Source organism: Rhineura floridana, chromosome 4 (assembly GCF_030035675.1).
Source record: "Rhineura floridana isolate rRhiFlo1 chromosome 4, rRhiFlo1.hap2, whole genome shotgun sequence".
NCBI classification, from domain to species: Eukaryota; Metazoa; Chordata; class Lepidosauria; order Squamata; family Rhineuridae; genus Rhineura; species Rhineura floridana.
In genome coordinates, this window is record NC_084483.1 from 172,271,472 (window position 1) to 172,533,895 (window position 262,424).

General features: G+C 41.5%; 1 protein-coding gene across 7 annotated transcripts; it reads right to left on the reverse strand.

Moving 5' to 3' along the window:
- Nucleotides 1-11,920: 11,920 nt before the first annotated feature.
- Nucleotides 11,921-170,154, reverse strand: KCNK2 (potassium two pore domain channel subfamily K member 2). 7 transcript variants are annotated; one of them, XM_061625206.1, is made up of 8 exons: nucleotides 170,098-170,154; nucleotides 163,414-163,543; nucleotides 153,190-153,500; nucleotides 138,083-138,194; nucleotides 55,410-55,591; nucleotides 52,708-52,894; nucleotides 43,431-43,570; nucleotides 11,921-14,271 (listed from the first exon to the last, which is right to left on the reverse strand). In XM_061625206.1, the coding sequence occupies exons 3-8, from the start codon at nucleotides 153,376-153,378 to the stop codon at nucleotides 13,954-13,956; spliced, it is 1,128 nt and encodes a 375-aa protein (XP_061481190.1). In that variant the 5' UTR covers nucleotides 153,379-153,500; nucleotides 163,414-163,543; nucleotides 170,098-170,154; the 3' UTR covers nucleotides 11,921-13,953. The 7 variants fall into 7 exon arrangements, with proteins under 7 accessions (XP_061481190.1, XP_061481191.1, XP_061481187.1 ...); XM_061625207.1 differs by lacking the exon at nucleotides 170,098-170,154 and adding an exon at nucleotides 168,515-168,537; XM_061625203.1 differs by lacking the exons at nucleotides 163,414-163,543; nucleotides 170,098-170,154 and adding exons at nucleotides 154,603-154,677; nucleotides 156,088-156,124 and having other exon boundaries at nucleotides 55,410-55,570.
- Between the last annotated feature and the right edge of the window lie 92,270 nt (nucleotides 170,155-262,424).

A 262,424-nucleotide genomic window follows, 5' to 3' on the forward strand; every position in this document is an offset into this window, starting at 1 on the left:
CCCTCCCCTGTTCAAAAAAGTATCTTTTAAAATTGTTCTTTTCAATTCACTAATGAATGCACAGCATACCGAGGGCAGATTCACACCATTCATTTAAAGCACATTCAACACCCATTTGAAGCACATGAATCCCACCACTGAATCATGGGGACTGCAGTTTGTTAAGAGTGGTGAGAACTATAACTGTGAGGGGAAAGTACACTTCCCAGGATTCTTTCGGGGAAGTCATGAGCTTTAAATGCAAGTTGGGTGTGCTTTGAATGTATTGTGTGGATATACTTAATAATTTTTGCCTACATGTAAATTGTTTTAATTCATTTTTCAAAATGGAAATGAGCTATAAAGTGTAGTGGGTGACCATGGGCAATTCACCATCTCTTAGCCTATCTGCCCCTCAGGATGAAAACAATGGAGAACCATGACCACCCCAAGGAAGAAGGGCACACTTAAAATATAGAGGAAGTATTGTACAACCATAGTGTGAAATCGGATACTTATTGGGACACAGTATGAAGAACTTTTTATATAAGCATGACTATCAAATATGTTTATTATTTACACAACCTGTAAAGATATTTATAGTGCAATCCTATGATCGTTTACTCAGAAGCAAATCTCAATGTATTCAATGGGGCTTACTCAACCAGGGAAAATGGCAGCCTCAAGTGATAAGGAACTTGTTCTTTTAACAAGCCTTTTAAGTTGAGACCTTATCCCAGTCTGTGTCTGTGTTGGAATTGCTTTTTAATATGTTTTTAAACCTTTTTAAAAAAAATGTTTTCAAAGCTTTTAAAAATGTTTTTAAAGATGTTTTGTTTCAATATATTTTAAAATCTGTTTTATGATTTTTAATGTAAACCCTGCCTAACTGCTTTAAAAATAGGATTGGAGAGGGAGAGAAAGATTTACAACACCAACACAATTCTTTGCTATGTTTACTTAAAAGTCCCATTAATTTACAGCACAATCCTAGCCATGTCTACTGAAAAGTAAGTCCTAATAAATTCAATGGGGTTTACTCCAGGTACATGGGATTAGCATTGCTTTACTCCCAGAAAAGAAAGTATTGGATTAAATACTTTCATATTGCGAAGGTTTTCAAAGCACTCCCTGCTTCAACAGCCCAGGGTCTGACTCTTGCTCACAAGCCATATTCTTACTTACTCAAACTGAAAATCTCAAAACCACCATTTTCTGACTTTGCAATGAAGTCTAGGCACTGCCTGGGTCAACAAATCACAACCCTGGATTCACTTATTGGCTACAATCCTGAAAGGGCAGGGTTAGAGCTAGGAGCTGCTATAACAGATCTGTAAAACAGATTTAACAGTCGCGGGGAGTGATGTTTTGCTGTATATCTCGGGAGCCAGACCACCTAGAAACTTAATTTTTTTTTAATTGAAGAGTCTGGAGATTAAGGTGAGTCACTCGGAGACCCGGAGGGGACCCCCAAAAGCTGGAGAATCCAGCCAAAAACTAGACACCTGGTAACCCTATACAAAGGCCTTATCACAAGTCTGTTTTTGTCTACATGGTTAGAGAATGGCTCTGTGTAGTAGGAGGCTTAGATTCTAGTCCTGTTAATGCCTCCTTTTTTTTTACCCATCTAATATTCTTTTTGCCAGGATCAAGGTTTGCCTTGAGAGATCATTTAAACATCTCCCCAGGGCATGGCTCAAACCCACATGATTTGCTTTCCATTATACAGCTCTTTCCCACTCAAACATACTGCTCCTTTTGCTCTCTTTTGTGAGTTCACTGATGTCTATCCCTTCCTTTTGTTTGTGCCCCCTTTATATATAAATATGATGTGCGAAGTCTCATGTAGGAATAAGGGATAAATTTGGTTCTGGTTCCCATTTTAATGTGAGCTTACCTCATTTGGACTTCTTGAAACAATGTGCAAACTGAAATATAGCTATCTTTTGAAATGCTCACTTTTCTGAATTTTGCAATGCAGTTGTCCAATTTAAAGATGTGTACAAAAATGCATTTATCAGGGAGCAGTTTGCATAAAAATGTACAGATTAGCAAAAATAGCATATCAAAATGATTATATTACAGGAAATTGCTTGCAAAATAACAATTAGGCAAAATTGCATACAAAAATGTGTGCATTAGGAGCAATGTACACTAAGATGCTGAAGAAGTTTCATGATGACTTTTTTAAAAAAATTGTAAACTGGTGCAGAAATGTGATGAACAGAACATGGGGCAGTATTCAATTAAATCCTTGTTCTAGTGAAACAACTCCAACTAGTGCAAGGCTGTGTATAGGGACCAAGAGAGATTTTTTTGAAACTCTTGCTAACTTATGGATGTAGGAATTGCCTTGCAGAAATGGTTCATTTTCTTTTGAGTGACACCAATGGCTATGTGATACATAAAGTGGCTCTCTTTGCCTTGACAGCAAAAAAGATTAGGAAGAGAAAATTAGACAAAATTGCCATAAACTGTCTTGGAAATTCAGAGTTTTAAGTTGAAGCAGTTTGGCTATGGTAATTTACCAGTATTACTCTATAATGTTTGAAATATTACTTTCTGTACACTTGTATATTTTAATGTATTTGCCATGGCCTTTGGTTAGTACAATAAACTTTTATTATTATTATTATTATTATTATTATTATTATTATTATTATTATTATTACAACTAGTGCAAAGGGATTTTCTCCCTCCTCCCTCTGCATACACCCCATGCCATCTCTAAATCTGGTCCAGAAGATTGGAGGAACCCCAGAACAGATCTAGGGGGCAACGTGGGGAGAGGAAAGAGGGAGAACATTCCATCATGCAAGGAAAAGTCCATGAGCTGATGGAATCCTTGACTTCACTACATTGAATATAACCCTTAAGGTGTGAAAAAATGAGAAACTTAGAGAAACCAAAACTGGCAGATAAGTCCATCCTTAATATGATATGCAATGTCTAGGTGGACCGTGGACCTTGACCACTTCTTCTGGAAGGTCTGTCACCTATAACACCTCCATGCAGACCTTCACCTTAACATTGGACTGTGGCACTGGCAAGGAGTTGTAAATGGAACAGCACTCCTTTTCAGCCTCAATAGTCCTGGCTTCCCCCTTGCTCTTTGTATCCAGGACATTCAAACCTTGCTCTGTAGTTTGTAACTACAGATATCCATTACTGTTTTCCTAACCTCTGTATCATGGAGGTCTTTACTAAGAAACCTGGTTCTGTGTGTGAAGCAGCACAGACAAGGGTGGGTGACAATGTAATGGTGTTGTTCAGCTAGCACCATGCACTAATTGGTGACTTCATACAGGCCTAATAAGAGATGTTAGACGTGTCAGGTGTGTGCTGGCCGTGTAGCTGGGGTTGGTGTAGTTGTGGCATAGCAGCTGCTGGTGTCACAGGATCAAAGAAATGGCCTGCAAAAGAATTAACCAATCATTCATTATATTGCAGCATTTTTTCACTCCAAGAATTTATTACTTTTTATTTTTAATATATGTAATCTGACTTTCAAATAAATTGATTCTCAAGGCTGTTTTCAAAATATAAACCATTTGGCTTGGCAATTTGGTTCAGTTTTGTCCATGACATGTTATATTACATCCCAATGCACACCAGGCAGCTGTAAGAACCACTGATTTAAATGTAAATGTATTCTAGATAAGGTTGCATAAGGTAAAGGCCTTAGTTTGTAAGGATAACAAAATAAGTGTCATTTGTTAATTGAAATATATGATAATAGCATCTAATATTAACTTCTCCTTTATTAATAAACTAGAAAATGTATCTCTTTGAAATAAATAGGAAGACTACATTTTGTTCTAATTAAATATTCTGTATATTTGGAAACCGTTTTCAGACACGCTATTTAGAAATGTCTAATTATCAGTAATTAAAATGCAGCCATGAATACCATTCTAATTTATAATTAGAAAAGTAATTTGAGTCTGATATTCACTCCCTGGAAAATATTATTTATCACTGATGAAAGAACTATTACCCATTCAACAAAAGGAAGATCTGATAGGAGGATGAGGTGAATGTTAAATGTTTATACTCTAGGGTTAGTTCAAATTAACAATTGACCTAGCAAAATTAATCACTTTAAGGAATATCTCACTTTACCAGCCACAGTCACTGAAAACCTATGCCCACAGAGAGACGTTCCTTCAACTTTCATGAACTACTCCTGCTGAGCTTGGGTGAGTGCACCGAATGCTATAAGGTACAAGAAAGGAAGATAATTATTGAAAATGTACATAATGTGTAGTTCTGCTTTATTTATAGTTTCAAAGCAAACAAAGATGCTTTCCCCTACTCACATAATCAGCTAGACTGAAGTTCATCTTTCATATTTACAGAATCCTTAAAATACACTAAAAAAATCTTTGGAGCTTGGAGATAAAGAGTGGACACATCAGTACAGTGCAATGAAACAGTCTTATTCATTATACTTTAACTAACCTGCTTTGTTCCATTGATAAGAATATAAACACGTGATGGCATAACAGGTAGAGCTGGAAATCTGTTTGTCAGGTTTTCTTGTAGCTTATATTGATCATTGCAATCATGCTGAAAAGTATTATTCCCCCCCCATCATTTATTATTAGCGAAAGTGGCCCAATAATCTTTGAAGGCCTCATGGAATTTGCTAGGGGGGGGAAGTATTGTGTCATAAGACCCGTGGAATGGGTGTGGAGTGATAAGAATGCCGTGGAGGAGTCCGACGTGGACTTGCCTCCAGACATGGTTGGGATTCAGGGCTCCCACACCGCTGAGAGTGACAACTCTGTCTCTGTAGATCCAGTTACCACTGAAGAGGCACTGCCCGGTCAGGAAATTGTCTCTCCACCTTCCCTCCACCCCCCTACCTTGTTCAACCTACCTTCTCCACTGCCCAGCCCTCCCTCCTGAGGAGGAGGACCTTGCTGAGGTAGTCCAGCTACCCTCGCCTTAGACACATAGGCTGTGGCACCAGCAGGCCCAAAGAGTTCCCACTGTCCCTCTGAGGAGGACTGCTTGCATGTGCACACTCTCCCAACAGTAACACGTTCTGTGTGCAAGTAGGAAGCCTGTCCTCCCTTATTTAAGGCTGGTAAGGAGCCATGTGTAATTGCTGCAACAATGTCTTAGTGCAGTGTACTCTTGCCTAACTATTTTTAGTAATGATGCTGAATCCTGTGTAATCTGTAAGCTGATTCATGAAGCTCTCTGAACTGAAAATTTCTATTAAATCTATTAAAGAAAAGCACACCCACGTGTCTGCATCTGTCTTCAACAGGTTCAACCAGTTCAGGCGGACATATTGTTGGAAATATAAAAGCAAGATGCAAAAGATTCCAGCAGTTTAGTTCATAGCTGGCAGAACAGAAGTGGAGAAGGTTCGGATTCCTGGAGCCATAAATAAAATGGGAGTCATTTGGCAGGTGTTATATTAAAGTAACAGTTACAACAAAAGCTTTACGACTCATCCACCTAGCTATGTTTTCTAAGAACTTTGCCCTGACTAACTCTGTCTAAGCATGACTCCACAGCAATTAGAAGTTGATGCAGCAAAGAATCCCCCTCCCGTGCCTTGTTAAGAAGCCTGGGTTTTTGCGCAAAGACATTGGCTGCTCCTTAACTACACTTGAAATTCCCTCTTCTGCCACTGGCGTGAACGGTGGTAAGGGGGCTGGCTCTTGGCTTCTCCCTCTGAGAGTTGCAAGTGGCCGGCCTGCTCGACCATGAGAACCTGCGGGGCACCCGGCTGGGAAGCATCAGGTGTAGCAAGCAGCGCCTCAACTGTGGGTGGTGGAACAGGTGTGATAACAGTTCAGTCTCCACAGGGGTGGACTCCTCCAGCCCTTGTTGCACTTCAGTGGGGGAGCAGAAGCAGGGGAAGGCAAAGTCAGGGCCAGTTCTAAAGGGCGGCCAGTTTGGGCATGCGTGCCATCAACAAAGATGGCGGCGGAGGCTTCATCCCCTTAGGGAAACCGCGGCCGCCATCTTAGTTAAGGGCAACGGTAAAAGTCAGCAGTCAGGGAGGGGGGGCTGTGCGCAAACGCAAATGCACGCACACGCCGGGGCCCAGGGCAAGCTGATGCCCAAGGGCCCCGGCATTCCTGGAGCCGGCCCTGGGCAAAGTGTCAGTGTCTGAGATGTGCATGCTCTGAGATTTCTCCCTGCTGCTTGTCCCCTCCCTCTGCTCATCCAGTCCTCAATGTCAGAGTCTGGTGCCTTGAAGCCTCCCCTACCCATCTGGGTCACTACAATCACTGAGACTTGCGTCTTTCTTGCAGAAACTACAGAAGTCTGATCTTACTGCTTTCTGGAGACAGACTTTGAAAATGTAATACCAGCTTTGCTGTAGCTGCACATACACAATTAAAGTTCTGTTCAACTACTTCACTAACCAATTTTTGATTAAGTTGAGAAAAATGCTTTCTGTGATGTGACAAATGCCTTGAGTCATATTATTTGGTGGCATTTGTGCTCTTAGAGCCTTAATCTGCCAGCAGTAGAATGTCATTACAGAGCTTTTCATTCGCTCTTCATACTTTATGAACAAAGCAAAAAGAATAATCTATCTACAAGCTATCTACGAGAAACAAAATCTATTTTCTAAGGTTAGTGAGGTCATTGCTAACATTACTATTGCTTTAAAACTGGTCAGAAAATAGACATGGGCAGATTTCCCACAGTTTGATTCACATTTGGATTATTTATGGGCATTCAGAAAAAGTTGGTTTATTCTGAAAGTATTCTTCAGATCAGTGTCCACTGACAGTGCCCTGCACATACAGTATATATTATTTCATTGCACCATTAGACTTGTAATTTGGCTTCATCATTCCTGCAACTACCCCATAGCATCCCACACTACCCCAAACCAAGTAATTATAAATTTCAGTGACATGAAATGGCTCTCCACCTACAAAGAATTATTTCTCAGACAGGTGTAAGCAATTGCTAGGAAAGCACAAGAGTCTCTGGCCAGTCTCTGACTTTGTTTGGGCCAGAGGTAAAGTGCCAGCCCATTCCAACCTATTCTAACCAGCAGTAGCAGAAAGCCTTATATTCAAAGCACCAGTTTTGATTTCCAAGTAAAAAGAAGTGGCAGGTAGACAAACCATCTATTTTTCATAGACTTCTTGATTTTCTAGGGCTCCACCCAAAGCAGTCTTGCAAAAATTACTAGTCTACAAGAAATGCTTATTAACCTGCTTGCATAAGCATATGTGTGCACATTATATGTTTTTGGGGTTTTTTTAAATTATGATCTGTTTCCGAGTCTCTGTGCACTCTCTGGTTTAATCTGTGTTTTGGGTTTGAGCTGCTGTGTATAAAACAAAGGTCTGAGTTCCCCATTTATTATAATGGGGAATCTAAAAACAGCTATAATTTTTCCTTTTTTGGCCAAAGTAAATGAGCTCCTCCAGAGTGGCTTAAGCCTGCCAAACTGAAGACAAATAAGTCCAGGGGCTTTTTGTAAGGAATTCACTTCCCTCCACAATCCACATTAGTTTCATATGTTTGAGGTGGGAAGCAGGAGTTTATCTCTTGCTCTTTTTTAATACTTGAGGTGGCAAAGTGGTGTGCATTCTTACTTGCTTGTACAGTGAAAAAATGTTCTGGCTTCACACCAGCCTTCTTGCTACTATTCCCTACCTGCCTTTGATTGCCTTATAATGCGAGGCTAGATAGAACGCTGCTGGGGGAGGGGGAAGCTGTGTTAAAGCAGAGCTGTTAGCATGTATTTATGAGGTCTATAGCCAAGTACCAGTAATGTAGAGTAAATGCCAGTCACACACAGAAGCACTTCAAGTAAGAAGGACTTTTATTGGCAAGTAGCACCAACAGGTCCTATTAGTAGAGTTCAAACACTCACTAGCACAAGTCACCAACAAAGTTGCCAGCATACCGCTCTGCCTCAACACCTTTGTCTCCTTTTACACCCCCACACAGGCTGCTCTCGGCTTTATGGGCTAAAGTGTGAAGAGCTAATCTCCCGCAGCTGTGTCTGTAACGTTTGCCAAGGTTAATCACTCAGCCTTCCCGTTAACTCATTCCTCTCCTGTTTTCCTGGAGGATCTAAAACATTTACTCACTGGTAACAAGAGCAATGCGGGATACATTTTATTTATTTATTTTTAAACTTAAAGGAAGCTTTCACATTTTTTTTAAAAAAATTCTCCATTGCTGTGCTTAGAAACAAAACAAAACATGAATCCAGAGCTCTGTTGTCAACATTCGGACAACCTCATTTCTTGCAAATTCAATGGAGCTACAGAACTGTGGGGAGATATATAGGAAAGCATAAAGCTACACAGATAGTGCGACAGAAGGCTTTGTGAAGGCCCTAATCTGACTTGAGGGAGGAAAACACTGGCATTGCACAAACTCAGGAGGGTGGAAAAGACCACCCCAGTGTGCCTAGTTATCCAGCTTCCTCCCCGAGCTAATAAACTCCCTTAATATGCATTATTTTTTTATTTTTTTATTGTATTTATATACCACCCCATAGCCGAAGCTCTCTGGGTGGTTTACAGTACAGTCATTTATGGCTTAAACACACACACACACACACACACACGCACACACACACACACACACACTAGCAACAAGGACCTTTTGTAAAGATTTCCTACCTGGTCACCTGGAGGCAATTCTGGCATAGCAGAAAGGCAACTAGCTAAATGATTTTACACAAGTCCATCTGAAAAGGATACTTCTCCTATAGTCCACTTGCTTTGGGGCTGAAGAGGAGTATGTGCATCAGCAAACCATCTGACTTATGCTTGATCAACACTGGATTTGTAGATGCAATGGGTTGTTCTTGTTGCTACTGCTTTGTCTTGATATGGTTCACCATTTCACATTCCAAGAGCCACTTTTTCTAGTACATGTATTTACCATTTACCTTTTTGGATGAGGTGGCAACACACTGCAATAAACAAACTGGAACCACCAAATATGGCAGTGATATAATGGCTTAACATAAGCACTATATAAATTCCTAAAATTACCTTTCTAGGAAAAAAAAACCCTTTATAATCTGATTCTTGGGTACTTTACTTCTGGCTATCTGAAAGGGAGGATATGCTCAATCGTCAAAATCCTGTGCCAGCATAGGCTTCCACTAAATATAGATTTTGCACTGGTTTACAATAACCCTCCTACTGGGTATCTCTGCAGTTGCTACCACATACAACTGCTTTCTTTGCAGGCTGTTCTGCCAAGGTGAGAGGAAAGACGAACAGCACAGTCATCTTTCCAGAGAAACATTTGTGTGCCTGACAATTCCCAACAATCTCTGTAGCTGAAAGTGGAAACTCTTGTGAAGGAAAAGGTGGGACCCACGTGCACAGAGGCCAAAACAAGGGAAAAGGAGGGAGAGATGTGTAAAACCAGTAGCAGAGGAATGGGGTCAGATAGCATTTTATCCTGTCTTCTTGTATTCTCCAGCCGTTAGAGGGCTACGTACAGTTATATTCAGAGTTCTAATTATTTGCATGTTTTGGATGAGTCCAAGGCTATTTGGCTAAAGGCATTGGAACTAAGGGTGACCTGTGACTAAGGGTGTCCCAAGTTTCTGAACCGGTGAAGAGTGGGAGCTGCTGATGGAAAATCAAGAGGAAGCCAGCTTGAATTGTTTTTCATAGTGGGAGAAGCTATTCTGTGACTGTAGGCTTTGATCTTCCTTTCAATGACACCTGGGAAATTTATCCCTGATTATTTGTCATGGAAGAGCAAAGATTCCTGCCCAAGAAATAGCTGTCCTCGCCATTCCAGTCCAACCAGAAGCAACACAGGACACATCTGGTTTGTATATTGCTCTGGATACTTTGAAAGTAGAGAATGTAATTTGTAGATTTTATTAGCAGATACAATCTGAAAGCCAACTAACATTGTAAGAGTACACAGCTCAAAGTCACAGCAATGCCCCCTTTAATACTCTTTTAAATACAAAGCTGGTAAATTAAGCTGGTAGAATACTTAATGCAAGCCTTAAGTGTGACCCACAAGTTGCGTGCAGTACATTGGTGGACCATTGGCCCCTGCTTTGAGAACTCCCTGTTTTTGCAGTTCTCAGCAGGCAGCAACAGCAGGATTTTCAAGTCTCTGGTGCATCTGACTTGGTGAATCACAACTTGTATAGGCTTGACAATGGCACAAAAGAACTCCAGATAATGATGCACGCCATTTATATAGTGATTTAGAATATAGTGCATTTCATATCCTTGTAACAACCTTGTAATGTAGGCTAGAATTGTTATACCAATGTTGAAGATGAGGGTTAAGCTCCTCCCCACGTAATTATCTGCTCTGTCTAAATGCTGTCCCAGGTCCTGAAAATCCTGTTGTTTGCTACATATTGGTGGTCCTGTCATGTTCAAACCCAACTGCAAATATACCAGGAGCCTGTGGCCTCATTCTAACTGGAAACCTGTCTTTGGACCGTATCATATCAGGCTGCAGGAAGAGGCTGCTACTCCATACAAATAAACAAATCCATGTACCTAGAAAGGGTTCCTTGACATGGTATTGTTCCATGTCCATTGAAGTTGTTGTATGGAGGATTATTCAAACGTGAAAGTCCCCATTTGGAAGTGGTACAATCCAGGCAAGGTTTTACCAGCTCAGTGAGAACCATCTCAGTGGCCAGTTTTGAGTATGAAGCTCAAAAGTGAGCATAGAGCCCCCTTGCATAGAACAGGAACATCAGAAGCTGCCTTATACTGAGTCAGACAGTATGGTCTATAGAACCTGGCAGCATCAATCCAGGGTTTTAGACAAGGGTCTCTCCCCATCCTACTTGGAAAAGCTGGGGATAAAATCTGGAGCTTTCTTGATGCAAAGCACATGCTCTAACATAGAACTACAGCCCTATCCTTCCCCATTAATTTCAGAAGGGGGGACTAATCTGGTGTGCAAGTTCCATTGTGTACACAGATTTGTTCCTTCCACTGAACATTTGTACACACACAAAAGATGCACATGCAAATTTGAGTACCCATGGACTTCTAGACTGGACTTAATCCATAACAATCTGACGCTAAATCTTAAAGAAGTTAGTTGGAAGTAATTTCCATTGATTTCTATTTCCAGGGCCGGCACCAGAGGGGGGCCAAGTTGGGCCCTGGCTGAGGATCCTGGGGCCCAGAGGTGCCCCTGAAGGGCCCTTCCTTAGGGTGAGGGTGGCACTCCTGTTCCATGATCTGAGACAGTGTTGGATCCTGCAATCCAAGCCTGCTGTAGATTGCTGAGAGGCAGCTCCCAGGCACCCCCCCTAAACAGACAGAGCAGGCTTCAATAAGCCCAGATGCACGCCCACCTACCTTTTCCATCAGTGTGAATGCTGTGTGCACTGTGAGCGCATGCCTGCTATCACCCAAGGTGGCAGCTGTGGCTTCCCTCAGGGGCTGATGCCCCCCCCATTTTAGTTGATGGTAGGCATGCCTGCTATGCACACATTTCATTCACACGAGAGGTAGGTGGGGTGTGCGGGTTTATTAGCCCCACCTCACTTATATGGGGGATGTTGGGCTACGGCATTGTGGACCCAGGGCAGGCTAGTGCCTGACGCTGGTCCTGCCTATATCCACATTATAACCCCAGTTCAAAGATGTGTGAACAGATTGTTTGTAAAGGAAACTGGCTTGCAAAAACATTGAATTGCAAGATACTATTTAAACTCTGTCCAAGTTTGAAAAATAGTTTGCAAAGTGACTTCACACTTGGGCCTCATGCCTACTAACAAGAAAATACAGGCCAGTTGTGTACACCCAGCCTTGCCATATAATGTGTTTAAGACAAAGTGGAAGCATAAAGCAATAGCAGCAAGAGAATGTTCACTTTTCTTATTGGAGAAGAAACAAGTTGATGCTAAGAGGACAAATTATTTTGTATCTCCCAAAATAATTTTATTTGCTAAAATTAAGAAGGTTCAATTTGGTACAAAGTTATCCTAATTCCAGAGCTCTACCATGCTAGTTTTACAAAAGATTTCTCAATGTCATAATGGCAACAAGCAGGAAACTCAGTAAGACATGTTTTAATTAAAAACTTTATTATTTTTATTTTCATTACAATTCACAGTTTATGCATGGCAAGAGAACCTTCCTTACCATGTCAACATTCAGAACACTGTGCTGGGAGAAATGGTTGGGAGGGGACCTTTTTTCTTTGATAAGCTTGGCCTGGTAAGAGTTAACGGAACTTTGCTGATTTGAGATGAACACTCTCAGTAACTCTTCATTGATTGCTATTTACAATGTTAACTTAAGATTTGTTAGAAAAGAAGATGAAGCATCCATAAATTTAACATTCATAGTTCATAATGCTACTTTATAATCAGACGATATGGATTTGTTATTTGAATTGTGTCCAATCTAAGTCCTATTATGCTTTAAATGCTCAGAGCCAAGGGTGTGGCCCTGAAATAGCTCTGCAGATGCAATTCTCTGATTTCAATGGAGTCTGCACCATAGTTATGCTTTGAGGATCAGGCTGCCTATTAATCTCTTAAGGGGTGTTATATTTATTTTATATACAGCCAGGTTACAATAGAATAAAATGATAAAAAATCCATTATTTTTTAATTCTGCATTCCTTCTGAAACTTGTACACACTTAGAAACAAAAGACACAGGAAGCTATAAAATTAATGTTTTTTTCTCTTTAAAACAATTAAAGAAATCCCAAGGATTGGTTTCAGATCTGCATATCAGCCTGTTCTACCCAAATATGCAGTTATATTCAGATTGTGCTATTGGTCAACTGTTGTTCATATCTGCATTTGTGTTCAGATACCGTCTATATTCTCGATGTAGAAAGTCACAGTGATGCCAGTTTCAACTGCATTCCCACTTTTAATCCCAGCTCCAGAATGGGCAAAAAACACTGTAGGATGTAACATTCAGGAAAGCAATCAGCAGGCAGGATCCCTGTGCTAAAATAGCATATGGTATGACGTAGCTTAAACAATGATAATTTTGAAATCTTTTTTTGCCAGCAGCATTGGGTTTAATAGAAATGCTGATGATTCAGGATTGTTTTTGTTTGTGTGTAAATGAGTCTTTTGAATGCACCAAGTTAATCTCGCTTTATCAGATTGTTTCATAACACAAAACTGAAGGTTTTTGGTATGTGATGCATGGAACTGCTAGCTACAGCTTAAGTAATGAGACCTAACATGAATCCATAAATTTTACAGGTCTATAGAGTGTACATATATCATCTTCACCTGAGTTAAAAAAAAATATTTGCAGGGGGACACCTTTTTGCAATCCGTGTAATTGCAGTGCCTTTAAAGCTAGACTTAGGAGCGGTGCTTTGATGTCCTTGGATTTGGCATCAGTTTTTTAATGCTGGTATCCTCAGCTTTAGACACCCTGAAAACATGATTGTTTTGGGCTAGATGAAATACCAAAATGAGTTATGTTAGTCATGCAAGAACCAACCAACCAACCAACCAACAAAAAACCTTACGAGAGTTATAGAGGTTCTGTTTCTTTAAAAGATAAGGCACTGACAAAAATTTCTTAGGTAAAAGGCTGCATAAGATTTTCTTGCCATTTACATATAGATTGTAGTCCATACATGGTCCGTTCCTAGGCTTGGTAAGGTAGACCCTGAAAAGTTTAAGGACTGATCCCTCAAAGCTACATTGTTAACCTAAACCAGCAGTATTCATTCTTAACGCCTTATGGCACATTAGGAGAGATGAAAAAACAGTCTGGGCACAAAAAAGGCATCAAACATTGCTTGTTCCAGCATTTGTCAATGACAGAAGTGCCATTCATTTTGTGTCTTTCAAGAGATATGATGGTGACTCTGAATCCTTATTGTGGGTGGATTTCTGTTGGAATTCATGCACGTGATTAAAAAAATGCTATTAGCATCAGTTATGGACAGGGAAAAAATTTCAGGAACTACAAGGTAAGTCTAAACCATAGGCGGCTTCTTATTAAAATATCAGGATTCAAAGCCAGTGCTACTTAATGTTTTCAATAACAGCAATTTCTTCTGCTGCACAGTGAGGAGTCAAGCCATTCATATAAATGCTGTCTGTCTTTGTGATGGCAGGCAAGATGTCTTTCTCGCTGGTGAGGTGGTTGACAGACAAGGTTCTCTTGCAAGGAGTCAGGTCTTGGCTGTGGTTCACTGCCATTTCTGCAGAGAGCTTCCTTTTGATGGAGGTAGCCCGCTGGAACTTGTCATAAATCTCCACACTCAGGCGCCTGCGTGTTTCTTTGAACTCTGCCGTAACATTGGCTGTCCATTCAGCTGCATGAGCTCTGAACTCTCCCACCTAAGGAACATAAGAACAGAGGGAAGAAGGGAGAGAGAAAAGAGAGGGAAGGAGGGAGAAAGAGAATGGAGAGAGAGAGAATGTTGCTATGCACTATAAAAACCAATATGTATGTTAAGGTTCCATAGGAACAAAAAGATCCAGTGTTATCAAAAGCTGACAAAGAGCAGCTGCCCATTGGCACAACTCCTTTGTGCTCCCAAATACTCCCTGTGATTGATGCTCAATCTCTTAATTATTTTATTTCAGTGGAAGAATTTAGCTGCCATCATACTAATGTAATAAAAAGGACATGCAGCAACAGCTAGAAATCTCTACAGCTAAAACATTTCACAGCTCTTTTTATAATTTTATCTAGGCCAGTAAGGTGAAATTGCCTTTTAAAAATTAAGCCTTGACAGCTGAGAGGACCCCAGCTGGACAGGGAGCACTGAATTCCCAGAAATCCAGGCTGTGTGTTATGTGTTGTTACCAGGGGAGCTGTCGTGGTTATTTATGGACACCCTGGCTGTATGTGTAATGATCCCTGTGAGACTCGACACAGGCGTTTCTAAATTTAGATGGAAAGGGCTTTTCAAAGAAAAATTTCAGCTGTCGCTGTTCTGGTTTTAGTGCACGTTCAAACTGAGGATTAATTCAAGTGACAGTTTTAGTCAAGTCAGCAGAATGATTGCCAATTTCTTCTTCCACTGTAGTAATAAAATTACCACATGAAACTTGCAAGGGTGATAGAAAGGTGATCACTAATATTTTCAAATCTGATATATATAGTCCCAGGATACAGGTATAATGATAAGCATGGAAGCCCATTTCTAAAAATAATATAAGCTAACTAATATTTCTCTTTTGCACAATTTGAGATGATCTCAAATATGATCTCTGTGTATGTGGCTAGCCACTTGGGCTAATATTTTTTTTCTATTTATTACTTGAAATATTTTTAATATCCTGCTTTTTCATTTGTAATTGAAAGGAGTGTGCAATATATATAGAAAAAGTAAATATAAATACAGTAAGTCAATACCAACAAATCAAAGTCATCAGTAGACTGAAACTGACTGAAACAGCAGAAAGACTAACAATCTTTATGTTGTAAGGTTGACTGCTTTCCCCATTGCTATTTTGATTTGAAAGTCTTGCTGCTGTACTTGTATTCATTCATTCATCATATTACATTCATATCCTGCCTTTCCTGCAAGGAGCTCAAGGCGGTGCACATGATTGTTTTCCACCCCCATTTATCCTTTCAACAACCTTTTAAGGGAGGCCAGGCTGAGTAGTGACTGGTCCCAGGTCACCCAGCGCACTTCATGACCAAGCAGGGATTTGAACTTGGGCCTCTACAGTCCTACTCTGGCACCCTACTTACTTACCTGACTCTTTGACCAAACAGTTTAATTAATTAAACCTAATTAAAGGCCTAAAAGTGGGCAGGTGGGGATAAAGAAAATATGTTATCATTATATGCCAATTATATAGTTCTTACCAGGACTTTTTTGTGACAGTACTCACTGGTACCGAGTACCGACACCTCTTTTTTTGCTCTCCATAGCAACCATTTTGTGTGCTGGCACTCACAGCACTTTTATCAAGGTATGAGTACTGGTACCTCATTTTTTTTAACCAAAAAAAGCACTGGCCTTATGCACTAACAGATCCAATCAGTGATCAGCTTGCCATGGCGAACTGTTGGCTGTCATTCAAAGTTCTAGATATGGATCCAACTATAGCCCTCCAAGTGTTACTAAAAGGGCAAGGAAGACATGTGAAGGGAGCCCTGGGGATGAGTGCACTAGCTCTTCCCCCTCTCTGTCACCCTTTCAGTGATTTCCAACTAATGGAAGGCAACGTACTGTAGTGGAGAGCCTTCTGTATCTGTGGAGGCTCCCCACACATTTTAGAAAATGAATCTGAAAGAATTATCTCCCCTCAGATCTCAGTGTCCAGCCTTTGTGAGTCCCAACGCTGGTCAGCTTTCCTTCTCTCCTTCCCAGTATCCCCTTCCTTTTCTCTTTTTTGTTGCTTTGCATTCAGTTCAGTTCAGTCCCCCCAAGAATGCACACTCTTACTGTGCCCAAGTTCCCCAAACTCCCACCAAACTTTACACAGAATAAAACTTCTGAAGGGGCTACACTTGCTCCACCTTCCCACTACTGAAATAACCCCTCGAACCCTGGAACAGCCCCATGGGTAATTTTCTTCTCTCACATTACTTGCACCGTGATTTTCTTTTCCTACCTGTTTCCATGTTTGCCCTGCCCTTTCATTTCCCAAACAAAGCTAGCCACAGGCAGTGCTGTTTGATTCTAACCTGTTACTCCAATTTGACTAGCTCAATGGATGTCCACCTGGCATCTATTATCCTCCCCTTACCATATTTGGTATTTGAGCCCTTCTCTCTTAACCTCCAATATTTAATCTATCTATCTATCTATCTATCTATCTATCTATCTATCTATCTATCTATCTATCTATCTATCTATCTATCTATCTATCTATCTATCTATCTATCTATCTATCTATCTATCTATCTATCTATCTATCTATCTATCTATCTGTCTATCTGTCTGTCTGTCTGTCTGTCTGTCTGTCTGTCTGTCTGTCTGTCTGTCTGTCTGTCTGTCTGTCTGTCTGTCTGTCTGTCTGTCTCTGTCTATGCCAATAATTATAAATCCAAGCAGTTTACATAAAATATCAATAAAAATCAAGTTAAAATGAGTTGATCTAAAAATGCCAAAATATAAATAAAAATCCTCAGTTAAGCATATACATTATATATTCAAAATACATATTAGAATGCATGTGAGTTTTACATATCTGGGTAGGGTTGCCTAAACAAAAAGGTTTTTTGGCAGCCTAACATAAGTGGGCAGGGAGTTCCAGAGTACAGGTGCTGCCATGCTGAAGTATTGATTACTTACAAGTGTGGAATGGACATTGTGTGGCCCCTGTAAAAGTGCTAGTTCAGCAGATCAAAGTGGTTGAGTGGGCATATATGGAGTAAGGCAATCCCCAAGTAACCTGGTCCCAAGCTGTTAAGGGCTTGATATACTCATAGTAACACCTTGAATTTGGCCCAGTATCAAATCAGCAGCCAGTGCAGATCTCTGAGCAAGGATGTAATATGCTGAGAGACTCTCACTGCTGGCAGCAGCCATGCTGCAACATTCTGCACTAACTGCTGTTTCCAGATCAAGTTCAAAGGAAGCCCTGCATAGAGTGCATTGCAGTAATCTAATCCACATAGAGCACACTGCAGTAAAAGTTGCCAGTACAATTTGAATGCAGCCTACATACAATTCATTTCTTAAGAACTTGCATACCAATCAATCTCTCTCTGTTTTTGCAATAAATCTGTAAATTATTTTATGCTAAAACGTTGGTGTCTTATCTGGCTGTTATTCCCCTGATACTAGCTGTATTATAAATTTAGTTTACTCTGTGGCACACTGTGACTCTGAGCTCAAGACTGGGAAATAAATGTAATGGTTAGGTATACAAGTACTTGTGCATGCATGTACATGTGTAGATAATGACATAGGGTATCACTCTTGATGAAGTCACCCATGTACCCAGTGTGCAGAGGTATCTAATATGACACAGATTTTTATGGTCACTCCATTCAAGTTGGGAGCAGATAATGCATGAGCACTTTTAAAACCCATGGATTTATTTTCATGATTCATTAAGTTCAGAGAGGTGATAGACTGATTAAAAAATTCCACAGTGAATCTCTTTATAAGAATTACTGCACTTAAATAATTTAGCCTAATAGCAGAATTTTCAGTCATTGGCAAGCAAAGTGAGATTAGCAGGTGCATTTAAAAATTTTTAAAAAACACAACCAACATGAATTATGAAGCATCTGCTTATCAAAGATTGCATTGTTTGGCCTGAAACAGAAAGAAACAGGATTATAGATCAATGTATTGTGAAGACATCTTGCAAAGGCTGTTTTGTACTGTGGTTTCTCATAAGCACCTATTTTTTTCAGAAATGGGGAAAATTTTAAAAAAATCATTTCCTGTGCTATGAAGTTCTTCATTCAGAGAATGCGATGAGACAGCCTCTCCCACACCCAACCCCTGTTTTCTGTATGCTAATAAGTTACTGGATATGGGAATTGTTCAGGGATTGATCTTATTTGGGACTACAGCCATACTAGGACAGAAGCCTTGTAGTGCTCAGACCTCAGGGACAAAGGGACAGAAGGGAAGAGAGGAAAAAAATATATTTTCTTTTCTTCCCAAGGCCTTACCCTGGTATGCTATGTAGTGCTAGAGGGCTCAGGTTTGGGGCTGGCTGCTAAGCCAGCTATATTTGGAGAGGAATCTGGAAAGTGGGGAAGGAAAAAGCATGCCTTTCCACTGTTTCCTTCTCCATGGAACATCCCTGCATAGTACTAAAAACAGTTCAAAATATTCTCTTAGGGTGCAATTCAACTCGTATTTACCCCGGGCTGAGAGGAGTTGGATGTGGCAGGGTTCCAGCTCCACTGGGCTCAGCCATGGCAGAAGGGATGCGGACAGAAAGCAGCAGAAGGCCTGAAAAAGCGGTGTTCTGTGGGTGTGTCAGAAGGGGGGACTTACTCAACATCCAATTTCCATTTGAAGCATTCTTATGGGTCCCAATCTGGGCCAAGGTTATGCTGAGAAAAAGGTCTGTCTAAGAAAATATTATAATGGAAGTCAATGGGGAATGCTTACTCGCCAGCAGGGGCATATGTGAGAGCTGCCTTTTTCTTTTCCATTCATGTATGCAGCTCCCAGCTGAGCCGACATTCTGCCAGCCCAAATGGCAAATGGATGCCATGGAGCTTCCCACCGGCTCTTCCTCCACCGGCTTCCCTTGAATTGGATTGCTTTGTTAGCCAGAGACTTCATGGTTGACAGGAACAGTATCTTTCAGCCATCAAATGCCTGAGTAAACAGGAATGTTTTTAAATTCTTCCTGAAAGTCAGTAATGAGGGAGATAGACACACCTCATCTGGAAGAAGCAGCCAATGTGATTTCAGAGAAAGCTTGGGACACATACAGGAAGCTGAAAGAAGGCCAGGCAAAGGAAGAGTACAGACAGGTGGCACGGAATTGCAGGGAGAGTGTCAGGAAGGTTAAAGCTGAGAATGAGCTGAGGTTAGTGAGAGGTACCAAAAGCAAAAAAAAAAAAAAGCTTTCTCCAGGTACATCCATAGTAAAAGACAGAGAAAAGAAATGGTGGAACAGCTACTCAAAGAGGATGGCAAAAGATGACAAAGAAAAGGCAGCAGTGTTCAATTCCTACTTTGGCTCAGTTTTATCCCAAAAAGAGGGTCTATGACCCTCCTGGGAAACAGTTGAAGGGGCAGGATTACAGCTTGAGATTGATAGACAAATGGTCAAGGAATATCTAATCACTTTGAATAAGTTCAAATCTCCAGGGCCTGATCAACTGCATTCTAGAGTACTGAAGGAACTGGCTGAAGAACTCCTAGAACTGCTGTCTATTATATTTGTGAAATTGTGGAGGATGAACAAAGTGCTGGATGACTGCAAGAGGGCTAATGTCCCTATCTTCAAAAAGAGCAGAAAGGAAGAACCTGGGAACTACAGACCAATCAGCCTGACATTGATCCCTGGGAAATTTTTTTGGAGCAGATTATAAAGCAATCAATCTGTAATAACCTTGAAAACAATGCAGTGATTATTAGAAGCCAACATGGATTTATCAAGAACAAATCGTGCCAGAATAATCTTATCTCATTTTTTGATTGGGTATCCTCCCTGGTAGACTGTGGGAATGCTGTGGACATAATATATCTCAACTTCAGCAAAGCTTTTGACAATGGGCCCCATTCATATTCTGATTAGCAAGCTAGCTGAATGTGGGCTGAAACAACTATCAGGTGGATCCACAGTTGGCTACAGAATTGTATTCAAAAAGTGCTTATCAATGGTTTCGTCTCAAACTGGGGGGAGGTAACCATTGGGGTACCGCAGGGCTCAGCCCTGGTTCCAGTGCTCTTCAACTTTTTAATTAATTACTTGGATGAGGAGGTGCAGGGAATGCTTATCAAATTTGCAGAAGATACAAAATTGGGAGGGATAGCTAATACCTTGGAAAACAGAAACAAAATTCAAAGGAATCTTGACAGGCTGGGGCATTAGGCTGAAGACAACAGAATGAAATTTAACAAGGATAAGTGTAAACTTCTACAACTAGGAAAAAGAAAGCAAATGCAGAGTTATAAGATGGGGGATAATTGGCTCAGCAATACTACATGCAAGAAGGATCTTGGGATTGTTGTTGATCACAAGCTGAATATGAGCCAACAGTGTGATGTGGCTGAAAAAAAGGCAAATGCTATATTAGGCTGCATTAACAGTATAGTTTCCAAATTGCGTGAAGTATTGGTTCCCCTCTATTTGGCACTAGTTAGGCCTCATCCTGAGTACTGCATCCAGTTCTGGACACCACATTTTATGAAGGATTCAGAGAAGCTGGATTGGGTTCAGAGGTGGGCAACGAAGATGAACTGGAAACAAAGCCCTATGTGGACAGACTGAAAGAACTGGGCCTTGAGAAGACTGAGGGGAGATATGATAGCAGTCTTCAAGTACTTGAAAGGTCACACAGAGGAGGACCAGAATCTCTTCTCGATTGTCCCAGAGTGCAGGACACGGAATAATGGGCTCAAGTTGCAGGAAGCCAGATTTTGGCTGAACATTAGGAAAAACGTCCTGACTATTAGAGCGGCATGGCAATGGAACTGATTACTTAGGGAGGTGGTGGGGTCTCCAACACTGGAGGCATTCAAGAGGCATGTCAGGTATGCTTTAACTTGGATTCCTGCATTGAGCAGGGGGTTGGACTCAATGACCTTACAGGCTCCTTCCAACTCTATGATTTTATGATTCTATACCTCTCCATCCCTAGTTTGCAATAAGCTGTTAGTGGCATGGCCAGGCTAATTCCCTCTCCTTCTCCTCTCCTCACACATTTATGTTTTCTTTTTCTGCACTCATCTTACATCTCAGCATTGTATGCATCTCAGAAACTCACAGAAGCTTGTCAAGCTAGACTTCGTGTTTGTTTGTTTAAATCTTTCCCCTTCGGTTCATAAACTTGGATACCCAGGTTGGCTTTACCATTAGGAAAAATGACGTGGCAGCTGATTTGGGGTGTATTGGAAAGGCAGCACATTGTTAGACATTTAATTTATCACAGTTGCATTTTAGCTAAAGGAATGGGAAGAGGTTCTTCTGGGATTCTCTGCCTCAGGGGCCAAAATAACTAGCACCTGAGTTTTAAATACTATGCGCCTTGACTTGCAGGGGATGGGGGGAGGCAGGCAGGTGTGCCACTTGGTGTTCTACCTCTGGCACCACAATGTCTTGGGCTGCCCCTGAATATAATACTGCATATCTAGGGAGAGACCTGGGTATGTAGAAGCCACTACCTTATTTTTGAGTGGACTTGATTTGCTTCCCGATTATTAATTAAATGTATATCCCACCCTTCCTCCCAGAAGGAGCCCAGAGCAGCAAACAAAAACACTAAAACCACTTTAAAACATCTTAAAAACAAAATAGTTTAAAACATATTACAACATCTTTAAAAACATATTAAAACAAAATACAGACTGGGATAAGGTCTCTACTTAAAACACTTCTTGAAAGAGGAAGGTCTTCAGTAGGCGCCAAAAACATAACAGAGATACTGCCTGTCTAATATTTAAGCGGAGGGAATTCTAAAAGGTAGGCGCCACAACACTAAAGGTCCACTTCCTGTGTAGTGTGGAACGGACCTCCTGATAACATGGTATCTGCAGGAGGTCCTCCCCTGCAAAGCACAGTGATTGAGAGGGGTAAAGACATCTTTCAGGTATTTCACATCTCTCATAGTCATTCAACCACTTCAGTTTGTTATTAGCTTACTGTGGTAGCAGAATATTACCCATTAAGGTGATCCTAGGCACACAGATAATGGATCAGGCCTCTTTGCAACAGCATTAGTTAAAACAGAAATGCCTACAGTAGGTTGGATCCAGAGACATATGAGCAAAAGTCTGCTTGCACAACAGGGATTTTCTGGTTCTTCTCCCCAACCTCCCAACCCCATGTCCCTTGCAAAGCCACTCCTGAGGTCAGGGGCCTTCTGGAATTGTGTGTGATGGGATATGGGGGCTATAGTAGGATGGGAGAATTCAGAAGAATTCAGCAGGGCACCCTTGTACAAGTGGAAGAGCCTTTCCACTCATGTAAGACATCTCATGTATACCATCCGGGATCAAATAAAAAAATAGTCATACTGTTTTACAATTCTCCCCTCAATGGCAAATTGAGAACATATTCCTTCCATTTACAAAATTCCTTCTGTGTTCCTTCATAACTTAAGTGGGGCCAAGCACTTTCACAACAAATGTTGCTAAGTAAAAACACAAACAAGCCAAAAGGCACAATCTAGAGAAAATTTAAAGAACGCTTATGTCCTTTTTAAAATCAATGGGAATAGCCTAATTCTGGATTGCTCCTTCAGCATTCTCTCCCTCCCCGCCACCCTCAATACAGAATATTTGCCCACTTTCACTAGTCTAAAGTACTATTTCTTTTCTCCTGTGCCACATACGCTGTTATAATAAAATCTGAAAATGTCACTGACAATCTGGACTGTTGTATTTCAAGGCAACGTGTAAAGCCTCCTGGATTTAAAATGAGATGTTATTAGACTTGCTTTGTTTTGGATACCACCTTTCTTCTCTGCCACCATCTCATGCTTGAGTTCAGGCCAGTTCTTCAAAATACAAACCTCCTGAACTGACCTCTTATTTTGCTTTTTCTAAAGAACCAGCTGGCTATGCAGTAGGAACTATTCATGTTTATGAAAATTATTTGGTCTTCACTCTTGATACACATATTGTATATCCAGAAGATGACAAGGTACGTCTCCACAAATCACTATAAAATGGGGGCGGGAGGAGGTCCATCAAACTATATTCATACCATTTTTATATGAGTATGGCTTTGGATTCAATGATTCTATGAAAACTCCCAAATGTGCAGTCAGTCATCATCAGATCCAAAGAAGAACATGCAAAGCAAGATTGCATAGGCTATAGCCTTGCACAGTCTCTTCATCTCACCTTTCAACATAGTAATAGCGAACTGCCAAGTAATATTTTACTGTTATATTTCAGAGATGTTTTAAACAGACCAATCCAAACTCCTAGTTAGGTGCAATGGGGTGGAACAGGGTGATGAAGCAACCAACACATCTGAAGGCCCGCTGTTTCTGCCAGGCAGAGTGGAAAGGGGGGAGCAATTATTTATGACATTTGCTACATCACCTGCAGCCTGGCACAGCAGAGGGGCCCAAACTGGACCTCTCACCTAGCAATGGGCCAGCTTTGAATCCAGCACTGTCTTTGCCTTGCAGAACCACCATTGTAATGCACCATTTGAGGGGCGGGATTATACTGGCTATCCTGGACAGCATTCTGGACACATCCAAAGATTGAACTGTCTCAGTTGTAGCATCCAAGTAACAATAAATTTATTTGTTCGTTTGTTTAAAAGCATTTATAAACTGCTTTATGTTTTTAAAAATCCATAATTGATGTTCAACATAAAAACAATATAATTAAAACAAAAATATAACATATCCAGTAAAACAGTGGTATATAAAACACATAAAAACAAGCAAAAATAAGAATTCAGACAAATTAAAAAACAGGATCCAATCTTAGGGCCAGAGAAAGTCCGGATGAAAAGATATGCCTTTACAAGACAGTTGAAGCAACTGTTGGTTGCCTCTTCATGTATGGCAGAGGGAAGGGCATTCCATAGTACAGGGGCAATAGTGGAAAATGCCCATATTTGGGTCATCATCCTATGATATTTGGTAGGGTATGATACAAGCAGAATTTACCCAGATGATCTAGGTAATCTTAGAAGTCTATTAAGGAACAGGTGGTCTTTCAGGTAACCTGGCCCTGATATTGAGCAATTTTATTCTTCTCAATGTTCTTGGTCACAATGTGCCTCTAGGGCACGTTTCCTGATTAATTTTGTACGTGTTAAGATAAATAGGTGATAAGGATTTCTTATAGCACACAATTCCTTTTGATGCTTGGGTTAGTGGCATATATGGTGGTGTCAACCTTCTCTGTTGCATCTGGTTGCAGAAAGATGGCATAACAGTTGCTTGAAATAACAATGAGCAAGATTATTGCTCTGGACTTCCAATTCTTCTGTGCCCTCAAATGCACTCAGAGAAAATGTTACCTTTTCATAGTACAACCCACATAGTACAACCAAGCTCCAAAGGTTACTGAAGGAGGCTGTGTAATTTTTAGACTGCCAGAGTACATAAGCAACAAGCTCTTATAATTAAATTCTTCTTCCTCTTTATAACAATGTTTTGGTGAGAGTTCAGCTTCCTTTCCCCCCCTGAGGTATGACATTTTCTCATGGTACACTCAATTTTAGCTTAATTTGTAGCTTGGAAGTCACTCAGCAACTGATACTAAGTGATTGAAATGCCAGTTGTTTTGTATTTTGTACTGAAACCCCAAATGTTTGTACATGTGTATCGTAGAATAGCGAGGATGATTTAACTTTTTTCGTTGAACCTCTTTTTGTTTATTAGAGCAGGACTGATATAGAATTCCTAAATGACAGAACAAGCAACATTTTCTTGTACTACTTGTAATTCAATGAAAAATGTTATTCCTTATGTTTAGCCATCCTATAAATAGAATTAATCAAAATCTCATGACCATCTGATGTGAATGAGAACATATCACAGAGAGTTTAGGGGTTATTGAACTGATATAACAGGCATTATTTAACTGATACAGTAACAATAAACCGGCCCAATGTATGTACTGACAGTTGGGGAAAGAGTTACACCGTAGAAAGATCTACCATACAAAATGTTTTTTGGGGTGAGTGGGTAGGTTGCAAACTTATTTAAATCTATATTTTTAACCAACTTTCTTCACCATACAGAAGTGTGCACATTTCTATCACTACCATAAAACTGTCCTAAATGAACAACTGAATGAAATAACAGATAGGCTGAAAACACCCTTGGAATAAAATGTATTAGGTGAGAAGCTTTTGTGTACTGTGCTCCCTCTTTTATAATTTCTAACAATTATGACTAATGCATTGTCTGAAGCTCTGAAATCATTTTCCCTGATGGAGTTGCCAGTTATTTAAAAATAAAACTCCCCATTAACCTCCTGACAATATAGCAGTCTAACTAGAAAGAATAAGTGTCACATTTTCCATGCAGAAGACTAGAGTACAGAATGTTTTGTCTTCCCTTTCAAAAATCTCCCCCCCCCAGTTTTTCAGAAGTTGCTAAGTTTGCCTCAGTTTCTGAAAACAGATGGGCTCAGATGGAATCACTAGAAAGCAGGGTGATTGCTGGGGTACTTGTGCCAATTTATTGTTTGGCTAGGAAGGCTGATCCACTTTTAGTTCAGTCTTGTCTTTGAAGACAGCCAGCAAGATGAATTTCTTAAAATCGAAAATAACAGGACACTCCAAGGTCTTTTAAAAAGTTTCCAACTCTTTTAGTTGCAGCCAAAAGCATAAAACTATTACTTCAACGAAGTCTAATGGTTCAAAAATAAAATAAAATAAAGGAACCTGTAGTACTTTTAAAATCCATCTGGGTGACTGTGAGGGATAGCAATAAGTTTCCAATACACAAGGTAGCCATCTATTGCTTCAGTGCTGGCCAAGTAGGTCCCTGCACAGTAATATTCCATATCTACACTCAAGAACACCCCTGTTCTCTGATGTTGTTAGCATGAACAAAGGTTGAGGGTTTTGTTCAATACACTAATAAGCCATCCTGTTTCCTAGATGATTTACATAGACCCCATTATTCTAAAGCTTCCTCACATTTCCACTTTTTTTCAGTTGCTATTTGAGCAATCCTTGAGTAATCCTTCAACTTCAAACAGCTTGGTCTTATTTGAAAGGAAAAAAGGAAGAAGCAAGCCAATAATCTAACTCTGCTGTTTATACCCTGCTCTCACAGCCAGAATGTGGGAGAAAAATGGCCCACTTGTTTACTTCAACATCCCTCCCCCAAAATTACTATGATTGCACTGGGAAAATAACTCACTGTGATTAAAAGCTGCACCTATCTGTCAAAATGAAAACTTTGCCAGCCTCTCCATCCCCTTTCCTCTCAAGCTCTGGGTGTTTTCCAGTCAGCTTACTTTTGATTCTTAGAAAATAAAAGGGAGGGGAAATGGGTGTGTGTTTTAAGTTTATGAAAAAAAAAACTGAGGCAACTGAGAAGGTTGGGCAATCTCTAATCAAGATGCCTTGTCAATGGCACAATCTGACCTGGTAACCTGAAAGACTACTCCAAATCAACTCCATTCACCTTGTTATTTAGAGTACATAAAGAGTTATTTCACACCCCTACTAAACAGAGCCTTCGGGGACTGTTTAGTGATATACATAGGCAAACTGGAAGCAACAGTCAGTAGTTACTTGAAAGCAGATGTCTGGACTAGAGATGGAGGTCCTTCGACAGGGAAATGAAGTGGTAAGGCAGGAAGTCAGCCAGATACATCAACTATGGATAGCCCCTGGTGTTTTCTTTTTAAATTTGTTATGACTAGAGCTTGGAAAAGTTACTTTTTTGAACTACAGCTCCCATCAGCCCCAGCCAGCATGACCACTGGATTGGACTGATGGGAGTTGTAGTTCAAAAAAGTAACTTTTCCAAGCTCTGTTATGACATCCGCTAGAGTGGAACTGAGGCCTATGCACTGGTATATCAAAACATCATTCCCTTAGTGACTTTTCATCTGGCACACCTTGGTGTTCTGTCTTCTCTTGGAAAACCTATTGTTGCTCAGTCAAGAGAGAATAAATGAATATGGAGTTTGGGTGATTGATGAGGTGGCTCTTCAGATAACTCAGATGATCTGGTCTGCTAGTACCAGGCTCATTGTTTGACAAGGGGAGGTCCCTAGAAGAGGCCACTTCATATCTCCTGGGACCATGTTGTCAGGAGCTCCAGGGGCTTGAACTGGCAGCCTTTGAATATGTGTGTCTGGCTACGTAATCTGACAGTGGAACATACAGTTCAGTTGCGTTGCATGGTGAACCATTAAAGTGCATGTTGCAGTCTCTGCATAGACACCTTAGTATTTTCAGGTCCTGGACTGACACACACACACACACACACACACACACACACACACACACACACACACACACACACACACACACACACACACACACACACACACACACACACACACACACACACACACACACACACACACACACACACACACACACACACACACACACACACACACACACACACACACACACACACACACACACACACACACACACACACACACACACACACACACACACACACACACACACTCTCTCTCTCTCTCTCTCTCTCTCTCTCTCTCTCTCTCTCTCTCTCTCTAGCTCTCTAGCTCTCTCTCTCTCTCTCTCTAGCTCTCTCTCTCTCTAGCTCTCTCTCTCTCTCTCTCTAGCTCTCTCTCTCTCTAGCTCTCTCTCTCTCTCTCTCTAGCTCTCTAGCTCTCTCTAGCTCTCTCTAGCTCTCTCTAGCTCTTTGATCACCCTGGAGGAGAAGATGTATAAGAAAACTGCTTGTTCTAACAAGGTCTTTTGTGTTCCTGTATCCTTTGGTTATCCTTCAGTCCTAACTTCTGTGTTGCTCATTGCTCTTGCCATCTGGTTTGATCATTGGTTCTGTATGCTCATTGGTCCTGATTATTGGCCAGGACCACGGCTCCAGATTCTCAGATCTTGTCTCACCTGCTGCCCAGCTCTAACACATGTGAACTCTTGAAATCACATCTTCCAGGTTATAACCCAAGATCACCTTCCAGGAGAAGACGTGTGACAACAGCCTCCTTCGAGTCAGTATCTGGATCATTAGTTGTAGCCTTGACACAGAGAATTAGAATGTGTGGATTGTCACTTTTCTACATCATACTTATCCAAGTCTTTTGTTAGCCATTTGTATAAATTATTATTTATGGGAAGAACTAGATTAGACTACTATAATGTGTTGTGCATGGGGATGCCTTTGAAAACCATGCAGAAAGCTAAACTAGCACAAAATGAAGAAGAATATTGACTAGAACTATACCTCTTACCACTATTAAAACATTTCCATTGGTTCCTGTGCATTTCTGTGGCTTAAAGAGCTGATGTTGATCTTAAAGTGACACGAGACCTAGGTACCTAAACGATTGTCTACTCCCATATGTACATGTTCAATAACCAGACTTTTCTTCTAGAGTCCAACGTTCAGAAGCTAGATATGTGGCAACTGGAGAGAGGACATCTTCTGTGTCCCAGTAGTGGAATATTCTTCCATGAGACATTTGTCTGGCACCTATTCTGAATAGTTTTAGGTGACAGGTTAACATTATTTGACTGAATGAATGAAGTTGATTTCAGTGCTACATTTGAGGTTTTATTGTTAAGCTCTTTCATTGTTCTGTGCTGTGTTCTGTTGTTTTAGTGATTTTATTCAGATTGTAAATGGTAATTGTATTGTATCTTAATGATGCTGGGCGTGGACAGTACCCAAATAAATAGGAATAACATTGGCTTATCACCTGGCTTTTTAAAAAAATAAGCCCCTTTATTTACTTAAAAGGCTGTGTATAAATTTATTAAATAAACAAATGAGCATTAGCCCATATATCACAAAAGAATTACTGAAAATTCATCCGTTCTACCCCTTCTTATCACCAAACATTCTTTTGGCATTTCAGATGCATTAGAATAAGTAGTTTTAAGAGCATCTCATGTGCAGTTTAACCTTCCACTGAAGCCAATGGCAAAACGCTCACTTATTACAATGGATCAGGATCAGATTACTAATGATATCACAATGGATAAACTGAAGGTAAAATTCCCAATTCAGAGATATTCAAAAAGGCAAAGAAGAATGGTGGAACCAAGTGTGGGAGTAGTGTTAAAAGATCCCTAAAGCACATAACATTGCATTTTTCTAATCTTAAAATGTATGAAAAAATTATTCTCAACCAGAAAAGCTATTATTTTTAAAAAACAATTATGAGTGTACAAGGTTGCCAAAGACATTTGGATTATTTTCCACCAGACTTGTTTATGTTTAACATAGTACTGTGGGCTGATCTCACATCTGATACAGCCATAAAGGTGTAAAAGTTGATGTCTGTCTGTCTCTTCATCAAAGAACATATGGTTGAGCTGAAAAAGTTCCCTCCTCACCTCTGACTTAGGACAATATTATCCTGGTTCATGCAATATATAGATATTACTAGCATTAATTGAAGCTAGTTTAGTGGTAGATGTTTTAGTGGAGCCCAAAGGTCCAATCTACTTACTTCACAGTAATACAAAATGGAGTACTTGAGGCAACTGTGGAGTACATGATTTGAAAACTGCCTATTAAGGAAATGAGGCACTTGGCCGCCTCTGAAATTAAGCTTAATCAGAAATCTCATTCTAACTAATTAAGCTTCTTGACTTTAATATAATTTTGATAGACAACTGTGCAATGTATGTGGTATAACACTTGACTGTCCAGAAAAAATGTACTCCAAGGGATAACTCCTACTGAAACAAACCAAAGGGTTACAATATGAAAATAGCAAATCAGTGCTTGATTAATCAAAGAGTAGAATAATGATTGTGAAACTCCCTGAGAGGTAGTACTGCTGAAAATAAATGCCAGAGACACAGGGTTGCCATAACATATGTACTATATCTATCTTGTTTCATAACAGCCTTACAAACAGGAAATGCTTTCTTTTATATCCATTTGCCATTCTCTTCTGCATTCGTGCATTTATAAAAGATTAAATCATTATTTCTTAAATTTCTGGTGCGCAAGGCACACTTTTTCTGTTTTAAAATGGAAGACACAATTTGGTCTTAGACATACAACAGTTTACTTTTATAATGTGTAAGAATTACTTATCCACAGAGGAGCCCACACCCTGACAGGAAGGAGGCAAGCTGAAACCAGAGATGTGCCAGGCAGCCTACTCTGAGGATAGGATAATTGTGATGCATCTCTCTTCGGATGTGACTGAACAGTCCAGTCACAATGGATAAAGATACTTAACATAATTATGTGCCCCTAGCTGAAGTTGACTGAAAGCAGACCATGCTAGCACAATGAATCATGCAGATGAACAACAGACATCCTCTTCAAGATTCAGGCAAACCTTAGCTTTTTTATGTCCCACTGATTTCCATAGAGGAGAGTTAAGCATGTAGTTAATTTTTTCATTGAAATTAATGGTGATTAATTGAAATTAATCCAACTTTTGCTGGATCCTACAAAATGTTTGCTTTTATCTTCAAAAAGAAAGGAAGTAAACTGCATATTGGCCCCAGCTAGTCCAAGAATGCTATTTTTCTCTTTACATGAAAACTCTTGCTTTTCTTCAAAGGCATGGATAAAAGTGACAAGAAATTTGCTTTTCAGAAGGAAACAGACCTAACAAAACTGTTAAAAGACCCTCTCCACACATGCTGTGGCCACTACCAGTTTCTCAACTAGCAAAGCTGGGTCCAGGAAAGGGATGGGATCCACTTGTTGGTGCATGCTTGATTGCATTCTGTTGATCTGACAGGCAGTTCTGTTTCAAGTTAGTTATTTTTTTGCTATTTTTTGCTTTTACCGTTCCAATTTTTCCCCCTCCCCAAAAATAATGACATTATTATCAATCGCTTCCTTTCAGAAAGGAAAGCAGCTTTCTTTCTGCCCAGTGCCTGCATGCCTACCCAATCCCCCTCCTTCCCTGCCTCCCAACTTCTATTGGATTCCCCCCCCGAGAGATTTGTTTAATGCAAAGCAAAGACACAGATGGTCAGTTTAACCATAGTAAAGCAAAGGCACAGGCTGGTCAGTTTCACATTAGCAAAGCAAAGACATGGGGTGCAAAACAAAGAGCAGGCTGGTTACTTTAACAATAGCAAAACAAACTTACATCCTGGACAGTTTCACATTAGCAAAGCAGAGGCAGGCTGGTCAGTTTCATATTAGCAAAGCAAATTTTGATGCATATTTTAAATTTTAAAAAAAATACAGTGTCAGAAAAGCCAGGGAAACTCACAGCATTCAGGATCAATCCACAAAGATAGTAAAACTGCAGACTTTTAGGAAGACTGGTGCCAAATTTGATTTTAGCGAAATTCATGCCCATCCCTAGTCCAGGACTACTCCGGGGTGTGCTCCTGTTCTGGCAGTGCAACATTTACCCTGTCAGTCACAGATACCCCTACCTCTTTCAGAGTGCTCCAATACCTTTAGAGCAGTGTCACAGTGTTAAAGTCACGGAATGGTCAAAAAAGAATCAACAGGTGAATTACTTCTGTCAGCCTCTAGGTGATGGTTATTCACCAGTGACATCTGTTCTATATATTCAGTCTGAAATGGGTTGAGGAAGGATTTCTGATTCAAGAAAGCCAAGAGTTGCTATGCCTCCATGCACCTAACAACCACTCCTAAAATGTGAAGTTGGAAGCATCCATGTAATGGGAGTCATCACAATGGTTTCTTAAGTAGGGGACAAATTACCAAACCTTTAACAAGGGCACAATACCCAGTGATTATCCCTAATAACTTCATTGCTACACACTGTTGTCAAACTCCCTGCCTTGTTTTCTTCTGTCTCCACATTCAGCCATATCACTTTTTGCTTCTACTTATGAAAACTAAAAGCTATAGGGCAAAAATCACATATTGATGTCATGAAGACTACAACAATGTTGCAAACTATTTAGGTCCAGGCCTGTGCCACTGAAACCAGCCATGTTGATGGCATTACAGGATAAAAAATTGACTTCCACAAACTCCCTCTTCACCACAAGGAAAGTAAATTCTATTGTGACTGCGAAACATAATTGCAAGGAACAATCCTGCATTGCCATGCTATACCGAAAAAGGTTTGTCATATGTTCGTCTGTGAGCAGAAAACCTTCCACCAAGAAAAGAAGCCAACATGCCCCAACATAATTCAAAATATCTTTATGTAAGTTCCTTGTAAAAAACAAACACCCCCCTCCCTTGAAGGTAGCATGTTAATGCAATAGAGTAGTTTCCTGACAACACAAAAACTAATAAAATTCACTCTACACTTCCTGCCAACAATAGCTCTAAAACCGTTTGTGATTAATAAGTTCTTTTATTGTGAGTTCTTATATTCTGGATTAAAGGGATGTCATATGGGTCTAGGCATTTCAAAAGAAAATAGATATGATTAAGAGCAGAAAGTTTGCAGTGGTACCTTGACTACATATAGTCAGAATAAAAATGGGGGGAAGTCCAAGTGAAAGCCATTAGGTAACAGGATCCTGCTTTAGGCAAGAAAACATGAACAAAAGCACAATGTGCTTTTCATTTCTGTAGAAATAGTGAATACACTTGTTTAGATTACAGAAGTGAGAAAGATAATGATATAAAAACAGAATATTCATTTCAGTTGCTTGAGCAACTGTAGGTTTGGCACAGTTTTGTGCTATAGTGCCTGTCAAGTAACAGCGCACTAAGTATACAGTAGGAAAGTAATTGAAGCACTTAGTGTGTGTAAACTTTCTTTTTCTTTTTGCAAGGGCCAAAGCACACATTAAACTAAGGAAACTACTTGTCACAGTGGATAGGTTACAGTTATCTCCATCCTGGCCAGAACAGCTAGAACTACTTATCACATGGATCACTACCATCATGTTGTGAGTCTCTATGCCAAGTTTGAAGAATATGTGGCTCTACAGATGTTGTTGGACTACAACTCCGATTATCCTTGATCATTGGCCATGCTGGTTGGAGCTGATGGGAGCTGCAGTCCAGCAACAGGAGCTTCCAGATATACCTTTTGTAGTGCTACAGCTCATGTCCCCCCCCATTTTTATACATGTTTCCACATGATGTCATTATTATTTGGTTGTTATTGTGCATTGTTTCAGTCATCAAACTGCTTTTTTTCTATCATAAAAATTCCAACATTTATTAATTAATTAAATGTATATCCTGCCCTTCCTCCCAAAAGGAGCCCAGGGTAGCAAACAGCAAGTGATCAAACAATAAAAACATCTTAAAAACAAAACATCTTAAAAACAATTCCAATATAGATGCAGACTGGGATAAAGATATCTACTTACAAGGCTTGTTGAAAGAGGAAGTTCTTCAGTAAGTGCCAAAAAGACAACAGGAATGGTGCCTAACATTTAAGGGGAGTGAATTCCCAAAGATAGTTGCCACAACAGTAATGATCTGATTTGGGAAAGAGCCAGAATGGTTCTGCAGTATTTTCATTGTGTGGAAGGTGTTTCCTGCTTTTACGTGTACTGGTGGGTGGTGGTGGTTTGAGTGACTTCTGTTTTGTGCCTGTCCATCTTTTTTGACAGGAGGCCTGCCACCACAGTGTCTAAAATAGCTCAGTTCAACACAGTGAACTCTAGCATTTCCTGCTGTCTATTCTCCTAATCTTCTAATCTCCCACAGGATCAGAATTATGGAATACCAGGTGACACACACACACACACCAGCTCGCTGCTCGCTTTGCTCACCAACCCTGCGTACCATCATCAAAGGTCCACCATGCCGCATGGGTCACCAGAGTGCTCCCCCACCCCTTGCAGATCACCAGAGCTTTCCCTGCCCCCCCTCCATAGGTTGCTAGACCTTCTCCGGCCCCTTTGGTTGCCAAAGCTCCCCCTTTTGTAAGTGTGGCACTTTCAAATATATATATAGATTTATAGGGGAAAGTGCAATCACCTTTTCCCTCAAAAAAATACCAGTGATAGGTGACTGATGGTGTAGATCGTCTGCTACAATTTTCCTTCCCCAAAAATGGGAATAAACAGCACTATAAACACCACTATAACAGTACATCTGGAAGGGCCCAGCATCTGGAAGGCACCATGTTGGCTAACCCTGTTCTGTGCCCTTGACAGAAACGACAGGAACAGAAAGCTAGAGTCTGGTTCCTCATAGCTTGGTACACCCCACGCTATACATTATGGTGAGGAGAGGAAGCACTCAACTCAGAACCCCATTCAAAGCAGCCTCTCTATGGTAAGTTTAAGTTTTGGTCCAGCAATAGTTAATGCCATGCTAACTCTTCTTCAACAATGACTGTACAAGAAAAATAGCTACACTATAACATAACACCCTTGAAGGAAAGGGGCAGTAAGAGTCCTACTGGATCAGACCAGAGAAAGAGAGAGCCTTCAGAAAAAAAGACAACTAATGGGGAAATGGTAGAGGTTTATAAAATTATGTATAATATTAGAACTCATGCATCACCCAAGGAAATGGATTGGTAGCATATTCAAGACAGGCAAAGAGAGATACAGTACATAATTCACGGAACTTGCTTTCACAAGATGTGGTGTCAGCTATGAGACTGAAATAGAATTAAACACATTTATGGAGGACAGGTCTATTGACAGGCTAATGGAATAAATGGCAACGTGCCTCCGAATACCAGTTGCTGGGAGGTAAACAATGAAAGAGGACTTCCCAGAAGCATCTGTCTCCTCACTGTTGAAACACAATGCTAGAGCAGAGCAGAAATACAACACGGCTTTGCTTATGTTCTTTCTTATATCCATCTACTTCAGCATCCTGTTTTAAGCACTGGTCAAGCAAATGCTTCTAGGAAGCCCAAATGCAGTTCATGAAGCAACAGCCTTTCTTATTGTTTATTCCCAGCACGTCTCATTCAGTAGAATACTAAATAACATTTAAAAGGCTAATATTAAACTTAAAGCAACCACATGCACACAAGGCAGGTTATGGGATGCTCTTGCCTATCTTTTCTTTCTTCCTCATTATAGCTTGCTCCTGATGAGGCAGGGCACATGGACACAATAGTACCAAATGAAATCTTCAGCCATTTCCATTCCAGGATGCAAGAGCTAAGATACTGTCAAAACATAACACAGAATTTAAGTCTAACAACTTGGCAAGGGACATTGTCAGATAACGGAGGCCAGGGCTAAAGAATTAGACAGAAAGAGCAATCTGGAACTGGAACCAGATAATGATCCAACAAGAGCAGAACTAAAAAGTGTTTCTTCTTAGACTGCATTCAGACATGAAGTTTATTGCATTAGTTTTACTGATATAATGGTAGTACTGATTTCTAACATTCTTTCCACACTGCAGTACTTTATGGAATTGTGGCTTTTTGACCAATATACTATGATGTTACACTCAATTTCATTCACACCAGTAGGCGTGGTATGACACCACAATGAATGTTATTGGACATCTCACTACTCCCCCATCCTTTCCACACATGCACGCTTCCCCCATGAAAACAGTGGGAAAGAACTGTATACCAGTACAGTGTACCCCAAATTTCATCACTTTACTCCTGTGATTTTCTGGGTTAATGGGGTTACAATTGGATTTTTTTTGGGAAGCAATTAATACAGAAATGAGCACTCAGCTTCCACTATATTCCACTAGATTTCCAGAAGTGGCTTTTACGTGAAAGATCAAATAAAATGCAGAAATTATCAGATAAAGAAATGTCGGGAAAACAAAATAAACTGCTGGCTGAATGCAGCCTTAGTAACTAGAATGCAATATACTCCAAGAATGTCTCAGAAGAAAATAGAGCTCTGCTGGACCAGTCCAAAGGCCTGTTTGGTACAGCTTCCTACAGTTCCCAATAAGATGCCTCCAGGAAACCTAAAACCAAGATATGAGGGCAATAGGCCTCTCCTGTTCTTGTTCCCCAGCCACAGGCATGTTGCCTCCGATAGAGGAGGTAGTATACAGCCGTCATGGCTACTAGCTATTGATAGCCTTCTCCTCCATCAATTTGTCTAATCCACTTTTAAATCCATCTAAGTTGGTGACCATCAACACATCTTGTGGAAGTTAATTCCATAATTTAACTATGTGCTGTGTGAAGAAGTACTTCCTTTGGTATGTTGTGAATCTCCCACCATTCAGCGTCACCAGGTGGCCCCAGGTTCTGGTGTTATGAGAGGGAGGAAAAAAGTACATCCACTTTCTACACATCACACATAATTGTATACACTTCTTTCATGTTCCTCCCACCCTTACTTGCCCTTTAAAATAAAAAGAACCAAACATTGTAACCATATAATGCCTTACAACACATATCCACTTAAGCAACTCCAATTCATTGCAGTGCAGCGTGGTATAACACATACAGGAAGATTTGTCTCAGCATCATGAGACAAACTGACAAGAACACAACAGTTTAACACCCCTGAGCCATATGTCAGATCAGGGCCCAGAGTCACAGGCTTTCCCCCTGAGAGATACACTATGCTTTTGCTATAAGAAATATATCTTCAGATTAATGTGCCATTATGAGCTGGATGCCAGGCTTTCCTGGAAATAAATGAATGTGAAATACTGAAGTGCACTCATACCAAACTTCCTGACCAGATAACACTACTAGACATAGAAGAAACTTACAGGATTGCTGAGGGAGGGCTACCTGGTGACCTGTGGGGGGGAGGGCTGGCTTGTGACCCGTGAGGGGGAGGGTAGGCTGGTGACCAGGAGAGGGAGGGGGAGGGTGGGCTGGTGATATGGGAGGGCGAGGGAGAGTGCTGGTGACTTGTGGGGGGAGGAACCCTGGCAACCCATGGGTTGGAAGGGGGAGCATTGGTGACCCATGGGGTGCACTGGCAACAGTAGGCAGGGTTGGTGAGCAAAGCAAGCAGGGATGGAGCCCCTAGTATTTAGAAATAAAATGATCTGAGCACAAAACATACTATCTTCTAATGTTTTTAAAGCAAAATTTATTCACATAATCTGTAAACTAAGAAAATGTTTCCTTATCCCACTCCCGAGAAAACAAGCTGTTTATTAAAATCCAGTGACATTTTAATTAAAATAGTTTATAGCCGCTGTCACCAATAGATGCACATTATCATGTAAAAAGGTGCATCTGAAGTGAAACTAATACATCTGTCTATAAATGAACATGCATGCCTCAGAATGAGAATAGCTGAAGACACTTCTCGAGATGGATTAATGGTCCATAAATGTGGGCCAAAGCATATATTATGAAATACATGCTTTCAAACATCAGTAATCTTAATATTTAGTATAACCTTTCAGGAATTTACATGCTGACTTTTTTCTTTTTCTTTTAGTCTTCACAGCTGTATTTCATATTGCAATTAAACTGCTGATTTCTTTATTTACAGCTTTTCGCAAACACAAATCAAACTACTTCAATCCAAAGCATTGAGACGTTTGCATGACTTTTAGAAATTGTTTCTTTAAAATGACTACTTTCTATAAGTCACACTGAATTTTAAATCAAATTAAATTAAGGCTGTAAATCCTTGTGTCTTAAACAATTGACATTACTGGAAATATATGTACATACAATAAAACTGGACTCATCCCTAATATTAGCACTGGTAGAAGGATACGTTTATTCCAATAAATGGCAGTAAACATACATACTACATTAGAAGTAGGGTTGCCAGGTGTCCAGTTTTCATGGAGACTCCAGATTGTGGGGTGCTCTCCAGATCTCTGGGTGAGTCACCTTAATCTCCAGACTCTCAGCTTTCATTTTTTTAAAAAACATTAAGTTTCTAGGTGGTCTGGTTCCTCGGATATACACCAAAACGTCACCCCCCCCCTGCAACTTCAGTTAAATGAGCTCAAAGTTGGCTGCTCTAATCCCGCTCTTTCAGGTTTGTAACCAATAAGCAAAGTCAGGGTTGTGATAGACAAGGCAGTAACTAGTGCCCTTTGCAAGTCAGAAAACTTGTTTTTTCCTGCTTTTCTGAAAATCTCATCAATTGAGTAAGTATATAGCTTTCACTCTTTTTCTCTCTTGTGTGTAGGAGTCAAGTAAGTTTAAATTTTCCTGGACTGTTGAAGAGGGAAGGGTTTTGAAAACCTTCCCAATATGAAGCTTTAATCCAGTACTTGCTTTTCTGGGAGTAAAGCTGCAATGCTAATCCCACATACACATTGAATTCAATAGGACTCAGGGCCGGCGCAAGGCATGCCAGGGCCCTTGGGCACCAGCCTGTCCCAGGCTCTGGGCATGAGTGTACGCACACATGCCCCACCTACCTGTCTGTCCTGTCTTTTGCAGCTGCGTGAGCTGCGTGCAGAGGGCTGCCATCAACCAAGATGGGGGCCGAGGTTTCCCTAAGGGGCTATACTACTTTATTGTAAAAAAGCAGTTTACAGAAAGAATCAAAACAAAAAAATTATTGGCAAAAACAGTTAAAGACAGATATTTAAAAATATTCAAAATAATAAAACCAACAATGAGTTAAAAATATATTTAAAATAATAGCTTCTACATGCCTGGGTAGGCTTGCCTAAACAAAAATGTTTTTAGCAGGTGCCAAAAAGAGTACACTGACAGCACCTGCTAATGTCAATAGGCAGGGAATTCCAAGGCGTAGGTGCTGCCATATTAAAGGATTGATATCTTACAAGAGCAGAACAAGTACTATGTGGCACTCGTAACATGGAAAGCACACCTTGAACTTGGCCTGGTAGCAAATCAACAAACAGTGCAGATTTCAGAGCAGAGGTATGTGCTGATATGGTCTCACTCATGTCAGCAATCGTGCCACAGCATTCTGCACTAACTGCAGCCCCCGTGTCAGTTTGTGCTGCCTGAGGAGTTCTGCGACCTTGGCTGACAGGCTGACAGGAATTTTAGTTTTTGGTTATGAATCCTGACTGGTTATGGGATGCTGAGTTTTTTCCCTTACTCATACGAATCTTGTTGTGGTTGGTATGGTATTGCATTTAGGAAATCATATCTGTCTCTTCTTTTTCTATATGGTTCCATGCTCTCCACGCAACCCTCTTAAACCCACTGATGATGCTCCTTGTTGTTTGTTTCTTGCCCAATAGTGGTGAAAGAGAATTCACATGCTGGGCAGTGTGGCCGCAATTGTTGTTGTTCCCAAGCTGCTGCCTATGAAGGTAGAACAAACCTTGTGTTTTCTCTCTGCCAATTATTACTCACTGGGATTGGATTGGCTGACAAAGTGAGTTTATAGCAGCCCACAGGGGAGACAGAAAAGAGTAGATAATCTTCTTACTTTTACTCATTTCTCAGATCTCCTTCTGAAGTGAAGGGTCAAATCTGTAAAGATATTTGGATATTAAAAGGTAGGAGAAGGACATTCCAGGCAGGGAGTTGCCAATCCTACTTGGATATGGATATCTTTGCAGAGGATCCCTGGTCAAGCTTTACCAACAACAGAAATCCAAACCATATCTACAGAGAAGTAAGTCCTATTGAGTTCTCTGGGACGTAGTCCTTTAGTAAGTGTGTTTAGAATTGCAGCCCTTCGGAGGCATCCATCTTCACTCCTGAGTGCTTCCATCTAACATCTCCACAACACTAGGCTCCTTTCTTCCTATAATGGCCTTCTGGTGATTAGACTGGCCTGAGAGCATTTAAACCCTTTTTGCCAGAAGCAAGTTGGCTAGATGTTCCCTACCCAGGCTCCATCTTTTAGCTAAGGTTTCTATCTATATAAGATTTCCAATCTGAGAGAAAGTTTTTGTTTGAATTTTATGCTTCTAGCAACTGAGGTTGATGCTTAATGTATCATGCTTAATGACATCACTCAGGCCCGCTGTGTGACATCACTCAGACCCACCCCCATGACATCACTAGGTCTTGCCCCCAAAATCTCAGGGTTTGGGATTTTCTGACCTGGTAACCCTAATTAGAAGCCAGGAAGATGTTTCAGCAACATTGTCTGAGCAGTAGTGGCAGTTGAGATGGGGCAGAGCTGCAAAGCTACCTTCCCATCCCAAGCAGTTCTTTAGCTTACCTCAACAGAGCTAGGGCAGAACAAGGTGGCAGCAAGGCTGTAACAGTACAGATGCACCAGCTGAGCTAATCCAGTGCTGGTGTGTCTGTACCGCCTTGACCTTGCTGCTGCCCTGTCCCTCCCCTGCTCTGTTCATGTTAGCTGCAGCAATGCCAGTGATAGGATGGTGATAGGACAGAAATGGGGGTGCCACAGCATTTGATTGTTCTGATGCACAACCTATACTCTAGACAAGAGGCTACTGTAAGGACAGAATATGGAGAAACTGACTGGTTCCCCATTGGAAAGGGTGTGAGACAGGGGTGTATTTTATCACCCTATTTGTTTAATCTATATGCAGAACATATCATACGGAAAGCAGGATTGGACCAAGATGAAGGAGGTGTGAAAATTGGAGGGAGAAATATCAATAATTTAAGACAGTGGTTCCCAACCTGGGGGCCGGGACCCACAGGGGGGCCACGAAGTAATCCAGAGGGGGCCGTGAACGGTAAAGAAATGAATTATTATTATTATTATTATTATTTTTAAAGTCTTCATTCCCTGGACACTGTCTGTTTTCCACTGCTGCTGCAGATGACACCTCCCCCTTGCTCCAAACGAGAGGGGAGACCTTTTGCTGAAGCGCCAGAGCATCTTTCAGATGCACCAAGAGCAGGCATCTGCCTATAAAATACATGGCAGATGCCAAAGGAGGCTGAGAGTGGAGCTACCAGTAAGAAGAGGGGATTACTATCACTAATTCCCGTTTCCTCACACAGCTGCTGCTGACAATGCCCTTACCTAGAATGAGAGGCTTTTTTTGAAGCAAAAAAGAAGCAAGGCTGCAAGGAAAGGCTGCTTTCCCCCTTCCTTCCTGGCAGCAAGCCTGCCTCCCTGGGGGGAGGGGGTCACAAAATATTTTAAGCTTATAAAGGGGGTCCCATGCTCATAAAGGTTGGGAACCACTGATTTAAGATATGCAGACGATACCATACTACTAGCAGAAACCAGTAATGATATAAAACGAAGGCTGATGAAAGTTAAAGAGGAAAGCACAAAAGCAGGACTACAACTGAACGTCAAAAAGACTAAAGTAATGACAACACAAGATTTATGAAACTTTAAAGTTGACAATGAGGACATTAAACTTGTCAAGGATTATCAATACCTTGGCACAGTCATTACCAAAATGGAGACAATAGTCAAGAAATCAGAAGGCTAGGACTGGGGAGGGCAGCTATGACAGAACTAGAAAAGGACCCCCAGTGCAAAGATGTATTACTGAACACTAAAGTCAGGATCATTCACACCATAGTATTCCCGAACTCTATGTATGGATGTGAAAGTTGGACAGTGAAAAAAGCGGATAAGAGAAAAATCAACTCATTTGAAATGTGGTGTTGGAGGAGAGCTTTGCAGATACCATGGACCGCGAAAAAGGCAAATACTTGGGTGTTAGAACAAACTAAACCAGAACTATCACTAGAAGGAAACTGAGGAAACTGAGATTATCATACTTTGGACACATAATGAGAAGATATGATTCGCTAGAAAAGACAATAATGCTTGGAAAAACAGAAGGGAGTAGAAAAAGAGGAAGACCAAACAAAAGTGGATAGATTCCATAAAGGAAGCCACAGACCTGAACTTACAAGATCTGAACAGGGAGGTTTATAACAAATTCTATTGGAGATGGCTGATTAATAGCGTCTCCATAAGTCGTAATCAGCTTGAAGGCACATAACACACACACAACATAAGTATAATTTCCAAATTGCTTGATATTAATTCCTCTCTATTCTGCACAGGTTAGGCCTCATCTTGAGCACTGCATCCAGTTCTGGACACTGCACTTTAAGAAGGATGCAGACAAACTGGAACTGGTTCAGAGGAGGGCAACAAGGATGATCAGGGGACTGGAAACAAAGCTCAATGAAGAGAGACTGAAAGAACTGGGCATGTTTAGCCTTGAGAAGATTGAGGGGTGAAATGATAGCACTCTTCAAGTACTTGAAAGGTTGCCACACAGTGGAGGGCCAGGATCTCTTCTCAATATACCCAAGTGCAGGACACGGAATAATGGGCTCAAGTTATAGGAAGCCAGATTTCGGCTGAAAATTAAGAAAAACATCCTGACTGTTAAAGCAGTGCAACAATGGAACCGATTACCTAGGGAGGTGGTGGGCTCTCCAACACTCGAGGCATTCAAGAGGCAGCTGGACAGCTGCCTGTCAGGTATGCTTGATTGAGCAGGGGGTTGGACTTGATGGCCTTCTAGGCTCCTTCCAGCTCTACTATTCTATGATTCCATAACTCTGTGACTCCGCGGCTCTGTCCTACAACACTGGCTGCTACTGCCTGTGAAGTGAGGGCCACTGGGATAAATATCTTAAAACTATATTTACTCTCGGTTTTGTGAATCGTGGGTAACAAATCCGAATTATGTTTAGTGAGAACCTCAAGGAGCAATAATTCTGGGGATATGCCATGATGCAATCACTATACATGGAACACATAATACATAATTGAATCTTTGGCTCTTCTCACATGCCCTTTGTCTTTTCATCTAGTTGTTCTACCAAAGCATTATCACCTATACCAAATCACTTTGTCAGAAGTAGAGAGAATTAAAAAGGAATACAGTGCACTGAGCAGTTGTGCCTTTAGCTCTGCCTCCTGTTTTTAGTGCTTCTGTTTGCCGCCCTGGGCTCCTGCTGGGAGGAAGGGCGGGATATAAATCAAATCATAAATAAATAAATAAAATAAATAAATAAATAAATGTATACTTTTGAAATATTAATTTGGGTAAAACTAAGAAAAGGTCTCAAAATACCAAATTATACTGTTTAAGGGACAGGATAACAAAAGTGGATTACATTAAAAAATGGAAAGGAATGATATAAGAAAATATTTTGGAAGATATAAGGAAATACATTGAAAAATATGAACAAATATGAACAAATGTAAAATAATGTACACCAACAGTGATGAAGAAAAAAAGAAAAATACATTCCAGCAATATTTATTTATAAATATATTAAAACAGCTCTAGAACTGTTAGGTTCCAGTGTGAATGCATCTGTAATGTTAACACAATGAAATATTGTGCAGCTAGAACAACTTGCTACTGTATTATATTACATTTAATATAAATTTAATATATGCAATTATATTAAGCAAGTACTAGAGCAGCATTTGCAGTCTTGCAGGCAGCATTGTTTTGAGGTTAGTAAAATTAAAATTCTTAAACTAGGCTATTTGTGAAAATAAAAGGTAAAGTAATTTTTAGCAAAGTTTTGAGTCATAATTAAACTACCTCAAGTTCCTTAGAACTTCCTTACCTCTTCCTTGGTCTTTTTAGATATTACTCTTAGCCAATCACCAATCATGCTCAGGACAGCAGCAAAATATGCAAGGCCTACAAGGATCCAGAACCACACCATTGGTTTGTAGAAATCAAAATATTCAATATCTGATCCCCCTGAAAAGATAAAGTTTATTTTTTAATTCACATAAATATATGATAAATATATTTTCTCTTTATACCTATCATCCTTTATTTATATTTCTTTACTATTTATGAAAAAAGACTATCCCTTTTCTCTGAAACTTTCACGAACTTTTCAGAACTTTGGTATATGAAAGAAATTAAACAGTGAAATATACATACAAACAAAAACAGATATGGCCCAAATTTAGCCAAAGTTAAGAAGTGGGTCATTCACATAATGCTAAACTATGGTTCAGCAACAACTCCAAAGACACTTTACTGTGTCCCCTAACACTTAATAGTACTAAACTAAGATTTAGCAAAAAGTCCAACAACACTTAAAAATGCTTAGTCATAGCCAGATTGTGTCCAGTTTTCCCCCCTCTTTGTTTTAAGCAGACCACAGATGTCACAGAATCTGAGGCATATTATGCCACTGGGGCTGCAATCCTATGCTCAATGGAACTTAAAACTGAGGAGACGTGATAGAATTGTACTGTAAAATAGTCAATCCTGTATTCTGCTGTATTCTATTAAGCATGCGAAGAATCATTTTAGTATTCAAACTATTCAGTATGAATACTCATGTATCTTAAAAATTGACTTTCTTATCACTGAAACTGATGGATTTTATCAGTTATCAATTAACAGCTTGAATCATGATGGTTGCTATACTAAATTCACATTCCACTTGCTCCAAAAATTTTTTTGCTATAATCCTAATACCTGATACAACTACTTAGTGCCGTTCCATTCCATAGAAATCACAGCAGTCTTTAGCAGTCTATAGAAAGCAGTTTTACTGAAAATAATTAAACAGCTCCAGTTCTACATTGCAGACACTGATTGTAAAGTACCACCATTTGGCTTACAAGAACTGAAAACCACTAGCAAATATGAAAAGGCAAATTCTATGTAACAATGTATCTATCCACTACACAGCATGGTTCAAAAGTACAGTATGCTAGTATAACAGCAATTTCTGTTTTAAATCTTAGTTTATTATAAGCAGTAGCCTAATTTTATTTGAAAGTGAAATCACTGTCACTTTGGAATACAGAACCCATTTTAGTAATTTTAATATAAAATTACAACATTCAGGGCCACCATTTGTCGTCTTTATCCAAGGAGAGTTATATATTGACTGGAGCATTTATGGCCAGGGATAAGAAAAATGTTGTCGTAGTCTAGCATCTAGTGTATTTTTATCCCTACCAAACCCTAAGAGGCAGCATTATGCTTGGACTGCCTTCAAGTTGATCCCGACTTATGGCTACCCTATGAATAGGGTTTTCATGGTAAGTGGTATTCAGAAGGGGTTTACCATTGCCTCCCTCTGAGGCTAGTCCTCCAAAGCTGGATAGGGCCTGCTCAGCCTGCCACAGCTGCACAAACCAGCCTCTTCCTTGTCCACAACTGCCAGCTGGGGGGGCAACTGGCCTCCCTAGGACTATGCAGCTTGTCCCCGGCTGCACAGGTGGCAGGGCACATAAGCCCTGAGCCAATCACTGTGGGGGTGATCTTTAGCTGGCCCTTTACACTCAGGAGACACAAGCAGGGATTTGAACTCACAGACTCTGGACTCCCAGCAAGGCTCTCCTCCCCACTGTGCTATACCAGCTGTTGCATTATGCTTACAAGGGGGAAATTCTACAGAAGCAGCAAGAAGTTGGCTAAAGATACAGGGCCTAATTCAAAAACAGCAGAAAAGGAAGGCCAGGCATCAGGATTCAAGCAATAAAAGGGGGCAATGAGTCGTGAGTTCAGAAAGCTCAGGATGAAGTACACATGAATACCAGCAATCTATCAGCAACTGGGTTCTGAGCGCAAGGGCTCTCAGAAGGGTTAGAGAAGACAAATCAAGGCCTTCAGCAAGGGCTTTCATGGTTTCATGAACTGAACAGGGGTGGGGAGAAGAAGAAGGCCTTATCTGGGCTTTGTAAAGATCCAATACAAAGAAAAGGTTGGTCCCATTTTAATACTTTGGATGTAGGAAATTTCCAAGATCAGCCTTGATATCCAGACTGGCAAAGCCCTGGATATATATGCTAAAAAGGCTCATCTCCTGTTTTGTACTTTTGATTGATGACAATTTTTGCAAACCTCCATATTTTCTAAGTTAAGCAATGTCACCTAGTGGTAGACTAAGCTGATTGCAATGACTGAGGCACTTAACGTTTCAGGCATTTTGAGGTTATGTGAGGCTAAATCTGTTGTGAGTATTTTACGCTGCCTTACAGGGTAAGCAATTTAATTGACTCCAGTATATTAGAGAAATTGTTTAAGTTTTTCTCTTAACATTCTTAGGCCACTGCTGTGGTCTGCAGCCAGCTGGCAGTGTATCATCAACACCAGTTGAATATAAGTATTGCAGAAGAACATTGAAGCAGAGGCATATAAAGAAAGTGATGTGCCACAAGTTTTCATTGGCCAACAAATCTTATTCTTGTACAAAATTTTGCACTTTTTTTTAAAAAAAATGAGTTGCTATTTATTATTTTTATACCCCACCTGGCCTCTTAGAAGGAGCCTAAGGAAACAATGCTGGCAAAAACCTGACAAGCTCAAAGTGATGCAGCACCCCCCTGAATTCAGAAACATCCAAATATCATTACTACTTTCTACTAAGCAAAGCACAGCTCTTGATGGCAACATCCTCAAAGATTAAATTAGCATCTGCATCACATGCTGTTCTTCTAGAGAACATCCACATGGCTACCTGTAAAATACCTCAGGAATGTTGGGTCTCTAAGTTCTGGAATTTCAATTAACAAATTCTGAAATCTGAGGGAATGGCATTCTGTGGATCTAAGCCAGAAGCAAACTGGTGACCTCTGACAACATTCAAAGTAAAGTGCATTTCTAGAACAAGGAGTCAATTTAAAAGAACATAAAAATCTTTGCCTCTGGTGCCAGAAGTGTTTAAGAAAAGGAAGGGAACAGCTTCCCAATGATGGGGAAGAGAGCAGATGCTGGTATGCTATTTCGGGGGGGGGGGGCTGATAAACTGCTATGGCTCAGCTGTCAGAGGTGAGCCAGGAGATGGGAAACTAGTTGAATCTGGGAGTCAGAGATGAGGAATAAAATCAAGAGTCAGAGTTGATGGACAAAGTCAAGTACCACAGAGAAACGTATCAAAAAGACCTTCTTGCTTAGGTAAAGTTGTTCAGTACAAGGTATATTTTATAAAGTGTGTCTGTCTAGGAAAGCCCATTTGTCTATTGATGAGGCCAGTCTAGAGTCTGAGAATACTCCAGTGTTAAGATACTCCAAGCTGCAGTTCTGAACCAAATGAGTAAGCTGCACACAGACCTGAAGGTTCCTGGCGCTAGCAACTCCTGACATGAGCTGTGGCTTCACTTTGGGGCTGAGCCAGGATTCATCAGCCACCAATAATTTGAAATGAATTCTAGCTGAAAAGCAATACTGTCTTTATTTTACCTTATCCATTACTTTCTTTATTTGTGATTTCTGCCACCCCACACCATTTCTTTAAGTCTTTTTTATTCTAATTCCTTTCCATTTCCTATGAGCACCGTTGCAACCTATCAAATCAAATGAACTGCTCATCATTTGAGTTCTACAACACCTTGATCTATGACACCTGTTATTAATAATCGTTACGTCACTTTTCACTGGATAAAGTTCTTTATAGTTCTTTCCTTACAATCATCTTGCAAAGCAGATCAGGCTGAGATAATAACTTGTCAAAAGTTACCAAGAGGGTTTCATGGCTGAACAGGAATGTGAACCTTGGCCTTCCGCATCTAAACACAAAATTGTGCCATGCTTTGCCTGCTTGCCATATCGAGATGATATGCTTCAGAGTTAAAATGTTTCTAAAATGTTTTAATCTGCTCATAACTTACTATCATGTAGCAAATATTTAAGCTATACTATTCTATATTAGCATGACCTTTGCCATCTTGTTGAAGATGACAGAATTTAAATTAAAAAGCTCTCTAATTTTTCACCTTCACAGAGCAATGTATTTATTTTGGAATTGTTCAAAGCAATGGCTTCATTTCAAACCAGCTGAAGAGAATTTACACTTATTGTATCCTAATTCGTCAAGAGAAACTATGAACTGTTTCTGAAGGTGCTTTTCTCAATTCATTTATTAGGTGATAATTGCAACAGTAAAGATTTTAAAGTATCAAAAATGACCTCTTTTTCACTAATGTTAACTATTAATTTGGATGTCTGCTACGTTACAGGCATTTTAAGTCAGCAGCAAGTTACTTGTTCAGTGACAAATGTCACAGATGAAACATAAGGAATAACTGATCATTAAGTTGGATCAATAATTTTCAAAACAGATATAAAAGAAAACGCTATTGATCATAAGCATTTTGATTTAATGGGAATTTTTGTTCTGTAAATTATTGTACAGGTGTATAAAGTATACCAAATACAGTTGACCAAATATATGAATAGGCCTCTTGCTAATTTCTTGGATTGTTGCATTACACTTTCTCCCAGATTTTTGGCAAAGCATGAACGATATGCAAAGGAACCCAATGATTGCAAAAAGATCTCATAACTTGAACAGGTTATTCTAGTCATTTTAATAGGGAGAACCAATTCACACACACAATCCTTTGTATGTATGAAGAGATCCCTCTACTGAGATGAATGGAGCATCCCACATGCACAACAGAGCCATGTATACATGGGAAAATGCATGGATCTCTGGATTGGTGCATTAGTGTATAGACATTCACACACATTTGGTACAGATACATGTGGTACAAATTTGATCTAAGATGTTTATATAAATAGATGTGTTATCCATATCCATGCATGTACTGGGAACTGTCTAAATTCTTTCTTTCAGCACATCTCCTTGCTGACCACCCCCATCCAACTACTTTCACACTCTCCAAGATTAGAGAGTAGCTTGCCATTTGGCATCAGAACATGCTGAAAGCAAAAGAGTGTTAATATCACCTGCAAACATCTACAGCATCTTGCTGTATCAAAGATGTAGAGATACCTCAAACAAGTGGAAGCATTTTCATTATTGTATATAATATGATAGAGAAGTAAAAGCATTCCTTTAAAAATAGGAACAAATATATTCATGCAGCTGAAGAATCTACTATCAATATCATCCATCTTCTACTAGCATTTCTAATAAAGGTGCAAGCCCTCCATGTCATTTCATTCATCTTTCTATGTGTAAATTCTTCTGATACTTTTATCTCTTTAAGTATTCTCCAAGCCTCCTACTCAGTTCTTTCAGATGCTTAATTTTTCAAAGCACATTTTTAAACAGACAATTAAATGTTTAAATGTTGGAAAATACTTGACAGATGACTAGCAGGACAATCCAAACTCTAGCTGAGAGGTAATGAAGCAGTGGAGCCACCGCTGCCCCATCATATGCCAGCTGGGCACAAGGCAGGGGCAGATAAATTGCTGCACCAGGCTAGAGCCGGTGCACTGACTGGGCAGGCAGAAGTATATGTGGTGGGTGGAATGGGGAGCTCCATGCTGGCAGAGTAATGCTGTATCACTCTGTGGGCAGAGACTGACAGGACTGAGCAGACAGAAACTTCCAACCAATCCAACTGCAAAGCAGCTTGGATTACAGCCTATTTTATATATATATATATATAATTAAAGGCAACCTGGAGAGTGTAAGTAGAAATAGCATTAACATCTATCAGAGGAAAGGGGATGATGTATATACTAACTACAGTTCTTAAACTTTGGCCAGGCTTTTTTTGGCCAGATTAAGTAAAAGTCAGACATCTTTCTTCAGATGTCAATACTTGAATTAGATGTTATCTAATACATGACTCATCACCAGCAGAAATTATTACAGTAGCCCTAACCTATGCTATTACTTTGGTTTATTCAGCCAAGTCATTTGTCCAGGATACATATTCTTTTTTTTTTTTAAGAATAATTTAAAGATTAAAAAACATGCAACTGGACAAGGGGAGTGTATCCTTGCTCATTCTTTTAAATGCCTCAGTGGCTATTGCTATCAGTGACCATGGTATGCTTCTGCCTGAGATGGGGATTGGGGGCAGGGTCGTTGATGACCCCAATTCATCAAAGGGGCAATTTCAGAAGGTGGTATTATGGGACTCAATCTTATGTTTGACTCAACGGCTTCTGGCCTATGGGTTCTCTCAGGGTTCAAATCTGTCCCCCATGCTATTTAATATCTACATGAAACTGCTGGGAGAGTTTGTCAGGGGATTTGAAGTATGATGTCACCAATATGTAAATGATGTCCAACTCTTTATCTTTCCTTTCTATCACATGCCAGGAAGACTGTTGAAGTTCTGCACTGGAGCCAGTAATGATAGAAACTAAAAAATAAGGCTTGATAAGACAGAGGAGATTCGGATCAGTAGACTGTGTATTATTGTGGGCATATTCTGCAACATGTTCCTGACACAATAATAGTGCATTAGTGGTGGACTGATTTATTCTGTTTTAGTTTAGTGGATGGATTTTTTTCTCTTTGAGATTGTTCTGCGATGCTGCCCCAGTGATACCACATTATTGCTGTCTGGAAGGACTACAACACCATAAAAGCAGGACAAAAATAAACCAGTATATTTGTAGTATAAAAAGTATGGGATTTCATCAGGAGGTCACACAATATGCACTCAATGGAAATGAAGCAGTGTGATTACACCAAACCTTTTGCAGGTGCAAACTGTATTGAAAGCGGGATCACATGTGACTGCTCCAATAGCTTCATGAGCACAAATCTTCATGAATGCACAATTAAAAGGATATCTGGAGGGTCCCTTTTATAGTCATTACTTTAAGTACTCTGCTCCAGTTAGGTTGTTATTTTTTGGTAAACAGCCAAAGAAACAGTGCAGACAATGGTACAATTAGAAGCAGCAAAATCCATAGGAGATGTACATCAGGATATTCTTTGAAATGATTGTGCGTTTCTTGACAATAATGTTTTTTAATGCCACTAGGAACTGAAGGAGAAAATATTACATCAAATGGTCCATGAAGAGGAAAATGTGCAAAAATTTATACTGACAGAAATTAATAATGTACTCAATGTTCTAGTCAGTGTTCTACAGTTAAATGAACCTTTGCACATAATGTTCCTACTGTAAACATAACTAGGGTAAGCATTTCAGTACATGAAAACAAGATAAAAATACCAGTTATCTGGCTTTGAAGAATGTACTAGCTTTAATAGTACACCACCTAGGAGACTAATTGCCTTTTGAGAATCATTTATGTGTCTTTCTATGTTGATTTTATCAACATAACAATATCATGGTCTATCCTTGCCTATGAGGATTACTGTTTCTGGAGCATGGGAATGGAATCCCAATATACATTTTGTGCAATATATGCATATTATTTATTTATTTATTAGATTTTTATACCGCCCGACTAGCATAGCTCTCTGGCCGGTGTACAACAGAAAATACAAATACATCTCATAAAATCCCATATTAAATACAACAAAAACATGTAAACATTAAAGCAGATAAAGGAACCATCTTCCACCCATATGTTCAGAAAAAATGACATCAATGGGACATTTTTACATTACAAAACACACATTTTTATAGTCAAGTATGGGCCTGTATATATGAAAGCATAGCAACATCTTCTCAAATGTATATAAGATTACATGTCCTAATATTGGCTTGCATGATTATCCCCACGTATGTAAACTGTAATACAAGAAACAAACTCAAGTCAGGACCCATATTCCTGAAGCCTAATCCAAACTGCACTGCAACTAGCCCATGTTGCACCATCTTTCTAAATATGATATCTTGCCCTTAAAACTATTGTCTCTATCAAGGTGTAACACAGAATAAGAACTACAGAAGGAAGATGATTTGCTTGAAGGAAGAGAGAAATCATGAGCATGCACTACCAGGACAAATGAGTAAGTAAGAAAGATGGGCCTACAGTGCCCATATACATATTCATGTTTGAAGCAACTATGTCTCTTTAGTGTGTGTGCCTAAAGGGAGCAGTTTCAGACATAGTGGTGTACACTTGTGGTGTACACTCTTAATGCATAACAAATGTTGCAATCCACTTCGAATGCTCAGCAGATGAAACTATTTCACTTAATTTCAAAATTAGTTTATTGTCTTAAAGCAAAATGATTGCGTTTTTTTAAAAAAAAATAGACATTTTTGGAACAATATGCCAGGTTCTGCCTTCCCAACAGAAATTTCTGAGCCCTGTACATTCTATGTAAATTGGGCCCTCCTCCCCCTCACAAATATCCATAAGCTTTGTGTCATATGCAATTTGTTGTTCTCTGTTGTTTGTGACGTGGAGGGCTAAATTATAAAGCAGGGGCGCAGGGCCGACTCCTGGTTTCTCAGAGCCTTTGGGTACAGGGTACCAGTGGGCCCCTTGTCTCCTCCCTTTCCTCCTCAAATCACAGTCCTCCTCACTCTTGGCTGCACCACTTATCTTTTCCTCTCTGCTCATGCCTTCCTCCATGTTCTCAAATATTTGTATCTTTTCTTTTTTCTCACCTTCTTCTACTTTCTTTCACCTGCTGGTATTGCCTTTTTACTCCTGCTTCCTTTCTTTTAATTTTGCTCACTTTCTTCCACCTCATGTTACCTTCTCTGTCATTTAATTCATCTATCTGTGACTCTTGCCCCCTCCTAATATCAACTTGCCTGGAATAAAAATGAACAAGCAATCTGGGGAAGGTTCATCACCCTCCGAACAGTTGCTGTTTACTGAATGAAGTTTTAAGAAACTCTCCAGATTTTCCCACACTGAAGCAACTTATAGCTGTAGTTCCAAAACAAGCAATTTTTTTCTTTCAGTTTGCAAAATCTTGCCATTTTACAATTCTTTTAAAAGCCACTAAGCCATTTTCACTCCAGCCATTTTTAATAATGTTTTTAACCCTTTTTAAAAAGATGTTTTTAAAGCTTTTTTTTTTTTTAGTTTTTAACGTTGTTTTGTTTTAATGTATTTTAAGGTCTGTTTTTATGATGTTTTAAAGTGTTTTTAACACTTCTGTTTGATGCCCTGGGCTCCTGCTGGGAGGATGGGCGGGATATAAATCAAATAGTAAATAAATAAATAAATAAATAAATAAAATGCAACAGAGCTGAGACAGCAAAATTTAGTAAAAATCTTACCCGCAACGTAGTCACCAAATCCAATCGTTGATAGGGTGATAACTACAAAATAAATTGCATCTAGTGTATCCCAGTCTTCTATGTGCTTGAATATGACCGCGGGGAGAGCAACAAACAGCACACAACCGAACAGTATGAATATTATTGTTGATATGATGCGTATCTTTGTCTGACTAACATTCCATTTCTAGGACAAAAAAAGAACAAAGAGAAGAAAAGAAGTATCTACTATTAGTAAAATAGTGACTTTTTAAAATAAAATGTGTTAATCTTTCTACTAAAAACTCAATGAACAGCACAATGTTCAAAAGTTTAAAAAACAAATCACATACCAGAAGAGGACTAAGAGCAAACAGCAAAGGTGACAAAATGGAATAAAACCATTTCAAGGGCATAGCATATAAAATTTTCAGCAATGAGTCTCCCCATAGCACAAGTATACAGTTCTCATAAGAAGATAATGCAACTCACACCATAATGAAGGGGGGGAAAGCAAAATAAAATTGTCACGCTTTATTTTCTTGTGCCTAAGGTTGGCTTGGTTATATAAATTAGTCTCATTTGTTTTCTATACCTGTTGCCTTCAAGGAATTTATTTCGTAGGATAATGACAAACAGTGTGATGCTAGTAAAAAAACTGCCACCAAAGTCACTGCAAGCATATAGTTTTAAAGAGTCATCTACACTTTTTTAGGAAGTCATCAATTTGAAATGAAATATAAGGTAATAATGCCAGACATATGATGGTTATGTGTATGGGGGGAGCTGCAGATTTCCTTTTGATTTAGAGCCAATCCACACATTAGGGCTATGACCCAAACTAGGGGCAGTGTCCAACAAGTCATTCCGTTAATGCAAGGGCTTTCATTTTAACAATAAAATTTCCTCTCCCTTTCTTCTCTCCATGCACACCCTGTGCCTTTCCCAAATCCAGTCTGGAAGGTTGGGGGAAAACCCAGAACAGATTTAGGGGTGCAGGGACAGAGGAGAGGGAAATGAAGTTCCATTGCGCAGCTGGAGGTCCTTGCACTGATGTTACTAACAAAACTACTAGCTTCCATAGGCAGCAGCATTCTCTGAACAGAAGTCTGCTCATGTGATGTTCCCACCAGCAGAAGAGAGGAGGCAGCTATCACCAGTTTCCTCTTCCTCCTCCTGTCTCTGCCCCCCAAGGCTCTGGAGGGTTGGGGGGAACCTCCAAGCAGCATGAGAGGTGGTGCAGGGAGTGTGTACAGGAGGAATCAACAAAATTACCTTCCCCCTTTCTGTAGGATCCTCCGCTGGATCTCGGTCTTATCTATGAACGTAAGGAGCCTTAGTTAGGATCCAAGCCTATGATTGTATAGGACACTGTGTATGACTTGTATGCTTTATGTTTTAGCTTCAGGAAATACCAGTGATTTCCCACAGCAGTTACAGATTTGTCCGTCTTTGGTTTTCCAATTGCATTATTCAGAGTTTTTAGATTTGATCCTTCTTGTCCTTTTATGTCTGTAGTTATGATACACAAACTCCACAATTGAAACTGAAGTGAACTTTTATATGTGCTCTGGGCTTGATCTTATTATTAAAGCAAGTGTAATGATATTTGTGCATTGTATCCAGTTCTCATTCAGCGTCCTTTTCCTTCTTGCTTTCTTGTGCGATGTATTGCTATAACTTTCAAAACAAACAGAAGAATCAAGGTTTTAACATTGTGTTAGGCCAAACTAGATATTAAAGGCAAATGAGTATAACACACCTTATGGCCTATTGAAAAAGCTTTGAGAGGTGGCAACATGATGCAGAGAAGTGCCAGGGATACTGAACTCTTTGTCTGTCTTTGCTTCTCTGCATCAAATAACCCTAACCCCAGTCAGTTCTCTCCTCCAAAAAAAAAAAAGTGCTTGATGCAAACATGAGTATGGAATTGCTGTAAAGGGGAATGGCTTGGGAGCCATTTGAAGCTGAGAAGCAGGAGGCAAAAAAGTGTTAAACATCCCTTCCCCCATTCACCTTTCCCCACCTCTAGATGCTGCTTTTTCTAAAGGAAAGGGACAAAGAGGGGTAAGTTACATTTATTTCTTAACATAAGGGCAAAATCTCAGCTCTAAGATGTCGTTACTGTAAGAAGTCAAAACTAAGTTAGCAATGATCTAGTTTGCATGTAACATTAAACCAAACCATGGTTTAGTGTGAATGAGCACATGTGCAGGTTCCCACAGCTAAGACACCAGCTGCTGCACACACACACCCTTGTCCACTCTGGCTGCTGCCAGCCTGAGGCTAAGCCGTGTTTTGACTTAGTGTTACATCTGAAACTAGGCTTGTGGTTTGTCTCCCCAGACAAACCAAGAACAGTAAACCAAGTCTTGGTTTCACAGCTTGTGGTCTGGAGTGAAGCAAACCACAAGCCCAGGTTCAGATATAACATTAAGCCAAGTCATGACGTAGTCCCAGGCAGAATGGCAGCAGCAGGAAGAGGAAAGGAATGCAGTGGCCACCATCTTTCCTCTGGGATCCTGCATGTTGACTTGTTCATGCTATATGTAGGTATACACAGTTTACTCTTGACAACTTTAAAAACTTTTCCACTACGTAAAAACTATTAACTGTATTACTGTTCTGTCGTGGATCCTAGTCATTCTCTGTTATGCTTTTAATTCCCCCCCTAAATTACAGAAATTATTCACAGTTTAGGACAATATGTTTGGTGTACTCACAACAAATGTGTCTTCTACTTTGGCGATTCCTTTCCCAAATATGGTCCCTAGTTGATCTCCAACTCCAGCCAACAGAAAACCAAAGAGAGGAATTCCCAGTAAGGCATAAATGATGCAGAATATCTTTCCACCTTTTGTACGTGGTGAACTGTTCCCAAATCCTAAATTACAAACAACTTGAGCTGTTGATAAATCAGTTAAAGGCATTAAATTACACATCTAATTTGTACTGCAGATAAGGACACTTTTTAAATGTTCCCTAGGTATATATATCACATTAAAACATTCATGTGGAGATGTTACCCTAATTGGATTGCTAAACTCACCTCAAACTGCACTGTACTAGGGTGTTCTACAACGAATCAGTCTATCTAACACAGTTGAAACTGCCACTGAATGGCCCTGATACTCTTTATAAATAGTATCATTACAGAGGTTTTCTTGGGCAGATGTCCAATTTCAAATGTAATTTTTCTGGCATTTTCAGAATAGAATCGGATCCTCATAGAGAGTCACTAATCTACTTGTACAATATGACGAAATCTTTTTCAGCACATATAATGTTTACAGATCCCCCAAACCCTTCCCAACAAAACAAAACCCACAAACTCCGAGTATGTGAATGTGGTATTTGGAGAAGTACAACTGGAACCCGTCTGTTTTTGTTATTGGAACGTATGTTAATCCAAACTCATTTCCAGAGCTTCAGAAATTACATACAATTATGTAAAAATTACGTGAACTTTAGGCAGTAAGAACTCTATATCAATTCATGTGTTTCAAAGATTCATCTCGAAAACATTAAGGGGTCTGTGACGGACAATAGTATTATGGTTAAGGCTGAGCCAAAACTTCTCAAAAAACTTTCAGCACAAATCAGTTGAAAGGTGTGGGGGTAAGTAGTCTGAAAATGTTCAGGAGGGAGTGTTAATTGTGTCAGAACTGGCACACCAATCAGTTGTTTTCATTTCTTTTTAAACTATTTTAGTGCCTGGAGCTGCTCTTGGTGGCTGGTATTTTTTTACCAGAATGCCTGGGAACAGCTATACATCTGGGACATCCTTGAGGAAAATGGCAGATGTGAGGAGCTAAAATAGTTTAAAAAGGGGGGGGGGAGAGACAAGCCATACTGCTACAAATGGTAAGCCTCCATACTTTTTGAAGAATTTCCTCTACAGGAAAAAACAATGCTGAAATGCCTGAGCCAGTTAGGGAGAACTCTGAATTAGGCATCTTTCCTGCAGGTTATGTGATAATGATGACCACCATAACCTTCCATGATTTAGGTACATGATACTTTTCTTATTTAACATTTATCTTATCCTCTCCCCAAGGAGCTCAAGGCACATTTTATTCCCATAACTCTCTTTGAAGTAGGGAAGGCTGAGAAAAGTGACTGGCCCAAGGTCACCAGTTTCATAGCTGAGTGGAGATCTGAACCTAGTTCTCCCCAGTTCAAGTTCAACAGTCTGCTGTTCACTGTGATGTACAGTGCTATAATTTTAAGATATCTGGTTAGACGTCCTTCTCCAAATTATCATTCTGGCATAGCTTGCCTTGGAAAAAAGTAGTAGCATTATAAGCTGCTCAAAAATGTTCTAAGGCTCAAGACTACAGACCAAGAAGGTAGTGGGCAGAATAAGACAAGAAATTATTATGTGCCTTCAAGTCGATTTTGACTTATGGCGACCCTGTGAATCAGCGACCTCCTATAGCATCTGTTATAAACCACCCTGTTCAGATCTCGCAAGTTCAGGTCTGTGGCTTCCTTTATGGAATCAATCCATCTCTTGTTTGGCCTTCCTCTTTTACTACTCCCTGCTGTTTTTCCCAGCATTATTGTCTTTTCTAGTGAATCATGTCTTCTCATTATGTGTTCAAAGTATGATAACCTCAGTTTTATCATTTTAGCTTCTAGTGACAGTTCTGGTTTAATGTGTTCTAACACCCAATGATTTGTCTTTTTTTGGTCCATGGTATCCACAAAGTTCTCCTCCAATATCACATTTCAAATGAGTTGATTTTTCTCTTATCCGCTTTTTTCCCTATCCAACTTTCACATCCATAAATAGAGTTTGGGAATACCATGGTGTGAATGATCCTGACTTTAGTGTTCAGTGATACACCTTTGCATTTGAGGACCTTTTCTAGTTCTCTCATAGCTACCCTCCCCAATCTTAACCTTCTTCTAATTTCTTGACTGTAGCTCCATTTTAGTTAATGACTGTGCCAAGATATTGATAATCCTTGACAAGTTCAATATCGTCATTGTCAAGTTTAAAGTTTCATAAATCTTCTGTTGTCATTACTTTAGTATTCTTGAAATTCAGCTGTAGTCCTGCTTTTGTGCTTTCCTCTTTAACTTTCATCAGCATTCGTTTCATTACTGATTTCTGCTAGTAGTATGGTATCATCTGCATATCTTGATATTAAGTTTAACTTGGATCTATTGCTGATCTTGCTGCAATCAAAAACCTTTGTTTGTAATCTGTTATTAGCCACTACTAGGGTGTACCATGTTTGTATTAAGTTTTATGCTTTAAGTCTCTACAGACTTTCTTCGTTTTGTTAAGGGACAAGGTGATACATTTCCTATGCTTTTCAGTCACCTACTGTTTTATAGAAACGGTAGTGATTCATTTTCAGCAATTGTATAGCTCATTTAGTACTTGTTGATATGGTCTTCACTTCCCAAAATAACTAGCACACTGGATATTGTCACTGGATGCCCAAGTGACCTCAGTGGCCTTCTACCAGGTTTAACTTTTGTCCCAGCTACTATCAAGATAGCTTGGCAGTAGTGACATTCAAGTCTGGATTGTTATAACGTGGTCTCTCTGGGATTGCCTTTAAGATTGACTTGGAAGGTGCAGCTGGTACAGAACACAACAGCAAGATTACTAAGTGGATCTCGCATATGGCACCTGTGCTAAAAGAGCTGCACTGGCTGCCGATTTGCTACTGAGCCAAGTTGAAGATTTTGTTACCTGAAATATTTATTTATATATTTTCAACAATTTATATACTGCTTAGCACTTTAGTCTCTAAGTAGGGTATAATAAGATTACAAAAAGGACAGTGATAAAATCAGTTAAAATTAACCATAAAATCAGAAAACTTACCTAAAATACCTGTTGAAATAAAAAGGTGTTCACCAAGCATCAGACATTCAGCTGGGAAAGGGGCCTGTCTAATCTCAACCAGGAGGGAATTCCACAGAATCTTGTTGGATACGAGTATGTGGGGCCTTTTGGCAAGATACAGCTCACCTTTGTAGCTAACCTGTGACACCCACTCGGAGTTGTGGGGCCCTGAGAGGAGGTGGATCAGGAAGGTCTCCCAAACCACCCCTTAGGGTGTGGGGCTGAGTAAAGGGGCAGGGTTTAACTCCCTTTCACTGGACAGGGTGGTCCTCCCCCGAGTTGTTAGGAATCAGTTTCCTGCATAACCAGACTGCAGTTAATTGGCTTAAATAAAAAATAAATGTGGCCCATGTTTCACCCAAACCTCACCTGTGTCATGCCTCTTTATTTCATGGTTGTGGTTGCAAATGAAAGAGAATGGAAATAAAAAATAAACATGTCTTTATTTTTAAGCAAATAAGTAGTGTTTAGTAAATGTGGCACATATAATTGACCAACAAGGATATGGTAATGATGACACACAAGACATTACATTTTGTACCAAAGTATGTGACAGTTTGAGAACACCTGTAACACTGAGTTGAAACATCTCTTCTACATTAGCTGCAGGATTAACTGGGAAATTCCATGAGGATTTTCCATAGTTAAGAGAATACTGTCACATATTTATCTCCTTTTAATTCAGTTTGTTCCTCAGCTTTGTTTTGCTTTTATCATGATTTGCACTCTTTTACAGAACCTAATGTATCTCTCAGCTTGCACATAACATCTCTTTTCTCTTGGAACAATTTTAGTATGCTGTATTCAAATGTAGCTATGATTTGGCACAGGGTTGAAGATTCACTTTGTGGAATATTCTCTTGCATGTACAAAGTATAACCATCTCATTTTCAATATGTTAACAGTTTTGAAAATAAATTATTAGATGTTAAAAGAATAAAAAATTAAGATTAAGACAAGGAACATTAAAACAAGGAAATTTTACAGATGAGGGCAAATGCCAATAGCTCAGGCTTCTACTCCTTGCACTTCTGAGTGTGTTGGGGAGAGAAGAGGGATATCATCTGTGGAGAAATTAACATTATGTCCATGCAAGAAAGAACTTATATCATGCCTTGGGTATTTATGTATCCCATCTCCAGAATGCAACAGAAGGAGAGAAAGGAAGCAGGGCACTCTATCAGCTCTGCTCAGAAATCAGCTACATCAAGCTTTTCCTTCTTCCTCAACTGTCAGCTATTCCATCAGGCTGCAGCAGAGGGTGAGATGGGAAGCACAGACACCACCAAGTTTTGGCTTCTCCTCGTTTTGAATGGTTTCCGTTTCAGCTGGCCATATATGAACTTTGTAACTAAGAACTAGTGCAGACTTTCCTAACCTTTGAGCCTCCATAATTCCCATAATTTCTGTCCATTGGCCATGGTGGCTGGGGATGATGGGAGTTGCAGTCTAGTAACACCAGGGGAACCAAAGGTTGGGAAAAGCTGAACTAGTGTGTTCCCCAGTCCCTTTACCTTTAATGTCATGTCTTTTTTATATTATAAACGTGAAGACAGGTTCTCTCTTATTATTGATCACTGTAAGCTACTCTGGGACCCTTTCAGCTGAATAGTGGTATAAAATGCTTTAAATAAGGGTTGGTTAGGGATGGAAGGATCTGTCGATTTTGGTTATCTCCATCTCTCATTTTTCAAATCAGTTATCCACATTTCTGCACCAATTTGAGATTTTTTTAAAAAAAATCCTCATGAAAATTCTTCAGCATTTTAGTGTGAATTTCTCCTAATAAACACATTTTTGTATGCAGTTTTGACTAATATACACATTTTTCAAGCAATTTATCACAATACAATGCATGTTATATTAGGATAAATTGTATGTTATATTAGTGAATGTTAGCTTCACTAATATATTCATTTTTATGCACACTTTCCCCTAATATATACATTTTTGTAAACATTTTTTGCAGAACTGCACTGTGAAATTCAAGTAAGTGGAAATTTCAAAGGATTACTGTGTTTTGGTTTTCATAATGTTTTAAAAATGTAAATGTACTGCCTTCAAGTTGATTCTGACTTATGGCGACTGGGTCTTCATGAGGCTGAGAGGCAGTGACTGGCCCAAGGTCACCCAGTGAGCTTCATGGCTATGTGGGGATTCAAACCCAGGTCTCCCAGGTCATTGTCCAACACCTTAACCACTACACCACACTGGCTCTCATTCATATTGTTTTATAAAGGGCTAATTTGATGGAGTCAGCTTTAAATGTGAAATGAATCAAATTTCTCCCCAATCCCTACAGGTGGCTAACCTTTTTTTAGGCAAAGTGCCACATTGACCCATGGGCAGGTCTCTGCAAAGTGGGCACGGCTGAAGTGTAAAGATGGGTGCGGTTGAAGTGTAAAAATGGGCATAATGTTTCTCCTCTTTTTTGTGTTCAATTATGTATCATGGTGGTTCTTTGCATGAGTTAACATTGGGAAGAATTGCTCAAACTGTTAAGTGGTCCCAAGTAATGAAACTATATTAAGTGCATGTCTTCTCAAGGTTGGAAATTGTTCTGTGGTTCTATAATACTCATAGAAGTCCAACATTTTAATTGTGCTATATTTTTTCTTCAGTTCATTGTTGTTTTATAGCATAATGAGTTCTGTTTGATATTTCTCTGGTATATTTGATAACGTCCACAGTGAAGGGTGATACAAAACTTTCAAATGCAAGTGAATGGACTTGTAGATCCTGGAAATTCTCAATAAATTTGTCAAGCAAATTTCCATTATTTGCTGCATTCTCTACTGTTGTTTCTGATTTATGTTCTCTATTTAAAGTTTAATAAACAAACAAACAAATAATCTTCACGCCAGACCTGGAAGACTAGGGTGAAGAAGTGTAAGCCATTCACCCTTTCCTCTCTTTCTGTGCCACATGAAGTCCTGATGTTTATGATTTAGTTTTAGGATACTATAAACTAAATAATAAACATCAGGATATCATGGTGGTTCATCAACGATGCTAATGTAGTATGTTTACAGTGCTACATAGGTCTAGGTGCCACCTCATTTCACTCTCAATACAGTAACTCTTAGATCAGTCCCTAAAACAATCAAATTATCTGGCTATGATCCGAAGTCTGTTTCTGCTCCAACAAAATCCTAAATACTTTTGCTGTTAGTTATGATAGTGATACATACAGGATCAGAAGCAACATGCCCCTGAATACTAGTTACTGGGAAACATGAGTGGGAAAGTGCTATTGCACTTATGTCCTTATAGGGAGATTTCCATAGGCATCTGGTTTGCTACTACGCTGGAGGCCTTTGGTATGATCCAACAGGGCTCTTCTTGTGGCCCTGGTTCATTCCTATCTGCCATGCCAATCTTAAGATCAGTCCAATGTATCCTGTTTACTGTACTATCGTCTTACCAAGTGAATACAAGGATATCGGAAGAGGTGGTTTCAGCAATTTCCCCACAGTTATGGAAGAATCTCCAAGCTTTGCAAAATATTCTGCAAGAGTTGGATGCTGTCACCAAGGATCTTTCAGTAACCAGAGTCAAAACTCCACAATGCCCATGAAGATGTATCTGGAATTTTTAACATCTTGTTTAATTCTGTAACATTATAAATTACTACATTTTTATTTTGGATCTGGTTTTCGATGTAACACAAGTACCATGAGCCTTCAAAAGATAGAGAAGAGCCTAAACAACTATAGTTTATTCATACATTCCATACAGATTTAAATAAAAAAATCCAAGAGAAGTTAACCATCTTAGTGGAAAACAAACACACACTCTATGAACCACTCCTATTCACAGGAACAAGATAATGGACATCCGTGAGCTCCAGTTTATTAATCAGAGTCAGATTTAGTGCAGGGGCTTGTAGTGTTTCAGACCTCTTAATATTGGTTCTTGTGCTGAAAATGTTAGGTAACAACATCAAGAAAATGAGCAAAAGGGACATCATAAATCTTGTACTATCATATATATATATAGTATACTGTATGTAGTGATGAGCTTCTGGAGACGGTGCTGGACTCATTACAATTTGGACTGATAAAAGAAAATCTATGTTCCCATATGTCCCTACCTCCATCTCACCTTTTCTTTCTTACAAACACAAGAGACATAAGAAACCTCCCAATGTAGAGACAACTTGCACATCTTCTCACTGATTGAGAATTGAAATTTTAGTTACAGAAGGCTTTATATTACCTCCAGTATCAGAGGCAATATGCCTTCCGCTTCAATTACAGTAGCTGAGGAACACACGTGGTGATGGTGTGTTGCGCTCATGTCCTGTTTGCAGTCTTCCCACCAGCATCTCTTTGACCACTGTGAGAGCAGGATACTAGACTAGATGGGCCTCTGATCTAATCCAGCAGGGCTTTTTATGTACTTCACAAACTGTACAGAAATAGGAAGCTCAAAACTTTCTGCCTCTCTCCCTCTGCTTCTTCATGACACCCCAAGCCATTCGCAGAAATAACAAACTCACAATTTTCTAGACTAGAAAAGGCTTGGTCCCTGATTCTTTATGAACCACTCCTATTCACAGGGACAACATCATGGACACCCACAACTTCAGATTAATCATAGTTTTTATGGCCATCCCCAGATTTACTGCAACAACTTTCTCAATGCTGGCTCTCAAACTGAAAATGTACAGTAGGTAAGTTGGGTACAAGGAATAGCTAAATATGCAAACAACAATAATTTGCAGCTTGGATACTTTCCTCTCAGTGCACTCTAGTGAAATGAAGAAGCAACCTTGAGATGTTGAGCCTTGTAGATACCTAATTGCATGCTGCCAAACTTTAGATGAACTTGCGTAGTCTAAACAAAAATCAAAGTTGAGCATTAATTATCTTGATACACAGGAATAATTCATAACCAACAAATCCCAAGACAAATCCCAAGATGGATTAGTGATTCATCCCCCACTTTGAACAACAGATGCCCTTTTCTCCCAACCCATGGTAATAATCTACTTTTGAAATGTGGGTATTTTTGTATTTCTCTACACTTTTCCATCTCCAGAATGCAACAGAAGGAGAGACGGGAAGCAGGGCCATTCCATTGGATTTTAAAATTTACCTCAGTTTAAAAATCGGTTTGTCATGCAACATGTGGTGGGAGAGGGCTGGGGTTCAAGAAACATAAATCAAAGAGTTCCTTTGGGCATGTGGAATTTTTATAAAGTTGCATGGTTTTGGAGTCCTAGCCATATTCTTATGGGATTGGCTATAGACAATCATACATATTAAGAATAGAAAAAGATCCCCCTGGATCAGAGCAAAGTTCTCACAGTGGCCAACCAGATGCCTATGGGAAGCCTACAAGCAGGGCCTGAGTGAAATGGCACTCTCCCCACTAGTGATTCCCAGTAACCGGTGTTCAGAGGCATACTAGTCTTTCCCACTTCTTTCCTAAACCCTTTACCTTTTGTGTGGTGTCTTTTATATTGTAAGCCTGAGGGCAGGGACTAAATATAGCCACCATAGCTAGTAGCTATTCCTAGCCTTATTCTACATGAATGTGTCTAATCCCCTTTTAAGTCACTGTTGTCCATGCACTGGTAACCTCCAGGCTAGATTACTGTAATGCACTCTATATGGGGTTGCCTTTGAGGTTGGTCCAGAAGCTGCAGCTGGTGCAAAATATGGTGGCAAGACTGCTTACTGCGGCAGGGTATCACCACTATGTTACCCTGCTGCGGAAAGAATTGCACTGGCTACCTATTAGCTACTGGGCCAAGTTCAAGAATCTGGTTTTGGTGTACAAACACCTGTACAGCTGGGGACCAGGATACCTGAAAGACCGTCTTATCCCTTATATACCCAGCAATCACTGTTCTCAGCACATGAGGGCCTCCTGCAGATCTTATTAGAAAGTCCATTCTGCACAAGATAGGAAACAGACCTTTAGTGTAGTGGCACATACCCTCTGGAATTCCCTCCCCTTAAATATTAGACAGGCACCATCTCTGTTATCTTCAGGACCTCCTGAAGACCCTCTTTCAACAAGACTTTTAACTTGAAACCTTATCCCAGTCTGCGTCTGTGTTGGAATTGATTTTTAATGTTTTTAAACCTTTTTTTAAAAAAAATATGTTTTTAAAGCTTTTAAAAATGTTTTTAGATATGTTTTGTTTAATATATGTTAAAGTCTGTTTTTATTATTTTTAGAGTGTTTTTATTGCTTTTGTTTACCACCCTGGGCTCCTACTGGGAGGAAGGGCAGTATATAAATCTAATAACTAACTAAATAAATTTGCTAATAGACAAAAAAACCCTTGCAGTTTAACAATGTACCTATAGCTAACATATTTCTATCAAACTTTAAAAAGCAGGGAAATTGGGCAGCTATAGTGAATGCACCTGGGGAGCAGGAGACCTGACCTCCTCTCTGCGATATTGGACTGCCCTACAAATTGGTCAAATGCAAACACAATTTGGGTTGCTCTTTCATGGTAAATCCACTTCCTGTGTATTTTGGAAAAAATTGGTAACATCTGAGCATATGGTGGCAACACCTGCTATCTCCAAAGATGGAGAATTACATTTTTGTATGTTTGTTGGTGCTCTTCTTACTTTGCTTCTCTCCTGTGTTACTAATGTTTCTACAGATAATCTAACCTAGAAAATTGTATTTCTCTCATTATTTATCCCACAAATCTGTGTCAATTTTATTTTTATTAATTCCAAAGCCTTTTTATTGGTCAGTGTCATATGATGGTGAAGACAGCTTTTTGTGATTCAAACTTGAAGTTATGTTCTGTTTCTATTTTGGGTGCATTTGCTGTTGAATCTGAAACTGCAGTTTGATGTAAAATTAGACTGATTACAATACATTGCTACTTAAGCAATGACTCCAGCTGTTACAAAAAACCAGTTTGGCCTGCCCAAGATGCATGTTTTCAGCTTGATAGCTTAAAACACTGCACTTAAGGAAAAGTAGGTATGGTCAATTAAAAACACAGAGCTCACCTAGAATTTTGCTAGAATATATTTCAATTCCCACTGTTTTATCTTGTGCAAACTGAGACACTCCTCATGTCCATTGGAAACTATTCTGCAGAATAGTCAGTGCCATTATTCCACAACTGTTTTTGTAGCTTTTTTTTTTAGTGTTGTAAAGTGTTGCTGTACTTCATATACTCACAGAAGCAGAAGCAAAAGAGAATGATTTACAACAGGAAACTTCACTAAAATTGCAAAGTAAATCAAACATATTTAAAGTGACTATCTAAACTATATCAACTGTGGTAATATTGTTGCTTCCTTCCGGCTAAAACAAGATCAGCACAGCACATGTCTTGTTTCTGTTATTTGGGCTGATTGCAGGTGCTGCCAACACTCACAATATGCTCAGAGGCACATGTTACCAAATTCTTCGAAGCTACACAAGTGGATTGGACTGTGAAAGACCAACCCAAACGGTGTTTGCATTTTGACCAATTTGTAGGGCAGTACAATATCTCAGAGAGGAGGACGGTCCCCTGGTGCATTCACTATAGCTGCCCAATTTCCCTGCTTTTTAAAGTTTGATAGAAATATTTGTTGGCTATAGGTATGTTTCTTAAACTGCAAGGTTTTTTGCCTATTAGTGAATTTATCTGCTTTTTAATCCGGGAGGTAAGAAATGGAATCCTGTGCAAGTTTGCTGAGAATGGATTGATAATTTGCATGCTTATTGAGTTCAGTGGGATTTACTCATGTGCAATCATGGGTAGGATAGGTGAAACTGACCATGGGGGAGGGGGAGGGGAGAAGGAGGGGGAAGGGGATTGGAAGGGGAAGGGGAAAGAGAGGATGGGAAAGGGAAAGAGGATGGGAAGGGGAGGGGAGAGGGGTGAAGAAAAGGTGGGGGAAGGGGCAAGAAGGAGAGGATAGGAGGGAGGAGTAGGGGAGGGCAGGTTTGATCATTTGCATACTTTTTGAGTTCAGTGGGATTTACTCCTGTTCAATCATGCTTAGGATAGGTGAAATTGACCTGGCGCAGGGGCAGGGAGGAGAGGCAGAGGAAGGGGCAGGGGAGAAGATTTGATTGGTGGGAATCTTTTCAAAAGGAAAACATTGTGAACAATATCATTCTTTTTCAGAGTTTCCCCCACCTTTTTATTCTACAGCAGGCACATGTAGCCTCCCACCCAAATTTAAACCAAAGCTGTCCCTGGCCACATCCTCACCAGACCTTTATTTCACTTTAGACAGTTATGGCTTCTCCCAAAGTATCCTGGGAAATGTAGTTAGTGATGGGTGCTGAGAGTTGCTAGAAGACACCCTGCTCCCACCACAGAGCTTCAATCAGAGTGGCTGACTCTTTAACCACTCTGGCCACTGGAGCTCTGTCAGGGGAATAAGAGTCTCCTCTCAGCATCCTTCACAAACTACACTTCCCTGGATTCTTGGAGGAAGCCTTGACTGTCTCAAGTGAAATTAAGGTCTGGTGTGGGTGTGGCCCCCTGATTAGGCAAGCCAAGCAGCTGTGAGTCTGGCTTTTATAACACTGACAGTTGGTTCTTACTGAGCATGCCCTGCCTTATCATTGAGTTCAATACTAGATTTCTTAAACTAATTAAACATCAGCCAGGGATTTTTTTAACTTTTAAACTGCAGAAGATGGTCAGAGTATGGGGCAAGGTCAGTAATAGGATTACAGGTACTCTGTGAACATGGCTGATTTTTAATTAATTTCAAAAAATTATGACAACCCTGACAGAAAAAAGCCCAAAAGGGGTCTGATTTCTCTCTCTTTTTACACTTTGAACTCTCTGACTGTTTTGTGTATCACCATGAAAATGTAGAGGGTTGCTAAGCAAGCGTTTCTGAGTTCAGGAGTATAAGTTTTCTATGTTTCCTAAGGTTTTGTTTTGAAATGAGTTTATGGAAAGCATCAGAATGGCATGGAGGGTATTTTCAATTTAACATTGTGGAATGTGAAAATCCATGCTGACTATAGTATATGGCCACTCTCGTGGCTGTATAATAAAGCCATCCAGGTTGGTGGCCTTCACTATAACTTGTGGGAATTATTATATCTGTAGAATTATTTTCAGAATATCTTCTTGTGTGGAATGAATGTTCCTTTTTCTTATTTTTCATCTTTTGTATTTGTCAATTATATACATTGGCGAAATATGACCTAATGTGTAAAATACATGCATATATATATGGAAAAACTAGTATCAGCAGGTTGTGCAGCAGCATAAGTCTTTCCTAGAAATCAGTCTGTCATAATTAACTGAACTTCCGAGAAAGAACAGCACTCTGGGATTAGAGGGAAAATATCTGTGATTACTTTATTCGAGCAGCTAACCAAGATTATTCACTGGTTCCACAAGAGTGAAAAGGTTTTAAAACAAAATGAAATACAATTTACCCTGTGTTTGTCTCATCCTCAGTTTTTCTATCAGTTTAAATTATGTGACTATCAACAGACATTACTTTATGAAGGTATTGTTCTCCTGAATCACACATGGTCTTACATTCTGGTCCTGAACATAAGTAACAGAAGACCTATTGGCTTCATCAGGGATCCTGAACCAGGACTGAGGCAACAGGACTACATACTTAATTATCTGTGTCACAGTGACATTTTGCTATAAGAGAAAACTGCTGGTTTGCTTTATGCTACAATTGGCTGTACCTAATGCTGCTGGCCAAAAGGAACTGTAGCTATTCACCTGATAATTTCAAGTAGAGATGGGGAGGCTTTTTTATTATTTTACCAAGGATTATAATCTGTTAGGGGCTACATCTGGTGGTGGGTGGAACGAAAGCCAAGTGGCCAGGACCACCCTTTTTCTTTCTTTCTCTGCCATCCCTGTCCTGTTCTTTCCCACTCTGTTTTTCTTTCATTGTGACCTCCTGCAAACATTTGCAGGTCAAATAGAAGTAAAAGAAGGATCATGTGTGACTGCCACAATACCATCATGAGCACAAATCATCATGAATGCACAATGAAAAGGCTATCAGGCGGGCGCAGCCAACTTAACTTGTGTATGCTGCAATTTACACAAAACTTTGTAGCACTTTATTTGTAGCACTTTATTTATATTTATTTATTTTATTATTTCAATTTATATACCGCCCTTAGCGAAATAGCTCTCAGGGCGGTGAACAAACAAAATAAAATACAATATATCATAATAAAAATACAAAAACATATACAAACAAACAACGAAAAGCACAGCAAAAACAAAATAAATACTACAAAAATTAAAATACAGATTAAAAGATTAAAAAAGTTAAGAAGATTAAAATGCCTGGGAGCATAAAAAGGTCTTTACCTGGCGCCGAAAAGATGGAAGTGTAGGCGCCAGGCGTACCTCTTCGGGGAGGCTGTTCCACAACTCAGGGGCCACCACAGAAAAGGCCCTAGATCTCGTAACCACCCTCCGGGCTTCACGATGGGTTGGTACCCGGAGGAGGGCCTTAGATTCTGAACGAAGTGAACGGGTAGGTTCATAGCGAGAGAGGCGTTCCACAAGGTACTGAGGTCCCACGCCATGTAAGGCTTTATAGGTCAAAACCAGCACCTTGAATCTCGCCCGGAAGCAAATAGGAAGCCAGTGCAGGACAGGTGTTATATGCGAAGACCGACTGGTCCTCGTCAATAATCTGGCAGCTGCATTCTGCACTAGCTGAAGCTTCCGAACTGTCTTCAAGGGCAGCCCTACGTAGAGCGCATTACAGTAATACAATCTTGAAGTTACCAGAGCGTGGACAACGGAGGCGAGGTCGTCCCTGTCCAGATAGGGGCGTAGTTGGGCTACCAGACGAAGATGGTAAAACGCATTCCGTGCCACCGAGGCCACTTGGGCCTCGAGAGACAAGGAAGAGTTGAGAAGAACCCCCAAACTACGTACCTGTTCTTTCAGGGGGAGTGTAACCCCATCCAGAACAGGGTAAGCATCCACCATCTGAGCAGGGAAGGCGTTCACCAACAATGTCTCGGTCTTGTCTGGATTGAGTCTCAGTTTATTAGCTCTCATCCAGTCCATTATCGCGGTCAGGCAACGGTTCAGCACATCAACAGACTCACCTGAGGAAGATGAAAAGGAGAAATAGAGCTGCGTGTCATCAGCATACTGATGGCAACGCACTCCAAAACTCCTGATGACCGCACCCAGCGGCTGCATGTAGATGTTGAAAAGCATGGGGGACAAGACCGATCCCTGGGGGACTCCACAATGGAGAGTCCATGGTGTCGAGTGATGTTCCCCAAGCACTACCTTCTGGTGACGATCCGCGAAGTAGGAGCGGAACCACTGCCAAGCAGTGCCCCCGACACCCAACTCCGCGAGTCTCCCCAGAAGGATACCATGGTCGATGGTATCAAACGCCGCTGAGAGATCAAGGAGAATCAACAGAGTCACACTCCCCCTGTCCCTCTCCCGACAAAGGTCATCATACAGGGCGACCAAGGCTGTTTCGGTGCCAAAACCGGGCCTGAAACCGGATTGAAACGGATCTAGATAATCGGTTTCATCCAAGAGCGCCTGGAGTTGGCTGGCAACCACCCGCTCCAAAACCTTGCCCAAAAAAGGGACATTCGCCACCGGTCTATAGTTATTCAGATTATCTGGGTCCAAGGAGGGTTTAGCATTTAGCATTTCTGAAGTACTTTAGCATTTCTGAAGTACTTTCCAAACACTATGTTGTAGTAATGGTTACAACTTCCACATCAGTATTATTACTCCACAAATTGCAAATGGGTGAACTAAGGCTGCAAGACAGAGCAACCTGATTAAGGCCATCTAGTAGTTCATTTTTTTTAATTAATTGTATTTGTGTGGTTGTTGTTCTGTGTGTGTGGATTAGTGTGGTGTGAATGATTTGTATGATTGTTTTGTGTATGTGTATTTGTGTATTTTTATTATGTGCCTGGGAGAAAGGATTCCATCCTTCGTGGGGGGACTCTCGGGGGCCCCAATTAACGTAGTGACGGGTAATGGGAGGTATGGTGTTAGGAGGAGAACTGGCCAGGTAAGGGGACCTCGTCCCAGACAAGTTGTGTCTGTGCCTTGTTCTGGTTCTCCTCTTACCCACAGGATTGCTGGTTGTCCTATCAGCCAGCTCTCGGATCTCCACGTGCTGCTCTTGAATGCCAGGTCGGTACATAATAAAACCTCCCTTGTCCATGATTTAATTCTGGAGGAGAGTGCCGATCTGGCATGTATAACCGAGACCTGGGTGGGTGATCTGGGAGGAGTTGCTCTTTCCCAGCTTTGCCCACCCGGGTATGCGGTTCAGCACTGTGGTAGATCTGAGGGCCGGGGAGGGGGAGTTGCTGTGGTCTATAGGAGTACTTTCCCTCTCACACAGCACCCTGTCCAGGCAGCGACTGGTCTGGAGTGTCTCCACCTTGTATTGGGCCAGGGAGACAGACTAGGAATACTGTTGGTGTACCGTCCACCTTGCTGCCCAACAGCTTCCTTAGCTGAGCTGACGGAGTTAGTCTCGGAGGTACTATTGAGATCCCCTAGACTTTTGGTACTGGGGGATTTCAACGTCCACGCCGAGGCTGTCTTATCTGGTGCAGCTCAGGACTTCATTGCCTCCATGGCAACAATGGGGCTGTCTCAATTTTCTACTGGCCCAACGCATGTGTCGGGACACACTCTTGATCTGATCTTCACCACTGGTTATGGAGATGGTGATCTGGAGGTGGGATGTTTTTCATCTACCCCATTGTCATGGACAGATCACCGCTTGTTGAGATTTAGACTTACAGTAGCTCTTCCCCTCTGCAAAGGTGGAGGACCTATTAGGTTGGTCCGCTCCCGGAGTCTGATGGATCCTCTTGGTTTTCAGAGGGCCCTGGGAGATTTTCTGGCTGATAAGACTGGTGCTCCTGTCGAGGCCCTGGTCGCACTGTGGAATACGGAGATGACTCAGGCTATTGACACGATCGCTCCTGCGCGCCCCCTCCGATGTAGAGCTCATACAGCTCCGTGGTATACCCCGGAGCTGAGAGTGATGAAACAAGAGAGGAGGAGGCTGGAGTGCAGATGGAGGCGAACTCCCAACGAATGTAACCATGCTTTGGTAAGTGCCACCAATAAGTTGTATATGAAAGCGGTAAGGACAGCGAAAAAACTTTACTTCGCTGCCTCTATTAGGTCATCCTTATGCCGCCCAGCTGAGCTTTTTAAAGTTGTGCGGGGGCTTTTACACTCTGGCTCTCACGATATTATAGAAACATCTGAAGCCCGCTGCAACGAAATTGCTGGACACTTTCAAAATAAGATTGCTTGCATCCGTAGGGACTTAAACTCCGACATTGTGACAGATGAATCCAGTGAAGTGTCCGGAGCATGGCCTTGTCCTTTATTATTGGATGACTTTCAGTTGGTGCAGCTCGAGGAAGTGGACAAGGTGCTTGGAATGGTCTGGGCAACCACGTCTGTTCTGGATCCTTGCCCATCTTGGCTAGTGAAAGCTAGCAGGGCTGGAACCACCGGCTGGGCCAAGGAAGTGGTTAATGCCTCCTTGAGAGAGGGAGTAGTCCCTAGTAGCCTCAAGGAGGCAATAGTGACACCTCTTTTAAAGAAACCTTCCCTGGACCCAGATAATTTGAACAACTACAGACCAGTGGCGAATGTCCCCTTTTGGGGCAAGGTTTTGGAGCGGGTGGTTGCTAACCAGCTCCAGGTGCTCTTGGATGAAACCGATTATCTGGATCCGTTTCAATCCGGTTTTAGGCCCGGTTTCGGCACTGAAACAGCCTTGGTCGCCCTGTATGATGACCTTTGTCGGGAGAGGGACAGGGGGAGTGTGACTTTGCTGATTCTCCTTGATCTCTCAGCAGCGTTTGATACCATCGACCATGGTATCCTTCTGGGGAGACTCGCGGAGTTGGGAGTTTGGGGTACTGCTTGGCAGTGGCTCCGCTCCTACTTCGCGGATCGTCGCCAGAAGGTAGTGCTCGGGGAACATTACTCGACACCCTGGACTCTCCATTGTGGAGTCCCTCAGGGTCAGCCGCTGGGTGCGGTCATCAGGAGTTTTGGAGTGCGTTGTCATCAGTATGCTGATGACACGCAACTCTATTTCTCCTTTTCATCTTCTTCAGGTGAGTCTGTTGATGTGCTGAACCGTTGCCTGACCGCAATAATGGACTGGATGAGAGCTAATAAACTGAGACTCAATCCAGACAAGACTGAGACACTGTTGGTGAACATCTTCCCCGCTCAGATGGTGGATGTGCATCCTGTTCTGGATGGGGTTACACTCCCCCTGAAAGAACAGGTCCGTAGTTTGGGGGTCCTTTTTGACCCTTCCTTGTCTCTTGAGGCTCAACTGGCCTCGGTGGCACGGAACGCGTTTTACCATCTCCGTTTGGTAGCCCAACTACGCCCCTATCTGGATGGTGACGACCTCGCCTCAGTTGTTCATGCTCTGGTAACTTCGAGATTGGATTACTGTAATGTGCTCTACATAGGGCTGCCCTTGAAGACAGTTCGGAAGCTTCAGCTAGTGCAGAATGCGGCAGCTAGAGTATTGACGAGGACCAGTCGGTCTTCGCACATAACTCCTGTTCTGGCTCGTCTGCACTGGCTACCTATTTGCTTCCGGGTGAGATTCAAGGTGCTGGTTATGACCTATAAAGCCTTACATGGCGTGGGACCGCAATACCTGGTGGAACGCCTCTCCCGCTATGAACCTACCCGCTCACTTCATTCAGCATCTAAGGCCCTCCTCCGGGTACCAACCCATCGTGAAGCCCGGAGGGTGGTTACGAGATCTAGGGCCTTTTCTGTGGTGGCCCCCGAGTTGTGGAATAGCCTCCCCGAAGAGGTACACCTGGCGCCTACATTATTATCTTTCCGGCGCCAGGTAAAGACCTTTTTATGCTCCCAGGCATTTTAATCATTTTAATCTTTTTATCTTTTTAATCTTGTAATACTAATCCTTTTATCATCTTATATTTTGTTTAATTGTATTTTGTTTTCATTGTGTCTTATATGTTTTGTGATTTTATTATTATGATGTATGTATTTTATCCTATTATGTTTACCGCCCTGAGAGCTACTTGCTATGGGCGGTATATAAATGCAACAAAATAAATAAATAAATAAATAAATAAATCTAGTAGTTCATAGCAAGCTTACTAGATTGTAACTCTTTGCCACTACACCAGCTCCCCGATTGTTTTGTCACTTTAAAAGCAGGACTTTAACAAATGCGGAACCTGTGCCCTCCAGCTATCATTAGATACCAACTCCCACCATGCTATGCTGGCTAAGGCTGATGAGAGTTTCTATTGGCTACACCTGGAGAGGGAATGGGTTGATCTGCTAATCAGTTGTGAAATCTCTTTGAAGCATTTTTTTAAAAAAAACAAAAACACTCAGTATGATCCCACCAGATTTTACAGTAAAAAGGGGCAGGGCTAGACTACCGTTGTCTCCCCACATTTTCAAACAAGAGAGCTGGAGGAGCACTGGAACCGGCAGAACAGTAAGTGTGTCTCTACTAGGATTGCCAGGACAGAAGCCTCTCAAACCCTGGGATTTCAGGGGCGGGCCCTGGTGATGTCATGGGGGTGGGCCCTGGTGATATCATAGGGGCAGGCCCTGGTGATGTCATTAAGCAAGATACATTAAGCATCAACCACAGTTGCTTGGAGCATACCACTCAAACAAAAATTCTCTGATTGGAAATTAAGATGGAAATCTTAGCTAAATGAGGGTGTTTCCAGGTCCAGCTGAAGTGACACAATCATTCCTTCTCACCTGCTTAGACAGCCTGGGTAAGGAACATTTAATCTAGCCTACTTGCTTCTGGCAAGAAGGGTTTAAGTGCCCTCAGGCCAGGCCAGTCACCAGAAGGCCATTGTAGGAAGAAGGGAGCCTAGTGTTGTGGAGATGTTAGATGGGAGCACTCAGGAGTAAAGATGGATGCCCCTGAAGGCTGCAATTCTATACACACTTACTAAGGGACTAAGCCCCATAGAACTCAACAGTACTTCTGAGCAGATATTTTATTTATTTATTTATTTATTACATTTATATACCGCCCCATAGCTGAAGCTCTCTCGGCAGTTTACAGCAATTAAATTATGATTGTGCTCTTGGTAAGGCTTGACTAGGGATCCTCTGCAAAGATATCCATATCAAAGCAGGGTTGGCAACCACTGCCTGGAATGCCCTTCCTGACTTTTAATTGGCTGTTCCTAACGTCTTTACAGACTTCACCCTTCACTGCAGAGACAGGTATGAGAAATGAATAAGAGTTAAGAAGATTATCTACTCTTACCCGCCTACTCTGTGGGCTGCTATAAACTCACTTTGATAGACAACCCACTTCCAGTGAGTAATCATTGGCAGAGAGAAAACACACATGGTTTGGTCTACCTTCACAGGTAGTAGATTGGGAACAAAAGCAATTCTCAGTATGTAAATTCTCTTTTACCACTTTTGGGCTTTTACCACTATTGGGCAAGAAACAAACCATCATGCAAATAACAAGATGCATCTTCAGTGGGTTTGAGGGGGTGGCGCTGAGGACATGGAAACACTGCTGTTGCTTCTATAGGTTAAAAGTAAATGAAATACAAAAACGGGGGGGGGGAGAAAAACAGTGATGATTTCTTAAATGCAATACCGTACCAACCACAGCAAGATTCCTATGAGTAAGACAGAAAACTCAGCATCCCACAACCAGTCAGGGTTCCTAACCAAAACTAAAAAACTCCTGGCAGCCAGTCAGCCAAGGTCACAGAAATCCCTATTCAGCACAACCTGACCTAGGGGCTGCAGTTAGTGCAGAATGCTGCGGCATGATTGCTAACATGAGTGAGACCATATCAGCACATAATACCTATGCTCTGAAATCTGCACTGGTTGCCGATTTGCTACCAGGCCAAGTTCAAGGTGTGCTTTCCATATTACGGGTGCCACATAGTATTTGTTCTCCTCTTGTAAGAAATTGATCCTTTACTGTGGCAATACCTACTCTTTGGAACTTCCTGTCTATTGACATTAGGCAGGCACCTTCATCATACTCATTTTGGCACCTGCTAAAAACATTTTTGTTTAGGCAAGCCTACTCAGGTATGTAGAAGTTATTATATTTATCTGTTTTTAACTCATTGTTGTTTTTATTATTTTGAATGTTTTTAAATACCTCTTTAACTATTTTTGCCAATAATTTTATAGTTTTAAGTCCTTCTATAAATGACTTTGAGGGGTTTTTTTTACAATAAAGCTGTATATAAATGTTGTAAATAAAATATATAAATAAATTTCAGAGTCACTGTAGTCTCTTTCCGCTTTTAGGCACAAAGGAATCTGCCTTATACCAACTCAGGCCATTTGGTACCATCTAGCTCAGTACTGATGACATGGACTAGCATTGGCTCTCCAGGATTCTAGGCAATAATCTTTTTCAGAGATCAAATTTTGGACCTTTGCATGCAAAGCATGTGCCCTACCACTGACCTGTGTTTAAAAAAGTACTTTTAAAATTGTTCTTTTCAATTCACTAATTAATGTACAGCATACTAGGGCAGATCCACACCATGCATTTAAGGCACATTCAACATACAGTTAAAGCACATGAATCCCATCACAGAATCATGGGAACTGTAGTTTGTTAAGGGTGGTGGGAACTATAACTATAAGGGGGGAACTACACTTCTCAGGATTATTTGGCGGAAGTCATGCACTTTAAATGACAGTTGGATGTGCTTTAAATGTATTATGTGGATCTGCATTACTTCATAAACTTTGCCTGCATATAAATCATTTTAATTAAAATTTTAAAATGGAAATAAGCTACAAAATTTACTGGGTGACCATGGGCTACACACCATCTCTCAGCCTAATCTGCCTCTCAGGGTGAAAACAACAGAGGGGGACCATAACCACCCAAGGAAGAAGGGCACACTTAAAATGTAAAGGAAATAATAATGTACAACCATAGTGTGAAGTCAGATACATATCAAGACATAGTATGTATATAAACATGGATGTCAAATATCTTTATTATTTACACAACCTGTAAAGATATTTATAGTGCAAACCTATGTATTTTTACTCAGAAGCAAATCCCAATGTATTCAATGGGGCATACTCAGATGGGGAAGCATGTACAGGACTACAATTCAGTGATTGTATGGGAAATAACCATAAGACATCTCAATGTAACAAGGAAGTGTAGTGTGGCATGCTCCATCCCCCTGTCCCATACTCTTGTTTTACACCCCTGTACCCCAGCCAGGTGGGCTTGTTGCTTTCTTTCTCACTCGGCCTGTGTGGAATACAATAGTACATAAGTCTGAGATGCTTTGTTGATGTAACACAGATGAGGTAAGAGAGGTTTTTAATTAGCAAAAATAGACAGTGGATGCCAACAGGTCATTAGGGAAGATGTTTTCACACACACCGCTAAGCGCTGGGAACTTGGCCTTCGAAGGCAGCTGCAATGACTCAGGGTGCTACAAAGCAGGCAACACTGACCAACAAAATTGATAAACAAAGGCAGAAGTGTGATACTCAAATTAAAAAAAAATATCCACAGGTATAGCTAGTTAAAGTCACAGGAGCAAACAGGGGCTCTTTTGGATATAAATAAGGGTCCCTAATTCCTGCTCAGGGAGCCTCAGCACAAATCCAGGCCAGTTGATGGTGTTGTGTAGGGGCCAGCTGAGATTTCTCCGCAGTTGCTTGTCTGGGGTTCCCAATGGCTGAAAGGAGACGTAAGATAACAACTGCATTCATTAGCTGCTTTATCTGTCTATTGCCTGCCTGCCATAAACCACTAGCTAAACCTTTCAAATAAAACACTGTAACTAGATTTTCTCCACAAGTGTGTTTCATAGTCTTTGAAATCCCGAACTTTCTTGCCTCTGGCACAACAGTGATAAGGAACTTCACTCACCCAATCCAAAATTCAGAATCATGTCACTTAAGCTGTTTTGCAACTGGTTTATACTTGTTTTATGGTTATTGAATTTTAAATGGCTTTTTTTTTCTTGTTGTGAGCTGCCTTGGATTCCAACCCTACCTCACAGGGTTGCTGGAAATATTACACCCACACTGGAGATGTAAAAATACATACATCCCATATAACAGTTTATTGTCAAAACCAGTTGACCATTGCAGAACTTTTTTTAAAAAAAAGTATTAGTTTCCTGCCAAATATAAGCAGACGCCTAAATGAGCCCTGCCTAACTGCTTTAAAAATAAAGGATCAGAAGGGGAGAAAAAGATTTATAACACAATCCTTTTCTGTGTTCACTCGAAAGTCCCATTGATTTTCAGCACAATCCTAACCATGTCTACTCAAAAGTAAGTCCTACTGAATTCAGTGGGGTTAACTCCCAGGTATGTGGAATTAGCACTGCAGCTTTACTCCCAGAAAAGCTTCATATTTGGGAAGGTTTTCAAAACAGGTTATAAATAAGACAAATAAACTGCCCTCTTCAACAGTCCAGTAAAATTTGAACTTGTTTGACACTTGAAGCATGTACACTTTTTCACACACTGCAGCATGTATACTTTTTTAAAACCTCTGTTCAAAAATTATTTGAAAGATAGAATGTATAGAATGCCATTTTTGCAAGTAATTGAAACAACCTGCATGTACACTTTTATTATAATAACTAAAATTGTTTACTATGTATGTCCATCAAGATCCTGCTGTGATCCTCTGTTGCAATGCAATCCTATGCATGTTTACTCAGAAGCAAGTCCCAATCCTGTACAGATAAATTACTCTTTATGCTGTTGAAAGCTATATATTTACTGAATTCTTGATGTGAGATAAGCAGGAAAAGGAAACTGTTATCAGACCTTGAAATGGGGCTTAGGTATTGCCTAGGAATCGAAAAATCTTGTCAATCACAACCCTGACTTCACTTATTGGTTAAAAAACTTAAAGGGCGGGGATTAGAGCAGCCAGTAGTAAAGTTGCAGGGGGGCAGCAAATGACATTTTGGTTTATATCTTTTTGAACCAGACCACCTAGAAACTCATTTTAAAAAATGAAACCTAAGAGTCTGAAGACTAAGGTGACTCACCTGGAGACCCAGGGAAGCAAAAACTGGAGTCTCCAGGTGAAAATCCAAGTTGCAGCCGATGGGTGAAATAAAACACAGACAGCAGCAATTATGGTTGAAACAAAGGGCCACTTTATTAAATATATAACAAAACCCATTAAAGCGACCTGCAGAGGGAAAACCTAGGTACGGGAACTAAACCTTAGGCAAGCAGCTTGCCCAACAGCTTTCAGGTGACCAGCCCCTGCTGGGGCAAAGGGCAAGCCCCTTTTGCTTATCCCTTGCCCCAGCCACACCTTGTAGGTGAGTAGGGGGGCCTTCCTGCGTCACCGCCCCCCGGGGCTGTAGAAACCTCGGGTGGATGAGATAAGTTGGCCCCAAAAGCAGCCCATATCCTGCCCTCGGGCCGTAAAACCCTGAGAGACAGGCCTCCGGAACCACCAATCACCTCCAAAGGTGCCTAAGGGGGCCACCTAGCTGATCTTTACCTAATTCTCTTCCCGTACCTTCCCGCATCAGTACCCCAAACTTACCCCATTTGGGGTAATTAATTTTAGCATACCAAATTAGCCAAATTCAACCTATTAATCGTGACTCCCCCTAACCCGATTCCCTCCTACTCCTATAGTGTGGAGCAGGCAAAAAACCTGCCCACCAACTAGGATGGGCAGGATAAAAATTCCTACTCAGCCCCGAAGCGACCTTGATCACACCATAAAAGAGTGAGGGCTGGGTGGGCGTCTCGAGGCAAAGAGGAAGAAGGAGGGTGCGGAGCAGGCTTAAATAAGCCCAATGTTGCTCCACCCCTTCATGCAGCATGTCACGCGTGCATATTGTATGCAACGCGTGACGCTGCCCTTCCTCTAAATGGCGGCTGCGGCTTCACCCTCTAGCCCCAACTAAGTGCCACCCGCCCAGGCTTCGCATGGTCAAGCGGTGCTAGACATCTGGCAACCCTAGTCTCTACCCTTACTCTCTCTATTGACAACATTTCTTTAAGAAGAACATATTTTTGCCTAAAGGTCATGGGCACTTGTTTCGTAACTGAAACAGTATCTCATTGTTTCCTGTAACACATTAAAGCCTAAAAATATTAAGGACACAACAGCAGTAATGGAATCCAGCAATAGTATGTTTTAATGGAATAATTGTGTGAAAAAGAAAAAGAAGAGATCAATGAAATAAATATTATACTCAATGCTGCCGTTAATCTTTAAAAGCAGTTTTGGTGATAAATATGGCATTTTTATTATTCTCTTAGGGAATAAAAATCTGTTGATATTTGTCACTTTAAAATGATTTTTTATTCTACAGTGTGAAAACTGAGCATTCTGAAATAAAATATCATTTCTGATATATCATCATCATGATGCGCAACAAGTGGACTCACAACACCCAGTATTGTTCTGAAGGCATAGAAGAGAAAGCGTAGCAAGCCAAGTCAGTAAATTATTCAAAGGCAAAAATTCACCAGAGGCTAGCAAATATTCCTTTAACTTTGTAAAATAGATACAGTAGAATAACTTGGCTTCTAACAATGTTTCATAAAAATTCAGGGCAACTTCCCACTATACTGACTGATTTTGCCAGAGACAATTCTAGCCCTCATGCAGATCCAGCAAAAAAAAAAAATAAATCACACTGGTTGCCTTTGGGGTATATTTTGGACCCCAATGAGATTTCCAATGGAAGGATGGGGTCACTTTGTATCCCAGAGACCCTTTTTTTGGTCATCACAACTGTGCTTGACACTACCAAAGCCCCTTGAGTAAAAAAACACTTATTCAGAGGAGGCAGAATTTTTCTGATCAATGCACATTGCATATACCATGCATATTGAGTAAACTAGGGTATTTTTGAACCCTAGTGGATTTTTTTATTCTAGACAAAAAACGGTAAGTATAACTGACTGAAATTTGGGGACACTGTACGGGTGACAGTTTGTAATAATGTCCTAAAAGGAAAGCCCTATAGGTCTACTCATGTGCAAATTTGCCCCAGAGCATTTTTGCTGGGGTATATTTGGTCCCCAGTTGTTTTTTGTTTCCAGAAGGAAAACGGTAAGTGGTAACTGGCTGAAATTTGGGGATATTGTACCAATTAAAATTTGTGACAATGTCAACCCTGTAGGTCTACTTATGTGTAAATTACAAAATGAAAAGTGCACCTGGGGGTCCAAAAGTACCTCACAAGTCTGCATGAATGCTAGTTAAACTTCAAAACGTTTATGACAAAATTATGATAAGAATATAAGAACAGTCTGCTGGATCAAACCAATGGCCCATCTAGTCCAGCATCCTGTTCTCACAGTGACCAACCAGATGCCCATGGTATAATAAAATTTGACAAAACCAGCTAATTAATATATATTGCATTAAATTATAGACTCAAAATGTTTTACTTTTGCCATAGGTGGAACATTATATCCCTTATTCTAACCCCAATCGGTTTGCCTTTGCTGCCTTAAGCTCTCAGCGGTGATTCTGGAAAGATTTAAGTCACTCTAGATTACCTGTTTTTTGAGGGTTCATCCTGATTTGCGCGCACAGATTTGCTCAAAGGTTATACAATGTCTCCTATTTGGGGGGCACGCATCCTAATTTGTTTGCACTGAGGATATGCAGCCTCCGGTCAATAGTTAATCCACACTTTCTAGTATTTTTCCCAATTACTTTTCTTCCCATCAAAAGTCAGATTTTTAAAAAAAGAAAGTTTGTTGCAGAGGAGCACGAGAGTGCTTTAATGCACTTTAATTGTGCAAACCTAAAATTGTTGGTATGTGGTTGAATCTCTTTGGCAAAATAGTTACAGTCTAGAGCAGGTAATGGCCTGGGATGATGGGAGTTGTAGTTCAGCAACATCTGGCGGGCCAAAGGTTCCTCACACCTGGTCTAGAGGGACATTAGGTAGGGTGTTCTAGATCTTTTCATGGTACTTTATTAAAAAGACTTATTCATGCAGCTCTCTCTTTGCTAGAAAGCAAAAGAAGAGAAAACTTCACTTCAAAACCAATTGCTGGTCAGATCCCCAAGCAAGGAGGCTGGGTTCCTCCCTATCTACCAAAAAAGTACTATTGTATTTTGGTGTTCTGGTTGTATGTTTTAATTGGTGGTTTTATTGTATATTGATGTTTTGTATAGTATGATATTAATAGGTGTTTGAAAGCCACTTTGGGAGCCTGACCTAGCTGAAAAATGGAATAAAAGGAATAATAAAAGGATACAGGTGGCTGGCTGCTGGGAAGGAAGAAAACTGATCTTAGTAGCTCCTCCCCTCCTTCTACAATCTGGAAGGGATCTTCATGCTGGTGGAGATTGTCTTGGAGAGGGATGAATGAGATGCAATTTGTGCCAATGCACCGAAGTCATTAAAATAAATGGAAACTAAACAGTAACTTTAATAACTTAAGATTGCCTCATTTTTTTACCTCTAACTTGACCCTTTGCAAGTAGATGTGAGATTAAATGTTCCTAATCAAAGCATTCACTGTGACAGATGGAACATAGTTTAATAGAAAGCATCTACAAACAGACAAAACATAAATAATGAGAAAGTGTGACTGTGCAACCAACAAGATTCAACAAATGTACACAGATTGCAGTAATTCAAAGCAAGGAAAGAAAAATGTACCCTTGCACAAAGCATTCCTGCACTGAAGTGCCAAGATGTATCTAAGGTCCAAATGACAGTTAGGAAGCCCTTCTCATCTCAAAGGAGATGGTAATGTCTGAAATACTATTTGTATAATATACTGTAGTTATCCCACAATACACTTGTAACAAAAGTATGCAGTCCATGTAATTCCATTCAGGGCAACAAAACCATATGCTTTTTCATTTGGAAACATATTTTGTCAGAATCAGAAGGGATAACACAGGTTCTTGAAGAGCCACTAACAAACACTTTTTTTCAAACAGTGGCTCAGCATGACAACATAACCAAAAGTAGAAGCAATGTCCCTGCAAACTGAGCTATTGTAGTGTATTCACCTCCTGGTGCACAGGCCAGTAGAGAAAAAGGGTCAGTGTCTGAGATACTGTGGTATGGGTGGACGGGGAGAAATGACCCTGGATTGCTTCCACACTGCATGTTTTCCCTGGAATGGACAACATTCATTCATTCATTCATTCAACTATTATAAAGAATCCAATGTTTTCTAAGTTGTCCTGTCTTTTTAAAAGACCTGGTATGTAGACAATTTCCTAACTGTTAAGTGAATTATATCTAGTGTTTTATGTTTTAATATTGCACATTGTTCTGATATTGCATGATATGTTGGTATATAAATACTTTTAGAAATAAATTTATTTATTTACTTATTACATTTATACCCCGCTTTTCTTTTCATGCTAGAAACCCAAGGCAGCTTAATATGGTTCCCAGGTGGTCTCCCATCCAGGCACTGACCAGACCTCACCCTGCTTCAGCAGGGAGCTAGCCTTATGTGCCTTCAGACCATAGTGTCAGCCTGTCCATAGTGTGGACTGACAAAGAGCTATTGTGCGTTGTGGCTGCCATCGCGGGTTGGCCGCTGCTGGGGCATCGGGGCGTTGCTGTGTTGCTGTCGCCGTGCCGCTTGCCGTTTGCCTGTTGCCTGACACCATCGTTGCAGCTGTGGGCCGTCCTGATCCCGGGGTGCGCTGTTGGTGGGACGCTGTTTATATCGCCATCATGCTGTCGTCGTTGCCATTACTTGCCCGCCCATGTTGGCTAGGACCTTATCGCCGTGACTCGGACTAAGTATTCCACAGTTATTACAGCTTCAATGCTTCTGCTCTGATTTATCATTGCGGCCGGCTGCGCCTACCATTCTGGCCGGCTATCACAACCTGGTTCCTGTTTTAAATTGGTGTATGTATGAATGGATGTATAGTTGTATGAATGTGTGTGTGTGTATGAATGTGAATTGGATTGAATTGTATTGATTTAGTTGAATTGTATTGATTTAGTTAATTAACTTAATTTGATGTAATTTAATTGGTTTAATTAATTAATTAACTTAATTTGGTGTAATTTAATTGGTTTAATTAATTAATTAATTGGTTTAATTGATTTATTTTAAATTGATAAATACTGCTGCTATAGGGTATGGAGGCGGGTCTCCAGACGAATTTTATTAGGGTGGGTGGCCTGCTGATAAGCAGATAGGGATAGAGGCATGTGCAAGCCGGAGAGGGAGGTGGGGGGCCAAGTTATAGGAAGTTTGGGCGGCAGGCGCTGGAAGGGTGCTGCTGGCAGACCACGCCGGAATAGGGGAACACGGGACAGATGCATTATATCCATCCCATGTTTCGGGTCTGCTCAGAACCAGACGAAAACTGGGGGACGCAAGGTTCCTACCGACCTTCGACTGCTGTTATGTAATGCCAGGTCTGTGGCTCAGAAAACCTCGCTCATCCATGATATGATCTTGGATGGGCGCGCAGACCTGGCATGTATTACGGAAACTTGGCTGGACGAAGCCTCTGCTCCAATTCTTGAGGCCATGTGTCCGCCAGGTTTCCGTTACGCACAGCAGCCGAGGGTGGGAAGGCGGGGAGGGGGTGTGGCAGTCATCTATCGAGAGTCCTTGGTTTTTGCCAGACCTCCCCTCCACAGGACTCAATTTGTTGATTGTATGTACTGGAGGTTGGGCCCGAAGGGCAGTTTAGGGATCTTGCTGGTGTACCGCCCACCCCGCTGCACGGCAGATTCCCTGGCCGAGGTGCTGGAGGTGGTCTCGGCTGTACGGGCATTGTCCCCAGAGCTGTTGGTTCTGGGTGACTTTAACGTGCATGCCGAGGCTGCTCTCATAGGAGCCCCTCGGGATTTCCTGGAAACCATGGCTTCCTGGGAACTGTACCCAGGTAATACTGGGCCCACCCATGTAGCCGGTCATGCTCTCGACTTAGTATTTGTCCTGGGAGAGGAGAGAAGTGGTCTGAAGTTGGGAGTGATTCTTGCCACTCCTGTGTCATGGTCAGACCACTACCTGGTAAATATGGACTTCTCGTTGCCATGCCCCCTCCACAGGGGTGAAGGACCTATTAAAATGGTCCACCCCAGACGCCTGATGGATCCGGATGGATTCCTGACTGCGCTTGGGGAATTGGAACCTGCTGAAGGTCGCCCGGTCAAAACCCTGGTGAAGGAGTGGAACGTGGGGATCACCAGGGCATTAGACCGGGTGGCTCCGAAACGTCCTCTCCCCCTGAATAGAACTCAGCTAGCACCGTGGTATACACCACGGTTGCGTAGTCTGAGACAGGAGGTGAGACGACTAGAGCGCCGGTGGCGGAAATCCCACTCCGAAGATGTCCGGACACAGGTTAGAGCAGCAGTAGCTGCCTACCAAGTGGCAATAAAGGTAGGAAAGAAGGCTTTCTTTGCTGCCTCTATTGCATCTACGGAGTGCTGTCCCAGGAGGCTGTTCCAGGTGGTCCGAAGCCTGGTCGGTCCAGTTGCTCAGGAACCCTTGGAACAGTCAAAGGCCTCCTGTGACTTATTAGCAAAACACTTCGCCGATAAAATCGAACACTTACGGAGCTCGATCCCGTGCGCCGTGGACACAGTGGATGAACCAGAGTTGGCAAGTTGCATGCCGGTGCACTGGGATCGGTTTCGGCTTCTCCCCTCTGAGGAAGTGGACAAGGTGCTTTCATCTGTGAAGCCAACCACTTGACTTACTGATCCTTGCCCTTTGTGGCTCCTTGTGAGCTGCAGAGAGAAATTGGGCGAGGGGATCAAAGCGGTGGTAAATGCATCCTTGAGAGAGGGTGTGATGCCATCAGCCTTCAAGGAGGCAATTGTAAAGCCCATCTTAAAGAAGCCCTCCTTGGATCCCCAAGTATTCGATAACTTCCGCCCAATTTCGAATCTGCCATTTCTGGGCAAGGTCATTGAGCAAGTGGTGGCCAACCAGTTGTCAGCACACTTGGATGAAACGGATTATTCAGATCCATACCAATCGGGTTTCAGGACTGGTCACGGAACTGAAACAGCCTTGGTCGCTCTGGTAGATGATTTGAGGAGGGCATTAGATAGGGGAGAATCCACCTTTCTTGTCCTCCTTGATCTCTCAGCGGCTTTTGATACTGTTGACCACAGTATCCTTCTGCTTCGCCTGGAGGGATTGGGAATTGGAGGCACTGTATTACAGTGGTTCCATTCCTTTCTCTCCGATAGGTACCAACAGGTAGCGTTGGGGGAGGAGGTATCAGACCCTTGGCCTCTCAATTGTGGTGTGCCACAGGGCTCTATCCTCTCTCCCATGCTATTTAACATCGATATGAAGCCGCTGGGGGCAATCATCAGGAGATTTGGGCTGCAGTGTCATCAATATGCGGATGACACTCAGCTCTATCTCTCGTTTAAATCTTCACCAGAGTTGGCTGTGGAGACCTTGTCCAAGTGCCTGGAATCCGTGAGTGGATGGATGGGAAGGAACAAGCTGAAGTTGAACCCTGATAAGACCGAGGTACTACTTGTGGGGGACAGGAGAAGGTTGGGCGACATCGACCTGAAGTTCAACGGGGTGAGTCTACCCCTAAAGGACCAGGTCCGCAGCCTTGGGGTTGTGCTTGATTCCAGGCTGTCCATGGAGGCTCAGATTTCGGCAGTGAGCCGGGCAGCCTGGTACCAACTACACCTCATACGAAGGCTGCAACCCTACCTCCCTGTTCACCAGCTCCCACTAGTGGTACACACCCTGGTCACCTCTCGTTTGGACTACTGTAATGCGCTCTACGTGGGGTTACCCTTGAAAACGGTCCGGAAATTACAACTGATACAAAATGCGGCGGCTCGACTACTTACGAATAGTCGCTGCCGAGATCACATCACACCAGTGTTGTTCGACCTACACTGGCTACCAGTTGTTTTCCGAGCCCAATTCAAGGTGTTGGTATTGACCTTTAAATCCCTACACGGTTCCGGCCCAGTTTATCTGACGGAGCGCCTTCAACGCCACCAATTATGCCGCCCGACAAGATCGGCCACACAGGGACTTCTCTCAATCCCGCCAACAAAAACAGCCAGATTGGCGGGTACAAGAGAGAGGGCATTCTCAGTGGCGGCCCCCACTCTCTGGAACTCCCTCCCACAAGACCTCCGGCACACCTCTTCCCTAAATGTGTTTCGGAAAGCCTTAAAGACCTGGCTCTTTCAGCAGGCCTTCGGGGTATCCGGGGAGGGTTAATTGTTATAACTGAAATGCCTCCTGTCCAGTTTTAATATTGTTGCTGCAGATGTGTTGTTTTTTATATTGTATTACTGTATTTTATTAATTGTATTTTAACAATTTTGTAAGTCGCCTAGAGTGGCCATTGGCCAGATAGGTAACAAAGAAATTAAATTTATTATTATTATTATTATTATTATTATTATTATTATTATTATTATTATTATTATTATTATATTGGTATATCTGAATGGAAAAGCGATACAAAAGACAGGTGATGATGTGATTAGCTATCTTTCTGCATTGCAACCAGGAAATGTTGGGCAAGCACAGGCTCTAGCGTGGAGAGAACCTGACACAACTGCAGATAAGCTGATCTGTCAGGGAATTAACCCTTCTGTTGCAAGAGTCTCTCCTTGGACCACCAGATCAGAGGGGGGGGGCCTACGAATAACTGAAATATTATATTATACACTAAATCAAGTTAAATGGAAATATTATATTATACACTAAATCAAGTTAAATGGATAAAATTGCCAAAGGACTGCAACAAAATATGCAACTTTTTTAATTTAAGTGTTGACTTTTATTTAAGTGTTGACATGACTTCTTTTTAAGTGTATTATTTAAGTGTATTAAGAGCCAGTGTGGTGTAGTGGTTAAAGTGTTGGACTACGACCTGGGAGAAGAACAGTGTTCGAATCCCCACACAGCCATGAAGCGCACTGGGTGACCTTGGGCCAGTCACTGCCTCTCAGCCTCGGAGGAAGGCAATGGTAAACCCCCTCTGAATACCGCTTACCATGAAAACCCTATTCAAAGTTGCCATAAGTCGAAATTGACTTGAAGGCAGTCCATTGCATTTTCATTTTTCTTGAAGGCTAACCTGTTTACTTAGACCACCAGAAAAATGGTCTGAAAAAAATGTTGCATTTCTGTTGCTGAAGCTAAGCAAGTTTTACTCCGTAAGTTGCCTGGCAGCTATACATAAGCCACTCTGAGCCCCTTCGGGGAAAGAGCAAAGTAATAAGCAATCAAAGAGCAAAAGGCATCAGGCCTTTCCCCTAGAGATATCCAAGAGGAGCTTGCTCCATACACAAACCCTAAGACTTACATCCAACATGCTTAACCAGATTTCTTAATACCACTGTGATTTCTGTGGATGAGGAATCATTACACAGTGGTGCTTGCTGTTTTGATGAGGTAATTTTATATCCCTGGCACTTATCCATAAAAACATTTATGGACTGTATTCCTAGGCACAACAAGGGCAGCTCTAACAATTAAGAGCTACAAATCACAGGAAATGCACCAGACATTGGAACAGCATCAAAATATATTAACATTAGTTGAAAAATCTGAAAGACAAATTATTTGATAAAGAGATAGGTGAACTTTGTAGAAAGGCTAAGAAAGAGAAATAAAAGTGTACTGTTGGAACTGGATCATGATAGTAAATTTCATCCCCAGTGCAAGTTAGGAAGACTACTCTCCAAAACAATTCCATCTCTTAGCTACCACCAGCACAACAGCACATGGTTGAACTACAAATAGCTGTATAAAATAAGACTGACAAGAATACTGGCCTTGGGAGAGCATGTTTCCCTCACTGCACATCCTAAGCATCCATCATATGAGGTTAAATGACCTGACATTACCAGATAATTCCAAACAAAAAGAGAGAGGGATATTCATTTCCCAATGCTAAAAGAGGACCTCTCATGAGGAGAATGGGAATTTGATCTCTGCGGTAGAGCAACACAATTGGTCTTTACCAGAAACTTAATCACTCTTTTGTCTTTTATGGAAGATTGGGAAAAGAGTAGATATAGATGGCCAATTTCCCAGACAACCTATTTAGTCATGTATTCATTTATTCAAGTATTTTAGTTCATCTTTTATAGAAAAAGGCATTACAAGGCAGCTTCCATAAAGATAAAAACAAAACATCCAAAATCTAAAATACAAACAACCCACTATTATCCTCCAACATAAATGAAATACACAATAATCAGGCTAGCAAACGAGTAAAAACAGGTACAACACATTAAAACCATTTCAGCATCCATTTACATCAACAGCAATATCGTTAAGGAAAGGAAACTCTAAACAAATGATTCTGAAGAGCCTATTTAAAACCTGAACAAAGGGGGCAATAATCACCTCAGTTGAAATAGCATTCCACAAATATGAGACCATCATTGAAAATGCCTTTTCTCTCCTGCACATTGACCTAGTTTATCTTATTGGTGGGCAACCTGGTGCATTTGCACCATGCCAACCTCACCACTGCCTCCCCCTACCCCTCTCCATCCCACTATGCAGCAGTGACTCAGACAGAGTTAACATGCCATCTTATTCAGATTTACTTGAATACAGATGGATGAATGTGTCAATTTTGGTCCTCTCAGTTTTCCCTTTTTCCAATCTTAAATTCTGTTCTCAACATTTCCGAGGCAATTTGCATTTTTTAAAAAAATCCTCATGAACATTTGTCAGCATTTTAATGTGGATTTCTCCTGTTGTTGTTGTTGTTATGTGCCTTCAAGTCGATTACGAGTTATGGCGACCCTATGAATCAGTGACCTCCAATAACATCTGTCATGAACCACCCTGTTCAGATCTTGTAAGTTCAGGTCTGTGGCTTCCTTTATGGAATCTGGAAAGCTGATTTTAATAAACTCAGAACAATAGTAAGTACAGTTCCACGGCAAACAACCCTAATGAGAAAAGGAGTCAAAGATGGGTAGGAGTTTCTAAAAAAGAAAATTCTAAAAGCGCAACGGCAAGTAATTCGAACAAGGAAAAAAGGGGGAAAACAGCAGAAGAAGCCAATGTGGCTTCACAAAAAGCTTAGAGATGACCTGAAAACAAAAAAGGACACATACAGGAAGTGGAAAGAAGGACAGGCCACAAAGGAAGAGTACAGGCAGGTATCACGGAATTGCAGGGATGGTGTCAGGAAGGTTAAAGCTGAGAATGAGCTGAGGGTAGAGAGAGATGGTAAAAGCAACAAAAAAGCTTTCTTCAGGAACATCCACAGTAAAAGACAGAGAAAAGAAATGGTGGCACAGCTACTCACCGAGGATGGCAAAATGATAACAGATGACAAAGAAAAGGCAGAAGTGCTCAATTCCTACTTTGGCTCAGTCTTCTCCCAAAAAGGGGTCTATGACCCTCCTGGGAAACATGAAGTAGAAGGGGCAGGATTGGAGCTTGAGATTGATAGACAAACGGTCAAGGAATACCTAATCACTTTGAACAAGTTCAAATCGGCAGGGCCCAATAAACTCCCAGAGTTTTGAAGGAACTGGCTGAAGAACTCTCAGAATCGCTGTCTATTATCTTGGCAAAATCATGGAGGACTGGTGAAGTGCCGGATGACTGGAGGAGAGCTAATGTTGTCCCTATCTTCAAAAAGGGCAAAAAGGAGGAACCGGGGAACTACAGACCAGTCACCTAACATCAATCCGTGGAAAAACTCTGGAGCAGATTATAAAGCAGTCAATGTATCAGCACCTTGAAAACTATACACTGATTACTAGGAGCCAACATGGATTTATGAAGAACAAATCCTGCCAAACTAATCTTATCTCATTTTTTGATCGGGTAACCTCCCTTGTAGTCTGTGGGAATGCTGTGGACATAATATATCTCAACTTCAGCAAAGCTTTTAACAAAGTGCCCCATGATATTCTGATTAGCAAGCTAGCTAAATGTGGGCTGGATGGAACAACTATCAGATGGATCCACAGTTGGCTCCAGAATCGTACTGAAAGAGTGCTTATCAATGGGTCCTTCTCAAACTGGGTGGAGTGGGGTACCGCCGGGCTCAGTCCTGGGCCCAGTGCTCTTCAACATTTTGATTAGTGACTTGGATGAGGAGATACAGAGCATGCTTATCAAATTTGCAGATGATACAAAATTGGGGGGCACAGCTACTACCGTGGAAGACAGAAACAAAATTCAAAGGGACCTTGATAGGCTGGAGCACTGGGCTGAAAACAACAGAATGAAATGCAACAGGGATAAATGCAAAGTTCTACACTTAGGAAAAAGAAACCAAATGCACAGTTATAAGATGGGGGATACTTGGCTCAGCCATACGACATGTGAGAAGGATCTTGGAATTGTCGTCGATCAAAAGCTGAATATGAGCCAACAGTGCGATCTGGCTGCAAAAAAGGCAAATGCTATATTAGGCTGCATTTACAAAAGTATAGTTTCCAAATCGTGTGAAGTATTAGTTTCCCTCTATTCAGCACTGGTTAGGCCTCATCTTGAGTACTGCATCTCCGCACTTCAAGAAGGATGCAGACAAACTGGAACAGCTTCAGAGGAGGGCAACAAGGATGATCAAGGGACTGGAAACAAAGCTCTATGAGGAGAGGCACTGGAGGCATTCAAGAGGCAGCTGGACAGCAATCTGTCGGGAATGCTTTAATTTGGATTCCTGCATTGAGCAAGGGGTTGGACTTGATGGCCTTATAAGCCCCTTCCAACTCTACTATTCTATGATTCTGTGATATGTAGTCAATAGAAATTACTTTGAAGAAGATCACTATGCTTTAAAATAAGCTATGGAGAGACTTTACCAACTTGTGCCAAATGATTTAAAAAAAAATTGTGTTCCACCATTTCCAAACAGAATCCTGTTTTTTAATGTTTAGCATATGACACTGTCATAGATCTTGGAAATGATCTACTGTCTGTCACTTACATTAGCAGTGTCATGTTTTCAGACTTTTTTGTTTATTTATTACAGCACAGGGAGGTTATTTCACATATCAGGATGGGATTGAAAATAGACTGAGAAGTGACAAAATTCTTTGCAAGGTTTAAAGGCATGTATATCATCCACACCTTACATCTTGCACACAGCAATCATGTCTGCTGCAATAGTGTGATCATTCAAAAGCATTCAAAGGAGGGTGAGAGGGACTGTTTTCCTTTCAAGCCCTGAAAATAAAGAGCATCCAGCTATCATAATGCTCAGGCACTGTCCAGATTTAATTCCATTTTGTTCAGCTCTACCTGCCTCCTCCCTCAGAACAAGTATAAATTGAGCTATTGTGAGCCACTTCCCTTCTTAAGAGGATTCCTACCTAAAGTAGCAAGCCAGCTCAGTGTACCAGATTCACATAGAGCAAAGTATTTTATTCATGCAAACTGCAAAAGCGTTCTATTTTTAAACCTGGTTTCAATTAAAGCCAGAGCTTTGTGACCCTTGAAACACTTAGATGTGTACTTAAATTTGCACATTTCAACATTCTCGGCTGAAGGGTCAAGGCCTTGAAAGAAGTAACGACAAATTAATGATTTAGTGGAGGAGTGAAACATTCTTGACATCACCAGTTTGACTTGGCTGAGCAAGATTGAGGTTCTTTGCAATCTTGTATCTATTACTGACCCTTCAGCAATAATAGCACAAAGCACTTTCACACCCCATTGGTTTTTCAGGGATATGTTGATATAAATGAATCAGAACATGAGATGGGGAAAAATAATGTCTTGAACTATGTTTTCCAAATTTGCTTTTCAACACAATAAAAGCAACCAAGGCACATTCTAAAAGTAATTTTGGAATACTGTAGGGTTGTGAGTTTTTAAAAATTCACTAGCAATTTTTGAAAATCTTTTTAGCAGCATTCTTTCTTGTTGTTGTTATGTGCCTTCAGGTCAATTATGACTTATTGCGACCCTATGAATCAGTGACCTACAAGTGTCCAAGTGCCTGGAGTCGGTGAGTGGCTGGATGGGAAGGAATAAGCTGAAGCTGAACCCTGACAAAACCGAGGTACTGTTTGTGGGAGACAAGGGAAGGCTGGGGGATGTGGACCTGGTGCTCAATGGCCCCTGAAAGACCAGGTCCGCAGCCTGGGGGTCATTCTTGACTCCCAGCTGACCATGGAGGCTCAAGTCTCGGCTGTGAGCCAGGCGGCGCTGTATCAACTCCATCTGATACGGAGGCTGCGCCCCTACCTTCCCAACCATCTGCTCCCACTGGTAGTACATGCCCTGGTCACCTCTCGCCTAGACTACTGTAATGCGCTCTACGTGGGGTTACCCTTGAAAACGGTCCGGAAGCTGCAACTGGTACAGAATGCGGCGGCTCATCTGATTAAAGGCAGCCGCCGGCAAGATCACATCACTCCAGTGCTGAAGGAGTTGCACTGGCTACCGGTTGTTTACCGGGCCCAATTCAAGGTGTTGGTTTTGGCCTTTAAAACCCTATACGGTTTTAGCCCAGTCTATCTGAAGGAGCGCCTCCAGCATCGTCAGGGATGCCGCTCAACAAGATCAGCCTCAGAAGACCTTCTCTCGATCACACCGGTTAAAACAGCTAGACTGGTGAGGACTAGAGAGAGGGCTTTTTCAATAGTGGCCCCCACCCTGTGGAACTCTCTCCCAAATGATCTCTGCCATGCCCCTTCTATGATAAGCTTCCGCCGGGCCTTGAAGACCAGGCTCTTCAGGCAGGCTTTTGGGGTGGGTTAGGTTTTTTACTGATTATGGTTTTAAATTTTAATGTTTTAATGTATTGTTTTATCTTGTACGTCGCCCAGAGTGGCTGGACAACCAGCCAGATGGGCGACTAATAAATTTAATAAATAAATAAATAAGAGCATCTCTCATGAACCAACCTGTTCATATCTTGTAAGTTCAGGTCTGTGGCTTCCTTTATGGAATCAATCCATCTCTTGTTTGGCCTTCCTCTTTTTCTACTCCCTTCTGTTTTTCCCAGCATTATTGTCTTTTCTAGTGAATCATGTCTTCTCATTATGTGTCCAAAGTATGATAACCTCAGTTTCATCATTTTAGCTTCTAGTGATAGTTCTGGTTTAGTTTGATCTAATACCCAATTATTTGTCTTTTTTGCAGTCCATGGTATGCACAAAGGTCTCCTCCAACACCACATTTCAAATGAGTTGATTCTTCTCTTATCCACCGTTTTCACTGTCCAACTTTCACACCCATACATAGAGATCGGGAATACCATGGTCTGAATGATCCTGACTTTAGTGTTCAGTGATACATCTTTGCATTTGAGGACCTTTTCTAGTTCTCTCATAGCTATCCTTCCCAATCCTAGCCTTCTTCTAATTTCTTGACTATTGTCTCCATTTTGGTTAACGACTGTGGCAAGGTACTGATAATCCTTGACAATTTCAATGTCCTCATTGTCAACTTTAAAGTTACATAAATCTTCTGTTGTCATTACTTTAGTCTTTTTACATTCAGCTGTAGTCCTGCTTTTGTGCTTTCTTCTTTAACTTTCATCAGCATTCGTTTCAAATCAATACTAGTTCCTGCTAGTAGTATGGTATCGTCTGCATATCTTAAATTATTGATATTTCTCCCTCCAGTTTTCACATCTTCATCTTGATCCAATCCCACTTTCTGTATGATATGTTCTGTGTATACATTAAATACATTTGTTGTGGTTGTTATGTGCTTTCAAGTTGACTACAACTTATGGCGACCCTATGAACCAGCAATCTCCAACAGCATCTGTCATGAACCACCCTGTCCAGATCTTGTAAGTTTAGGTCTGTGGCTTCTTTTATGGAATCAATCCATCTCTTGTTTGGCCTTCCTCTTTTTCTACTTCCTTCTGTTTTTCCAAGCATTATGGTCTTTTCTAGTGAATCATGTCTTCTCATGATGTGTCCAAAGTATGATAACCTCAGTTTCATCATTTTAGCTTCTAGTGATAGTTCTGGTTTAATTTGTTCTAACACCCAAGTATTTGCCTTTTTCACGGTCCATGGTATCTGCAAAGCTCTCCTCCAACACCACATTTTAAATGAATTGATTTTTCTCTTATCCACTTTTTTCACTGTCCAACTTTCACATCCATACATAGAGATCGGGAATACCATGGTCTGAATGATCCTGACTTCGGTGTTCAGTGATACATCTTTGCATTTGAGGACCTTTTCTAGTTCTCTCACAGCTGCCTTCCCCAGTCCTAGCCTTCTGATTTCTTGACTATTGTCTCCATTTTGGTTAATAACTGTGCCAAGGTATTGATAATCCTTGGCAAATTCAGTGTCCTCATTGTCAACTTTAAAGTTGCATAAATCTTCTGTTGTCATTACTTTAGTCTTTTTGATGTTCAGCTGTAGTCCTGCTTTTGTGCTTTCCTCTTTAACATTCATCAGCATTCATTTTAAATCATTACTGGTTTCTGCTAGTAGTATGGTATTGTCTGCATATCTTAAATTATTGATATTTCTCCCTCCATTTTTCACACCTCCTTCATCTTGGTCCAATCCTGCTTTCCATATGATATGTTCTGAGTATAGATTAAATAAATAGGGTGATAGAATACGTCCCTATCTCACACCTTTTCCTATGGGGAACCAATCAGGTCTGTTCTTACAGTAGCCTCTTGTCCAGAGTATAAGTTGCAAATCAGGACAGATGCTGTGGCACCCCCATTTTTTTTAAAGTATTCCATAGTTTTTCATGATCTACACAGTCAAAGACTTTGCTGTAATCTATAAAGCACAGGGTGATTTTCTAACTTTGTTTAAATTGTTACTCCATCTGTTTCAACAAGGGGTGCCATGAGAAAACCAAAAGGAGCTGCTCTCTGAACAAACCCTGATCAATTTATTTTCTTTGTTGGGGGGCACAGTTTGGAAGTAATTATTTACAAAAAACAAATTACTTGTAATTTATTACTTTTTTGAGGAACGAGTGGGTAATTTCTTTACATTTTGATTGTAATAGAAAGAAGAGTAATTTTATTACTTTTGAGGAGTAATTGTAATGTTTCCAGCATTACGTTTGGGTGTTACTGGGGGGAGGGGACCAGGGGAAGTCTTCTGCTCCTCTGATTCATGGATGAAAATCATGTGCCTCAAACTGGGCTTCTGCCCAGCATCATTCTTCCCCCGTGCTCTGTGGCTGTTTAGGAGGCGACGAGGGAGGAGGTGGAGAGGAAGACGCGGGTGGAGTGGAGAAAACAAGTGTTAAACAAAAAATGGACTGTGGTGGAAAAGAATGGAGTGGAGGGAGAAAGGAGCCAGAGGGCAAGAACGTGGATGAAGGAGGAGAAGGGGGCAGCAGTGGAGTGAAGATAAAGAACTGTGGAGGTGAGAGATGATGTGTGTGTATGTTAATACTGTGTTTGCACTTGACACACAAAGTGGCCTCCATCACCCTCCCTGGCTACTTTGCTGCATTTGCAGTGTTTTAACTTTTTTGCATCCCAGGGGAAAATGATTGCTTCGGTGGATGTGCCTCAGTTGGTGGCAGGGCAGGGTCCAGGAGGTGGTTGAATAAGAGAGATGACACTTGCTGTGTGCATGTGTGTGTGTGGAGTTGAACTTGCTTTTAAGCACAAAGATCAGAGTGGTGGCCTCTGCCTCCTTCCCTGCCTCCATTACCAGCAGAGAGACCACCACTGCTATCTCATGGATAAAAAGAATTATTCTACTACTCTGTGTGTGTGTGTTTATTTTTAATGTTGTTTTAGGGTACATAGGTGTGCAGCAGCCGAGGGCAGCACCTTGTAGGCACTCTAGTGTTTTTTTTTTAAAGTAAGTTAACTGTAATTGTAGGGATTAATTTTGAGTAACAGTAATCAATCAATTCCTTTCAGAGCAGTTTAATTGTAATGGTAATGTATTCCTTTTTGGGGGCTATGTAACAGTAATTGTAAATTATTCCTTTTTCAAAGTAATCTTCCAAGCTCAGTTGAGGAGTGGAGGGAAGGTGTTATATTTTTATTTAACTTTAACAGAGCATACAAATGGGGGGAAAGGACAGTAACAGCCAGCGCTACTAATAACATTGTTACAGTTCATAAATAACTCACATTTCATTTATTTTCCTTAACAGACACAGATTACAAATTGGAAGACAGAAATTATGTACCATTCAAAGTGGACAAAAAATAATTCCAGTTACTCAAAACTTGAATTTTGCCTATTAGCCTGATTTCCAAATATGTAAATAAAAGGACAATAGATGACCAAATTCTGTACTATCTGTAGATATGACAAAATTATTCCGTACTGCATAAAACTATTCTGGATATTCAAGCCCTATCATGAGTCTTATTTGGTGAGTAAGTTTTTCAGCTATAGCTGTGTTCCATAAATTTCAACACCATGGTTCCACATTCAGGTCCTTTGAGTTCTTCCATTGTTGGGCTATGGATAAGCTGGCTGCTCTCACCAAAAAGATAAGCAAAACCTAAGAATTTATATCCACATTGGGTCCCTCAAAAACAATAAATTTCTGAGAGAGATTTGGTGTGGGCAGAGCATCCCATCTCAAGCGGCTGCCTGCCCTGTCTCCTCTTGCACCTACTCCTGTCTGCAAAGCCTCTAGCCCAGTTCTGTGCTGGTTGCCAGGTAAGGAAATCTCCTTCCTTGACAGCCAGCATAGAAACAGAATGCACTGGCAAAGGAGGAGCAGATAACATTTAACCGCACACTGCTGACTTTAAAGAAAATCCAACAAAACGTATGGGTTGTATTCATCTAAATTCTACTGAGAGTAGACCATTGAAATTAATGAACCTAATTTAGGAATGTCTGTTATTTCAATGGGCCTACTCTGAGTAGGATTAGCATTGAATACTACCCAGTGTTTGTTGCATGTTTTATTGTAAGCTACCTTCAAGACCTGTTGTCAGTGGCCTGTAAATGTTATAAATATATAGATAAATGTAGCTGATGGAATCTGCAAACTGGAGATATTTGCAGCATCCCCATAACTGGCTTTTAGGATGGGGGTGGAATGGTATGGAAGGCACTGGGAACGTGGCATGCCTGCCTCATTTGGTTTCCTGATGTTTGGCAGGTCATGTTAGCTCATTTTTAACTGGACTTGTCTGTGATGAGGAGACAGACACCTGTCTTATCATCAAAACATTTGACAGACTATTTTTTTTTATGGTTGTCAGTTAAATTCTGTATGAATCTGTCAAAGTATTCCTTTCTTTTTTCTTTTTTGTAACAGCATTTTTTGTAACATTGCTATCCACACCCTTTTTAAGTAAGTAGTTTTCAGACCAGGGAACACTTTCCGTATCAGATGGTCTACATGGAATCCCTGAATGTTGCAGGGGATTCTTAGAGTTCCCTGAAGTTCAAGCAGGGTACTGGCCAAGCCCATTGGGATTTGCTATCACTGCAAACAGGCTGATAGTGCACCATGAAACATACCCTACACCTCTCTATGGCTACATAGGGCATGGGATGATAGTGGTGAAGCTTTTAGGTGTATATATATATATATGTGTGTGTGTGTGTGTGTATATATATATATATGTGTGTGTGTGTGTATATATATATATATGTGTGTATATATATATGTGTGTGTGTATATATATATATATATATGTATATATATATATGTATATATATAAGTCTAGCTGTAAAACATCTACTGGATCACCCCAAGCCACATGTTTGTTGATACCCTCAAAGAACTCTAAAACAATGATGAAGTAAGGCTTCCTCTTTGCAGCCCATTTAAAGTATTTGTTTTCATTGCCTAATTAGAGTTCTGAAGGTCCTCTGGAAAATGTGTATTTCTTGACTAAAGAATGTGCAAGATAGAAGGTCCGCATGAGCCAGATCCCTTTGTGTTTTTAGAACAAACCACAGTTTGCTATATTTGAACTAAACAGGAAACTGCAGTTTGTTGGAATGGCAATCAGAAACCTCTAAACTCTGTAACAATGCATCAGCTGAGTCAGATCTCCTGTAGTTCCATTGGTCACTTCCATGCAGAATTCCTCTAACAGCAACCTTGACACCAACATTAAATCCATGGAAGTCCAGAGATCCTGCAGAACCAAGATCACATTCTGATGATGGCACAATCACTTGGCATGGAGCATCCACATCAAAGACAGCATGCTAACTGTTCCTCAGATTAAACTGAAGACGCATCTTAGTTGGCATAAATCAGCACATAATAAACAAATGTGTACATGCAGGATTTTAATTTCTCCCCCTTGCAGTCTATTAGCACATGACAAAATAAAAGAACCTTTGGTCTGTTGTTTTGTTTTTATCAATTATCCATATGACTGACAAATTGCAACGTTATCTGCTTCTTATTCATTAAACAGACATCAAAACTGAATTATGAACTATTAAAATTGCACCTCATGAATATATTTGTTACTCAGGGTCCATGGCTTCCAGAGCATGTGATAAAAAGGGACAACTGCATTTTAATTAGCCCAGTGTGCTATTTATAGAAAAGTCATATCACCTGCAAGTTTTTGTTTTTTTTAATGACTGCAGGAAAGTTAATGGTTACAGGACCCATGTAGCAGGATGGCATAAAACAAGACAGGTGTGCAAACATACAAATGTTTAATTCAGAATTAAAAATAGATTTGTAAACTTGCAAGGTATCAACAAAAGGCAGTAACAGGCACATCTTTAATTTTTTAAATGCTGCGCTCAGAAGAAAATGAAATTCAGAAATTCTGCATTTCATTTTTCTCTGACCTCACAGCTTACAATATGCATCTGGTAAATGTTGGGATAATAAGCTTTATTTTATGTATTTTATGTATTTTAATTTTTTTATGTTTTTATTGTGTATGATTTTATTGTGAGCCGCCCTGAGTGCCCTATTTTAGGGTAGAAGGGCAGGATAGAAATATTTTAAATAAATAAATAAATAAATCTGTGGAATGATTAGAGTTGGCACATCTGAGATTTCATAAAGCACAGGGGACAAAAGGTACCAGCAGTTCTACTTCTAGAAACATGACAGCAATCAAGCAAATAAAGGATCAGTTTACTTCAGCTCTCTTACAAAAACCAATACAGGTTTGGAGAACCCTTTTACTGAGGGCTAGAAATCCTAATGCAATGATGGTTCAGAAGAAAATAGTCCTGAACCAAATAGTTCAGAAGAAAATATTCACGTTTCAAAAATTCAATTCCTGAATAGATAAAGATCATCCCTAAAAATCAGTACAATCTTATATCTGGATTACGAGCTGACTGAGGACAGGTTTGCTACTAGATACCTTATGCCAGTGCAATTCTAAGTTACAACAGTGTGGTGAAACTACAACAGAGGAATTTTAAAGCTGTGGTAAGGAGCCTGTGGCCCTCCAGATGTTGATGGACTCCAACTCCCATCAGCCACAGCCAACATGGACAATGGTCAGGGAAGGGGAGTAGTGGTCCAGCAAATCCAGAGGGCCACAGTCTCCCCACCTCTGCTTTAAAGTGTAAAGTAGGGCAGAGTGAGGTAACCAACTGGCAGCAAGTTGTCACTTTTTTAGCTTAATGTATACATATAAAAATATAAGCCCTCATGCCATCATGATATCACAGTGTGACGTCGGGAAAGTGGTGTGGCAGCAAAGACCACTGAGCAACCTGGCAAGCGATGTGGTGGCCTTGGTGGCTGTTGCCTCACCAGAAAGCCAAGTGAGAAGCAAGGCAGAAAGACAGTGACAGCTGTTGTTACAGCCTGGGCGGGAGGCCTGGCAAGTGACTGGATGGGAGTCTGGTGGTAGCAGTTGCACCATGGGCAGGAGGCCAAGCAGGAGGCTGGTGGTGGCAGCAGCAGCAGCTCAGAGGCCAGGTGCCATGTTTGGTAACCTGTGGGCAGGTGGGGGGAGCTTTGGTGACCCGTGGGGAATAGGGGGAACTTCAGAGGCCCACTGGGAATTGTTTGCAAAGCACTTAGAGGGTAAAGTTGTTCTCCTCTGTAGCAATCTTGATGGTCCACCCATATCTACTGTAGTCCCTAGTGAGGTGTTCAGTGCAACATCTGCTGCAAGTTTTTCGGATTAGTTTCAGTTGATGCAGCCTGATGACGTGGACAAGGTGCTTGCAACAATGCAGCCAGCAACATGTTCCCTTGACCCTTGTCCTTCATGTCTTATTAAAGCTTGCCGAGGGGGGTTCACCAAGTGGATCCGGGGTGTAGTCAACGCATCATTGTGGGAGGGAGTGGTTCCAACCACCCTGAATGTGGCGGTGATCCGACCACTCCTGAAGAAGCCCACCCTGGACCCATTGGTTTGCGACAACTACCAACCAGTCGCAAATACCCCTTTCTAAGCAAAGGTGATTGAGAGGGTTGTGATGCACCAATTGCAAATACTCTTGGATGAAACAGATTATCTTGACCCATTCCAGTCTGGATTCAGGCCTAGTTATGGGACTGAATTGGCCTTTGCCGCCCTGATAGATGACCTTTATCGGGAGAAGGACAGGGGGAGTGAGACCCTGTTATTCTTACTGGATCTCTCAGAGGCTTTTGATACCATTGACCATGGTATCCTTCTAGGCCAACTTGGTGAGATGGGTATCAGAGGCACTGTTTTACAGTGGTTCTGATGCTATCTCCAGGGTTGTTTTCAGAGAATAGCATTGGGTGATAGTCTTTCATCCCCCTGGCAGTTGTGCTGTGGGGTGCCGCAGGGAAACATCTTGTCCTCAATGCTGTTTAACATCTATATGAAGCCCTTGGGAGCAGTCATCAGGAGATTTGGGGTGAGGTGTCAGCAGTACGCTGATGATGCCCAGCTCTATTTCTCTGTAACACTTGAATCGGGAGAGGCCATGAAAGCCCTGAACCACTGCCTGGACTCGGTGGTGGGCTGGAAAAGGGCCAATAAACTGAGTCTGAATCCTACCAAGACAGAGACACTGTGGATTGGTGGTTCCTGAGTTTGGATAATTGGTCAGTTGCCTACCACCACTAAGAACAATACATAATTAGCTTCATACATTCTTAAGGGATTCCTAGCAGTTTGTTTGCAGAGCTAAAGGGGCCTCTATGTTCAGAGGAAGGCTGCTTCCGAACACCAGATTCTACTGGCAAGGAGTGGTTATCACCATCATACCTGCTTGTGAATGTCCTGGAACATCCAGCTGCATTCTGCTGGAAACAGAATGTTCTGCTGGGGAGTTCTACCAAACTCAGCATTAATAGGGCAAGCTCAGGTAACAGTGGTGGCCAGGAGGGTTTTTTAACATGTCATGTTGGTATGCCAACTGTGACCCTAACTAGACCCTTGCATCAGCTTCCTACGCACTAGTGACACCAGACTAGACTACTTTAATGCACTCTTATGTGTAATGCAATTTTAAAGATAGCTTGGAAACTTCAATGGATGCAAAATGCAGCCACCAGAGTCCTGGCAGGTACCAGGAAGTTCAAGACATATGATATATCAGCCACACTGTTACCAATGTACATCTGCCATCAACTACAGAAAACACAGTTTTAGACGCTTCAGAGGCCCACTGTGAATTGTTTGCAAGGCTCTTTCAGAGTAAAGTTGTTTGCCTCCATAGCAATCATGATGCCCCATCCACATCTACTGTAGTACCCAGTGAGATGTCCAGTGCAATGTCTGCTGCGACTTCTTGGGACTGGTTTCAGATTATGCAGCGCAATGATGTGGAAAAGGTGCTTGTGACGATGTGGCCAGCAATGTCTCCTCTCAACCCTTTGCACTTCTTGGCTTATTAAAGCTTGCCAAGGGGTTTGACCGAGTGGATCCAGGGTGTGGTAAATCTGTCGTTATGGGAGGGAGTGGTTCCAGCTACCCGGAAAGAAGTGATGATCCAACCACTCCTGAGAAAGCCCACCCTGGACCCATTGGTTTGCGACAACTACTGCCCGGTCGCAAATACCTACGTCTTAGGGAAGGTGATTAAGAGGGTTGTGGTGTAGCACTTGCCAAGTATTCTTGGATGAAACAGTTTATCTTGACCCATTCCAGTCTCGGTTCAGGCCAGGTTATGGAAGTAAATTGGCCTTGGTCGCCCTGATGGATGACTTTTATCGGGAGAAGGACAGGGGGAGTGCAACCCTGTTACTCTTATTTGATATCTCAGTGGCTTTTGAATATGTCAACAGTGTGATGTGGCTGCAAAAAAGGCAAATGCTATATTAGGCTGCATTAATAGAAATATAGTTTCCAAATTGTGTGAAGTATTAGTTTCCCTCTATTCAGCACTGGTTAGGCCTCATCTTGAATACTGTGTCCAGTTCTGGTCTCCGCACTTCAAGAAGGATGCAGACAAACTGGAACAGGTTCAGAGGAGGGCAACAAGGATGATCAGGGGACTAGAAACCAAGTCCTATGATGAGAGACTGAAAGAACTGGGCATGTTTAGCCTGGAGAAGGGAAGACTGAGGGGAGATATGATAGCACTCTTCAAGTACATGAAAGGTTGTCACACAGAGGAGGGCCAGGATCTCTTCTCAATCATCCCAGAGTGCAGGACACAGAATAATGGGCTCAAGTTGCAGGAAGCCAGATTTCAACTGGACATCAGGAAAAACTTCCTAACTGTTAGAGCCATACTTCAATGGAACCAATTACCCAGAGAGGTAGTGGGCTCTCCAACACTGGAGGCATTCAAGAGGCAGCTGGACAGCCATCTGTCGGGAATGCTTTGATTTGGATTCCTGCATTGAGCAGGGGGTTGGACTTGATGGCCTTATAGGCCCCTTCCAACTCTACTATTCTATGATTCTATGACACCATAAACATGGTATCCTTCTGGGCTGACTTGGTGAGATGGGTATCGGAGGCACTGTTTTACAGTGGTTCCAATCCTATCTCCAGGATCGTTTTCAGAGAATAGAATAGGGTAGTTGTCTTTCGTCCCCCTGGCAGTTGTGCTGTGGGGTGCTGCAATTTCCATCTTATCCCTCATACCTTTTAACATCTATATGAAGCCCTTGGGAGTGGTCATCAGGAGATCTGGGGCAAGGTGCCAGCCATATATTGATGATACCCAGCTCTATTTCTCTGTAACATCTGAATCAACAGAGGCTGTTCAACCCTGGACCAATGCCTACACTCAGTGTTGGGCTGGATAAGGCCCCGTAAACTGAGTCTGAATCCTAGCAAGATGGAGAAGCTGTGGGTTGGTGGTTCCCAAGTTCAGATAAGTGGTGAGTTGCCTGCTTTGGATGGGGTTGTACTCCCTCTGAAAGAGCAGGTCCGTAGTCTGGGGGTTCTCCTGGATCCATCTTTGTTGCTAGAGGCCCAGGTGACCCCAGTGGCTAGGAATGCCTTTTACCAGGATTGGCTTGTAAGACAGCTGTGGCCGTTTCTGGACCAGAATAGCCTGGCCACTGTTGTCCATGCACTGGTAACCTCCAGGCTAGATTACTGTAATGCACTCTATATGTGGGGCTACCCTTGAAGTTGGTCCAGAAGGCGCAGCTGGTGCAAAATGTGGCAGCAAGACTGCTCACTGGAGCAGGGTATTGCCAACATGTCACCCCGCTGCTGAAAGAATTGCACTGGCTACCTATTAGCTACCGGGCTAAGTTCAAGGTTCTAGTTTTGGTGTACAAAGCCCTATACAGCTTGGGACCAGGATACCTGAAATACCATCTTATCCCTTATGTACCCAGTCGATCACAGTGCTCTGCAGGTGAGGGCCTCCTGCAGATACCATCTTATCAGGAGGTCCGTTCTGCACAACATAAGAAACGGATGTTTAGTGTAGTAGCACCTATCCTTTGCACTTCCCTCCCCTTAAATATTAGACAGGCACCATCTGTGTAATCTTTTTGGCGCCTACTGAAGATCTTCCTCCTTCAACAAAACTTATCCCAGTCTGCTTCTGTGTTGGATTTACTTTTTATGTTTATTAACTTTTTTTTGTTTGTAAAGATGTTTTCCCCCTCTAGGATGCACACCTTAATATGCTGAGGGGGTTTGAGAGTGTTGAAGAAGCTGAGAGCAATGCCATCAGGAGTCCAGACCCAAGAGGCTAGACTCCAAGCAGGGACACCCAAGCAGAAATGGTCAAAGCTGAGACACCAGACTAAGATGCATTCAGAGGAAGGCAATGGTAAACCACCTCTGAATACCTCTTACCACAAAAACCCTATGAACAGAGAAATGACTTATGGAGACCCTATGAATCAGCGACCTCCAATAGCATCTGTCATGGACCACCCTGTTCAGATCCTGTAAGTTCAGGTCTGTGGCTTCCTTTATGGAATCAATCCATCTCTTGTTTGGCCTTCTTCTTTTCTACTTCCTTCTGTTTTCCCAAGCGTTATTATCTTTCCTAGTGAATCATGTCTTCTCATGATGTGTCCAAGCTATGATAATCTCAATTTCATCATTTTAGGTTCTAGTGACAGTTCTATGGAAGGCAATGATAAACCACCTCTGAATATCTCTTACCACGAAACCCCTATGAACAGAGCATCCAAAATGCAACATGAGATAGTGCTGGAAGATGACACCCCCAGGTCAGAAGGCACTCACTGAGCTACTGGGGAAGAACAAAGAACAAGTACACGTAGTGCTGTGACCAATGACGCAGCTGGGTCAAAGCCGAAAGGAAGCCCAGAGGCTGATGCGCACAGATGCGAAAGGAGAGTCTGGAGTTGTATGATGCACACAATAGGAACATGGAATGTGAGAAGCATGAAGCAGGGAAAGTTAGATATTGTCAAGCAAGAAATGGAATGTGTCAACATTACAATACTTGGAGTGAGTGAATTAAAATGGACGGGAATGGGACATTTTCAATCAGGCAACTACAAAATATTTTATGCAGGAAATGAGAAATTAAGAAGAAATGGGATTGCCTTAATAGTGAGAAATGATATAGCAAAAGCAATTAGGAGCTACAACGCAAGGTCTGAGTGAGTGATATCAATGAGATTAAATGGGAAACCTATTAACATAACCATCATCCAAGTCTATGCTCCAATGGTGTCGGAAGGCAGAGCTGGGGTCCCAATCCCGGGGAGCTGGATCCCGGAGAGTTGGGAGAAGAGTATTCGGATGGATGGCAGAGGGAAGGGGGAGGAACTTCCCCCCTTTGGAGCGAAGACGAAACAGAGGAACTGCCAGTGATAAGGTCGCTTAGCAACGGGGAGCCTGAGCCCTCCCTGGACATTCTCACGCCTCCCCCTCTTTCAGGCTCAGAGCAAGAGGGGAAAGAGGGAGGGCTGCTCACAGCCGAAAAGCGGGGAGACAGTTTACCATCAGCCCCTCCCCTATCCCCCATCCTGGAATCGGAAACTTCAGAAGAGGAGGGGGTGATGCTTCCCCCCTCACCGCGCACACGCAGACAGCTGAAAAGACAGGAGAGAAGGGGGGGAAGGCGGGCAGTACCTGAGGGGCAGTTAAGGAGGAGCGAAAGATTGCGCGCCCGTTTGGCCCCTTCTTAAAGAACAGGCGGGAAGAAGTCCCTTGCTCTGTCAACTTTCTCCCAATGCCGCAGGACCTGTATCCCTGTATTGATTCATGAGAAAACGCAGTCTTTGTTTGGACATTACCCTAATAAAACACGAATTAACTACAGCCGTTGGTCTGGTTCCTGAGTCACATCCTGGGCCTGACAGCTTGACAGAGCCACCTAAATCACCCTCAACGCTCTCTTCACTTGACTGGGACAAGATGTCAAAGGGAGCAGCGGGGGCGACGAACCCCACTTCTGAGACGGAAGAAGTGGAACTCTTGAGGACTAAGGTAGCTGATTTGCAGACGGATGTTCAAGCCCTGCTAGCAGCAGTCAAGGCGCTGAAGACAGATAATCAAACCTTGAAGGCCACGATAGACCAGATGCGCACAGCCCCTCCAGCTGCCGTAGTAAAGGTTCCCATTGGATTGCCCCCAAAATACCGGGACAAAGTGATCAGTTGGCAACCTTCGTGGCTCAATGTGAGTTATATCTGGATGTCAGGCACACGGAATTTCCAGACGATGGGGCTAAAGTAGCTTTCGTGATTAGCCTCCTGGAGGGAGAAGCTGCAAAATGGGTGACTCCGTATCTCGTGAGAAAGGATACTGTCTTAGGAAGGTACAGAGGATTTATACAGGAGATGACCGAGATGTTTCAAGACCCGCAAAGGGCTGAAACAGTAGTGCGGCAACTAGGCGCTCTGAAGCAAGCTAAAGGGACTGTTTCCGAGTACACTAACACTTTTAAAATTCTGTCCCAGGAAACTGGTTACAATGACGCTGCCTTGATGTTTATGTACCAGAGTGGATTAAATGCTGAAATCCTGGATGAGTTGGCCAGGACCTCCCCCCCCCCCCCGCTGACCTACCAGGGCTCATCCGGCTATGCCTACAGATGGATCACCGGATGGAAGGAAGGCGCCTGGAAAGGAAGCAGGAGGTCCCGAGATACTCAGCCTCGGCATCCCACAACAAGACCCTTCCCACTGCAGGGATGGCAGGTAATGCAACTGAGGGACAGGGAGGGGCTAGGCCAAGACTGTCAGAAGAAGAAAAGGAAAGACGACGCCGGGAACGTTTATGCTTTTATTGTTCAAAGCCGGGCCATGTGGCCAGAGACTGTGGACTGAAAGGGGGGAAAGCCGAGCCGTCGGGAAACTAGAACACCCAGTCCACGTGCAGGCCGGTGGACTGGGGGCAGTGTTGTATAAAGGCCCCCCAACGATCCAACCTCCCTCAAAGGGGGTGTTGGTCTTGCCTATTCGGAATACAACTTCCAGAGGAGTGGTGTTTAATTCCACTGCCTTAATTGACAGTGGAGCCTCCACAAATTTTATTGATGCAAAGTTAGTCAAGCATCATGGAATTTCCCGGTGGAAACTGGACGCTCCCCTAGCTGTGGAGACTATTGATGGGAGACCCCTGAAGTCAGGAGGGGTGACACAAGCCACGGAGGAAGTGAAACTTCAAATCCCTGGGCACGAAGAGTTCATTTCGCTATACGTGTCAGATCTCTCGAACTTTGAGGTGATTCTGGGAATGCACTGGCTAGCAAAGCATGAACCCAAAATAAGTTGGAAGGAGGCGGTGGTGTGGTTCACCTCACAGTATTGCCAGGAGAACTGTCAACCTGAAGGAATCAAGAACACCTTAGCGGGGGCAGTGCAAGAGATCGAGCAAGTGACCCTGCCGCCAAAGTATGAAGAATTCAAAGATGTGTTTGATGAAAAAGAGGCAGAGACTTTACCCCCCCCACCGCCCTTACGACTGTGCGATTGACCTAGTGCCAGGAGCCAGCATCCCATCAGGGAGAATCTACTCTCTCACAGAGAATGAGAGGGAGGCCCTGAAGGAATTCCTGGATAAAAACCTGAGGCGAGGATTCATACGCCCCTCACAATCCCCTGCTGGAGCGCCACTATTGTTTGTGAAAAAGAAGGGGGGGAACTCAGACCCTGTAACGACTATCGCGCATTGAACCAGATCACCATCCCCAACAGCTACCCGCTGCCCCTGATCTCAGAGTTGCTGGACCAACTGCGCTCTGCAAAAATCTTCATGAAGTTGGGTTTGAGAGGAGCGTACAATCTGATCAGAATGAAGGAGGGAGATGAATGGAAAACAGGATTCTTGACCGCTTACGGACAGTATGAATACCTGGTCATGCCGTTTGGGCTTTGTGGAAGTCCAGAAATTTTTCAAAAATTCATGAACGACGTGTTTAGAGACTTGTTGGACACGTATGTAATCTGTTACTTAGATGATATCCTGGTGTTCTCAAAGAACCAGGAAGACCACGACCAGCATGTGAAGACGGTGTTGAAGAGACTGAGAGAAAATCACCTGTATGCTAAATTAGAGAAATGTGGATTGGACCTCAAGTCTCTAGACTTCCTTGGATATCGAATCTCAGCAGAAGGTGTGGAGATAGACCCAGGGAAAGTAAGCTGCATATTGGACTGGGGCCAACCTGTCACCAAAAAGGATGTACAACGGTTTTTGGGGTTTGCCAATTATTACAGAAAGTTCATTCCAGGGTTTTCCAAATTAACAGCTCCTCTGACTGTTTAAGGGGGAAGAAGAAGTTTCAATGGACAGAGAATGCCACCGAGGCCTTTGAGGAGCTGAAGAGAAGGTTTGCTACTGAGCCCATTCTGCGCTTTGCTGATCCGAACCGCCCTTTCGTAGTGGAAGCAGATGCTTCAGATTTTGCCATCGGGGGGGTCCTGCTACAATTAGACCAAGAAGGGAAGGAGCTGCACCCCTGTGCGTACTTCTCTCGGAAGTTAAAGCCTGCAGAGAAGAACTACACAGTTTGGGAGAAGGAGCTGCTGGCCATCAAGGACTCTTTTGAAAACTGGAGACAATACCTAGAGGGGACCTCTCATCGAATTGAAGTGCGCTCCGACCACAAGAATCTTGAAAGCCTCCAAACCGCCAGAAAGCTGAACCAGAGACAGATAAGATGGTCCCAGTTCTTCACTAGGTTTAACTTCCAGATTACTTACCATGCCCAAGCCAAAAACCAGAGAGCAGATGCCTTATCCAGACAGCCACAATACAAAGAAAGTGAATCCGAGGACCAGCCTCAGTACGTAATCCCGCCAGAGAAATTAACGTTGGGAGTATGCCAGCCTTCATGGGAAGAGGAACTCAAAAAGGCACAACAAGAAGATGCAGACATGCTAAAATATCAGCAGGAGACGGGACAAGGTCAAGACTCAGAAGTAACCTTTCACTGGAGAAATGGACTGTTATGGTTCAAAACCGCCAGATATGTGCCAGAAGGGGAATTAAGGCTCAGAATCCTACGCCAGTGTCATGATTCCATCACAGCGGGACACTTTGGGATTTACAAGACCATTCAGAACGTGGCCAAGGACTTCTGGTGGCCTAAAATGCGTCGGGATATTGAGAGTTATGTAAAGTCCTGCTCTGTCTGTCTGCGGACAAAAACACAAACAGGGACACCAGCAGGACTGTTACAACCGTTGCCTGTCCCACACGAACCCTGGAAGGACCTCTCCATGGATTTTATAACTGATCTACCCAAGTCCCAAGGAATGACAGCCATCTTAGTAGTGGTGGATCTACTTACCAAAATGGCACACTTTCTTCCTTGTGCAGGGGCCTTAGAGGCTAAAGAAACGGCCAAGTTATTCATCAAAGAAGTCTACCGGCTGCATGGATTGCCAAACCGCGTAGTCTCAGACCGAGGAACTCAGTTCACAGCCAAATTTTGGAGAGCAATGTGGAAACAGTTGCAGACGGAATTAAAACTCTCCTCCGCCCATCACCCCCAGACAGATGGGCAGACGGAACGCTTGAACGCCGTTTTGGAAAGATATTTACGAAGTTATGTGTCCTATCAACAGACTGACTGGGTATCATATTTGCATTTTGCAGAGTTCGCCTACAACAATTCTCTGCACTCCAGCACTCAACAAACCCCGTTCTTCGCTAATTATGGATTCCATCCTAAAGTCTTTCCAAGCAGCTCAGAAGGAATGCTGGTACCGGCAGCTGAGAACTTCCTTAAGGAATTGCAAGCGGCGCAACAGACACTGAAACAGCAGTTAAACGAAGCCAAAACGGAGTACAAGCGAGTTGCTGACCTGCACAGGAAGGAGGGCCCCCCCCCTTCAACCGGGAGACCAGGTATGGCTGTCCACCCGCTTCCTCCAGATGCCGGGCAAATGTAGAAAATTACAAGACAAGAGGGTGGGTCCTTTCGAAATAGAAACTCAAATCAATCCCGTGGCGTACCGACTGAAGCTGCCTGACACGTTTAAAATACATCCTGTGTTCCATCGATCCCTCTTAACGAAAGCCGCCCCTCCCAGTGAGTTACGGCCGGAGGAACCTCCCGGAGCTCCACTCCTGGTAAATGAGCAGCTTGAGTTTGAAGTTGAGGAGATCTTAGATTCCAGGATCAGACGCCACAAGCTGCAGTACTTGATTCACTGGAAAGGCTATGGGGTGGCTGACAGATCATGGGAAGATGCAGCTGATGTGCATGCTCCAGAATTGGTAAAACTTTTCCATCAACGTTTTCCCCACCGTCCCAAGCCAGACAAGGGGAGGGGGGCACAGCCTGGGAGGGGGGATGGTGTCGGAAGGCAGAGCTGGGGTCCCAATCCCGGGGAGCTGGATCCCGGAGAGTTGGGAGAAGAGTATTCGGATGGATGGCAGAGGGAAGGGGGAGGAACTTCCCCCCTTTGGAGCGAAGACGAAACAGAGGAACTGCCAGTGATAAGGTCGCTTAGCAACGGGGAGCCTGAGCCCTCCCTGGACATTCTCACGCCTCCCCCTCTTTCAGGCTCAGAGCAAGAGGGGAAAGAGGGAGGGCTGCTCACAGCCGAAAAGCGGGGAGGCAGTTTACCATCAGCCCCTCCCCTATCCCCCATCCTGGAGTCGGAAACTTCAGAAGAGGAGGGGGTGATGCTTCCCCCCTCACCGCGCACACGCAGACAGCTGAAAAGACAGGAGAGAAGGGGGGGAAGGCGGGCAGTACCTGAGGGGCAGTTAAGAAGGAGCGAAAGATTGCGCGCCCGTTTGGCCCCTTCTTAAAGAACAGGCGGGAAGAAGTCCCTTGCTCTGTCAACTTTCTCCCAATGCCGCAGGACCTGTATCCCTGTATTGATTCATGAGAAAACGCAGTCTTTGTTTGGACATTACCCTAATAAAACACGAATTAACTACAGCCGTTGGTCTGGTTCCTGAGTCACATCCTGGGCCTGACAAATGGCAAACACAGAAGAAGTGGAATTAGAGATTTTATGCAGAAGTACAGGAAGAAATTGATCATGTACCAAAACAAGATGTGTTAATAATCATGGGAGACTGGAATACAAAAGTAGGGAACAGAATTGTGGAGAAATGGGGCTCAGGAGACAGAAATGAGGCAGGAGACTTATTGAATTCTGTGAAGCCAATAATTTGTTTCTTGCGAGCACATTTTTTTTGAGCAACCGAAAAGACTGTATACATGGCCATCACCAAATGGTCAATATAAGAATCAAATTGATTATATAATTGGCAGCAAAAGATGGAGAAGTTCCATACTTTCTGCAAAAACAAGACCAGGAGTAGACTGCCGTACAGATCATGAACTGGTCGTATCGAAAATCAGAGTAAAGCTAAAGACCAACAAAGCAATCATAATGCCAAAATACAATTTAAATAACATCCCAGAAGAATATAAAGATCAAATAAGGAACAGATTTGAGGCTTTAAACTTAGTTGACAGAGAACCAGAAGAACTATGGAGTGAAGTCAGAGACGTTATCAGGGAAGTATACAAAAATACAATACCTCTAGTTAAAAAGAGAGAAAGACCTCAATGGATGACTGAAGAAATTCTTAAAATGGTTAAAGAGAGAAGGAAAGCAAAAGCAAGAGAAGATAGAAACACGGTCAGAACCCTAAATGCAGCAATACAGTGACTACTACGTAGGGATAAAGAGAACTATTACAATAGTTATTGTATAGAAATAGGACAACAAAAAGGGAAACACAAGAGCCCTGTTCCAAAAAATTAGAGAAATGAAAGGGAAATTTAAACCAACGGTAGGGATGTTGAATAATCAAAAGGGGAACACACTGACTGACCGAGATGAAATAAAATGAAGATGGAAGCAATACACTGAAGAATTATATAAAAGAGATGCCAGGATGACAGAATCATTCATGGAGGAACTGTATGATGAATAACCAAACATGTTAGAATGTGAGGTGAAAGCTGCTCTTAAAATACTTGCAAAAAACAAATCACCAGGAACACATGGCATACCAATAGAGTTGCTACAAGCTACTGAGACTGAATCTGTCCAAATTTTTACAAAAAATTATCAACAAATATGGAAAACTTAACAGAGGCCCACAGACTGGAAACGTTCAATATACATTCCAATTCCAAAGAAAGGGGATCCCAGTAATGCACTAATTATTGAACTATTGCCTTAATATCCCATGCAAGTAAAGTAATGCTCAAGATTCTACAACAAAGGCTCTTACCATATATGGAGCAAGAAATGCGAGATGTCCAAGCTAGATTTAGAAAGGGAAGAGGTACAAGAGATCATATTGCAAACATACGTTGGATAATGGAAGGGACAAAAGAATTTCAGAAGAAAATCACCCTGTGCTGTTTGACTATGTAGACCGTGTAGCCTTTGACTATGTAGATCATGAAAAACTATGGAATGCTTTAAGATAAATAGGGGTGCCACAGCATCTGATTGTCCTGATGCGCAACCTATACTCTGGAGAAGAGGCTACTGTAAGGCCAGACTATGGAGAAACCGATTGGTTCCCAATTGGAAAGGGTGTGAGACAGGGGTGTATTTTATCACCCTATTTGTTTAATTTATACGCAGAACATATCACACGGAAAGCAGGACTGGACCAAGATGAAGGAGGTGTGAAAATTGGAGGGACAAATATCAATAATTTAAGATATGCAGACGATACCATACTACTAGCAGAAACCAGTAACGAGTTGAAACGAATGCTGATGAAAGTTAAAGAGGAAAGCACAAAAGCAGGACTACAGCTGAATGTCAAAAAGACTAAAGTAATTACAACAGAGGCTTTACGTAACTTTAAAGCTGACAATGAGGACATTGAACTTGTCAAGGATTATACCCAGTGGTGTACCTAGCGTATTTGGCACCCAGAGCGGATCATTTTTTAACACCCCCCTCCTCTATACGACAAAATAATTTTCAGTAATAATCATGAAATGAAACGAATAATAATAATGGCCAGAAAAGAAACAGAGACAGTAAATATTTTCTTTTATTGAACTTCATATATATAATCATGCCAGTAAAAAAAAAAAAATTACAGTACAAAAAAGGAAAAAATGGATTAATACTTTTTAATTACATTTATGTATTGTTTGAAAAAAGGGGGAAAAACTTATACCTACATATTGGTCTGTCGCAGTAATGAATAATAACATTACTGTTTCTGTTTTCGAGCCTTAACTTCTGCAAATCTGTCAATAACTTCGTCAAAATAATAAAATAAAAAAATAAGAATGAGATGCCTGCTGTTATCCTGTGTCCATGATCTTGTCCAGCTCCACAACAGACACAAATGCAAGAGGGTAAAGGAAAGATGCTCCCATCTCATTCTGGAGAAATCTTTTTTTAAAAGCTGAATAAGACCTACCCACCCCCAAGGCAATCTCTGGCAAGTGCAGCACATTCTGGGAAAAGCACACTAAAGGCATCTCACATATGGCTTTGCCCCTGGCTCTGAGAGATTGGCTAAACTTGACACACACATCAGGGGCTAAGCCAGCCACAAGTACCTCAGTGTTTTAATTCTCTCTGGACCTCCAGAGCAAGAAAAAGGAGATTGCTCTAGGCTGCAGCAATAAATGCAGTTATGTTGGCAATTTAGTTTTAAGGAACAAGAACCCCCAATCTTTAGGGTTGGTTTGTTTTCAGTGGAGGAACAGGGGGAGAAAAAAGACCAGGGCCCACCTAGTCAGTGTTTGGAACATCTTTCCATTTACATGGCCCTCTAATATGCCCTGGAGAGAGGGGGCTACTAACCAGCACCAGGTGGCTCCCTGACCCAACAATAGCCACCCAAGCATGGCGCTTAAGAATCTAGGCAAATGCTGCTCCTCTGCTACGAGACCACATTTGAAGTAATACTTTCCATTTAAAAATGCTGTGCTTCAAGAGTGACCAGATGAGCATGGCACGGGGCATAGTGGCTACTTCAACTCATGGTACCATGTCAGATGTGCATGCTCTCTCAAAGATTCTAGATTCCTGCACACTTTTCACCTTTGCACTAAAACGACCCCCTCCTCTCCTCTCCTCTCCTCTCCTCTCCTCTGCTGGGAAGAAAGAAGACTGGCTGTGTCAGCAAAAGAGCAAGATTTTGCTTTGGGTCAGAATTTCCTACCCACAAAGCTCCCCCCCCCCCAATTACACAGAGTACTTGCCAGTCTGATGCAGCTACAGTGAAGCACCAAGCCGTGGAGTGATACTTTAATGCAGCTTCGGCTACATTATTTTGTGGAGTTACTAGACAAAACATATTCACTTTGAAAGGTGCTGCCAGGAAGTGCCTGGTTCTAGCACAGACCTCTAAGGAATGGGCTGGGTAAGGTTGCCATTTTCCAATTGAGGAAGAAATGAGGGTAACTCTGTTCCTCAGGGGAAAAAAGCAGGATGGGAGCTGCAAGTGCAGCTTCTGACTATGAGCAAAGAGGGCCTGTGCTTGCCCTGGTGCCTCCTGGCAGCCTGTTGCTGGTCAGGCTGGAAGGGCATTCTTACAGGTTGAGTTCTCTCACTCCTTGTGCCTGCAGATCAGGCCAAACATCAAGCATGCTGGGAGCGGCACAATTTAAAGCAACACTACTTGGACCTAAAATTTGTGCCTGTCATATACAAGGCATGCACAACTCCTGCAGCAGAGAAGGGAGAAGAGAGTGCAGGCCTGGGCAGGGACAAGAGGATTGCCCTGACCTGCTCCAGTCTCTAGACAGACAGGCTTGAGACAAAGTCACAAAGAAGCTGCAAGCGGCAGCCCAATCCCAGAGAACACTGGAATTGGTGAACTGCTTTTGCCCTTTTTAGTCCCAAATCCACATTTTTATGCTCTGTTCTGCTTTGCAATAAAGCAAAGAAGGCCTTTGCCCCCCTGCAATACATATGCCACCTTCCTGGAGTTTTTTGCAAGGGGAAATCCAAGAAGGGCTTGCTATACACTTCTACCCCACCCCCAGATCTCTTCCAGGTCTGAAGTCGCAGTGCTTGGCGTAGAGTAGCATTCCAGAAAACTGAGCCCCTCTCACCATTAGCGGCCCACTCCACTTTGCTTCACCCCGTAATATGCTCCGTGGGGAGTCATGCGGCCTTGCCTGCCCGGGGTCGGCTCCTTCCTTCGAGGTCCACCACTGCATACCCTTGAACAGCCGGGCAGGGGGGCTTTGCTGCGGCCATTTCCTGCCCCCCTTCCTCCTCCTCCTCCCCCCACAGGAGCCAAGGAAGCTCAGCATGGCTCTGGGGCTGCTGCGGCTCCTGCTGTGCCTGGGCTTCGGGGTGGCACAAGGCCCTGTCCCGGCACCCGTCGGGCTTCGGCTGCCCTTGCGGAGTGGGCCACTGAGCTCGGTGGAGCCACAGGCGCAGCACTTGGCCGAGGACCAAGACGAGCCTGGCTGTGGTGGTGGAGGCGCCTTCACGAAAAGGGTGTGAGACAGGGGTGTATTTTATCACCCTATTTGTTTAATCTGTACGCAGAACATATCATACGGAAAGTGGGATTGGACCAAGATGAAAGAGGTGTGAAAATTGGAGGGAGAAATATCAATAATTTAAGATTATTTCATATCCAATAATTTCAGTGGTGGTGCTGCATTTGCGGAACTCTGTTCCAGTTGGGATTTGACAGTCTCCATCATTACAGGCCCCTAAGTGGACACCAAAAACTTTCTTTTGTATTACTGTCTTTTCATAATTTTTAAAGATTTTAATTGCATTGCTGTTATTGTGATGCTGCATTATTTTGTGATCTCTGGTTTTATTGGGCTCCACTTGCTTTCGTTGGCTCAGCTGGCCTTCTGCTGGCGGCTACCGATTGAGAGATGTTTGCATCACTCCACCAGCCCAGACATCCATGTTCCATCCACTGAATGTACAGATGGCCAGAACGTCCAGTTGTACTATCCCTACTGACAGGGCCTGGTGCATAGTCTAGAAATGGGGTATTCCAAGGGTGAGCTGAGGGTCCACTGGATCTCAAACTGCCCTCACAGCCACAGCTGGCCAGCACAGGGCCTGATCTGGGCCTGATTGTTGCACAAGTCTGAAGCTGGTGCAGTGATCAGTTCTGATCTGCCTGGTCCACCATCTTCCATCCTGGCTAGGCTGTGGACACAGTGGTAGTTCCACTGCTTCGCAGGGCCTCAGTGATGGCAGCAGCAAGTTTGAATTGCAGTCTGAATGTTATTGTTGGCTGCCGCTATTTAATTTTATTGGCCTGGTTCACACTACATGCTAGAGTTACCAGGTTTCCAGGTTTCAGCCAGAGTCTCCGTTTTTTGGGGGGACCCTCCAGCTCTCCGGCTAGCACCCCTTAATCTCCGGACTCTCAGCTTCAAAAAATTAAGTTTCTAGGTGGTCTGGTTCCCAAGATATACACCAAAACATCAGCTGCTCCCCCCGGCGACTGTTTAATCTATTTAACTGATATGACGATGAAGCTGGTTCCTAGTTCTCAGTTCCTTATTTGCTTGAAAGTTCAAAACACTAAAAAAAGAAGAGTTGACAACTACAACAACTTCAAACCAAACTTAACATGTCTCTGAACCCCACAATATATGTTGGGGTACCCTGTATGATATATCACTGTGACTGGGGGGCTCTCCCTGTCAAGGATAATAATACAGTTATGCAATCAAAATCATCAGGCTTCTGATATTATCATAAATACATAATGATGTCATAAAATCATAAAAAATAAGTAACTGGGGGTGCCCACCCCAAACTCTGTTCTGGAACAGGACAAATCATATACCCCAGGAAAGGGGAGGGTGTCCTCTATGAGATGCCACTGCGTCCCGCCTGGCCCAGAGCTTCTGCTGGGCACAGGGCATGGAGGAGGACATCTATGCAAAATCAAAATGGACAAAACCACGTCGAAAAAAATAAGTAACTAGGGGTGCCCACCCCAAAATCTGCTCTGGGCCAGGACAAATCATATACCCCAGGAAAGGGGAGGGTATCCTCTATGAGATGCCAGTGCATCCCGTTTGGCTCAGAGCTTCTGCTGGGCACCAAGCACGCAAGGGTGCATCAATACAAAATCAAAATGGACAAAAAGATGTAAAAAAAAATAAGTAACTGGGGGTACCCACCCCGAAATCTATTCTGGGCCAGGACAAATCATATACCCCAGGAAAGGGGAGGGTGTCTTCTACAAGATGCCACTGCGTCCCGCCTGGCCCAGAGCTTCTGCTGGGCGCAGGGCACAGAAAAGGGCATCTATACAAAATCAAAGCAGAAAAAGACATACTGGAAATATAAGTAATTGGGGGTGCCCACCCCAAAATCTGCTCTGGGCCAGGACAAATCATACACCCCATGAAAGGGGAGGGTGTCCTCTATGAGATGCCACTGCGTCCCACCTGGCCCAGAGCTTCTGCTGGGAGCAGGGGAAGGATGAGGGCATCTATGCAGACAGAAAGGGTAGAGAATCTTCTTACTCTTACTCATTTCTCAGACCTCTTTCTGAAGTGAAGGGTCAAATCTGTAAAGAAGTTTGGAGCAGCTGCATTAAAAGATAAGGGCAGGGCATTCCAGGCAGGGGGTTGCCAACCCTGCTTGGATATGGATGCCTTTGCAGAGGATCCCTAGTCAAGCTTTACCAACAGCACAATCCAAACTATATCTACTCAGAAGTAAGTCCTGTTGAGTTCTATGGGGCTTAGTCCCTTAGTAAGTGTGTTTAGAATTGCAGCCTTCAGGGGAATCCATCTTTACTCCCAAATGCTCCCATCTAACATCTCCACAACACTAGGCTCCTTTCTTCCTACAGTGACCTTCTGGTGACTGGCCTGGCCTGAAGGCACTTAAACCCTTCTTGCCGAAAGCAAGTAGGCTAGATTAAATATTCCCTACCTAGGCTCCATCTTTTAGCTAAGATGTCTAGCTTAATTTCCAGTCAGATTTTTTTTTTATTGTATGCTCCAAGCAACTGTGATTGATGCTTAATGTATCATGCTTAATGACATCACTTGGGCCCGCCCCTGACATCACTCGGCCCTGCCCCATGACATCACTTGGGCCCGCCCTGCGACATCACTTGGGCCCACCCTGTGACATTATTCGGGCCCGCCCGTGACATCACTTGGGCCTGCCCCTAAAATCTCAGGTTTTGGGATGCTTCTGACCTGGCAACCCTACTACATGCTCCTTCCCGATCCTTTCTGCTGGTATTCTAAGGTAATCTAAACTAAGATAAACTAAGACTTGGCTTAATAATTAATCATAGTTAATCTTTTTCCTCATGGTTTGTTCTTTGCTACAGCTTGTGGTTTGTGATAAGACAACTTAACCATGAGTCCCAGTTTGGATGACATGCAAAGTGAAACTTTATGAGCCATGGCAGCAAAAAGGACTGGGGAGAAGCAAAGTAGCCATAAACTCCTCTCCAAGATCCCACACAGTCACATAGTCTCACTAAGCCAATTTTAGCTTAGCATGTCGTACAAACCAGCTCATTGTGACTGTGTCTCTCAGTTTTAACTATGACTGTAAAATATTATTATATATTTGATTTATATATCACTGTAAGCTGCCCTTGGCATACAGTTTTTTCTAAAATATGGAATATAAATGTATTAAATAAATACATATAATTATGTTTCAAATGGCACAATAACAATGTTTAAACAATCCTCCAAAAATTGAATTGCTGAAATAAATTGTTTTGGTTTTTTTAAAAAAAATTCAAATGCCCATATTTAATTATTACAAAATTCAAGCAATCGTTTTATGACATAATTACCTTCTATGTCTATCATCAACTGACACTTGCAAGAAAAAGTAGATAATTATTCCTACACAGACTTTTTTTTGCTACTTGCACATGGCAATGCAACCTCAGGCAACAACACTCTCCCCTATATATTCTCCAAATGAACATATTTAATATGACCCTTGCTAGCCCTTTACATTCCAATATGTTATTGAAAGGGGATGAGGAATACGTTTTGCTGAAACATGTAAATATAGCTTGGAATATGTAACTGAGGAAGAGTTTGTTTCTTTGTAGAAGGTTATGCCTTTCAGAAGAATGTTACCGATCAAAACAGTGAATGCAAGTTTTAAAAGAAACAGTGCTCAAAGAGAAAAAAGGAAGTTGGGGAGATGTAGTTAAGAATAATAACAAGAGGAACAGCAAAGATATGCTAATAGTATTGGAGAAGAGTAAAAAGGGTATGTAATCTTCAGGGCGACACTCCTAATTACATGATTCCATCTTAGTTAGCAACTAGCTTTGTAACCTGTTTAAACAGTTGTATTGCTTTAACTTGGTAAAGTGTCTGAGAAACAGACGTAAAACAGAGATTGTATTCTGTTGAGTGGATGAGCAAATTCAATCAATGTTTCCCTTGAGTTCAGAACACCCCAGGATTAAAGATACTTTTTGTCTACACTGATGATGTGTTGTTTTTCCCAAAGTCTCTCTAGCCAGACAGACTTCATTCCATATTTGATCATTTTCTGGTTCAATATGTAAGGAAAAAAAGAGGAAAAGGGAAAGGAAAAAAGAGGAAAAAAGTTACCCCCCAAAAAGCAGCCAGCAGCAAACCCACAAGTCTTGTTCAGACAGAACAGATGCATGGTTATCTTACAGCTGCAACGATCAAAGATAATGATGGGGAGAATTTCGTTAAACTTGATTAGTAGTTAGCTTGGTATTTATTTATTTAAATATTTATATCCCACCTTTGTGCCTTATTCAAAGGTCATTTCAGGCAATTTTGTTATGAGTTGTAACAAAATCAACAGCTAAAAAAATATTTGACATAGCCCTATCCTCATCACTATCCTGATCACTTAGTTCCTTCCTGCAGCAACTGCACCACTTTGGCCAGTGACTCTGATGTAGGAAGCAATTATATGTCCAGTACAACCAAAGATGATTTAGGCTGCAGTTCTAACCATATCTTCCTGGAAGTAAGCACTACTGGACACAATGCATGTTGTTAAACCTTCCTATTTATTAAGAATTTCTTTAGAATTTCATCAGAATTTTGGTGGATGTGGGTTATTTACTATTGTGAGGTAGATATTGGTGAACTGTACTTATTTTAACTGATTTTATCTCTACTGTATATTTTGTAAACTTGTGCATTGCTTAGATACTATAGTGTTAAGCTGCATATAAGTTGTCGAAACAAATAAAATAAAATGTGTTGCCAAGATGACATAGGGCTGAATTGTACACAAGCAGTTTTTCATTGGGGCTGCTTTCACACTGCACTTTAATGACGCCCCGCTCGCCGCACAGCTGACGGGCGGGGCATAATTGCAGATGGGGGCAAAGCTGCCGCCTCCATCTTTAAGTGAGGCAAAAGTCGCACGTCGCACCTATGATGCGGGAGTGACTTGGCTGAAGGGAAGGGCAAGGCTGGAGGGCTTATTTAAGCCCAGCTGCCCCTCCTACCTTCCTCTTTGGAATTGCAACGCCCACCCCGCCCTCCCTCTTTTATGGTGTGCATATGGGTCGCTTCCGGGCCAAGTAGGAATTTTTATCCTGCCCACCCTCGTTGGCGGGCAGGTTTTTCGCCTGCTCCACACTATGGGAGGGGGAGGGAATCGGGTTAGGGGGCATTGTTATTAATAGGTGGTTTCGCTGATTTGGCACAATTGATATATTGAAGGCTAATGCCCTATGGGGCAGTTTTGTTATAGCACTGGTGCGGGAAGGTGCGGGAAGGGAAATAGTTAAGGACAGCTAGGTGGCCCCCTTAGGCACCTTTGGAGGTGATTGGCGGTTCCAGAGGCCTGTCTGGCAAGACTTTGCGGCTCGAGGACAGGATATGGGCTGCCTTTGGGGCCAACTCATCTCATCTACCCAAGGGTTATTCAACCCCGGGTGGGGATGACGTGGGAAGGCCCCTCTACTCACCTACAAGGTGTGGCCGAGGTAAGGGGTAAGCAGATGGGCTTGCCCTTGCCTCAGCAGGGGCTGGTCACCCAAGAGCTGTATGGCAAGCTACTTGCTTATAGATAGTCCCGCACCTAGTTTTTTTCCCTCTGCAGGTCACTTTAAAATTGAGTTTGTCTGCTGTAATTTAATAAAGTGGCCCTTGTTCAACCCAAGCTGATGTGTCAGTCAGGGGCGTCACTACCGGGGTGCGGAGGGTGCGTACCACACCCGGGTGACACCCTGAGGGGGGTGACACCCAGAGCCACCCCGCCCCGCGCCGTTGCCCGGCAAAGGAGCCGAGAAGTGCTCCGGGTCAGCGCAGCCAACTCCTCCTCAGAGGCGGGCGGGTGAGACCGAAAGCAGGTGCCCGCTCGCTGGCAGTGAAGCCGGGATACTGTCACAGTGCACGTGCACGCAAAACCAGCCACCCCGTCCATGCACCTGGGAGGGCGCACGCCGGAGGTCCGCACCCCCCCGCACTCCCACTAGTGATGCCGCTGGTGTCAGTGTCTTATTTTGCCCCTCAACTGCAATTCCATTATTCTGACAATTTCTTACCTGGTAATCTGCGCATTATGCTTGATCTTTCACACAATCTACAAGCTAGTTCTGGAATTCTAGTGGAATATTGTGCAAGTGTAGTGCTAATTTTTGTGGTAAATAATATCAGAAATAATCCGTTTGCAAGCATGGGAACCCAGAAAATTACAGGAATTTTTCACTAGCTGCAGCCGCTCCCATGACAGACATCCTAGCATGCAATGTGTTCCCACCCTTTAGGCGTGTGTTTATTTTTTTTGCCTGATGAAAATTGTACTGGTATTCTGGCATAGGCACGGGTAACGGCTGCATTTCCCACATATACCCCTGTTTCTATACAACTAAAAACAATATATGTCAGATGCTAAAGAGAGAGATGTTGCATGGCGACAGGATGAGATCTTAGATCTCCTATAGAATGGGGAACTACAGTATGCATTTGTATAGTAGATGAGGGACAAAAAACAAGACATTCATTACAGCCATGTGAAAGACAGTTGTGCAAAATGCTGGTATATTGGCTGAAAAATCTACTGTTCCTTAATGCAACAGGGGCTGCAGTGTGAAAGGAATTTTAGAAAACGAGATAGAAATGCTACCATTTTAATCTGTTAAACTAATGCAATAAGCTCCATGTCTGAAAGCAGCCTGAGTGTTCTTCCACCTCAATAATGTGATAACTGGGTTTTAGGATTCATAATTTGAAAACTATGTCCCTGGATTCTTTATAAGGCAGAAATTCCATTTCTTCAAAATGGTCAAGTAGAATATTTGCCTAAAATTTCACACTTCAGACTTCCCATTGACATTTTACCTAATAAAGTGGTACTCAATTTATGCAAAACCAGAGCTGTAAAAATTGATGATTTTTTTTTAAAAAAAATGAAAGCTCTCCCTTCCTCTTTCTCTGATTGGCAGGTCAGTTCTTGCTTCCAGAGGAGATAGTACTGCAATATTTTGTGCACTCTTACTGTTGCTTGTTTTTGTTCCTTGCACCAAGGAGAAAGATGTTCCAAAGGAACTTATGTCAGTATAATTTAGAACATTTGCTAAGTACTTTGTTAACCACACAACCATATGCTGTAAGCTAGTGCTATGATGAAAATTTATCCTGCATTATTTTGACTGTTCTCCATAACTTAATGAAAATTAATGAAAAAAGAAACTGCATGTAAAGATTATTGAAGGGATGAGAAACAATAGCCGATGGTGGTGGATACTGTTGCTCACCTGACCTCCGGTTGGTCACATTACTGCTGCTTATCAGGAGGAAAGGGGAAGGGGTGAGGTGCTGGCAAGGTTGGTGCCATACAAACCTACCAGCAGGAACACCAGATTGGTTCTGCCAATGTGTTTGCACCACACCAATCTTGCCACTGCCCTGCCCCTTCTCCTTTATCTTTGGGTAAGCAGCAGTGATGCAAACAACTGGAAGTCAAATGACCAGCACTACCCCACCACGCCATCTACTCCTGGTGAGAAAGTTTTGGTGACATTCTCATGGGTGGGGTACAGGATTTTGTTTGTTTACCGTACTTTCAAGGAAGCCAAGGGGTCTTTGTGGGTGGTTTCCTTTCATTCTACAAATCCTATCTCTGCTGGTCTGTACTTTTAAGCCATCCCGGGTATTTTTCTTTCTTAAAAAACTTCATTACATCTTCAGCTGTAAGCACAAGAAGCAGGAAGGCTGTCTACTGTGTGCCTGACCACGGTTCAGTTATATTCCTTTAAGGTCTTTTTACTTTTAAAAAAATCAGTGTGGATCTTTTTTTAAGGTAAAGGAGTAACTTGCATTTAAACCAAAATCTGCAATAGCAGCAATCTCGTGCTTTCAACAGCCAGCCTCTGCGATTTCCCATGCTTCAATTAAAGCAGAAGTGGAAAAAGTAAGATGTCACAAGGTAACTCCTCCCATGTTTGTTTTGTTTTTTCAGATCAGGAAGCTCATGGAAACTAGTGAAGCTGCAGAGTACGCTATGAGAGCGAGGCAGAAAATTAGAAGCCTCTTTACCAAGGGAAGAAATCTTTCAAGAAATTGGAGGGCAGGTTTTGGCACATCATTCTTTTAAAGAAAATAGAGCTGACTGAAAATAACCTTATAAGAAATGCTACCCATCTTGGCAAAATTTACAATAATTTCAGCATGATCCATTTGAAGTTAAAACACTTAAGCCTCATTTATTTCAGTAGAACAATTAAACACATGGCTAACTCTCTCTGACTGAAATTGTTGGGATTAACATGGCTTAAATTTGGCTGGACTGTAGCCAATATCAAGTAAAATTATCTTTCTGCAGGGTTCAGCATCACAAGGAGTCAGCCAGGCTCTGGTGAGTGGGATAAGCCCAGGTTCCTCACAAAACTGGAGATACAGAGGGGGAAAGATGATCCCCACCCTCTCCCCAGCTCCAAACATGGGAGAAAGCCTACAATTTGTTTTAACTCTGCACTTGCTGAGTGTATGCAGAGAGCCATAACAAACCTCCGTTTCCCGGTAGAGGGGTGCAGTGCAGATACTTGGCTTGTTTCTGCACCCATGCTCAACAGCTCAGCAGTGTCAGAGAAAGCATGCATGCCTACAGTAGTGGTCAGTGAGGTAGTGTGGGTGGAGCACCGTTGTTCTCCCGGCTTCCACACACAGCGGATCACTACTGCTGACCGAGGGGGAGAGGAGAAGGGGTGAAATGTGGGGAGCTCAGCACAGTGTGGTGGAGCCAATCCAACACTCCTGCTGCTGCATGCTGCATTGCACTGAGGTCCCTGTGCCTCATCTCTCCTCCTCTTCCTCTTGGTCAGTGTTTCGAGAACAACTTCTGTCATGTCCAGAAGGTGGGAGAGCAACAGTGCCTCACCTGCATTCATTCCCCAGCAGCTACTGCTGTCATTACCTCTCACCAGGGCCAGCTCCAGGCATGCTGGGGCCCTTGGGCACCAGCATGCCCCGGGCCTCTCCGTTCCCCTTCCGCGATCTGCAGCACGAGCATGGATCGCAGGACAGGAGCTTCCGAGCCGCCCGCCATCCCCCCGCTGCACCTACCTTTTGATGCTGATTTTTGCGGCTGCGCACACTGCGCGCGCAGGGTTGCTATCAATCAAGATGGTGGCTGAGGTTTCCATAAGGGGCTGAAGCCTCTGCCGCCATCTTGGTCGGTGGCATGTACACGCGTGCATTGTTGCCATCAACCAAGATAGTGGCAGAGGCTTCAGCCCCTTATGAAAACCTCAGCCGCCATCTTAATTGATGGCAACCCTGCGCGCACTGCAAAAACCAGCAGAGAGAAAGGTAGGTGAAGCGGGGGGATGGTGGGCAGCTCGGAAGCTCCTCCCATCCTGCAATCCACGGCTCCTGCTGCGGATCGCGGAGGGCACCCTCAGGGGCCCCTGTAGCTCCAGGGGCCCTCAGGCCAGTGCCCCACCTGGCCGCCCTTTAGAACCGGCCCTGCCTCTCGCCATCTCTAGACTGAAGTGTTCCAGTCACTTGGCAGGTGCAGAGGCAGACAAAGCCTACACACCTCCACATCTTGCTGTCTCCAAGCTAGAGGGAAACAGGAGAGGCACTCCAGTTTGTCTTTGATACCATACTACTATGGAGGCTGTAGGCTTGGCCTCAGGTATGAATTAATGCTCTGAATTGGCCATGTTTGGTAAACCTATTAGCAGGATGGCCTCCTTTCTTGATTGCACTGTCAGCTTGCTGCATGTCAGATTCCACCTCAAGCCCACACCTTGGCTCCAGCTCTGACTCCAGCTCAAGCCCAAGCGCAAGCCCACCATCTTGTCACCAGTTCCAGTGCAAGCTTGATGTTCCCCAGCCAAATGCTGCAAAAATACTAAACCTGGTGGATGACTAGCGGGAGCCCTCATGTCTGCATATACGGGAGACAAAACTAGCACAGTAAACACAATGGTTGCTTCCAGATAAAGTGTATAACTGTCCTGATTTGTTTTCAGAAAATTTGTATGGAGGTTTTATGATGTCGCTGTCAAGTCGTTATCTTACACTTGCCACTGTAGTTTTGTACCTCTTATCTTACACCAAAAAAGTCTGGGGGGGGGGTTGGGGGAGGCAACAGCTTTGTTCCACAAGAGCATTATTTAGCCATTGGTATTTATTCTGATGTACCTTCTTCTTTTTTGCAGTAAGTTATGAATTTGCACCCTTATTGTACACAAATACCTGAATGTGTAAGAAATCCACACAAAGGTGCAACAGCCTGGAAGCACCCGATGTCTGCACAATTAACATACTTTTATATAACTAAAAATATAAATTATGATATTTGAAAGGATGTGTAACACATTTAATTATTTCAACATTTGAAAAATAAAATAAAAGGAGGTTTTAGACTCCATCCTCTAACCATAAATGCTGTGATCTACTTACATGCTTGTGCATTCCATTGGCATCATTCCCATTCATATTGCTAATCACATGGCTATCACTGGATGAAAGTATGCTTTTAATTGTAACTGCTTTTAAAATGATTTAATTGTAATTGTGTTTTAGAATGTTTTTAATTGTTTTTTAATTGTTTTCTTTTTGTCTTTGCTAAATTGTTTTGCTCATGTGCTTGCTGCCCTGGGCTCCTTTGGAGGGGTGGGATATAAATTCAAGAATTATTATTGTTGTTGTTGTTGTTATCATTATTGTTATCATTATCATCGTCATCATTATCAGAAGCTCTTGCTTCTACTGGCATTTCCAGTTCTGGATACCAATTTTTTGCAAGACACATATGGAGGCTGGGCTTAGAAGCTTGGGTCCCATAATAGCATAGTCAATTGCCAACAGTAAGGCTCACACATCAAACCACTGATATCCAGCTCAAATTTGCAGCTCTGCACATATTCCATATGACTGCAGTAAAATTCTGCCAGCAGGAACAGACTTCATAGTACAATTCCCCATTGTTAAGCTGAATCAATAAACTACATAAGGAGATAGAAAAATGTTCTGACCTCAGAAGAAATGCTTGTGCCCACAGGGGACATAGACTAGAGAAAGAAACATTCTTTACAATAAAAATTCGTTTGAACTCATAGACCAGGTCTCTAAGCACAAATGTGAATGTACAAGGACTTACTTTAGTCTGTTAACTGCTAGCTCAGACCTGCCATCAACCATGGCATACCTTCCAGAATGCCAATTATTGCTTACTAGCTGTTTAGTTTCAGAACTTAAAGTACATTTGCATGATCTTACATTGTATGACCAGAAGAAAGCTGGAGATCATCACACCTTGCACAGGATTTGATTATTTCCTTGTGCAAAGTCAGGAGCTACCTTAAACAAATACTGTCTTCTAAAATACCAAAAGTGTCATATTCAAAGCAATTGATGTGCGAAGTTATAGAGGCATTATCATATACTACGGTTGCATGCCCTTAACTTACTGCTAATCAGTTTCACTGGAGAAGGTCAAGTTCACTAGAATTTCTAGTGATTTTTTAAAAAATTTACTCTCTTCATGCTATTTATAATGTTATAAACGTCTATCACGCTGTTCACACAGTGTGGGTTCCCCCACCTCTAAATGGGAGCAGATCTAACCTATTGTACGCATTCTCACATGAACAAAGTATGCAACCAGGCAATCACACATATAGTCAACAGTAATTGCTGTCATTGCAGCACTATCTTTTCCAGCCACCTCACATTTTTTGAACAACCGAGAAGATGACTGTACACGTGGACATCACCAAATGGTCAATATAGGAATCAAATTGATTATATAATTGGTAGCATTAGATGGAGAAGTTCCATACTTTCTGCAAAAACAAGACCAGGAGCAGACTGCGGTACAGATCATGAACTGGTCATATTAAAAATCAGAGTAAAGTTAAAGAAGAAGAACAGAGCAATCATAATGCCAAAATACAATTTAAATAACATCCCAGAAGAATATAAAGATCGAATAAGGAACAGATTTGAGGCTTTAAACTTAGTTGACAGAGAACCAAAAGAACTATGGAGTGAAGTCAGAGACATTATCAAGAAGAATGCAAAAAGACAATACCTCCAGTTAAAAAAGAGAGAAAGACCTCAATGGATGACTGAAGAAACTCTTAAAATGGTTAAAGAGAGAGGGAAAGCAAAAGCAAGAGGAGATAGAAACACGGTCAGAACCCTAAATACAACAATACAGCGACTAATACGTAGGGACAAAGAGAACTATTACAATAGTTACTGTATAGAAATAGAAAACAAAAAGGGTAGAACAAGAGCCCTGTTCCAAAAGATTAAAGAAATGAAAGGGAAATTTAAACCAAGAGTAGGGATGTTGAATAATCAACAGGGGAACACACTGACTGACCGAGATGAAATAAAAGGAAGATGGAAGCAATACACTGAAGAACCATATAAAAGAGATGCCAGGATGACAGATTCATTCACGGAGGAACCGTATGATAAAGAACCAGAAATTTTAGAATGTGAGGTGAAAGCTGCTCTGAAAATACTTGGAAGAATCAAGTCACCAGGAACAGATGGCATACCAATAGAGTTGCTACAAGCTACTGAGACTACATCTGTCCCAGAGCTTGGAAGTTACTTGTAATTCATTACAATTTTAAATAACGAGTGGGTAATTCCATTACATTTGGAAAGTAACGGAACGACTAGTAATTTCCCTACTTTTCAGCTGCGACTTTAACGTTTCCACGTTAGGTTGGAAGTTACTTGGGGGCGGGAACAAGGGGAAGTCTTCAGCTCCTGGCTGTGATTGTTGAACATAAGACATGTGCCTCACACTGGACCTCTGCGCAGACTCTCTCTTCCCTCATGATCTGTGTTAGGAGGCACGAGGGAAGAGGTGAATAGGCAGGGGATTGTGGAGCGCTAGCGTCTGAGAGAGAAAAAATGGACGCTGGAGGAAAAAGCCAGGGCAAGGACAACGGATTGGACCAAGATGAAGGAGGTGTGAAAACTGGAGGGAGAAATATCAATAATTTAAGATATGCAGACAATACCATACTACTAGCAGAAACCAGTAATGATTTGGAACGAATGCTGATGAAAGTTAAAGAGGAAAGCGCAAAAGCAGAACTACAGCTGAATGTCAAAAAGACTGAAGTAATGACAACAGAAGATTCATGTAACTTTAAAGCTGACAATGAGGACATTAAACTTGTCAAGGATTATCAATACCTCGGCACAGTCATTAACCAAAGTGGAGACAATAGTCAAGAAATCAGAAGAAGGCTAGGACTCGGGAGGGCAGCTATGAGAGAACTAGAAAAGGTCCTCAAATGCAAAGATGTATCACTGAACACTAAAGTTAGGATCATTTAGATCAGCCTTGTCCAACCTTTGGGTTCCCAGATGTTGCTAGACTGCAACTCCCATCAGCCCCAGCCAGCATGGCCAATGGTCAGGAATTATGGGAACTGTAGTCCAGCAACATCTGTGGCCCAAAGGTTGGACAAGGCTGATTTAGATCATGGTATTTCTGATCTCTATGTATGGATGTGAAAGTTGGACAGTGAAAAAAGTGGATAAGAGAAAATCAACTCATTTGAAATGTGGTGTTGGAGGAGAGCTTTGCACATACCAATGACTGCGAAAAAGACAAATAATTGGGTGTTAGAACAAATTAAACCAGAACTATCACTAGAAGCTAAAATGAAACTGAGGTTATCATACTTTGGACACATAATGAGAAGACAGGATTCACTAGAAAAGACAATAATGCTGGGAAAAACAGAGGGAAGCTGAAAAAGAAGAAGGCTAAAAAAGAGATGGATTGATTCCATAAAGGACGCCACAGACCTGAACTTACAAGATCTGAACAGGGTGGTTCATGACAGATGCTCTTGGAGGTCACTGATTCATAGGGTCGCCATAAGTCATAATCGACTTGAAGGCACATAACAACAACAAATACAAAAAGAAACATCAATCATACTGATAAATGATTATTACAAACAGCAGTCTGTTGTATTGTAAGCATTCTGACAGAACACAAGTTTACAATTTTGTCAGATCCTCTAAAAGTTAATGAGGAGTGGAAATGATGTGTTAGCATGTTACAGTATAAAACTATTATGGCAATAATTAGGACAACACTTTGGTTGGGTAATTCTCTGTGGCTTCAGTTTAGGATCGTATTCATTCTAGTTCTAGAAAGGGTTAAGATGTAAATGTACTGCCTTCACGTCGATTCCGACTTATGGCAACCCTATGAATAGGGTTTTCATGAGGCTGTGAGGCAGTGACTGGCCCAAGGTTATCCAGTGCGCTTCATGGCTCTGTTGGGATTCGAACCCTGCTCTCTCAGGTCATAGTCCAGCACCTTAACCACTACACCACACTAGTATAGGAAAAAAAGACCAATCAAAGCTTGTAATAAAGGTCCTCCCACTACACCTTTTAAAAACTAACCATTTGATCTCTGCTCTGGCCTGTTTACATTCCTTTACTAGGAAACAAATCTTCACTTGTTCTATTTTTCTAAGAGAAACATGCCATCCCTTCAGAGAAGGTACAATTCCAATGGTTCTTGTGAAATCCTTTGGAGGCCCCTTCTTTAAAAACCATCACTTGACCCAACATATATCACCACATTCCAAATTTGCCATTCTTAGGCGAGGTGCTCAAGCATGTGGTAGCAACCCAACTTCAGGTATTCTTAGATGAAACTATTTGTTTAGATACACTTTCATCTGTCTGCGGGCTATTTTGGAACAAAAACTGCCTTGGTCAGGAGATGGACATGGGGAGTGCAAACCCATCCTGGACCTTTCAGTGTCATGTAATATCATGGTATTACATGGAGATACCATGGTATCTCTTTGGATTGCCTAGAATGGGGCTGGGAGACATTTTATTCTGATAACTTCAGACCTTCTTATCAGATTGTTTCTAGAACATGGTGTTAGGAGGCTGCTGGCTTTCAGCCTGTTGGGTGTCACAGTGTTCCCCATGCTATTTAAGAACCACACAAAACACTGGTTTCCAGTATGATAGAAACAGCCCCATTGCTCAATTCTATCTTCTTGTGTTAACAGCTTGGGATCGGTCAGGTGGTGGCTGTGACTAGGTGCTTCTTAGGAGTTTCAGCTGATGTGCCATTTCCACCCTTTTCTTGAGAAGCTGGCATGGTTATTCATATCCTAGTCACTTCCAGATTTGATTACTGCAATGTACTCTTTTTGGAGCTGTATTTGAAGACTGTTTGGAAACTTGGTTTGTTAATTTATTGTGTATTTCAACAATTTTTATACTGCTTAACAATGAGGTCTCCAAGCGATTTACAGTAATATTACAAAAATATGATAAAAGATACAATCAGTTAAAATTAACTGTAAATGTGGCTGCGAGAATGCTTAATGGGCCTTGCAGACTGGATTGTATAACTCTAGTACTTTATCACCTGCACTGGCTACCAATTCATTTCTGAGCTAAAGTGCTGGTTCTAAACTTTAAAGCCATAAATGGTAGGGATGTTGTTTGGCTCTACATGTACCCTCAAATAATGAGGTGATTTGGGGTAGTCTTTCACATAACTGATTCAGATCCTGTTGTTAACTAGGTGTGTCAAGGAGGATCAGGAAGTGACCACCTTTCCAAATAGTCCTATTACCTAGGTTTTTCCATGAAGATAAATGAATGACCATTCCCTACCTTCCCCTTTTTCTTTTCAGGGGGACAAAACTAAGGTAACAGGGCAAATGCCCATAGCTTGAGAGGTGAGTTGGATGTAGAGGAGTTGGGAAAGGATGGAAAGGTTATTTTCACTTTGACAGATAGGTCTAGCTTTTAATTGCAGTGGATTATTTTTCCAGGGCACTTCAATCACAATGATTTCGGAGGGATGCTGAATCAAAGAAGCTGGTCATCGTTTTCATCTGAATTTTGGTTATGAGAGCAGGGTGTAAGTGGTGGAGACAGACTTATTAGGTTGCCTGGCTTCCTTCCCAATCATTATATTTTCTAACAAACAATTTAAAAAATCATACTTCTCTTTTTGCTTCCCAGAGGCTTCTTCCAGGAAGAAAAAAACTTGTAACTTTTGGGTGTATTTTTTTGATAATAACAAAGGTAAAATCACCTAGCCCCATTACCTATTTGTCTGAAATTTGGCAGGTTTCTTACAAGGGTAGCGCCCTTATGTCCCCAGTTTTCAAACTGTTGCCAAAAAACTAGCAGAGAAAATATGATTTCTGTTTTTCCACCCCAAAATGGTAACATCTTCCCTTGTGGGAGAATTGCTATGTCCATCTTTCTGAAATTTGGAAGGCTTCATCCCCTCAGAAGAGGCAATCTTGACTGTAATTTGCATCCAATTCTGGCAGAAAATAGAAAAGACTACTTTTAAATAAATAAATAAAGCTTCACTGCATCAAAACTCGAGGGTGGAACTGCCTGATAATTGGCAGCCTTAATCATAGGAAGAGACAACTGCTTGCAAATTTCACCCAGTTACATAGAAGGGGGGGATAACAATTTTTAGACTCCCATTATAGTAAATGGGGCAAAACAGAGCTTCAAATATAACAGATCAGATTTGGGCCCAAATACAAATCAAACTGAACAACACACAGTGGATCTGAAGCGGATCAGGCTGCTTCCAAATGCTACAGCTGTAGATGCAAGGTGACTTTTGTGGTCACTGCACATCTGTACTCAATGACCTGGGACCAAGTATCTTAAGGCTCACCTCCTTCCAAATTAATCTGCATGACCTTTTTAATTGTCATTTTAAATGCACTGTTAGTTTTAATTGTTTTAGCTATTGTTTTAAATTTTACATCTTTCTTATCCATCTTGAGTATTTTTTAAAAAAATGCAAGATGAAAATAATTAATAAGTAAATGTTGTAAAAGAAAATAAATTCACTACATTTATCATCTCATTTAATATCCAAGACAAGTTCAGTCAGAACTGCCCATAGCCACACAATCAAACAATTATAAAACATGTCTCCCTCTTATAAAAGATATGGCAATACAATTTCAACAGTATTAAAAGTATACACAGAAATCCATGTTGCAGTTTACAGTTGACAGCCTGTTTTTATCCATCATTCCCATTAATTTCATCACAGTCATCTTTATCACAATCTATGCTGTGATTGCCTATCTCACATATTAAACCTAGCAATACAAGAGTTCATTTACAGGATCGACTGCATAAGTTTTCAAGACAACATAGTCTTCATTTTATAGCTAAATCCTATGGTAAGGAAGATCAAGTGCATGGGCTATTAACCAGTGAAGAATGATACTTTCTTGTATTGGACAAGTAAGATGTTCAGGATATTACACTGGTGTGCATACTCAAGACAATGAAGTTCTATTGCATAATGCCATGCAGAAGACATAAATTGCTGTAAAATGGGTGTAGTTGGCTAGGACAGGGGAGTGACAATAAGTGTGATCCTATCAAGGTAAACAAAATCTAGCCTTCCTTGTTTCTTTGGACTAGTATAATTCTGTACACACAAAACTAAAAAAAGAAAAAAGAAAAGAACACAAATTGCCCATAATCCAAACAACCATGAGATGCTTGGAATAAGGTGCCAGTTTAGGAGCTCATCTCAATTGGACAGTGTTTGTATTCATATATTAATGATAAACTATGGATTTGATCCATAGGATGGTAAGGATCCTAGGATAGAGTCAAGCTCATGTACTTCCCCTCCCCTTTGCTCCCAATTTAAATTAACCACAGTTTAGAGATGCGCCCAGCCTCTAAACTGTGGTTAATCATAGCTATGGTTTGGTTTGTTGAAACAAGTGAGCTTCATAACTCATGTTTTGAAGTTGGGTTCTTTCAAATGAACCACAATTTGTCATAGTCGCTAATTGTGGTTAATCACAAATGGAAGTGCCATAGCTCAGTGGTAGAGCATATGCCTCACATGCAGGTTCAATCCCTGACATCTCTAGGCAGGGCTAGGAGATAGTTCTGCCTGGAACCCTGGAGAGCCATTGCCAGTCAGTATAGACAGTATTGAGATAAATGAACCAATGGCCTGACTTAGTATACAGCAGCTTCTTATATTCCTAAGCTCATTTCCAGTGTGACCAGTGATATATGCATGAATATATTTTAAACATGGATCAGTTCCAATCATGTATTTAAAAATGTGTGTGTGTTTGCATCTCTGCGTCATATTTCACTGTGTCATATTTCACAGCAAAAGGGTCACACAGAAAAGGAGTGCAGCTTGTGGTCTGACTCCACACTGTCCTTTTCACCAAGAACATTTCTCCAAATCAAAGGAAGCAGAAATAAGGAACTGTATCCAAACAGTTCCACTAGCGTAAGGAGCTTCAGCTGCACAATGGAACATTCCCCCCTCTGCTCTCTCTGTGTGCCCCCCACATGACACCTAAATCTGTTCCGAGGTTCCCACAACAGTCCAGAGCAGATCTGTAGGTCAAGCACAGGGTGAGGTGAAAAAGAGAGGATTTCCATGTGCAGCTAAAATTCACTGCGCTAGCAGAACTGCCCAAGGTGATTAGAAGAGGCTGCTCAAAAATGTGAGCCCCCTCCCACTCTCTGAAATGAGAAGTCCCAGGAAGAGATAGGCACATTCTACCTCAAGCAGGTCTGTCTCACACTCTTCTGCTCCTTACTAGTCTACTCTCTCTCTTCCCAAAGGAAAAAGCCTAGATTGTTTATATACTTACTAGTGGCTGTGCCCTGCTTGTTTGCTTGTCAACCCCGCCTACCCTCATCCCTCACCAACCCCCACTACCTCCATGGTAACTCCTTAGACCTTCTGCTTTCACTTTATGCATGTATTAAGCCCCCATTTCACCTTCCCAGACCCCTTTCTGATGCTGCTTCTTTCTGTTCTGTAGTCCTCCCTTTGCACCCCATTTGGTGCACCCTTTATACTCCCTCCCTCTATCTCATATCCCCCCTCATTTACTCATATGCCCACTCTTGCTCATCCCCAGCACTGCAAATGACCCCAGCCACTTCTACCTGCCCCCTACCCAATTCCTCCTCTTCAGCTTTCTTCCCCCTATCCAGTCACTAGAGGCATAAAACTGTCACACATAGAGACCCTTCTTTCTGCACCCAGACTTTCCCTTAACCCCTCCATTATTTACAACAAACATAACCCCCCAAGAGCTACCACCCTCTATCCCATATCTTCCCTCATTTCTCCTAATGCCTGTCCAGCTTCACTCACCAATCCCACCCTGACACCTGCTCCACTCACCAAACACACTTACAGGGTTGCACTAATGTTGCACCTCCCTCCCCCCCGCCATAGGTTGCCAAGGCACTTCCTACTTGCCTTTCTGAGGTTGCCAAGGCACCTCTGTCCCTCCCCTTTCCATGGGTCATCAAGGGATCTCCCTCTCCCCTTTCTACAGGTTGCCAAAGCACTTCCCTCCCCCTCCTCAATGTTGCCAAGGCACCTCCCCCTCCCCCTACTATCCACCCTCCTTCTTCCCCCCATCACATGGCCTGGGGGAAAGGGAGACCTCATGGTCACAACACTGAAGCCTCCCACAAAGTGGATCCATGGGTCTCTCAGGGTGCTGCCTACTCCCTCACTTTCCTTCCCCATCATCGTCCCTTTGGCCTTGAGCCCAGCACAGCTGGGCCACCATGCGGTCACTTGTCTTATTTCTTCAGGTTTTCTCCCCACCTGTCTTTAACCCAGCACAGTTGGGCCACCCTCTACCGCACCCTTCCCTCTCCTTCCTTATTCCCCCTCTTGAGTCCAGCATGACTGCAACTCCACCCGCCACTCACCTTTCTTCCCCTTCCTTCTCCCAGTGTGGTCCAGTGCGGTTGGGGCACCCCCCATTCCTGTCTTCCTTCTCCCCCCTTGCCTTGAAACCAGCGCAGCTGGGCTGCCCCCTATCCATTTCCTTTCTCCTTCCTTCTCCCCCCTCCTTGAGTCCAGCATGGCTGGGGCACTGTCCGCTGCCTACCACTCACCTTCGTTTCCCTTCCTTCCCCCCCCCACTGCCTTGAGTCCAGTATGGCTGGGCTCTCACCTGCTTTTTTTCCCCTTCCTTCTACCCCCCCCCCAGCCTTGGGTCTAGCATAGCTGGTGCCTTCTTACCCCATTCTTTCTCCCCCGTCCTTGGACCCAGTGCAGCTGGACTACTACCAATGCCTGTCGGCTCTCTCAGTCTCCTTCTTTCGCTCTTCCTCCACCTTGAGCCCAGCACCTGGGTCACACTGTAGTTTGCAGCACCACCTGTCTGTGGTGCAACAAAATGCAGCATGACGGATTCAGGGCTTACAAAATATTATATAGTTAGACTAACTTATTTCACTTTGTATTTATACCTGTATGCTGCAATTTCATAGAAAATATCAAAGCAGTTTACAATATCTATATATACACAATAAAAACACATGAAAAATTAAAACAGATCACCAGCTGTTACAGAACGTGTCTGCATAGGTCTGGTTTTCAGCAAATGTTTAAAATGTAGACCATAAAAATCAACAACACAACTCAAATTTAAAATTAAGCACAGCAGGTGGACAATCCATCAATCTCCAGCTGGCCTCAGTTTTCATCATCCCACTGTAAAGGCCTGAGGAAAGAGAAGAGTCTTCACTTGGTGCCAGAAAGTAAACAACAGCAACACCTGAGAGAAGAGGGCATTGCACAGCTGGGACACCATCACAGAAAAAGCCTTATTACATGTCACTGTACAATGGACTTTGCCCAATGGCTGGTCAATGAGAAGAGCCTTCCCACAAATCTTAATGCATAGGGAAGCTGGTACAGAGAAAGGAACTCCTTCAAGTATTGGGGTCCCAAGTTGTTAAGGGCTTTACAAACTAATATTAACGCACGCAGTGCAGATTCTTCAGACTTGGCACTGTGTGATACATTCAAAGTTTGGTAGCTCTGTTCTATGCTAGAACCATCTTCAAGGGTAACTCCACATAGGGTAGACTTACAGTAATCAAAATAAGAGGTTACCAGAGTATGGATTATTACCATGGCCAGGCTGCCTCTATCCAGGAACTACCAGAACTGATGAATCACTTCACCATTTGGGCCTCCACTGGCAAAGATGGCTCATGGAGTTCCCCCAAGCTACAAACCTATTCCTTAGAGGGGAGTGTAACCCCATCCAGAACAGGCCATCTACCCAAATCCCATACTGAAGAACAACTAACCCACAGCATCTCCATCATATACAGATGTAGTCTCAGTTCATTGGCCTTCATCCAGTGCATTACTATCTCCTAACATTGGTCCAGCACCTGTACCACTTCACCAGATTCCAATTACTAGGGGAAATAGAGCAGGATGCAATCCACATACTGATAGCATCATCTCACAAGCCTCCCTGTGACCTCTCACAGGAGCTTCATATAGATGTTAAAAAGTTTAGGGAAGGGGGAGGATGTAACTGGAGGGGGGGGTCACATCTATGTAAGAGGCCTTTGGGGGCTTCTCCCTTGTCTGTAAAATCTCCTACTGATGATCATGGGGAAGGCTCTCATGTGTGAATGCCACATGCTACCCTTTCTCCCTTCCCCCAAGGTAAGGCTTTTTGGCTTTGTGAAGGCTGAGGACATATCAGGGAGGAGGAGAATGGTGGACAGGGTGGGATTTTCCAGCATTCATGTCAAGTACTTGAAAAGCCTCCAGGGGCTTTTCAAGTGTTCAGTACAAACAGCCAAAAATCCTACTTTGTCTGTGTCACAGTAGGATGGGTGAGCAACACATCTAAGGCAAGCTTCTAGAATTGGCTGAAGAGAAAAGTACTAGGGAGAACAGACTGCATGGACGTATGCTGTAGGAAGGGAAGGGTTCTGCTCTCCTCCTCCTCCTCCATACGTCCATTTTCTATCAAATATGGAGCCATCTCATCCCTCTTTCTGTGTGACAGGGGCAAATCCATGTTTAAACAATCTAGACACACACCACGTGCCTAGTTTGGCAGGGTACAACTGTCCATGTAGCATCAGATGTAAAGGATGCATAACACAACAATGTTATACAGAATTTTGTTGCATGCTGCCACAAACCCAACAAAACCCACAATGGTTTAACATTTTGTCTGTTACAGGTTTATAATTAAAATGCATTTCCCATAAAGGCTGATTCCTTATAATGTTGAAAACACTTAAAGTTTATAAAAATAGCTGTCAGGAATTAAGAATGGCACTTCTGGAGACCCAGATCAACAGCATAAACCACAAACTTGTTTTAAAACATAAAAATTCCAATAATTTGTTTAAACCATGCACTAAATTAAATTGCTACCTTCACTTTGATGTAAACTTACTTCTTATTAAGGTTTTCATACCATTATTGACTCTAATAAATGTAAACATGCATGTCTACAAATGCTGATTTACCCAGCATCTCCAAACTTAAAATATAAAATATTATTAAAATAGACAAACAAATTTTTCAAATAAAAACATGTGAATATACTAACTAAATTTGTTTCAGGTAATACACCGTTCAAAACAGAATAATAAGTTGTGTCCTACCTATGGTGGTAATAACAGTGCCAGCAAAGAAGAAGGAACTTCCCAAATCCCAATGACTGTTAGACGTGTTTCCTTTAGGATTGACTCCTGCATTTATTGCTGCCACTACTTGCTGTAAGTTTAAAGAAATATTTGTCAATATTTATGAAACATAAGCAAGAATGTTAGAATGTCAACCTGATATAAATAAATAAGGGAACACAAAATGTGGTTTTTGGAGTTGTGCAACTGGCTTAAGTTTTAGCAGCATCTGACTAAAGCCTGAAGCATAATTAAATACAAAATATTACTTATGTAAAAAAATACAAAATACTCATTTCAAAATACAAAATATTACTTATTTCTGCAATTCCTGTGAACCCTCTGTGTTTTATATTGGTAAGAAATCAAAGAGTTGTTAAGGCACTAGAAGTTCAAGAAACTACTGCTATTAGAGGGCAGAGGAATCCCACCGTCTATAGGTTTTGCACAAGATCCTGGTGGAATATGAAGCATATAGCTTTACATTCAGCTTTCCTGACAATCCTCTCAATCCTAACTGAGATCCGTCACCTGGACATTCACTAGCTATTATATAATCGGTTGTATTCAATGTAGCACTAAGTAACTCCTTGCGTGAGCAGAACAACAACTGCTTGTGCAACAGGACTTCTGCCTTCCTCCCACACACACTCACGAAACCTGTTCTGGTGGAAAGTCCCATTGTGCAAGCTGAAGTTGTCCACTCACAAAGTTATTTAATTGAATACGACCCAATGCAAGTTGTAGCAGATGCTTTAAAGCAGAGCCTAAGAAGTCATAACAGCACTGTCTCGTTTCCCTTTCTTTGTTTTATCAGTCAAGTTTGCATACTTAGTACTCAAGGTTGCCTGAAGCATCAATCTTTGATCTAACACCAAAGGCCATGGCTAGCTATGGTTACGGTGGTTAAGGAAAGGCACTTTGAAGAGAAGCATGATGTACTTTAGAAAGTCCACAGGTGTCAGGTAAGTTGCCCTTTCCTATGGTGGAAATGAGCAGTTACTTTAGCGTAGAGCAGGAAAACAACAATAGAGGAGAAGTGACACTTGACATCTGTTGTCCCTGCTCAGCCCCCTTCCTTGTAGAGACTTGGGTAGCCATGCCAACCTGCTCTCCCATCTAGTGGTGCTGTTTCTTAAAGCCAAGGCAGTCCACAATAAAACAACTCTCATTCATTATTTTATCATGGATGAGGTGGCTACCTAGTGTGCACTAACGAGACCTGGGTGTACATGCTGGGGGTCCCAGACCTTACCAAGCTTTTCTTGTCTGAGTATTCAGTGGGGCAGCAGTCCAGATTGGAGGGGGAGTGTGACAGTCATCCATAGAAGTTCCATCATTCTCACCAAGAAACCAATCCATCAAGAGATGGATGTGAAGGATTACACTTAGTTGTGGATTGCAAAGACCTGAGAAGGGTCTTCATGGTGTGCCACCCACCCCACAGCTCAACCTCTTCCCTGAGTGAGCTGGTGGAGGTGGTTCAAAGAACCATAGAATAGTAAAGTTGGAAAGGGCCTATAAGGCCATCAAGTCCAATCCCCTGATCAGTGCAGGAATCCAAATTAAAGCATACCCAACAGGTGGCTGTCCAGCTGCCTCTTCAATGCTTGCAGTGTTGGAGAGCTCAACACCTTCCTAGGTCATTGGTTCCATTGTTGTACTGCTCTAACAGTTAGGAAATTTTTCCTAATGTTCAGTCAAAATCTGGCTTCCTGCAACTTGAGGACATTATTCCGTGTCCTCCTGCACTCTGGGACAATTGAGAAGAGATCCTGGCCCTCATCTGCAAACTTTCAAGTACTTGAAGAGTGCTATCATATCTCCCCTCAGTCTTCTCTTCTCAAGGCTAAACATGCCAAGTTCTTTCAGTCTCTCCTTGTAGGGCTTTGTTTCCAGTCTCTTGACCATGCTTGTTGCCCTCTTCTGAACCTGTTCCAGTTTGTCTGCATCCTTCCTAAAGTGCAGTGTCCAGAACTGGATGCAGTACTCAAGATCAGGCCTAACCAGTGCCAAATAGAGGGGAACCAATACTTCACATTATTTGGAAACTATACTTCTGTTAATGCAGCTTAAAATAGCATTTGCCTTTTTTGCAGTCACATTGCACTGTTGGCTCATATTCAGCTTGTGATCAACAACAATTCCAAGATTCTCACACATAGTATTGCTGAGCCAAGTATCCCCCATCTTATAATGTGCACTTGATTTTTTTTTCTAGGTGTAGAACTTTATACTTATCATTATTATATTTCATCCTGTTGTTTTCAGGCTAGTGTTCTAGCCTATCAAGATCACTCTGAATATTGTTTAGCTATCCCTCCCAATTTTGTATCATCTACAAATTTGATAAGCATTCCCTGCACCTCCTTATCCAATGAAAATTCTGATCCAAAAAATGTTGGGCACTGGGCTCAGGACCAAGCCCTGTGGTTCTAGTGACATGTTGGAGAACCACATGACATTACTCTTTAGAGATTTCACTATCCATGATATCAATAACTAGAAACTGCAGCTAGTGCAGAATGATTCTGTCAGGTTGCTAAATAGGACAGCCCAATGTCACTTACTACATTGTTTTTGTCACAGAGCGATTTACAATTATTTAAAAAGCATGCAGATACCAAATTTAAAATGCATCAAAAGATAAACGGATATTTTTACCTAAAAGTGTTCAGCCTGCAATAACATAAAAAGAATATATCCTACCCGGCCCAACTAAATGATGAACACCAATTAAGAGCTAAGAGCCTGGGCGAACAAACACATGCATTTACTGTCAGTGAGCTACCAGCCACAATTCAAGATGTTAGGATGAGAGTACAAAGCCCTAACTGGCCTGGCCTAAATATCTACAAGAACGCCTCCTGCATATTAACCATTTCTGCCTTATACTCTGCAGGGGAGACCCTGTTGGCGGTGCCAATGCTAGGTGCTGCCCAGTTGGTGCTGACCCACAGCAGGGCCTTCCCTATAGCAATTGCCGATTTATGGAATGCCTTCCCTTAATGAGCTGCATCTGTCTCCCTCATTATTAACGTTTAGAAAGAATTGTAAACATTTCTGTTCACCCAGGCATTTGATGGCTAAAATATACTGTTCCTGGAAACCTTGAAATTATTTAGTGATGAGAATATTTGATTGTTATTAAATGCTATATTGTTTTGCTCTAGTATTGTTTGCTACCCTAAGTATCCTTTGGGGAGGATGGAATAGAGATTTAAGAAATAAATGAATATCTGGAATTTTGGCACTGAAAACATATTTTAGTCTAGTTATGATTCGGTGAATAAACATCCTGACACTATGGGTTTCACTGCTGAAACAGCCAATAAAATCAATATGGTCCTACACACTAAATTTTATTTATGCACTGGCTCCATGATCACTCATGATTAAAACAACCCTTGAGTGCAATCTAACTTGCACTGAAGTCAATGGCTATATATATATTGGTTTATGGATGAGGATGTCCGTACCCCTTAATCCCAAATTGTATACTTCCACAGAGAACATACACATTAAATACTTGATGTTTCTGATAAAATAAAAGACATGCTCAAAATAAACATGATTTTCAATGCATCTGAAAAGTAAAATAAGTATAATAAAGAAATAACTTTTCACTGCTTCACTGACAACTGATTTAACAAGCTATGTCACAAGGAGGTGTTTGGGTTTTGGTGCTGACTTCAGCCTTTATTAACTTAGATCCTGCAAGCCTAAAAGTGCCTAAATCCTTATTTCACTGAATCTGTATTTGCATACTTAATGAATGCTGTTTTAAAAACTGATCCCAAACTTGGTATTAATTCCCACTGATCTGGTTTTAATGGAACTCCCTGCAAAATAACTGTGCTTATCATAGAAATACTGGGAACATATATACATATGACCCATTATGTGGATATAAGAAGCACTTGTTCAATAAAGCTTAGGTCCAATTTAAATGTAATATGAAGTGAGCAAGAAGAACTTGCTCATAATGCACTGGCTGCATTCAGATGTGGGAATTATTGTGTTATTTTCCTGATTATAATGCTAGCACTTCTGTCCCAATTTCTAATGTTCCTTTCACAATGAAATACCTGTTGTGTTATGGAATTGTGGGCTTTTTTCATCAATGTACTGCCATGTGGTGCTAAATTTCATTCACACCAGTAGACGTGGTGTGACACAACAACAGTGGATGTCATTACACAGGTAACCCCTCCTTCATGTGCATGCATGCTTCTGTATGCCGGAATACTGCCCCAAATTTCATTACATTAGCAACAGTGGTGTGATCCCAAGAAACCACGGGAAAAATAAAACATCAAACTTCCACAATGTTCTGGGTTAACAGGGTTGCAAACTGATTTTTTCTCGAAGCAATTAATACAAAAATGAGCACTAAACTTCCACTTGATTCTGCTAGATTCCAGAAGGGGCTTTTACATCATTTGAAAGATCACATAAAATGTGAAAATTTACAGGTAAGGAAACATTGGGGGAATGGAATAAAATGCTGTCTGCATGCAACCACTGCATGTGTCTTGCACCTTATATAAACAGGTTGTCTTGCTCATATGTGCATTGTAAGCACACCAGGAATCAGTAGCCCAGACAGATGCTTCACTGGTATGCTACCACTGCACATGTAAAAGCTGAGGGCTCAGCTTGAAATATAATTCTGGCAATGGGAGAGTTCTTCTTGCCTACCCAGCATGATGTTAAAAACCACGCCTCATTATTTCTACATAAATATGCATAGCAACAAATTCTTATGGTTTGGCTTCAGCTTTAGCACCATAAATATGACTTATTCTAGTTTAGACAAAGGCCAGTCTTATTTCTGGTATACATTTGCACCAGCCTACACAACATCTGTTGAATTAGATCGGGACACTAGAGCACCCTTTCCTATGAGTTCTTATGCTCTCACAATAGGGGGTGGACTTACTTGATTTCTGTTGTATATGCCATAATTTATGGCTATTGTTTTTATATAAACACAGAATAGAATCATAGAGTTGGATATATCCAACTCAATTGTATTGAGTAAAATCTCAATACACATAAATAGATATTTTGGAAGCAAACTAGGAGTCCAGGAGTTGCTATCCAATCACATGCTATATAATAATACTAGCATGAGCAAGCTGGGAGGATGGGGAGAAAGAGAGCTCTTCTAGACATGCCCAAGGGCTTACATATGCCCAGTGGAGTCCGTGACTTTTTGGGTTTACTTTCAACAACATCACACATGCTCAAAAACAATATAATGAGCTGAAGCTTAGATTCTGATAGTTCCACACCATTGATCACCTTTGAGTAAGCCACAAATATGACACTTTAAAAAAAAACATATATATGCTACTGTCAGAACCATCAGCATTAAAAACTGCAGTGTCCATACATGTGAATTGTTAACCAGGAGCAGATGGCACAGTGGCACCCTCTTGACACCACTTACCTAGGCAAAGTAGGGAAGGGTGACAGTCAGGCCAGGGCTGTGTGTGTGCACTGTTGGGAGCACCAAATTGGCTCCACCACTCCCCCTATCCAGTCCAGACCTCATCCCTTCCCTTACCTGCCCCCGCACCATCCAGGTAAAGCCAACGGCATTGGGATGGCAGCCCTGCTCCACTGCACTGACTGTTTTTGCTGCTAACATCAGGATTGGCCCAAAAGGGAAAAAAAAGTCCCTCTGCATTACTTCCTACCTTCTCCCTTTCTGGTGATATCCATTCATGTATAGCAGAGCCTTTCATTTTGGAGGTTTTTAAAGCGGAAAAGCATCTGGGCAGGGTATTCCTTTAAAGTAGCAACCACACTGCTGCATCTTTGTTTGAAGCTGGACTGAGAGAAGAACTAAAGGAAGGAGTCGCCGGGTATATGTTTATACGGTTATTTTTTCAAATCTCTGCACTGCTGCCAGTGTTGAGAATATTGTTAATGATGTCTCAATACTAATTGCTCAAGGCAACAACAACAACTGTATAAAACAATATAAAAAGCAATTTTACATTAACAAATATGTGGTTGATTTTTTTTACAAATTCAAATGTGTATGGTCTCATTTAAAGAGTCCACATAACTTCTGTTTGTTCACATGAATGTTACCAGAGTAGGGCTTTCACAAACTCTTCAAGCTGATTTTTTCACATGATGAAAAAAGCAGGGAATATACTTCTAGGCAGAATGCGTCTGAGACAAACTACAGAGACATGGTACATGGATACTCTTGACTAAACTTTACAGTATTTAATGCAGGGATGGGGGACCTGTGGATGCAGCCAGGTAGGTCCAGCCAAACTAGTTGTTTTATATCAGTGGTTCTTAACCTGTTTGGGTAATAAACCCCTTTGAGAATCTGATGGAAGCTATGCACCTTCATAAATAAATCAATTTATTTTACTGCATTGGAAGTTGATTTTTTGTGTGTGCTCTGTTTACAGATACCTTGAACCCATCTGTGGACCCTCTAGGGGGACCATGGCCCAAAGGTTAAGCAGCCCTGTTTTAAAGGGAGGGCCCCAACTACCTAATCATTATTATCTTGGGATCTCAAGATTATCTCGGGAACCTTGTGTTACATTTCTCCTATTTAATCCAGTTTTCCCCAATCGAGTGCTGCTGGAAACTGAGCTATGTTTTATTCAGCTAGCCTATAGTCTATCCTTAAAGATGTGTTTCTTACAGATATATTTCATGTCTATGTGGTAAAATATCTGGTCATAAATCCCTCTATGTGGAAATGGCAACATTCTCACTAGTGTGAATGGTACATGAAACACCATTAGATCAATAGCATGTTATACGGCAATTTATGTTTTTATTATAGTGCTCCAGAATTGCATTATGAGACATTACAGTGCAATCCATATGGTTTTAAGCAACTTACTGGCTTTTCCAGAACAATACGTGCAAAGTGCTGACCTGCTTGGTACTTTGGCTACACCACATCATAGCATATTTTCATTATATATATATATATATATATGGAGCTTATAAATTTTGATAACCTATTAAATTATTTAACTTCAGGTGTATATGGCACTGTGATTGATCACCATATTAAAATAAGTCTCCCTGAGGAAATGGTACAATGTTAAAATCAAGATAGACATAGAAGGTCAAATCCTCAAGCTGTGCATATTTCTGTTTGATTTTATAAGTGGTAATTTAGCCTAAGACAGCCAGTGTGGTGTAGTGGTTAAGGTGTCTTATGACCTGGAAGACCAGGGTTCAAATCTATACACAGCCATGAAGATCACTGGGTGACCTTGGGCCAGTCACTGCCTCTCAGCCTCAGAGGAAGGCAATGGTAAACCTCCTCTGTATACCGCTTACCATGAAAACCCTATTCATAGGGTTGTCATAAGTCGGAATCGACTTGAAGGCAGTCCATTTCATTTTTTTTCCAATTTAGCCCAAGGTTATGTGCAATACATTTATGTTGGTGGCAAGCTATTACTTAGCTAGCAGATCCATCATGGCTGTTTTCACTGACTGACCACTTGCTTCTCTGCCATCTTCCCTTACACTCAAGCCCAGGACTAGTACCAGCAGGATTAAAAGCAGAAGAGAAGGGAAGGAGAAAACGTAGGGCAACTTTCATTCACTTCAGGCAAATGTGACCTAGGCTAAACCTGTCAGAGAACTTGTTGACTATGTACACATTTAGAGAGACAGAAAATGTCAGCATATATTGAAAATGTCCACATTTTGGGCCATCTGAATCAGCTTATAAAGAGATTACTCCTGTGTTATTTGTGTTATATCAGTGCATAGCTCTGTGTGGCCAATTACAAGGGTTCTAATTTGATCTCATAAGTACTGTAGTGCTACAGTTGATTTCAGTTACGGCTCAGGCAGTATGTGGAGTGTGAAATCTTAGTCTCTGTGGACACTGAAAAGTATGACAGTACGTAAGGTGCCAAATGCAATCCTAATTGACACTTTTTAGTAGCACACTGAATGTGGGTGTCACTCTAAATGTAGTGCTTGCACCATAGAGATGGTGGTAAAAGTGTACAATTAGGCTGAAATCTGGAACAACTGTTACTAATGAGAGCAATCTTATTTATTTATTTAGAAGATTTGTTACCCACCCTTTACCGTAACATCTCAGGACAGGTTACAACAACAGAATACACAATTATAAAAATAGATAAAAACTGTTACAATTATAAAAGAAGTAAATCCATTCCAAATGGAACAGAACTGTATAAATTCAGCAAATGAGGAGTCCCACAAAACAAAATACCTTATCAAAGGCAGGTTAAAGAGGTGTGTCTTCAACATATAGCAAAAGTTGTACAATGAAGATGCTAGACACACCTCCGTGGGGAGGACGTTCCATGATTTAGGGGCCCTCCCAGGCCACAATTCCCACATTTATAAAGGTGGCAAAACTACCAAGAGAGTCCTCTCTAAAGAGAAAGTTGTTAGAGCTGGAGACAGTCGTTCAGATATTTGGAGCCTAAGTCTTTTATGGCTTTAAATGGCAATGTGAGCTCCTTGAATTGGGCCCAGAAACAAACTGGCAACCAGTGCAGCTGTTTTAAAACAGTGGTTATATGAGTTCTAAGTGGAACTCCAGTAATCTGGCTGCTGGATTTGAGACCAGGTGAAATTTCTGAATCATCATCAAGGGTACCCTATGTAGAATGCATTTAAAAAGTGCAGGCTGAAGGTAACCATAGCATGGAAGTCATGGCCAAGTCATCTCTGTCCAAAAGCAGCTGTAGCTGGCAAATAAGCCAGCACTGGAAATAGGCACTCCTAGCCACCAAGGCCACCTGAGCCTCTCCAGTGGCAGCAGTGGAATTCCATTTCCAGCAGCAGCAGAATTTCCAGATGTTGTGCTAGCCCATTGCTATGGAAATGTGGTATCTCTGCAACACAATTGTTACAATGGAAAAAGACATCTGAATCCCCTACAACTAGCAACTGTGCATTTGTTGCAAGATGTCTTTATGGGCTGATTCAGATGACTCAAAGTTGTGGGCTTATTTTCAATATATACTGACATTTTCTCCCTGTGTGTGTGTATCCATACTAGTGAACTAGGTGTCTGAAAAGGCCCTCATTTTTAACCAGTTTTGTATTAAGGTTGAATGTGTTCTGTTTTATTCTTATTATTTTGAACATTTGTGTACTGGCACATGTTATTATCAATCTGAAATTAGCTTTGAAGGTCACATTTATTGCAGTTTGTCTGAAACAGTCTTTTTATCATGGTAGGGACACAAAAAGCTGAAGGATCATGGAACTAAGAAATGAAAAAGTCATATTAGATCATATTACATCACTAAGTTCATCTTCCCGATAACAGACAGCTGATAGTGGCAAGAAGATGAGAATGAACTCATTATTGATGGTCTTCAGGTATTCATTTTAACCAAGTAAAGTGAGTGTTTCTCACTGACAAACTAATCATCCATGTTCTGTGTAACTTTTGCAGTTCATCAAGGTATTCCTATTAAATGATATAAAAAGTACAGGAAGACACAATGGGATTTTAAAGCAAAAGATGCTTAACTGTTAAGAAAGTACATAAGTTTCTTAGAATCATTTCACGGCAACAAACTGGGGGTTTCCAAAGCTCTAGTGACACTCATGCTTTACACTTTAAGTATAGATCTTTAAAATCCTAGATGTGTCTCTAAAAAAATGCTTGAAAGAGCCTTTGTAGCAGCAAAGTGTGAATCATTCTTGTTTCTTCTTTCCTTTCTTCTGCCTAATATGCAACTCAGGGATCTTAACCTACTGTGAGATCACTGAGTTCCAATTCACAAATTGCATTTTAAAAAAAGAGGAAAGAGGAAACATGCATCTGTTGTGCCTCTTCCTTTCACTTTTAAGTAATGTAAGTGAATTGCTCTCTATAGAGTTGCTAAATCACTGTGGAGAAAATGTTTAGGCTCCTTTAGTGAGAATATGTTCCCCCAGTTCTTTGACTATTTTTAAAAAACTCTAACCAGAATGTAAGACTGCTGAATATTGCCTGAAGCATTTACCTATGAAACTACTATATATTTTTATGAAAGTAAAAAACAAACCCTTTATTTTATAGTATAATCCTATGCATGTCTACCCAGAAGAAAGACTTACTTCCAGACAAGAGGGTATAGGAATACTCTTATATAGAAACACTCTTCCATGGGGGGCGGGGGGAACACATCCTTAAATAGTCATTATGGATTCCCATTATTAAACATTTTCAGTAGAGAACAGTCATTCTACTCTAGTACCTTACTTTCTGATGTGACATGCTGGTCTTGCTCTAGATTTGACTTTCTCACATCTTTAGCACAGTACATTATATAATATACTGAATTCTAATTAATAGTGTCTGATATTTCAACATACCCTAGTGTGGAGTAAACAGAGCACAGGTAATACAGTTTATAGCCTGCTGGTCTTAGACACAATTACAATGGTGCTAAAATATTACACTACTGAATGGTGGACTGTGGTCATTCAAAGTAAATTAATAACTTCATAATTATTTGGCAGGTTCTTGAAACTTGATGTCAGTTTTCAAACAATAAGTCACTGCTGCTTCAATAGACAAAATAAATTTTGACGAGTAAGCTTTCCTAAAAGTAACAAAATTGCTTGTTAACTGATACAAATGAATGCATTTCATTGATTCAGCCCATACAATTAGCTCAGGGGCAGCTAACATGATGGTCTCCAGATCTTATGCTGAAATTAGCAGCAATTTTCCCTGAGAATCAGCCATGCTGGCTGGGACTAATGGGATCTGTAATATATGCCAAGGCCAATCACATGAGTTTTCTGGATCATGTGGTTTCTTCCCACCACACACACTCCACTGAAGTGTCTTGGAATTAAGCACACAGTCCAAGTGCCATATGTGATTGGCTTATGTTAACACTATGACATGGATTCCAACCATGCAGAAATGGTTTTCCAGTGCCAACTACGCCACCTAGGTAACTTATGAACTATGACTACTGGGTTTCTTCAGATGCTGTATATATCATTGAGTCCACTTTCTTGGGATTTTATCTCACAGGGTATTCTATGTGCTATGTTGTAAGTCAAATATAGACCAAGACCAGAATCATCATTTCAAGACTAAGATGCTAGAGATGAATGACAGTTCTAAACTAGAAAAGATGAATAATAATAATCAATGATGTTTATTTAAAGAGTTGTATTCTTTTGTGCCTTTTTAAAGCTAAAATCCTATGCACACATACCAGGAAGTAAGTCTCACTGAACTCAGTGGGACTTACTTTTGAGTACACATGCACACAATTGCACTATAAAAGTTTCATAAAAATACTTTCACTTATATTCAAGAAATGCAGCCCTGACCAAAAAAAAACAACTCCAGGAATAAAGATGGAACTGGTTCAGATAGGGCAATGAGGATGATCAAGGACTGGAAACAAAGCCCTACAAGGAGAGACAGAAAGAACTGGGCATGTTTAGCCTTGAGAAGACAGAGGGCAGATATGATAGCACTCTTCAAATACATGAAAGGTTGTCACACAGAGGAGGGCCAGGATCTCTTCTCGATCGTCACAGAGTGCAACACATGGAATAATGGGCTCAAGTTGCAGGAAGCCAGATTTTGACTGAACATCAGGAAAAACATCCTAACTGTTAAAGCGGTAAGACAATGGAACCAATTACCTAGGGAGGTGGTGGGCTCTCAAACATTGGAGGCATTCAAGAGGCAGCTGGACAGCCAACTGTTGGGTATGCTTTAAGCTGGATTCCTGCATTGAGCAGGGGGTTGGACTTGATGGCCTTATAGGTGCCTTCCAACTCTACTGTTCAATTTCTGTGTTTTGATAAGAAGACTGATGAAATGCAGAAAAAAATCAGTAAACATAATTCAAGTTATAGTAAGTAGAGACTTTCTCAGTAGGGAGTATACTGAGTAAAGCTGAAGTTGCATAAAGACTGTGGGAAATACATGCACTTAGACAAAATTTAGAATAGTGCTTTAGTGGTGGGGATGGCAGGAGCAGTACGAAGAAAAAAATTGTCATTAGAAAAACCTCCTTGCAAATTCAGCATAATCAAGCTGTCACAGCTAGTTATGCAAACCTAGAAGACTCAGGTTTAAATCCTAGCTAGTGACAAAGTCAACAGTATTAAATAGTAATAATCTACTTCATAGTTATGATATTAAAATTAACACAACAGGGGATTTAAATAATTTTACGGATTATTCATCCTATAGAAATGATAGATAAAAATAGTTTATGGAGAAAGATTAACGTGAACAGGCATATTCTATGTAGGAGAACATAACCCTAAAAACCATTTGAAGCCACAATAATTACACTGAATGTAAACTCCTGAGTAAGTGGATTAAGAATTAACAGTACAACATACAACTAGCACAAATTAATGGCAATCAGGCATATTCCACCTTAGATCCAATGGCTATTGAGATATTTTATAGCTAGAATCCTACTCACAATTACAGAAAACTTTAATCAGTAGCCAGTTCTGATATAAATGCCCAATGTGTATAGACTCATAGAATCACTTTAAAAAGTAATTACACTGGAACTAACCTACAGTCACAAACTACTACAAAGTATGCTTTTAAAAAACCCTGAATTTAATTTTAGCCTGAAACAAGATAACAGGCAACTACTGTCTGAAAATAGAACATTATAGTGAATACATTTCTGTAATTTTCTTCACACATACTCTATCATTAGAGCTATCTTAATACCTTACTATTGTACAGTGTTTACCTTATATCTTACAGAAAATTCAGTTCTGAAATACTGTTTATGTGTTCAGTCACACAGAACAATCCCTGCTGAAGCAAAAACTACTATTATAATTGTACCATGAATGAGCAACTGAACTCCTCTCCTCAACACAATATATTTTCAACAGCAATTAAGTAACTACATAAGATGACAGGTTGGCAGAAATGGAGGGCAAACTCCCTAACAAGAATGAAAGATTATTTCACTATCTGCTATAGAAGGTGTGGGGAACCTTTGGCCCTCCAGATGTTGCTGAACTACAGTTCCCATCAGCCCCAGTAAGCATGGTGAATGGCCAGGGATGATGGGAACTGCAGTTCAGCAACATCTGGAGGGCCATAGGTTCCCCACACCTGTGCTATAGAATTACAAGCAGAATACTGTATATTATCTGCAACTCAGGTGAAATGCAACACTTTTCAAGATGAGAGAACCATAAAGTGAGTCCAACAGAATGATGACACAGTAATTCATATTTAAATAGACAAAAATTGCTCTCTTTAAATACATTTAAAAATCATTCTACCAGATGGTTTCTGGATAATATTAAATGTTTCTCACTACCAACTTGAAGCCCTGCACAACCAACTATTTGAGACAAAAAATAAGCATAAGAATTGGATTAGGGATGTTTACGGAATGCAATCTTTGCAAATTAATATATGAGGTTGCAGGAACAGGTTATTTTCTTTAATAACCTGGATCCCTGCACTACCAACCATGTGTGGTGAAACATTTAAACACAAGAGTTGGATTAGGGTTCGCTTGATGAATTTTATATTTGCAGATTCCTATATGAAATTACCTGACCCGCACCTTTGAGATTAATGGGAGAATCTGAATTTAGCTATCCACCAGATTAATACTTTTCTGAATATTATGATACAGTCCTCAACAGTTTAAACATGCCAAAAATGCATTTGAATACATATTTTGAGAAAAAATACACATTTATTTAAATAAGTGTTTTGAGAATAATTTTTTAAAGACAAAAATCACAGTTTAATGTGGAAACAGAATGGAATAATGGATAAAAACATGTTAAAGTGACAGAGACTGGAAATAGACAGATTTATTCCGTGCCTAGTTGAGAAATCAGCAGTTTCATTCGGAGCTATGTGCATTGACAAGAGTGTAAGGGATCTAATGGCATTTCAGTATAAGGTGTCATAATGATTTACATTGGGTTTGCATTCTTGACTTTCAAAGGCTGAAAAGTTTCAGTTTTTCATAGAAACACCTGACTACTCTCTCTAATAATAATGTTCTTCAAGAACATGAGTAAAAGACATTTACTTTTTTAAAAAATTGAAAACCCCTACCTTTTGCATGATTATCTTATACTGGGACCAGAGGGACTTACTTTGATTAGTGTATATAGGACTGCAGTCTTAGTGTACTGATTTGTCTCTGTTCTCCTAGCACTGAGAACAGTACTCTTAAGAGAGTAATGCTAAAGCCGTCTGAAGACTGCCTGAGGAGCTGCTAGAAGTGGGGCTGGAAGGCCAGGGTCCACCCACAGAAAGCTCCATAGTGTTAATGTTCCATCAGCAGTGGGGTGGGGCATCAACACTCCTAACAGTGGGGACCAAAACAGGGGAAGTTGGGGGTGAACTGGTTTTCAAGAGTCATTTGCCCTATATGCTTCCAAAAGGAGACACCAACTACACTAGCCATGGAGCTGGCTTAATTAATTTGTTCCCACTGATTGCAATAAAAGGGAAGAAAGAAAAAATGCCCCCCCAAAAGGTTTCAAAAGCTGCCCCCTCCCACTTCCTGCCCTGGCTGCAGTGAGCTGGCAGAGCTTTGAATGAAGTGGTTTCTTTGTCATGGAATCTTCCCACCATTATCACCATAGGATTGCTATGCCAATGGCACGGCAGAGGGAGTAAAATACTAACATAATATATGCTTACTGTTGAGAACTGTTTATACTTGGTTATGTCCAGAAATAATCTTTGTAGAAGACAGTGAAGAAAGCTTTTGTTTATTCTGTCTGCCTCTTTTGCCAGGCAATTTGACTAAACAGCAACTTATCCAATATAAGAGGAGTATACAGTATTGCATCTGCCAATGAATAGCAATTTAAGAAGCACAACAGAAGCATTCAATGAAATGATTTGCTTTAATGCTAGCCTAGTATTAAAAATGGAGTTAGCAATTATTTTTGCATTATACATAAAGCCTTGTCAAATTATCTGCGCCATACATTATTTCTTACTAATATCAGCCATGATACTTTGTAGCTGGTATAGTAGTATCCATGTAACTAATAAATGTTCCCTTTAAAACATGGCAAGAGCACACTTCTTTACAGGGAATTACCTGAATTAGTTCTTCAAGTACTGTGTCACTCACACAGTTATGGTGTGATACAAACTCCTGCTTCTGGAACACAATTGTTGCTCTCTGGTTAGTTTCATGTGGCTGCTCCAGGGCTTTGAAAACAGTAGCTCCAATAATTAAATACAAAACCACCACCAGAAAAATGGTTGAGACTGTCTTCCATTTCATAACATTAATAGTTGTATCGCTCTCCTCCCGTGAAGCAAGCACAGTGGGTTTGGTAGAAAATGAAAGCCTGGGTTTTGAGTTCTGAGTGGCAGATTTGGGATCCAGCAAGTCAGGTGCCGCCACTAATAAAGGAATTAAAACAACAACACAAAAAAGTTAATTTTTACATACTAGTCAGAGATTTATGTAGTGATTCTTCTTGCTAGAGAGTAAGACAGAAGCTTTTAATTCATGTAACAATTTATCTTCAGATATGCTGGCATCATAAATGAACTCAACCTACCCATCTTCATAAGAATTTACCATTTACTCTAGAATGAGGGGTTCCAGCAACCTATTGTGACAGTATTACTCAAGTCATTGTTTCACACCTTCATATAACTTTATTGTAATAACTAAGATCCAAGTACTGCAAAAATTATATAGCTAAATATAAAATGTAACAGTAATTATATAATATTAATAATTATTAAAATATGATTTCTAATAATTTTCATATCATTTTCTCAATTTAACCCTTCTTGATTTAGTTTAAGTATTTCTAATGAGATTCCCAATCCATATTTTTAGTTTAGCACAAGAATTGTCATAAAGAAATATCTTCTCAAATCTTACATACACACACAGTGTGCACTGTTAAGAGTATTTGCACCTCCACATTTTCTTAAGCATAACTTTCATCAAAAGATTACTGAGATATTTGTCATATTCAATGTACTTATTTCTCCAGTTATTAATTTACTATGAGTGTGACCACAATCCTCCTTTCAGTTGTGTTAGGGAAATTCATTATGAGTAGCATCCATTGGTAAGTATTTGGTAGTTAAAATGAAAACCTTTTTAGAAATGTGTGCTGGTATCTGACTACAAAAACCCTGAAATGGCTAAACTTTTAAGTAGTTCTTAGGTGACAGGACCAAATTTTAAAGTAACTGTGAGCCTGGAATTCCCTGTCATGCAAATATTAGAGGACTTTTTTCTTATGGCAGCTACATATAGAAGCCAGGAAATTATTGTCTCCATCGCTTCTGGTGAGTTAAAAAAATATGTTACATCAGCACATGTGAAATTTCTCTATAAGATCACAGAGATATTGGCCATATTCAATGTATTTTTCTCCAGTTATTAATTTATCTTGGGTGACCACAGTCCTCCTTTCAGCAGTGGTAGGAAAATCCCACACCTAAAAGCATATGCATATCTCTTTCCCTCCTTAGTCCTCACCATCTGAAAGGTGGCCATCTCTTGGAAAGGGGATGAGAGCATAGTGTTTCATTCTTTACATGCACAGAAGTTGAACTATAGCATTACAGCACCACCAAACACAGAAAGAGATAATCCATAATAAATATAATTAGTATAGTTAATATAGTTAAGCTCCAAAAAGGACAAAAGGTAGCAGCAGCCACAGATGAAAGAGAATATCATTCCTCTTGACTCATTGCACAGAGCTGTCATGTAATTACTCTTCTTCAACTCCTAGAAAGCTAGAACTTGAGGCAGCACCTTCACATGCCTAAGTCTTCTCACTATATTGGCTGCATGGCAACTTTTACTACCAAGCAAGGACACTGATGCAATCAGATCTTTCTATGTGTCAAAAGATGCAGTTATTAGAACCACCTCACTGCCTGCAAAAGATGTGACGGAGCTAACCCACTGATTTTAGGGAGAGTATTCCAGAGTCACTAGTTTGAATGATGCTGCCTAGAGCCTTTCATGTAAGCTCCCTTTTTGACTGATGGTGGTAGCAGCTTGATGTTTAACAGGGCAGATCGGGTTGCAGTACCAGCCCTGTGGACTTTTAAAATATACCCTGCCTTAACTGGGTAGTGGATCAGGTTGAGAAATGTGTGATGGGCAGGAAAATTAGGACCCTGGGGCAGTCCCCATCCAGTCATTCCTTAATGCAGTCACGGCACCTTTGATCTTCCTTCTCCCTCAGCATGTTGTCATTCTGCTCCATCTCTTCTCCCACCCCAAAATGGTGGCAATCCAGGTTTATTGCAACAGCCCTCCTGCTATTCACCAGGACATTTTGTTTTCTCTCTTTTTTTAAAAAAAAAAAAGTCCCCCCCCCTTCTACTCTGATGCAACTCATGCCCATACTCCAAAGGGAATCCTGGCACCCTAGGGAAGTGCAGTCCCCAAGTCCCCTTGATCCACTCCCCTTTAGGAAGCTGCATACAGATAAGCTAACAAAGGGGGGGGGAAGGGATGGCAGCTTCAAGTCTTCTTCTTAACGCTGAAAGAGCTGCTGCTCTGAGCATCACTGTTCCCCATCCACCTGCTCAGAAGCGCATCCACCTTGCCAAGATTCAATACTACCACCCCTCTCACTCCTAGGGTAAATAAGAAACCTTCATCCTGAAAGGGACAAACCCCTTTTGACGTTTGAAAAGCATCACCACAGGTAAATAAATCCTCATGCCTCTCTTTTCTTCCCATTTTTTTTTGAAATAAAGGAAGAAGAAATCCGTTTTCCTTCTCTCCCCCTCCCTCCCTCCCTCCCTTTTAAAAAAAGATGCTCTTGTAATGGTTTGCAAACGGCGTCTTCCTATGCCCATAAGGATGGCAGGGAGCGGGTTGGAGAAAAAGAAGAAAAGCCCTGGGTCTCTTAAGGGACCTCCTGCACCTTTTGTTTGATTCTCTCTTTCCCCCCCCCCCATTCCTTTTCCCGTATATCCCCAGCCAAAGCTACACACACACCCCTTGAACAAAGATTAAGTGCAACGAAGCGCCCATGAGCCAAGGTGTTGCATGCAGCAAGAGAAGCTCGTGCAGTAGGGATGGCAAGCGGGAGGGGGGGCAGAGAGGAAGAGGAAGAGATGAATGCAGAGGAAGGCAGCGGGGTAGGCGAGTGAGCATGGGCAAAACGGGATCTCCTGCTATGGGTGGGATGAAGCTCTTCGGGGGTGGCCTGGGGGGAGGGGGTCCCCTGCCCTAGAGCGAAGATGCATCGGCAAAAGCAAAGGATCATGCAGCCTTTTTTTCTCTCTCTCTCTCTCTCCGCTCGGAGCCAGCGAGACGCGCCATTGTAACGAGTACTCACTTCTTATTTACAGACCCGGTGCCCTCTCCTCGCTTCACGGCCAGGCATTTTTTCAGGGCTCGGGGAGGCAGAGTTTGAGAGCAAAGGGGGGTTGGGGTGGGGAGAGGAAAGGGGAGGGGAGGGAGGGAAGAAGAAAAGAAAGAGAAATGAGCGGCGCGTGGGTCTGAAGAGGCACCACAGAGATAGAAAAAAAGAGAGCGAGAGAGGGGCACCGCGCGCGCACACGCACACACGCAAGATGGTTTTAAAAAAATTGGCTGCTCAGCTCAGATTCCACGCGCGCCCTCTCGCCGGGGTGTGAGCTGCTCGCGCGCCTCTGTGTATGTGTGTGCGCGCGCGCCTGTGTGAGGCGCCTTGTGCGTGCATCTCCTGCGGTGTCTGGGTGCCTGTGCAAAGCCACTGGCTCCACTCAAGGTGTGTATGATTCTGTGTGTGTGCGTGTGTGGAGGCTCCCTCCGCCCGCTTCCACTCCCCACCCATCCACCTCTCCTGGCCACCTCCGTCTCCTCCCAAGCTTCTTGAGCGTGGCTGTTTCCCTTTTGACGTGTGTGACTCGCACTCCGAAGAGAACCGGGTCCGCCGCTACGCTGTCAACGGAGCCTTACCCAGTCCCAGTTCACGGTGTTTTGTTTTACTGAACGGAGGGCGATTCCCTCTTTCTCTCTCTCTCTCTCTCTCTCTCTCTCACACACACACACACACGCACACTATGAAGAGGCTTGTGAGACTGCGGAAGGGCACAGTCAGTTAGCCCCCGAAATGGCCTATATATTTTATAAATAAATAATACATTAAAAAGGCAAAGGGGTACTTGCCTTCCTGTCAAGGTCGCTTCTTCGAGGTGACTCTCCTGCCTGTTGTGTGTGTCAGACAGCCACTCTTCCCCACCCCCAGCGTGTGGGTGTGTGCGTGTGTCGGCACTGACCGGTGGGTGCTTACCACCCCACTTTTTTCCTGCCAAAACAAACACAAACTGTGTGGAGACTATCTGTTCGCCTCCCTACAGGGCCACAGCCTCAGTAGCCCATGAAGTGGTCTGAAGGTTGGGCCAAAGAGAAAGAGAACCCTGGGGTAAAGAAGCAGCAGCACTTGGAAAAGGGGAAAGAAACACTCACACATATAGCCCACCACCTAGGGATGGAAAGTTCTGGTAGTTTTGGTTCTCTCCGTTTCTCATTTTTCCAAACTTAAATTCAGTTCTCCACATTTCTGCAGAAATTTGCAATTTAAAAAAAAATCCTCAAGAAAATTCTCCAGCATTTTAGTGCGAATTTCTCCTAATAAACACATTTTTGTAGGCAGTTTTGACTAATGTACACATTTTTGCATGCAATTTCTCATTATATAATGCATTTTTGTATGTTTTCAGTCATACATTCATTTTTATCTACTTTCCCCTAACATGCATTTTTGCAAACATTGTTTGATTGGCAAACTGCATTGCAAAATTTGAATAAGTGTGAATGTCAAAGGATGGTTATGTTTCAGATCAGAAGGTGCAAATTTGATAGATTCGTCTTCAGATACAAATTTCTGGCCCATCCCTGCCACCACTGCTAAACTCCTTCGCCCTGACCCTTAAGCGATCCTTTCCTTCTACTGAACTTTTGACCTGAGGAAGTCTCATGCAAGAGACTGTTTGTCTCATGCGTTAAGTTGGATTCCTGCATTGAACAGGGGGTTGGACTCGATAGCCTTATAGGCCCCTTCTAACTCTACAATTCTATGATCAATGCAGACTATGCCTATACAAGTAAGCTGTTGTGAATTGTGGGAAAGGTCCACTTGGGCTTTTTCACAAGTAACAGTAAACCTTGAAAACCTCTGAGTCTCTCTCACATGCTCTTCATAGGCGTGCACATGTGAATGTTTGCCAGAACTGGATAGAGAAAGCAAGACAGGTGGCTTTAATTCAAATGTACCTTCTAGTCAATTTCGTTCAAAGATATAGAAAAGCCAGTGTAAGCAACAAATTTTGGGCAAAATTGGTTTGCCCACATGACTTGCATTTAAGGGATCAGATGAGCAGTCTCAGTGTACTGAACCACCTGGACACAGGTCTGTGGGAAGTTGCTTCTATAGCCCCCCACTGTTCCCCTGCCAGCCTCTGTGGCCAAGAGCGTAGCTTCTTAATCAGCAAAATTATTTGGCGCAACTCTTGTAGGACTCATACAACTTAAATGCTTCCTCATTTAAAGTAAGCATCCTGCATAGAAAAGTAGCGTTTTCTACATGCAGGACCTTATATTGAGGAAAATCCTCCCACCTGAAATTATGTAGTTTAACAAGAGAAAACTCCAGTTCCCATCAACTCTAGCCAGTATGGGCAATGGCCAAGCATTGTAGACGAGCAACATCTGGAGCACCACTGGCTGCCCACCCCTGCGTGTTACATATAGCTTGGCTCTATAAAGGTCAACTGCAGGTGATGGTCTTCCTTGTTATTTATTGAAAAGTTTTGTCAATTATTTCAAGGCAGTTTACAAAAAATTAAGCAACAATAAGCAAAAAAAACAAAACAGTAACTAAAAGCACAATTAATAATCAGAGAATAAAATATTTAAAATAATAAAAGCTTTAAAATACCTGGGTGAATAAAAAGTTTTTGCTTAAAAGGCAGTAAGGCATACTTCCCTTGGAAAGGGCATTGCAGCCAAGAGTTGAAATAAACACATAGACATAAAGGCTGGGTTGAACTAAGGGCCACTTTATTAAACTTTAAACGTAACCCTTAAAATAACTTGCAGAGGTAAAACATAGGTGCGGGAGCTAGGTTATAATTGAATTATGTAATTACAGCTATTGGCAACCACTCTTGCCAGGGCAAGGGCAAGCCATTCTGCTTACCCCCTACCCCTGCCCCACCCCGAGGGTGAGTAGGGGGGCCTTCCCACATCACCACCCCCGGGGCCATACAACTCCAGGTGGATGAGGTAAGTTGGCTCCAAAGGCAGCCCATATCCTGCCCCCAAGCCATACAGCTCTGAAGGGCAGGCCTCCAGATCCACCAATCACCCCCAAAGGTGCCTAAGGGTGCCACCTAGCTGTCCTTACCAGCTTCCTTTCCTGCACCTTTCTGCCAAAGTGACCAACTACAACAGAATACAACCATCCAGTTAGACTTTAGGTACACCAAATTAGATGAAACAACCTATTAAACAAGGACACCCTCTAACTCCATTCCATCCCGCTACCACAATGTGGAGTAGGCAAAAAACCTGCCCACCATGGGTGAGCAGGGCAAAAATTCCTACTCGGCCCCGAAGTGACCAACTGAACACACCATAGCAAGGGGAGGGGGGACGGGTGTCGCAAGCCAAAGAGGGAGGCTTGTGGGTGGTGTGAGCTTAAATCTGCTCTGTCGCCCCACCTCCCCCATGCCTACGCATGGCGCACAAGTGCCAGCCCTGACTGCATCAGCCGTCCTCATCAATGGCGGCCAGGACTTCAATCCTGGGCCACAAACATGCCCCACTGTCCCAGGCCTTGCCGGGAGCATGGAGCAGGAATAGCTTTGGCACTCCTCATTTGGCCTACAAGGCTATTTTGACCAAGCCATGCTCACCTGACACCATAAATGACATCAGGTATAGGACATGCTCACCTGACACCATAAATGACATGAAATATAGGACATCAGGTGAGAGGCAGGTAAAAATCTGGCTCACCTGAAAGGGGGTTTGCCTGGAAAGCGCTATGCAAAGTGCTTTGAAAGGGGTTTATTAAGACTGCCACTTTCAAAGGGATCAGGAAGATAGTGCTTTGCAAGGGGGCTTAGCATGATCTGACAATCAGCTGATTTTAATCAGCATTTTAAAGCACTATCTCCCCCACTCTCCCCACCACCTACCTGTCAATCACCTGAAATCATAACGATGTCAAGTGACTGACACATTTCAAAGGAGGTCACTGTAACTGCCTATCAACTGATCAACAATTAGAGCAATCTCTTTTGAAGCTTGCTGGAAGCATACCTTCAAAGAAGCTCTGTTTAAGCAATGATCAGATGATCATTGGTTAGAGGCAGCTCCTTTGAAGTTTCTACATAGGGGAAATAATCCTAACACTGGGAACTGGAGGGCTTGCAACGCACGTTACACAGCACTTCCCAAGCACCTAACAATCAGCTGATTGTTGGCACAGGAGAAACTCTACTCAATTTGCAGACATCATCGTCTAGGTGATTGGCAGTGCTTGCAAAGCCCTTTTGTCAAAGCCCCATCTTTACCTGCCCCACACCTGACATCATATATGATGTCAGGTGTAACACAGGTGGGCAAGGGTAGGCTGAAACAGCCTCACTAACCAAATGGGGAGGCCTGGGGGGCCTAATTAGGTGCTCCTCTATGTTTATTTATTATTTGATTTATATCCCGCCCTTCCTCCCAGCAGGAGCTTATGGCGACATTATGCCTTAGCCCAAATTGTCTGCAATGAAAGCTGTCTTTTTGATGTGTACTAAAAGTGCAGATTACAAATTATGGGGGAACCTACTTTTTATAAATCATGTGAGGAAGGGGAGTCTTAATCCCACGAAGCAAGACTTTCAAGCCATTTTTTGAATGTGTACTGTATTTAGGGTTGCCAGGTTCAATCCCTGAGACTGATCCTGTATCTTTAAGAGAAAAGAAAGTCAGCCAAGTACAGGTGTTCTTGCAACCCTGTAATGGGAAAAACCACCAGGTGGAATTCTCCCTTCTCCCTGCACAACTTTTAAAGAAACAAAAGACCTCTTGGAGTCTGAGCCTGGCAACCAAGAAGTCTTTTGTATCTTTAAAAATTGTGTAGGGGGGATGGAGAATTCCACCTGGTGGTTTTTCTTATTACAGGGTTGCAAGAACACCTGCATTTGGCTGACTTTCTCTTCTCCTAAAGATACAGGATCAGTCTCAGGGATTGAACCTGGCAACCCTAACTGTATTAGTAAATATGTTGTAAGACTGACACCACTATCCCCACCACACACACACACAAACATTTAATGCATTGAGACTTCAGTTCTCATACCTATTTAGACTGATGGGATGAACTTTTAATGGTTCACTTTTTACCCTAAGTTTCTCAAAAAGAAACTTAGGCTTCTGATAACATACTGTAGAGTACTCTCATTTGTGCTAATACTCTAGAGTAAGTTGTTTTAGGAGTGTATCCATAACTTGGCTGTAGGCTTTGGCCCAAATACTACTTACTGCTGAAAGGATCTGCAAAGCTCCACAATTTCTAGTAGAGTCTAGATAGAAAGGGCATCACTACATATTTACATGACCTAATTCTCTTCCGCTGGAGCCTGGAAAAATTCGTACTTAAAACACTACTCTCCTTTTCCCCTGAAAAAATTGTTACCAATGGCCCTGTATAAACACTGTGTGTTCCTCCCATGAGAGAAGATTCTTTTCCTACAATTCCTTCTACAGTTATATGGAAAAAGTGGCATGAAACATTTAGGGGTTGGCTGTAAGACACATTAAGTATAACAGCCTTTCTTTTTGTTTATATGTTTTTAGAGAAAGAATATAAGCTGTCACTTGTATTGCAGGAAACTCATGTATTTTAAATTTTTATTTTCTTACATTTAAATCCTTTCATTTCTTTCATTATAAAGGCAGCATATATATAGTTCACAGAAATCACCCATCTGGACACTGACCAGTTCTAGACCAGCTTAGCTTTAGCAAGGTGATAACCTCATTTGCCTTCAATATACTCTGGTCTGATCCTGGCTTCATGTGCCTTTGGACCATGCCATGGGGGCTTAAGGATCAAGTCTTCAGTCAATCTGTATGATTAAAGAAACATTTTGGAAGAAAGAGAAATCATCCCCAGGCAACTAGACTCTAGGAATTATGACAGGAAATTGAGATACTCGTAGCATCCTTCAGTATTGGAAAAGTTATTTTCCATTAATAGCAAGATTAATGGTAGATAAATGGTGATTTTGCCTTTAACACATTAACATCGTGCTGGTAGAAGCAATTAACATTTTCTCTTATTAGTCATATTTAATCACCACCATACTGTACATTTTTACAACAGTTCCAAAGCTTAAAATGTTTATTTATTTAAAGTATTCATCGGGTGCTTTTTAGATTCTTGCACCAAATCATCCCCTTCTGGTTTTAAATTTATATGTTTTTTTCTGTTTGCATTTTTATTACTGTTTTTATTGTTTAAATTCTGTTCTATTTTATTCTTGTAATGGGTTTTGTAAACCGCCCAGAAAGCTAATTCTGTATGAGTAGAATCTAAATGTAACACATAATTACATAATGCATATCCAGCTTTTTGGGGCATAGCCATCACAGTGTGGTGTACAATTAAAAGAAAGTTTGCAACTTTGCAGAAGTGGGATTGAAGCTAAAAGATGATAAATTTAGGGTGAGCCCACCACTCAGCAAAGATTTGAAGCTCAGCCTCCAAACTTAGTAGTTACTCTATCTGGTATAAAAGCTGTGATTTGTGTGTGTGTGTGTGTCTTCATTTTCTCTGCTGTGTCCTAACAAGCACACATGAGTGCTTGCCACAATAAGGGCTGCAGCACAAATGTATCTGACCAATTTATTTATTTTGTTGTTGTTAGAAGTATAGGAGATAGAAATAAGCTTCTCCAACTTCATAATGCTAGTGAATGAGAGACAACCTGTGTTACCTGCAGCTTCAGTAAGTTACTGGCTATGTAACTCTGAAGAAGACTGCTAGCAAAAATTCAGGTTAATTCTTGAGGCCATAAAACCCAGTCCTGAAATTTGTCCTGACTTGTCTGACTGTAGCACCAGAATGAGAATGTGGTAACACCAGTGTAAAGTCATGTTTTATGACATCTGCAGTGCAATCATACACATGTTTATTCAGAAATAAATCCCATTAGGTTCAATAGGATTTTCTCCCAGGAAAGTATGTACAGGATTGCAGCCTAAACTAATGTATTTTATTTTTGTTGAAAATTTTCGATACTACTGTTTTTACAGCAGATACAACATCCTTACCTCTCCATGCTAATCCTTTTTTATTTTGCAGTAAATTTTCATCTTGGGCTTCAATTTGTCTTTGTCCTTATTCCCATTCATAAACCTTTGTATCTTACACAGGCATTTGATAAGTAGCTATTCAATGGAGCTAAAAAGCAAGTTGCATTACAGTCAAATAGCAATATTAGCACACATATCCATTTAATGATAGGTAACTAAGGCTAAATTAGCAAGTGCAAGGTTATGTGTAGTAAAAAGTTTGAGTGACCTTAACAGTGACCGTAATTTCTTGCCAATGAGAAATGTTCTCTATAAAAAGGACGTTCTTATTTATTTCATGTTATTTCTTATGCCTCATTGCAACACTAGACACCCTTTCTCAGCTGAAATATTACTCAATGTGATGGTTTTAATAAGAAACATCTTGAATCCAGAAAAGAACAACATCTTGTTGATGTCCAACAAAAAAGGTCTATGTTGCATGGCGTATTTTCTTTGGGGCCTTTTATTGTTGTAGTGTCTATTCCACAAAGTCAAGACTTCCTATATTTTTGTTGTAATGCTCACCAGAATATTGTGTGTGACCATTTTGCCCTCCAGTTTAGAGGTGACCTCTGAACAGTTTGAAGTATGAGCACTACATTGGTTCAGAACTTTATTAAGCAAACAAGGCAAACATTATTTCAATAATTTTTATTCAGATTTTCATAAAACATACAAGACAAAATCATAAAACATTCAAAGACAAAAAACAAAATCAAAAATAGTTAAACAAAAAGAAAAAAAGAAAAGAAGAAAAGAAAAAAAAAAAAAAAAATAAAGAGTAAAATATTGACTTCCCATTTGTCAAAGATCAAATCAGTTATAAGTCTATAATATATAGCAATCCTGTCTCTTAAGTCATATTATAAAATCACTTTCCTCCAGTAGTTATCTTACTTAATCATCAAATCTCATAAACATTACTTTATTCTTTCCACAAAAAGTCAAAGAGAGGTTTCAATTCTTTAAGAAATATATCTATCAATTTTTTTTTTCCAGATAAGCATATCGATTAATCCATCTCATTACTAATTATGATAATCTTATTGTCATAACCATAGTCAAAATAAACATTTCAATTAATCCATCACATCAGAATCTGTTAGGTTCAGTAATTTCAGTAGCCATTGTTCTATTATCTCTATTAGTTCCATTTTCCATCTTCCATCTTCAGTAGTCTTGTTAAGTCCAGTAATTTCAATATCCAATCTTCCATTATCAGTATTCCATAATAATCTTGCTGTCAAAGCCATAGTCATATAATAAGAGTCTGATGGGAATTACCTCTATCCCAAATATTTTCTTGCCATCCATTCTGAATAAGTTGCTGAAATACTGCTGTAAAATCATATCTCTGTTCTTTTTTTCAAAATACACTGGGTCATCTCTTAAAAGTTTTTCCATTGTCACATGGCTGCAGTTAATTCCATAGATTTTCTCTATATTGGGCTCCATCACATCATTCCAGTCCAGAAGATAATCCATGCCATTGATAACTTTATCTCTAGAATCTTCATTAATTTCTTCAGAGATAACATTGAGTTCCAAACAATAGATTTTATTTCTAAAGTCCATAGACTCCAAATCTTGTTCCTGTTCCACGTTTGTTCCAATCTCCGGGATCTCCTCTCTCACAGGGACCCCTATTCCAGTCTCCAGGGTCTCCTCTCTCACAGGGACCCCTATTCCAATCTCCGGGGTCTCCTCTCTCACAGGGACCCCTTCCAGGGTCACCTCTCTCACAGGGACCCTTATATCTTTAATCTCCTGCTTCATTTTACTCAATTCAATTTTCGTTATCTCAATCTCATTCATTATTCTCTGAAACATAGTTATTTCCAGATTCTCAGCCACTTTCTTAATTGCCATTTTAAAAGAAAAATATAGGAAAACCACTTCTTATTTCAGCAACAATTGGGTTAATATTCCAAACTTGGTGACATCACAGTATAAACAGAGCAGACAGCCTTATCTCTCCAATAGTTAAGTAAACAAAATGCAGTTCCCAGGATCGAAGCAATTAATGGCAATCGTCAAGAAACAGATTCGTCAAAATAAAATAGACCAAAAAGAGAGTAGTCTCAAAACAGTATAATATTTTTCAAAATAAAAATCTGGAATAGAAATCCCTCTTCTGTGTGTATCTTTAGAATGCAAATCCAGGACAGCTTTTTGCAACAAAAACAGAGATAAGCTATTAATTAGTGCGTAGCAGAGAGAAGTTACGGCTCCCCAGTGAGATGTCAAAAACCGATCAATCTGGCAAATCTCTTTTAAACAGCAACAATTTAAGTCAAGTAAAAGAAAAATATAGAAAGAAGGGTGCTTGCCTGTTAGTGCGTTCTCTCTTAGAAGATAAGATGAACGTTCGCTTTAACAGATAGAGCTTGCTGTTGAAAATCCGTCCCACCTTCGTCGGCTGGACCTCGTCCCATAAATTAATGAGATCTGGTCGTCCCAACAAAAATAGGCTTTGAGGTTAATCTCTTCGTTTCTCCCTACCCGGGAGAAGTTTAATCAGTCAAAAAAAAAGAAAAAACTGACTGATATATCTGAATAAGCTTCTTTTGAGGCAGGAGCCCGTCTCAAAAGCAGGCACAGGCTAAGTCACCCTTCCCGGAAGTCCTATAAAAAGGACGTTCTTATTTATTTCATGTTATTTCTTATGCCTCATTGCAACACTAGACACCCTTTCTCAGCTGAAATATTACTCAATGTGATGGTTTTAATAAGAAACATCTTGAATCCAGAAAAGAACAACATCTTGTTGATGTCCAACAAAAAAGGTCTATGTTGCATGGCGTATTTTCTTTGGGGCCTTTTATTGTTGTAGTGTCTATTCCACAAAGTCAAGACTTCCTATATTTTTGTTGTAATGCTCACCAGAATATTGTGTGTGACCATTTTGCCCTCCAGTTTAGAGGTGACCTCTGAACAGTTTGAAGTATGAGCACTACATTGGTTCAGAACTTTATTAAGCAAACAAGGCAAACATTGACAAAACATACCACAGACAAACATAGACAGGATCAAGTAAGGGCCGAGGTTATAATATATCTTTCTAGTTTTCCTAGCAAATTATTTGCAGCTGATGTCACCAGTGCACAAAATAGAAAAATATATAAAAAGTCATGAAGAAAATGAATGGCACCCACCTTGTTTATACCAGAGAAGAAACATAATTGTATGATGTGCTACCAAGGGGCATCTTGGAAAAATGTTCAGTACCCAGGACTATGTTAGAAATATCTCAGTGACGGAAGGCTGTAACTAATTTCAAAATTTGGAAGAGTTTGAATCCTGTTTACACAAGTATAGCTAGTGTCCAGACACAATTAAGTGTCAATGGCACTTGCAATCTTTGAAAAGGGGCTGAGAGATTGGCTGATAAGGTATGCTACCGATCTAGAGAAAAAAGTCTGGCTGCCCATTAACTTCCAGGCCATGTTCAAGGTGCTGGTTTTGGTGTGCAAAGCCCTATACAGCTTGAGGCCAGGATACCTGAAAGATTGTCTCACCCCTTATATACCCAGTCAGTCACTACGCTCTGCAGGTGAGGGGCTCCTGCAGATACCATCTTATCAGGAGGTCCATTCTGCGCAACATAGGAAGTGGACCTTTAGTGTAGTGGCACTAACCCTTTGGAATTCCTCCCCTTAAATATTAGACAGGCACCATCTCTGTTACCTTCCATGCCTACTGAAGATCTTCCTCTTTCAACAAGCTTTTTAAGTAGAAACCTTATCTCAGTCTGCATCTGTGTTGGAATTGATTTTTAAGATTTTTAAAGCTTTTTTAACAAGATATTTTTAAAGATGTTTTGTTTTTATATGTTTTAAAAGATGTTTTAATATATGATAAAGTCTATTTTCATTATGTTTTAGAGTGTTTTCTGTGTTTTTGTTTGCTGCCCTGGGCTTCTACTGGAACCGGGGTTATAAATCTAATAACTACATGATTAATAAATTGTCCAGAGTGTTATGGATCAAGTGCAAAAGTAGCTGGACCACCATATAACAGTGCAATCTGAACTGTTCCCACTGTCCACTGGAGGTTAATGGAGTGGATGCTGAGGATGAAGGCAGGCTCAATTCAGGCCTGATAATATCACCAGTGGGGCTGGCTTGGGATCAAACAGATCCAGGGCCAGTTCAACCCCTCCCCATCCTGAGAATGTCCCATTAAGGAACTTTTCACTGGCTGCTGCATGTCCACATGCCTGGCAGTGAAATGAGGAGCTCTGCACTGGTTGTGGGACATTGGTATCACTCTGCAGATGGAGCCCAGAAGGGCAGGGTGGAGGAACACCTCTTCCCAATCCACCCTGGTGCAAAGGTGGTTTGGATTGCACCCTAAATTACATAATCATCATCATGATTAGTAGTAGTAGTAGTAGTAGTAGTAGTAGCAGCAGCAGCAGCAGCAGCAGCAGCAGTAATATTACATGTCTCCTTATATACCCCAAGGTCTCAAGGCAACTTACATAAAAAGCAGGTATTTAAAATGTACAATAATAACTAAAAGTGATTACACTAAACATATATGAGGTAGGCTGGAGCCTGGGCTAGCCCTGTGATGTCAAACCCATTTAAAATGAACCTGTTCACAATAGCTGCTTATGCTGAAAGACAGAAAAATTCCCATGTTAACTTTCAGCAACAAATGTGAAAAGTGTTTGCACTTGTACTTATTCATGAAGTTTTCCTATAGAAAAATATTGCTTGGTTCCAAAGAGAGGGAAAGGGAAAGGAAGAGGCTCCTAGGTATCATTAACTAAAATCTCAATCAAAGTAATTATCACACCTACTTATATATCTTGATCACAGCATGATAAATTATTTGTTAGGCATCTATGTGATAGTTCTCTAACGCAGCACCAATTTATAGGGGAAACATTTTCACATGTGCCCATCTATTTTCAAACTGCTCAGTTGTCAGTCTTAATTGGGCTATAATTTTTTCCAGCTCTCGTAAGTGTCTTATTTATTCATGTACAGAGAGTGGGAAGTTGTTTTAGAATTCACAGTGTATTTGTTGTCATCATTAATATTGTCAAGGCATATTTTCCTTAACTTACTTGCGAGACTCCTTGTGGGATTCCTGCTCTGTCAGTGTCACGTTACTAGCTCTAATAGCTTTCACCTGGATGAAGTACTGAGAAGTATTAATGGACTGATAATTGGCTTGGCTTGGTTTAGCAGATGGGCTGGATTGATCTTGGATTAGTGGGAAATTAAAAATCTTGGTATTGTGTCTAATGGTGGCTTTGTGCTAGCAGAAAACATTTCTGCTTGTACAATGTGGGGCATCTGATTTTCAACTATCTACCTACCACTGAAGTCTTGCACCCTCTGGAAACCTGGTCCTGAAGATTGGGTGACCATCCAGAACAGTGTGGAATATGGCACCAAAGACTGTAGTTGGTAAGGGGAATTTGTGAAATTTAGATGCCTCACCTTGTGTGAAAAGAAGCTCTTTCCTCTACACAAAGTCACCACTGGATTCAGCTATTTGTTAGCTATTTCTGATGATCTTTTGGTAGATATTGGAAGAATGTGAGACAAGGTGACTATTTGAATTTAATTCATTATTTAATACTACTGTCATTTATTATAATTCTGCGTATATTACCTATTAATCTAAGGAATTTATTGATTGAACATTATTATTCTGTGAATTATGGGAAATGTGACATATTAAAATGTTTATATTATCCTAAGTATTATCTTTCCCTTCATATCTTCCTGCGCATATTCATGTTAAAGATAAAAATGAAGAATTATATTACTAAGTTCTTTTCATTAAACATTGAGACTAGGACTGGAGAAGCAGATTTCAGAAGAGGATATTATTAAACCCAAAGTCATTACTGGTGATCAAATTATATCAGAACTGAATAGATTTTAGGATCATTCAAATATGAAGATGGATGTAGTTAAAAATGTGGGTAAGATAATCTATAAAATAGAAGAAAAAATAGAAATATTAAGTCCTGCAACAAATCCTCCCAAGAGTCAGACAGCATTTCATGGCCACTGAGCATTCAGTCCTCACTGGACTGTTTAGGATTTTTCACCAGATTTTCTGTACTTCTGAAAACATTGGGGCTTTTCCAAGCCATTATAAGGAATGACTGGGTAAATATAAATTTGACACAAAGGAGACAAACAAGCAGCTATAGAATGCTGATATGATAAACATGAACATTCTGATACAAAAATTATCACAATGCAGCAAGCAAGGACCACTCCATTTATCAGAAAACACTCAGTTTTGATAGACCAACTACTACGGAAACCTGGTGACTAGATGAAATTGCTCATGGCACTAATGATGCTAGGTAATGATGAGTGCATCTTTTCAGTCCAGCCAACATGCACAGAGCCTTTGGCTTGGATATCCATTTTCCCATGTACATGATTCCCTGTTGCATTCATGGAGCTCAATCCCCACTACACTTTCTGGATGGGGGATAAATAGTATGTAACTGTTAATAGTTGGACAGACTTAGACCAAACTGTTAATAATAGAAGTGGAGAGGATCAGACCAACCTGAAAGGTTGAAAACTCAGACTTCAAGTTCAACATTTGGGGTGGGGTTGAAAGCAGATCGTTTGAGTGGCAGGACAGCAAAATTACATTAAAACATTAGAGGCTTACCATTGGGTAGTGGGTGGTAGTGGTAGCATTTTTTAATCTTTGTTGCTGCTGCTGCTGCTGCTGCTAGCTTTAGCACTTTTGTGCAAGGCTTGTAGTGGGGGGAGCAGAGCTTGGAAAAGTTACCTTTTTTAAATTACAACTCCCATCAGCCCCAGCCAGCATGGCCACTGGATTGGGCTGATGGGAGTTGTAGTTCAAAAAAGTAACTTTTCCAAGCTCGGGGGGGGGGAATAGCAGCCTCTAGAAAAAATACCTTTTAATCCCACTTTTCTATGTAGTCATTCCCTATAATTGAAAAGTCCACTGCCTTGGGCTGATCATTTCGAAAGCAAATCTGAGCCAGTGGAAGTAAAGGAGAGGTTTCTGCCTACCTCAGGAAGCCTAAATAAATGCAGAAGCATATGTATTTCTAAATTAAGCCTTCCCAAAGAAGGCAAAAAAGACAGCAAATGGCTCTGTGCCTGCTACATGTCAAGGTTTCATTCTCCTTTATGACTATTTGCATTTCTTCTTCTCCAGGCTTGGGGGGTAGGGAGTAGGGGTTACACACTGTTTTTCTTTATAAGGATAAGCCAGGCCAACATGCCCTCATGTCAAGAGAGGAAGCTATACCCCCTACTAATCTTCCTGGCATAGGGAGTCAAGCACTGATCCCCACAGGGCTGTGAAGATATGGAAACACAATGGACTGACTAGCTAAGGATTTCTGACCATAATTGGTTGGCAGCCAAGCTTAGTCAGACAGCGATGGGGCATCTCTGTGATCATTTAAGATGAAGGAGATTCTCCTACTCTCTGTCTTCTTGTTGTTGTTGTTATGTGCCTTCAAGTCAAATACAACTTATGGTGATCCTATGAATCAGTGACCTCCAATAGCATCTGTTATAAACATCCCTGTTTAGATCTTGTAAGTTCAGGTCTGTGCCTTCCTTTATGGAATCAACCCATCTCTTGTTTGGCCTTCCTCTTTTTCTATTCCCTTCTGTTTTTCCCAGCATTATTGTCTTTTCTAGTGAATCATGGCTTCTCATTATGTGTCCAAAGTATGATAACCTCAGTTTCATCATTTTAGCTTCCAATGATAGTTCTGGTTTAATTTGTTCTAACACCCACTTATTTGTCTTTTTCACAGTCCATGGTATCCACAAAGCTCTCCTCCAACACCACATTTCAAATGAGTTGATTTTTCTCTTATCTGCTTTTTTCACTGTCCAACTTTCACAACTATACATAGAGATTGAGAATACCATGGTCTAAATGATCCTGACTTTAGTGTTTAGTGATACATCTTTTCATTTGAGGACCTTTTCTAGTTCTCTCATAGCTGCCCTCCCCAGTCCTAGCCTTCTTCTGATTTCTTGACTATTGTCTCTATTTTGGTTAATGACTGTGCCAAGGTATTGATAATCCTTGACAAGTTCAATGTACTCATTGCAAACCTTAAAGTTACATAATACTTCTGTTGTCATTACCTTAGTCTTCTTGACATTCAGCTATAGTCCTGCCTTTGTGCTTTCCTCTTTAACTTTCAACAGCATTCATTTCAAATCATTGCTGGTTTCTGCTAGTAGTATGGTATTGTCTGCATATCTTAAATTATTGATATTTCTCCCTCCAGTTTTCACACCTCCTTCATCTTGGTCCAATCCCACTTTTCGTATGATATGTTCTGCATATAGATTAAACAAACTGGTTGATAAAATACACCCCTGTCTCACACCCTTTCCGATGGGGAACCAATTGGTTTCTCCATATCCTGTCCTTACAGTAGCCTCTTGTCCAGAATATAGGTTGCACATCAGGACAATCAGATGTTGTTCACCCCCATTTCTTTTAAAGCATTCCATAGTTTTTCATGATCGACACAATCAAAGGCTTTGCTGTAATCTACAAAGCACAGGGTGATTTCCTTCTGAAATTCCTTGGTCCGTTCCATTATCCAATGTAGGTTTGCAATATGATCTCTGGTGCCTCTTCCCTTTCTAAATCCAGCTTGGACATCTGGCACTTCTCACTCCTCATATGGTGAAAGCCTTTGTTGTAGAATCTTGAGCATTACTTTATTTGCATGGGATATTAAGGCAATAGTTCAATAATTACTGCATTCCCTGGGATCCCCTTTCTTTGGAATCTGGATGTATATGGAACACTTCCAGTCTGTGGGCCATTGTTTAGTTTTCCATATTTCTTGACAAATGTTTGTCAAAATTTGGACAGATTTAGTCTCAGTAGCTTGTAGCAACTCTATTGGTATGCCATCTGTTCCTGGTGATTTGTTTCTTCCAAGTATTTTAAGAACAGCTTTCACCTCACATTCAAAAATTTCTGGTTCTTCATCATACGGTTCCTCCGTGAATGAATATGTCATCCTGGCATCTCTTTTATATGGTTCTTCAGTGTATTGCTTCCATCTTCCTTTTATTTCATCTCGGTCAGTCAGTGTGTTTCCCTGTTGATTATTCAACATCCCTACTCTTGGTATAAATTTCCCTTTAATTTCTCTAATCTTTTGGAATAGGGCTGTTGTTCTAAATTTTTGTTGTCCTCTTCTATTTCTATACAATAACTATTGTAATAGTTCTCTTTGTCCCTATGTACTAGTCATTGTATTGTTGAATTTAGGGTTCTGACCATGTTTCTATCTCTTTTTGCTTTTGCTTTCCTTCTTTTTTTAACCATTTTAAGAGTTTTGTCAGTCATCCATTGAAGTCTTTCTCTGTTTTTAACTAGAGGTATTGTCTTTTTGCATTCTTCCTTTATAATGTCTCTGATTTCAATCTATCGTTCTTCCGGTTCTCTATCAATTAAGTTTAAAGCTGCAAATCAGTTCCTTATTTGATCTTTATATTCTGGGATGTTATTTAAATTGTATTTTGGCATTATGACTGTTTTGTTCTTCTTCTTTAGTTTTACTCTGATTTTCGATATGACCAGTTCATGATCTGTACCACAGTCTTCTCCTGGTCTTGTTTTCGCAGAAAGTATGGAACTTCTCCATCTTCCGCTACCAATTATATAATCAATTTGATTCCTATATTGACCATTTAGTGATGTCCACGTGTACAGTCGTCTTTTTGGTTGCTCAAAAAATGTGTTTGCAAGAAACAAATTATTGGCTTTACAGAATTCAATAAGTCTTTCTCCTGCTTCATTTCTATCTCCTAACCCCCATTTCCCCATAATTTCTAGTTCTTCTCTGTTTCCTACTTTTGCATTCCAGTTCCCCATGATTATCAGATCATCTTGTTTTGGTGTGTGATCAATTTTTTCCTGTACTTCTGCATACAATCTCTCCAATTCCTCTTCTTCTGTGTTTGCCATTGGAGCTTAGATTTGGATGATGGTTATGTTAATAGGTTTCCAATTTAATCTCATTGATATCTCTTGCTCAGACCTTGTGTTATAGCTCTTAATTGCTTTTGCTACACCACTTCTCACTATTAAAGCAACCCCGTTTCTTCTTAATTTCTCATTTCCTGCATAAAATATTTTGTAGTTGCCTGATTGAAAATGTCCCATTCCCGTCCATTTTAATTCACTCACGCCAACATGTGTTCCATGTCTTGTCTGACAATTTCTAACTTTCCCTGGTTCATGCTTCTCACATTCCATGTTCCTATTGTGTACGTCGTACAACTCTGGACTCTCCTTTTGCATCTGTGCACGTCAGCCTCTAAGCTTCCTTTCGGCTTCGACCTAGTGGCGTCATTAGTCACAGCGCTACTCGTACGTGTCTGTTGTTCTTCTCCAGTAGCTCTCTGAGTGCCATCTGATGTGGGGGTCTTATCTTTCAGCACTATCTTGTGTTGCATTTTGGATACTCTGTTCATAGGGATTTCAGGGTAAGAGGTATTCAGGGGTGGTTTACCATTGCCTTCCTCTGAGTTTGGATGCATCTTAGTCTGGTGTCTCAGCTTTGACCATTCTGCCTTGGGTAACCCTGCTAGAAGTCTAGCCCCTTGGTCTAGACTCCTGATGGCATTGCTCTCAGCTTCTTTGACACTCTCAAACCCCCTCACCACATTTGCATCCTAGAGGAGGACTCTCTGTCTAGCTCAGAGGAAAGACAAGGAAATCTTCCTCGTTGGTACTCAGCCTCAAGGATCTTGTGCAACATCTTGTTGCAACTTCCACTTGTTATTTGAAGCTCCTTGAAAGTAGTGTTTTCACAGTGCTCGGGGGGATGATGGAATAGACTATAGAAATAATTCCATAACAGAAGATGGAAGCAGAAGATCCACCACAAATTACTGTATGGAAGTATCATTTATATAAGAAATTAATAGGAAATGCTTAACTTGTTAGGTGAAAAGGGGGGCATTGGTTGGTATTTTATTTATTTATTTATTTATTGTACTTGTATACCGCCCCATAGCCAAAGCTCTCTGGGCGGTTTACAGTAACTAAAAACAAATACAATTTAAAATACATCTTTTAAAAAACAATTTAAAAAACAATTTAAAAATTTAAAACAATATAAAAGACATGCTAAAATGCCTGGGAGAAGAGGAAAGTCTTGACCTGGCACCAAAAGGATAACAGTGTTGGCGCCAGGCGCACCTCGTCAAGTACATCATTCCATCATTTGGGGGCCACCACTGAGAAGGCCCTCTCCCTTGTTGCCATTCTCCGAGCTTCCCTTGGAGTAGGCACCCAGAGGAGGGCCTTTGATCTTGAACGTAGTGTACAGGTGGGTTCATATCAGGAGAGGCGTTCCATCAGGTATTGTGGTCCCAAGCTGTGTAAGGCTTTATAGGTCAAAACCAGCACCTTCAATCAAGCTCAGAAACATACAGGCAGCCAGTGCAAGCGGGCCAGAATCGGTTTTATATGTTCGGACCGTCTGGTCCCTGTTACCAATCTGGCCACTGCATTTTGCACAAGCTGCAGTTTCTGAACCGTCTTCAAAGGCAGCCCCACGTAAAGCACATTGCAGTATTCTAACTTGGAGGTTACCAGAGCATGGACAACTGAAGCCAGGTTATCCCTGTCCAGATAGGGACGTAGTTGGGCCACCAACCAAAGTTGGTAGAAGGCGCTCCGTGCCACTGAGGCTACCTGAGCCTCAAGTGACAGAGACAGTTCTAGGAGAACCCCCAAGCTACGAATCTGCTCCTTCAGGGGGAGTGCAACCCGATCCAGGACAGGCTGGACATCCACCATCCGGTCAGAAGAACCACCCACTAGCAGCATCTCAGTCTTGTCTGGACTGAGTCTGGATTGGTATCCAGTTGGTATCCTTTCAGTGATGAGAAGAATCCATCAATGAAATGGAGACCCCTGCAAAATGAAGGAAGCAGTTTTCTGTGATTCCCCCATCCCCCTTAAACCTGCTTTGGAATGTCCCCCAATTCTCCAGAGCAGAGTTTTTGATGGTATGGGGGCTGTAGGAGGAGGGGCAAAGTCCCAAAACTGCCTCTCTTCCTGTTTCACTGGTGGATACCTTCTGTCAGCAGACAAACACCAGCTGAATACTTCAAATGGGTCCCAATCTAGTTAGTATAGGTAAGTTAACATTTGTTGAACTTATGGCCAATTATTCACTTGGGATTTCTAATGGGAAATCAACTGGACAAGTTCTCAGTGCCATAAAAATTTATGGCACTTAACTACAACTAACTTCATGTCTGTAAACGGGGAAAAACCCAGTTCTGAAGCAGTAATTTTTCATTTATGCTACACTTTGTGGGGATATTTGCTTTAGATTATTAAATAATCATTGGTATCATTGCTTTGTTATGTAATACTGTGCAACATTTTTATGTATTTTGTATTTTATTTTTGCTAGCCTACTCTTGTACTTGTTGAAAATGGTAAATAAAGAAATAAACAATTAAAAGTTAAGGGCCCAGTCCAACAAAGATTACTCATTACCAGTGCAATCCTAAACCGGTTATCTCAAAAGTAAATTCTATTGAATTTGGTGGGGTTTAATCCAGGTAAATGGGGTTAGAGTTTCAGCCTAAGTTCCACTGAAAGCAATGGAACTTACACTGATCTGGTTACTTTGCTGTTTTTCTTTCGGTGGGGCTTAGTCAAGATGAATTTTAAGGGGATGGGGGGTTTGGCTTCGAGGGCACATTCCAAACCCTGAAGTGGTACTTCCCTCCCACTTCCAGTCCCATGCAGGCACAACAGCCCTGGGAAACCCCTAACATCAGTTGAGGCTGGTCCATTACAACAAACAAGGCATTGCCCCACCAATTATGCTTGCCCTCAGCCAGCCCTCACCAGCCTGCCTTCTTAGTGCAATCGAACTGCCTGTCAACTTCTTCCTCTTTAATCTCAGTATTGTCTTTGTAAAACTCAGCAGGGAAGTTAGAATGAGTTGGCTCTGCCTCTCTTTGGCTTTGGTTCACCTACCTTTGGTCTCCCTGTCTTCTGCCCTACCAATCTCAATGGGCACCAGCCACCACATACGCTGAAGCAAGGGTCCTGCCACTAGAACAAGAATGCCTAACAAGGATACCTTTAGGCGTTATTTATTGAAACTAAAGGCAGTTTTGGATAATAGCTATTTATTTTGATACCTTAAGGGAACAAAATTAAATCTAGATGTAGCTCATCTTTACCATCCTTTCTATATATGATAGAAAATTTTAATACTGCTATGGGGAAAGGATCTTTCTCACCTGTGGAAGATATAACCTGGTTACATACCAAGATGTGATAGATATGGGCAAAATGCATGAGAATAAACTATGTTGATTCCAATACTTGTATATAAAATGCTATGTGGAATAAATGCTTGACAAGAAAAAACTTCAGGCCATTGAGATTGATGGATAAATTAATATCTACAAGTAGAAATTGGAATGATGCTTTATGAGGATATTTTTCCATTCCTTTTCTGCAAATATTATTCAATTATCTCTGAGGCTAACCTTGGCAGAGAGTTTTAAATGAAATGCCTGAGCCTTCCTTGGATTAAATATTACTCTGTAGCTGATGTGTGGTCTCAGTCTCAGACAGGGGCATCAGAATTGATTCCAGGTCTTGAGAGCATGCAACATCATGTCCTTGGTAAACCCCTTGTGCTTCTCCTTTTGGTCCGGTCACCTCAACCTCCAAGTGGGCTAATCCTCCATGCCACACTGCTAAGGTAGAGTGAGTGAGTAAGCAGAGGCAGGTCTGTTCCTTGCAAATTGCCACTTACTCACTTCGCATGGAAGAGGGAGGAGAAGGTGTTGACACTGCCACCACAGGCAACAGTGACAGCATCACTTCTACACCATACATTTAAAGCACATGGCTTCCCCTGAAGAATTCCAGGAATTATAGTTTGTTAATGGTGCTGGCAATTGTAGCTCTGTGAAAGGTAAACTGCAGTTCCAAGTATTCTCTGGGAAAAAGAGATATGCTTTTAAATGTATGGTGTGGATGTGTTCCACTAGAAACTACATGTGGAATTGCACATCTGGAATTGCAATGTCCTTTCTACACTACTGGTAGTACTATACTTTTTCTGTGTTAATCCTGCTATGTTCAGTCCACAGCAGTGGGTGGGGAAATCCAACCCATCTAAGCTTCTGGGGGGGGGGGAGTGATCCTTAAATAAAAAAATAATTTATTTAGTGCTAAGTACTTATTCATTTAAATCACTACTACCCTTGAAATGTCCCCTTCCCCCCAAAAATAGAGTGTTTAAGATTTGTTTGGAATTTGAAGTGTTCACCACATTGCTAAAATGGTGGTGACCTCAAAAGTGTTGTTGTTTTTGTTAGTCCTATAAAATCCCTTTATTTAGGCAGTATTTTGGATATTTTAGAGAGAGAGAGATGATGTAAAATTGGATTTGATACTGAATTCTGGGATAATATGCAAGTTTGTCTCATCGTCGAGTAGGCTCCTACTCTTTGTATGTATTCACGGCTGTCAGCGACACTGTAATTTTTTACAAAAATCCACACAGAGAATCGCATAATTATTTACAGAATTATTTTTGTAATCAGCTGCTGCTGTACGCATTATATAAATTATACAGCAGCATAAGGAATAATGGAAAAATTATGTAATTTTTAGGAAAAAATAATGGGGGAAAAGGGAGAACCAGGAATCACAATAACTAGCGGAGCACAATTTATGGTGAATTGTAAGCTTGGTGGAGAACTCAGTTTTGACTGGGGCAACAGCACAGGGGAAGAGTTAACCATCCCCCCCTCTCAATGTCACTACGTCTATCAAATAGTTCCACTCCCCTCCAGCTGCCTAGCAGTAAAGAAAAAAGATTTTGGGAGATATGATCACAGATTACTGTGCCATTGTATTTTGGATCTCAGTGAGACTTACATCCAAGTAAGCATGCAAGGGCCTAGGGTGCATGCCCCATTACACTGCTTTCAGTGGGATAGTGCAAATATAATTGTGTGTGTGTGTGTTTTTAAAGTGTTTCTGTACATGCAGTTTTTTAAAAAAAATGTAATTGTCTTACATATGTTTTTATCATATTGTGAATCACTTCAGGATGCCTCATGGGAAGAAATTCATAAAGGAAATAAACAAATAAATAATATTAGTGTCATATATTTGTTAATGACTTTTTCTGCTTCCCTATTATAATAAAAACTTTAAGAATTAAAAGAAAAACTGCCAATAGTTGTTAAATATTTTTTCATTATCCCTCATATTTATTTGTTTTCACAGGTCTGTTATTTGTTTATTTATTTATTTATTAGATTTATATCCTGCCCTTTCTACCAGTAGGAGCCCAGGGCAGCAAGAGTTATCCTTGGAGAGTTTCAGAAAAGCTAGTTATGGCTGAATTTTGCTTTCTTTCTTTAACAGAGACATGTGAATTAATGGATGTTGCTTTTTCTGTTTTCGATTAGACATATGGCAGGAAAAAAACCTCATTACTATTTTGAATTAATATTATCTTCTTGAAGGAGAGCTGATGGTGCACTGGCCCAATTCCAAAAGCAGTCCTAATGTTCTTTTGTAATTAACTTTTCTGTTTCTTTTTTCAGTGTTTCCTTAATGTGGTCTGAGTTTATAACAAAAAATGGACAGCCAGCATACTAAGAGATCTATTCCTGTCTTCTCACAGTTTTTACAAATGCTGTCTATTTTTACAAAGATATATACAGCAGTGCAATTTTTAAAAAGTCCATTTTTGAGGTGGTAAGATAGAAAAGGCATTTTACATGGTATACGTACTTATGTTTTTGCCCAATAGTTGGTCTGGTCAAACAAGTTTTTTAAAAAGGTTTTGAAGCATTATAAAAATCTTGTGAACAGAACTGAGTATAGCATGAGAGTGCCCTGAATAACATAGATCCAAGGTACCTTAGGGACCATCTGAATCCTTATTCCAGCTCGATCACTGAGATCATCTGCAGGAGCATCACTGGTCATCCCAAGAGTTGGTGAGGCTCATTTGAAAGCAACAATAAATCAAACCTTTAGTGTCATCGGCCCAGTCATGTGGAATGCTCTGCCAACAGAGATTCAGCAGGTGCCTTCTCTTTTGACTGTTACATGTCTACTGAAAATTTTTCTATGCCACCAGGCTTATGCAGGCAGTTGAGAATATATCTTTCTGTAATAGTCAGTGATTTCTGATTTTAAATTTTACATGGTTTTATTGTGTGTGCATGCACGTATATCTATCTTATAAACCATTTTGGGTTTTTGTAAATAGCAGTAAACAAATGTTTTTATAAATAAAATAAAATGCATAATATCATGAGCAAGAATGTTCCAATGAGTAGATACACTGGGAATAAGGATTATTTTCTACCATCCTTGTCATTACAGGGGGTGGGGAATGGGATTTTATTTCTAAGCATTTTCCACAAAATATTTCACCAACTTATTTCTATCAGGTTGCAGGAGAGATAGCATTATTTTTCTGCTGAGTGGGGTGAGCGATAGGCTCATTCAGTTGGCTCTAATGAGAAATTACCTCCATTGGGTTCCACCTCTTCCTGAAATGTCTTCATTTTACATTATAACAAAATGGCATGGGGATAGAGTTGCCAGGTCAGAAGCATCCCAAACCCTGAGATTTCAGAGGTGGGCCTAGTGATGTCATGGGGTGGGGCCCTAATGATGTCATTAAGCATATGTTAAGCATCAACCACAGTTGCTTGGAGCATACCACTCAAACAAAAAAAATTATCTGATTGGAAATTAAGATAGAAATCTGAGTTAAATGGGAGTGTTCCCAGGTCCAGCTGATGTGACGGGATCATTCCTTCTCACCTGTTTAAGGAGCCTGGGTAGGGAATATTTAATCTAGGCTACTTGCTTCTGGCAAGAAGGGTTTAAGTGCCCTCAAGCCAGGCCAGTCACCAGAAAGCCATTGTAGGAAGAAGGGAGCCTAGTGTTGTGGAGATGTTAGATGGGAGCAAAGATGTTAGTTGGGAGTAAAGATGGATTCCCCTGAAGGCTCTAATTCTAAACACACTTACTAAGGGACTAAGCCCCATAGAACTCAACAGGACTTACTTCTGAGTAGATATTGTTAGGATTGTGCTGTTGGTAAGGCTTGACTAGGGATCCTCTGCAAAGATACTGATATCAAAGCAGGGTTGGCAACTCCCTGTCTGTATTGCCCTGTCTGCCTTTTAACATGGCTGCGCCAAACCTCTTTACAGACTTCAACCTTTCAGTGACAACTAAAATTATTCCTTGATTACTACAGAACTACAGAAACAGATCGTCCATAATTTTATCTTTTTATTTTACAAAATTATTGAGAACTACAATTATTTACATGTATCAAACAGAAACACTGATTAACAAAAAGAAAAACTCTGGACCAGAGAAAAGGCATGACAACTATAATGACACAACAGCTGAACTAACATAATATTTCTTCTCATTATGGGTCTAATGTAGAAGACGACAATAACCGCTATCATATTCATCAGATGAATTTAGGACATTATAAACAACAATACCTGACGATAATCTCCAGACAGTTGAATTATTTTTTCCAAATCATCACATATTAGGCTGAAAGTGTTTTTGTACTGTCAGCCTTATTAGTACGAAAAACAAAAGTACATTCTGCAAAAAAAAAAAAGCATCCTGTTTTGCTTGTCCCTTGATGACATGGAGTTAATGTGTTAGCTTCTCCACAATGGCAGTTTTCCAAAGTGTGCTGTACTAGAGACCTACAGCAAGAGTTTGGGCTTTGTATAAATCTTACAGTGCTGGCTAGAGATCTGATATGGGACCACTAGATTTGGGGCTATCTGTTAGAGTATTTAAGTTATTCATCTCCATCTATCCACAATCTGTACATTTGTAAAGAAATTCAAAAATTACAAAATGCCAATAAACATCCAGTGACCTCTTTCCACACCTGGGTAGGCACTGTGCCCTGGAATGTCTCACTGCTCAGAAAAGGGGAGTGCATGTAACAGTGTGATGATACACCAAAGAGATAACAACAGAGAGGTCTTAAACAGTACTAGTAAGATTTATAAGAATTTTCTTGTTTGCGATAGTGACATTCCACCAAGGAGGTGTGATATTTTAAATCAGCCCATTCCTTTGCATCCTTACATTTGCTTCATACTACAGTGCTTTTAGAGTAAAGAAAAGCAGAAGCTGTACAGCAATATTAGAAAGAGACATTGCATAAATTCTCTTCTTGGCTGCCATCTGTTGCTGTAGCTGCCATTTGTTTAAATGGCAGTGCAGCAGGGCAGGGGGGTTGCGCCATTAGCTTTTGTAATTTAACATTCACTACTTGATTTTGGTGTTGTAGCCTATAGCAAGAGACAAAATGAAATTGTAAAGTAAGGGAAGCTAGGAAAAGCTAAGCTGATGCAATTATATGAAATGTCATTGTTTAGCCAATACATATATTAATGAGCTTGTTGATAGGCTAACAACTTTCCACCATATGAGTTAGAAATACTAAGAATAGCATAGTGAAGAAATTAAGAAGCAATTCATAAATGCACTTAATTAACTGAAGATTCAAGTTCCCCAACTGTCTGTATATGACCATGTATCCTATAACCTGTTGATTGATATCTGTGTAATTTGTGGATGTTGCAGCAAATATACACAGTCTGATAAATGTGAACGCTCACATCTGAATTACAGACTTTTTAAAGGCCTCAGAAATTCAGAGATGCATCATTAAATGCTGAGAGTTATCTAAATGTGATTGTCAATATTCATTCTGCATGTCCAAAGAGTGGAGAAATATGTGCCTATTTTCAGACATTCAGCTAAATGGAGTTAGGAAGATCAGAATTCACATGCACATTTACTGCATTTTGGATGTTCACTTTAATATTGTTAGGTATAACAGAGCTATGAGGTGCAGAGCCAGTGTGGTGTAGTGGTTAAGGTGTTGGACTGCGACGTTCGAATCCCCACACAGCGATGAAGATCACAGGGTGACCTTGGGCCAGTCACTGCCTCTCAGCCTCAGAGGAAGGCAATGGTAAACCCCTTCTGAATACCGCTTACCATGAAAACCCTATTCATAGGGTCGCCATAAGTTGGGATCGACTTGAAGGCAGTACGTCATCATCATCATCATTAAATTGTTTTTAATGTCGCATTTAAAAATTGTTGTAACCTTCCTTGGGATCTTTGGGTGAAGGGAGGGTAATAGATGATGATGATATATTTAAATGAATATAAGAACATAAGAACAGCCTGCTAGATCAGGCCAGTGGCTCATCTAGTCCAGCATCCTGTTCTCACAGTAGCCAACCAGTTGCCCATGGGAAACCCACAAGCAGGACCTGAGGGCAAAGAGAACTCTCCTCTCCTGTGGTTTCCAGCAACTGGTATTCGGAAGCACACTATTTCTGCCTATGGAGGCAGGGCATAGCCATCATGGCTAGCAGCCAATGATAGCCTTATCCTCCATGAAGTTGTCTAATCTTTTAAATCCATCCAAGTTGGTGGCCATCACTGCCTCTTCTGCGAGCGAATTACATAGTTTAACTATGTGCTGTGTGAAGAAGCACTTCCTTGTCTGTCCTGAATCTTCAATCTTCCAACTTTCAGCCTCATTGGAAGTCCATGTTCTAGTGTCATGAGAGAGGGAGAAAAACTTTTCTGTACCCACTTTCTCCATGCCATGCATAATTTTATACCCTTCTATTACGTCCCCTCTTACTTGCCTTTTCTCTAAACTAAAAAGCCCCAAATGCTGCAACCTGTCCTCATAGGGGAATTCTGTTTTCATATTTCCAACCATGGTCTTGCGCCTTTGATATACTGTCCTGTTTGTTTAAAACTCCTGTTTGATTTTCTCAAAGGCAGTTATGCTCAATCACTACAATGCTCTTCCCAGGCAGATACTCTTACATGCACCTGGACATTTTCCCCTAGGCATTTTAAAAGAGAGATCTGATTTTGGAACTCTCATGTTGTTGCCTGGCCTAATGTTATATCTGCTGTTATTACCGTAATTTTGTTATTCCCACTGAATTGGTGCAGAGGGATTTTATGTGTGTTTGTTTTAATTGTGAGCCAGCCTGAGATCATTTTTCTGAAGAGTAGGATATAAATTTTATAAATGAATAAATAAATAAAGGCCTGGAATGTGAATTCTTCTGGTAGAGATGAGAATGGACTTTACAGAAACTTTTTGCCTGACATCAGACTATTCAGAGAAAGCGATCGACAATGGGAAGAGAGAAAATGGGAACTCTTATTTTCATTTAAAATACTATAGCTAAGACTGCAATCCTATACTCATTTACAGTTTGGTACCAGGTTACCTGAAGGCTGGAGCATCACTAGGTACTTAAAAGGCAAAGCTCCATGACATAAATTTGGATAAAATGTACATGTGCTAATGTATATACATAGAAAGCAAATGTTGCCTCTTGCTGTCAGGGCTTCCTCTGAACTAAGAGGTGCTAACAGGATTTTCTGGGTACATTGGATATGGCTTGGGTCCTCTGCACTATCCACAATATATTGGCAAACCTACTGCTAATGTACACATTAAAATGAATATGTCTTGTCCAACATCTAACATGGCCTCTCCCTCTCTCTCTCCCCCATCTCTTTCACTCAACATACTCACACGCACACACACATGTGCACGCACACACATACACCTTCTCCACCTCATCCAGCTAATGCAGGTGTGGGGAACCTTTGGCCCTCCAGATGTTGCTGAACTCTAACTTCCACTGGCCCTAGCAAGCATGGCCAATAGCCAAGGATGATGGGAGATGTGGATATCCAGCAGCCACAAATCAACATAATATGGGCCACAACCAGAAAGCAAATTAAGATGGCAGGTGGCTGGAGTGTTACTAGCACTGCACCCAGCCACCCTGTAAGCAAGGGGGGGGGGAAGGGCTAGGGGCAGGAAATCTATGGTCTGGTACAAAAGACCCAGGGCTCAAGCACCCTAGGCTACCTTCTACCTAAAGGCTTACTTCCTCCCAAATATACCCACCCAGACTATCATCAGATTTTCATCAGAGGCTCTTATCAAAGGTTATCATACCTAAAGAGGTAAGGCAAGTGGTCACTAGAGAAAGGGTCTCCTTGGTGGTGGTGCCCCATTTATGGAACACCCTACCCAGTGAGGCTTGCTTGGAGCCTACGTTAAAAACTTTTTGGTGCCAGGGGAAGATCTTTTTTTACTCTCCCCTGCCTTTTGAAATAATGCTTGTATTTGTAGTCCTTTGGACAAATTATTTTTAGCTGTGCCATTTTAGAATAATTACTTTTTCATGTGGATATTGGTACTGATTTTGTTGTTGTTTTACTGTTTATACTGTATTGCTTGTAATTTTCTGGGGACCACCTAGCTGATGTAGGTAATAACAGGCAGTCTGTAAATTTAAAAATAAATAGTACGCTATAATCTATAATAAATACCTGTATGCACTATTGAACACAGGAGAGCTTACTTCCAAGTAAATGTTTATAGGATTGTGATATAATGGTCATTATGAAAAGTTCTCAGGAACCATGAAAAAGATTTGCAAAAATGCATGTGCAGCTTCTTGGCACTATCATCCTGGCTGTATGCCAGACATACTTGATTGCCCTCTCGGAGGGAGTAGCAAGGCCATGTTTTTCAGCGTGAAAACATGACTAAGTAAGTATGCTAAGGTAAATGTGCCCTGGTATGCACTGTACCATCTGGCAAGGTTGTTTAAAAGGTTTGTTTTTAAGACTGTTTGGTTTGGCTTTGTATGCTATGATTATATTCCCTGTTTCTTTTTTAGCATCTTTTGTTTGTTTGTTTAGGTTTATGTTTCTATCGTCTTGGGATACTTACCTCTTAGGACTGTTTCAGCTAGCAACCTTCATTAATTAAATGCTAAAATGCTTTCAAATACTGAATTTATTGTTTGTTTTTATTGCAATTTTATATCATTTTATGTAAAGCTCTTAGAGATTTTTTTAAAAATTAAGTGGTATATACACTTACTCTAAACTGACGGACAGAGGAATCCTAACTCCCTGGGGGGAGCAGGGTAGAATGGAGTGGGGGAACCACCATGGCACTGCTGCTCATGCCAGCCAGGGCAGAAGGTGGGAGGCAGATATAGCCCCATTTTTTGCTGCACCAGCTCCAGGCTTTCAGAGTAGAGAAGTCCAGATCAGACTCCTCACTAGAAGCTGGACTGGCTTAGGATCCAGCAGATTTTTCGACTTCAGTCCTGGCCCACTCCCCAAGCACCAGCAGGGAGGTAGCATTGGCTCTGCCACACTTTAAGCAATTGCAGTTGGGGCCTCCACAGCAGCAAAGACCCCCCCTACTGGTAAAACCAGGAGATGAAGAAATCAGCTGGATCCTAACCACCTCCAGCAGTGTATATTAGGGATCAGGTTTGCAGCCAAAGCTGTGTGCGTTAAGACTTCTCAGAAATAAAGGCTGCTTGATTTATCAACAAGCTTAAGTGAGGCCTGTGCTACTGCAACCACCAGGTCTTCCGGACTGTTAGTTTTTTTTAAAAAAGGCTTTGAGGTGGCAGCAAGATAAAAAGAGTAACGGTAACTCTGTGCTCATTTCAGCTGCTTGTGTCAGCACAATCATCATGCAATTTAACATTATTTAGTATTATTTAGTATTATTTTGTTTTTGCCAATGCAGAACCAAGATTGCCCAAGTTAACTATCTTCTTCTTCTTCCCATGAGGCATCCAGAAGCAATTTACAATATAAAAACAATTTTTTTAAAATTAAATGTAAAAACAGTGTGCTACACGGTAGAAAATCAAAAGGATCAATGCTATTTGTCCTGTCATCAGCACGTTCACTCTTGCTCACCTTGCACTGCTGTGCAACTTTATCACTACTGCATATTGCCAGCATCTTATTGGTGCCACTCTGGGGGAGAAAGATCTTGGCTACAAGGTGTATTGGAAGCACACAGATGATTATTGTTATGTTGTTATGTTGAAGAGTTTGGGTGGTGCCCAGCAATTGCTCCTTTAATACCTAGATAATGCCAAAGTATGAGCTCGGATCTTCTCTGTAGCCAGCCATGCTCTGTATGTAGTTTTGCCCTTATAAAAGTGTATCCTTTTAGACCTATCCTCGCTCAGGAGTTAATGCTATTTCCTCTGGTCAGCATTTTTTTATAACAGTTAGTGAGAATTTGGGGCTATTTAGATAAGCCTAAGTAGAATTGCACCGTAAACCACTTTATATGGGATAGTAGCTGCTTGGCAAGCCTGTAAGTGCACATGGGTGGGTACGGGTGGCCACTTAGTTATCTCCTCTGGGTATTTCCCACCCATGTAACCCCAAATGACTAATATTAATTAATCTGCATGCTCCATCTTTGGCTGTCAGTAGTCCGATAGCGTTGCCTTGGAAAGAGGACTCCCAGCAAACAAGAAGGGATGTAAGCTTCTCTGTCTTTGCTTTGCTTTATTCTTTATTTGCTCATCCTATGAATAAAATCTGTTTTGAGGAACAAACTTGGTGCTCTTTATTACCTGTCTGAATCCAGAAAGAGCTGTTGCCCCTTCAGCAATACCCAAGGTATGGTCTGAAAGTACATGATGCCATCACCTTGCTGAACCTAAGCAGGTCAGCGCCTGGAGGGGTGACCATCTGGAAACTACGTGCATGCCCCTTTGGGTTCCATGATAGAAGAAAGATAGAAGAAAGGCAGGATATTAATGTAAGAAAATAAATGAAGGAAGGAAGGAAGAAGGAAAAATAAGGCATTGCAAGTGTATATGGTTGGCATTCCATTTCCCTGAAAGTGCTGGGCCCTTCTGCTTTTTTATAATTAACAAACACCCATTTTTGAACCCAGAGATTCTGTGTAGTGTACATCAAGCCTCTTTCTTCTTGAATAAAAACAATGAGATGGTACCTTATTCCTCTGGAAATGTAATGGTTAGTGTTTTTATTTTTGCTTTTCATGCTGCAATATATGTTTAGTCAAAATAGCAGAGAAACCTGATTTCCTTGCAAGCCTATGAGAATTAAAGATAAAGCTATTTGTCCAGTCTTCAAGCTGCTTCAGCCTATCCTCCATGAAAGGGCTTATGCCACTGAAAATCATTTAAATACCAGGCTGTAAGAGACCATTGCCTTAGGAATTTTCCCCAATTGTGTTTAAAAACTGCAGTAGGACTCAACAGCTGAGGCTGTCCCAATGTAAACCAATGATGGCAATAGAGATATAAGACAGTTATTCTGAATATTAGAACCTGGCTATAAGAAAAGAAGGATGGATTTATTAAGTGGGAGGAATAATATCATTTGGTTGATCCTTACATTTCCCCTAAAAAACTATGGACCAGAACACAATATATTCTAGACTAATTGATTTGTTTAGAAGTTTTTAATTTAGCATGTATACTGCCCTGTTTTCCTTCTTATCCACAAATGGCTGGAGGAGGAAAGAATCAGGAGTTTACATACCAGCTTTGCTGCTTATTGTAAAAATCTGAGAACAGGAAGGAATATTATGGTACCCAACAGAGGAGTCAAAAGTAGAAATATTAAACATTTTAGGATGCCCTCCATATTTAAAAGAAAATTCCCCTTTCCTCTCATCATTCCTCCACTGTCCTCTGCCTGTCTTGAAGTGCATGAGAATTCATATCAGTAATTTGGGTCACACATAGCCAGTTGTCCGCAGCATCTTGGGTCTTGCAACTATCCGTTGATCGGGACCCATATTTTTCTTAATCTTTTGCATACAGCTTTTTTGTGTCTTCATGATGTCAACAGCTATCCATTTTAATCACCAAGCTATAAAATATATTTACATGTAAAGGAAAGATTAGTACATAAGCATCAGATCACTCGTTAACCTTTTGTTTTCAAAGACAGGCTCCTGGAAGGATGCCCGCATTTAACAGTTATGATGAAATGTATTTTCCCAAACAGGAAATGTATGGTTCTTGTCTTTTTCACTGCTCTCCTTGAGAGGCCTTTCACATGCAATATTTACAATAAAATGTTTTCATCAAAAACAACTGCATATATATATATATATATATATATATATATATATATATATATATATATATATAAAATCATTAAAATGACTGGCTGATCAAAACATTTAAACCATTGCATAGGCCTGTCTTCATAAAATCAAAAGTGAGATTGCCTGCCAAATCTCTGCTGGAAGTGTGTTTCCCAGCATGGGACTGGCAACACTACATGCCCACCTTCTAGTGAAGGCCAGCAGACCCTCTGTAACACAGGCGACAACAATGTTCCTCTGGAATATCTCAGTGATCAAGTTGAGATATAAAGGCTGAGGTGGTCCTTAAGATACCCAGGACACAAGTTGTTGAGAGCTTTATATATTATTGCAAGAACCTTGTTTGTGTTGGATTGTTAATACTAGGTTGAACCCATAAAATATATTTAGTTCAGTTTAGTTTTCATGGGATGAGAAACACAAAATCCCTTCCACATTTCTACCTGGCCTTCTGTTGCTCTTCAGTGCCTTGTATAGTTATTTAACATTATACAGCCACAAGAGTGGCTGTATACTATAGCCAGCATGGATTTTTCACATTCTGCAATGTTAAATTGAAAATACCCCCATGCAGAGCTTGGAAGTAACTAGTTACAAGTAACGAATTACTTGTAATTCATTACTTTTTTGAGTAACGAGTGGGTAATTCCTTTACATTTTGATCGTAATAGAACTAGGAGTAATTTTACTACTTTTGTGGAGTAATTGTAACGTTTCCAGAATTACTTTTGGGCATTACTTGGGGGGGCAGGGGAAATCTTCTGCTCCTCTAATTTGTGGATGAAAATCATGTGCCTCAAACTGGGCTTCTGTGCAGCGTCACTCTTCCCTCATGCTGTGTGGGTGGGTAGGAGACGACGAGGGAGGAGGTGGATAGTGAGACGGGGTGGAGTGGAGAAAACAATTATTTTAAAAAATGTATAGTGGTGGTGAAGAATGGAGTGGAGGGAAAAAGGATCCGGAGGTCAAGAACATGGATAAAGGAGGAGAAGGAGGCAGCAGCGGAATGGAGAGAAAAAACTGTGGAGGTGAAAGATGACAGCTTGTGTGTGTGTGTGTGTGTGTGTTTGTGTGTGTGTGTGAGAGAGAGAGAGAGAGAATACTGTGTTTGCACTTGGCACACAAAGCTGTAGTCCTGCTTTTGTGCTTTCCTCTTTAACTTTTGGAAAAAAGAGGATGCATGTTTTCAGCCTGCTATGTTTCAACCACTTCATTTCAGGTAAGGAGGGCATGGTCAATTAAAAACATAGAGCACACCTAGAATTTTGCTAGAATATATTTCACCTCCCACTGTTTTATCTTGTGCAAACGAAGACACTCCTCATGTCCATTGGAAACTATTCTGCAGAACAGTCAGTGCCATTATTCCACAATTATTTTTGGAGCTTTTTTTTAGTGTTGCAAAGTGTTGCTGTACTTCACATATTCACAGAAACAGAAGCAAAAGCGAATGATTTACTATAGGAAACTTCACTAAAATTGCAAAGTAAATCAGACATATTTAAAGTGACCATCTGAACTATATCAACTGTCTTAATAATGTTGCTTCCTCCCGGCTAAAACAAGATCAGCACAGGACATATCTTCTTTCTATTATTTGGGCTGATTGCAGGTGTTGCCACCACTCACAATATGCTCAGAAGCACATGTTACCAAATTCTTCCAAGCTACACAGCAAATGGATTGGACTGTGAAAGACCAACCCAAGTTGTGTTTGCATTTTGACCAATTTGTAGGGCAGTCCAATATCTCAGAGAGGAGGTCAGGTCTCCTGCTCCCCTGGTGCAATCACTATAGCTGCCCAATTTCCCTGCTTTTAAAAGTTGGATAGAAATATCTGTGGGCTATAGGTACGTTCTTAAACCACAGGGGGTTTTGCCTATTAGTGAATCTATGTGCAATCACTGGAGGCAATTATTTATTTGGCTGTGGTGTCATCAGTATGCTGATGATAATGATACCCAATTGTTTTTCATTTTCATCTAACCTAGAGCAGTGATAAATTCCTTAAGCTAGACCCTGGACTCTGCTATGATAGGATGAGAATAGTAAATTGAACTGAATCCAGACAAGACACAGGTATTGATAATGAGGAGTGTTAAAAACTGTGAAAAAAGTACAAGGGTGGTTTACTGAATTCATGTAGAAAGGGGAATTGGATTGTATCTTCTGGCCCAGCCTCTTACGTACATGCAATACAACTTCTGAAAGAGATCTGTACATGCATACAGTTTATATGCATACAAGTTCTTTCAGAAGTTATTCTCAATACACATTGGGAGCAGGAGGGAGTCAGCAGGTACAGTTTGCCTTCCTCCTTGATGCACATTCAGTATCCACTTTTTAATATCTACATAGTCTTCTTATGATCCAGGTCCTAGGTGGGATGATAGACTTCATAAAAGAGTAGATTTGCAGCTTGGAAATGCTCCTGCTCTTCCTGGTTTTTGCTTTGTTTTGTTTGCAATAGAGGGGTGAGTGATCTGTGGTCCTCCAAATATTGTTGACTCCAATTCCCATCAGCCCTGTGAACATGGCCAATGGTAAGGAATGATGGAAATTGTAGTCCAACAGCATCTAGAAGGCACCAGGTTGGGGAAGACTGCCTTAGCCATTAAGCTGGTTCAGACAATACTTCCTCCCCACACCTCTTCAGTCCAACACATGGAGGTAAGCAAGCTGATGCTGCTCCTGCATGCCTCCTCAGTGTGCTGTCCCTGTCTCCGCAGTCCTCACCCTTATACATGGGCACGGACTGTCCAATTTGCACTTCAGTGAATACAGATTACATCATCACATGGCTGATGCTCCTCATTTAACCAAAAACATCAAGCATATGAACCACATGATTTGTATGTGTGTACCTGCAAAGCCTATGATTGATCCACACATGTACAGACAGGGATGGCAGAGGCAGGAACACCGTGCTGGATGGGCAAGGAGTAGCTGTGTGTAGTCGCTCCACTCCACGCATTGGGCCGGAGGGAGAAGACAAGTATAGTTCACACTACCTCAGTGACTAAAGCAAGCGTGGGGAACCTTACTCAGCAGGAGTACATTCCCTCCAGGGGAACGTTCAGAAGGCCACATGCCAGTGGTGGGCAGGCCAGAAGCAAAAGTGGGTGAAAAAACAAATGTAGGGTTTTTTTGGGGGGGGGTTGGACAGTAGCCTAGTTTCTGCACACACCCTCCCATCCTCCATCCAGGCAGGCAAGAGGCATTATCAGAGTTCAAGGACACATTCTAGACCAGAAAAAACCCAAGGGGGTGGCAAGGAGAACAGTGAGCGGTGTGACCTCGGGAGAGAGGGTGCAGCTGGGGAGGGCCATACAGAGAGGCCTGGAGGACTGAATTTGTCCTTTGGCCTGATGTTCTCCACCCCTGGACTAAAAAGAGTGGCCACAGTGGGGATAGGAATTATGTTCCTTTGAAAAGAGCCTTTTTGTATGCATGACCTTTCAAAAGTTATGGTTTATGCACTCAAGGGGGCAGGACCAGAGAGTGCAGCCCTGTTCCCCTTTTTATATCCATTCAATAAACCACACTGTAACATATATATGCTGTATATAACTTCCCATTAAGATCAGCTGGGTAGACCCTGCCCCCAAATCCTTGCAATATTAGAGCATAGGACATCTCTAGACAAGGATGTTTCCTACACAAGGATGTCTGATCAGCTTCCACTCCCATCAGCCCCACCTAGCATGGCTACTGGATTGGGCTGATGGGAGTTGTGGTTCAAAAAAGTAACTTTTCCAAGCTCTTCTTCCACTATCCTATCAACGTAAAAGTTTCCTTTAACAAGCAAGTTAAAACTTTTTTAAAAAAATTCAAAACCTTTCATCCAAAATTGAGGAGTGAAATTTCGCTTATCCCTGTTTGCTTTTTTATTCCTAAGGAATACTTTTACCTTTTAGAATTAAAAAAGTGAATAGTCCAAGGCACCCTTAATGATTATATAGATATGGATACAGTGCAAGCCAAAGTGACATTTCTTACATCAAGTTCCATTACTTCACTTTTCATTTCAGTTATGTGGTTTTAGCTGTTTGCAAAAGATGTGATCTTTGTGGTCCGTCCTTTCAGTTTTTACATTTCTACATTTTTAAGCAAAGATACATTCCTAGTTTGGAATACAATGAGAATGGAGCAACAAAACAGCAGGAATTTCTCCACTGGATAAAGGGCAAGGAAGCTAGAGAGTATGTATCCAAGTTATTACAGCTGAACAGCACAGAAAACTCTTCTTTGGAAATGATTATTTTGCTTGTTGATAAGATTCTATAGAGAGAGCAATCCTATGGAGCTCAGAGGGAGAACCTGTAATGGAAGACCCATCACTTTCTAAGTCCAGCTGGGTTTACGGCTAAGGCAGCATTTGGGGAAGAGCCCTTTAACACTTCTTTTTCATCTTACTGTTTCCTCTCTTTCCCCGCTCCTGGCCCCACTCCCGGCCCCATTGGTTGTATTGTGGAGTAAAATAACTATACCAGCCCAAGGGTTGGCATATTTTTTCCTTTCCAGGGCCATGCTTTTGGATCCAAAACCACCCCTGACATGCCCACAGAATGCCCCATTTTGACCCCCACCAGCACTTGAGCACAAAGGGTCATGGCTTTCCATGACCAAAGCAAAGAGTCCTCTGACCACAGAACTTCCCAATCTGACTGTAGAGAGGGAGATAAGAACATCCTATGACACCTGAGCCATAAGATGTTAATAGAATCATAGAATGATAGAGTTGGAAGGTGCCTATAAGGCCATCACATCCAACCCCCTGCTCAGTGCAAGAATCCAAACTAAAACATACCCAACAGGTGGCTGTCCAGCTGCCTCTTGAAGGCCTCTAGTGTCGGAGAGTCAGAAAGGGAGAATAGGATTGCACCATTAGTGAACACATTGCTATCACCCTCTAAGAGCTGCAGAAAATGTGGGCCGAATAAGATAAAATAGTACACTTTAAAAAACCAACTACAAATATTAGTAGAATTTATTTTGGAATAATTTATAGTGTATCTTTACCTGACTTGAAACAAAGATCTTCTGTGCCACTGTTGTTGTCATATGCCTTCAAGTCGATTATGACTTATGACCCTATGAATCAGCGACCTCTAATAGCATCTGTCGTGAACCACCCTGCTCAGATCTTGTAAGTTCAGGTCTGCAACTTCCTTTATGGAATGTATCCATCTCTTGTTTGGTCTTCCTCTTTTTCTACTCCCTTCTGTTTTTCCCAGCATTATTGTCTTTTCTAGTGAATCATGTCTTCTCATTATGTGTCCAAAGTATGATAACCTCAGTTTCATCATTTTAGCTTCTAGTGATAGTTCTGGTTTAATTTGTTCTAACACTTAATTATTTGTCTTTTTCGCAGTCCTTGGTATGCACAAGGCTCTCCTCCAACACCACATTTTAAATAAGTTGATTTTTCTCTTACCTACTTTTTTCACTGTCCAACTTTCACATCCATACATAGAGGTCAGGAATACTATGGTCTGAATGATCCTGACTTTAGTGTTCAGTGATACACCTTTGCATTTGAGGACCTTTTCTAGTTCTCTTATAGCTGCCATTACTTTAGTATTAATTTTTAAATTTATAAACCAGCCTTACTCCTAAGCTTAGGATGAATAGCATTTTAAAAACAAAACAAAACACTTTTATTGGAAGGAATTTCAACTGCACTCAGTGGAACTTATTTTTGAGTAGACACCATAGGATTACACTGTGTAGCGCTTGAGTCTGACCTCATTCATATGCCCCATGAATGTTCTAAAGTAATTTCAGTGTTTTGCTTCTCTAAGTTTTTTATGGTAAAAACATATGTTTTGGGGCAAACAAACTAAGTCATAAACATAGTCATAATATTTAAACTTCAATATACTTTGTTTGGATTTCTCCCTCTTGTCACAGTCCTACGCCCCATTGGACCCAATGGAACTTACTACTGAGTAAATGTGCATAGGACTAATTTGGATTCCTGCATTGTGCAGAGGTTGGACTCGATGGCCTTATAGGCCCCTTCCAACTCAGTGATTCTATTCTATTCTATGGCTGCACTGTGAACCTGTTTTCTGTCTGTGTCTTCATACTGTCTGAAATATCTAGAATGTCAAATATAGTCATGCAAGGATTGAGGCTCCCCCTCCCCACCAACCCTTGTGCAAAAGCCCAAGTCGTGGAACTGGATCCCGGGAACATACTTGGGGTTCCTGTTCTATGGGGTTGGGGTTGGCCAATAGCGCATCCTCCCCACCCCAACATCTTTTCCCACCAGTCCTGGTCCTGTCAATCTACACACCCCTCTGACCTTCCTGTCCACCTGTCTGCTCAGGCTGGGGAAAGTCTATGTCCATCTTCTTCCAAAAGAGAATATAATTCAAGTTCTTGGAAGAATAACTGAAAATCAATGAAACATATGTGAAGATTTTAGTAAAATGAATGGGGCTTAAGTAGAAATGTGTATATTTTAGTCCGCAATGCAGACAATTCTGAAACTGAAGCCTGCAGTAAATGAGTCTGTTCTGGCTCAGGAACTTTCAGAGTATGTCTCAATGATATTTTGCTCTTATAAAAACACTCTTGTGTAAAATACACTGCAACACTTAATTGAACCTGAAGCTTCTCAAGCTGGAGGATAATTCATATAATTCCCCTGTTGATTGGACTATGAGCGTAAAACTGAGCCATACTAAAATAAGCTGCATGGCAAAATGCTCATCCTGATTGCTTCACTACTGTCCAGGTCTTTACTTAGCTCCCACTTTAGAGTGGCAAAGCAATTGCTTTACTATCACATCCACTTCAGTAGTGACTGACTAGGATGGCATGCTATTGCAATAAAAAAATTCTTTGTCTTTGTATAATTTAACACAATATTTAAATTACAAATGGTTGGAAATTGCTATGAATTAATTTGTACTCAGAAGTTTGGTATTTTTTCTTCTGACTACAGTGCATAGCGACATTTAGCAAAATGAGTGCTTTGAAGACGCAGGGTTTCGCATGTGCTGAGCCTTTAACTTAAGTTTCTGTGCCAGAGTGCAGGCAATGTGGATGAAGTCAACTGCTGGTTTGGAAGTTAAATAAGCCATCTCAGAAGGATAGGCCACAATCAGAGTTTTGAAACTATGCCCTATGTGAAAAGTTCAAAGCTGAAGAAGGAGAATGGGCAAATATGTCATTTTTGGTTGTCTCGTGAAAATTTATCAGCATTTCAGTGTAAGTATCTCCTAAAGTACACAATTTTGTAGGCAATTGTCCCTAATATGCATGATTTTGCAAAGCAATTTCCCCTAATATAAAGGATTTTTTGTATGTTGTTTTCACAAAGTGGGAGCTAAGTAAGAACCTGCACTTTTATGCACACTTCAGTATATGCATTTTGTACACATTACTTGGCTGGAGAACTGCATTACAAAATTTGCAGAAGTTTGAATTTTGAAGAACGGCTGTGTTTTGGTTTGCATATTGTTGCAGAAAGTACAAATTAGGTATGTTCACACCTTTACATGTGAACTGAATCAAATGTATTGTTATTGGATTTTGGGGGTGTGTGAGATGGATGATTTCTAAGAATCCCCTTGCTAGCCTCTGATTTGGGATCTGCAAAGGAAGAAACCTACTCCACTGAACAAATGAGTCTCCTTTGTTAATCTAATAGAGTAGCCAGGTGAGCTAATGAGTCTATGAAGTACCCATTAACAGGTGAAAAGATTTTGGGCAGAGAGATCTTGTTGTTATTGGAACTGTGAGCAAGTGTGGTGTAGTGGTTAAGGTGTCAGACTATCACCTGGAAGACCAGGATTCGAATCCCCACACAGCCATGAAGCTAACTGGGTGACCTTGGGCCAGTCATTGCCTCTCAGCCTCAGAGGAAGGCAATGGTAAACCCCCTCTGAATACTGCTTACCATGAAAACCCTATTCATAGGGTCGCCATAAGTCGGAATCGACTTGAAGGCAGTCCATTAGCATTTCAGGAGAGAGGCCCTCCCCTCCCCTTCCTAGAGCCAAGGAGAGACTTGTGTTTTTAGTCTAGTCCAGGAGAAGCTGGGAACTAGGGAGACAGACAGACTTGCTTGCTCTCTGGACCCCAAAAAACTATGGGCAACGGGGAGCAAGATCTGATGGACTGATAATGCTGTGAAAGCCTCCATCTTAAGCTCAAATTGAAATGAGTGTAAATAAAAACTGTTGTGCGCCACCTCAATCTCTGAGTGGTGAGAGATTTCTAAGGGTCCCTGCACTCACCCAGAGTTTGGTTTCCTTGGAAAGAAGGTCAATGGAGACTGTGGTATCTTTATGAAATATGGTTTACTTATTTACACACATTCCAACCTGAGCTTAGAATGGAGAGGTTCAAGGCACCAGCAGTCCAATATCCAGCTTTTCCATCAGGGTTACAGGAGGCACCCCAAAGCCATGGTACAGAGAACCAGTTTCTCTGCCTGCCTCCAGTTCCCATCCTTTTCCAGACACACTAACTACACAAGCCTCTCCTAGGCCCCAGGAGGGGGGGAAGGCTCTCCCGAGGATTTTCAATGACAAAAGGATCTCCCTGGCTCATTGACCAGTTGATGGGCACCTGGTAGACCCATTAACCCACCTGGCCACTCTATTAGATTAACAAAAGAAATTCATCTGACCAGAAGAGCGGGTTTCTCATCCCCAGGCGCAAATCTCGAAATCAGATGCTGGAAGGGGACTCATAGAAATTATCCATCTCCATCCCAAACCCATAACAAACCATATTTCCTATAAGACACCATAGTCTCCACTGACCTTCTTTCCAAGGAAACCAAACCCTGAGTAAGTGCAGGAACCCCTGGAAGTCTCACACTGCCCAGAGACTGGGGTTGCACATAACACTGGTTTCAGGAGTGGAATTGAGTTTCCTGGGGAAAAGAATTATTTATTTATTTATTTATATCCCACCCTTCCTCCCAGTAGGAGCCCAGGGCAGCAAACAAAAGCACTAAAAACACTTTAAAACATCACAGAAACAGACTTTAAAATATATTGCAACAAAACATCTGAAAAAACATATCAAAACAAAACAACTTTAAAAACATCTTTTAAAAAATGTTTTAAAACATATTAAAAACAATTCAAACACAGACGCAGACTGGGAGAACGTCTTGTTGAAAGAGGAAGGTCTTCAGTAGGCACCAGAAAGATAACAGAGGTGGTGCCTGCCTAATATTTAAGGGGAGGGAATTCCAAAGGGTAGATGCCAGAATACTAAAGGTCCGCTTCCTTATGTTGTGCAGAATGGACCTCCTGATAAGATGGTATCTGCAGGAGGCCCTCACCTGCAGAGCATAGTGATTGACTGGGTATACAGGGGGTAAGATGATATTTCAGGTATCCTGGTCCCAAGCTGTATAGGACTTTGTACAAAACCAGAACCTTGAACTTAGCCCAGTAAGTAATGGGCAGCCAGTACAATTCTTTCAGCAGCGGGTGACATGTTGGCGATACCCTGCCTCAGTGAGCAGTTGCCCCACTGCATTTTGCACAAGCTGCGGATTCCAGACCAACTTCAAGGGCAGCCCCACATAAAGTGCATTAAAGTAATCCAGCCTGGAGGTTACCAGTGCATTGACAACAGTGGTCAGGCTATCCTAGTCCAGAAACAGCCACAGCTGTCTTAAAGGCACTCCTAACCACTGAGGTCACATGGGCCTCTATTAACAAAGATGGATCCAGGAGCATCCCAGACTATGGACCTGGTCTTTCAGAGGGAGTATGACCCCATCCAAAGGTGGCAACTCTTATCCAAACTTGGGAACCACCAACCGACAGTGCCTCCATCTTGCTAGGACTTAGATTCAGTTTATTGGCCCTCATCCAGCCCACCAACAAGTCCAGGCAGCGGTCCAAGGCTTGCATGGTCTCTCCCGATTCAGATGTTACAGAGAAAGAGCTGGGTATCGTCAGCATACTGCTGACACCTTCCCCAAATCTCCCGATGACCGCTTCCAAGGGCTTCATATAGATGTTAAACAGCATGGGGGCAAGAAGATACCCTGTGGCACCTCACAGCACAACTGCCAGGGAGTTGAAAGACAATCACCCAATACTATTCTCTGAAAATGACCCTGGATCAAAACCACTGTAAAACAGTGCCTCCAATACCCATCTTACCAAGTCGGCCCAGAAGGATACCATGGTCAATGGTATTAAATGGTATCAAATTTCCTGTAAGACACCATAGTCTCCACTGCCCTTCTTGCCAAGGAAACCAAATCCTGGGTAAGCACAGGAACCCCTGGAAGTTTCACACCGCTTGGAGACTGGGGCGGCGCACAACATTCCTAACAGACAGAGGTAATAGAGGTAAAGCTAAGGACAAGATTGCTATACTGAACACACAGAATTCAGGATCCTTGAGGATCACAAGGTTGGGTGGTGGATGTGGTAGTGGCTTTTAAAGTTTCTAGTCCTTATGGGTGCAAAGTAGGGCTGCCAGGTTCAAGGCCTGATCCTGATCCTGTATCTTTAGGGGAAGAGAAAGTCAGCCAAGTGCAGGTGTTCTTGCAACATTGTAATGAGAAAAACCACTAGGTGGAATTCTCCCTTCCCTCTGCACAACTTTTAAAGATACACAAGAGCTCTTGGAGGCTGGGCCTGGCAACCAAGAGGTCTTTTGTATCTTTAAAAGTTTTGCAGGGGGAAGGGAGAATTCCACCTTGTGGTTTTTCCCATTACAGTGTTGCAAGAGCACCTGCAATTGGCTCACTTTCTCTTCTCCTAAAGATACAGGATCAGTCTCAGGCCTTGAACCTGGCAACCCTAGTGCAAAGATATCTTTGAGTATGGGCAATGCCTGATGAAATCTCAGATGCAGAGGATTTTCAGAAGTCAGAATATGAAGCTTCTATGTCCTACAAAGTTTGTATCCATTCCCATGACTGAAAGAGGCATAATAATGCAATAAACAAACTGACATTTCTGCATTTGAATTAATTTGCATGAGTTATGCAAGTTCAGAATTGAGCTTGTATTGGCCCTCAAAGTTGATATTCAGCACATATACAGCTCTGTTAAATCAGGAAATTGACAGAGATTAAATATGAGTACTGCTGATATTGTCTCTGAATCCATTGTCCAATTTAAGATTTCTCTGCAAGCTCACCTGGATGCTCTCTGAGCAATCATCATGTATATATATCATTTACCTGTTAGTCCAATTAGCCCTTCTGTTTCTCAGTCTACAGACCGTCTCAGGGGTTATGATTGGCAGACAGGGCCCTCTTGGTAGTTCTGCCTGCAGCAGGCATCCTGCATCTGCCCTTAAGCTATGGAATTCCCTCCTCATGGAAATGGGTTCGGCACCTTAATTGCATAGCTTTCATTGTATGCATACCTGTTTACCATTTTGACACCTGAAATGTTTCATGTATTCAATGTAGTGCTAAGAAAATTGTTCCATCAGTGTGTAAGGATTTCTCCTAGTACAACAGAATTATCTCCTTCTCCCGTCGCCCGCTCATGCCCCCTAAATCTGCTCCCCCAACCCTCCAGAGCACCCCAGGGTGCACGCAGGGACAGAAGGGGGAAATCTCCTTGCTAGTACTAATCCTTGCACTAGTGCAAACATGCAGTTGAATACTGTCCATACTTTTTAGGACCCTCCCTATTCTTATTGTGCTTACGGGACTTTATAAATAATAGGTTGGCGACTGCCCAGCAGCAAAACAACCATTCTGAAACAGCTGGGGACATATAGCAGCACACACTCCTGCTCCTCCAAGAGACAGTGATACAGAATAGAATATCATTGGCAGTTCTAAAGGAGACAAATATGTTTAGTTTTAACTCAAACCAGGTAGATCTTAAAAAAAAACATAGGACTTGCTAGTTCATATAATTGCTGGCTGAAAATACTCTATGTTCAGTATGTGGGTGCATATGTGCATGCGTGCACACACATCACATGCACATGCTTTCATGTGTATTTTTGATATCTCTCCTCGTGTACCAAATTATCAGCCTGGTATTGTTTAACCTGGTCCTATATTTTTAAAAAAGAAGCAGTTTTTTCATTAAGAACAAAGAGTCTTTTGACACTTTGAACTTTAAGGCTTAAAATCTAACAGATGTTGCATCTGTAGACTGTAGTCCACGAAAGCTTATGCCATTTGGTAGTCTTTAAGGTGTAACAAGACTTGTCATTTTTGCTAGCTGCAAGAAACTAACATGGCTACCCTCTGGAAATTTCTCATTAAAACACCAAGGCTGTTTCAGTCTCTTAATGATCAACTGCTGCTTCCCCCTTGGGCACTCAAGAATACATGAAATGGTTTAAATCATCTCTTATAAGGATTCCTACAGGGTATTCTGTTTTTATTTCACACTACATTTTCAGAGACCTTTGGTCACTTCATTTTGTAAGAAGGAAATCTATGCTGAGATAAGGACTGAGTATCAATGGTTGCTGAGCCATTTCTCGAAGCCTAGGCCAAATAAGATTTAGGAAGATTTAAAACTGTTGAATCAGGAGAGGCCTCCAAAACATTGTTTGTTACTTCCAGGGATAAGCACTTTTGATCAGAAGAGTTAACTCTCCTCATTTCAGACTGCAGATTCTGCAGATGTACTCAGTAAGATGAAACTTCAAAGTAGAAAGAACTAGTGTCAGGACAGGGAACTCTGGAGTAGGGAAAAACAACACACACACCAGAGTGCTATATTTTCTAGGAAAATGTGCTTATGCTCGCACGTACTCTGCTTTGAAGGGTGTGATTCTGCCTTTCACTCTTCCCAAAGGCACTCGTTACTGAGCAAGGAGGAGAAGTTGGTGTGACTTCATGTATCTTTCCCCCCAGCCTGCCTGCACCAGATGAATAACAAGCTAACAGAATTCTTAGCACTGCTGATGAATTACAATTCCCAAGATTCTCTGAGAGAAGCTCACAGCATGCATTTCTATACCAACTTACCTGGGAGTAAGCCCCACTGGATGCAGTGGGACTTACGTCTTAAATATGATAATTATACTGAAGATATTTAAAGCAAGGGCTGATTTGGCAAAAGAAGGTGAAGGGTGGTAGGGTTGATACTGGAAAAGCCATTATCTAACATGCCTTTTGTTGCTCCTTCCCTCTGGTGTGCTGGCCATTGTATAGACAGGGTGGTATTCAACTAAATAATTGTGCAAAAGGAATGACTTCCACTTGTGTAACAGGACTTCCCCACTCCCCTTCCTTCCCATGCCTCCCAAATATTTTCTGGGGTTCCCCAACCCTCCAGAGCAGAGGGGAGAGTGCAGGATGAGGGTGGGGCAAGGAGAGTGGAGAAAGAAGTGGAAGTCATTCTGCTCACACCATTATTAAGTTGAATACAAACCACAGAATGGTCCATCTTTGCCTGAGGAAGAGAAAAAAGCAGGCATGTTCATGGCACATCAGGCTGATCTTCCAACGCTTCTCCATCCTTATTCAGAGTGAAAGCCTTCAACCCAACTTTATGAATAAACAAAAAGCAAGTGTCTCTCCTCACTGATGAAAACAAAACCTGGATGAGTTAGAGAGGTGTGGGAAGGCTTTCTACTCACATCCCTGTTCCACAACTGTTCACTGAAGCTGCCATCGCCCCATTTCTCAGGGATCCAGCTGGTGTGTGACCAGCCCTCTCCCCAATTCTCCTAATCACAATTCTCAGCCAAGGCACGCCCTCTATCTTTGTGTCATCAGGATGATGGACCAATCCCCTAACATTTGCATAGTCCTAACCCCGTCCATCTCCTCGTTGCACTCTGGGTAGAGACACACTTACTGTTGTTTATTTATTTATTTAATTCAACTTTTATACCGCCCATAGCAAGGCTGTCTGGGCGGTGTACATCAAATAAAAACACTTCACATATAATTTAAAACCAGCTGGTCATCAAGTTACCAAAGGATGTATCATATCACTGTCTGTTAAAACATCAAATACAAATACTAAAATATTAATATATTAAGTGTTAAAAAGTGTTGTGCTAGTTCCAGTGGATCTTCACCTCTTTTCTGACAATGGGGGCACATGATGTTAATCAATCTCCACCCCTTTTTACTCTAAAACCTGGGATCAGCTTGAGTGCATTTTTTATTTAAAACCCCCCCAGCTTCAGACATTTTTCACAACTGATTGGCAGATCAACCCATTGCCCCTCTAGGTCTGGCCAATGGAAACACTTTGCTGTAGGTGACTAGGGCACCCACAGGCTCTGCTGTGACCAAAATGTGTTGTTGTTGTTATGTGCCTTCAAGCTGATTACAACTTATGGCGACCCTATGAATCAGTGACCTCCAAGAGCATCTGTCATGAACCACCCTGTTCAGATCTTGTAAGTTCAGGTCTGTGGCTACCTTTATGGAATCAATCCATCTCTTGTTTGGCCTTCCTCTTTTTCTACTCCCTTCTGTTTTTCCCAGCATTATTGTCTTTTCTACTGAATCCTGTCTTCTCATGATGTGTCCAAAATATGATAACCTCAGTTTCATCATTTTAGCTTCTAGTGATAGTTCTGGTTTAATTTGGTGTCTTTTTGTCTTTTTCACAGTCCATGATATGCACAAAGCTCTCCTCCAACACCATATTTCAAAGTTCAAATGAGCTGATTTTTCTCTTATCCACTTTTTTCACTGTCCAACTTTCACATCCATACACAGAGGTCAGGAATACCATGGTCTGAATGATCCTGACTTTAGTGTTCAGTGATACATCTTTGCATTTGAGGACCTTTTCTAGTTCTCTCATAGCCTAGTCCTAGCCTTCCTCTGATTTCTTGTCTCCATTTTGGTTAATGATTGTGCCAAGGTATTGATAATCCTTGACAAGTTTAATGTCCTTGTTGCCAACTTTAAAGTTACATAAATCTTCTGTTGTCATTACTTTGGTCTTCTTGACATTCAACTGTAGTCCTGCTTTTGTGCTTTCCTCTTTAACTTTCATCAGCATTCATTTCAAATCATTACTGTTTTCTACTAAGAGTATGGTATCATCTGCATATCTTAAATTATTGCTCTTTGTCCCTCCAATTTTCACACCTCCTTCATCTTGGGCCAATCAGTTTCTCCATATTCTGTCTTTACAGTAGCCTTTTGTCCAGAGTATAGGTTATGCATCAGGACAATCAGACGCTGTGGCATCCCCATTTCTTTTAAAGCATTCCATCATTTTTCATGATCTACACAATCAAAAGCTTTACTGTAATCTATAAAGCAAAGGGTGATTTTCTTCTGAAATTCCTTGGTCCGTTCCATTATCCAACGTATGTTTGCAATATGATCTCTGGTGCCTCTTCCCTTTCTAAATCCATCTTGGATATCTGGCATTTCTTGCTCCATATATGGTAAATATATATCACCATATATACTCCATATATGGTAAATATATATCACCAAATATAGGTAAATATATATCACCAAAATATAGTATTTATGTATAAGAAAAAGACAGGGCAAAGAATTGTCCTGGGACTGCCACTGAAAAATTCTGACTCATGTTCTGTCCTAGAACAATGATAATTTTTTAATGCAATTTGCAATTTGAACATTTGGTGTACTGGGATACTAAGCTTCTAATAACAGGTCAAGATTAGTTTTATCAAGTGTCCTTTCTGCTACATTTGCCAAATCATCAAGGAGGAGATAAATCAGGCAGTGGAAGGGTACCAAAAAGGAACTTTACCTTCCTATTGCTTTGCAATCTCCCATACTTGCCTCAGTGTTTTATTTACATATATATTTATTTATTACATTTCTATACCACGTTTCCTCCAAGGAGCTCAAGGTGGCGTACAAACATGGTTTTCCCCCTCCTGATTTTATCCTCACAATAACCTGCAAGGTAAGTCAGGCTGAGAGACATTGACTGGCCCAAGGTCACCCAATGAGCTTCATGGCCAAGTGGAGATCTGAACCCTGGTCTCCCCGGTCCTAGACTGACACTGTAACCACTACACCACACAGGCTCTAAACTGTTCATTTATTTTATTGATTTAAAGAGGAAATTTTACCCCACTCTTTTGATACTTATGCATCACTCAGAGTGGCTTAACCACAGTTAAAAATACATTTTTGTATTACACATACATACACTTAGCTGGTTTTCAATATAATTTAATTTTCATCTCTTTGAGTGGGCACTTATATCAAGCAATGGACCTTTACTGTAAGCAAATAACACATTCCGTTGTGGGCTGTAACTTCAAGGACAAAGAATGTCATGTACAAAAAAGTTCTGATAAAGCCTGAGGACAAAAGAAATGATGGTATCGACTGATCCTCGTACATGGATCTGAAACTGATTCATCAATATAATGTATTTTACTAGAAGGGAAGGCTGAAGGGAGACTAAAACTGAAATTCTGAGCATACATAGCATGCAACATAATTCTGTGCACATCTACCTGGAAGGAAGTCCCACTGAGTTCAATGGATTTACTCAGAGTGCATGGGATTGTAGCCCTAAGCATGAACAAAAATGCATTCTATATGAGTTTGGATTAACTAGTCCAGTACGATCACTTTTGCATATTATGCTGTCCAGAGCTCCAAAAATGAGACATACAAATGTTTAAACCTTTAACACGTAGCAGCTGCAATCCTAAATACAGGAATACTCAAGAATAAGTCCCACTGAACTTAGAGGAACTTAGTTGTGAGTACATAGGCTTAGAATTGCATTGTATGACGTTCAGCATCAGCAGAGCTTGGAAAAGTTACTTTTTTGAACTACAACTCCCATCAGCCCAATCCAGTGGCCATGCTGGCTGGGGCTGATGGGAGTTGTAGTTCAAAAAAGTAACTTTTCCAAGCTCTGAATCAGTTAATGTAGCGTTTTTGTCTACTGAAAATCACAATAGTAGAAACATAATAGATTAAATACTTTGTTAAGTATTGGCTAGTAAGTGGGAATCATTAATATTCAATAGCTCCAAAATGGATTTTATTTATTCTAGTTCAAAGTCTCAGCTCTTAAGTTCAAACACTCTGAATCGTTAACACACAACACAATGGCTGTGATAATTGCATTTTGGTTTGTAGCAAGGATACTTACAGTGGAAGTGATATCGTGCTTGAAGGTTCATCATTTGGTGATGTAATTGGAAATCAGCATGCTTTTTTCCTTCCTTGGATATAGTATTTCCTTCCCATTCCTCCTAAGAGTGATTCACTTTGAGCCATTTCCTTCAAATAGCATGTTTCATTCTTAAGTGTATGCATATCTTGTGTGCTTGTATTTCCTTTCCTAAACAATCAAGTGATCACACACAAGTCAATAAGCCATTAGTGGCATTAAATCTATCACATTTGCATGACATCTTCAAGGCACATTAGGAATGATGATTGATTGAATTGCAAAATATTCCTCATTGAGGTGTGTCTGACAAGTGTCCCTATGAGAATGAAAAAAAATAAATAAACAAACAAGAAATAGTCAGGAGGAGATGAAAAGACCTTCCACAAGTTGATCAGAAAAAAAACCTTTATTTATTTTGACTTCCTACCCAACCATTATTCACTCATAAGGCGTGCCTGTGCTGAATGCAATGCCCTTGCTACTGTAATAGTATCCAAAGAATTGTTAGAGACTCAGCAGGGTTTGGAGTACATAATATTTTCCATTCTTAATAGGACAATGAGATCTACATGGTCAAAGTTTATTTTTCAGATCCTGTGGTTACTAAAGAAAATCACAATATTATGTGTGCGTGTGCATGTCTCTGACTCTCTTCTGTTACTTCAGACATATAAATGCTTGCAATATATCTGGAGATTTTATTTAAATACAAATGCCTTGTTAATTTTAAATTCCAAAATCCACACTTTGGCAATATCTTTATTAGGACCACCAAAATGTGACAAAATAGTGCAAGCTTTCAAGTTCTCTAGAACTCATCAGATAGTGTGTTACACAACAGAGAAGTGGTGATGGGGAAAACAAGGAAAAACAAGGAACAAAAAAAAGTACAAAAATACATTGATGTTGTAGCCATAAGGTCAGGTTTTAGACCCAGTTTTCAAGATAGAGATTGCAGACTGAGTAAGTAGGTGCTACAGATATGAGGTTACACACCTAGGATTCCAGGATAAAGAAGCAATGATTGGTGCCCGTTTTTGAAAACATAAAGCTCAGACGCTTGTTACCCAGATATGCCCCCTGCTTAAGTGAAACAAGCAGGTTCCTGGTCAGACAGAGAGCACAAATAAAGAGGAAGATGGCAGTGTCTATATTAGCTACACTGGAGATTAATTTTGGGTGGGGTACTAGGTAAACAAGTCAATTTTAATCAGTAGAAAACATGACAGCATCAAATGATTTGAATGTTAAATGTTGGAAATACCTATAAATGATCAAAGGGGAATAATTTCTCTCATGGCTTTCACTTTGCTCATCAGGCATTGATATGAAGAATGTTTTGCAAGAGGTCAGTGAAAGTTTTGCTTTGAAAGTGACAGAAATCTTTGTACACATTAAAAAAAATAAGTCATCCTTCTGGTCCAGACTGCAAGATCCACCTAGTTAAGTACCCAAATGTTTCTAGCAATGGCTAGCAGCCAGATTTTTCTATTTTTTGTATGTGAAGCCTACAAGTAATCCATTAAGGCAACATTCCTACCAGATCAGGCATTCAGAAGTATACTGTCTATAAACATGGAGACCTGGGAGATGTTGTGTTTCCAAAAATGGGGGGTCAGCCATTGCTTCTTTGTCCCAGAATCCCTGAATCCTGCAGCACATAGCAGTGATCTCCTATTATTATTTTTAATTTTTAATTAAATATATATCTGGCTTCTTCCCCAAGGAGGCCAGGGTGGCAAACATATCAACAAAGCAATTTTAAAAAAGTATTCTAAGAACAGTTATAAACACTCTAAAAAATTGCAGTTAAAACATTCTAAAAACGGTTGCAAATAAAAACATTCTAAAACAGTTGTAAATAAAAAATAAAAACAGTGATCTTTGAGTTGTCAGGAACAATCCCCTTCAGCCATCAAATGCCTGCGTTAATCAGGAATGTTTTCAAAATCCTCCTGAAAGTCAATCATGATGGAGACAGATGGAGGGCATCCCATAAACAGGGAACCACCGCTGAAAAGGCTCTGTCACGGGTCATCACCATCCAGGCAGCCACTGGTAATCTCCATCTTGAGACTTAGTTTAGTTAGATTCAGACCTTATGGCTACATCAGAAAACCAATTGTTTTGTTCCCCTCCCTCTTCCATTTCCCCTCTGCTTTGACTAACATTCAGCCTGATGAAGAATTCTGGAGAACTCAAAAGCATGCTTACTATTTTGTGACCTTTTGGGGGTTGATTCTAATAAAGGTATTGCCCAACAATACTTTTGGGCATTGCCCATTGATTTTGGAATTTTTCTTATGGATCAACATGGCTCCCATGGCTCTGTGTTTTATATGGCTTCTCTTTTCCTATTTCAAAGGAGCATCTTTTCAATTTATGCTGGATGTATGAGCATTTTCAGTCAGCCTTTCTGTGCCAAATAGATTCAAGGCAGATTGCAAGATTAAACTATACAGAAAAACAAAACAAAAAATACAATCATAACCATAAAAACTTGAACATAACAGAAGCAGCAGTGTTATAAAACAGCTCAGTGCACAGCTAGAGCATTATAGGCACTAAGGGGAAAAAACAGCCCACCTGAATAGCCTTAAGGGACCTACCATAGTCTTAAGAGACTGCTTAAAAACATGTAAAGAGGGGTCCAGACAAACTTCTTTGGGGATGCTTGTTGCACAGTTTGGGTGCTGCACCTGAAAAGGCCCTCTCCAGTGCTGTGATGGTAACACATCCAGGAGTACCCCTGAGCTGCATACCTGCTCCTTCAGGACAGTGCTGTCTCATCCAGAACAGGATGTACATTCTTTCCCATCTCACCAGAACCTTTGGGTTCTGTCTTATCTGGATTATATCACAAGGTTTTTTGTGCCTATTAGTGAATTAAGTTGTAGCTTGTCAAGCCCTATCCAGTAGCCGTTGGCAAATGCACGAGTGAAGGCAATCCAATGCTCCTGCCACTGCAGAGACACCACATCAAACTTGCTGCCACCTTGCCTCTCCTAGTAAGCTGCAGCAACACAGGTGATGGGAGGTCAGGTAAGCATCGCACCCTGCCAACCACTACTGTCCCCATCCTTGCCTGAACATGTTTCCCTGTGTTTTCTCTGTAGTTGGATGTGTGTGCTGCTCAAAGATATTTGTCAACATTTCCAAATCCATTTTGTTCACTTTACTAAAAAAAAGGTACCTCACAAATTGCTTCTGTCCACCTTTAACTTTTCCTGTTGCCAGCCTCTGAAGAACTATATCAATTTTGGCTTTCAACTTCAGTGAAGTAGAAATCTATTTATGCAGCTGGATCCATTTGTTTTCATTACAAGAACCGGGAAAACCCAAAGGAACTAAGAAGCATATCTTAGCCTCAGTGAGGGAGGTGGGGGGAGGTATACCTTTAGCTATTGACAGGAAATCCCAATTAAGAGAGGTTGAAGAATACAGATGACATTCTAAGTCCACCGAAGTCAATGAGGAAATAAAGTGCGTGGGAGTTCACTGGAATGAAGGCTGCACACCACTGGGTCTGCAGGCACAGAAAATAGAAATTCTTTGTCAACAAGTCCCAGGAGCTAGGGCTTAATCATCCACAAACTGGCTCTGTCAAACTCGGCATTATGAAGGGTGGCAGGGTTACATTTTCTGGTACCAGGAGATATTTTGAGGATCCCTTTAAGAAATAGTGGGGGCATGTGTACATTAGGGGTTTTGTATGTTTTTATTTGTTTTTAAGCATGAATTGTACAAATAAAATCAAATGTCAAATAAACTTCTCTCCTTCCCTCCCTCTCCATAGATATCATGTCCAAGGGTATCAGAAACAGAAGGTTGACAAAAAGTACATCAAACAAAAGTATCCCTCCACAACTCACTGTGGGTCACTGGTGGTCTATACCCATGCTCTTTCATCACAGCTAATGTAATAAACAGAAGCCAAACCAAATAAACTTTGTCCAATATTTTGTGTCCTACACTCCCTCATAGCTTCTGTAAATGTTTCCATAAGTGCAAGGTCCCAGAGTTCCTCCATCATGTCTGTATTAAGGGATCTCCAGAATCTATCAACAGACAATTGGGCTGCTGTCATAATATGCGTAAGAAGCTTTTTACGGGTGAGGTCTTGTGCCTCCTCGTAATAAATGGAAAGTAAAGTGATTCTAGGATCTAGAATAACAGACTGACCTGTTATCATTTCATCCGCTGCAAACACTTTGTCCCCAAAGCACCTTAGGATAGGTCCACTACATGTGAAATAACAAGGCAGATTCTCCATGGTCTCTCCAGCAAAGAGATTCACCCAAGTTGGTAACCTTATTCAGAAGTACAGGGTGCATATACCATCGATGGAGAGTTTTGAGAGCATTTTCACATATCCTGGAGGATGTGGAGCGAAAAGGGGCATTTTCCATTATCCAGTCCCATTGGATTTTATCGATTTGCAGATTTCAGTCTCGCTTTCAACGGGTTCTTAAAGCTGATAAAGGTTTTGTTGAGAGTTGTGTAAAAATAGCAGAAAGTCTAGACAGAATACCTTTATCTGCAGAACTTGCTGAGCAAAGTAAGCTGTCAAATCAATTCAGAGTTTGAGTGGCAGTGCGTGTGTAGTACATTAGTTTCCATCATCCACCACAACTGCCTACCTGGATGAGCATGTTGAGGAATTGTTTAAGGTTGAATTCTCCCCTCCTCCCCTCTTCTTTCTCTGCAATTAGTATCATTAATTCATTTGTCTATTACTGAGACTCCAGATGATATTGCAACAAAACTTTTGCATTTCAGTGTTTTCTCTGTTGCTCTTCCATTGTTTTTAAACCCTGGTTTGTGGAGATTTTTTCTAAATTTGACTGGAATTGCAGCACGAGCCTTCCACCAGTGGACTGGTTGAACTCAATCAATAAACCAGGCTTGTATTTCTGTCCTTACAGGTTCTCCACAATTACATGACAGCCCCCCTTTCACATTCCATTTACAGCAGTGTTGCAGTTTGTATTATAACTATTTAGAGATGCAGGAGAATTCTGATAAAAACAGAAACGGTAGCAGAAATTGCTAATGTTTGCTTATTTGCCCCATGTCCAGAATGGAAATCAATCCAGCAGATACAATCGATACTCACTGTTGCTGTTGCTTTCAGTCTGCAAATGTATGTAACTGATTCCTTTTTCCCATCTGCATTGCATTTCCTTTTCAGGGAAATGACCGGGGTGGAATAATGTAATGACAATGTAATTTACATAAATAATTATGTAAATGACATAAGTTGCATAATTTTGCCACAGCAGACAGCAAGATGAGTAGCGCAGTTTTTGGGGAAGACAAACTGCAATGGAACAGAAACAGTGCTACATGTGTAATATGGGGCAGAATGGAAAACAAGTCTTATGCCTACACTACTATTAGATTCAGGACAAAGTTCTTTGTACAACTCATATGTAAACTATGGAATTTGCTCCCACGGGAGGCAGGAATGGCTATCAACGTGGAAGGCTTTAAAAGAGAACAAGACAAATTCATGGAGGATAAGTGTATCATTTGCTACTAGCCATGATGGCTATCTTCTGCTTCCAGGGTTAGAGTTGCTGGGAACCGCAGAAGGGGAGAATGCTCTTGCGCTCTGGGCCTGCTTGTGGGCTTCCCATAGGCATCTGGTTGGCCACTGTGAGAACAGGATGCTGGATGAATGGGCCACTTTTACTACTACTGAGGGACAGCTTTATTCAGCAGAGGGAGCAGCTGCCTCAAGCAGAAAATACTGAGCAGCAGCAGTGGGTGCTGGAGGACAGAACACCTGATCTGCCTGGCATCCCCAAATCTAGCCTCCTGCCCTCAAGTGCAGTGGAGGACATTGCCTTGTCTCCAGTTTTGAAATAAGGTTCAGCTCCAATCTGGTTGACTTCTGTATAAATAATTTTTTGCGTGTGGGGGGTTGGCTTCTTGTATTTTGCCTCAGGCAGTAAAATTTCCTGGGCTGGCCCTGATACTACTTCATCGTACCCAGTGCTTTTTTAGTAAATAAAATAAAATAAAATAAAATGAGGTGCCAATACTCGTATCTGGATAAAAGAGTCATGGGTGCCAACACAAAATGGCTGCCATGGGCAGCAAAAAAAAAAAAAGACATGCCGGTATGAGTACTGTGTGTGAGTATTGTCACACACACAAAAGTCCTGATTGTACAGAAGCACAAGTGCAGGAATAGTTTTGTTTTAACCTTTTGGATGCTAAAACTCTGAACGGGTGGGGTGGGGAAGTCCAGTGCTTAACCCACTGAGCTATGGGGATGCCTGAAGCAATGAAATGTCTTACTACTTTCCATGCCTCTCAGAGACTCTGCCTGAGTGAGGGAGATTTCCCTGTTCTTTCTCCCTGAGTGAGGAAAAAGGGGGGGAAACCTCTTTGACTCACATCTTGCTGAGCTGTGGAGAGACATTTTTAACTGCTTCGCAAGTCTTTCTGCAGCTGTATACAAGACTTGAAAGGTCAGGAGAAGGTTGGTGGATTTCCCCAGAAAAAAAAATAAGTATACGTACAATGGACTAGATGTGCACTTTACATTTTTTTAAAAATTACCTCACCACTATGGTCCCTAATGATTTATTCAAATCATTAGTGTGACTATATTTGGAATATGTACAATTATTGCTGGATCTCAAAAAGAATATTGTTGTATCTTTAGGGGTCTAGTCTTTGGGGTTCCCTCTGAGCCTGTGACTTAATATCTCTAGGATGGGTTTTCTGCAAAGAAAAATGGACTGTTAATCTCTCTAGCGGAGTCTGTTAAGTATCAGCTTTGATGTTAAACTTGGGCCACTCCCTAGGCTAGAGGTGGTGTCATCAAGGTACACGTGTCTGTGAAGGAGAAAAATGAACTGGCAGCCTTGTACTGGGCTGAGAAGAGACACATGGAGGCATGATGGCTCTCTGCGCTGAATCCAAACCTATGGCTTTGGGCCTCCCTCCCAGAAACCTAATAGGAAGCAAGATCTGTTGGCAGTGTTAATGCTGTGAAGCTTCCATTTTATGCTCAGCCTGTGTTTGCCCCCCTAGGCTCCTTTGGGAGAAAAGGTGAGATATAAATTTAATAAATAGAAATACGTGTAAATAAGACTTAAATAACAGAAAATGCCATCCATCTCCAGTGACTTTTATTCCAAGGAAACAAAACCCAAGATATGTGCTGGAACCCCTGAGACACCTTACCCCTTGGAGAATGAGGCACACATAACAATACTGTAGAGCTGGGAAAAGTGCAGGAGAAAAGAACAATCAAAATGAAGGTGGACTGGAGCAAGCAAGAGACACTACAAGGGAGAGGGTTATGGCTCTCATGTCCTCCTTGTGGGCTTCCAAGGGGCATCTGGTTGGCCACTGGGAGAGGCAGGATGCTGGACTAGAAGGGCCTTTGATCTAACCCAGCAATGCTCTCCTTACGTTCTTCTGCTTTGGGGTTCTTTATTTTCTGCTGACTGTGTGCAACTGCATTCATGCTGAGAAAGTACTAAAAGATTGATGTATTGCTTGGAACTGTAGCAAGTGGAAAATCAAACAAATGAATTTCTCTTTCAGCAAAAATCATAATGCACTGGCTATGAATAATAAAAGCCCGTGGAGTCATTACCAAAGAAGTTGAGAACATGATCCAGGTTTGTAGCCTAGAGCTTCAGGACAGTCACAACTTATATCCCACCCTTCCTTCCAGCAGGAGCCCAGGGCAGGTATTGTCTAAGCATTGAGAAATACTATTATTTTAAGGAACAAAACCTTTACTAATTTTAGATGGTGTTATATATACCTTTATCTACATAGTTTCATGTGTATCAACTTCTCCTATTTAACAGGGACAATCTCTGCAACTTTTATCATCCCTGACCATTGGCCATGCTGGCTGGGACTGAGGAGAGTTGCAGTCCAACAACATCTGCCAACGGTTCTCCATCTCTTTCCTCTAATTTCTATTAAATTTCCCTAGTCAATAACTGTCCATATTTATGCCTTTTTTAAAAACAACAACATTGGATTAGAAATTACCAGAGATCTTTCCCCATAATTAGAAGAATTTAGAGTTTTTTTCCAATCCAAACAAATTACCTGCAAAATTACCTCTCCCTGCAAGGTGCTGTCCTGCAAGCTAATGGAGCAATTGCATGGGGGGGGGTGACTCCTGCAGAAGCAGAATTGAGCATTTGGGGCTTTTTAGTTTAGAGAAAAGGCGGGTCAGAGGAGACATGATAGAAGTGTATAAAATTATGCATGGCATTGAGAAAGTGGATAGAGAAAAGTTCTTCTCCCTCTCTCATAATACTAGAACTCGTGGACATTCAAAGAAGCTGAATGTTGGAAGATTCAGGACAGACAAAAGGAAGTACTTCTTTACTCAGCGCATAGTTAAACTATGGAATTTGCTCCCACAAGATGCAGTAATGGCCACCAGCTTGGATGGCTTTAAAAGAAGATTAGACAAATTCATGGAGGACAGGGCTATCAATGGCTACTAGCCGTGATGTCTGTGCTCTGCCACCCTAGTCAGAGGCAGCATGCTTCTGAAAACCAGTTGCCGGAAGCCTCAGGAGGGGAGAGTGTTCTTGCACTCGGGTCCTGCTTGCGGGCTTCCCCCAGGCACCTGGTTGGCCACTGTGAGAACAGGATGCTGGACTAGATGGGCCACTGGCCTGATCCAGCAGGCTCTTCTTATGTTCTTATGTTCTTATGATATGTGAGAGGGGCCCATCCCCGTACAAGGCATTGATGGAGATAGTCCATTCCTCACCCATGGACTCTGTTCTCCATCTAGGGATGTAGGAGAAATTTCATTCAGTTCACATTCGAAGCCCAATCTATCAGATTTGAACATTCTGAAACAATATGAGAACCAAAAACGCAGCCATCCTTGGAAATGTGCGCCTATCTGAATTTTGCAATGCAGTTTACAAAAATGCATATATTGAGAGAAAATGCGCATAAAAATGAATATCTCAGTGAAAATTACACAAATACAGTTGCTGCTTGTTGAGCTTGTATTCAGGATCACTATTAGATTAGCCTTAGTTAGGTTCATCTGTCTTAAAAAACTTAATTCCAAATCATCTGTCATATCCCCAAATAAAATGGTCACAAAATGTGCACATAAGTCAAAACTGCAGACAGAAATGTGCAGAGCTTGGAAGATTACTTTTAAAAAGTAATAAATTACAGTTACATGGCCCAAAAAAGTAGTAATGACTGTTACAATTACAATGGCTCAGAAAGTAACTGATTACTTTTCCTCCAAAGTAATCACTACAATTACATTTCAGTTTCTTTAGAAAAAAGCCTACAAAGTGCTGCCTTGGCTGCTGCACATCTGAGTAGCCTAAAACAACATTAAAAATAAACAAACACATACAGAGGTAGTAGAATAATTATTTTTATTCATAAGATAGCAATGGTGGTCTCTCCGCTGGTAAGGGAGATGGGGAGGGAGGCTGAGGCCACTAAGATCTTTGCACATCAAACCAAGTGCAACCCCCCCACTCAGCCAGCCAGCATAGTCTCTCTCACTTAACCACCTCCCAGACCCTGCCCTGCCACCAACTAAGGGACACTCACTCAAGCAAACATTTTCCCCTGAGATGCAAAAAAGTTAAAATACTGCAAATGCAGCACAGTAGCCGGAGAGGGTGGTGGAGGCCACTTTGTGTGCCAAGTACAAACACAGTATTCTCTCTCTCTCTCTCTCTCTCTCTCTCTCTCTCTCTCTCACACACACACACACACACACACACTGTCATCTTTCCCCTCCACAGTTCTTTCTCTCCATTCTGCTGCTGCCTCCTTCTCCTCCTTTATCCATGTTCTTGACCTCCGGATCCTTTTTCCCTCCACTCCATTCTTCACCACCACTATCTATTTTTTAAAATAATTGTTTTCTCCACTCCACCCCGTCTCACTCTCCACCGCCTCCCTCGTCGCCTCCTACCCATCCACAGAGCATGAGGAAAGAACGACACTGCACAGAAGCCCAGTTTGAGGCACATGATTTTCATCCACAAATCAGAGGAGCAGAAGATTTCCCCTGCCCCCCCAAGTAATGCCCAAAAGTAATTCTGGAAACGTTACAGTTACTCCACAAAAGTAGTAAAATTACTCCTAGTTCTATTGCAATCAAAATGTAAAGGAATTACCCACTCGTTACTCAAAAAAGTAATGAATTACAAGTAATTTGTTACTTGTAACTAGTTACTTCCAAGCTCTGGAAATGTGTTTTATTAGGAGGAACTTGCACAAAAATGTTGAAGAATTTTCATGAGGATTTTTTTTTAATTGCAAATTGCTGCAGAAATGTGGAGAATTTAAGACTGAAAAACTTAGAAGCTGAGAGAACCACAACTGACAGATCCTCCCATCCCTCTCTGAAATATAATGGAGCAATGTCACTTGGTGACATTGCACAGGGGAAGCTGGTAATTATGATTCAGTTGTGATTCGGGACTCATAAAGCTCACCTCTCCATTGAGGCAAACTTAAGTGAGCCCCCCAAGTTCTTTCTGAGTGTAACCTGGGAAAACTTTACTGGTATCTCTCCTTTTCTTCCATGCACACACATGCAAAATGCATACAGCCTTGACAGCAGGCAGGGGAGGGGAAGAAATATTAAATTTGATTTTGGAAAGTATTTATTTTCCCCTCTCAGTCGAAAGCTACTAGTAGGTGACCCATTTTTACTCTTGTTCCACTCAGTGTGCAAAATTACAGCGCAATCCTAACCATGTCTACTCAGAAGTAAGACGTCCTATTGAATTTAATGGGACTTACTCTCAGGTGAGCAGGGTTAGGGGTTGCAGCCTTAGCTATACTGAGAGTAGCCCCGTTGAAATCAATGGGACTTACATGACCTCAAACTGTTTACACACTGCATTCAATTTCTGGGGGTTAAGAATATACGGAGAGGCCTGCAGGATCAAACCAGTATTCCAGTATGTTGTTCCCCACAGTGGCCAACCAAATGTTTACAGGAAGCCCTTAAGCAGGTCAATTACCCTTCTCCACTGTTTCCCCTCCACCCTTGTATTCACAGGCATATTTGCAACTGAACCTGACTAATGGCCATCTTGGCTACTAGCTATTGAATGGATATTGGTTACAACAGAAACATAAAATACTACATGGGTTTGTTTAGTTATTGGGGAAGCAATACCTTTAGTTGCATACAATGAATCAGAGACTACAGTTCCTTCACCACGTCCATTAATAAATTGCCATCAGCGCTTTTTATCTTTCTGTAGCTCTCCCCTTCTTGAACTGTGATGTGTGGAAATGAACACATCTGTGCAGGTCAGGGTGTTAGGCTCACTGAGGCACAGTGTGTGTGTTATATGCCTTCAAGTTGATTATGACTTATGGCGGCCCTATGAATCAGCAACCTCCAATAGCATCTGTTATAAATCACGAATGCCCCATTTTGACCCCCACCAGCACTGGAGCACAAAGGATCATGGCTTTCCATGACCAAAGCAAAGAGTCCTCTGACCACAGAACTTCCCAATCTGACTGTAGAGAGGGAGATCTGAACATCCTATGACCCCTGAGCCATAAGATGTTAATAGAATCATGGAATCATAGAATCATAGAGTTGGAAGGGGCCTATAAGGCCATCGCATCCAACCCCCTGCTCAGTGCAAGAATCCAAACTAAAACATACCCAACAGGTGGCTGTCCAGCTGCCTCTTGAAGGCCTCTAGTGTCGGAGAGTCAGAGAGGGAGTATAGGATTGCACCATTAGTGAACACATTGCTATCACTCTCTAAGAGCTGCAGAAAACGTGGGCTGAATAAAATAAAATAGTACACTTTAAAAAACCAACTACAAATATTAGTAGAATTTATTTTGGAATAATTTATAGTGTATCTTTACCTGACTTGAAACAAAGATCTTCTGTGGCATTGTTGTTGTTGTCATATCCCTTCAAGTTGATTACGACTTATGACAACTCTATGAATCAGTGACCTCCAATAGCATCTGTCATAAACCACCCTGTTCAGATCTTGTAAGTTCAGGTCTGCAGCTTCCTGTATGGAATCAATCCATCTCTTGTTTGGCCTTTCTCTTTCTCTACTCCCTTCTGTTTTTCCCAGCATTATGATCTTTTCTAATGAATCATGTCTTCTCATGATATGTCCAAAGTATGAGAACCTCAGTTTCATCATTTTAGCTTCTAGTGACAGTTCTGGTTTAATTTGGTGTCCCACCCCACCCCACCCCCAAGTCAAGGTACACTGTGCCCTGGGCCAACCAAGTTTTGGCACCTGAGGAAGTAAATTTCACAATTACCAATCCACCTCCCTAGCAATAAAAATAAAAATGCAACAGCAAACAATTTGCTTCCCTTTCAAAATCCCCCCAAATCAGCTGTCTGAGTCTCTACCCTCAGGGGTGGGGAACTTCAGACCCAGAGGCCTTATGCGGCCTCCAAACCTCTCTATCTCAAACCTTCGAACTCACCCCAGGGCACAGCCCCTGCTTGAGGGGTTTTGCCCAGAATGCAGCCTTGAACTCTGATCGTGCATCTTGCTTCCCAGGATGGAAGACAGAGAGGGGTGTGGAAGTGTATGTAAAAGCTAGCTACTGAATGTCTACATTGATTGCTCCACTCACTTTTTTGCCTCTGTGCCCCCCTCCCCCAAGACTGGCATGTGCCCTTCCCCAAGGTTGCCCAAAAGGGAATGCAGCCCTTGGGCTGAAAAAGGTTCCCCACCCCTGCTCTACCTAGTGGTAGGGCCAGCCCAGTGTTTACCTGAGTGAAACTATTGAGTCCCAAGTTCTGGGAGTTAAGCAGTGTTAATGCAGCCTCAGCTAACATAATGCAGAGCAGGGAATGTTGGCAGACATAGCTTTTCACAGAGGGCTGAGCAGAGCTTCAAAATTCCCTGACCTGGGACTTCCGGGAAGGGTGACTTAGCCTGTGCCTGCTTTTGAGACGGGCTCCTGCCTCAAAAGAAGCTTATTCAGATATATCAGTCAGTTTTTTCTTTTTTTTTTGACTGATTAAACTTCTCCCGGGTAGGGAGAAACGAAGAGATTAACCTCAAAGCCTATTTTTGTTGGGACGACCAGATCTCATTAATTTATGGGACGAGGTCCAGCCGACGAAGGTGGGACGGATTTTCAACAGCAAGCTCTATCTGTTAAAGCGAACGTTCATCTTATCTTCTAAGAGAGAACGCACTAACAGGCAAGCACCCTTCTTTCTATATTTTTCTTTTACTTGACTTAAATTGTTGCTGTTTAAAAGAGATTTGCCAGATTGATCGGTTTTTGACATCTCACTGGGGAGCCGTAACTTCTCTCTGCTACGCACTAATTAATAGCTTATCTCTGTTTTTGTTGCAAAAAGCTGTCCTGGATTTGCATTCTAAAGATACACACAGAAGAGGGATTTCTATTCCAGATTTTTATTTTGAAAAATATTATACTGTTTTGAGACTACTCTCTTTTTGGTCTATTTTATTTTGACGAATCTGTTTCTTGACGATTGCCATTAATTGTTTCGATCCTGGGAACTGCATTTTGTTTACTTAACTATTGGAGAGATAAGGCTGTCTGCTCTGTTTGTACTGTGATGTCACCAAGTTTGGAGTATTAACCCAATTGTTGCTGAAATAAGAAGTGGTTTTCCTATATTTTCCTTTTAAAATGGCAATTAAGAAAGTGGCTGAGAATCTGGAAATAACTATGTTTCAGAGAATAATGGATGAGATTGAGATAACGAAAATTGAATTGAGTAAAATGAAGCAGGAGATTAAAGATATAAGGGTCCCTGTGAGAGAGGTGACCCTGGAAGGGGTCCCTGTGAGAGAGGAGACCCCGGAGATTGGAACAGGGGTCCCTGTGAGAGAGGAGACCCTGGAGACTGGAATAGGGGTCCCTGTGAGAGAGGAGATCCCGGAGATTGGAACAAACGTGGAACAGGAACAAGATTTGGAGTCTATGGACTTTAGAAATAAAATCTATTGTTTGGAACTCAATGTTATCTCTGAAGAAATTAATGAAGATTCTAGAGATAAAGTTATCAATGGCATGGATTATCTTCTGGACTGGAATGATGTGATGGAGCCCAATATAGAGAAAATCTATGGAATTAACTGCAGCCATGTGACAATGGAAAAACTTTTAAGAGATGACCCAGTGTATTTTGAAAAAAAGAACAGAGATATGATTTTACAGCAGTATTTCAGCAACTTATTCAGAATGGATGGCAAGAAAATATTTGGGATAGAGGTAATTCCCATCAGACTCTTACTATATGACTATGGCTTTGACAGCAAGATTATTATGGAATACTGATAATGGAAGATTGGATATTGAAATTACTGGACTTAACAAGACTACTGAAGATGGAAGATGGAAAATGGAACTAATAGAGATAATATAACAATGGCTACTGAAATTACTGAACCTAACAGATTCTGATGTGATGGATTAATTGAAATGTTTATTTTGACTATGGTTATGACAATAAGATTATCATAATTAGTAATGAGATGGATTAATCGATATGCTTATCTGGAAAAAAAAAATTGATAGATATATTTCTTAAAGAATTGAAACCTCTCTTTGACTTTTTGTGGAAAGAATAAAGTAATGTTTATGAGATTTGATGATTAAGTAAGATAACTACTGGAGGAAAGTGATTTTATAATATGACTTAAGAGACAGGATTGCTATATATTATAGACTTATAACTGATTTGATCTTTGACAAATGGGAAGTCAATATTTTACTCTTTATTTTTTATTTTTGTTTTTTTTTTCTTTTCTTTTTTTCTTTTTGTTTAACTATTTTTGATTTTGTTTTTTGTCTTTGAATGTTTTATGATTTTGTCTTGTATGTTTTATGAAAATCTGAATAAAAATTATTGAAAAAAAAAAAACAAAATTCCCTGACCTGCACCACTGAGAAAGACACTTGCTTCCTTCGCATCTGGTCATCATGTGCTCATCATACAATTAAGTCCTGAAATTAGTACATTGCTTTGCATCCTCAGCCTCCCTCTCTGAGTCCCCTAGCGTCATCAAACTTATAGGAATAACAAAGTTGCTGCTTGAAAACTTAAAAACAGCCTAATCCAAGACGCACTTCATCTTTATTTATTTATTTGCCCTTCTGTACGCAAACAGCAAGCCTGACTTAAATGCATTATTATAGGCTACTAACAGACCAAGGATGTTGAATTTGATAGTCCCAGAGAGCACATGACAAATACATAAATAAGATGACACGATTTGATGCAATTATTATGTCCTGAGATTCTAGCGAAAATGATTTTCAGTAATCATTTCCTTCTCAGAAAACCTAACCAGACAAATAAAGGGACAAATGATCCAGAGGACTGGAGGCACACAGAGGCAGGAACATTCTGGCTTATAACCTTAGTGGGAAATTCTGTACCATGGTTGGTTCAAGCATTCCTTGTGGTCTGCTTACCGTACAGAAGCAGAAGCAGATGGCTCTGATAAATGTGCATCATCCTAATTCATAAAATGCTCAGAGTTTTACAAAAAATAATACAATTACAGAACTGGAGTTTTTTTTAAATGCATAGTGTTTCCATGGGTTGCAATGCACAAAGCCTTTACTGTAAATCAAATATAACTCCACTGCAAAAATTGATCCATTTTAGGCAAACTATCCCCTTGATACTTTAAGAAGGGGAGGGTTCCTTTGATGGCAGACATGGAGCAGACAATGGGAAAAGGGGATGACTCTGCAGTTTGTAGGGAAGGGCTAAAAGACGAGAAAGGAAGGGGAGAGGGAAGTGTCTTTAGAAGTACAAGGATGCTATGGTGGAGGAACTAGGGCAGGTGGGAGAACCTTTGGCTCTCCAGATGTTACTCAACTACCACCCCCATCAGCCCCAGCAACCATGGCCAATGGCCAGGAATGATGGGAATGGTAGTTCAGCAACATCTGGAGGGCCAAAGGTTTCCCACATCTGAACAAGGGATTTAGGCTGCAATCCTAGCACAATTTACCTGAGAGTAAACTCTGCTGAATTCAGTAGGATCTGCTTCTGAGTAGACATAGATAGGATTGCACTGTTAGTTATATAAGAAAAACCTTGAAATCCAAGAATATACAGTGGAATGTCCTAGACTAGAGAATAGCTTGTGAATCAGATGTTGGGCTTATTGTTTCTCAGGACTCTGTTTGGGGGCATAAAGCTGATTAAATTCCAAGTATACTGAGATCTCTTGTGCCAGCAGTTATGCTACTTCCAACTGTTGGGGTATAATTGAGATAATTTTCAGTTAATATTCTATCCAAGTGTACCTTTCAATTCCAGGATATAGCAGGGGGTACTATTATTTCCTTACCCTGTTTCTCAGCAAGTGGCTGAAGGACTCCAGCCATTTATTGTAATCTTGTCTCACATCCTTTGTTCCCCACGATATAAAATGTTATTTAGCATCTCATTCAGAGAGGATCATGTCATGTTTCTGCATGGAGGACTCAGTGAAACAATTTCAGACTGTGATAGTATCTGATTGTGGTTTGCCAGCCAATACAAACCATGATTTTTTTCAGTCATGCCAAACCATAATTAAGCTTCTTGAGCCATGGCCTGATGTAATGGCAAAACTGAACCTATGAAAAGCATGATAATACCTCATACAGCAGGGATGGGGAGCCCTCCAGATGTTGTTGGACTCCAGCTCCCATCAGCCCCAGCCAGAACAGCCAATCGTCTGGAATAATGGGAGTTGTAGTCCAGCAACACCCTGTTTTAGGGGCAGGAAATTTTGCATCCATGTTGGATGCTGCAGAATGCATTGAATGATCCAGCAAATGTATAGATTAGATATTGTAGTCATGTTCTGGTGCTGGGGTATCAGGATGTGTTGCCACTTCCCCACCAGAATGAAGACTCAAGATCATAGCTGGATATAAAGGCCAACACTCTATTAATGAGAAGGATTCGCAACAGGCATCAGTGAAGTGTGGCTACCTTATAGCTTGAGGATACAGTTGGAGAGAGCCTTCCAGTGTTATCTTTTTTGGGTAACTTCACCCAGCTGGATGAACCAGATCAGTCAACTACTGATACAAGCATTTCATCACCTCCCTATCCCAAAGCCAAGCTGAGGGGGCATGCCATCCTTTCATTTTCTTTTCCTATGTGTGTTGACTAAAGACTGAATGATAGGCACCGAAAAAACACTGACTGCCTATTAGCTAGGTTCAAGGTTTGGTTCTTGACATTTTAAACCCCAAACAGCTTGAGACCAGGGTACCTCGCAGACCTCCTAAACAATACAGACCAAACCAAGCCTTAAGATCTTCTGAAGAAGCTCTGCTGGTCATTCTATGACCACCAGGTTATTATTTGATAACACTCAGAAGCTGGCATTCTTGGTGGTGGCACCCATTATTTGGAATGCTCTCCCCTAGATGGTTAACATAAGAATATATGAAGCTGAATCAGGCCAATGGTCCATCTAGTCCAGCATTCTGTTCTCACAGTGGCCAACCAGTTGCCCATGGGAAACCCACAAGCAGGACCTGAGTGCAAAGAGCACTCTACTGCAGTTTCCAGTGATATTTGGAGATGGTTCTAGAGGCAGAGACAACAACCAGTTTTAAATGCACATATTTGTTTACCCAGGATTTCCTGGATTCTGATTCCTTATTTTTAAACTTTTTTCCTTTTTTTGTACACTGCTCAGTTTGATCTATGGTATATAGTTTTATTGTTTTCATTTAGCTTTTAAAAACTTTTATTTGATTGTTGTATTTTTATATGAATTCATATTGATTTTTTCTGATTATATTATGTAAACTGCTTAGAGATTTATTTCTATATTAAATGGTATAATACATTTATAAAATAAATAATAAGCAAATAAACAACAGTTTAGGGTGATGGTATCTGGAACTAATAAACTTGCTCTATGCGTAAATTCAGAGGACAACTGATATTGAATTTAGCAGGCTAATTCTTGTTTCCATCCTACAGTATTGCATTTTACATATTATTAGCACAATAATCCTATTTTGGGTCCACTGAAGATCATAAAAATAATGACATGAAGCACTTTGATAAATGAGTAGCAGGTAACCTAAGTACTGACTGCAGGCAGGGAAACCATTACTTAAAGAAGCAAGATGCAGTATCTTGGGAACATAGGAACCTGCCTTATCATAGGACAGGCAGTGGTCCATCTAGCTCAGTACTGACTACACTGACTGGCAGCAGCTCTCCAGGTTCTCAAGCAGGGAACACTCCCAGCCCTACCTGTAGATGTTGGGAGTTGAACCTGGAACCTTCTGCATCCAAAGCAGATGCTCAACCACTAAGCTATGGCCCTTCCCCAAGTTGAAAGAAGGAGCAGAGTTCACAACCCTGCATTTTCCTCTATCCTTTTCCCTTGAGAACTGGGGTGGGTTCTTCTTTCTAAAAGTGTAACAGAAATGATCCTTTCAACCATCCAGCTCTAGACTTCACCACTATGCTAAGTACAGTAAACAAAGGTGTGGCTCTTTTGTACAGCAAGACTAGGGTTTTTATGATAGATTCTCTACTTTCCAGCAAAGTGAGGCAGTTGCTACAAGTGATAGATGCTAAAGGGTGGTAGTGGCAGGCCACTGTCATTCCTCTTGAGTACATGGGTAGGATCAGGTTCCACAAATAATTCTGCATGGATAAATGCAGGGGGAAATATGTGATGGGGATAGATGCTTCCATCAACCCACAGGATATACTGTAGTTTGTAGTAAATATTATCTTTGGCTCTACTTCACTTCTTTGGGTTTTGGGGGGCCATATATGTGCATATATGGAAAAAGGAGTTAGGTGACAAAGTAGTGTGGATTGCATTTGCTCTACCCATTGATCTGAAATAAAAAGTCCCTTTAAGTTAGGCATGGGAATCCTGCACTCTCCAGAAGTTGCTGGACTCCAAGTCCCATTGAGCCCCAGTTCAGTGAGGCAAATACTTAGGGATGACGGGAGTTGATGTTCAGGGACGAGGTCCCAGAGTATAGTCTGAAGGCACATAAGGCACAGTTTGCTGAAGCTAAGCAGGTATGGGCCTGGTCAGTGCCTGGATGGCTGATTCCCTGGAACCCTAGTAGAGCAGTTGCTTTGCATGCAGAAGATCCCAAGTTCAATTCCCAACAGCTTCAGGTAAGGCTAGGCAAGACTCTCTGATGACTCCCAGTCCCTGGAGAGGTGCTGCCAGTCAGTGTAGACAACACTGAGCTAGATGGGCCATGGGTCTGACTCAGTATAAGGCAGTTTCCTACATTTCTGTAATTTGGGAGAAGGGCCATAGCTCAGTGGTAGAGCATCTGCCTTACATACAGAAGGTCCTGGGTTCAATCTCTAGCATCTCCAGGTGGGGCTGGGAGAGACTTCTGCCTGAAGAGAGCTGCTGCCAGTCAGTGTAGAAAACACTGAGCTGGATGGGCCGATGGTCTGACTCAGTGTAAGGCTGCTTCCTATGTTCTTATGTTTGATGGAAGAAAGGTAGGGTGTAAATGTAAAAAAACACATCTGTGGGCCACAGGTTCCCTGCTCCCAACTCACAGACAATTCTGTGCATGTTCAGGTATATTATGCAGCTTGAACAGGGAGTGGGATAATATCTTGGGCTGTCCCTGCTTAGGCCTAGTGCTTGCTAAGGTATGAAGCTTGAATCATGGCAGTATCAGATTGCAGATGGGGGCTCACATGTCCAGATGTGGCACTACAGAAAAGCAATCCTTTACACATAGCAGACGATATGTCAGGGAGAAGAGTTCTATCCTCAACTGCTTCTGTTTGTTTATGTGGACAATCTTTCTGTCTTGTGAACTCCCCCCTCCTTTGCGGTAAGAAGTGGTACAGCCCAGATATAGGTTTTCCACCTCCATGACAATGATGCCTTAGATGAAGGGACAGTAATGCGCCAGGTGGAGGGTATGGCAAGGAACAAAATATTTCTGTGGTAATCCATCAGCTATACTGATGGCAGCTTGCTCATAGTAAACGAGCTAATTACCCTTTCTTAGTTAATGCCATATTCCCATAATCAAACTGTACAGCAGCCGATTAAATGCCAGGGATGTAGAAAGGTATAATGTCAGCCTTTTGACTTTTTAATACCAGCCAATAAAGCAGGTAATGATATTTCTCAAAAGCAATCATGAATATCTTGAGTACTGCAGATAGACCTTATTGTTAAGGTTATGCCTCCACTTGTACATGAAATTATTCGTAGTTAATATTCAGCCACTGTCAGTTCAGGATAATGCACTTGGATATATGAACTAAAGGCTTGGCCTCACAATTACCTTTTAGGTCAAGAGAACTTCATAGATCAGAGCATGGTGATGCACTTCCCAGCTATTAGCCTAGACTTCCCCAGCCAGTTGTGCTCCAGATGTCTTGGACTACAATCCCCATCATCCCTGGGGCTGATGGGAATTGAGAGACCAACACTACCTTGAGGGTCACACCGACAGGGGAAGGCTCACCAAGGGTGCCTGACTGAGAGAAGGACATTTCCTGGATGTAAGTGCCTGCTGGTTGGGGTGAACAGTGGGGAGCAAACCCTGATGAACATTATTCCAGTCAGTACTAGATGAGCCATTTGAAAAGCAGTCTAAGGGCCAAACTAGGGCTGTGAAAACACTAGTTGTCTACAGCAAAACGTTTCCATTGGTCACCCCTGGAGGGGGAATGGGTAAATCTGCAAATCAGTTGCAAAATCTCTTTGAAGCTGAATTTTTTTAAACAAAATGCACTCTAGCTGCTCCCACCAGGTTTTACAGTAAAAAGGGGAGGGTTTGACTAGTGTCATGTGCCCCCATTTTCAGAAGAGAGAGGTGGAGCCAATGGAACTGGCAGTAAATGTGTATCTACTCTGAATGGGTTAATTGTGTGAATGCAACTAACATGCACATCATTTGTAATGTAAATAACAGCAGTGAGGAAGCTTGAGCAGCTAGGGTTGGGGTCAGGGGGATAATGATGATGATAATGATGATGATAAGATTTCTTACCTCCCCTTTACCATGATTTCAATTAGAAGAATTAGGGTGGGACCTTAAAAAATAGTGCAGTAATTCCTCAGTTAACAAAGAAATAATGTCCAGGGACACAACTGCTTTAAAAGAAACTTGGTACCAGCGGTAGGAATAACATGGAAAGAAGAGGGATACGTTCCTACACCCATTCATAGATGGTGGGCGCAGCTTCAACAGGGGCTTTAAAGGGTGCCTCCCTGGCACCCTCCACCTTCCCCACCCCATCTGAATTATATTGAATCCTTCCCTCCCTAGACCTGGGAGAAAGCAAGAGATTTCTTTTACCCACAGCAAACACAGAGGCTTGTCAGTTTCACTCTAGCAAAGCAAAGTCACATCCTGGTCAGTTTCACCTTAAAGCTAAGGCACAGGCTTGAAAGTTTATCCATAGCAAAGCAAAGACACATGCTAGCCAGTTTCACCTAACAGTAAAGGCACAGGCTTGAAAGTTTATCCATAATAAAGCAAAGCTGGTCAGTTTCACCTTTTAAAAAGCCTTGCTTAAAAGTGTTTCATTCCTGCAGGATTTGTTAATTGAGGTATTACTGTATAACTCTTTCTCTCCCTGCTGTGATTGTATTTTAAGGTGTCAGTGGAGGTTTACTGTGAAATGAAAGCTGCAGTTTCCAAGAGGAGATGATGATGATGATGATGATTGGCATGGTGTAGTCATTAAGAGTGTTGGAGTAGGAACTGGGAGATCAGGGAACAAGTCCCCACTCAGCCATGAAGCTCATGGGGTGACCTTGGGCCAGTTACAGCATCTCGCCCTAGCCTACCTCATAAGATTGTTGTGAGGATAAAATAGGGAAGGGTCACCACCATGTACACCACCTTGAGCTGCTTGGAGGAAAGGCTGGGAATGAATGTAGTAACAAATGAATAAATAATAGATATGTTTCACACTTCAACAAAGGTTCCCAGAATGGTGAACAATTTACAAAAAAATTGTAACAGACACAGCAACAGTAAAACTAGGATCTTATTTTGCCTTGCCAGGATCATGGCAGGGAAAGAGCTGAACTGTCTCTCTTGGCAGGCGCAGAGCTTGGAAAAGTTACTTTTTTGAACTACAACTCCCATCAGCCCAATCCAGTGGCCAAGCTGGCTGGGGCTGATGGGAGCTGTAGTTCAAAAAAGTAACTTTTCCAAGCTCTGTGGCAGGGTGCCAAGGCTGCTGGTGCTTTCTGGAGGCTGATATTTTTAATAACAAAAGCTTTCACATTAAATGCATTTACATGAGAGGTGGGGAACCTGGGGCCCCTACAGATGTTCTTACATCAGTCCCATCCACTATAGCCAATGGTCAGGGATGATCGGAATTGTAATCCAGCAACATCTGGAAGTCCACAGGTTCCCCATTCCTGTTTTACACAGTAACCACTGCATCTAGTTTTGCCTTACACTGTTCCACCCCAGTGCCAGCATGCCTCGCCATATTTCTTTTTAATTTCACGTCATGCCACTGTGCCTTCATTGTTTCAGCACTTCCCCCCCCACCCCCATTCATGGTGTCATCTTGGCATAGGACACAGATGCAAGGCTGAGCAAAGTATTAATGGAGCTCTGTGTGGGAAGGCACTCTAGTGAGTGCTTGGAACAACAGCTTGGGATACATTCTGTCTCACTAACCTATTCAAGTTCTTTGAGGACCAGCAAGCATATAGATACAGGTGAGCCACTTGACATTGTGAGCTTAGACCATAGTATGGTCTGAAGGCACATGAGGCCATCACCTTGCTGAAGCTAAGCATGTCTGGAACTAGCCAGTGTCTGGATGGGTGACTCCCAGTGAACCACATATATACCACTTTGGATTCCATGACAACAGCAAGGCAGGATATAAATGTAAGAAAGTAAATATATAAAGTAGACTTTGAAAAAGGTTTCGACAAAGTACCTCACCAAAGACTCTTGGGTAAGCTTACCGGCTGTGGCCTAAGAGGAGAGGTCCTCTTCTGGATGAGTAGCTGGTTAGGAAACAGGAAGCAGAGAGTAGGAATAAATGGACAGTTCTCTCAATATAGGCTTAAAGTGGAGTCCCCCCCCAAGGATCAGTATTGGGGCCTGTGCTTTTTAATTCGCTGGAGGTGTGTTAGGGGTGAGCAGTAGAGCTGTGCACTTCCCCCCGCCCCAAATCTGGGGCCTGGTCTGGCATTTTCGATCAGTCCTAGGGTTGCCAGGCTCAAGGCCTGAGACTGATCCTGTATCTTTAGAAGAGAAAGTCAGCCAATGCAGGTGTTCTTGCAACACTGTAATGGGAAAAACCACAAAGTGGAATTCTTCCTTCCCCCTGCACAACTTTTAAAGATACAGAAGACCTCTTGGAGGCTGGGCCTAGCAACCAAGAGGTCTTCTGTATCTTTAAAAGTTGTGCAGGGGGGAGGGAGAATTCCACATTGTGGTTTTTCCCATTACAGTGTTGCAAGAACACCTGCATTGGCTGACTTTCTGTTCTCCTAAAGACACAGGATCAGTCTCAGGCCCTGAGCCTGGCAACCCTAGTCCTGATCCAACCCAAGATGATCCAGGGCCAATCCAACCCAGATCCAGGCCCCAAATCAATTGGGGGGGCATCCATAACATTTATTTAATTAGAGTTTTAACCCCTAATTAAACATAGGAGAGGGCAGGGGAAGAATGAGACGCTGTGTTCAATCCTGCTGAGTGCTGCTATGGCTATGTTCTACCTCTCCTGTTGGAGGCAACATGCCTCTGAATGCCAGTTGCTGAGAATCACAACTAGTAGAGTGTTATTTCGCTCAGGTCCTGGTTTGGGGCTTCCCATAGATATCTGGTTGACTGCTGTGAGAACAGGATGCTGGACCGTTGACCTGCTCCAGCAGGCTCTTCTTCTGTTCTTAGTCTGAGTCACTTACTTGCAACTGTATTTAGCAAAAGAAGGCACTCCATTTGCTGCTTTAAACTTCAGGCTAGGGTGCCTGATTTATAAGAAGGTGCAATAGCTTGTCACTTGAAATGACAGGCTGGAAGAGCACTTACTTGTACGTAAGTTTATTCACACGTAGGTGCTGCAGCTTATTTTTGCAATAGCATGATGAGAAATTGTGCAGATAAATATTGCAGAAATCTTGCATCCTTCCATTTCAATCTGCAGGTTTAAAGTAGGCAAGGTTGAAATCTGTTCAGGTATTATGAGGAACACAGCAGGAAAATTAGTACCACTTTCATAAGGCAGTAACTTTATTATAACAAAATCAGAGGGGTAAAGTGTCTTGGGTAGCCATGATTATGTGAGCCAAAACACATGTTGCCTTGAATATCTATCTTAACACATTTTGGTGCAGAATTTCAGCCAATCTTAATATTTCATACTCTATCTGTTGAAGTTTGCTGCTGCGCAAATGTGTAATAGCCCTTTTCGGTTTTAACAAAACAAAAGACTCCTTTTAGCATAAAGAATGGACCATCAAAGAATAGGCACATGCCTCGTTGGATATAGAAAGTGATGCCTCAAAGGTTATTTTGTTCAAAATGTAAAAGAAATAAAAGCCTGGATTAAATTGTTCTCCAACCCTTCCATTCAAGTTAAATAAAAGTCACACTTCCTGAATTGTTTTCAGATATTCTCATAGCTTGTGTGCAGTTGTGCTTATCTTTCTGGATTATAGTTGCCTTTTCTCTAAGAGGTCTCTGTGTGTAAATAAATAAATAAATCTCCCCCTTACCCAAATGCTGATACTGGTTATAGGGGCCCGAAATACCATTTTCAAGGCAGTGACCTCAAAGTCAGTATTCGAATTCAGTAGAGAACTAAGCCTGTAAATATTTATTTCCCCCATACTTGATCTTCCTGCTGCGCTAGATTTAGAGGCACACTTTGCTCTCATACAAAATCAATTCACGCTGAGGGGAATTTGAAGCTGTATGAGTGGCATGTGTAATTATTTAGAAGTTTAGACATTTAAGAAGGGGTCTGAGGCAATATTAATAAACTAAGTATGTTTCTCAGTCTTAGTTTCAGTGACCTAGACATAATTTTTGTCTGAGTTCTCTGCAGTTTCAAAGCTGTTGTATGATGAAGTGTAAATTGAAAGGTCATTTTGCACCTGCCCTCTGTCAAATTACCCTCTCAGCAAATTCATCCCAAGAAGCCATTTTAAGAATGTCTTATCAAAGGTGGATCTAAGTTCAACATCAGTCTCCTTGATTATATAAATCACTGGGTTTTTCTTCTTTTTTTAAGCCACCAGAAAAGTCCAACTGAAGAGACCATTTACAGCATAGGAACTGGAGTAAATTATCCTGTGTTAACTCTGTTAACTCCACTTCCAACCCCCCCAACCCACAAATGCACATGCAAGCAAAAAACACCTACATCCAAAATACAATTTTTTGTTTTGATTGAGGATATTAAGATATAATATCAGCATAAATCACATACCCTCCAATCACCAGTCCTGCAGAAAGCTAAGAATTTTTTTTCTTTAGGTTAATGATCTCCTTGAAAACCATAACAGAAAACAATCTGTTATCAACAATTTCAAAGGAGCCTTACCAGTGAAATGATAGTCTGTGCCCTATATGTCACCTAAATATTCCTGTGTCTCTTAGGTAGGCATAGGGAAGAAATTCCATTCAGTTTAAAGGTGCATTTAAAGGTGAATCTATCAAATTCACACTTTTTGAAACAATATGAAAACCAAAACACAGCCATCCTTCAAAATTCACACTTATCCAAATTTTGCAATGCAGTTTTCTAACCAAACCATTTTTTACAAAAATGTGTATAGTAGAGGAAATATACATAAAAATGAATATATTCGTGAAAATAACATACAAAATGCATAGTATTGGGAAACATTGCTGACAAAAAATGCATGCATTAGTCAAAACTGCCTACAAAAATGTGAGGGTTAGGAGAAACCACATACCCTCCAATAGCCATGCAGATAGGGACGTACTTATAACTTACTTATAATCATATCAAGGGTAAGTGGTGTATTCCCCCATTGCATATCACAGAAGATGATTTTTCTTCTGATGAATTTTCATGATGATTTTTTAAAATTGCAAATTGCTGTAGAAATGTGGAGAACTAAATTTCACACAGGAAAAAAAGGAGAAACTGAGGGAACCAAAACTGACAGATCCTTCTATCCCTACTCTTAGGTCTGTCCTCCTGCATCTTGGCTAGGATCCAGTCAAATGAATCTGATCTCTCAGCTGTGCTCCTCCCAATTAGTCCAATCCTTCCAGAAACTTCTGTGTAATGAAGCAGGGAAAAGCTACCAATGGCTAGTAAACAGTAAAGTCAGGAGTTTTTTCAGTCTTGTTCATCCCAGTAAGGCCTTTTGAGCTTTCCCCCCCTAGAAACCCAATAATATATTGCTTCTTGTTAATGCTACAAATTCTGCACGTCTGTCCCCTTCATTAACCCACACACCAAACAGCTATTCATAAATAGTTATCACTTGGTTCTCTCTCAGTAGACATTTAGCGTGGCCTTGGCTATTAAATGATTGCTTACAGGTGGACAAAGCCGCATGAGAATTGTGGAGCAAAGCAGAAGAATAGTGCCCAGGACAACATAACATGTGAAGCATCTACAAAAATGCTATTTTATGGGGGAGGGAGGCTGTGGAAATGGTCACCCTCTTAATACAACATACAACCTTTCCAAGCCTCCAGATGTTTTGGACCATAACTCCCATCATCCCTTACTATGCCCATGTTGTCTGGGGTTGATGGGAGTTGTCCTACAACATGAAATTCACTATCACAAGATGCAGTGATGGACACCTTTAAAAGGGGATTGCACAGATTCATGGAGGATAAGGCTATCAATCAATACCAGCCATGATGGCTATACTTCCTCCAGTATCAAAGGCATTATGTCTCTGAATACCACTTGCTGGGGAACATGAGGGGGGAGGAAATGCTGTTGTCTTCACTTCCCACTTGCAGGCTTCACATAGGCATCTGGTTCGCCACTACGAGAAGAAGATGCTGGGCTAGATGGGCCTTTCATCTGATCCGGCAGAGCTCTATGTTTAAACACCTGAAGTGCACCAGGGTGAAGAAGGCTGACATATTGGAATGGTGAATGGAACAGAAGAAAATCTTCAGCAGTGAATCTCAGCAGACAAATGCTTATGGCAGGTCATCTCCATCTTGAATAGATATGGATGGGCTGGGTCAAAGAGATAGTCTTTACCAAGAGCATGCGACAACAATATCAACAAAAACAATGATGACAATATTGTAATGGATTAGGACACTTCAGTTTAGCTAGGTATGGATGATGCAGCTTGTGAAAGGTACATAAGATCACAAACAGTAAAGAAAAAGTAAATTAAGAAGCAATTGACTCCTTCAAATAAGATACAGGCTACATCACTAAACTCTAAGTCTCCAGATGGAAAAGTATTCCTCTCATCTCATGGACCTTCTTTCTATGTTCTCCCACATGGTGCTGTCTCTTCTGCAGAGACAGGGAAGGGGGGAAGAAAGTTGTAGGAGAGACGCAGAAAACTTTAGAGAAGCAGGACCAGTTCTCTGCAGTTTGAACCAAACATCTTTCAGCATGTGACCTTATCTTGCAATTGGCTGCTTTAAAATCTGAAAGGATTCACTTATGCACAAGTCCAAGGTTTTTGTTTGAGTTCACAGAATTAGCTAGTTTGGAAATTACTGGAATGAGACAACAGTTCTCTTCCTGCAAGAAAATGAGAAAGAACTGCTTCCAAAAGCATGACCCTTACTGAGCAAAACCTTGTCTCCCCATAAAACGGTCGGGTTCTGCAAGGCGGCCAGTTTCATGCTGTTGATTTGGTATGTGCTTGCTTTGATCAAGGCCTCATGATGCTGAACCCCTGGCTGTGAGAGGCAGTTCAGCAAATGAAATGCAGGAAGAGGCAAAATGGTCAGAAGACACTTTGAACTGAGATGAGCTGGCTTGAACCAATAAGGTATCTGCTGTTTTGATAAGACTTTGGGCTGGATTCCATCTTTAAACCAGAATTTTAACATTTTGGTTCTTACCCGGATGCCACTAAGCACATTACCAATGTTAGCTGAAAGCAAAAATTAGATTCTCCACGATCAGCAAATAAGTAGAGTTATTTTTAATGCTTCCTGGCCTGTGCACCTGTACCTTTCATTGTACAATATCTTTAACAATTAAGTAGTATCCATTGGTTTTTCAGTCACAAATGGAGCAGTTGACGAATGTGTACGTTGAATTTTGTTCAAATCAAAGTTTAGCTATCAACTATGTGAGCAACCTGAGGAAAATCATTCTCTTGTTCTCAGCTCACCATCAGTAATAATGCCATCTTTTGCAGAGTTATTTTGGAGTTGGATAATATTATGAAAACAATGCTAAATATATGCTAATGCCTTTATTAAGACCAAGCAAAATGTCACAAAATATTAACAAACTTTTGAGTTCTACAGAAATCAGGCAAAGCAAGGAGTGAGGAACCACTCTCTGAACTAAAAAGGGGGAAGCATTGGTTTGTGAGTGTGCATTTATTGATTTAGTATATTTGTATGCCACTTTTCATCACTAGGTGGCCTCAAAGTGGCTTCCATAGGAAGAACAAAACAATAGAATAAAAAATTCAGAACATAGTAATAATAATAATAATAATAATAATAAACTACAACAGTATCAATAAATAACACCACAATTTGCTTCCTGCAAAACGCCCCCCTCCATTTCAAAAATATTTTGGGGGAGGCAAATAAAACAAGATGAAGAATATTCTTCAATGTAAAGTGAGGGTAGGGAACCAAATCCGACTAGGCATGTAGCACCCATGACATCATCAAACCAGCTATATCAATCCTGATTGGTTTTATCATACAACCAGCAAGAAGAACCTCTTTTAAAAATGTACCAGAGCATCAGTTGAGTGAGTGAAGCAGTGCTAGAAGGCAATTGGGGGGGGGGGGCAGGAACAGATCAGGAGATCCAAAAATGCCCTTTCCATGCTGCAAATGCTCACTGAAAGATAAATCCATCCTGGCCCTCAAAAAGTCTCTCTCCAAATCAATCACATAGACATATCAGTAACTTACTTATTTCCCATTTTCCTGACCAGAATACTCATCTTCTGATTACCCTTTCTCCATGAGCAAATGGGCCAAATGCAGCACAGCACTATTCATGCAACTAGCAATTGTGTGAATGGTTTTTGTGAAGGGTAAATAGCAGACAAGCTTTAACCTTTTAGCCTTGCTACAGCCCCAGTCTGGATCAGGGGCCCTGCATCTGCTATAGGCATTGGAACGAAAGCTCCCATTGGTGTCAGGAAGCTCTGAGTCTAGCTTACACAACTGGGAAGTTATACGCAGCTCAACTGCTCCAAAGCTGCACTGATTAACAGCTACAGTGAATACATTTTAGTGCAAAAATCCAGAGAGGTTAGCATGTTCTTACAATAAGAAGATGAAGGCTGCAGTTCAAAGCGTCTGTTAGTGCACCAAGGACACCACCTGGGGAGAGGGTTCCCATTGTCCTCTATGAAAAAGGAGCCATGCATTTAGAAAACAGGAATACTCTGAAAAACACACACAAGCATCAAAGCAGCTATTCAAAAGCTTGCTATATTTTATTGACATTTATACTGTTTTGTGAGCTAAACGATGATCGCTGTAATTTCATCCATCAAATCAGAACTGCCGAGATCCTTTCCAAACTGAATATCCTTCCTCTTCCCCATCCCATGCTTCTGGAGCAAAGAACATGGTTGTAATGGCTTTTGTAAGGCATTGCCTCGTCAAAATCAGAAATCTAATACAGGTAAAATTCAATTTAACAATTTTCCTAGTATGATTTTATTTACATTTGGAGCCTGGTATAATTAAGGGAATTAATGTATGCTGGTCATCAAGCATACATTAGTTGGGTTTTTGAAGGTGGGGAGGAGTCCAATGACAACCTACTTCAGTTAGTCAATTAGAGACAGGAGGATGGCTGCCCAGAGCCACTTGGGCTGCATACACACCATTCATTTAAAGCTAGTCCAAAACACATTCTCCCCCACAAGAATCCTGGGAATTGTAGTTTGTTAAGGGTGCTCGGAATTGTAGTTCTGTGAGGGTAAACTAAAGTTCCCAGGATTCTTGAGGGGAGTGTACTTTGAATATGCATTAAAGACATGCTGTGTGCGCAGCCTTGTACTGTCTTTGAACTGCACAACCATGATGAGGCTCATCTCACAGGCTCACTAATAGGCCCAGGAATACTCACATCACAGGGAAGCAATTTAAAAACCTCACTCCGATGATAACGTATACAACTTCTATTTAGAGGCTGTGTTCTGTTATAGTTCATTTGTAACACGAATGGGCAATCTGCGGCTGATTCACACCAAGGGTGACTTTAGAAATAAATAATGAAATAATGTAGTTTCCTTACATGTACATAAGATGTGTTCCAAATGTAGGTCACGATGACCATTTCAGACGCCAAATATCCCTTACTGTATATTTGTATAATTATTGTGAAATTGGTACCTTCTGATATATTCTTCAAATTATGTAAAATATACTGAGTAAGAACCATAACGGACATAAGCCTTCAACTGACAAACATCCAACATTTTGCACACCTAATGTATGTTCCCCCCCCCAGCTGGCAGTTGCAGACAAGGAAGGGGCTGGCTTGTGCAGCTGTGGCAAGCTGACCAGGCCCAAGCCAGCTGGGGAGGACTAGCCTCAGAGGGAGGCAATGGTAAACCCCCTCTGACTACCGCTTACCATGAAAACCCCATTCATAGGGTAGCCATAAGTCGGGATTGACTTGAAGGTAGTCCATTTCCATTTCCATTTCAATGTATTTGAAATAATGTACATGTTATGTTATGCTTGTTTAGTGCATGATTACTATATAATCAATAAAAAACAATTTTAGAAATAAAAATGAAACAAGCCTTTGGCTACCACAGGGGTAGGGAATCTCTAGCCCTCCAGATGTTGTCTGACTCCAACTTCCATCAGTCCAAAACAGACAATAAGAACATAAGAATAGCCCTGCTAGATGAAGTCAAAAGCTCAGCTGGTCCAGCATCCTTTGCTCACAGTTGCCATTCAGATGCCTATCGGAAGCCCACAAGCAGGACCTGAGTGCAACAGCACTTTACACAGTTGTGATTCCCAGCAACTGGTATTCAGCGGCAAACTGCCTTCTACAGTGGAGATAGAACATAGCCACCATGGCTAGAAGCCATGGATAGCCTATATTTGTTGAATCTCTTTTTAAAGCCAAGGTGTGGTTCATGTGTCTTTGTGGGAGGGAGTGGTTCCAGGTGCCTTGAAAGAAGCGGTGATCCAACCACTCCTGAAAAAGCCCACCCTGGACCCATTAGTTTGTGACAACTACTGCCCAGTCGCAAATACCCCCTTTTTAGGGAAAGTGATTGAGTGTGGCACAGGAATTGCAAGTACTCTTGGATGAAACAGATTATCTTGACCCATTCCAATCTGGGTTCAGGCCTGGTTATGGGACTGAATTGGCCCTGGTTGCCCTGATGGATGACCTTTATCGGGAGAAGGACAGGGGAAGTTCGACCCTGTTATTTTTACTTTATCTCTCAGATGCTTTTGATACCACTGACCATGGTATCAGTCTGAGCCAACTTGGCGAGATGGGTATCGGAGGCACTGTTTTGAACCTGTGACCTTGTACATGAAAAGATTTCCTATCACAGAGCTACAGCTCTTCTCAATTTGTTTCTTTCCTTTTCTGGACAGGGGATATGGAATTTCATTGGGCTCTGAGAGCCATGGCTTTTTCCTCTTTACCCATTTCATCTTATCTATGGACCACAGTCCCATAGTAGAACTTTTTAATATGTTTTTAAAGCTTTTTTTAAAAAAAATATGTTTTTAAAGATGTTTTAATATATTTTAAAGTTAGTTTTTATGATGTGTTTTTAGTGCGTTCATTCACCACCCTGGGCTCCTTCTGGGAGGAAGGGCGGGATATAAATCTAATAAATAATAATAAAATAATAGAGGGGGAAAGGGGGGTTAACAGAACCTTGAATTTTCCATTGTGACAATGTGGTGTGGATTAAGCATCCTGCCACAGTGGAGGGCTAGATTAGATGGCCTTCTATCTATTAAACAAAATGGAGACAATAGTCAAAAAATCAAAAGAAAGCTAGGACTGGGGAAGGCAGCTATGAGAGAACTAGAAAAGGTCCTCAAATGCAGAGAAGTATCATTGAACACTAAAGTCAGGATCATTCAGACCATGGTATTCCCGATCTCTATGTAAGGATGTGAAAGGTGGACAGTGAAAAAAGCGGATAAGAGAAAAATCAATTCATTTGAAATGTGGTGTTGGAGAGCTTTGCACATACCATGGACTGTGAAAGAGACAAATAATTGGGTGTTAGAACAAATTAATCCAGAAGTATCACTAGAAGCTGAAATGATGAAACTGAGGTTATCATACTTTGGACACATAATGAGAAGACATGATTCGCTAGAAAAGACAATAATGCTGGGGAAAACAGAAGGGAGTAGAAAAAGAGGAAGGCCAAACAAGAGATGGATTGATTCCATAAAGGAAGCCACAGACCTGACCTTACAAGATCTGAACAGGGAGGTTTACAACAGATGCTATTGGAGGTCGCTGATTCATAGGGTCGCCATAAGTCGAAATCGACTTGAAGGCATATAACAACAAAACTACCTAGAAATGTTGATTCTTGGGAACATAAGAAGCTGCCGTATACCGAGTCTGGCAGTTAGTCTAGCTACCTTAGTATAGTCCACTCTGACAGACAGTGGCTCTTTGGGGTTTCAGGCAGGTCTAGCTTGGATTTGCTGGGGACAGAACCTGGGACCTTCTGCATGCAAGGCAGATGCTCTATCACTGAGCTATGGCCATTCCCTATTCTTCCTATTCTGCTGCAGGCAGAAAAGATGGTAGGCTCTCCGCTTGTCCCCCCTTCTGCTCTCCTGTTCCAGTGTTTATACTTCAGGGGTTAATACATAGTTTCTGGTGGAAGAGAGGACAGCAACTGGAGCTGTGAAAATTGAGCCAGGATGTATTTCAAGAGGTTCAGGACCACACGGTACAGGACAACTTGTACAACACCCTGGTTGATATTGTAGCTGAAATTTACGTTCAGTGATACACTCTGTCAACAAGCTATTTATGGCTTTTCTCTTTGTCCACATCCGTCCGGTTGGTCCAAGCTGCTGGATCGTTACTTTAAACTGATGATTAAAATATGAACAAATTAGACTTCCTGGCTAAAGACCTGGCTAAAACAAGTGTACTTGAACAATTCATTGCCTGAAGACATTACAGAATTCCAAGAAGCATGTGGAGCTATTTCTATCTGCAAGGTGACAGGTAAAGACAGGCGTTTTAGATCAAGTGCCAATCAAAATGGTAGTTCTTATTGCTGCAGTAAAAACCCGTGTGTGGATGTCAAATATATAAATGATACAAAAGTGTGCCGAGTTTGCTTTTCGCATATTTAAGGAAGTCATAGCTTTTATGCTTGGAGGCAGTATGCTTCAAAATACCAGTTGCTGGAAACCACAGGAGGAGAGAGTGCTATTTTCGCTTAGATCCTGCTTGCGGGTTTCCCATGGGCAGCTGGTTGGCCACTGTGAGAATAGGATGCTGGACTAGATGGGCCATTGGCCTGATCCAGCAGGATCTCCTTATGTTGTTGCTAGCAAAAGGCCTATCATTATAATGGGAATTGTGTGCATGGAATGAAAGCGTAGAGCAGGGATGGGACCCTGTTGTCCTCCAGATATTGTTGGACTCCAACTCCCAGTAGTCCCAAACAGCATGACCAATGTTTAGGGACAATAGGAATTGGAGTACAACAACTTCTGGAGGGTCACAGGGGATACAGATATGGCTGGACCTTGTGGCTTAAGCCTAGGTTCCACAGCTCAGAAGGCCTCAAAGGGGAACAGTGGCAAACAGCACCAGACCCTCTGGGCTGTCAAGGATATTTGTGGTGACTGGTGCACACTGGGATTGGTGGGGCAGAAGGCAGGGAGCCCAACAGTAGGTGGAGTCAGAGCCAATGACAGGCAGAGGCAACTAATTCTAGTTTCCTCCGCATCCTACTGAGTGCTACAAAGGCAATCCTGAGACTGAAGAGGACGCTGGCAGCAAGCCCTCACCCCAAACTGGTTGTAAATAAGAAGGTAGATGGGTGGAGGCTGGCTGAGGGCAGACTGAGGTGGATGGGACGGTGCCCCATCCACCCAAATGGATCAGTCTCCGCTAAAAGGTATGCTAGAATCTGCTCCTGGGGAGAGCATATTACCGTTATTGTAGCCAGTGAAGGCTGGTAACCATTGCACCTGGTAGGGCAGCCAAGCCAATTTGTTCTGGTTTCCCTTGCAAAGATACCATGGACACTTAAGCAATGCTGTAGTAAAAATACTGGTAGGGCTTTGCCTCATGCTGCCCTGATGACCAGCCAACCATGTTTGTAGCTCCACTGTGGTGGCTGACAATAAGGTTTCAGTGCCAAACTACATGTGACAGGGAGATGTGTGATTGGCTCTCTTGGCATCTTTTTAAAGTTCAAAAGCAGCTGTCAAGGGCAACAAATTGGCTTGGGGCAACCGTGCCAGGGCTATATTCCTCAATATAATCTCTCCACCCTCTTCCCTGTTATCAGCACCGGTGAGGAGGGGGGAAGACAAGTAAGGTGTTGTACCTGCCTCCGCCCTCCTCCTGCCGGCAAGACTATTAGCAGTTTCAGGAGTGGAGGTGGAGCCTTTGGGTAGACACATTTGCTGTTCTGCCAGTTCTAGTATGTCTCCTCTTTTCTGAAAACGGGGCCACATGATGCTAGTCAAACCCTGCCCCTTTTTACTGTAAAACATGATAGGAGTAGCTAGAGTGCATTTAAAAAAAATCAGCTTCAAAGAGATTTTGTAACTGATTGGCAGACAAAACCATTGCCCCTCCAGGTGTGGCCAATGGAAACGCTTTGCTGCAGGCAACTAGTCTGCTCACAGCCTTTGACTAGAAAAGGTTACATGAGAGGAAGAAGTAGACACTCCCTTGTCCAGTACAGCTAATACCTTCCACTTCCTGTAGTTGCATTTAATTTGTTTTTTAAAAATGATAACAGACGGTCCAATCACATGGAATTTGCAAAGGATACAGACATTGGCCATCCTTGTTCTTTAGGACAAGTTTATGAAGGATCTGTATGAAAAATTTAATTAACCAATTAATGGCGAATCCAAAAAGATAAAAAATTAATTATCAAAAGATATGAGAAAAAGCTTAGATTAAAAATATGTCTGCATCTATTAAAAATATTTGAGGCAGAAATCATCATCATCATTTTATCTGTATGCTGCCTTTCCACAAAAAAATTCTGCTCAAGGCAGCTTACAATAAGATGAACACAAACACCTGTTTTTTTGTTGCAAAAAATTGCAAAAACAATTTCCTAATAACAAAAAAAAACATAACAAATATAACAGCAGGCAAAAACAACTTTTCAATATTATGAACATAATAAAACAATCTTTAAAAACAAACAAAGAAGTAACCATTAAACCCCACCAAGCCCCTAAGAAAAACCATCTACTATATCTCCTACAAAATTTCATGATTCTGAGCAGAGGCTTGTTTTGGAGGGGCTGCTGAGGCAAAGTCCCAGCAGCAGCACAGTCTCTTTGTAAGCAGAGGTGTGGACCTCTCCCCTTCAACAGGGGTGTAGGCTTCCAAAGTCACTTTGGGGTAAAAGGGGCAGGGCAGGTCTTCTCCCAGGCTGGCAGAGCTTCTGCAGAGAACTCCTTACACAGAAAAGACTGTGTGAAAAAAAAATAGCAATATTACAGAAGACATGTGGCCTGCACATTGCGAAAAAAGAGGAAATGCATCACCAGACAAAACAATTTACATGTATAGATCACATTTAGAAGTAATTCCTATAATTTAAATAGAAATATAATATACCTCACCGTAGTGAGGGAAGAGTGTGACGGGATGACCTGTGTACCTGCTCAGTCTGCTCACCACAAAATCATGGAAGATAAAGGCTGTCAATAGATATTCATCTTGGTGGCTGTATACTACTTTCAGACCACTGGGGAACACAACTGGGAAAAGGACTATTATGCTCATGTCCTGTTTGCCCACCATGAGAATAAGGTGCTGGACTAGATGGGCCTTTGGTCTGATCCAGCAAGGGTCCTTTTATGCTCTTAGATGCCAACTGCTGATGGGCAGCTTCAAGGTTCCTGCTCTTTCTTTTTATGGTTCTTTACCTTGATCTGGACAGCCCTTCAACTAGTTATTAGAGGATGTATTCAAAATAGAAGGTTGTTCCCTGTAAAATAGGACAAACAACCACCCTGGCCAGCATCCAGAATTTCTTCAGGCTCATCCAAGGGTTTGAGCATATCTAGTAAATTCGTGGGACTAGCCTTTGGGGTTAGTCCAGAAGCTCCAGCTGGTGCAGAATGTGATGGCTAGCTTACTGGTGGGGAAGAGGGAGGACACCATGTGATGCCATTGCCCTTCTGCTACCAAGCCAGGTTCCAGGTTCTTATATTAATTTACAAAGCCCTGAAGAAATTAGGTCCAGGGTAATTTAGGGACCACCTGAGTCAGTATATCCAAGCTCAATCACTGAGATCATCTGCAGGAGCATCATTGGTTGGCTCCAAATTGGTAAGGCTCATCTGATCTCAGCACGAGTTCATTGTTATCAGCCCAGTGCTATGAAATGCTCTTCCAATAGAGAGTCAGCAGGCATCCTCAGTATTAATTTTTTAAAGTCTGCTGAAAACTGTTCCATGCTGCAAGTTTATGCAGAGAGTTAGAAGACAAATTCTTTGTTACAGTTAGCTGGTGATCTGTGATTTTGGGTTTTATGTGGTTGGTATGTATGTGTGTTGTGTATGAGCTCTGATATTTTTTATGAAATTGCAGAACATAAGCATTTTTTATAAATAAAAGGCAGCCATGTTGATCTGTAAGAAAAATACCAAAACCTACTCTAAGGCAATATTTTTTTTATTAAGCCAAACAAAATGTTACAACATAGTATGCTAGTTTTCAAGTTCTCCAGAACTCTTCATCAGGCTAGATGGTAAACAAAGCAGCATGATTTAGGAAAGGTCACGTTCTGGAGCAGAACAAGGAGATGAGGAGAGACAGAGCAAGTCAGGGATTGTCATCCTCATCTGCTAGCACTTATAGCAATGAAGTTTGTTAGTCAAATTTCTAGCCTTCCTTTTTTGATTTAATGATCTCAAAGTGGCTGAGACAAATGATCTAGCCAGTGGGACCAGGGCTTTATATGCCTGGGTGAGTATATTGTTTTGTGGAGTCAGCTGAGAAAGGTTGCCTCCAGATTGTTAATATTTTGCCAGAGGGATTCAAGTGCATACCAGAAATGTAGGTTTGTGCAATTAAAGTGGAATAAAGCACTCCATTGTCCTGGCACAACAAATCCACTTTAAAAAGAACAGAAAAGTGATGGGGCAATACACTGAAAAGTGTGGGATGAACAAATGATAAATGGGAAGTTATGTAATCAATGCCCAAGCAAATCAGGATGAATTCAGAATGAATGCTCATTGTTGTATAACCTCCCTGCAAGCAAATCAGAACAAATATTCAATAAAGACTGGGCATAAGCATTGTGCAAGGAAATAATGATGTATGCTCGATAAACAGGTCTCCTGGAGGAGCCCAGGTCCTGCAATCTAGGTTGTGCCCTCGTACTGCAGCACTTAACCAGCCAGGTTTGCAGGAGAGGTAGGACTTTATAGGTTAAAACCAAAGCCTTGAATTGTGCCCAGAAACAAATTGGTGGCAGCCAGGAGGTTCTTTAAGGACTGTGGCATTTCCCTAAAACAATGCCTCTAGGTGCCAAAGAAATAAACAGGCTCTCCTTCTCTGGAGGTCTTCAAGCAGAATCTAGACAGCCATTCTGTCAGAGCTGCTCTAGCTTTGGAGTTTCAGCACTGATGGCTCTACAAGACCCCCCCATTCCACAGCTATATGCAGAGCTTGGGAAAGTTACTTTTTTTGAACTACAACTCCCATCAGCCCAATCCAGTGGCCATGCTGGCTGGGGCTGATGGGAGTTGTAGTTTTAAAAAGTAACTTTTCCAAGCTCTGATTCTGACTCTGATATTAGTACTACCTCATGGTGACAACCTCTCACACAGGCAGCTCATATGAATCAGGCCAGAAAGAGTAGCTTCAAGAGCTAAGATTTTTTTAGTCCCAGCACTAGCCTCAGGCAACATTTCCTGAGGAATCGCATTGCCTCATATACCCCTGCCCGAACTACGTTCCTCTGATGGACCCTTTCAGAGTGCCATATGTCCCAGTTTTAGGGAATCAGCTCCTGAGTGAATTTCTCTAACTTGTCTAAGAGTTTGAGCGTTTTTGCTTTTAGGCTTGTATTTGAAAATGTATCTTTTTAAGAGGGCTTTCCCTGAAGAGCACCTCAACCATTTTATACTATAGATGATATGCTTTTTCATGCTTTTAAGATCAGTTTTTAAACTATTATGTACAGTCAATATTTTGTTCTTTTCAGATTTTTGTTGTGCCCTGCTTTGGAAACATTTGTTGGGATGTGGTTGATAAATCCTTAAATAATATCAGAAAAGGATATAATTGGGGGAGGAATGGAAAGGAGCCATTCTCCCCCCTTACTTTGGTGAGGCCTGGGACATCTTCCTTGTGGAAGAAGTGGCTCACCAAGCGGGAGGGGACCTCTACTTCCTGGCAAGTGGATCGCTATTGCTTACCAGGAGGGAGAAGGGTGAGGTGGCAGAGAGGTCAGTATGACGCAAGTGCACTGGCAAGAGTGCTGGACTGGCTGCACCAGTGCTCCCCAATGTCTCTGATGCCTTGCCCCTCTCCATCCCAGGAAGCCACAGTGTCCCACCTCCCAGGAAGCCAGTGTAGCAGCCCAGCCCCACCCCACAAGCAACTTCTGCCTTCTAGGTTTATGACCAATTATCCACACACTTTGGGAGAGTTCATTTTAAATATCTGATTGGCTTTTGGAATGAAGACTACAGTGATCATGTTGATTCATATACATTCTATTCTTCCATTTGAAACAGATTTCCATTTGGGAGAAAGCTGCTGGGATGTGTTTGCTGTTTGAAAAACTTTCATCTCTAGGAGGGGGGAAATTATCTTCTTGTTGACTCTCCTTGTGAAAATTTTCGTGAATGTGCCATGTCATCATAGCACAGGATAACAAACACACACAAGAAAACCAAAACTAATAGGTATAAGCTGTGTTCAAAGCTCTGGCTTGCTGTTCTGCTCAAAAGCATTGTTTGGTGTTGATCGTACTTGTGCTTTTATAAATTAGTGGGGGGGGAGGAGCAGAATTAATGCTTATTAATGTTCACCTTTTGGTTTGTTTTTATTTATGAATCACTCGGCAAAGAATTTGCATTAGCTAGTGTCCTGCAGTTCAGCCATGTTTGTACAGTCAGAGTACTTCACAGGAAATGCCACGAAACTAAATTTGACTGGAGTTGTGTTTTGTGAAATGCTTAAGGTCTCTTAATTCCTAACAGCTGATTGAAAACATGCATTACCTTTCTAAAATTGCACAGGAAATGTTCCCTTGATTAATGGACAGGGATGGTCCTTTTGATTAATGGATGGGACAGTTGCCTAGGGATCAGGTCCATAGGGAGCATAAAACACTTGCTGGGTTCTTCTGCTGTAGCTCCAGGTGACTCTGTTGCTACTAGATGAGAGAGGGAGTAGGTAATCATAGGATATGCTTCTCTGAACTCACGAATCACTGAGTGGGAGTTGAACTGACTGAGAGGGAGCATTGGTCGAGACCTTTCCAGGCAGCCCAAATTCTTCAGCATGGCCTTGGCAAAGGTTGCACATCAAGACCAAGCTTACACAGACTTCCCTCCCTGGGCTAAGCTATACTAAGATACAAAAACAATAATGACAACACATAATAGCACTGCCAAAATGTCACTACAATTATGTTTGACATACAAAGCTTTTATTTTACTTATTTTCCCCATGCTGAAAAAGACTCTTGTTATTAAGTAGGAAAGAAACAGTGAAATGCTAATTGTAACTTTTTGTAGCTGACATTCAGTCCTAAATGTAAAAATATAATAACAAGATGAATACATCATGGCAAATACTGTAAAGAACTTAAACATTTTTGGTTTTTAAATTCCATGATAGAAGCTTGCACACCACTCCAGCATCTTCCTCAGTGTGAGGTGTATTTCATATTTTTACTCATTTTCAAAGCCTAGGTTATCTATTTTATCTCACTGGCTTTTGCACAACCTAACCTGCTAATATGTCTCTTACTCTTGATATCTGGTTCACAAAGTTATACAGGGCTGATTCCAGATTGCTGGCTGAGGGAACATGCAAGTTTGCTTATTCTGACACTCCTCCTCAAACTGGCATGCAAGAACCCAACAGTCCCATCTTGACACAAAGTCTCTGGAAACAGTCTCTTGGTACTGGCTTTGTCAAGATGTCAGCTGTCATTTCTGTAGTTGGACAGTAGTTCATCTTGATGAATCCTTTCTCTGTCAACTCACGTACAATATGATATTTTATAGCTATATGTTTAGTACGTGGAGTGATTCTCTCAGTCTGAGAAAGTCTAATACAACTTTGGTTGTCTTCCATCACCTGGATAGGTCTGTGCACCTTTATTCCAAGGTCCTTTAGTAGTCTGTTGAGCCAAATGGCTTCTTTGCAGGCTTCTGCAGCAGCTATATACTCAGATTCTGTGGAAGAAAATGCTATTATGTCTTGCTTGTGACTAGCCCAGCAGATAGGTCCATCTCTATACATGAACAGAAAACCACTAGTTGACTCGGAGTCTGAACTGTCTCCAGCCCAATCAGCATCAGTGTATCGCTTGGACTACTGTAATGCGCTCTGCGTGGGGTTACCCTTGAAAACGGTCCAGAAGTTACAGCTGGTACAGACTGCGGCGGCGCGCTTGATCAAGCACAGCCGTCGCCGTGATCACATCACTCCAGTGTTAATGGATCTTCACTGGCTACCAGTTGTCTACCGGGCCCAATTCAAGGTGTTGGTATTGATCTTTAAAACCCTAAACGGTTTCGGCCCAGTTTATCTGAAGGAGCGCCTCCAGAGTCACCAATTATGCCGCCTGACAAGATCACCCTCACAAGACCTTCTCTCGGTCCCACCGGTTAAAATAGCTAGGCTGGTGCGGACCAGAGAGAGGGCTTTCTCGATTGTGGCCCCCACCCTCTGGAACTCCCTTCCTCTTGATCTTCGACATACTCCCTCCCTGACAGGTTTTCGCCGAGCCTTAAAAACCTGGCTATTCAGGCAGGCCTATGGGATTGGGGAGGGTTAGTTTTATGATGTTTTAATTGGAAACTGATTTTAAATTGACTATGACTGTGTTTTATTTTGTATATTGTATATGATGTATTGTTTTTTATTGTAAGTCGCCTAGAGTGTCCATTAACCTGGACAGATAGGCGACCAATAAATAAAATTATTATTATTTTTATTATTATTTAACACACAAGTTTTGGATCATTATTAGCTGGCAATCTCAGCTTAATGTCCATAGTCCCTTTCCAGTATCTAGCCACCCTTTTGACAGCAATCCAGTCCTTTTGTGGAGGTGTGCCCTACTGCACTTGCTATGTCAGGTCTGGTGTTTGTGGTTAAGTACAGAAGCTTTCCTATTGCTGTTCTATACTTCTTGTTATTTGGTAAAGGTTCACCTACATCATAGTCTTTAAGAAAGTCTGTTGCCATAGGTGTTGCTACAGGATAGGCATCCTTGAGTTCTAGAGTCTCTAAAAGATCAACAATCTTTTGCTTTTGGTTGAGTAGATAGGAGCCATCTGCTTCCTTTTCAATCTGAATGCCTAGGTAGTATGTTGCAGTGCCTAACTCTTTGATTTCAACTTCCTTGTTTAAATGATGTATAATTTCTATGTAGTCTTGATCTCGTTGAATCGCCACGATCAAGTCATCAACATAAATCAGGATATAAGTCAAAGGTCCATCTTTGCTTCTGGTGTATAGGCATTCAACTACCTCACCTTGCTTGAAGCCTTGCTCCTTGAGCATTTTATCAAGTTTCTCATTCCAGGTCCTTGCAGCTTGTTTGAGTCCATACAGGCCCTTTTTAAGTTTGCATACAAGATGTGCTTGCTTCTGGTTCACGAAGCCTGAAGGTCGTTGCATGTACAACTCTTCTGTTATTTCTCCATGCAGAAAAGCAGTCTTGATATTGAGGTGTCTGACGTGCATCTGTTTGGAGACTGCCACACTTAGTAGCATTCTTATTGTGCTATGTCGGACAACAGGAGCAAAAATAGCATCGTAGTCCTCTCCATATTTCTGCAGCTAGGCTTGCCTTATAGAGTTCAACTTCTCGTCCTGCATCTTGCTTCACCTTGAACACCCATCTGCATCCTATGGCTTTCTTGCCTGGTGGAAGCTCTGTCAGGGTCCACGTCTTATTCTTGTACAGTGCATCCATCTCCTCCTGAGGGGCTTTTCTTGTGAGGTAGGACAGACGTAGAGGTGGTACACCTTTGTTGGTTCGCAATGAGCATCTAGGAGCTTGTTCTGGGATCTGGTCTGGCTCTGCAGCATCTTCCAGTCCAGACATCTTGTCATTCTCATCTGTGTCTGTACGTCTCTCAGCCTCATTGTCACTTTCTGCAGTCTTTGCCTCTTCCTCTTGCTTAAGGCTTGGTTCAGGTTGTGCAGATATCTGTGGTGTCACTGGTGTACTGTATGTGGGTACTGGCATATCTATGAGAGTTTGGATGTGGTGTCCTTGCTCTCCTGAGAAATCTAGCGCAGTCCCTTTTTTGTCAGCTCTGCTTTGCTCATCAAAGTAGACAACATGTCTTGTGCTGACTTCATCTGTCTTTAGGTTCATGACTCTATAGCCTTTGCTACCAGGAGCATAACCTATTAAAATAGTCTGTTCTGTTCTAGCATCTAGCTTCTGCCTCTTTTGTTTTGCTGTGTAGGCAAAAGCAATGCTTCCAAACACTCTGATATGTGCCAGGTTTGGAATTGTGCCATGCTACAGTTGGGATGGTGTGTGTGTGGTGCCCTTGGTTTGCAATCTGTTCAGCATATACATTGCATCCACGATTGCATCAACCCACTCCTTTGGGTAGATCAGCGTCGGCAAGCATACATCTTATCATTTCCAGAAGAGATCTAAGTCTCCCTTCAGAATCCCATTCTACTCTGAAGTATGACCGACAGTCCTCCTGTGCAAAATACCTTGTTCCTCCAGGAAACTTTGTGTTTGGTGCGATATAAACTCAATGCCATTGTCAGTTTGTAGAGCTTTTGGGAGTTGTAGTCCAGCAACACCTGCAGCGCACATTGTTGGCAACCCTTACTATACAAGTTTACTCAGACATAAGTAATATTATGTTCAATGGTGCTTAATGAACAGGGAAGTTCTCCTGGCACAGATATTGGGTGGTATTCAATGCTATTCTTATTTGGAATAAACCCATTGACATTAATAGACATGACTAACTTAGGTTCTTTGATTTCAATGGATTCAACCCATACAGTTATCTTTTCAGTGCCACGCAAAGATGTATTTATTCTCATGGGCATTTGGACAGTACTAATGATTAAACTTTTAGTGGCTATTGGGGGGGTTCATTCATGGGTTATTGTGGATGAACACCTTTAGTATATCTGTATTGTTTAAATAATTTGCTGGTATGCATTGTAGGAAGCAATGTATACATTTAATAAACTAATGGGATTGGGAATGGACTGCCTTCAGTTTGATTCTTTCTTATGGTGACCCTATGAAGAGGGTTTTCATAGTAAGCGGTATTCAGAGGTGGTTTGCCATTGCCTTCCTCTGAGGCTGAGAGGCAGTGACTGGCCCAACATCACCCAGTGAGCTTCATGGCTGTGTGGGGATTCGAACCCTGGTCTCCCAGGTTGTAGTCCAACACTCTAACCACAAACTAACCTAACTAATAATAAAACTCCCAAGTAAGTACGCATGGGGTTGAACACTTAGTTCTTTTGAAGCCTTGATCAGGGTTCTTGTATTGCAACATACAAGGTTGTGGAATGGCATCCCCTCGGAGGTGTGTCTTCTGCCATCACTTTACGCTTTTCAAGCATAGGTCAAGATGCACCTCTTTAGCCAGGTCTTTGGTTGAGTGGATGTCTTCCCTCCTCCTGCACTGCTGCACAATGCTTTTCTGTGCTGCTGTTTTGTTAGATATTACTTGGGGTTTTCTGGACTTTATTTTATGATTTTAATTATACTCTGTATCTATTTTAATCATTATACAACCTGCCCTGGGACCATTTGGTGATGGGTTGGCTATATATGAAAATAAGCATAGTTTTAAAAATATTGTTTTATTTAAAATATTTATGCTGCCTTTAAAAGCAATACCATCTCAAGGAAGTTTCTACAGGAAAAAAACAGTATCCAACACAATGCGATACAGTCAGAAATAAAATATTAACAAGCCAGCAATTAATCAAAGAAGCATACAAACAGCCCAACAATTTAGTAGAAACATATCCACACCCAACGAGCACAAATAGCAGAGCAAAAAAGAGGCCCCTCGAAGAAAAAGCCAAGATGATGATGTTTTATTATCCGGTCATGATTTTATCTATCTCATTGCTAATTCACTCCACACAAAGACTTAATGGGTTCAAGTCAAGCAGGTTTTCTACCCTTCCTTTTATAATTACGTAACACTCTCTCTTGCAGAAAGAGTTGAGTTTTACTACCTTCTGTGGCACTTATTAAGAATCGTACTGGAATCGGAGCTACCTTATTATACCAGGCCAGACTTATTGTCCATCTGGCCCAGTACTGTTCACTCCACAAGAGCTGAGGTCTTTTCCATCAGCTGTGGTCTGCAGTGGCCAGGAGTGCTTTTGCCCAGCTAAGACTGGTGCGCCAGCTGCACCCGTTCCTGGAGATGCCTGATTTGACTACAGTGATGCATGCCTTAGTTACATCCCGTTTAGATTACTGTAACGCGCTCTACGTGGGGCTGCCTTTGAAGACTGTTCGGAAACTTAAACTGGTACAAAGAGCTGCAGCCAGAGTGCTAACTGGAGCTGGTTACAGGGACCATACAACCTCCTTGTTGCGACAGCTCCACTGGCTGCCAGTTTGTTTCCGGTCACAATTCAAAGTGCTGGTTTTGACCTATAAAGCTCTATATGGCCTAGGTCCAGGCTATTTGTCAGACCGTATTGTCAGACCGTATCTCCCCATATGAGCCTGCCCGGGCGTTGAGATCCTCAGGAGAGGCCCTTCTCTCAGTCCCAACACCTTCGCAAGCGGGATTGGTGGGGACGTGAGATAGGGCCTTCTCGGTGGCTGCCCCCAGGTTCTGGAACTCTCTTCCTAGGGAAGCACGAATGGCCCCTTCCTTGCTATCCTTCCGTCGGCAGGCAAAGACTTTTTTATTCCGACAGGCTTTTGGACTAGAAGATGTTTAAGATAGGACCTCATAAGGTCTGTTGTATTGTTCTATGGTCCTATTCTTAATGTTTTAAATTGTCTTAGTATTTTAAGTGTATGTTTCATGGTTTTAATGTTACGAATAGTTTAATTCTATTTTAATTGTATATTTTTGTATGTTTTTTACCTATGTGTAGTTTTTATTTGTAAGCCGCCCTGAGTTCCAGTTTTGGAAAAAAGGCGGAGTAAAAATAAAGAGTAATAAATAATAATAATAATAATAGGACCTAGACTCTCAAGTTATAGCAGTAGATCCTAGTGAGATGTCCGGAGCACAGTCTTGTCCTGTTTTGTTGGATGAGCTTCAGTTGGTTCAACTCGAGGACGTGGACAAGGTGCTTGGACAGGTACGTGCAACCACTTCGGTACTGGATCCTTGCCCCTCCTGGCTGATAAAAACTAGTAGGAATGGAACAGGTAGCTGGGCCAAGGAAGTGATAAATGCCCCTTTATGAGAGGGAGTGGTCCCGGGCTGTCTGAAAGAGGCAGTGGTGAGACCACTCCTGAAAAAGCCTTCCTTGGACCCAGACAATTTTAACAGCTACAGGCCAGTGGCGAATGTTCCATTCCTGGGCAAGGTCTTGGAACGGGTGGTTGCTGGCCAGCTCCAGGCGCTATTGGATGAAACTGATTATCTAGATCCATTTCAATCGGGTTTTAGGCCCGGTTTTGGCACTGAGACAGCCTTGGTCGCCCTGTACGATGACCTATGTCGGGAAAGAGACAGAGGGAGTGTAACTCTGTTGATTCTCCTTGATCTCTCAGCGGCTTTTGATACCATCGACCATGGTATCCTTCTGGAGAGGCTCGCGGAGTTGGGAGTTGGAGGTACTGCTTGGCAGTGGTTCCGCTCCTACTTGGCGGGTCGTCTCCAGAAGGTAGTGCTTGGGGAACATTGCTCGACACCGCGGGCTCTCCAATATGGGGTCCCGCAGGGGTCAGTTTTGTCCCCCCTGCTTTTTAATATCTACATGAAGCCGTTGGGAGAGGTCATCAGGAGTTTTGGAGTGCGTTGTCATCAGTATGCTGATGACACGCAGCTCTACTTCTCCTTTTCATCTTCTTCAGGTGAGGCTGTCGATTTGCTGAACCGTTGCCTGGCCTCGACAATGGACTGGATGAGAGTTAACAAACTGAAGCTCAATCCAGACAAGACTGAGATGCTGTTGGTGGACGGGTTCTCTGATCGGATGGTGGATATATACCCTGTCCTGGACGGGATTACACTCCCCCTAAAGGACCGGGTTCGTAGTCTGGGAGTCTTTTTAGACTCTTCCCTCTCACTTGAGGCTCAAGTAGCCTCGGTGGTTAGGAATGCGTTTTACCAACTTCGGTTGGTAGCCCAGCTACGTCCCTATTTGAGTAAAGAGGACCTTACATCAGTGGTACATGCTCTGGTAACCTCACGTTTGGATTACTGTAATGCGCTTTATGTAGGGCTACCTTTGAAGACAGTTCGGAAGCTACAACTAGTGCAAAATGCGGCGGCCAGATTGCTGACAAGGACCAAGCGGTCCGAGCATATAACACCTGTTCTGGCCAGCTTGCACTGGTTGCCAATATGTTTCCGGGCTAGATTCAAAGTGTTGGTATTAACCTATAAAGCCTTATACGGTGCGGGACCACGATACCTTGCGGAACGCCTCTTCCGATATGAACCGGCCCGTGCACTACGTTCTGCTACGAAGGCCCTCCTCCGGGTTCCAACTCACAGGGAGGCCCGGAGGGTGATGACAAGATCTAGGGCCTTCTCAGTGGTGGCCCCCGAACTATGGAACAGTCTCCCTGAGGAAGTACGCCTGGCGCCGACTCTGCTCTCCTTCCGGCGCCAGGTCAAAACCTTCCTATTCTCTGAAGCATTTTAAGTTACACTGATTTAATTTTAAAAATGTTTATTGTGTTGGATTGTTGCTTGTATTTTAGTATTGTTTTGTTATTTATTGTATTTTTATGCTGTTTTATGTTCACCGCCCAGAGAGCTATTGCTAGTTGGGCGGTATATAAATTTAATAAATAAATAAATAAATAAATAAATAATAATAATAATAATAATAATAACTGTTGCCTGATCCTTTTAACTAGAGATGCTCTGTATTGAACATGAGATCTATATGCAAAGCATGTGGTCTGCTACAGAGCTGTAGTCCCTCGATGCAAAGATAAACCTGCAGCCTTGCGGAGGTGTTCCCATATGCAAGTTGATGATCTCCACTGATGGCATAGATCCCAAGGACTGCTAAAAAGCTTTACTGCTGACTATAGCTGCTGGTAAGGGGTTTGCCCACCCTGTTCCCAGTTGCCCTACCAGCCAGGATGCTATCACTCAGTTAGAGCTGACTCCAGAGGAGGAAGAGGTGAGTGGGAACAGCTGCAGCTAATTGACTGGCATTCCAATCCACCGACCAGATAGCAGCAGCCCACCAGCAGGGTTGACCCTAAAGGGAAGGCACCAATGGGAATCTTCCCATTGGTTTCAGCCCTTCAGGGTCAAAATGAGTGCGAGGGTGCCTCCTGTTTAGTTTTGTATTTTAAAATTTTATTATCTGGTAGGGGAAAGTGAGTGATGTATTATTGGGCGGTTACTGGCATTTTCTATGTTTGTTTTTTGATTCCCAAACTGAGAGTCTGGGTTGTAACTTTTTTGAGTGTTCTAAAGTTGCTTACCGCCTCTCAGTGTGCAAGCCTACACTGGTATAGAGTAAGGCCCTATGGAGATGGGGAAGCAGTGGTTGTGTTGTATGATGCTCTTTGTGTGATACTGCATTGCCCTAGATGAAGGTGGTTGAATGAACTGGTTGTAAATTACGCTCAGTGCTACCAGGGATTTTTGTTTGTGGAGGAAGGGTGGGTGCAACATTTATTTACTTTATTTTATTTAGTGATTAATAATGATGTTAATATATGGAATTTTGTATTTGTATTTTGAATTGGAGTTTTATTTTTTAATGTTTAAGAGAATATCTTGCTTTCCTGTTAATTATGGGGCTTTAAATGGGGATTATTTTTGTATTGGAATCTGATTCCCATTTGTAGCGTTTGGTATTTTGTAATATTCTTTTTAATTGTTTAAGATAGGTTGTAAACTGTTTGAAGATATCTTTGGTAATGTGAAGCAGTATACAAATGGTCTGATATTTTTTTAAAAAAATATTAGGTTACTAACCAATCACACACATACCCTTGGAAAAAAACCTCCCCAATGCCTAGGAGCTAGCACATGCATCAAGACTCAGGCCACACACACACATACTAGGTCTCTCACAGATTTCCAGAAAGTGGATGGATGGGAGATCATTGCAGAGGGATGGAAAACCATTCTGTCCCTTTGCCTCCCTCCCTCTGCTCAGTGCATTGATCCTCAATTCCGTATTGGTTTCTGTGATGTTAGAGCTCTCTTCAGGCGCTACTTTCAAGTGTTAATGAAACACATGAGTGTGGAAATCGAGACAAGAGCACAAGCTCTTCCCCTCCTACATCACCTTCCAAGTCATGGAAGTTGACTGTTTGCAGCAGGGACCCTTCTGTACCTGTGCAGGCTCCCAGCCCATTTTAGAACCCTGAAAAGTCTGGGTTTAAATACATATGGGGAGTCTTTATGGATTTAATTGACGTGTGAAAGTAACACCTAAAAGGGGCTATATAGAGTTCTTGTCAAGTAAAGAGAGGGTACACAGTGACAAGTTTTTTGGGGGGAGGGGAGTGTTGTGTGTCTTTTTTTTAATAAAGCACAACTTGTTAATCACACAAAGTGTGTTTCCTTATCAACCTGAAAAGCAGTATAAAGGATGATTGATGTCTTCCTAAATTGCTGCAAACAAGGCGTACTTTTCTAATCTTTACTACAGGAATCTGAGACTTGGGACTAAAAATTAAAAAGGATTTCTATAAATAGAGATAATTAAAAAGAAGCTTTCAAAAATCCCAAACAAACAGGACTACTTTGAAATAAAAATGCATTTTTTTATGAAGAGCTCAGTGGGATTACTAAAATCACTTAGTTGGAAGAGAATGTCTCCTAAACCAGAGCAAGCAAATTGTTTGGAAGTGTTGTCTGTAGTATAGAAATGATGATGTCACTAAGATAGTAAGACACTTGCTGTTTTGTTGGTGCTGTAATGACACGTCTCAAAGTACAGGAGCTCATCACAACAGTTTCCATAGCCACCACCCCCTTCAGTCCAAAAATACCAGCAGCCATAGGCATGCATCTCCTTGCCCCAAAGAGAGACAGTACATAGTATAATAAACAGTACATAGCATAATAAACAGTTTACAGTAGGGCCCCGCTTACTGGTGCTTCGCATTCCGGCGTTCCGCTAATGCGGTGGTGGGAAATTCCCCTTTTTAAAGCCGATTTTGTGACATTTTGCGGCATTTTGGCATCATTTTCGCGCGATGGCCCCGTTATAGTCTATGGGTTCCGCTTTACAGCGATTTCCACTTTAAGGCGGGGGCCTGGTCCCTAACCCACCATATAAGTGGGGCACTACTGTATTAGAATCTGAATGCAATGTGAATGCAATCCTATGTGTAGTCTCTTGGGAGTAAGCTGCATTGTACTCTGTGGTGCTTAATTTTGACTGCAGCTATGCCAACTGTAAAACCTATTCACTAATAGGCAAAAAACCTTGCGGTTTCAGGATGTACCTATAGCCCACAGATATTTCTATCAAACTTTAAAAAGCAGGGAAATTGGACAGCTATAGTGAATGCACCAGCGGAGCAGGAGACCTGACTTCCGCCCTGAGATATTGGACTGCCCTACAAATTTGTCAAAATGCAAACACAATTTGGGTTGTCTTTCACAGTCCAATCCACTTCCTGTGTAGCTTGGAAGAATTTGGTAACATGTGCCTCTGAGCATATGGTGAGTGGTGGCAACACCTGCCATCTCCAAAGATGGAGAATTATATTTTTGTATGTTTGTTGGTGTTCTTCTTTGATTCTTTCCTGTGTTTCTACAGAGAATCTAATCTAGAAAATTTAATTTCCCTCATTATTCATCCTAGAAATCTGTGTCAAATTTATTTTTATTAATTTCAAAGCCTTTTTATTGGTCAGTGTCATATGATGGTGAAGACAGCCTTTGTGTTTCAAATTGGAGGTTATGTTCTATTTTGGGTGCATTAACAGTTGAATCTGAAACTGCAGTTTGATGTAAAATCAGACTGATTACAATATGTTGTTACTTCAGCGATGACTCTAGCTGTTGGAAAAAAGAGGATGCATGTTTCCAGCCTGCTATGTTTCAACCACTTCATTTAAGGCAAGGTGGGCATGGTCAATTAAAAACATAGAGCACACCTAGAATATATTTCACCTCCCACTGTTTTATCTTGTGCAAACAGAGACACTCCTGATGTCCACTGGAGACTATTCTGTAGAATGGTTAGTGCCGTTATTCCACAATTATTTTTGCAGGTTTCTTAGTGTAAATTTTGCAAAGTGTTGCTGTACTTCACATATTCATAGAAATAGAAACAAAAAAAAATGATTTCTTATAGGAAACTTCACTAAAATTGCAAAGTAAATCAGACATATTTAAAGTGACCATCTGAACTATATCAACTGTCTTAATAATGCTGCTTCCTCCCTGCTAAAACAAGATCAGCACAGCACATTTCTTCTATTATTTGGGCTGATTGCCAAATGTGAGTGTTACCACCACTCACCATATGCTCAGAGGCACACATTTGTAGGGTAGTACAATATCTCAGAGAGGAAATCAGGTCTCCTGCTCCCCTGGTGCATTTACTATAGCTGCCCAATTTCCCTACTTTTTAAAGTTTGATAGAAATATCTGTGGGCTATAGGTACATCCTTAAACGGCAAAGTTTTTTGCCTATTAGTGAATTTCTCTGCTTTTTAATCCGGGAGGTAAGAAATGGGATCCTGTGCAAGTTTGCTGAGAATGGATTAATCATTTGCATGCTTACTCAGTTCAGTAGGATTTACTGACGCGCAATCATGTTTAGGATAGGTAAAACTGACCGTGGGGAGGGAAAGAGGGCTGGAGTGGGCAGGGGAGGAGGAAGGGAGAGGAGAGAGGAAGGAGGGGAAAGGCAGGTCTGATCATTTGCATGCTTATTGAGTTCAATGGGATTTACTCCTATGCAATCATGGTTAGGATAGGTGAAACTGACCATGGGGGAGGAGGAGAGGGAGGGGGAAGGGGAAAGAGCAGATTGGAGTGGGCAAAGGAAAGGGGAGGGGAGGGGAGGGCAGGTTTGATCATTTGCATGCTTATAGAGTTCAGTGGTATTTACTCCTTTTCAATCATGCTTAAGATAGGTAAAACTGGCCATGGGGAGGAGGAAGGGGAGGCAGAGGAGGGGGAAGGGGAAGGAGGGGATGGGAATGGGGAGGGACGGGCAAAGGAAAGGGGAGGGAAGGGACAAGAGGGAGGGAATAGGAGGGAGGAGTAGGGAGGTTGGATTTGATCATTTGCATGCTTTTTGAGTTCAATGGGATTTATTTCTGTGCAATCATGTTTGAAAATGGAAATGGACTGCCTTCAAGACGATCCCGATTTATGGCAACCCTATGAATAGGGTTTTCATGGTAAACGGTATTCAGAAGTGGTTTTACCATTGCCTTTCTTTGAGGCTGAGAGGCAGTGACTGGCCCAAGGTGACCCACTGAGCTTCATGGCTGTGTGGGGATTCAAACAGCAGCAGGGCGAGGAGGCCAGCGCCCCCCACTCTGCCCGTCTGTTCCTTGACCTCAACTAAACCACAGTCTCCAACCCATTGACGTAATAAACCTTAAACAAAACTATGCAGGTAAGAAGCCAGCAGGGGTGTGGGGGCTTTCCAGTGTTTTGCACCGCCTGCAGCATGTACGACTATCTGCCTGTTGGACAGAAGTCGTGGGTGTGCTCTCAGTGCAATGAGCTCCTGGCTCTCTGGGAACAACTTCATTTCCTTGAGACCAAGGTGGCGGACCTGGAAAAGCTGAGAGAGGCAGAGAGGTGTGTGGAGGAGGCCTTCAGGGACGTTATAGCTGTGTCCCACTCCAACGATGATAGCTCTCCTGCTATCATGGATAACGATGGTCTCGCGGAAGGAGAGCATCCAGCTGAGGAAGAGGGAAATGATCCCTTAGAAGGGACCCATTCCTTGGGGGATGAGCAGCTATCCTCTCGTGCCCAGGATATATCTCCAGGGGGTGGAGGGATCCTTGTAGTGGGTGATTCGATCATTAGGAACATAGACAGTGGGGTGGGGTGTGTGATGGGCGTGTAGACCGCAAGGTGTTTTGCCTGCCTGGTGCAAAGGTTGCGGATATCGCCCGTCGTTTAGATAGTTTGGTAGACAGTGCTGGGAAGGAGTCAGTGGTCGTGGTGCACGTTGGCACCAACGACATGGGGAAATGCAGCCGTGAGGTCCTGGAAGCAAAATTTAGGTTGCTAGGTAGGATGCTGAAAGCCAGGACCTCCAAGGTGGCTTTCTCTGAAATGCTACCAGTTCCACGCGCAGGACCAGCCAGACAGGCCCAGCTTTGCAGTCTCAATGCGTGGATGAGACGATGGTGTCGGGTGGAAGGGTTCGGATTTGTTAGGCACTGGGGAACATTTTGGGACAAGCCGGGCCTGTACAAAAGGGACGGGCTCCACTTGAACCAGAATGGAACCAGACTGCTGGCACTTAAAATTAAAAAGGTAGCAGAGCAGCTTTTAAACTGACTGAGGGGGAAAACCCGACAGGAGCTGAGAATGGTCCGGTTCGGAATAAACCTCCCCCCTGGGATAAAAACCAAAGAAATGATGAAATTTTAAAAGGGGTAGGCCTAGAAGTAGGCATTGTGAGAGCAGGGGCACAGGATATAAATTCAGAAGAGCAAAATTACCACAGGCCTAACCACAGGTGCCAAAGACACTTGAAGAGAGACACTGCTTACAAGTGCCTGTACGCTAATGCTAGGAGCCTCCGAACCAAGATGGGAGAACTGGAGTGCTTGGTCTTAGAGAAGAGCATTGATATAGTGAGCATAACAGAGACCTGGTGGAATGGAGAAAACCAGTGGGATACGGTTATCCCTGGATATAAACTATATCGGAAGGACAGGGAAGGACGTATTGGTGGCGGAGTCGCTCTATACGTGAAAGAAGGCATTGAATCCAGCAAGCTCGAAACCCCAAAAGAGGCGGACTCCTCCACAGAATCGTTGTGGGTGGTGATACCATGCCGCAGGAGGGACTTAATATTGGGAACGATCTATCGTCCCCCTGATCAAAATGCTCAGGGAGACCTTGAGATGAGATATGAAATTGAGGAAGCATCCAAACTAGGAAATGTGGTAGTAATGGGTGACTTCAACTACCCGGACATAGACTGGCTGCATATGTGTTCCAGTCATGACAAAGAAGCAAAGTTTCTAGATATTCTAAATGACTATTCCCTAGACCAGTTGGTCATGGAACCGACCAGAGGGACGGCAACCCTGGACTTAATCCTCAGTGGGGACCGGGACCTGGTGTGAGATGTAAGTGTTGTTGAACCGATTGGGAGCAGTGACCACAGTGCTATTAAATTAAACATACATGTAACTGCCCAATTGCCAAGAAAATCCAACACGGTCACATTTGACTTCAAAAGAGGAAACTTCACAAAAATGAGGGGATTGGTAAAAAGAAAGCTGAAAAACAAAGTCCAGAGGGTCACATCACTCGAAAAGGCTTGGAAGTTGTTTAAAAACACTATATTAGAAGCTCAACTGGAGTACATACCGCAGATCAGAAAAGGTACCGCCAGGGCCAAGAAGATGCCAGCATGGTTAACGAGCAAAGTCAAGGAAGCTCTTAGAGGCAAAAAGTCTTCCTTCAGAAAATGGAAGTCTTGTCCGAATGAAGAAAATAAAAAAGAACACAAACTCTGGCAAAAGAAATGCAAGAAGACAATAAGGGATGCTAAAAAAGAATTTGAGGAGCACATTGCTAAGAACATAAAAACCAACAACAAAAAATTCTATAAATACATTCAAAGCAGGAGACCATCTAGGGAGACAATTGGACCCTTGGATGATAAGGGAGTCAAAGGTGTCCTAAAGAACGATAAGGAGATTGCAGAGAAGCTAAATGAATTCTTTGCATCTGTCTTCACAGTGGAAGATATAGGGCAGATCCCTGAACCTGAACTAACATTTGCAGGAAGGGATTCTGAGGAACTAAGACAAATAGTGGTAACGAGAGAGGAAGTTCTAAGCTTAATGGACAATATAAAAACTGACAAATCACCGGGCCCGGATGGCATCCACCCGAGAGTTCTCAAAGAACTCAAAGGTGAAATTGCTGATCTGCTAACTAAAATATGTAACTTGTCCCTCGGGTCCTCCTCCGTGCCTGAGGACTGGAAAGTGGCAAATGTAACGCCAATCTTCAAAAAGGGATCCAGAGGGGATCCCGGAAATTACAGGCCAGTTAGCTTAACTTCTGTCCCTGGAAAACTGGTAGAAAGTATGATTAAAGCTAGATTAACTAAGCACATAGAAGAACAAGCCTTGCTGAAGCAGAGCCAGCATGGCTTCTGCAAGGGAAAGTCCTGTCTCAGTAACCTATTAGAATTCTTTGAGAGTGTCAACAAGCATATAGATAGAGGTGATCCAGTGGACATAGTGTACTTAGACTTTCAAAAAGCGTTTGACAAGGTACCTCACCAAAGGCTTCTGAGGAAGCTTAGCAGTCATGGAATAAGAGGAGAGGTCCTCTTGTGGATAAGGGATTGGTTAAGAAGCAGAAAGCAGAGAGTAGGAATAAACGGACAGTTCTCCCAATGGAGGGCTGTAGAAAGTGGAATCCCTCAAGGATCGGTATTGGGACCTGTACTTTTCAACTTGTTCATTAATGACCTAGAATTAGGAGTGAGCAGTGAAGTGGCCAAGTTTGCTGACGACACTAAATTGTTCAGGGTTGTTAAAACAAAAAGGGATTGCGAAGAGCTCCAAAAAGACCTCTCCAAACTGAGTGAATGGGCGGAAAAATGGCAAATGCAATTCAATATAAACAAGTGTAAAATTATGCATATTGGAGCAAAAAATCTGAATTTCACATATACGCTCATGGGGTCTGAACTGGCGGTGACCGACCAGGAGAGAGACCTCGGGGTTGTAGTGGACAGCACGATGAAAATGTCGACCCAGTGTGCGGCAGCTGTGAAAAAGGCAAATTCCATGCTAGCGATAATTAGGAAAGGTATTGAAAATAAAACAGCCGATATCATAATGCCATTGTATAAATCTATGGTGCGGCCGCATTTGGAATACTGTGTACAGTTCTGGTTGCCTCATCTCAAAAAGGATATTATAGAGTTGGAAAAGGTTCAGAAGAGGGCAACCAGAATGATCAAGGGGATGGAGCGACTCCCTTACGAGGAAAGGTTGCAGCATTTGGGGCTTTTTAGTTTAGAGAAAAGGCGGGTCAGAGGAGACATGATAGAAGTGTATAAAATTATGCATGGCATTGAGAAAGTGGATAGAGGAAAGTTCTTCTCCCTCTCTCATAATACTAGAACTCGTGGACATTCAAAGAAGCTGAATGTTGGAAGATTCAGGACAGACAAAAGGAAGTACTTCTTTACTCAGCGCATAGTTAAACTATGGAATTTGCTCCCACAAGATGCAGTAATGGCCACCAGCTTGGATGGCTTTAAAAGAAGATTAGACAAATTCATGGAGGACAGGGCTATCAATGGCTACTAGCCATGATGGCTGTGCTGTGCCACCCTAGTCAGAGGCAGCATGCTTCTGAAAACCAGTTGCCGGAAGCCTCAGGAGGGGAGAGTGTTCTTGCACTCGGGTCCTGCTTGCGGGCTTCCCCCAGGCACCTGGTTGGCCACTGTGAGAACAGGATACTGGACTAGATGGGCCACTGGCCTGATCCAGCAGGCTCTTCTTATGTTCTTATGTTCTAAACCCTGGTCTCCCAGGTCATAGTCCAACACTAACCCAGGGGGGCAGGGAGGGGGAGGGGAGGAGATTGGGTGAATGGGCACTGGGCAGAGGGGAAGCCCCTTTCCTTTCCAAAAGGAAAATATTGTGAACAGTATCATTGCTTTTCAGCATTTCCCCCACCGTTTTATTCTACAGCAGGCACATGTAGCCTGCCACACAAATTTAAACCAGAGCTTTCCCTGGCCACATCCACACCAGGCCTTTATTTCACTTTGGACAGTCATGGCTTCTCTCAAAGAATCCTGGGAAGTGTAGTTAGTGAAGGGTGCTGAGAGCTGCTAGGAGACGCCCTGTTCCCCTCACAGACCTGCAGTTGGAGTGGCTGACCATTAAACCACT

What these genes read in the sequence shown, in the direction of transcription:
- KCNK2 (XM_061625202.1), bottom strand. Translation starts at nt 154,654, where the DNA reads ATGAAACACTATGCTCTCATCCCCTTTCCAAGAGATGGCCACCTTTCA. An exon ending in AGATGGCCACCTTTCAGATG is followed by an intron (nt 153,501 to 154,602) that starts GTGAGGACTAAG and finishes TTCCTTTATTAG; the next exon opens with TGGCGGCACCTGACTTGCTG. An exon ending in AAGTAGAAGACACATTTGTT is followed by an intron (nt 52,895 to 55,409) that starts GTGAGTACACCA and finishes TTTTTGTCCTAG; the next exon opens with AAATGGAATGTTAGTCAGAC.